The 288,358-nt window shown below is 39.1% G+C and overlaps 2 protein-coding genes, 3 long non-coding RNA genes and 3 pseudogenes across 8 annotated transcripts in view; 3 read left to right on the top strand and 5 right to left on the bottom strand.

The window, feature by feature from the left end:
- Nucleotides 1–3,074, top strand: part of LOC105466724 (methylsterol monooxygenase 1) — a 15,688-nt gene extending 12,614 nt beyond the window's left edge. For all 3 annotated transcript variants that reach the window (XM_011715831.3, XM_011715833.3, XM_011715832.3), the window contains 2 exons: nucleotides 265–419; nucleotides 1,761–3,074. In XM_011715831.3, coding sequence (XP_011714133.1) covers nucleotides 265–419; nucleotides 1,761–1,956 — 351 coding nt within the window. In that variant the 3' untranslated portion in view covers nucleotides 1,957–3,074. The remainder of the gene's footprint in view (nucleotides 1–264; nucleotides 420–1,760) is intronic.
- Nucleotides 3,075–46,695: 43,621 nt separating this feature from the next.
- Nucleotides 46,696–167,946, top strand: LOC105466723 (carboxypeptidase E). The gene is made up of 9 exons (XM_071092856.1): nucleotides 46,696–47,278; nucleotides 133,395–133,591; nucleotides 136,642–136,809; nucleotides 152,001–152,122; nucleotides 154,175–154,353; nucleotides 157,181–157,320; nucleotides 162,616–162,715; nucleotides 164,984–165,102; nucleotides 166,910–167,946. Exons 1-9 carry the CDS (start codon nucleotides 46,972–46,974, stop codon nucleotides 167,006–167,008), a joined length of 1,431 nt encoding a protein of 476 aa, XP_070948957.1. The 5' UTR covers nucleotides 46,696–46,971; the 3' UTR covers nucleotides 167,009–167,946.
- On the bottom strand, nucleotides 72,265–74,558 carry LOC105466721 (trifunctional enzyme subunit alpha, mitochondrial pseudogene; annotated as a pseudogene).
- Nucleotides 139,244–140,420, bottom strand: LOC105466722 (nucleophosmin pseudogene; annotated as a pseudogene).
- Nucleotides 167,947–176,207: 8,261 nt separating the features above from the next.
- Nucleotides 176,208–185,489, bottom strand: LOC139362285 (uncharacterized). The gene is made up of 3 exons (XR_011620849.1): nucleotides 185,454–185,489; nucleotides 181,236–181,366; nucleotides 176,208–176,335 (listed from the first exon to the last, which is right to left on the bottom strand). It is a non-coding gene; the product is annotated as an uncharacterized lncRNA (long non-coding RNA).
- Nucleotides 181,206–188,030, top strand: LOC139362284 (uncharacterized). Of its 2 annotated transcripts, none has more exons than XR_011620847.1 (3): nucleotides 181,206–181,455; nucleotides 182,115–182,296; nucleotides 187,810–188,030. It is a non-coding gene; the product is annotated as an uncharacterized lncRNA (long non-coding RNA). The 2 variants fall into 2 exon arrangements; XR_011620848.1 differs by lacking the exon at nucleotides 187,810–188,030 and adding an exon at nucleotides 184,732–184,986.
- Nucleotides 188,031–214,085: 26,055 nt separating this feature from the next.
- LOC105466719 (nucleolar protein 8-like) lies at nucleotides 214,086–217,882 on the bottom strand (annotated as a pseudogene).
- Nucleotides 217,883–232,453: 14,571 nt separating this feature from the next.
- LOC105466717 (uncharacterized) lies at nucleotides 232,454–269,017 on the bottom strand. Its single transcript, XR_978430.2, has 4 exons — nucleotides 268,548–269,017; nucleotides 262,550–265,286; nucleotides 234,252–234,376; nucleotides 232,454–232,704 (listed from the first exon to the last, which is right to left on the bottom strand). It is a non-coding gene; the product is annotated as an uncharacterized lncRNA (long non-coding RNA).
- Between the last annotated feature and the right edge of the window lie 19,341 nt (nucleotides 269,018–288,358).

The raw sequence follows: 288,358 nt of genomic DNA, 5'->3' as shown, positions 1-288,358 counted from the left end.
TGAGAATCCTTCTTCAGGAAACCTCAGCCTTTATCCTGAAGGCCTTCAAATGATTGGATGAAGTCCACCCTCATTATGAAGGGTAATCACCTTTACTCAGAGTCTACTGATTTAAATGTTAACAATATCTAAAAAATACCTTCACAACAACATCTAGACTGATATTAATCAAACAGTTGGGTATCATAGCCTAGCCAAGTTGACACATAAAATTAACCATCACAATAGCTAAGAAATGAAGAATTTCTTATCTGTTTGTTTTAGGCTCCATTTGGAATGGAAGCTGAATATGCACATCCTTTGGAGACTCTAATTCTTGGAACTGGATTTTTCATTGGCATCGTGCTTTTGTGTGATCATGTAATTCTTCTTTGGGCATGGGTGACCATTCGTTTATTAGAAACTATTGATGTCCATAGGTGAGTATCGATTTCTGTTCAGGTATAAAATATAATGAAATGTATTTATTTTCGTGGCTGTCAGATTATCATATTTCTAAGTAGACTAATAGAAGTTAATCTTCTTAATGTTATATTAAGAAAACATAATTGTTGAATATAAGTTTAAATCATAGATGTTTTTACATTCTAGCCTATGCTGTTATAATTTTTGTAGTGATAATGTGTTATTAGGGCAAATATATATTTAGGACAAGCAATTTCTTTATCCTTCTGTAATAAGCCTAAACCTAACTCATATTTGAAAAAATATCAAAGCATTCAGCCTTCATTGAATAAGACTTTCTATTGCAAGATGAAACTACTGCTTGTAGTATGTACCTATTTCAAATGCTTCCTTTCTGTTGATTGGAAGACATTTTGTGGTAAATTATTTATATTGAATGCCTTCTTAAATGCTTATTCTAATTGTTCATTAGTTTTTAATTATGTGTTCATTGCATTTTGACCTGGGACGTACTTTTGTACTCATGAATGCAGAATATCAAATTCTAAGAATTATTTTTAAAGTGCTAAAGTAGCAAAATTAATGCTTCTAGTCCTAGGCAGAGAATATTCTTCTGTAGAAAAATTGTAATTGACATTTCTTTCATTTTTTTTGTATCCATTGTTTCTTTCTGCCTTCCTTCCTCTAAGCCCCTCAAAGGAAGAGAGGGTTAGAGAGATTCACATAAGTATAACTGGATGTCATTGTAGATATGTAGTTAGAAATAAAGGAGCATACTTTAAATGGGACTCTTTTTTGAAGCCATTTGTCCTCTCCCAACTATAGAAAAGTACACTGGTATTTTGGTTAATTGTGGTACATTTGATTCCAACTTGTCAATTGCCTAAAAAACTAAATGAAGTTGCTATACAGGGATTCGTGGGCCTGCCCTTTTTAATACTTGATACTAATTTTATGTGACTTTCCCTAAAAAACATATTTAGTGTTTTGGGCTTCATTTACAAGTGTTATAGATTATGGTGAGGAAGCTTCCTCTAAAACATAAAAGAAAATTAATTCTTAAAAATCTGTGTCTAAAGATTCATTACTATAATCCCTGTCTTCCATCATTCACATATTTTATCATAAAATAAATGATTTTCATAGATTTTTTTAAGGATTTTTTTTCTTAGAGTGGTTTCTAGAATATACACCATTTTCTGTGTTTGCTGTTTGTGAACATCTTAGAAATAAAGTGGTCTAGGCAAAGTGGAATGTTATCTAAATTGGTTAATGTGAACACATGATTAGTAATAGAAACAACAATTATTTGAGATGTATTTATTCCTTAATAATGTTTATCATTTTTGTTTCAGTGGCTATGATATTCCTCTCAACCCTTTAAATCTGATCCCTTTCTATGCTGGTTCTCGGCATCATGATTTCCACCACATGAACTTCATTGGAAACTATGCTTCAACATTTACATGGTGGGATCGAATTTTTGGAACAGACTCTCAATATCATGCCTATTATGAAAAGAGGAAGAAGTTTGAGAAAAAGACTGAATAAATATCTCGTGTAAACCTTCCTGAAAGATAAACGTTTTCCTGAATTCAGAAGCTAGTAGCTAACATTGCTTCTGGAGAGCAGAAATAAGCATGTCTTCTGGCTACTAAGTGATAAAAAGAACATTAACAACCTTTAATTACCTTCCTAGTGGGAACTTTTTCTACTTTACCTACAAGTTCTATATATGTAGAAATGAATGACTATATATTTAAGTACAGTTTTCATGAGAAAGTTTTAAAGGCCATATTCCTAAGCTTCCAAGAAGGTTTTGGGTACTAGAAGTATTCATCTATGGCTTTTCTCCCAGTAGAACCATAGGCCTGAAGTTGACATTGGTCTTTAAATCTTTTAGATACATCCTGGTCATTTCAGAAAATTCTTCATAGTGGTGTTGGCCTTGTATTTAACTTTTTTGGGTTTTTTTGAGATGAAGCCACACTCTGTCGCCGAGGCTGGAGTGTAGCGGCACGATCTCGGCTCACTGCAACCTCTGCCTCCCAGTTCAAGCAATTCTCCTGCCTCAGCCTCCCAAGTAGCTGGGATTACAGGCACCCACCACCATGCCCAGCTAATTTTTGTGTTTTTGTAGAGATGGGGTTTCACGATGTTGGCCAGGCTGGTCTTGAACTTCTGACCTCAAGTGATCTGCCCACCTTGGCCTCCCAAAGTGCTGAGATTATAGGTATAAGCCACTGTGCCCAGCCTTTTTAACTTTAAACATGTTTTAGAATTTGCCTAAAGATCAAAATGTCATGGATTGAAGCTCATCAATTGATGGCAGTGAGTGACTGAAGCTTCCAAATCAAGAAAAGCCAGCACCAAGAACTTCCATTCTAATCTAGACTGACCAGTTTGAGCTGATTCTCCTTGAAGAGTCCTTCTTGATTGCAGTGCAGTACTGGCATTTCTGAGTGGATGTAAGTGGAGTATTTTAGTCTAAAGGCTTTTCAAGTTACTTGAATTTTTTAAAAAATTGAGGAGCTTTATTTCTATTTACCCTTTCATTTTTGTATATCAAATTTCCATTGTCATTAAAAACTGTATCTTGAAAGTTTGTGAACTGACTTGCTGTATTTGCACTTTGAGCTCTTGAAATAAATGTGATTTTTGTCTGATTATCTGGTTTCCAGTTTTAAACATTGTCACCTTTTATTCTTAAAATTGAAAGTACAGAAATTAAGTTATTAAGTTTTACAACAAAAGGATTGGTTTCTATTTTTTTTTTTTTTTTTTTTTTGAGACGGAGTCTCGCTCTGTCACCCAGGCTGGAGTGCTGTGGCCGGATCTCAGCTCACTGCAAGCTCCGCCTCCCGGGTTCACGCCATTCTCCTACCTCAGCCTCCTGAGTAACTGGGACTACAGGCGCCCGCCACCTCACCCGGCTAGTTTTTTTGTATTTTTTATTAGAGACAGGGTTTCACCGTGTTAGCCAGGATGGTCTCGATCTCCTGACCTCGTGATCCGCCCGTCTCGGCCTCCCAAAGTGCTGGGATTACAGGCTTGAGCCACCGCGCCCGGCCTATTTTTTTTTTTTTAAAGTGCTTCCTTTGCCGAAATGTTTCCTTGCTGTTTGAACATGAATTTTTCAGGTTTAATTATTGTGGGAAATCGTGTTGACCTAGTAAAGCAATACTTATTGAAGCAGCTCTTTGCCCTGCTTAGATAATGTGTGTTTTCTCTACAGTTGAAGAATAGAGCTAAACTTTTCAGGACTGATAGAATCTCAAGTATCTAAGTTGTAACTCCTCAAGGGTTGGTAATTCTTAGATATGGTGGTAATTATTTTTATTTTTTTAACTGTGGAGTCATTATCTGGTGACTTCCTTTTTTTTTCTTTTTTTGAAAGCTTACGCAGTAAAGATGTCCAAGTAAGGGATTCAGATACTTAAAACTGATAAAATGTTTTGTTTGTAGGTCACGCTTTATACCTTGTATGTGGTTCGTATGTCCACTGTGTGTGTGTGTGTGTGTATGTGTGTAAATTTGTTACAACCCTCAAGCAACAAATTTGGGGCTGGCTGCAATTAAAATTGTGCTGTTTGCTACAAATAGAGCTACCATACAATCCAGAAATCCCATTACTGGGCAATTATCTAAAGGAAGTGAAATCGGTATATGGACGAGACATCTGCACTCTCAAATTTATTGTAGCACTTCACAATAGCCAAGAGAGGGAATCAATGTAGGTGTGGATTAAGAAAATGTGGCATATATACACAATGGAATACTTCTCAGCCACAAAAAAGGAACCTTGTCATTTGTGGCAACATGGAAGGAACTGGAAGACACTGTGTTAGGTGAAATAAGCCAGGAAGAAAGTTAAATACTGCGTGTTCTCACTCGTGGAAGCTAAAAAGAGTTGATCTCAGTAGTAAAATACCAGAAGACACTTGAGGCTGGGAAGGGGAGGGAGCACAGAGGGATAGAAACATTTGTTAAAGAATATAAAATTACAGTTGGAAGGGAGAAATACTGATGTTCTATACCACCATAGGATGACTATAGCTAGAAGGAGAATACTGACTTCCCAACACAAATGATAAATGTCTGAGTTAATGGATATGCTAATCACTATACATTATATGTATTGAAATGTCACTGTACTCCACAAATATGTACAACTGTATGTCAATTTAAAGAGTGTGCTTTTATTTTGGGAGGCCAAGGCGGGTGGATTACCTGAGGTCAGGAGTTCGAGACCAGCCTGACCAAAATGGTGAAACCACATCTCTACTACAGATACAAAAAATTAGCCGGACATTGTGGCAGGTGTGGTGGTGGGTGTCTGTAATCCCAGCTACTCGGGAGGCTGAGGCAGGAGAATGGCTTGAACCCGGGAGGTGGACATTGCAGTGAGCTGAGGTCACACCATTGCACACCAACCTGGGCAACAAGAGCGGGGAAACTCCATCTCAAAAAAAAAAAAAAAAAAAAAAAAAGTCTGCTGTTTAGTTACAACTATAAGAATTCTTTTATCTTCTACCTTTTACTCCCTAGTACTCATGGAATGCCCAGTATCTGAATTAGCAATAAAAGGTGACTCCCTGTTAGCACTTAGGGAGAGAGTGACACCTGCTGCTGGAAACTCTGCTGAATGTTTTAAACCAACTTGGTAAATTCCAACTCATGCTTCGTACTACACGTTTATTGAGCACTTCCTTTGTGTCCTGAATTGTGCTATGTTTAGTATGCTGTGATTTTAATGCACATTCTCATTTGATTTCTGAGGTAGATGCTATTTTCTCTATTTGACAGATGAGAGAATTGTCTGAGAGGTTCAGATCACAGGCCCGGTCTTTTGACTTTTGAAGCTGTGCTTGTGGCTACTATGTTCACTATGCTGGAGAGTTGCATCTTCTATAAAACTCGTAGGGAATACTTTTAAAAGTGATATTTGAAGGGAAAAAAGGTTCTAAACCAGTAGTCATCCAGGAAGTGGTAAGACACATACAAGTATGTTGGTATAGAGTAGACAGACTTTAAGCTAACTTACCAGCCAAACCTTTCTTTTTAAAATTTCCTAAATTAACCTTCTAACTATACTGGCATTTGATAATGAGACAAAAATAAATATGAAGACTAGAATACAGAACAGAGTACATAACTCTGACTCTAGCAAATAATTCACAAGATTTTTTTTTTTTTTTTTTTTTTTTTTTAAGACAGGGTCTTGCTCTGTCTCCCACTGGAGTACAATGGTGCCATCTTGGCTCACTGCAGCCTCCACCTCCTGGGTTCAAGTGATCCTCCCATCTCAGTCTCCTGAGTAGCTAGGACCACAGGTGTGTGCCACCACAAGCAGCTAGTTTATTTTTTATAGAGACAAGGCCGCACTATGTTGCCCAGGCTGATCTTGAACTGTCTCAAGTGATCCTCCCACTTCAGCCTCCGTGCCCAGCTGACAAGAGATACTCTTTGTTTCTTGGATTATCTATTTGGATTTTACTAATTGTTTAAAAGTTTAGTTAATATTATAATTTAAAAATTAGTAGTAGAGTATGCTTAGAATTATATTGGTATAATTAACTAGTATTTTACTCTTTGCTACATATTTGGCTAAAGACAGTTAGACCTTTGGACAAGATTGGTTCTGTGGAGACTCTTACCCCAACTTCAAATTCTCATGCTCTTATGTAAAACCTAGTAGGTTTTTTGTGTTTTGTTTTGTTTTGTTTGAGATGGAGTCTCACTCTGTCGCCCAGGCTGGAGTGCAGTGGCACGATCTCGGCTCCCTGCAACCTTGCAACCTCCACCTCCCAGGTTTAAACAATTCTCCTGCCTCAGCCTCCTGAGTAGCTGGGATTATAGGTGCCCACCACCACTCCCAGCTATTTTTTTGTATTTTTTAGTACAGACAGGGTTTCACCACGTTGGCCAGGTTTGAACTCCTGACCTTGTGGTCCGCCCGCCTCAGCCTCCCAAAGTGCTGGGATTACAGACGTGAGCCACCGCGCCCAGCCTAGTAGGGCTTTTTAATTCCACATTTAAGTTCTGTATTTCCATAGAGAGAGAGAGTATCTAAGCTCTTCCTGAAGAGTAAGCACCTTGTTTCTGAAGGTTTAGCTCCTAATCCATTCTTGCAAAAGAATATAATTTTTCAGCCAATGTTAGAAAGAGCAGCATGCCATTAGTCTACTGAATGCTGTCTCTGCAAGTGACTGCCAAATGTTGACATTCTTACATGAAATCATCAGAAGGCCATGGTAAAATGTCTTCAGTACATATGCTTAGAGGTCTGTTGCATTCTAAAAGACTAAAGAAAAAGCACATGAATGGCTAGAATCTAAGATATGAAATGTTACTTTCAAACTATCAAGAAAATAAGGAATTCAACTCAGGGACACAGGCTGCTCTTTGTGCACTCACAAAAAGAAAGAGACCGTGACGGAATGAGAACATGGGATAACTAACCCACAAGCTGCGCATAGGATGCTGAAACCAGCACTGCAGGGATAGTAGCAGGAGAGATTGCTGTGCACGCCCTGCCAGCGGGCCTTGCTCCCTTGCTTTAGGAAACTCCTTGGCTCCTGGTGATTGGCTCATTCCCTGGAAAGCCTTTCCCCCTCCTCTCTCTGGAGAGCTATTTCCTCATCTATGAAATGAGGATAATAATACTTCATGGGTTTGCGAGGATTCAGTAAGATGCACCGTGTGAAGTATGCGATGCACGTAATGAATGTTAGCTATTTTTTAAATTCCCTCCCTTTATTTAAAGATCCAGTTCAAGACTCATCGCACCACTCCATCAGCCCCACTCTTCTTTCTGAGGTCTTATTTCTGCTTCAGATAAGAGAACTCTCTCCCACTCTCCCCCACTCAGAGTTCTGTAACACTCATCTCTATCAGCTCTCAGCATACGCCACCTTGTGTTTTCTGCTCCAGACAGAGATTGGAAGATATTTTTGAAGAAACTGAACCCAACCCCCAGAAAAATACCAAGTTTGAAAAGACCGACTTGCTGCCTGATTATATAGAATGGTTTTACAATCACATTTGCAAATTGTATTGCTACCTCTTTTTTAGCCAAAGGTTTCTCTTTTGCACTGTGTGCTTTCATTCTTCTGCACATTTGCTCAGGCAGTGAGCAAATGTGCCTAACAGTGAGCAAACATTTGCCTAACCCTCAGCCAGTGAAGGTTATTACTATGGTCAAAGGCACACAGGTGGTTCGTGGCAAAGCTGACTGCAGAGTTGAGATCTTCCCACTCTGTGTGTATTTTCTCCCTTGTTATGTATACCTGGCACCTTGCCTCGAACATGGTAGGAGTTCAATAAATATCTGTCAATTAAAACAAAGAGAGGACATTGTAATAGCATCATAATATAGGAGTGGTAATTAAGCTGCCATTTTAATAATCAGTTCAGAAGGTTTTTAGTAATTTACAGCAAACGATGGGGCAGGAGAGGACAAGGAAAGAAGAGGGTTCTTGAAATACAAGCCAGAGTCAGAACCAGGTGTGGGGGCTGCCGGGTTCAGTTGAAGTCTGGCTACATTCTAATGCTTTGGCAACTTAAACTTTGATTTCACTGGTGCATGTTCTTGTGGGATATGCAGCTTGATATGCTCTTTGAGGGACCAAATTATATATTAGAGCGCATTCATGTCCATTTAAGTTCGTGTCCAGCTAATAAAGAAAATTTAGAACTATTTAGTCTGTTGGCAGATTTTAGTCAGACCTCTTATATTCCGTGAAGGTTCTCTGAGCTTTCTTTTGCTATAAAATAATTCATCCGATAATAAAAAAATATCATGATGGTATAGAGGTAGGAGAATAAGGAATTGGTCACTGTCCAATTCCTTATTGGAATATATCGTTAGCATATTAGAATGGGAGGCTGAGCTGCCTAATTCCTGCATTTCTATGTCACAGGAAAATGATCTTCAAGTTGGAAAAGGAAACAGTTAAACTAGTCCTGTTCAAAGGGAACCAAATCCCAAAGAGGAGGAAATTTTTAGCAAAGTGCTTCATACATTTTAATAAACTTTTTATTTTATTTTTATTTTTATTTTTTTTTGAGACAGAGTCTGGCTCTGTCACCCAGGCTGGAGTGCAGTGGCACAATCTCGGCTTGCTGCAACCTCTGCCTCCTGGGTTCAAGCGATTTTTCTGCCTCAGCCTCCTGAGTAGCTGGGACTATAGGTGCCCGCCATCATGTCCGGCTAATTTTTTGTATTTTTAGTAGAGACAGCGTTTCACCATGTTGGCCAGGATGGTCTTGATCTCCTGACCTCGTGATCCGCCCACCTCGGCCTCCCAAACTCCTGGGATTACAGGTGTGAGCCACTGCACCTGGCCTTAAATAAACTTTTAAGTCTCCAAAGTCAGATAACTTACACTCCAGGTGACAGAAAGAATTAGCAAATGGGATTGTAAAACCATAGATGATCAGGCAGCAAGTCAATCTTTTCAAACTTTGTTAAGTATTATTCTGTGGGTTTGGTTCAGTTTCTTCAAAAAAAGTCTTCCAATCACTCTCTGGGGCCGAAACTGCTCATATGTCTTCATGCTGAGAATCACATATGTGGGAGGAGACAGGATCTGACAGTTGAGTGGCTTCCCTTTCACAGAATCCCTCTTCTGCCACCTGCCTACCTCACCCAAGGCCTCCTCAGCACCCGGAGAGTCCTGAGCCTCTTCTGTCCCGCTTCTCCAAAGAATAAAGCTGCCCCTTGGGGAGTGTGGCTCTACAGAGTTGGAAAAGGGACCTGTGGCCTAAAGGCTTTGTAATAGAGTTTTGAGGTGAGATTGAAATACTGGCTTTTGGTATTATACAACACCACGATATTTAATTTTTAATGGAACTGCATCATACAAACACACTAGAGAAGCACACAGCTTGATGAATGGTTACATCCATGTGATCACTACACAATCAAGAGCGTGACTACTTCCCTTGTCAGTTGTCCACTTTGGACCAGAAATGTAGCTAGGGTCTTACCTGGTTCAGCAACTGAATCCGAATTCTCTTGACCAAGGAGAGTTTCTAGTGTTGTGACTTGAGGCTTTCCCTGTAGCTTTGTCCTGTTAAACATGTTTATCATTGACCTAGATAGGGCCGCTGATGCCAAGCTTATCAAATTTAATACTGAGGCAGAGGAAAAACAGCAGCTAACACTTGGTTCTACAGGACAGAATCAAGATCCTGCAAAATGTTTCCCTTGATTTAAAAGTTCAACTGCACAAATGGAGGAGAGGAAACATAACCAGGATTAATAGCAATATATACCTAAGAGCCGTAAGGATTTTAGTGGACTACAAGTGCTAATTTCCCTACAACTTAAGACAACCGTAAGCTAAATTATTAAAAGTAAGCCTAAGTTACAGAGAAGACAATGATCTCCTTTTATTCTGCTTTGATTGTCACGGGTGGAAAAGCATATTATGCTTAGTACATCGTATATGACTAACATCCACAGGAGACAAGAGAGTAATCAGGATTTTTGTTGTTGTTTTGTGCTTGTTTTTGTTTCTGAGACAGAGTCTCACTCTATTGCCCAGGCTGGAGTGCAGCGGTGTGATCTCGGCTCACTGCAACCTCCACCTCCTGGGTTCCAGCGATTTTCATGCCTCAGTCCCCCAAGTAGCTGGGACTACAGGCGCGCACCCCCACACCCAGCTAATTTTTGTATTTTTAGTAGAGACAGGGTTTCACTATGTTGTCCAGACAAGTCTTGAACTCCTGGCCTCAAGTGATCCACCCACTTTAGCCTCCCAAGGTGCTGGAATTACAGTCATGAGTCACTGTGTCTGGCAAGGAATTGCTTAAGGTCTAGCAGTAATTACACAAGATAATTAAAGGAAACAGGATAGTCTAGAGTAGCTCTGTCAAGTACAGTAGTCATGAGCTGACGTGGCCATTGGCGTCTCTGAGTACAGATTATAGAATATTTCCATTATTACAGAAAGTTCCATTAGACAGAACTGGTCAGAGAAAAGAGGACTAAATAGAAATATCAAAGGTACGTTCAAATGTCTAAAATGATATTATGTAAAAGAGGGTGAGTTATTCATTATTGCCCCAGAAAGCATAAGTGTATCAGGAAATAAAGTTTAGGTGTTTGCTGTTTAAAAATTCAAACTTTGGGAAAACTTTCTTAAAATTAGAGCTAGTTATCTTCCCCTTCCTTGATCGTTTAGGCAGCAACTGTAGGATTCTTAGTCAGTATATAATGAAAGAGATCCTTAAAATGAGGATGGGTTTCTAAAACTAAATTTTATTTTATTATTTTATTTATTTTGAAACAGTCTCAATCTGTCGCCCAGAGTACAGTGGTACAATCGTGGCTCACTGCAACCTCTGCCTCCCAGGTTCAAGCAATTCTGCCTCAGGCTCGTGAGTAGCTAGGACCACAGGCGTGCGCCACCACACCCAGGGCTAATTATTGTATTTTTTAAGTGGAGAAATGGTTTCACCATGTTGGCCAGACTGGTCTCAAACTCCTGACCTCAAGTGATCTACCTGCCTCAGCCTCCCAAAGTGCTGGGATTACGGGCATGAGCCACTGTACCGGGCCTAAAAATGAATTTTAATTGACACATAATAATCATATGTATTTATGGGGTACAGGATGATATTTCATGAAATAGCTGTATACAATGTGTACGATCAAATCAGGGGAATTAGCATATTCATCACCTCAAACACTTATCATGAAATGAGGATGAATTTGAATTGGGTTATATCTCTTTTTTGAGACAGGGTTTCACTCTGTCCTCCAGGCTGGAGTGTAGTGGCATGATCACAGTGGCTGCAGCCTCAAACTCTTGGGCTCAAACAATCCTCCTGCCTCAGTCTCCTGAGTAGCTAGGACTACTGGCATGTGCCACTATGCTCAGATGCTCAGCTAATTAAATTTTTTAAAAAAATGTTATTTATTTATTTACTTATTTTAGAGATGTGGTATTGCTATGTTGTTCAAGCTGGTCTCAAACTCCTGGCCTCAAGCTATCCTTCCACCTTGGCCTTCCAAAATGTTGGCATTACAGGGATGAGCCACCACACCTGGCCTGAACTGGATTGTTTCTAATGATACTTCCAGCTACCATGGTTCTAGTATAGACATTTTAGTTTATTGTTGCAAACATTTTAAAATAAAGCTTACAAGGTTTTTGTTGTTGGTGGTGGTGTTTTTTTGTTTGTTTGTTTGGTTGGTTTTTTTTGTTGTTGTTATTGTTGTTGTTTTGAGATGGAGTCTCGCTCTGTTGCCCAGGCTGGAGTACCGTGGCATGATCTCAGCTCACTGCCACCTCTGCCTCCTGGGTTCAAGCAATCCTCCTGCCTCAGTCTCTTGAGTAGCTGGGGCTACAGGCGTGCACCACCGTAACTGGCTATATTTTGTATTTTTTTTTTTTTCAGTAGAGACAGGGTTTCACCATGTTGGCCAGGCTGGTCTCAAACTCCTGACCTCAAGTGAACCACCCACCTTGGCCTCCAAATGTAGGTTTTGTTTTCATCAATGCTACTTGCACCACTCTAGCCTAATTAATATTTAGCTACTTTGGGTTCCTGCAGAGAGCTGTGTCTCTCTTGCTTCTTGGCATTTTCACTTTCTCTTTATGATACCTTAGAACAGTCTTTGCTCTCCACGCACTTCTGCCTTCTTCACCTGGCTAATTCCCACATATCCTCCGGTCTGGGCTCAGATAGCACTTCTGGTGATCATTTTCCAGAATGTTCTCTCCATGTCTGGCTCAGGTACCTCTCTGATGTACTCCCATAACACTGTTTACTTCCCCTATCATGGTACTTAGCACCTAGATTATAAGGCCAGTTTATTTGTCTGTATCCTTCACTAGATTATAAACTACTCAGATGGTGTCATGGCATTTATTTTATTCACTTAGCTTCCTCAGTTCCTACACAGTGACTGGGTCTTCCTAGGAGTGCTAAGTAAAAATAAAAGCATGGCTACTTTGGACTGAAACCAGACAGGCTGACAAAAAATGTCTAAGAAAAAAGGGATTTTAGTATTTATTGAATGAATACATGTTCCATCAATTATTGTTGACCAAAATCAGAATACCTATAGATATGCAGACTTTTTGAGAAAGTGAAAACACTTGGCAGTGACCCTATAGATAAGGAGAGGGAGAGAGAAAGAGAGAGTCAGGTAGAGAGAGAGACAGAGAAACATGGAGAATAGCAATTGTTTAAAATTCAGTTAACATTCATTCTGTAAGATCAGTATTACTCTGACACTAAAACCAGAGAATAACAATACAAGAGAGGAAAACCAGAGACCAATATCTCTTGTAAGTTTGGGTGCAAAAATTCACAACAAAATATTTAATAAACCAAATCAAGTAACACATAAAAAGGATTAGACACCATTACCAAATGGAATTTATTTCAGAAATGTAAAGGTTAGTTTAATATCCAAAATCAAACAATGTAATATACCATATTAACAGAATGAAAGAAACTATATGATCATTTCAATACATACGGAAAGAGGCATTTGACAAAATCCAACATTCTATCATGATGAAAATTTTCAGCAGACTAGAAATAGTAGGGAACTCTTTTAACCTGACAAAGGGTTCTAAAAACCCTACAGGTAACATATTTAATGGTGAAAGGTGGAATGTTTTCTTCCTAGGATCAAGAACAAAACAAGGATATCTATACTTACCACTTTTAGTTATCATAGTAATGGAGGTTCTAGGGCAAGGAAAGGAAATGAAAGGCATTCAGTTTGTAAAGGAAGAAGCAAAACTACCTCTATTTGCAGGTAAAATAATCTTTTATATTAAAAAACCTTAAGGAATCTATTTAAAAAACTATTAGAATGAATAAATGGTTTCAGCAAGGTTGCAGAATACAAAACCAATCTACAAAAATAGTATTTCTATATGCTAACAATCAACATCACAAAACATAAAATAAAGAAAACATTCCATTTCCAATAGCATCAAAAAGAATAAAATACTTTTAAAAAATTTATTTATTTATTTATTTTTAAATTTTTTACTTTTTTATTTCAATAGGTTTTGGGGAAAGAGGTGGTGTTTGGTTATATGAATAAGATCTTTAGTGGTGATTTCTGAGATTTTGGTGCACCCATCACCTGAGCAATGTATACTGTAGCCAATGTGTAGTCTTTTATCCCTTGCCCCCACTACCATTTCCTCTGAATCCCCAAAGTCCATTGTATCATTTTTATGCCTTTGCATCCTCATAGTTTAGCTTCCACATAGGAGTGAGAACATATGATGTTTGGTTTTCCATTTCTGAGTTTCTTCACTTAGAATAAATCTCCAATTTCATTCAGGTTGATGCAAATGCCATTATTTCATTCTTTTTAATGGCCAAGTAGTATTTCATGGTATGATATGTTCTACATTTTTTTATCCACTCACTGATTGATGGGCATTTGGCTGGTTCCATATTTTTGCAATTGGAAGTTGTGCTGCTATAAACATGCATGTGCAAGTATCTTTTTCATATAATGACTTTTTTTCCTCTGGGTAGATACCTAGCAGTGGGATTGCTGGACCAAATGGTAGACTTACTTTTAGTTCTTTAAGGAATGTACATGCTGTTTTCCATAGTGGTTGTACTAGTTTACTTTCCCATCAACAGTGTAAAAGTGTTCCCTTTTCAGTGCATCTATGCCAGCATCTATTCTTTTTTGATTTTTTTGATTATGGACATTCTTGCAGGAGATACATGGTATCGCATTGTGGTTTTGATTGGCATTTCCCCAACGATTAGTGATGTTGAGTATTTTTCCATGTTTGTTGGCCATTTATATATCTTCTTCTGAGAATTGTCTATTCACATCCTTAGCCCACTTTTTGATGGGATTGTTTTTTTCTTGCTGATTTGTTTGACTTCTTTGTATTATAGATTCCTGATATTAGTCCTTTGTCAGACATGTAGATTGTGAAGATTTTCTTTCACTCTATGGGTTGTCTGTTGACTCTGATGATTATTTCTTTTGCTGTACAGAAGCTTTTTTGTTTAATTAAGTTTCATCTATTTATCTTTGTTTTTGTTGCATTTGCTTTTGGGTTCTTGGTCATGAAATCTTTGCATAAGCCAATGTCTAGAAGAGTTTTTCCAGTGTTATCTTCTAGAATCTTCGTGGTTTCAGGTCTTAGATTTAAGGCTTTGATCCATCTTGTGTGGATCAGGTCTTAGATTAAATATGGCTTTGATCCATCTTGAGTTGATTTTTGTATAAGGTGAGAGATGAGGATCCAGTTTCATTCTTCTACGTGTGGCTTGCCAAATATCAGCACCATTTGTTGAATAGGCTGTCCTTTCTCCACTTTGTTTTTGTTTGCTTTGTCGAAGATTTCAGTCGGCTGTATTTGGCTTTATTTCTGGGTTCTCTATTCTGCTCCATTGGTCTATGTACATACTTTATACCAGTACTATGCTAGTTTGGTGACTGTGGCCCTATAGTATAGTTCGAAGTTGGGTAATGTTGATTTGTTCTTTTTGCTTCGTCTTGCTTAGGCTATGCAGGCTCTTTCTTGGTTCCATATGAACTTTAGAATTGTTTTTCCTAGTTCTGTGAAGAATGGGAATTGATGGGAATTGTACTGAATTTATAGACTGCTTTTGGCAGTATGATCATTTTCACAATATTGATTCTGTCCATTCATGAGTATGGAATGTGTTTCCATTTGTTTGCATCATCTATGATTTCTGTCAGCAGTGTTTTGTAGTTTACCTTGTAGAGCTCTTTTGCATCCTTGTTTACGTATATTCCTAAGTATTGTTTTTTAAGCGATTGTGAGAAAGGTTGAGTTCTTGATTTGATTCTCAGCTTGGTTGTTGTTGGTGTATAGCAGAGCTGCTGATTTGTGTACATTAATTCTGTATCCTGAAACTTTGCTGAATTCTTTTACCAGTTCTAGGAGCTTTTTGGATGAGTCTTTCTGGTTTTCTAGGTATATGATCATCAGCAAACAGCGAGTTTGCCTTCCTCTTTACCGATTTGGATGCCCTTTATTTCTTTCTCTTGTCTCATTGCTCTAGCTTGGACTTCCAGTACTATGTTGAATAGAAGTGGTGAAAGTGGGCATCTTTGTCTTGTTCCAGTTCTCACAGGAAATGGTTTCAACTTTTTCCCATTCAGTATTACGTTGGTTGTGGGTCTGTCATAGACGGCTTTTATTACATTGAGGTATGTCCCTTATATGCTGATTTTGCTGAGGGTTTTAATCATAAAGAGATGCTGCATTTTGTCACATGCTTTTTCTGTGTCTTTTGAGATAATCATGTGATTTTTGTTTTTAATTGTTTATGTGGTGTATCACATTTATTGACTTGTGTATGTTAAACTACCTTTACATCCCTGGTATGAAACCCTCTTGATCATGGTGGATTATCTTTTTGATATGTTGTTGGATTCAGTTTGCTGGTATTTTGTTGAGGATTTTTTATCTATTTTTGCATCTGTGGTTTGGCTGTGTCCCCACCCAAATGTCATCTTGAACTGTAGCTCCCATAATTCCCATGTGTTGTGAGAGGGACCCGGTGGGAGATAATTGAATCATGAGGGCAGTTTCCCCCATACCGTTCTCGTGGTAGTGAATAAGTCTCATGAGATCTGATGGTTTTATAAGGAGAAACACTTCGCTTGGTTCTCTTTCTGTCTTCCCTGCCACCAGCTAAGATGTGCCTTTCACCTTCTACCATGATTATGAGGCCTCCCTAGCCACATGGAACTATGTGGAACTATGAGTCCGTTAAACCTCTTTTTCTTTATAAATTTCCCATTCTCGGGTATGTCTTTATCAGCAGCATGTGAATGGATTGATACAATGTTCTTCAGGGATATTCGTCTGTAGTTTTTTTTTTTTTTTTTTTTTTTTTTTTTGGTTATTTCCCTCTCTGGTTTTGGTATTAGGGTGATACTGGTTTCATAGAATGATTTAGGGAGGATTCCCTCTTTCTCTATCTTTTGGAATAGTGTCAATAGGATTGGTACCAATTCTTCTTTGAATGCCTGATATAATTCAGCTGTGAACCCATCTGGTCCTGGACTTTTTCATCATATTGGTCAGTCTGGTCTCGAGCTCCCGACCTCAGATGATCTGCCCGGCTCAGCCTCCCAAAGTGTTGGGATTACAGGCATTAAGCTACCATGCCCGGCCGGAAGTTTTGTTTGTTTTTAAAAATTCTTTTTTCTTTGACAGATTGGGTTAATTCAAAAACCTTGTCTTTAAGCTCTGAAGTTCTTTCTTCTGCTTGTTTAATTCTATTGCTGAGACTTTCCGGTGCATTTTACATTTCTCTAAGTATATCCTTGATTTCCAGAAGTTGTGACTGTTTTTTATTTATGCTATCTATTTCATTAGAGAATTTTCCTCTCATATCCTGTATCACATTTTTGATTTCTTTAAGTTGGACTTCATATTTCTCTCGTGCCTTATTGATTAGCTTAATCGTTGACCTTCTGAATTCCTTTTCTGGCAATTCAGAGATTTAATCTTGGATTGGATCCATTGCTGGTGAGCTGGTATGATCTTTTGGGAATGTGGAAGAACCTTGTTTTGTCATATTATCAGAATTGTTTTTCTGGCTCCTTCTTATTTGCGTAAACTATGTCAGTGGGAGGATCTGAGATTCAAAGGTTGCTGTTCAGATTCTTTTGTCCCACAGTGTGCTCCCTTAATGTGGCGTTCTCCCCCTTCCCCTTGGAATGGCGCTTCCTGAGAGCTGAACTGTAGTGACTGTTTTTGACCTCCACGCATTGGAACTAACGGGCTCTGGGCTGGTACTGGGGAGCATCTGTGGAGTCCTGTGATGTGATTGGTCTTCAGGTCTTTCAGTCGTGGATACCAGCACCTGCTCCAGTTGAGGTAGCAGGGGAGTGAAGTGGACTCTGTGAGGGTCCTTCATTGTGTTTTTGTTTAGTGCACTGGTTTTGTGTTGGTTGGCCTCCAGCCAGGAGGTGGCACGTTCAAGAACTCATTATCTGTGGTCCCATAGGGAGGATTCGAACTTGCCCTGGGGACACCTGGTTAAGTATTCAGGTTTCTCAGGTGGTGGACAAGGCCATAGAGCTCCCGAGAGATAATGACCTTTGTCTTTGGCTACCAGGGCGGATAGAGAAAGACCACTAGGTGGGGGCAGGGATAGGTGTGTCTGCACTCAGCCTCTCTTTGGGTGGGTCTTGCTGTGGCTGCTGTGGGGGATGGGGATGTGGTTCCCAGTCCAATGGAGTTATATTCCCAGGGGGATTATGGCTGGCTCTGCTGAGTCATACAGGTTGCCAGGGAAGTGGGGGACAGCTGGCAATCACAGGCATCACCCCGCTCCCACTCAGCCCATAGTCCTAAAGGCTGGTCTCATTCCCACTGTGTCCCCCCAACAGCAGCAAATCGATTTTCAGGAAGCTGATGACCAGGGCTGAGAACCTGCCCCAGACCATGAGCCTCCCTGTTGATAAAGCAAGCAGATTCACAGTTTTTCAGCATCTCAGGGAGGCTGCAGCAGTGATCCAGTTCTTTGAAAGGGTGTGTGGATTCTCAGATTTCCAGGTATGTTCCTGCAGTATTTCTTGGAGCAAAAGTTCATAATGTGAGTCTCTACAGGCTGCTTTGTCTGTCCAAGCGGGAGCTGCAAGCTAGTCCTGCTTCTTATTCACCATCTTAATGCATTCTTATTACTCAATAAAATACTTTTGCTATACATTTAACAGAGAAAATGAAAGTCTTGCACAATGAGAACTACAAATATTGTTAAAAGAAATTAAAGCAGATCTAAATAAAAGCAGACATGCCATTTTTATGGATGAGAAAACTTAATATTGTGAAGATGGCAATACTTCCCAAATTTATCTGCAAATTCAGTGCAATCTCTATCAAAATTCAAGCTGCCTTTTTGTAGAAAATTACAAGCCAATCTTAAAATATATATGAAAATTCAGTAGACTCAAAATAGTCAAAACAATCTTGAAAAAGAAAAACAATTTAGAAGACTCATATTTCCCAATTTCGAAACTTACTACAAAGTTACAGTAAGCAAGACAGCGTGGTTTTAGCATAAGAGTAGACATATAAAAAATGGCGTAGGATTGAACTTCAGATGTAAACTCTGATATTGATGGCAATAGATTTTAACAGTGTTACCAAGATAATTTAATGGGTAAAGAACAGTATTTTCAACAAATAGTGCAGGAACAACTGGACATCTACATGCAAAAGGGTGCCATTATAAATCTACCTCACTCCATAAACAAAAAAATAACTCAGATGATAGCACTAAATGTAAAAGCAAAAAGGACAATTCTCTTAGAAGAAAGTGAAGGAATTGCCTTGGATTAGCAATGATCCCTTAGTTATGACCCCAAAAATACAAGCAACAAAATAAAATGATGAATAAATTGGACTACGTGAAGAATTTTGTGCTGCAAATGATACCATCAAGAAAGTGAAGACAATACACAGAATAGGAGAAAATATTTGCACATCCTATATCTGATAAGTAATTTGTGTCCATAATATATAAATAACTCAAACTCAATAATAACAACAAGAGATAACCCAATTCTCAGCAAACTAACACAGGAACAGAAAACCAAACACCACATGTTCTCATTCATAAGTGGGAGTTGGACAATGAGAACACATGGACACAGAGAGTGGAACATCACACACCGGGGCCTGCTGGGGGGTAGGGGAGCAAGGGGAGGGAGAGCATTAGGACAAAGACCTAATGCATGTGGGGCTTAAAACTTAGATGACAGGTTGATAGGTGCAGCAAACAATCATGGCGCACATATACCTATGTAACAAACCTGCACATTCTGCACATGTATCTCAGAGCTTAAAGTAAAACTTAACAAAAAAATTTGAATAGACATTTATCTGAAGAAAATATACAAACAACTAGCCAGGCGTGGTGGCTCATGCCTGTAATCCCAGAACTTTGGGAGGCTGAGGTGGGCAGATCACAAGTTCAGGAGATCAAGACTGGCCTGGTCAATATGGTGAAACCCCATCTCTACTAAAAATACAAAAAGCTAGCTGGGTGTGGTGGTGGGCACCTGTAGTCCCAGCTACTCAAGAGCCTGAGGCAGGAGAATTGCTTGAACCCAGGAGGCAGAGATTGCAGTGAGTTAAGATTGCGCCACTGCACTCCAGCCTGGGCAACAGAGTGAGACTCCATCTCAAAAAAAACCAAAAAAAAACAAAAAACAAAAAAAAACCCCCCCACACACAAACATCCAACAGCCAATATGTACATTAAAAGGTGCTCAACATCATTACTCTTTAGAGAAATACAAGCCCAAACCACAATGAGATGTTATTTCACACCCATGGTGATGGCTTTAATAAAAAAGGTACACAATAGCAAGTGTTGGAAAGGATGTGGAGAAGTTGGAATCTTTCTATGTTGCTGGTAGGAATGTTAGATGGTGCAGCTGCTTTGAAATGAGTTTGGCAGTTCATCAAAATATTAAACATAGTGTTACCATAGCACCCAGCAATTCCACTCCTAGGTATATACCCAAGAGAAATGAAAATGTATGTGAACACAAAAATTGTACATGAAAGTTCATAGTAGCATTATTCATAATAGCAACAAGAAGAAACACCTCAAATGTCTATCGACTAATCCAGTGGTCCCCAATCTTTTTGGCACCAGGGACAGGTTTCATGGCAGACAATTTTTTCACAGACAGGGGGTGGGGGTTGGTGGTTTTGGGATGAAACTGTTCCACCTCAGATCATCAGACATTAGATTTTCATAAGGAGCACGCAACCTATATCCCTTGCATGTGCAGTTCACAGTAGAATTTGCACTCCTGTGAGAATCTAATGCCACCACTGATCTGACAGGAGGTGGAGCGCAGGTGGTAATGCTCACTCACCCACCATTCATCTCCTGCTCTGTGACCTGGTTCCTAACAGGCCACGGACAGGTACTGGTCCACAGCCCGGGGATTGGGGACCCTTCAACTAATGAATGAATTAAAAAATATGGAATACTCGTGCAATGGTATGTCATTCAGCTACAAAATGAATACAGTACTGGTTCATGCTACAGCACAAACGACTCTTGAATATACTATACTAAGAGAAAGAAGCCAGTCACAAAAGACCACATATTATATATATGATACCATTTATATAAATTTTTCAAAAGAGACAAATTTATAGGGACAGAAAGTGGATTTGCAGTTGCTTAGGGCCAGGGATTGGGGCTTAGGAGGGAGGAACAGGGACTGACTGCTTATCCACTAGCAGGTTTCTTTTAGGGGAGATAAAAATGTTCTAAAATTAGATTGTGGTGATGGTGGCACAACCCTATAAATATACTAAAAGACATTGAATTGTATGCTTTAAAAGGGTAAATTGTACGGTACATGAATTATCTCAATAAAGCTGTTAAAAAAAAAAAAAGCCAAACAGTTAGCAGTGTGTTAGTTTGCTAGGGCTGCCATAACAATGAGCAACAACCTGGACGGCTTAAACAAGAGAAGTGTAGCGCCTCACAGTTCTGGAAGCCAAAAGTGAGATCAAGGTGTCAGCAGGGTTAGCTCCTTCTCAAGTCTCTGAGGGAAAATCTTTTCCATGCCTCCCTCCTAGCTTCTATATTTCTTTTTCCTTCCCCCCCTCCGCCTTTTTTTTTTGAGAAAGAGTTTTGCTCTTGTCGCTCAGGCTGGAGTGCAATGGCGTGATCTCGGCTCACTGCAATCTCTGCCTCCCAAGTTCAAGTGATTCTCCTGCCTCAGCCTCCCAAGTAGCTAGGATTACAGGCGCCTGCCACCACGCCCAGCTAATTTTTATATTTTTAGGAGAGACAGGGTTACATCATGATGGCCAGGCTGGTCTCAAACTCCTGACTCCAGGTGATCCACCCACCTCGGCCTCCCAAAGGGTTTGGATTACAGGCGTGAGCCACCATGCCCAGCCCCTCCTAGCTTCTAATAGTTTGCTGGCATGCCTTTTGCATTTCTTGGCTTGTAGATGCATTACCCTGGTCTCTGCCTTCATGTTCACACCGTGTTCTCTCTGTGTCTATCTTTCTTTGTGTTCTGATTTCCCGTTTTTATAAAAACAACAGTCATATTGGCCCGCCCGTATTACCTCATCTTAACTCGATCATTTGCAAAGGTCCCTTTTCCAGATAAGATCACATTCACAGGGAGTGGGGGTTGGGGTTGGGACTTCAACATCCTTTTGGGAGACACAATGCAACCTGTAACAAACAATATGGACATGATTTCCTGAATTCTAAGATCGGAGATGAAGAATAACGCTTACTTACAAAGCTCATCCCATTCTCTAAGACTGTAACACAGATGGAAGATTTTTTTTTTTTTTTCTATCTCTTCTTAGCTTGAACACTTATCTGGAAGGCAATGAGATTTTCTGAGACAGGCAAAGGCATTGCTTAATAATTCTGTGTCCTCAATGACCTTAAAAGTCACTTAGTTTAGTTATCTACTCAGGGTTTGAAACTCCTTCCTGTGGCAGACAGAGTTTTTTTATTTTGTTTTGTTTTTTTAAGGGGGCTGTGAGCTCTGACCACGGGGGAGCAAACTCACCATTTGGCAATAGTTCGCTCGCCAGCTGGTGGCAGTATTTTGCTTGAAGCTGTGAGGCCCAAAGACTGGGCACAGGAACTAGTTAGACCTCGGTGCGGAGTCAAACTCTGCCATTTACTGTGTGACTTACTTTTGTGCCCTCAGACAAGTCACTAAAGTGAGTCTCTGTTTCCTTGTACGTAAAATGGGAATAATGATGCTCATCTTGCAAATTTTTAAGAATTAAACACAGCCATAAAGACAAACATACCAAACAGCAGAGTGCTCATATCAGAAAGAATAGCAACAAAAAACAACAAATATTTTAAAAAGCTAATGATGCTTAATTTTCTGAATTACTTAATTAGTATTTTAAAAATAGACTGCCAGCCAGTAGGGCCCAAGAAAACGGAAAATCTGAGAACCAGTGCAGATCTTTTTCATTGGAAACTACTGTTTTCCCATGTACACACTGATGAGTACAGGGTGGCCATTGTTTTCTCCTGTAAAATGTAATGGGTGGATATATGCAATATATAAAAATAATTTGATATAACTACAAAATACATGTTTAAACTTAAAATATTCATTAGTTCACAGTATACAACTTTTAATGGTTGTGTTAAGAACCAAAACTTCTACATTTTTTCAATTGGGAATGTTACATTAAAATGATTTTTATCAGCTATTTTTTGTTTTTCTGATTTTCATTCAAATGAATAATCTCTTATCATGTAACATCTCTTATGACACCTCAAAAATAAGACTGATTGTCCTGCTGTGAGGAGTGCTATGCTGGATGGAAAGCATAAATAACCCTGAAGCTAAGTGACTTTTCCCCCCAGACAATTTAGGTTACCCAAATGAATGATCTTTTCATGGTTTTGTTTTTTCATTCTATTCCAGTTTGTTTTTACCTTTTGTTGTTGTTGTTGTTGAGAGAGAGTCTCACTCTGTCACCCAGGCTGGAGTGCAGTGGCGTGGTCTTGGCTCACTGCAACCTCCGCCTCTTGGGTTCAAGTGATTCTTCTGCCTCAGCCTCCTGAGTAGCTGGGATTACAGGCATGTGCCACCATACCCAGATAATCTCTGTATTTTTAGTAGAGACGGGGTTTCACTATGTTGGCCAGGCTGGTCTCGAACTCCAGACATCAAGTAATCTGCCTGTCTCTGTCTCCCAAAGCTCTGGGATTACAGCCTTGAGCCACCACCTCCGGCTTATTTTTACCATTTAATCAAGGGTTTTTTCTAGCCATGCCTCGGTTACTGCACAAAACTCACACATTAGAAAGAATTCCTTAGACAAGACTATGAAGACTAAGAATTATTCTCAAATGTGCTAGTTCAGGGCAGTGGGGATGAGCAACAGGATGGCAACAGTATTCTGAGAACTGGCTATTGAGAAAATTCCTTTTTAATAGGGCAGCTTGTCTGCTTTACAGCTTTCATTCTTTACTGAAGAGTCCCAGACTAAGAACTTGGCAATGATTAACATCTAATCCTGGCCAAGGGTGTTAGGGGAAAGTGGTTCTCCTTCAGAAACAAGGACCAAGTTAGAAATAAGTCATGAAGCATTTTCTTGGCCTTACTGAAATAGTGAATCTCCTTCCCTCCCTCCCCCTCCTTCCTCCCTGCTTCCCTCCCTCTTCCCTTCCTTTTTTGAGAGAGTGTCTCGCTCTGTCACCCAGACTGGAGTGCAGTGACGTGGCCTTGGCTCACTGCAACCTCCGCCTCTTGGTTTCAAGTGATTCTTCTGCCTCAGCCTCCCAAGCAGCTGGGATTACAGGCATTGTCTTCCCTTCCCTTCCCTTCTTACTTAAGCCATTTAAATTTAGTTTAGTTGCAATAAACCAAGTCTGACTAATTCATCTACTCAGGACTTCGAAGTCAGTATGGTTGCATTCCAGGTTCCTTTGGTTACAACCCGTATCTCCATGTAAACTGGCAGGAGTAGGTAGTGGTGATGGGTTCTTCATCAAGCTCAGCAACACTGCTCTCATACCTGCATAAATCCACAACCATCGGCTGTTTACCACAATTATGGAAGGGGTTGCAGCTTAATAAGTGTAGATTTTGAGCAAGTTATTTTTGAATTGTTGAGGTTTGACTTAAATGGCAGCATATCAGATGTCAACTGAGGAGCATAGCTTGATCTCTAAGAATTTATGTATTCATTCATTCAATCAATAATATTTACTTAGTTTTCCATTATGTTTCAAATGCTGCTAGGTGTTAGGGTATACTAGGGGCCATGAGAGACAAGATTCCTGCCGTCACACAATTTATAGTACAAGGGAGATTATGGTCAATGGAATAAGTAATTATTAAAAACCTCTGAAAGGTGAGAGAGGCCTAAGGAACTCTGAGATCACATAGCAACAGCATCTTTTTTGCTTGACGCAGGCTGTGAGAGAAAGCTCCCAGAGGAAATAATGTGTACCGTGAGACCAGAAGGACAACTGAAAGCTAACTAGAAATGAAGGGGAAGAGTGATTCAAGTAAAGGCAACAAAATGTGCTAAGATCTGCTGGCAAGACAGAGAATAGAATAAACCAGATACCGAAAAAAGATCATATGATTGGAGGGGATGCAGCGATGGTGGGACAAGTTGGAGAAATGAGCAAAGCTAGGTCATGATGTGCTTTGGAGTTTGTTTCTGAAACTTTTTAGAGAAGGGAGGCTGCCCTGCTGCAAGGCTGTGCACAAGAAGCAAGAGAAGTGGAAGGATGACCAGGGGCCTTTGTGGCTTGCTTCCATCAGCAAACCTATGTGACTAACCCTCACCTGCCCTCTATTTCCTCTCCTGCATAATCCTATCAGTTCAAGGCACCATCTGTGCCATTTATTTATTTATTTACTTATTTATTGAGACAGGGTCTCTCCCTGCCGCCCAGGCTGGAGTGCAGTGGTGCAGTCTCGGGTCACTGAAATCTCCACCTCCTGGGTTCAAGCGATTCTTCTGCCTCAGCCTCCCGAGTAGCTGGAGGTGGGCACCACCACGTCTGGCTAATTTTTGTATTTCTTGGTATAGATGTGGTTTCACCACGTTGGCCAGGCTGGTCTCGAACTCCTGGCCTCAAGTGGTCCGCCCACCTTGGCCTCCTAAAGTATTGGGATTACAGGTGTGAGCCACGGTGCCTCACCTGTGCCATTTATTTTGATGGTGCTCTTGGCACAGCACTCGTTGGCCGTCTGGCCAAGCATGGGTTAGTGGTAGCTATCTAGGAGTGGATTTATTAAATGGCTAATGAAATAGCACAGGTGTTGGGAGTCCGCCTGAACAAGCTAAGGAGATAAGAAGCTAGTTCCCAGGAAGAGCTAAAACCAAGTTAAAGTAGGGATGGTGATGGGGTTGTTAGGGTTTCTGCAAGTATTAAATAAAATATAAGAAAACTCTAGGAGCCAAAATATTGGTTTGCCGAAGCAAGGAACCAGAAAGAACAAGTTTAAAAAGTTGAAACTTGGAAGAATCCTTTATTAAATAATTTTAAGCAATGTGGCAGCTGAACCTCATTTTTTTTACCCAACAACGCAGTACTAATGACTCATTGTGTTTGGTAACACTTCCTGCCGTAAGCGGGTTCCCAAAGAGCTGGGGCGTGGCGTGTTCTGAATCTGTCAATTCATTAATTACTTAACCAATCTAGTTATTGAACAGTCATTGTACAATTAGTCCTCACTTAACGTCGTAAGTAAGTTCTTGGAAACTGCAACTTTAAACAAAATAACATATAAAGAAACTAATTTTACCATAAGCTAATCGACATAAACAAGAGTTAAGTTCCTACGGCATACTTCTGGTCATAAAACCACAAGCTTCTAAATAAAGACCCTAAACACTTCTAGTTAAACACAGAAAAAATTGTGAGCTCTACGTACATGTAGGAAAGATTAATTTTAAAAAGTAAGATTATTTACTTGTTTATTTCACTTTGGGGTCATAGGTGGCTGGAGGCTGTCCCAGCAGCTCAGGACATAAGGTGGGAACCCACCGGCCAGGATGCCATTCCACGGCAGGGCACACTCATACACACACCCACACAGGCTCAGACTGGGACAATGTGGGCACATCAATCAAATCAACATGCACATCTCTGGGATGTGGGAGGAAACCAGACTGCCAAGAGAAAACCCACATAGACATGGGGAGAACGTGCAAACTCTCCACAGATGCTGGCTGGCCCCAGCTGGAAATCATTCTTCTTTCTCATCAATGTTAGAATAAAATGGCATAATTCAAGGACCTGCTGTGTATTGTTTTCAGAGTGTTCAAAATATTCCAAAAGTCACTTCTTAACAGCATATGTTTTTCCCAGACCTCACTTCTGCTAAATCCCGACTGTAATAAACTCTCCTCTGCATGATGATTGGTTCTAGTCAGGGAATGTACTAATCACTGGATGAGGCAAGCTTCTTTCTTTAGACTGGAGAGGGAGGTCTGAATACCTCCCTGGTAGGAACTACAACTTAATCAATTTCGTATTCCTTTCTGACCACATCTCACTCAGTAAAAGCCAAGTCCGTGGCATTTACTAGGTCCTAAATAGAAGTTGGTTGAATGAATGAATGGAAAGCCCTCCAGTACACCATGGAAATAATGCTGTGTTTTCCTGCCACTGTCTTCACTATTTCCTATTTATATGAACTTGCACAAGTTATTTAATGTTTCTAAACTCTATTTTTCTTGTTCGTAGCATGTGGTAAGTATGTGGAAGATTAAAGCCAATAACTAGTACAGAGTCTGGTTTAAAGATATTAGCTATTAGTAAGGTTGCGAGGAATTATACTCTTTTAGAGGTAGATTAGTTCTTTCCTTGAAATGTTTAAAGTTCAAATTAGAACCTTTGGCATATAGTTCTTGAGGATTTAAATAAAATGTTAGGACATATGAATTATTCATTCTTTCAACAAATATTTATTGACTCTCTTTTATAGACCAGGCTCTTGTGATAGGTCACCTTCCATCGGGAAAAGAAAGCAACACAAGTAAAGAAACAACATCATTTTGTGATGATGCAATGAAGGAAATAAACAGGAAGATATGATAAATAGTACCTGGGGTGCCTACTTCACAAGAAAGCCTGAGAGTCCAGGGGTACTCAAGGAGAGGGAGAAGTAGCCGGGAGACAGATCTGGTAGGACTGTGAAAGCCATGGTAAGAAGTTGGGAATGTATTCCAAGTACCTTGGGAAGCTGTTGGAAACTTTTAAGCAGGGAAGTGGTACAATCTGATTTACATTTTGAAAATGGCTTGATGTGTGAGTAACAAACTCTAAGTGGGCAGATGTAGAGGCAGGGAGACCAGTTAGGAAGTGATTGAAATGGTCCACGTGAGAGAAGTTAGCTGGTGGCTTAGTTTAGGGTAGTGGCCGAGGCAGTGGTGAGGGGTGGGTAGATTTCATGTATAACGTGAAGATAGAATTGATAGAGACTGCTGATGTGGGGTGTGAGAAAGGGAAAGATCAAGATTGCAAATGAATTTCATTTAACAAATATTGAGGCTATTTCTGAGATAAGAAAGACTGGGAGGAAAACAGGGTGGGTTTTGTTTGTTTGTTTGTTTGTTTTGGCAGGGGGAGGAGAGAGGGTCACAAGTTTGGAAATCATATCATCCAAGAAGATATGATTATTGATTATAATAAAAGATTGGTGTACTGCTGTGCACGTCTGTGTCATTTTCAGAGCTACCACTATGGATTCCTGAGCAACTTAATGCATACCATAAATAAAGAGGCTGACCTGCTTCTTGTGGCTAAAGTACAAATCAGTCATCCTTTGTGACGTTTGTCTGAAAAGAGGGTATCATGTGACTTTCATTTAGGCGACTTCACCCCCAAAGGGTATTTAAGAGAAAACGCACGTTTAGCATTTTCTGATCATTATATTACTGTAGAGTATCACATAACGTTTTGTAAGTAGACCATTGGAAGTAACATCTTTTTAATTCAATTTTTTTGTATCTTGTTTTTAAATAGCAGAGTATACCATTAAAGTTAAATCTGATGAACACCACCACCACATTTTAGACTTGTTAAAGGCATATCACACTTTATATGTCCTTGGTAAGGATGCAAGAATATTAATTTCTAGCTGGGCACAGTGGCTCGTATCTGTAATTCCAGCACTTTGGGAGGCTAAGGCAGGTAGATTGCTTGAGCCCAGGAGTTACAGAGAAGCCTGGGAAATATGGCAAAACCCCATCTCTACAAAAAACACAAAAGTTAGCCAGGTGTGGTGGCATGTACCTGTAGCCCCAACTGCTAGGGAGGCTGAGGTGGGAGGATTGCTTGAGCCTGGGAGGTCAAGGCTGCAGTAAACAGTGATGGCACCACTGCACTCCAGCCTGGGCAACAGAGTGAGATCTGTCTGCAGGAAAAAAAAAAAAAAAAAGGAAAGAAAAGAAAAATAATTTCTTTTTAGATAGACAGGAGGAAAATATAGAAATTTAATTTATTCTTGGCTCCTTTAGGTTTATAGTATGTTGTTCTGAAATAGAATTGGCTCAGCTCCAAAAACTTAAATAGAAGGTAATTCTAAAGTGTATTTTTGAGCCAGTAATAATATATACTTTGACCCAGCATTTGCTTGCTTTGAAATGTATTCTTTACGAATTTGACTGGCTTATCTGTCAATGTAGATAATAAAATGAGGTCATTGTGCGGATCAAGTCAGAAATGCAGATGAAACACTTTGTAAACACTAAAGTACATTGTAACATTTTTTTTTATTATTATACTATTGTGTATCTTTAGTGAGATGCAGAGATGTCTCAGTTTGATTTAGGACTAATCATAAGAAAGGTAAATTTCCCACACTTACCACACTGGAATAGGTGAAGTGAATAAAGTTCCTAAGACCCCTGAATAAATAGATATTAGTGATGTCATTTTTCAACTGCTTTACTTTTGCTTTCTCTATCCATTTTACTTTTTTACTTCTTCCTCCTTTTCTTCTCCCATTGCCTCTCCCTCTCCCTGTCCCTCTCCTTCACTCTTTGTGTCTCCCTCTTCCCTGTCCTCTCCTTTTCTCCCAGTCCTCATTCTTCTTTTACACAAACACCGTATAGATTCTCAGCTAAACTCTATTATTCACTTGACCACAGGTTTCCCTCTGAAAGAGGTGATCTATTAAGTCACTCACAACAGAGCAAATTTAGCCTCAAGACATAGGCTGAGCCACCAATAGAACTTGGCTGAGCAGCTACCACTCTATACCTCTTGCGCCCTCGTCTAGCTAGGATGTTGGATTCCGCCCTCTCCCAGGTTACGGATTCAGGATGTGTGTTGCTGCAGTAAACCACGCAACCAAGTGGAGAGCAAACCATGCTGCCTTTTTCATTGACAAGACTCCAGATACGAGTTACTTTTCCACAAAAGGGGCAATACAAATATTGTGGTTGGGGTGTAGGAGAATCCTGATTTAACTTCAAGGACTTTGATGAATCTACACTGAGGTGCACAATAGCAATAATCATGTAAAACTAAGTCATTGTTAACTGGTGAATATTCTTTGATCATACACTTAATAAATGTGCTGTTTCACTTACTTTTAAATGATTTTGTGGCAAATGATGTTGATGTGACTGACCACTCGCTCACCCACAGGCATCTGCTTTAAGATGTCATTTCGTCAGTGAGGTGAATTTGTTGCATCCACAGAGTTTTGAAATTAAGGGTGCGGTTCTGGGAATGAGTAAGAGGTTTGTTTTTCTCTCTGTGTGCATGAATCATTGATTAACCTCAGTGATCTCATTAGCACCGTGGTCAGTCCATCCAGAATCAAAGAAACTACCAAAATGTTGGTCAAGGGAAGAGACAATATAATACATATGCACAACTACTATATGTGTTTACATACAGTTATTATGTTGTGGCTTAGCAGGGGAGTGAACAGCTTTTATTAAATAAGACACCGTTTCACCCTGACATCATGTATGTTATATAAAACAAAAAGGCTTCCTGGTTTGGACTCTTCAGATTAAAAAAGGTATTAAGAAATGTTATGGAGGCCGGGCGCGGTGGCTCAAGCCTGTAATCCCAGCACTTTGGGAGGCCGAGACGGGCGGATCACGAGGTCAGGAGATCAAGACCATCCTGGCTAACACGGTGAAACCCCGTCTCTACTAAAAAATACAAAAAAACTAGCCGGGCGAGGTGGCAGGCACCTGTAGTCCCAGCTACTCGGGAGGCTGAGGCAGGAGAATGGTGTAAACTCGGGCGGCGGAGCTTGCAGTGAGCTGAGATCCGGCCACTGCACTCCAGCTTGGGCGACAGAGCGAGACTCCGTCTCAAAAAAAAAAAAAAAAAAAAAAAAAAAAAGAAATGTTATGAATTGAAAAGTAACATATGAGATAAGGCATGGCTGTGGTTGATAATGAAATATGCCGGTACTTTTTGTACACCTGAATGATGTTTAATATTCCTGAGCAAGTTTATCTACATTATAAAGTTATTGTGCATTCTGTTGGTCAGCTTCCAGCAGCTGAAGGGAAAATCAATCATTCTTTGAGTTGTTTACTGATGGAAGTTGGCTGCTTGATTTTTATTTCAGTAATTTGATTTCCAAAGGTAAGAACATAGTAGAAATTCTACTTTTCTCTTCTGAATATTTACATTTGTAGTGTGGTAGACTTACACTTACATTATGGACAAAGTAATAATGTAGACAGAAATAGGAATTACACTGAATGATTACACAGATAGAATGAGAAAATTGGTAAATGACGTATGTTACATGCAAGCGACTTGGTAAATGTGGTTGATGAGTGAAAAGGAAACTGTAGTTATTGCATCACACTTAGGAAGGGACCCTGGGGGAGAGCATGGGAGCGTAAGTGCTTGCTGAGTAAGGAGACCATTCACAACAATGGGAGAAGTCTGAGTGCCATAACTAGAAGAAAGTTGGTAGTGAATATTCTAATTCAGTCATTCATTTGCAAACATACTGAACACCTATGACTGTGATTCTCACTGTGCTGGGCTTTGGAGGTGTAAACACTAGCGAGAAAGGCTGGTCTCTGTCTAAGTAGAAGACAAAAAACTCTGAATCCTGGGAGCTATAAACATGGGAGGAGAGGTGATAAATGAAACTATGAGGGTGGATGAGGTCACCCTCCATATGCGAAGAGGGAGCAAAACAATGGGCCAAGTGTGGAGCCCTGAGGAAATTCAGGAGGGTCATAAAGTTCCTACTAGCAAGTTGTGCAGACACCAAAGCCAAGGGAAAAGAAGGTTTCAAGGAAGGAAGAAGCATTTAATACTGCACTGAGTATTAAATGCAGCAGAGTGCTCCAGTAAAATTAGAATTGAAAAGCATTCAATAGGTGGCCCTTTAGGAAATCACTTGGTAACACGGCATAGTGGATCAGGGCACTCAGGTTTGGGGGGGGTCTATCAGGAGAACCCACTCCTGATGTTTAACGTGGGCTCTTTTCTATTTCCTAAGTGTCTCGGCTGGGTTGAGAAATAAAGGGAAAGAGCACGAGAGAGAAATTTAAAGCTGGGTGTCCGGGGGAGACATCACATGTCGGCAAGATCAGTGATGTTCCCTGAGTCGTAAAACCAGCAAGTTTTTATTAGCGATTTTCAAAAGGGGAGGGAGTGCAGGAATAGGGTGTGGGTCACAGAGAACACATTCTTCACAAGGTAATAAAATATCACAAAGCAAATGAAGGCAGGGCGAGATCACAGGACCACCAGATGAGGTGAAATTAAAATTGCTAATGAAGTTTCCGGCACGCACTGTCATTGGTAACAGCTTATCAGGAAACAGGGTTTGAGAGCAGGTAACCTGTCTGACCACAATTTATTAGGTGGGAATTTTCCTTGTCCTAATAAGCCTGGGAGTGCTAAAGGAGACCGGGGCTTATTTCATCCCTTCGGCTTCGACCTAAAAGATGGCACACGCTCCAAAGGGGCCGTTTATAGGCCTACCTTCAGGGCACATTCTCTTTCTCAGGGATGTTCCTTGCTGAGAAAAAGAATTCAGCGATATTTCTCCTATTTGCTTATGAAAGAGAAGAAATATAGCTCTGTTCTGTCCAGCTCACCAGTGGCCAGTTCGAAGTTATCTCCCTTGTTCCCTGAACATTGTTGTTATCCTGTTCTTTTTTAAGAAGCCCAGATTTCATGTCATTCAAACACACATGCTCTACAAACAATTTGTGCAGTTGATACGATCACAGGGTCCTGAAGCGACATTCATCCTCCTCAGCTTACGAAGAAGATGACGGGATTAAGAGATTAAAGACAGGCATAGGAAAACACAAGGGTATTGATTGGGGAAGTGATAAGTGTCCATGAAATCTTCACAATTTATGTTCAGAGATTACAGTAAAGACAAGGTGTGGTGTAAGAAATTATAAAAGTATTAATTTGGGGAACTAATAAATGTCCATGAAATCTTCACAATTTATGTTCTTCTGCCGCTGCTTCAGCTGGTCCCTCTGTTTGGGGTCCCTGACTTCCCGCAACAGGGGTCAGACTGCCCAGGTTCGAAACAGGCATCTGTTGCTTCCTACCTCTGTGACTACAGCAGTTATTTATGTCATCATAAGAAACCAGCTGGGCTCCAGGGAAACGGATCCTGAGATGGAGTTTACCATGCAGGAGGTTTACTAGGGAGTACTCATGAGATCAACACCAGTGGAAAGGAAGGGAAGGAAGTAGGATTGGGCAGAAGGAGAAGTTGAGCTGCAAGGCAGTCTCAAGAAAGGCCTCAGTTGAACCCACTGGGTGCTCTGAGGCTGGGTTGACCCTTGAGAGTTGCTCTGAGCATGGGTGAGGAAGTTTGGCCTTTATACCGCTGCATGTAATGTACATATACTGTAAAATGAACAACTGCTGGATGTGGGCTAACTGGGAAGGTGGTGTAGTATAGTCTTGGACTCTTCTCAGCTAAGGCCATCCCGCAAAGAGGCAGACAGCTGAGGCCCTCTGATGACAGCACATCCATTTGCTGAAGCAATAGCCCTTAATTCCCGAAGGAAGACCTGGACAATCACTTTCTAATGTGCACATGTGGATTTATTAAGATACTATGCATAGAGTGCTTAGTGTAATACCTCACACACAGTAAATAATCAGTGAATATGAAGTTCACTGAGTAGACGTTGAATAAAGAGTGAACCCACAGAGTAGACGTTGAATAAAGAGTGAATGAGACCTGAGAAAGTTGAGGTGTTTGGCTCCTGAAGAAAGTGGACTCAAGTGAGGATTTCACTTTTTTATAAAGGGTAGGAAAGATTCGTCTAATGAGAAAGTTCAAGAAGAGAAAGAGGACCTGAAAGTATAGGAGAGAGGAAGACTTTCCGATGGAGAAGAAGATGATAGAAACAGAGTCTTGGGGATAGAGTTGGCCTGGGGAGGAAGAAAGCCAGCTTAGGAGGTAAGGATGGTGTAGATACAAGTATGGGTTCGACTGAGACCTTTCCTGAGATTGCATGGCAGCTGAACTTCTCCCTCTGCCCAATCCTGCTTCCTTCCTTTCCTTTCCACTGGGCTTGACCTCATGGGCACTCCCTAGTAAACCTCTTGCATGGAAACCTCCATTTCAGAATCTGTTTCCCTGGAGCCCACCTGGTTCCTCATGAAGATGTAAATAACTTTGCTGTAGTCACAGAGGTAGGAAGCAACAGATGCAAGTTTTGAACCTGGGCAGCTTGAGCTCCAAGCCTGAGTGCTCTGATACATTATGTCGTGTTACCCAGTGATTTCCTTTGGAGGGGTGTGGTGGTTGCAGAAATTTGAAATAATAGCTTGAGAGATAAAATAAGGTTGTGAAAGAAGCAGGAGGAAATATAAAAAGGAAGATTGCCTAGGCCTCTCTAATCGAATTCTTTGAGGAAGAAGATCATGGCTTTGTTTTGATCCACTGAGAGATGACATGACAGAATCCTAGATAGTGCAGTTAAGGTGAATAGTGGAGAATGTGATTTTGGCAGCAAGATTAGAAATGAGATTAACCAGTGATGGAGAGGAGCAACCTCAAGGGGAAGATGTTATCATAGTCCAGGCAAGAAATAACCAGAGGCTGCACCAAGGAATAACTGTGAAGATAAAGCAAAAGCAACGATTATAAAAGATGGGACTATAACAAGAGCAAGATTTGTCAAGTGTTCAATAGAGTTGTCACTAGCCACATGTTGTTACTGAGCACTTGAAATATGGCTAGTCTCTCTGCGATGTGCTGTGATGTCAATTACACAATGAATTTTCAAGACAGTATGAAAAGACCTCATTCATATATTTTATACTGATTATAAGTAGAAATGATAATAATTGGAATATGTTGAATGAAACAACATTACTAAAATTAATTTTACCTGCTCCTTTTAATTTTTTTTAACATGGCTACTATTTAATATAAAATGTAAAATTACATATGTGGTTCATATTGTATTTTTGTTGGGCAGTGCTGCTGGGAGGTTGCTGATACTGGGGTGGTCACTGGAATACAGAGAAATTGGTACAGGGTAGAGTTGTAAAAAACAATGCCAGGTGTAGTGGCACGTGCCTGTGGTCACAGCAGTAGCTGATGCAAGAGGACTGCATGAGACCAGCAGTTCAAGGCTAGCAATTTAAGGCCAGCCTGTGCAACATAGTGGGACCCCCTTGCTCAAACCAGTACAAATGGTGGCGGGCGCCTGTAGTCCCAGCTACTCGGGAGGCTGAGGCGGGAGAATGGCGTGAACCCGAGAAATGGAGCTTGCAGTGAGCCGAGATGGCGCCACTGCACTCCAGCCTGGGTGACAGAGCGAGACTCTGTCTCAAAAAAAAAAAAATAATAATAATAATAGTAATAATTCTAAAAAGCAACAATAAGCCCTTCGGACCACATTTGAATTAGTAATTAAATATTCAGGTGGCCACACCTTGTAGATGGAGTACTGTCCCGCCGATTCAAGTGGCATGTTCAGAATGTCACTTGCATTACCTGTTTGGTCTGGTACATATCTACCCTCTTGACTGATGCGACTGGAACATATAGTGGGTTGATTAATGGGAAAAAAATCAGTTAAAGAAGATAATTGTTTTTTAAAAATGAAGCATCCAAGAATAATTTTGATTATTTTAACTTAAAACATAAGTAATACTGGTTCATCTGTTTATTGTTGGATATAAGATCAAGGCCTTTTCTATGCATATGGGACCATTGACTTGAAGTTTCTTTCATTTTTCTTGAAAATATCACATTCATAATTCATTTTCTATCATTTCCAGTTTTAGTTTCTCAAAAGAGGAGTGATAAGTTTTTGAACAAATCTAAGGGCAGAATTTTTAGAGATTTTTGTTTTCGTTAGTCTACTACAGTGTTCTCATCCATAGCTGATTCCGTTTTTAAACTTCAAGTGTTTCCAAAGCATTCAACTTTTTCCTACTCTCGTACTTACCAATGTACCTAATTTTTAATTAATTACACAAGCACGAGTAAAAGTGGCATAAATATCTGCTGACATACCTGCCTGACTCTCCCTATGCGTAGAATCCAGCGGTGACAGAATCGTGATCCCCGCTGGAGCACTGGCCAGAAATGGTCGGGGACCTAGACATCCATCCATATGCTTCAGAATGTTGGTGAGGAGCTGCTTCAGTGTAGGCTGGCTACGAGAATTCCTTAGGTGCTTCACAGGGAGGGGCAGGCATTTGTGTTTGGAGTTCAGAAAGTAGATGAAAGAATTCTGGAACAGCAAGACCTGGACAGGACACTGCTGTGGCCGGCAAGAGGCCGTGTAATTGGAGAGTCTGCCCCAGCAAGGGGTGAAGGGGCACAGAAGGTTTCCATTTAGTGAGCACTTCTCCTGTGTTAGGTGCTGTGCCTACCCATTGACAGGCATTATTTTTTGAATAAACATTTGATGGAATGCTCGCAGTGTAGCCTCCTGTTCAGATGAAGTCATTGAGTAATCTTCCAAAACAAGTAGACCTGGTATTGACAAACTCTGGTCAAAAATAAAAACAAAAATAAAAAATGCTGTTCTGTCAAACTCTTGAACCATTCATTGTTCCTGCAACCTTGTGTCCATGAGAATCACCATTAGAAGTGTGCATGTTTGGGGCAACGCAACCACTTACTCCAATGCAGATTTCCAAGTCCTCATTCCCTGCAAAATGGATCGAATTGATCTGGAATATGATCATGCTCTCCAGGTGATCCTAATGCAGACAGTTCATGAAAACGGAGTGACGACACAATACTACCTTTACAAGGCACTACAGAGGAGGGCCAGCTAGAGAAGAAGGGAGGGCCGACGAGTGAGTAATGAAGACTAGAGATGGATATACAGTGATCTGCTGAAGCCATCTCATACCACTTGCAAGAGCCAAATGTTAAAATTAAAGGAATTTCGTGCATCACTTTTTGAACAGAGCCATTATTTAAAAAATAATATAAATGATATAAACTTGCAATTGAATTGATTATGTTAAAAACAAATGTAATAAACACACAAACTTATCACTTCTATGTTGCCATATTTATCTTCTTCTTCTTTTTTTTTTATGTTTTTTGAGACAGAGTCTCGCTCTGTTGCCCAGGCTGGAGTGCAGTGGCCGGATCTCAGCTCACTGCAAGCTCCGCCTCCCGGGTTTACGCCATTCTCCTGCCTCAGCCTCCCGAGTATCTGGGACTACAGGCGCCCGCCACCTCGGCTAGTTTTTTGTATTTTTTAGTAGAGACGGGGTTTCACCGTGTTAGCCAGGATGGTCTCGATCTCCTGACCTCGTGATCTGCCCGTCTCAGCCTCCCAAAGTGCTGGGATTACAGGCTTGAGCCCCCACGCCCGGCCCATATTTATCTTCTATATTCTTTTTTCTTCCAAGGGTAGAGACTCAGTAAAATTAATAATTTTTACTATTTCATCAAGAACAATTTTACGTGAAACTCTCTTTTATATTTAATTTTTTTTGTTTAAGGGTGGTAGAGCCGTGGAGAAAACAGTAACTGCTGATGCAAGTTAATGCTCTGCTTTGATTTGTGCTATAGGACAAATAGCTTTACAGTCAAAGAGGCTAGTGACAGCCTAATATTATCATTAAAATAATTTAAATTAATTAACTAATGTATAAGCACTTAACATGAGATCTACTGTTTTTCTTTTCCTTTTATTTTTATTTTTTTTTTTGAGACAGAGTCTCTCTCTGTCGCCCAGGCTGGAGGGCAGTGGCACGATCTCAGCTCACTGCAACCTCTGCCTCCTAGGTTCAAGTGATTTTCCTGCCTCAGCCTCCTGAGTAGCTGGGACTACAAGTGCCCGCCACCACGACCGGCTAATTTTTTTTTGTATTTTTTAGTAGAGACGGCGTTTCGCTACGTTGGTCAGGCTGGTCTTGATCTCCTGACCTCAAATGATCCACCTGCCTCGGCCTCCCAAAGTGTTGAGATTATAGGCGTGGGCCACCACACCTGGCTGGGATCTACTCTTTTAAAATTTTAAGTGCATAGTACAGTTTTGTTAACCATAAGCACAATGTTGGGCAGTGTTGAACAGCAGATCTCTAGAGCTTACTCATCTTGCATAATTGAAACTCTATGCCATTGAATAGTAACTCCAGGTTTCCTCCTTGTCCCAGCCACTGACAAACATCCTCCTCTCTGTTCCTATGAGTTTGTTTATTTTAGATATCTCATAGAAGTGCAATCATGCAGTGTATGTTTTTCTATGATCCTCTAGGATCATTCATGTCACGTATTGCAAAATTTTATTTTTTAAAGGCTGAATACATGCTATTGTATGCATGTACCACATTTGCTTTACCCATTCATCTGTCCATGGACATGGGAGGTTGTTTCCATATCTTGGTTATTGTGAATAATGCTGCAATGAATATAAGAGTGCTTGCATCTCTTTAAAATTCTGTTTTCAATTCTTTTGGATATATACCCGGAAGTGAGATTACTGCATCATATGTTAATTCCATGTTTATGTTTTTTGAGGAACTACCGTACTGTTTTCCTTAGCAGCTGCATCATCTCACATTCCCACAACAGTGTACAAGGATTCCAATTTCTCCACATCTTTGCCAATGTTGTAATCTTTTTTTTTTTTTTACAGTAGCCATCATAACAGGTATGAGATGATAACTCATCATGGTTGATTTGCATTTCTCTGATGATTAATGATGTTAAGATTTTTTAATATACCCGATGGCGATTTGCATGTCGTCTTGGAAGAAATGTCCATTCAATTCCTTTACCCATTTCAAATCAGATTCTTTGTTTTTTTGCTATTGATTTGTATGAGTTCCTTATATATTTTAGATATGAATATTTTAGCAGACATATGATTTGCAAATATTTTCTTCCATTCTGTAGGTTGCCATTTCACTCCGTTGATTATATCTTTTGCTGTGCAGAAGCTTTTTAGTTTGATGTAGTCCCACTTCTCTAATTTAGCTGTTTTGCTGGTGCTTTTGTTGTCATATCTGAGAAATCATTGCCTGGACCAATAGCATGAAGATTTTCCCCTATGTTTCTTTCTAGGAATATTATAGTTTACAACACAATTCATTCTGTGTTGACTTTTGTGTATAGTGTAAGACAAGGGTCCAATTTCATTCTTTTGCATGTAGATATCCAGTTTTCCCAGTATTTTTGTTGAAGAGACTATCTCTTCTCCACAGTGTATTCTTGGCATTCTTGTTGATTAGTTGACTTTATATACCTGGGTTTATTTCTGGGATCTCTGCCTGTTGATGTATGTGTGTGTTTTAATGACAGTACTATACTGCATTAATTACTGCAGCTTTACAATGTATTTTAAAATTAGGAAGTATGGATATTCCAGCTTTGTTCTTCTTGCTCAAGATTACTTTGGTTATTTGAGGTATTTTGTGGTTCCCTATGAATTTTAGGATTTTTTTCTATTTCTACAAAAATGCCATTGAGATTTTGATAGCGATTACATGGACTTTGTACATTGTTTTTGGTAGTGTAGACATTTAAAAAATATTGTCTTGTCATCTATGAACACAGGATATCTCTGCATTTGTTTGTGTCTTCTTTAGTTTCCCTGTACGTTTTTCGTCTTCTTAGTTGACTTTATTCCTAAGTATTTTATTCTTATTTTTATTCCCAAAATGGGACTGTTTTCTTAATTTCCTTTTTGGATAGTCCATTGTTAGTATATAGAAATGAAACTGATTTTTTTGTATGCTGATTTTTGTATTCTGCAACTTTACTATGTTTGTTTATGGTTCTAACACTTTCCTTGTGAGTCTTTAGAATTTTCTACATATAAGATAATGTCATCTGCACACAGAGACAATTTTATTTCTTCTTTTCCAATTTAGATGGCTTTTATTTCTCTCACTTACCTAATTGCTCTGGCTAAGACTTCCAGTACTATGTTGAATACAAGTGGTGAGAGTAGGTATCCTTCCCTTCTTCCTGATTTGTGAAGAAAACTTTTCAGTTTTTCACCATTGAATATTATGTTAGCTGTGAGCTTTTCATATGTGGCCTTTATTAATGTTGAGGTAAATTCCTTCTATATCTAGTTTGTTAGAAGTTTTTTTTGTTTTTGTTTTTTAATGGAATGGTGTTGAATTTTGTCAAAGCTTTTTATTGCCTTTATTGAGATGAGAATTTTTCCAATTACATTCATCAGGAATATTGACCTGCAGTTTTCCTTTCTTGCAGTGTTTTTTGTCTGGCTTTGGTATCAAGGTATTGCTGGCCTTATAGAATACATTTTGAAATATCTCTTTTATTAATTATTTTGAATAGTTTAAGAAAGATTGATGTTAATTATTCTTTAAATATTTGGTAGAATTCACTGGTGAAGCTCTTTACTTTTCGTTGTTGAAAAGTTTTAAATTATTGATCCTCATTTTGTCTGTTTCAATGTAGAGAGGTTTTACATTATTGAACCTTATTTTTATTTGTCTGTTTAGACATTTTGTCTCTTCTTGATTAAGTCTTGGTAGGTCATATGTTTTTAAGAATTTATCCATTTCTTCTAGGTTATCCAATTTGTTGACATATTGTTGTTCATAATAGTCTCATGATTTTCTATTTCTGTGGCATTTATTTTAATATCACTGCTTCCATTTATGATTTTGAGTATTTTCTCATTTTCTTAGTTATTTTAGTTAAAGATTTGTCGATTTTGTTTTTCTTAGAAATTCAGTATTGTTGATGTTTTTTCTATTTTTTCTATGTTCTATTTTATTTATATTTGCTGTAATCTTTATTACTTCTTATGCTAGCTTTGAACTTAGTTTGTTATTCTTTCTCTGGCTTTTTGAAATATAATGTTAGGTTGTTTATTTGAGCCCTTTTTTTCCTTTTTTTCTTTTTTTTTTGAGACAGAGTCTCGCTCTGTCGCCCAGGCTGGAGTGCAGTGGCCGGATCTCAGCTCACTGCAAGTTCCGCCTCCCGGGTTTACCCCATTCTCCTGCCTCAGCCTCCCGAGTAGCTGGGACTACAGGCGCCTGCCACCTCGCCGGGCTAGTTTTTTGTATTTTTTTTAGTAGAGATGGGGTTTCACCGTGTTAGCCAGGATGGTCTCGATCTCCTGACCTCGTGATCCACCCGTCTCAGCCTCCCAAAGTGCTGGGATTACAGACTTGAGCCACCGCGCCTGGCCTTTTTTTTTATTTTTTACCATACATGTTCATTACTATAAACTTCTCTCTTAGTACTGCTTCTGCTGCATCCCATAAATTTTTGTATATTGTGTATTCACTTGTCTTGAAATATCTTTTTTTTTTTTATTTGGGACAGAGTTTTGCTCTTGTGCCTAGGCTGGAGTGCAATGGCATGATCTCGGTTCACTGCAACCTCCGCCTCCTAGGTTCAAGTGCTCCTCCTGCCTCAGACTCCCAATTGGGATTACAGGCATGCACTACCATGCCCGGCTAATTTTGTATTTTTAGTAGAGACGGGGTTTCACCATGTTGGTCAGGCTGGTCTTGAACTCCTTACCTCAGGTGGTCCACCCACCTTGGCCTTGCAAAGTGTTGAGATTACAGGCATGAGCCACCATGCCCGGCCCTTGAAATATCTTTTAATTTGTCTTTTGATTTCTTCTTCGACCCAATGGTTATTTAAATGTGTGATGTTTAACTTCCACATATTTGTGAATCTTCCAGTTTTCCTTTTGTTTTTGATTTCTAGTTTCATTTCATTGTGATCAGAAAAGATATTTGGTATGATGTCAATCTTAAATTTGTTGAGACTTATTTTATAGCCTAACATGTGATCACATGTGAATTTGAGACTGTTCTGTGTGCACTTGAGAGGAATGTATTTTGCTGCTATTGAGTGGAATGTTATGTATATGTCTTTTAGGTCCATTTGGTCTATAGTGTTGTTCAAGTCTTATGTTTCCTTATTGATTTTCTGTCTGAATGTTCTATCAATTATTGAAAGTAGGGTAGGAAATCTCCTGTTTTATTGTGTTATTCTCTATTTTTCCTTCAAGCCTGTCAATGTTTGCTTTACATATTTTGGTGCTCTAATGTTGGGAGCATATGCATTTTTAATTGTTCCATCTTCTTGATGATTTGTCCCTTTCGTCATTAAATAATGGGGACCTTCTATGACAGTTTCTGACTTAAATTCTATTTTATTTGATATGATTATAGTTATCTTTGATCTCTTTTGGTTATCATTTGCATGGAATATCTTTTTCCATCTCTTTACTTTTAGCCCATGTGTGTCTTTGATTCTAAAGAATGCCTCCTGCTTACGGCATATAGTTATTGTTTTTTTTTTTTTGTTTCTTTGTTTTTTTTAAATCCATTCAGCTATTCTACAAACTTTTATTGGAGCATTTAATCCATTTACATTTACATTATCAATAGGTAAGGATTAACTATTGGTATTTTGTTGTTTTCTGTTTTGTAGTTCTTTTGTATCTCTTTTCCTCTCTTGCTGTTTTCCTTTTTTTTTTTTTTTGCTGATTTTTTGTGGTGATATGCTTTGATTCCCTTATTTTTTCTTTTGCATGTATGTATTTATTTCTTTTTCTTTATCTATTGTATATATTTTCTGTATGGTTTCCATGTCTCTTTCTCTCTCTCTTCTCCTTCTGGACACTTATAATCAATATATTTGTTCACTTGGTGGTGTTTGATAATTCCCTTAGACTCTCTTCACTCTTTTTGATTTTTTTTTCTTTTTGCTTCTCTTACTGGATAATCTCAAATGACCTGTCTTGGAGTTGACTAATTCTTCTGTTTGATCAAATCTGCTGTTAAACCCTTATGATGAATTTCTTATTTCAGTTATTGCATTCTTTCACTCCAGAATTTCTATTTGGTTCTTCTTTATCTTTTCTATTTCTTCATAATATTCTTGTTTATTTAATGTATTATTTTCCTCATTTTGTTTAGTTGTCTATCTGGGTTCTCTTGTAATTTGCTGAGCTACTTTAAGATGATTATTTTGAATTCTTTGTCAGACAATTCATAGATCTCCATTTTCTTAAGGACCAGTTATTGGATATTTATTTTGTTCTTTCGATTGTGTTTTATTTTCCTGATTTTTTGTGTTACTTGTAGCTTTGCATTGATGTCTTTACAGGTGACATCCATGTCTTAATGACATGTTCTCCAGTCTTAATGAACTGGCTTTGATTGGGCAAGATAGCCCAGGTAGAATTTCTGGGTCTTGTTCCTAGGTCCTGACCCAGGTGTTCAGTCTTTTTCTTTTCTTTTTTTTTTTTTTCCTTTTCTTGTTTCTTTTCCTTTCTTTTCTTTTCAGCACTAGCAATCTCTTACCTTCTCTGGTTCCCATGTCAGTCTCGTCTGTGCTCCATACGAGATGAGATAGAAACTAGCTCTTCAGGGAGCTCACTGAAAGGCTCAGGACATTAGAGTCATGATCCACTCCTCTTTCTTTCCTGAAGGAGAGGCCTCAGTTCTATGCCTTCTACAGGTCTCAGAGCCTTGCCAGCCATGGGAAGGTGCCCATTCTCCTAGCTTTCCCAGGCATCTGTACTATGCTATATCTTTAAGCACTCTGTAAGAGGCACAACAGAAGCCAGCCCCTTGGGGGTGTACTGAAAGGCCGGAAATGTTGGATACTCACTCTACTCTCTATCCCCTGCCCTCCCCACACCAGGAAAGGATTGTAATCTCTCTGGGGCTGAGTTGTACTAGCAGGTAAAGTGAAATAGCTTTTCTTATCTGTTTCAGTGTGGCTGACCATTATGTTTTTGTTTGTCTGGGGTACTGAAATTTCTTAACTTAATCCTGAACTTCTTATAAAGCTAATTTGTTACTTATATCACTGTTAAATCTGTGTTTCTGTTGGGGAATGAGGGCTGGAACTTCCTATTCTGCTATCTTGCTGACGTCACCCTATCCTTGATGTTCTTGAGGTTATTTATGGCTATTGTATCTGTATGGGGGAGATGTATGTATTAGTGGTGGGTGGTTCTGGCTCAGAGTCTCTAATGCGGCTGTAATAAACCTCAGAGATGTCAGATGTCAGAGATGGAGTCCTCTTGAGGCTCAGGTGGGGCTGAGATCTGCCCCTGCCCACCCACATGGTTATTGACAGACCTCAGTTCTTAACTGACTGCTAGACTGAGGATGCCAGTTTCTCTTCGGCTGTTTGCCAGAGGCCTCAGTTCCTGGCTATATGAGCCTCTCCACAATATGGCGGACAACTTCCCCAAGACAAGTGATGGAGTGATGGGAGACTGAGGGGAGGAAAGGAGGGAGAGAGAGAGGGAGAGGGGTTGGTGGGGAGAGAGCACACACAGAAGCATGAGAGAGCAGTTAAGATGGGAGCTGCAGTCTTTTTAATAAGCTAATTTTAGAAGATCATCTCATTACTTTTGCTATGTTAAGTTCATGAGAAGACCACTAAGTCCTGCCTACACTCAGATGGAAGAAATTAAGTTTCAGCACTTGCAAAGGAGGAGTATAAAGAATTGTCCCATCACAACACTATATGATGTCATGCTACTGCATACTTCTTCCTAACACTGTATTCAGTGATGCAACTTTGGTAGTTTGAAATCAGCCATGGTGGAAATATTTGAACCATGGAAATTAGTAAACATTCTAAATCAGACTTTTCCCTCCAGACAGCTGACATTTACCAGCACACAACAGGATGAATATAGAGCTATATGTTCATAGAATTTTTATGAATTAGATGAATTTTAGGAAGGGCTTTGAAAGAAGGAAATAAAATATTATTCATACAGAAAAAGATAGTTTCTTAATTTAAAGATAATAGAGGTGAAGCAAGGTGTGGAGGGAGACTTTGGGAGTTTAAATATGCTCTTATGGATGCCTATAATGACATGAAGAAAAAGCAGCTCTTTCTCTTTTTGTTTCTGTGTGTGCATGTGTGCACACGATTTGAAATGGAGATTGCATACTAAATTTAACTATGTGTACACAAACACATTAAAGACTTGGCATACAATATTTTTTTAAATCCAGTAATCGGGATGGGTATATAATCTTTTGCATAATTGCCTATGAAGCCACAAACAAGTAATGCATGTGCCAGTAAAGTTGGTACAGCTGCCTTATACCTAAAATAGATCAGAAATTCAAAGACCAAATTTTAGTTCATTTGAACTGATGCCCTGGTGTATGTGGCGTGATCAATAACATGAGAGGAGTGCTACCATTTATCAAATGAGCAGGAATTTACTTCAAAATTTCCAGAATCATAGCATTTTAGGTCTGAAAGAGTAGGAAATCTACAGTATATTATTTCTCAAAATGTCTTTGTCAATCAAACATCAAAATCAGAAATGACTGGTCTTCTTTTTAAAACCTAGAAGCTTGTTAGTACCTGAAACCCACCCCAGACCTGATGAATTGGTGGGGGCTTAATAATTTGCACATTCTATAAGCTCTCTACATGATTCGTTGCAAGCAAACGTTAGAGAGTGAATAATCCAAACCTTTTATTTTATATATTAGGGAAACAAACAACTAAGCTGTAAAAGACCCCCACCCCCAACAAGTGAGACCACATAGTAGGCATGATTTTACACATTAAAACTTTTTTTCCTCCAAAATAAAATTTTTTTATCCAGCAATCAGGGTGGATATATAATCTCTTGTATAATTGCCTATGAAGCCACAAACAAGTAATACATATGCCAGTAAAGTTGGTACAGCTGACCTACACCTAAAATAGCCCAGAAATTCAGACCAAGTTTTCATTCCAAAATTTTTTATTTTGTAGAAAATAGAAAGCATATCCTTTGTTCAAAGAGACAGCAAAGGAACAACACAGGACTTCAATGAAAAACATGTTGTTTATGTGTATAGTTACTAGTCAGTACGCCCCACCTAGCCACGAATTAGTGTGGTTACTCTAAATTGCTAACATGAAAATCTTAACCTCCTACTTCTGAAGTTATTTGGTTTTAGCTACTCAATTTTTTTTTTCTAGGCTTCCAAGGTTGCTGTTTTGGGCATGATTTTAGAAATATAATTATAAGTTTGATTTCAAACTTCTGGACCATGTAATCAAACACAGGCTGGTCATAGTGGAAGATATACAATTTTTAGCTCTGTCTACATTGACAAAAAAAAATTGGCTGGATCCACATCAATTGAACTTGAGTGCCATGTGTTTACAGTGACAGCTTCTCCCCAAAAACGCCAAAAAAAAAAAAAAAAAAAAAGAGAAAAGAAAAAAGAAAAAAAAAGAAGATCCATGCTGTTGTAGTCAATGTACATAGGCGTGTTTGAAGCCAGCCCCTCCAGCAGCACCTCACCAACCATGTCTGTGCTTTTACTTATCCAACAAAATGACTTAAATATCTAACTCTTTTTCCTGGTAAATTTTTTATTATGTGCAACGCACTGTTAAACAGGTGAAGAATGAACAAGTTTAGAAAAACAAACAAAAAAAAGCCTAACATGAAAAATTATCCGCATGGTGTCCACTTTTCCTGCTTGGTTGCAAAACCCAATGGATTATTTATTTAGATTTGTGCTGTCCCTGATTCCAAACAGCAGCCTCTTTAGAGTAACATCTGCTCCAGACATTGCTCCAGGAATATAAATCCCGACTAAGGGGTGGGTATTTAAAGCTGTAAATGATGTTTTATTTTTACAATAGCTTTGCAAAAGGAATGGAGGTGTCATCATCAGAGTTTTCTTAACAGGATTTAATCTTAATGCCAAACTAAATCCTTTGTCTAAAGCATCAGCAGAGTTGTATTTTATTTTCCCCATAGTATTACAGAGGAGGGCTGGTGCAGGCACAGCCACATGACATTGCCTTATCTGTTTTGTCTGTTTGTTTTCTGGAAGAATCTAGGAACGTGCATAAATGCAATTAAGGACAGTTATCTACAAATTGGAAGAAAGCATTTCTATTCTCTTAAATCTCTGAATCAAAGCACTTAATGTTCTGATTTCCAGCAAGACTTTCCAAGAAATGAAAACCCAACCCTTGGGTTTGTGTTTGGACTCTTGATACAGTTATGAAAGACGCATCAGGAGATGGCAAGTGGCTGCCAATACTTCCTTTTTTTCTGGAATATTCTCCAATTCTTGGTGCATCAAGATGGAAACTGGAAGGCTTGGAATAGATGTCCCTTTAAAAGGCTCCAGTAACAATACAAGAATATTTTTTCCATACGCAGTGACGTGGGTGGGTCATGGGTGTCTCAATGACAGTAACGTTCCCGAACCCCAGACCTTAGCTGTCATTTCACCTGCGTCGTCCCGGACGCCATTTGGCTGTTGACGTGGTTCCGAGCCAATAAATAACGCCAGCAGCCCTCCCAAATCCACGCCGGCCCGTCTCGCTCTCCGCCGGCCCCCTCCTCGCAGTGGTTTCTCCTGCAGCTCCCCTGGGCTCCGCGGCCAGTAGTGCAGCCCGCGGAGCCGCGGCTTCGCCCCTCTCCTCTGGGTGGCTCCAGTGCGCGGGCTGACACTCATTCAACCCGGGAAGGTGAGGCGAGTGGAGGCTGGTGCGGAACTTGCCGCCGCCCCCAGCAGCGCCGGCCGGCTAAGCCCAGGTCCGGGCAGACAAAAGAGGCCGCCCGCGTAGGAAGGCACGGCCGGCGGCGGCGGAGCGCAGTGATGGCCGGGCGAGGGGGCCGCGCGCTGCTGGCTCTGTGCGGGGCACTGGCTGCCTGCGGGTGGCTCCTGGGCGCCGAAGCCCAGGAGCCCGGGGCTCCCGCGGCCGGCATGAGGCGGCGCCGGCGGCTGCAGCAGGAGGACGGCATCTCCTTCGAGTACCACCGCTACCCCGAGCTGCGCGAGGCGCTCGTGTCCGTGTGGCTGCAGTGCACCGCCATCAGCAGGATTTACACGGTGGGGCGCAGCTTCGAGGGCCGGGAGCTCCTGGTCATCGAGCTATCCGACAACCCTGGCGTCCATGAGCCTGGTAAGGGTGCTGCCCCCTGACAGCCTTGGGGGCATCCCGGAGGGCGGGCGGCAGAGGGTGGGACTGCTGGTGGTGGGGGAAGGAGGGAGGGATGGGCCCAGGGGGGCTTCTTGGTAAAAGGTATCTAAGGTGGAAGGTGGGAAGTGGAGGGAGGGATGGAAATGGGGAAGAACCCGACTTAACAGTGCCAGGGACCCAATTTCTGCTTTTCCGTCCCATCCGCTCAGCCCCAAGCCCATCTTCCCAGACCTTAGCCCACCCTCTAGTGAGTATAGGTTTTGGGAGGCTGGGGTGGCGGGGGGTGGGGGGTAGCAATACGGAAAAAAGAAATCCTGACGCACGCAACCCCAGCGGTCGTTCTCACTTTGCTGGGTGAAAAAACCAAAGGAATGATTGCGAGTCCCCAGCAAGGAGGGTTGGTCTTCCGTGCTGACATGAGTGGAAAGATAAGGTGCAGAAGGCAGTGATTTAGAGGCAAGGAGAACGAGTTATTTCTCATTTTTTTCTCTAATTTCCAGAGGACCAGTTTATTGGCTCTGTGTACCCATCTCTACCTGTGAGTGCATAAGTATTAGGTACACTCGCTGCTGTGGATGCTCGGGGAATCTTAGGGATATTGCCAATCTGGGGTGGTGGTGTATGCAGACACGTCGGACCCCCTCCTCCTACCAGGGTGAAAAGTGGTTTCTGACTGACGTTCAGATTTTGAAACGGCACAAGGCCTTTCCAAGGGAAAAGGAGTATTCCATTTTCTATGCTATAACCATTTGAGATGAATAGTTTGTGATGGGGTCTTTATTCCAACTGATGTTCCTGAATAACCATCTGTATTCATTTTTCCAAGGAGTATGTTAAAGCACGTTTTGATTTATGTTAATTGTGATGCATTTAGTATTAATAAAGAGGTATTTAAAAATGTTCTTGGGACTTTTTTTCATTATGTTTCTGCTTAGGAAATAATTCGGGCCTGGTCTTCTGATAATCAAGGTATGGCTAAAGTAATCTGTGCTAATGATATCAGCATGGGATGCTTAATTTTTGTTTAATGACAAAGCAAGCAAGAAAAGTAGGCTAAAAATTCTCATTGAAGGGCCAGAGTAGTTTTATAATGATGCATAAGAACCAAACTGAGAAAGGATTAAAATAGGCGATCAGTAGACATTTTGATCTTCAAATGTATAGTAGATAGGTTGATCAAGAATAAATCTTCAGGAAATATTTCTTACCTTCAAATAATATAAGAAAAAAAGGTTTGTGTAAGTTTGCTGTCAAAATTCTAAGATCAGATCCTAGAAAACATTTAATATTAACTACTCTATCTGGCAGGATTCAGCATGTAGGATTGGACATTTTGAAACTTAGTTTCATATTGTTAGCTGAAGATAGGGAAAAATTTTAAATGTGATAACTGATTTTCAGCTAAATCCAATAATCAAAGCCAAGACATCCTAGGCACAGTTAAAGCTAATGTAAGTATTTGTGACTCTCCTGCTGCCTTCTTAATGGAAACCCTTTGTTACTCTATTTTGTAGATTGATCCCAGAGTTTTCTGCATTGTTACTTCAGAGAGATTATATGAAAGCTAATGTTTAACTTTTTGGTGTTTCAAATTTGGAAATAAAATTTTAAAGTGGCATTACTCTTAGAATGTGATATGCTTTAGAAAATGAAAACAATGATTCCTTTGCTTAAGTATCTGGAATATATAGTTCATCAAGGTTTGCAAATCCTTCTTTTAGGTTGCAAGCTTTGTGAAGTGGGGACCCTGACTCCAGAACCCAGCTCATGTTTGGCACACAGCGGGCTTGAATCCACATTATGAAATAATCTACATTATGGAAAAATACTGAATATGCAGTATGGAAAAAATGAATCCATCAATAGCTACATAACACAGTGAATTAAAATAAAATGTTTTATTCCTCATACATACAAAATACATTGATTGAATTCCTCTCACAGAGACAAACTTGGAAGTGTTGTACAATATGTACTTTACCATTCCTTTTTAAATGAAGGAGACTCTAAGTCTACGGTATTACTAATAGAATACAAAGTGTCTATGTCCCTTGTATTTTTAAAAGTAGAAATAAACTATTAGAAACCAACGCTAACAAAACTACAAGGGTGATATCCCCCTCGATCACCTTTTATGAGGGTCATATAGATGAGAAATCTTCAGGAAACTAGTAAATGTAGAGATCTGATCAGTGTACAAGTTTGATGGTGCTTGTGTGAATTAACTTCAGGTAAATGCGGATAAAGGAAGATGTTCACCATTCTTAGATGGCCTTTCAGTTTCTTTTAGATTAAACTATTTTAAGAAGTAAAAAGGAATATTATACTTATTCTGAGGTACAAGTGGGTTCATTCAGTGTTCTTTTTTTCTTTTGAGCACCTGTGTACTCAAGGTGGACCGGGCCTCTATGAGTTGTGCCTCTGCACAGCCCATAGAAGATAACACAGAAGATAGTCCCTTGCCCTGAGGGGAATAGAGAATTGGGAGGTTGGAGAACAGCATAAAGGTATGTGAGGCTGCAAGATTGGCTTTAGGAGGACTGGAGAAAAAGACAGTAGGGTCAACAGGTCAGGGAAACTGGATTATTGAAGAATGGATGACAAAAGACAGGAACTGTACAGTTTGTTGACATTGACAAATTCCAAAATAGCTGGTATAGATATCTGTCTTCACTAGGACCCCTGCTTTTGAAAAAGGGCCAACTGCCTTAACTATTTTCACCTTTTAAGAACCTTATTTTTTGGCTTGAAATAACATTCTGATTCAGCTTTAGGAAATAATATTGAACTTAACTAGTGTGTTTACTTGACTGAAATTTTGAGGTGAAGTGGCTCACGTTCGTTTTATTTTCCAGCAAGAGAGGTGTCAGATTTGTTGATAAGTTTTCTTAATCTAGATTCTTTTTCTGAACATTAAAAAAAAAAAACAGTGGATTTCTAAGAATTTAGTTGTCGTAACAGAAGAACTCCAACAAAATAAAACATAACAGAAGAACTCCAACGAAGTAAAACACAATACGCACATAAAGCCCTTTCTTGTGGTGGAATCGGCAAGCTAGACGTTTACTTAGTTAGACTAGCAGTTTTTGGACAGAAATGTTTGTTGATACAATTAACTCTCTTCCTGAGCAGAAAGAAGTGATCTTTATACATGCTTGATACAGGACGTGGGGGTGTAGTTGAGCTTATCTTCTGAAAATGGCTCTCTTTGCAAGATGTTCAACATTTGAATTCATCAAATGGCAAAGCAAATTGCGTTTTGAATTGGTCATCGAGGAATAGCCAAACCTATTCTGTGATGACATCTTAGGAATCAGCTTGATTGCTGACCAGCTGAATGTTGGATCTCAGTCATCATTTTGTATCACTTCTGAGGTCTGCAAGAATCTGTTGAGAGAGGGTTGCGAGTAGCAGCCAATTTCAATGAGCAGAATCACAAATGGTCCTGTCATTGGTCTCATCTCCTCAGACATTGTTAAGTCTGGACCCCAGATGGATTTCCTCTACACTGGGAGTTAGTGTTTGTGGCCCATTTGGAACTGGGATGAAGAATGAGCTTAGACTAGGCTAGGGGCTGATTCTAAGTGCTCAGATATGTCCCCATTAGATATCATACCTGCTAGGCATGGTCATTTTCCCATTTTTTCTTTCGTTTTACTTATATTTTATAATTTTTTCTTATTTCCATGCTTAAGGACTCATGTATTCAAACCCAAACATATGCCTTCCCAGGCATATATATCCATCATCGAAATACAGTACTCATAAAAGAAACCTTTGTTAACTTAAGTCTAAGTAATGGATTCTGTGTTCCCAGACCACTCCACCCAGAGTTAAATATGAGTTAAGATTAATTTGCTTAAAACACTATTTCTTTTACATGTAGTTCAAGATTGCTTTTGGGAAGTAAATCTGATTTATAGCTAAAACGCTATCTCAAAAACATTCTTTAGAGCAGGATTTTTCTTTCTCAAAGGCTGGAATGATTATTTTGGACGTATTCCTCTCTGAATCTGTTAAAATTTAAAGTGTATAAATGCCAGTATGCATTTGCCAAATATTGTGATGGAACGTTTAATGCTGGCAAAGTTTCCACACAACTTGAAAAAGAGAAGTGGGGGTTTTTATTATTTGTCTGGCCTCTCTTTATAGCAGATTAGTATGTATTAGTGGCAAATGATTACAACTAAATAACACCTTAAAATTCGTGAAGATACATGTTAGGTCCTAGAGAAGAATCTAGACCTACCACACATGGTCAAGAGTTATTTTTAGATCTGAGTGAGTCAACACAGCTTTTGCCAGAAGTGATGTTCTTGATTGATTTGTGATTGGTTAATGGAAGAGAAGGCAAGTTGGGCTTGCCCCTACATGATAGCTTTTGCTCAGACAAAAGAGGCAGCTCTCTATGACAACGGATTTGAGAGGTGGCAGATGACTCATTTGCTAGTAACTCCCTTACCGGCTTGCCATAAGGGTGAAATCCTATTTCTAAATATTAACAAATACGAAATAGCTCTTGTAAGGGGTGACACATTAACCCAGCTTTTCTTAAAGTATATTTCATAGAACATATATTCAGCATGGTTTGATAGGTATTATGTAAACAAAGATAAGCAAGTTTGTTTATTGAAAGACTTAACAGAGCTCTTAATAGGCTAATGTATGTTTCAAATCTCCAAGGTAGATGCGTACTATATAAGATTTCCCAGCCTTTTACCATGGGATTTCCTTCTCTCCCGCTTCTTCTTTTTTTTTTTTTTTTTTTTGGTAAAAAAAGGAGGCCTGGTATGGTGGCTCACACCTGGTTGAGGTGGGAGGAATGCTTAAGGCTAGGAGTTCGAGTTCTGCCTAGGCAACATCATGAGATCCTGTCTCTACAAAAAAAATAGAATTAGCTGGGCATGGTAGCATTTGCCTGTAGTCCCAGCTACTTGGGAGGCTTGGGAGGGTGATTGAGCCCAGGAGTTTGAGGTTACAGTTAGCCATGATCATACCACTGCACTCCAGCCTGGGCGACAGAACGAGACCCTATCTCAGAAACAAAATAACAACAACAACAACAACGACGACAACAACAACAACGACAGCAACAATAAAAAAGGCAGCCTATCTTGGAACTAGTGTTACACTAGCATGAGAAACACAGCATTAGCCCATAATCATTCTTTATCATAGTGTTAAATATTCATTTGTCACATGAGACTGGATGTAGAACAAAGAAAAAAATGATTCATTTGGCAATTCTTCAGCAGAGGGCCTCATACAGGGAGCTCTTCAGGGGTAGGGAACATATGTTTTCCATTTTTTTCCTCCATAAACAGCTAGTATAGTGGTTTATGTAGAGTAGGCTTTTAAGTTATGCTTAGAATCAGAGCATGATGCTGAGGCAATGAGGCAGAGGAGAAATAATTTTGTTTGTTTGCTTTTTTCTCTCCCTGTCTTATGGAGCTGAAAAGGACAAATCATTTTGATGAAAATGATTAAAGTTACACAAATGCCTCACAATTCTTTTATTGTTAAATAACTTCATGCTTTTAACTTTTGTTCACCTCTTTTCCTTGTGTATGAAATGGGAATACGTTAAGAACTCAGAACTCACAGGATCGCTATGAGGCCAAAGTAGTGTAGTATATAGAAACACATTTCATGGAGCTGCTTACATCTAGTTATGAAGAAAAAACGCTAATTTGTAAATATTCTTTTCTTACTTTCAGTTGGTCTGGAAACTGTGCTCCATGCCCTTTAAGGTCATTTGGAGTAGGCACTCTTGGCTGCGTTGCCATGTGAGATCTGCCTCCAGCAATCCTGCCGCATGCTTTCCTGTTAGGATGCTGTTGCACAGGCCTAGTTGATAGCCCTGAAGGACTTTTTCCCTCTTCTCACGGTTTTTTGTGTACATGTTTGCTTTTTGTTTTTTGAGATGGGGTCTTGCTGTGTCACCCAGGCTAGAGTGAAGTGGCACGATCATCGCTCATTGCAGCCTTGAACTCTAGGGCTCAAGGTGTGTCCCTTCTCACCCTCCTGAATAGCTGGGACTACAGGTGTGAGCCACTACACCCTGCCTGTTTGCCTTTTATCAATTTTAAAATGTGGGACATTCTTGCTTTTCTTCAGTTTGACATGATGATGAACAATAATCAAGCAAGCTTGAATCAAGCAAGCGTCACTCAATAGGAACAAAGTGTGCGACAGTATTTGAGTATGTCTTTAAGGTTGTTTCTTTAGGTAGCCAAATAAATCTAGGGCAATATCAACATTTTCATTGGCAATCTGACTTATTTTCCTAAAGAATTTATGATGAAACTGCTCAGGTCCTGACTAACTTAGTCTTTTACAGTCTCAGCAGAAGCAAAAGCTCTTTGAAACCTCCTTTCTCCTGGCTCCCTAACTCTCTTGCCCCTACTGGGGTTCTTTCTTTATGCTTCCATTTTTCTTTGGAGAGCTGTCATGTAAAGAATTACAGCGTGGACTTTGATGTCAGGGGACTTGAGCTCAAATCCCGAGGCTTCTTATTTTTAGCTGCGTGTCCCTGGGCAAGTCCATTAACTTCTCTCTACCTCCCAAATTCATCACCTATGAAACGACAATAACATCATGATTAAATGAGGTGGTAAATATAAAGTTCTTAATTCAATATGTGGCAACAATTATTATTACCTCATTATGGCATTTTCCATTGTTGGTCTACATGGGATAAATATATAGACAAAATACAATCCTGGACTATAAGAAGCTCCTATAGCTCCTGTAGCTTCTTGTGCTCTGGGATTGTATTTTGTTTATATATATATATTTTAATCCCAAATGTCTAGTATTATGCTTGGGACATAGTGGCCACTCAGTGAATATTTTTGAATAAATGAAGTTTCTCAAATAGGCAAAAATGCATATCATAAAACAAAGCCATGTTGGTCGATGTTGACATCATGCACATTAGCATGCCAGAAGTGTGATAACAAGAAAGGATAGAAATGGTACTTCTCTTTTGCATATGCTTATTTTTTGTGTGTGCTGAATCCAGTTTTGCATAATGGAGAAATACACCAACGTGAATAACATGTCTTTTCAAGTTTCAGTGCTGAACTTGCTGTGTCTGTTGTCTCATGTAACTGGACCAGTAAGGGGCTCTCTTCCTTTTGGAAGAGAAGAGTCTTCAGACATTTTAGAAAGTTAAACTGCTTTTTAAGTGTTAAATAAACATTTTAAAGATAATTGGTAAGCATTGATTTAGTAAAATTTTGACCTTTAAAAACTCTGCATGAGACCCGAGTGTTGCAAACTAAGAACTGTGTGCTTGTTTTTAACACAGAAGATAGGCATCTCCTGTTTTCATTTTCCTTTTACTCGTGAAATGGTATTCAAATTGTGCACTCTGAAATGCCAAGAGGAGGAGGTTTATCCGAGCTAGGTGATGGTTCAAATGAACTTAAATTTGAAACATATTTAAATTTGCCCTTTTCTTCCCTTTTCATTAATTACTGGGATTGCCATGAGTCCATTGCTCTGTGAAGGTTTCTCTTTCTTTGAACATTCAGGGTACGGTGTTTTGTAAGTGATCTAACTGCCAGCTCTTTCTAATAAAACACGGCCCAAGAGAAGAGCCTGTTCGTGTTACTAGTGTCTTTTACGATTTTCAAATGATTTACTCACTTCTTTAACTGTCCCCAGATGAGTAATCTTTGAAGAGTAGGGTGGCACATGTGGAGTATTAAAGAGATGGCTCTTAAAGATAAATGAATTACTTATGATAATACACCATGGAACAACTTTCCACTACTGGTAAATATTTTGTTTTCTACAGAAATCTGTTTACTATCAACCTCATTGCTAAACATCATAGTTCTATAATAAAAAGAATCCCCTCATTTGAAGACATTTCATTTCAAACAAAGGCTGATTATTTTACAAATGGATGCAAATTGTTTATTTTCTAAATAAACCTGAATATAACTTTTAAATTCAGGTTGCTAAAAAACCTCTTGCTGGCTGGGCGTGGTGTCTCACACCTGTAATCCCAGCACTTTGGGAGGCCAAGGCAGGAGGATCATGAAGTCGGGAGTTCGAGACCAGCCTGACCAATATGGTGAAACCCCGTCTCTACTAAAAATACAAAAATTAGCCGGCTGTGGTGGCGCATGCCTGTAATCGCAGCTACTCAGGAGGCTGAGACAGGAGAATCGCTTGAACCTAGAGGTGGAGGTTGTGGTGAGCTGAGATCACACCACTGTACTCCAGCCTGGGTGACAAGCGAGACTCTTTCAAAACAAAAAACAAAAAACGAAAAACCTCCATGTTGGTCAGGCTGGTCTTGAACTTCCGACCTCAGGTGATCTGCCCACCCTGGCCTCCCAAAGTCCTGGGATTACAGGCATGAGCCACTGCTCCTGGCCCCCCCAAATTTCTTGCTGTAGTTATGTATGTCAAGGTAATTGGAAGGAACAATAATTATCGCATTTATTTGCTCAATGCAGGTAACTCCTCATATGTTCAGATCCCAAAGTGATGCTGACTGATTGGACCTATCCAATTTCTCTTCCTATATAGGAGAAAGTATTTAAAATCATAAAATCTTTCCTTCACTATGCAGCTGCTATTCACTACCATTGTGCAATGTTTCTCCAAGAAATAGCTTATTTCTAGAACTCTGCTCAAAACGTGCACAAATCACAACTTTTAGCCTTGAGTTTAGCATAGTGAAACTTCAATATAAAGATTGTATTGTCGTCTTCCTGACCCATGTCCTGAATACCCTTTTTCCTTTTCTTTTTTTAGCCAAGTGGTAATTTCTAAAATAACCTTTCTTCATAACTATTGTAAAATATTACTGTGTGTCATTCCACACTGAAATTAACTTTCCGAGATGAAAATATAGGCCTTTTTAAATAGAACTAATAATTTTAATGTAATTTAGGGAGTATTTAATGCACACCTACTATGTCCATGCCATTTTACTTTACCTGCTGGTCACCCTTTGAGGCAACGCCATTGTATTTCTTGAAATGTGTTATTTCATTTTTTGCTTTGGATTCACTCTTTCACACACATCGAGCTTATATTGCATGCTGTATAACCAGTGGATACATTACTTGATTCTGCAAAATGCCTGCTGCATATGATGCAGGGGTTGAAGGCTGCTCTATTCTATTCTTAATGTAGCAAATACAAAGGCAATATCTGTAGCAGAAACTACTGAAAATGTTAAAGACATTTGCAAAATGCAATACTTTTTGTTCTTTTTATGTTTTAGGTGCAGTGCTGGACATCTGATTTTAAAGTGCAACAGTCCTACTCAAACATTTTTACTTGTCTCAGATCTTGACATTGTTCAGTACAGATTTTTTTTCTTTAAGTTTACTAGAGGAAGCCAGTCTTATTCATTGTGGGAACTCAGTAAATGTTAAGCCAGATTTTCAACATAACCAGCATCAGGGGAATTAAATTCATGCACTTTTGGAAACTGAATTAACTCCACAAAATCAACAAGACCTTTATACAGCTCACACAAAGAGAAATCAGCTGCTGCATGTATTTTCTCAAGAGTCAAATTCAGTTTTGGGAAAATGCTAAAGCCATAACAATATATATGTAGATAAATCTCATGTGAATACTATTACATAGATATATAATGAATGATACTATGTAGCTAAATAGACTAAAATACTATCTAGACATATAGGTTTTATCTAGGGTTTGATGATGGCAAGATAATTGTGAATGTAGAAGTCATCTTTGCTTTAAATTTCAAATTGGTTTAACTATTTGTATTTATAGACTTCACTCCTATCTATACAATAGCCCTTGTTTTTCTTGTTTTTACTTCTACTCATAGCTATTTTCAGGAATTGAGAGTTTTTTCTTTAATCTGAATGGTTGGTTCTTGTAAAAATATCATTTCTGAAGAATTTTTTTTTTCTGGAAGTTTTCTTGGGCTATTGTTGTTCTCTGGGTTTTTAAACAGTTGGGCTGACTTTGCCTTTGCTTTCAACAGAATGCTAACCAGATACCTTCTGAGATAGGTTACAACTTCATGGCTTAAAGTATTGCTTGTGCTGGAGTTGTCTTTCTCCCTGGAGAACAGTTCTTGAGAAATAATTTCATAGCCAAACATGCTAAAACTGTTAGAAGGTTGAGGTGACTTAATGGCCATTTATAAATTAAACTCTGTAAAAGTATTTGGCAAATAAATATTATTAAATGCCACTAACACAATAAATGAAGAAGTCCCAACATCTAGTGAAAATTATAATTTCAATTAGATTTAGGACGTATTTTATAATGTCAGAGCTTAATTTTCACAGTTGCCAAATTATAAAGTGAAATGTCTTCTCATTTTCTTAAGGAGACATTTTCAAACTTGTCTGTCTTCTGGAATCAAGATAGTGACTGCACATTTCAGTGTGGACCATCTGCTGCATCTGTCAGGTCTATAGTAGGTTCTCAATGTGTTGTTGAAAGTGATGAGTGAGTGAACACTTCAGAATGAATGACACACATGTCAGATCTAGTTATACACACTTTGCCAAACCATTAACATGCATGCAAGCACACCTGCTTCTCAACCTGCAAGGCAAATAGTTACATCAATACATAATTCTGCCTTCCTTTTAGAACCGTGACCTTGAGGAGAGGTGGCTATCTTTGGCAGATTAATTATTGTATCCACAGTGCTTGGCATGTATGTTTTGTCACCAACTGGGTCTTATGTTAATGTTCCACCCTAGGCTGGTTGTATTTCTTGTTCTGGTTTTTTCTGTATTGAGCCCTGGTTCTGTGTTGCCTTCAGTCTCCTCAGTGAGATGCAGGTCCTCATTCTGTTCTTGCATTTAACATTAATTTCTCCATACAATGGGTCACACTCAGTACTTAAAATAAGGAGGCTTCCTCCTCTGGAAGAATTTTTGCTGCCATTTCTTGACTCCAAATGCTTGAGCTGCAGAAAACTTTAGAGGTGTTGAACATGTGCAAAATACCTGACAAAAATGCTTCTATGTGTTAATGCATAGGAAGAATTCTATAAGCTTTTCTCAAATTAGCCTTCTTCAAATTAGAATAAGCTCTGCGTTGAATGTTATTAAATACTTAGAATGGTCTCCCCAATGTCCATAACGGGTTAGTTTCGGTATTCCACTGGTCAGTGTAGCATTGGGATTAGTAGCGTTTTTATATTTTCATATGTATGAGTAACACACATTTTTACTGTACTTGTCAAAACTATTTCAATTTCTAATTTCCTCTCCACTAGTTAACTATGGAGTGAACATGAGAAACTTCATTAAAAGAGTATATTCATTTTACTCGTGTGTCTAAATTGTTAGGTTGTGTGTTGAGGACAACTCTAGATTTCTCTCCAGCAGTGAAAAACATGAACTATGTGATATTTTTAATATTTTTGAGATCCTTTTCTATTGTTTCTAGACTTCTGAGTATGCTTTTTTAAAACAGGAGATTCAGATTACTGGATAGATGGGAGTGAGGGCACCTTATGCTATTTTAACAAACATTTTCCCTTTTCCTTTGAGTCTATTTCAATGTGCACAAACTGTATCTTAAAAAATTACACCTAATTTTCAGGGACATCAATTCAGTACGAGGTATTTTTCCTGAAAAGTTTTAAAATTCTTATTCTTGTTGCTGTTACTGTTTTAACATTGAAGCTGCATTCATCGGATACTATAATTCTGTGGCCTCTGTGTATGGGGAAAGTGAATCAATGAGAATGCGTTTCTTAAATGAACGTACAGAAGATTGAGACTTGTTAATATTTTTTCAAAAATTCACTGGACAAAGGTAATGCATTCATGGACTCCATAAAGACAGTAGTATAAGGAAAACATTCATACCTCTGCCAACATTTCCAAAAGGCCAAGAAGGCTCTCATTTGTGGAATACGTTACATTTTCCATAATGTTCTCAGCCCCTCAGACCAAGGTAGGAAGAATGCTTTATTATCAAAAAGGCCCTACTAACAACTTGCAGTATAAATCATCCTAATTGGACAGGTCACCGAGAAAAAATAAAGACATTCATTCACCAGGCATTTGGAAATTCCAGGTAGAAATGCTTTCAAAGCAGGTCACATTTGGAAATCAAACTCTGAGTAGTAGAGCGCTGTAAACGAAATACTGCATCTTTCATTTCTTTATGTGTTATTATATTTGTAGCACAGCTGTACTTATTTAACAGTAATAACTAAGTGCCTCCTATATGAGTGATATTCTGCAAATTGAAGAGATATTTCAAAAGGGAGCAAGAAACAACAGCATTTTACCAAGTACTTGGTACGAAGGTATTGACTCTAATTCTTCAGGGAGTTATAAGAGAGTGGTCTGTAATGGAGGGCTTTCAGAAGGAGGTGGGGATTTGAGCAGGACTTAAAAGATGCATAAGATATGGAAAGACAAAGAGAGGACTTTATTTTAAGCTAGTAAATCGTTCACACTTCTTGTGTCTTTTTCTTCATTGTTCTGAATGTGGTGACATATAAGCATTCAAGATACATTGTGCCAGATAATTATGTTCCATTAACATGTGAAATTTTCATCTACAGAAAATTTTTGTTTAGAGAATGCAGTTTTGTTTAGAGAATGCAGGTTTGTTTAGAGAATGCAGTTTTGGGGGTGCTCTCCTTTGGGGCTGATTTCCCTCATCAAGATGGTAAAACTATTTGGGATATAGCATATACTAATATACTAATAAATATAGTATATATACTAAGTGTATATACCATTATTCCATATACTAGTATATATGCTAATTATATATACACTATATAGTATATATATACTAATATAATAGTATATATATTTATTAGTATATATATACTATATAGTGTATATATAAGTATATAATATATATTTATATATTTACATATGATAGTATGTATATATAATATAATGTATAATATATAGTAAATATATATACAATATATTATATATTATATAAAATATGTAATATATCATATATTTACAATACAAAATTATATATTTACAATATATACAGATGTATATTTACAATATATGTATATATTATAATATATTACATATGTATATATTATAATGGAGCTTATACTTATATATCATATTTATATTCCATTATTCCATTACTACAGTATAAATATTATACTATTATAATGATATTATAAATAGATAATGAAATATTATAAATATTTTATATTTATATATAATTCAATGGAGCTTATCCTAGTATAAGCTCTATCCCAAATAGTTTTAATGTCTTAATGAGGGAAATCAGCCTCAAAGGACAACACCCCCAAAATTGCATTCTCTAAATTGAAAATTTTCTCTAGATGAAAATTTTACATGTTAATGGAACATAATTATCTGGCACATATATAGTCTGTTATAATATATCACGTATATAAATAATATATATAAACAAACATATAATACAGTTATATAGTATATAAGTAGAAGTATATTAAGCATATACTAGATTATACTGAACTTAGCAACAATTGATTACTGATACTTTTCCTCCCTAGGTAGCTATTATTGAGCACTCTCTAGTAAGCCATGGAGTATAAAGATGCTATATAATTTTGATCTTTTTAGGCTAATTTCCAGCAATTAAGTATAGCTCAATTAGTATTCTGTTTTGACTCTGTAATTCAAAAACTATGTTTTGTAAAAACCCACAAAAATAAGAACAAGAACAAAAAAAGCAATGCCGTCTGAGTTATTGAAGGAGAATTCAGCCCATAGATTTTCTCCATGCTTTGGCAGCTGTTTTAGAGCATTCATCCAGCTGCATTTGTCTAACACTTGAATAATGATCATGCAGTTTGTCAGATGCTTTTGGGAGAGAAATTCACTTTGCAGAAATATTTAGTATTTAACTAATTTTTCCAATTATAGGTTTTTGATTAGGGTAAATTTATTTTGAATTACTCCTGATGTTAAACCCAATCTTCATTAGTGTTCCATAGAATTGTGAAACATTACAATTATAGTTTTTTCCTAGCTAGAAGGAGCACTCTCATTTTATAGATGATTAAGTTGAGCTTCAGAGAGAGATTAAACAACCTGCCCAAGGTTCTGAAGCCCAGGAGGCTTGGAACTCATTTTCTGATACACAGTTGGACACTCTTCTTAAAGCATTTCCCATAGCAATGTCCACAGATGGAGAAATAAACATAACTATTTCTTATTGGACATGGAGGGTCATGAGCTGTTTATGTGAACTGAAGTCTGTGAGGGCGTTACTGGAATGTAACTTATCAGTATGTTTTCAAATCCTTAGAGCAGAGCTTCTTGACCTGTGTGCTGTAAATGGGTATGGGTGTGCCGGAGGTGGATGAACAGGGCCTAGGGTGGCAAAAAATCAGGAAAGCATTGAATAAATCATTCCAGCACACTGTAAGTACATACAGAAAATGTTATTTTTCTTGGCAGTAGAATCCACTCTCTAGGAAGAAACAAGCTTTTGTTGGAAGACTGCTCTGATAAACTTTTTGGAGGGCTGGGCCTTCAGGAAGGCTGAGGACCTAAACTGGATAAGAAGGAGAGGGACATATTCAGAGGGTGTGTAGACAGTCAGAGAGAGAGAAGGGAAAGACTTAAGGGCTGGTGGCTCAAGAGAAACTTTGGGGAAACAGAAATAATGGATGGGGACATCAGCAGATCTACAGTGCTCCATAATGATTCGTGGAGTAAATTACTTTGGGAGATGGGATGAAGTGCTTAATCTCGCTTTGAGTTAGGGAGTGGTAAAATCCAAGATGGCCCAAGGAAGGACAGTTCCATATAAGTTACAATACAATTATGAAAACTTATTAGCAAAGATCAGATACCTACTATACCACAGTGCTTCTGCGAATAGATTCAAGTAATTTTTTGAATTTAAGGCTGGCATCTCCCACATGACTGACATTTAGGAATCCTGGTCCTAAGAGAATATGGTAATTGGGAGTGGGCCTCTGGGAAGGGTGCTGTGGTGTGCAAGGGCAACCCTCGGTTATGTGCACCACGCAGAATGAATCATGTGTTGTGTCGCTGGATGTTGAGGCTGAATAATATAAATAACTAAAACTGGGTGAGGTTTCCTTCTAAAAAAAATCACACTCGTGTTGATCTGTTCATGTGTCTGCATTAAATTTTAATGTGATTGAGAGGGCAGGATTGCTTGGGCCCAGTAGTTTGAGACCAGCCTGGGCAAAATAGCAAGACTCTGCCCCTATTAAAAATTTTTTTTAATGTGAAAAATGTTATTTGTGCTGAAGGGGATCACATATTTGTTGAGAATGTTTTCCAAACCCACAATCATCACACAATTTCTCAAAGGACTTTATTTCCATATTTGTGAAAGTTTTATGAAACATATTAAAATAAGAGTCATTGATAATGTATTGCGTATTTAATGAACAGCCTTTATTAAAAAGAAGAAATATATAAAGGAACTGTATCTGGAATGAAGAGCCTCCTTAAATGATTGGACAGAAAAGAGTGGTATGCATTACTGAATTTAAGAACATATGATATATGTGTGAATGACATTTTTTTGTTTTGATTTTTGTCCTATGAGAAACTCTACCAAAATGATTAGTTGATGAATTCTGACGGTAATTTATAGTCAGGATATTAGCAAGCAAAATATTCCAGAGTCTTCTGGCTGATGTTTGTGTGAAAGGGTGTGTTCTCATATGAGCAGGAAATGGGCTAATAATGCAATGAAAAGACTGGAGATAATTTCATGGTTAATTTGGGGTGAAATTTATTTTGATTATAATAATATTTCTGATGAAAGTATTAAGTCTGAATTATTCAGACAATTGCTTTAATTCTCCATTTGACATTTGACCTGTGCATAGAGCTAACCTTTGGGTGTTAATGAGAGTGGAATTCCAGAGCCTGGTTAAGTAAGAGATTAGGAAGAAAGGATGGAAAGAAACTTCTACCTATGCCAAGGGTCAGTGTACAGTATTGGTAATGATTTGATTGGGCAGTTTTATTAGCAGCCATTTCTTTGACAGACTAATAAAAATGACTTAAAGATTCTTTTCCAAATTATCTTATATAAATGGATTATGATGAAAAAATTGTGAACCACATTTCATCTTCTTTCTTGCTTTCTGTTAAATATGTAATCTGCTTAGAAATTAAATCGCACGGGATCGAACTTGAAATCATAAATTCCGTGCATTATGTGTAGTTCAAAGGTATTACATGATAATGCACATGTAGAGAATTGTACAGGATAGTTGGGAAATGATTCTTAACCCTCAGAGAATGCTCACTGGGCACACGCATAACATGTAGACGCCCAAAGCATTTCAGAAGTAGAATTACAAAAAACCCCCCAAAACACTTGTCATGAAAGGTTTGAGAACCTAATCTCACCTGTATGGACTGGGCTAATTCTGATATTAAGAGGAGTTCTCCCTTCTCTTAAGTAAACAAAAACTAGATTGCCTTTCATCCAATCAGTTATTCTAAGACCACTGCAACTGTTTTTCTGTCACAAAAAGGAGTTGCCCTAAAGAAGTTTCATTTGCTTTACCCTCTTTTTTTTTTCTCCCTCCTCTAAAGGAAAAAAGGTATGTGTGTTTTGAAATCTAAAATATAGCAAAGTTTCCGTTTAAAAGTACTTTTTAGATAATCAGATTTGCTCTTCGCACAATGAGGTCTGTGGTCCCTGGGAGATGTGTTATATCATATTCCTGAATTCGTTCCTGGAGTCATCTTTAACTAGGGCTAGGGAATTTACTGGGCGCTGTGACGACTGTTGGTATGACCCTCCATGCTCTCTCTGTCTCTGTGTAACTCCCACAACTTGACTTTGAGATAGATCTAAAGAAGTGAGCCATCAAATGTTGGAAATATCAGGTAAGAAGTTAAGATAGGCTGGTCATGGTGGCTCACACCTGTAATCCCAGCATTTTGGAAGGCCAAGGCAGGCAGATCACTTGAGACCAGGACCTCAAGACCTGGAGTCTGAGACCAACCTGGCTAACATGGTGAAACCCCATCTCTACTAAAATACAAAAATTAGCAGGGTGTGATGCTGGGCACCTGTAATCCCAGCTACTCTGGAGGCTGAGGCAGGAGAATCGCTTGAACCCGGGAGGTGGAGGCTGCAGTGAGATGAGATTGTGCCACTGAACTCCAGCCTGAGCAACAGAGCCACACTCTGTCTAAAAAAAAAAAAAAAAAAAAAGGAGATTATTAAAAATAATAAAATAGACAGAAATATAATATTTAAGATTAAAGAAGAAGGCTGGGTGTGGTGGCTCACACCTGTAATCCCAGCACTTTGGGAGGCTGAGGCAGGACAATCACTTGAGCTGGGGAGTTTGAGACCACTCAGACTCACTTGAGACCAGCCTGAGCAACATGGTGAAACCCTGTCTCCACGAAAAAAAGAAAGAAAAAAGAAAAAAAAAATTACAAAATATTAGCCAGGTGTGGTGGTATGCTCTGGTAGTCCCAGCTACTCAGGAGGCTGAGGTGGGAGGATGGCTTGAGCCCAGGAGGTTGAGGCTGCAGTGACTGGTGATCACATCACTGAACTCCAGCCTGGGTGATAGAATGAGACCTTGTCCCCACAAATAATAAAAATTAAAATAAAAATAAGAAAGTGAAGCCAACTGAAAACAAAAAGCATCAAAACACAGAGAAAGTTAGAAAATAAAGCTTAAAGGCCGGGCGCGGTGGCTCAAGCCTGTAATCCCAGCACTTTGGGAGGCCGAGACGGGTGGATCACGAGGTCAGGAGATCGAGACCATCCTGGCGAACACCGTGAAACCCCGTCTCTACTAAAAAATACAAAAAACTAGCCGGGCGAGGTGGCGGGCGCCTGTAGTCCCAGCTACTCGGGGGGCTGAGGCAGGAGAATGGCGTAAACCTGGGAGGCGGAGCTTGCAGTGAGCTGAGATCCGGCCACTGCACTCCAGCCCGGGCTACAGAGCGAGACTCTGTCTCAAAAAAAAAAAAAAAAGAAAATAAAGCTTAAAGATGAAATAGAAAGGCCAAGAAAAAATGTTTAAATGTGGTGGAGAGAATATGAACTTACTTTATATTATTGTTCACACTTAAATAATGCTTGATATATGCCAAGTGATGTTTAAAGGCACAACTTGCCCACATATCCCTTGTGGGTTTGGTACTATAATTATCCCCATTCTATAAATTAGGAAACTGAGGCCCAGAGAGATTAAGTGATTTGTTTAACATCACAGGTTTGTAAGTGGCAAAACCAAGGTTAGAATATATATGTATATATAACTACATTCTTAAATAAATACACAATTCCGTATATTAGACAACTGTTTATTTTGTCTTCCTCCGTTCTGATATTAGCTCCTCTTTTCCCTTTTTTGGGGAAATGTTCCTTCTTACCATGTGACTTGAGTGGAAGCTGCAGCCATGTTCTTAGATACTCTTTCCATGCTTTCAAAGTAAGCATCCTTTCTACCATCTTATCTTGATTATACAATGTATTTCCAAATATTATTTTAGATTCTCTGCATTTTCATCAGATAAAACAGGATTATCTCCCTTTTATAGGACAAATAATCATTTCCACTTAAAAATGGAGCTGTATTAAAAACAAGCTTTTGGCCAGGCATAGTGGCTCATGCTTGAAATTTCAGCACTTTTGGAGGCCAGCGTGGGAGGATTGCTTGAGGCCAGAAGTTTGAGACCAGTCTGGGTGACATAGCAAGACCCCATCTCTACCAGAAAAAAAAAAAAAAAGAAAAATTAGCTGGGCATGGTGGTGCATGCCTATAGTCCTGGCTCCTCCAGAGGCTGAGGTGGGAGGATTGCTTGAGCCCAGGAATTGGAGGCTACAGTGGGCTATGATTGCACTACTGTACATAGCCTGAGCAACACAGCAAGTCCCCATTTCTCAAAAAAAAAAAACCAACCCCCCACTAAGGTTTTAATAATTTAATAACTGAATAATTTAGAGGCTGGTAGCAAAAAGAATATTATTCTGATCTCAATTAATTAATTATTCTAATTAATACATAAACTTATTTTATTAATTGCTTATTTACATCAGATGCAATTTTTTTTTACTAAGATTGATAAGAGCATGTACCAGTGACAATTTTCTGAGACGTTAAGATTTGTATTTATATTTAGGACTATTCGCCTACAGGTGCATTTATAAACATATATACATATATGTATATATGTATATATAATATCGTATAACACAATATATACATATATGTATATATGTGTATAAATACATATATACATATAGGTACATGTATACAAATGTGCATGTGTATACATATGCCTACACACACATTTAAATGGAGTATGTTTATCTAGAAAATTCGGAAAGTTAGAAACTGAGAGTAAATAAACATTTAAAAATGGAAAGGCAAATGGCTTTTCAAGATAGCCCTGATTTTAGGTCAATGGAAAAAATTTAAGCAGTTATTTTAACTAAAGTATCTGGTGATCATAGCTTAGAGGATCTGGAATTTTAAGGTGGGTGGCTCACTTGACTTGAAAATCCAATATTTTTTCTGAAGTAGGTGTTGCCATGGTGACAGAACGGCTTAGCAACTGAAGACTGATTTCATTGGCTGGCTGTCTGCAGACTTGCTTGTTGAGTGGCATTAATATGTTGCCTCCTGCTGTTTTTTTATTGAGGAGACCATCTGGCATTAGCTGTATTTAAAGGTACAGTTGTGTTAAACAAAGAACAACAGGTGATATACACTGAGGTGTTAAAAATAGGTTTTGCAGGCATTACTTGGTTTAATCAATCAATGACTAAGAAGTTCCACTTTAAATCACAACCTATTATAATCAATTAATTCACAATTCTAGGCTTTGACAGTAGGCATTAAAGGGTTTTGCTGTTGTACTTACTTATATTATAAAAATTTAATTGCCTAAATATACTCTACTAAGTGATCATATTAATCTTGATGTGCCTAAAAATTAATCTACTTGATAAACTGTTCTGTCAAATTATATGTTCATAAACTGGAGATATAGTTTTAAAATAATGATTACTGAGGATGTTTAATGTATCAGGCATAAATAGCTGTCAGTTTTTCTTTTACTTTTGAGAGTGATAAAAATAATGGATTTTCAAGTAAGATGTATTAAGATGTCAAATGCATCTATTCTACTAATTATAACTATCGATTCTAAACAGTAAATACCTGTTGTACATCTGTGAAAAGACATACCCTCTTTTTTTTTTTTTTTTTTTTGTTTTGAGAAAGAGTCTCACTCTTTCACCCAGGCTGGAGTACAGTGGCACTATCCCAGTTCACTGCAACCTCCGCCTCCCAAGTTCAAGCGATTCCCCTGCCTCAGCCTCCTGAGTAGCTGGGGTTACAGGTGCGTGCCACCACACCCAGCTAATTTTTGTATTTTTAGTAGAGACGGGGTTTCACCATGTTGGCTAGGCTGGTCTCGAACTCTTGACCTCAGGTGATCCACACGCCTTGGCCTCCCAAACTGCTGGGATTACAGGCATGAACCACCGTGCCTAGTCACATATCCTCTTTTAAAGGAGTTCCCAATATACTAGGGAGGATAAGACACATGCATATGTTATGATAAGACAGAAAATGACAAGTACCTTAAGAGTAATACAAAGCAAAATTTGAGACTGAAGAATGGAGGACACATTTAATAAGGATGCTCACCAAGATTTCTGATTAGCTTAATCTTGACCAGTGTAGAGGAGAGAAGAGAATTCTAGGAGAAACAGTAGCATTCATCGGTGTTATAATCCCAGCCTCTCTAAGATTGGGTTCCTAGGTAATGTTCAGAGGATAATAACAGAGCACTTTGTGCTTAGACCTTGCTGTACGTGTAGAGGAAGCAAAATCTTTACAAGTAGTCTTTGGTCATATCATATATCATGAATATCCTTAAATGCTAGGCTGAGGATTTAGACTTCATTTTTTCGGGAGTTAATAGAAATAGACCATTTGTGAGCTGCTAATTTAAGAAAAGGATATTGTATGCTTTTGACATATTTAGGGAGGTGTTGTGGCCCCACTATCTGGAGAGAGATATATGGTCATCAGTTTGAAATGAAAATCATTTCATGGCAGAATTTGAGGACAGAGAAAAAGATTTAGGTGTCATTTGCATGACTGGTGAGGGTGAAAATGGTGATTATGGATGAGATAACTGAGGGAGGGAGAATAGACAAAGGAGAGAAAGTGTATCAGGCAGAAACTTAGAACCCACCAACATTTTTAATATTAAATGAGCGAGAAGAGAGCAGAGAGATGGAGAGAAAGTGTATCAGGCAGAAACTTAGAACACACCATTTTTAAGATTAAATGAGCAAAAGAGAGCAGAGAGATGTAGTCAGAGAAAGAGAGACAGTAGGTATGATTCAGAGCTGTAGTCTCAAGATAGGACTGGGGGCATATGGCGATGCCAAATGCTGTGGAAGTTAATGAAGCAGAGGATACAGTAAAGGTCACTCACTCCCAGCACTGGTTGGAAGTCACTGGGGACATTTGGGGAAGTAGTTTCAGTAGAGTCAAGAGGAAGAAGTCAAACAAATGGATAGGGAGTAAGTGAAGGGCAGTTTCACCTCTAACACTCACCTTTTTTCTCACCTATTCATCACACCAAGCCTTTCTTTTTCTAAAGGCTAGTCAAGTGAAGCAGTGGGAGTAAAGAAGGAATAAACTAAGTTTTTTGAAAGATTACATGCTATTTTCAACACACATTCATTCCTGAACTCACATCATTGTGGTGGTCACTGCATTACTCTCTTCATATGGTTCTCACAAAGGGCCACTACTGATTTCTTAATAGGGTGACCTTATGTCTTGGTTTCCACCATATTCAGTGTTGCTGTGGTATTTGTTAATAGAGCCCTCTTTCACCCTCAAAACTGTCCTGGTTTGGATAATAAGTTATGAGTTATCCCAGCTCTTCACCACCAGTTCTAATGAACAGTTTTCAGTCTTTATCTTACTTGACCTTATTTGATTTTTTTTTTCTTTATACAGCTGACTACTCCCCTTTATTGTGACTTGAAACCCCACTTTTGATTTGTACTGGATAGCTCTTCCGGTTCTCCTGACACCTTCTCAGTCTTTTCTGGGGCCTTCTTTTCTGTCCACTCTGAAAGTGGTGCCATTGTTTAGAGTTCTGTTCTTGGTTTCTTCTCTTCGTTACACACCTTTTCCGTAAGACAAGCTCACTCATAACAACAGGTGCAGTTACCTAGAAGCCAGTGATGGAAAAATATAACCCTTGTTTCTCCCCACTGAGCTTCAGATTTGCACATCCACCTGCCTGATACACCTTTATTATAAGTGCTGCTCAACATGTGGACAAGAACTTGAGCATTGGAGTGAGACACAAGGCTGCCGGCTCTGCCATTTAATAGCTTAACGGCCTCAAAGAAGAAAGTCTCTGTGTGGCTCAGCTTCCACTCCGTAAAATCATGAAACCTGTCACGTAAGGTTTACGTGTGGGTAAAATGAAATAGCGCATGTAATGTGCTGGGCACAATTCATGGCACACAACATACACTTAATGAATAACAGAAAGTATTATTATTTCCCAAACCGTATTCTCCTCCCATTGTTTCTTGTCTTGTGGAACATCTGCCTTCCTGAGTGGGGGAGGGTTTATGTGCCGGGGAACATGAAATACTTTTGGAAAGTTTGGGTGATATCACAATATATGAGGCCTTGAAAACTGGACAGAGGAATTTAGACACAATGGTGGGTTACGGGGCTTCTGCAGTCTTGTAGGCATAGAATGATTCTGTGGAAAGTGGTGTTGTAGTAAAATTAGTTATTTTAATATTAAGCCAGATGTTGTCAAAGTAGGGGCTGGGAGCCTGGGCAAAAGGCTGATAGAGTAATACTGGCGTAATTTGATAAGGACCTGGAAGAGTGTGGTGACAATGGAATGAAGAGGAAAGGCTAATTAGGGAAAGGTGATAAATGGACAGATTATTTTATTTTTATGTCAGTTCTTTCTTCAGAAGGTTATAAAATATTTCCATCAAAAGATAGATTTAATAAAGATGTAATAACGCTTCTTTGTGGATCAAGAAGCCACTACTGTTTTGTATGATTTTTATTTGTGAAAGAGAAGGAAAATGTGCTAATAATAATAGTGGCCAACATTTTCAGCCTGATTCTCTCGGTATTTGCTTAGATGATCATTCACCTCTTCAGATCTTTGAATGAATTTTGTAAATAACTGGGTCCCATTTATAACCTATATTATTCTTATAGTTACATAGAATTATTGAGATGCATAATTCAGTCTTAAAGGATGTTGGTGTTTCTAGTGATTCTGGCCTGTTACATGACACCTTGTGAAATAGTTTGGATATCTGTCCCTGAACTAATCTCATGTTAACATGTAATGCCCAGTGTTGAAGATGGGTCCTGTCGGGAGGTATGTGGATCATGGGGAGCAGACTCCTCATGAATGACTTGACGCCATCCCCTGGTGTGAGTTCTCACGAGATCTGATTAAGTGTGTGGCACCTCCCCCGCCTTACTACCTTTCTCTCCATGTAACGTGCAAGCTTCTGCTTCTACCATGAGTGAGAGCTCCCTGAGGCCTCCCCAGAAGCCGAGTAGATGCCAGCATCGTTCTTGTACAGCCTGCAGAACCGTGAGCCAATTAAACTTCTTTTCTTTGTAAATTACTCAGTCACCAATATTTCTTTATAGTAATGCAAAAATGGCCCAATGCACCATGTAAATTAAAATATACACTTTTTGTGACAAATATGTCACAAAAAGATTTACTCTTCCCCCGAAGAGGAGTCAATACGAAAACCTGAAGAATGTGGCAAGTAGAAAACAGAAATGAGAAAACTTTGTTTTTTAAAAATATTTTAAGATATTTTTTCTTTGGAAATAGTTGTTTTGAAATCTGGAATGTAAAATGCCAGACTCTTCTTCTCTTTTTCTGGATTTGAAACAATCGAACACTGGGAAATATCTGGACCTGAATTAAAATGCAGGCACACCAAATTTTGAACTCAGATTGAAAAAGTTAACACTGGGAATCAACTAGAAATTGATGATGATTATGAAGAATATTTTGATTGCTATTTGATTCTTTCATAGCTCTGTAAAACTTATGTAAGCAAGCTATTAAAAAACAAAAGCTGAAGGCGACTGTTTTATGATGTGTGTATCACAAAGGAAAGCATCACTACCTCTCATTGAAACAAAGAAAGGCTTATGTTAACTAAATATGAAAAGACAGTGAAAGAAATTTTTTTAAAAATCATATTTTTGAGGCTGAAACACATGTGCCAGAAAACAGTTTATTAGAATTACGTTAAGCAAAAATTAACATCTGCACACTGATGGGGAAGCTGTGTGGAGTTGTATGAAAAATGTTAGAGCAGTCTATTTTTGTAAAATCTGGAAGTTGGAATAGATAATCATTGGGGCCCCAGCTCTAAAATCCTACTACCACTATTAATGTGACAATGATTTAATTGTTGAACGAAATTTAAATTGTAACATATGCCATGGGGAATGTGTTTTCTGGCTTGCTAACAACATAAAAAGAGGATGTTGAAAGCCTGTTGTAATTCATGGTTTTAATTTCATTCTTTTTTTTTTTTTTTTTTTTTAACAGAGTTTGGTTTTTATTGTTATATGTTTGGCTGGGTGCAGAATTGCCCTCGCCACCCCTGGCCACCCTGGCTTCCTGGGAGGAACAGGGAGAGAGATGGCTCCAGACGGCTCTTGGCTGCCACTCTAGGCCTCAGGGCTTATACAATGAGCACAGGGGCTTCCACCCTTCACTAGGAAGTGCTAACTCTAGTTCACAGTCAGACTTCACCAGGAGGGAGAGATGATCTTGGCTGAAGGCACTTGAATCAGGGAGCAAACCCAATGCCGGAGTTTGTCTTCTTTCTCGTAACTCTGATAAATCTAGACGCCACTCTGGTGGAGAACCACCTCTGCCGGAAGCTGGGGTTAGTGCACTGACTGAGTGAGGCATGAGGCCTGCTCACTGGTAACACTTCTTGTTAGGGCTGTTAGTGTGGTCAACTAGCAGCTGGCATGGGGTGAACTCTTTTCCATAGGCAGCTTCATACCTCTTGAGCCCGTCCACTATCTTCTGGGTGCCATACAGATGCACAAAGCGGAAAGGCCCTCCAAGACAAGGTGGGAAGCTGAGCCCAAAGATGGCTCCAGTGTCTCCCTCTGCAGGTGTGACCAAGGTCCCCTCTTGCAGGCACATGACTGCCTTACTCACTAATCTTGTCACTAGGCAGGACTGGATGTCTTCATCTGAGGAGACTTCAGACTTAGGAGGCATCTTCAGACTTGCTAAAATACTGTCCATGTCAGAATTCAAATTCTTACTCTTCACACCCTCCTGACAGATGGAAAAGCCCTACCCAGACTTGTGACCTAGAAAACCCTTGGACACCATCTGTGTCAGCAGTTCTGGGTTTCCACCTCCAGACTGCTCCCCAAAGGCTTTGCCCAGATCTTTCGCCACATGTTTCGCTACATCCACACCAACTTCATCCACCAGTGTGGCAGCAACCATAGGAAAGCCAAGGCTTGTGGTCAGGGAATCCAGCTTCTTCGGGTCAACTCCTTCCTGGAGGATTCGGATGACTTCAGACATCATGGGTGCAAGACACCTGGTGGTATAGAAGCCAGGTCCATCCTTAACCACAATGATGACCTTCCCCTGCTTGAGACGGACTGCTACAGCTGAGGCACTGGTGTCTTTGGAAGTCTTCCCGGTTGTGATCATCTCCAGCAGCTACCTCTTGTCCGCAGGAGAGAAGTAGTGCTTGCCAATCACCTTCTCAGGTCTTTTGCTGATAGCGGTAATTTCACTGATTGGGAGAGCAGATATGTTACTGGCAAAGACACAGTGATCTAGAGTCACTGCTTCTACTTCCTTTAGCACTCTGTGCTTAAAACTAAGGTCCTCAAACACAGTGTCCATCACCATGTTGGTCTTTTTAAAATCCATGGTAATCAAACTGCCCAGTCAAGTTGCTGACGATGGAATCCCTTTCAAATGATGTTAGAGCTTTCTTCTTCACTTTGTCAGTCAGTCCTTTGAACACTTGTTGCTGTCCTCGGCCTAGCTCAGTGAGTGTGGCATCTTTAAGTATAGTCTTTAGCCCCTTATCCATGGAGACTTGGGTGATGCCTGCTTCCATCATCCCTGCACCAAGAATAGCCAGATGCTTAACTTCCTTCTGTGGAGCTCCGGATGTATTCTTCTTGCACAAGACCTGACCATGGTAGAGTCCCATCAAGGCCTTTGATTCTTTGGTCATTACAAGCTCTCCAAATTTCTGAGATTCAGAGAGATAACCAGCATCACTTCCTTGCTCAATTCTAGTCTTTACCATATCAATTATTTTCAGAGGTGCAGGATAAAGCCCTTTAGTCTGCTTTCACACATTTTCTTCCACTTGTTTTGTAAATTTGCTGCCTGACAAATGGAATAGTTATGGCATACACTGTCAATTTTTCCACCAATCCCTTGTCTCTCTTTGGAGAGATCTTATCAGCTAGTCCTTTGGCAAAAGTAATTGTGACTTCTTCTAGGTATTTGATTTTCTGTTCCTCTGGAAGTTTTAGTCCTGGTCCCAGGGATTCCACCAATTGGTCAACAAGTCCCATTTTCTTTGCCCTGTCTGCATGAATGTTTCTACCAGTCAGCATCATGTCAAAAGCAGCAGGCACACCCACCATTTTGGGCAGCCTTTGTGCACCTCCTGCGCCTGGTAAGATCCCCAGTGAGACTTCAGGAGCACCTAATACTGTTTTTCTGTCTTTTGTTGCTATTCTGTATTGGCATAAAATGGCAAACTCAAGTCCTCCTCCCAGGCAGGATCCACTGATGGCAGTCACAACAGGCTTTGTGGACTTTTCAATTTCTCAAATGTTCTCGGTGCTTCTTGTGATATCTGTGTTACTTCTTGAGGGGTCTTGCAAGTGGCTAACATGTTGATATCAGCACCTACAGTAAAGCAGCCTGGCTTTGATGAGATAAGGATGACACTTCTGATTTGATCACTAGCCCAGATTTCATCCATAACTTCTGTGAACTCTGAATGCAGCTCTTTGTTTATTCAGTGTTTTTACCTTTGAATGGGGAGAGTTAATTCAAATAACTGCCACATCCCCTTTGATTCCATAGTTAATATGGGTTGTGGTCAGCAAAGCAGAGGACCCTGTAAAGTTGTGGCATACATAACCTCGGGAGCGGGGGATCCTGAAGGCAGAGAAGCGGCTGAGGCTGCCAGTCGCCCGGTAGGCCACCATGTTGAGCTGAAGAGAACGGCAGTGGAGAGCGCTTCTCTTTAATTTCATTCTTACCTTCTGTATTGGCTTTTTTGATTTATCATAACCAAGGAGAATACAAATGAACTGACTTCAGAGTTTTTTCCTCAGATTTCAGAGTTGTACTGTTCTTAAGCTCCCTCCTAAAACTTGCCTCTTTTATTAAATATTTTAATATTTAATGGCTGAAAATCTTTGTGGTCATTTTATTTAGTTGCAGCTTTATTGAGATAGAATTCACATACCAAATAGTTCACACAATTAAAAGTAAAATTCAATGGTTTATAGTATATCCATAGTGTTGTGCAGCCATCCCCACAATTGTAGAACATTTATATCATCACCTCAGAAAGAACCCCATACCCGTTAGCAGTTACTCCTCATTTTCCCATTTCCTCCCAATCCTGCTCCAACAACTCTAGGCAACCAGACTAATCTACTTTTTGTCTCCATAGATTTGCTTATTCTAGACATTTCATATACATCAAATTGTGCAATATGTGGTCTTTTGTGGCTGACCCCTTTAACTTAGCATAGTGCTTTCAAGGCTCACCCATGTTGTAGCATGTATTAGTACTCCATTATGTGGATTTACCATATTTCATTTTTCCATTCATCCGTTGATAGACATCTGGGTTGTTTCCATTTTTTGACTATCATGAACAAGGCTGCTATGGCACTCATGTGCAAGTTTTTATGTGGGTATGTGTTTTTATTTCTTTTGGGTATGTACCTAGCAGTGGAATTGCTGGGTCATATTGCAATTCTTTGTTTAATATTTTCAGGGACTGCCAGACTGTTTTCCAGAATGGCTGCACCGTTTACATTCCCATCGGCAGTGTACGAAGGCTCCAATTTCTCTATATCCTCGCCAACTTGTTTTTTGCTGTCGTTTTGATTATAGCCATTCTACTGGGTGTGAGGTGATATTTTAATGTTGTTTTGATTTGCATTTCCCTGGCGGCTAATGATATTAAGCATCTTTTAATGTGCTTATTGACCATATATATATCTTCTCTGGAGACACTTCCAGTCTTTTTTTTTTTTTTTTTTTTTTCAGATGGGGTCCGGCTATGTTGCCCAGGCTGGTCTCGAATTCCCAGGCTCAAGGGATTCTCCCACTTCAGCCTCCCAAGTAACTCAAGTGGATTGCTGGGATTACAAGCATCATGCCGGGCTCCAATTTTTTCTTTTCTTTTCTTTTTTTTTGAGATGGAGTCTCATTCTGTTGCCCAGGCTGGAGTGCAGTGGCGTGATCTTGGCTCACTGCAACCTCCACCTCCCAGGTTCAAGCAGTTCTCTGCCTCAGCCTCCTGAGTAGCTGGGATTACAGGTACCTGCCACCATGCCTGGCTAATTTTTTATTTTTTAATTTTTTAGTGGAGATGGGGTTTTACCATGTTGGCCAGGCTGGTCTTGAACTCCTGACCTCGGGAGATCCACCCGCCTCAGCCTCCCAAAATGTTGGGATTACAGGCGTGAGCCACTGTGCCCGACCCAACATTTTTTTATTTTTAAGAGACAGAGTTCTGCTGTGTCTCAAACTCCTGGGCTCCGGGGATCCTCTCACCTCAGCCTCCCAAGTAGCTGAGACAACAGGCATGTGGCACTGCACCTGGGGCTATCCATTTTAAATTGGGCAATTTTTCTTATTATTGTTGAGTTGTAAGAGCTCCCTATGTATCCTGGAACCAAGTCCCTTATCAGATACACGATTTGCAAAAATGTTCTCCCATTCTGTGGGTTGTCTTCTTATTTTCTTGATAGTGTCCTTTCAAGTACAGAAGTTTTACATTTTGATGTGGTCCAATTTATGTATTTTTCTTGTGTTTCTTGTGCTCTTTGTGTCATATCTAAAAAACCATTGCCTAATTTAAGGTCACAAAGATTTACACCTATGTTTTCTTCTAAGAGTGTTATAGCTTTAACTCTCACATTTAAATCTTTGATCCATTTTGAGTTAACTTTTTTATCGGATAGGTAGAGAGGGTCCACTTTCCTTCTTTTGCAGGTGGGTATCCCATTGCCCCAGCACAACTTACTGAAAAGACTGTTATTTAAAAAAGCATCCACCCCAAGCATATTTTCATAAGTCATGAATTTCATAAGTGAGTAGAGGCAACTCAAAGATAGCAAACTACTTGATTAATGTCATTGGCTAATAAGGGGCACAGTAGGAATTTAAAAGCCTTAGGTTATCTGCTTCCAAAACCCATACTTATTTCAATATACCAGTGGTTCTCAATTTTGAGCCTGCGTCAGGATCACCTGTAGGGCTTGTTAAAACACTGGTTGCTGGGGTCCCACCCCTAGAGTTTGATTCAGTAGGTCTGAGGCAGGGCCTGAAATTTTGCTTTTCTGACAAGTTCTCAGGGATTCTGATGCCACTGGTTCAGGGGCCACACTTTGAGAGCCATCATAATGCACTGTGATGGTTCCCCTATGTTCCTGATACTCGAAGAGTCTTCATTTGGGATGGGGGGAGACACAGAGAGAATAATACAAAGTCAATAGTAGTGACAAAGGGCTAAGTGTGCATAGAGGAAGACAACAGTAATTTTGATTCGAATATTAAAAAAAGTTTCTGCAGGAGACATTATGGAATGGATTCGTTTATGGATAATCTCAAGCATTTACCTCCGTCTGGTGAAATCAGACAGCAACTGTCTCTCTTAACATTTGTTTGGTCACAAGTATGCCTAGAGCAGCTAAGCTCTCGAGCACATAAGCAAGTATATAGTGGAGTGGGTGGTGGTTCCAGAATGGTTGATGTGGGACATGCAGAGAGAGCACTTAAGTGTCAGATTATGACACTGAATGCAGGAAAGTAATGGGAGTGAGGCTGGTTAAAAATTTTCACCCACGCAGTCTCCCTGTGTTGCCCAGCTGGAGTGCAATGGTGTGATCTCGGCTCACTGCAACCTCTGCCTCCAGGGTTCAAGTGATTCTTGTGTCTCAGTCTCCCCAGTAGCTAGGATTATAGGTGTGCGCTACTATGCCTGGCTAATTTTTGTATTTAGCCAGGGTTTCACCATGTTGGCCTGGCTGGTCTCGAACTCTTGGCCTCAAGTGATCCACCCGCCTCAGCCTCCTGAAGTGCTGGGATTACAGGCTGAGCCACGGCGCCCGTTCTCCACTCATGCTTATATCCCACAGTCAGGGTTCAGTAAATCGATGCCACTTGTGAGAGAGACTAAAATAAATAATGGATTTAACTTGATGACTTTTTTTTTTAAACTCTGAGTCTTTCAGTGTACAAATGAAATCTTGATAAAGAAAAGATCAAAAATAGCAGTATATCAATGCTTTTCTAAGAAACTGTGAAATACTGTGGTGACCTTATCCTGGAACAAACTAGGATGAGCCAGTCTTTATTAAATTATTTTATACTATACTTTATTTATACTTACTTTGTGCTCATTCAGGAGGACCCTTCATCTTGTTGAATTCTGTAACATTTCCTTGCAGGCCTAGTGTTGACGGGGTTTACAGGCTCTCAGGATTGTGTGCCAGTCGCCCTCTTTCTGAAGTAGTTTTATTTATAAACCACACAGGTTTTAAAAAAAAACAAAACCACAAACCAACAAACAAAAAAACAGAGGCCAGGTACAGTGGCTCACACGTATGATCCCAGCACTTTGGGAGGCCAAGGTGGGTGGATCACCTGAGGTCAGGAGTTTGAGACCAGCATGGCCAACGTGGTGAAACCCCTTTCTCTACTAAAAATACAAAAATTAGCCAGGTGTGGTGGCAGGTGCCTGTAGTCCCAGCTACTCGGGAGGCTGAGGCAGGAGAATCGATGGAACCCGGGAGGCACAGTTTGCAGTGAGTCAAGATCAGGCCACTGCCCTGTAACCTGGGTGGCAGAGGGAGACTGAAAAAAATCAGAGATTTTAATAGGTCAATCTTGAACTATGTGAACAACTCACTCAGAACAACTTCGATTTGTAAAAGGTTAAAAACATGATTGAATTACAGAGCTAGGAACTGCCTCCTTTTTTGATGAAGCCTGATTATTAATAGTCTTGTTCACAGCTGTGCCCAAAGTAGAAAATCACACTGGCACTGGGTAAGTAAACAAAACAGGCCAGTACCTCTGCCAAAGACCTAGCTATTAATGGCAATTTATTTTTATTACATATTTGGAATCTTGTCATCCCAGAAGGTGCCGAAATAGAAATTTAGTAATACTTGATTTAAGAGACAGAAGTCCTGTAAGTTTGCAGCTATTAAAAAATAGAAAGAAAAGAAACGTTACAAAGGGAAGGAGACCATATTTGTGTATACATTTGTTGCTTTCCTCAAATGGAAGGTAGAATAATGTATTCGAAGATATTTTAAATATTCATATCTAACTGAAATCTGATATTAGATTAGAGAATGAGAAAATTTTGCTCAAAATTAATTTTCTTTTCTTTTAATTTATGGTGCTGCTATACCTTTTAGATTTAGGAAGGCAGAAAGGCTGTGTGTGTGTGTGTGTGTGTGTGTTCGTGTGTGTGTGTATGTGTGTGTGTTTGTGTATATGTTTGTGTGTGTGTTTGTGTGTGTGTGTTTGTGTGTGTGGGTGTGTTTATGTGTGCGTGGTTGTGTGTGCACTTGCACTTTGGGGTTCCCTTTCTATGGATGTTTCAGGATCTGAGGATGAAGGATGGCAATCTAGCAGAAAGCCAGGTTTCAGGGGATGTCAAAGGTAATTTCACGACTATGTTAGTAGATAAATCCAAGACCAGAGAGCATGCTGAATGGAGGACATTTACATAGTCTTTCCAGTGCTAAAGGAAATAGGGAAGTGATTATTTCAAAATTACCTAGAGGGTCTTGAGCACAGTATGACTTAAGATAGAAATCTAGCTCATTGTCTCTGATAGTTGGCCTCTTTCTCCTCTCCAGAGGGAATATTTTTTCCTTTTTTTCTTCTCTGTGGAAAGAAAGCATTAATTAAAACAAAAAGGCATTGTTGGAAAGGGAGCTTTTTTAGTTGCATAAGAGAGGTGCTATTAGTACTTGTTTATTTAAAAATTGACTTTTGGTCAAACTAAGCTATACAACTTTTTCTTTTCCAATCCTCCTGCCCTCCATCCCTCTTTCTTTCTTTTTCCCTCCTACTCGTTGCCCTTCTTCCTTCCCTGATCCCTGTTTTGTTTAGTTTATGTCATTCTACAGAGCTCACAGTTACCACCTGGTAGGTACACTTGACATTCTAGACAGTTGGTAAATCAGTGTCATACCAGTTGCTAAATAATTGGCCAGGAATAGCCTTTATCAATGAATGCTTCTTCTCCTTTTCACTCTCCATTGAGTAAAGATGGAAACCAGCTTTGCCTCCCTTTTAAGTATGGCCACTTGATTTCTAATTTGTCATAGCTCGCATGGAAACCCTGTGATGCGCTTGAGGGAGTTTTCTCATGGAGACCTCAACACCTGTAGAATGTAGGGCACATGGCAAACAGATCTGCTTTATCTGATCAAATGATTAATGCAATAAAAAAATACAAAAATTGAAAGGTGAAAAGTATGCTCTTGTTACTGTGTATGGTAAGTCGTTCAGTGGATTCTGGTTCTGCCCATTGAAGCACTACGCCTGCGGCTGGTGATGGAGGAGAAAACCTTGGACCGGAAGGAATGGGGAGAAGGGTAGTGGGGGCCAGAGAGTCTCTACATTCCTCCAGGAGGAGGAAAGCATCTCTTTAAAATGACAGTGCTTTCCTTCCACGAGAGAACCATAATTTTTGTAACTATTGGTAACTATTTTGGTCTTTCAAATGTGCCAAGCTATACCCAAGCACAACTTGTACACTGGAACAGCCTCTGTCTACGGGCAGAGCAGGATTCAGTGATGTTTAGAAGGCATTTGGGCCCCAGCCAGCCTGAAAGTTGGGGTTTACAAATGTGTTAAACAGAAGAGGTTTTGTTTGAAAGGATAAAGCACAGCATGGAAAAGTTGAGGACGAAACAAAAGAGAAAGTTGCAAACTTACCTTCATGTTTATAAGAACAGATATGTTCTTGAGGGATTGTGGATTTTTAAAAATATGATTTTTTTTTTTTTGGTGGTGGGAAAATTGTAGACGTTAAATACCTTTTTTAGTTATGTTGACACCTTACAATTACATAATCCTTTATACTTTTCAAATAAATACTAATATTAGTAAGCACTTACTACATACCAGGAAAAATTCTAGATGCTGGAAATAAGACAATAAATAAAACAGGCATTATTTTATTAAGTCCTCTCAATAAAGCCTATGAATCAGTTACCATTATTATCTCTATTTTACAAATTAGGAAACTGAGGCACAGAAGAGTTGTGTTACTTGCTCAGAGTTTTCATGGTCAGGAATGGGGGAGTAAGGTTTGACATCCAGACTCTCATTCCAGAGCCTGTGCTCTTAACACCACACAGTCCTGTCTCAGGCAGGCGGCATTGCCACTGTGCACCTTATCTTAAAAACTAACCCTCTGAGGGAGGTGGGAAAGGTATGTTTATTCACATTTAAAAAATATGAACATGTTCAAAAATTAAACAGTGATCTATTTAAATTCGTATGCTGGGAAGAAGTTCTAGAGTCATAGTCTTCACCTCTTCAATGCTTCAATCATTGGCTTCCCAGCCTCTAATCAGCCATGCACTCCATTTCTTTTTGCACCGTTATAACCAGTGATTTTCTCAAACACAAGGTCTGTAATGTTCCTCTGCTTAACTCCGTGCAGTTGCTCACTGTTCCACCTAGGATCAAACCTAGACTTCTCAGCATGCGCTTCAGGTTCTTCTGGCCAGGTCCCTGCATACCTCTGCAGCGTCACACTGGCACTCTCTGAGCCCTAGCTCTACAGGGCTTTTCTCATTTTAACAAAGCATCTCTTTCTTGTCTCACACATGTTGTATATGCCGGTTCACCGGCCTCAACATTCTTTTCTTCCCCTCTTCCTTCTTACTCTAACCTTTTTTTTTTTTTTGAGACGGAGTCTCGCTCTGTAGCCCAGGCTGGAGTGCAGTGGCCGGATCTCAGCTCACTGCAAGCTCCGCCTCCCGGGTTTACGCCATTCTCCTGCCTCAGCCTCCCGAGTAGCTGGGACTACAGGCGTCCGCCACCTCGCCCGGCTAGTTTTTGTATTTTTTAGTAGAGACGGGGTTTCACTGTGTTAGCCAGGATGGTCTCGATCTCCTGACCTCGTGATCCGCCCGTCTCGGCCTCCCAAAGTGCTGGGATTACAGGCTTGAGCCACTGCGCCCGGCCTTACTCTAACCTTCTTAAGTGGCTATTCTTGTCCGTTCTTTTAAATCTCTACCTTGATGCCGTGTCTCTACAGTGTGTTGTAATTGCATGTCCAGCCCCGCTTTCCCTGAGTCCACGGGCCCGGAAACCATGTGATGCTGGGTCTGAAGCGAAGAATTGGGGAAGAGAGAACGGGAATCTTGTTCGCACAGTTCTCTCCAGTACCCAGCATGGTGACCCAGAACATGTACATGTAAGGCATTCACACATGTAGTCAATTAGCAGGCATATTTTGGACACCAGCTTCATTAGGAGTGATGCCATATTTGAGGCAGAAACATAGTATGATGGAGAATTCGAGGGGCTTTGGACTCAGATAGCTCTTAGTTGAATTCTGGCTTTATCACGTACTACCTTTGAGGCTTCAGGCAAGTTACTTAACTTTTCTGAGCTTACTTTCTCAAATAAAAAGCAAGGATCACTAAAGTGCTTTGGAAACTTTTGTGTGAGAAACTGATGTGTAAATAGATAATTAAGGCACATGCTAGGAGTTATGTTACAGGCATGCACAGGAACACAGAGGAGGGGACAACCAACACAGCTCAAGAGGTCACAAAAGATGTCACGTAAGCCTGTTCTTTTTCTCAGAGCCTCTGGCATCGACGTACCTGGAGATACCTGATAATTGGGCAGCTGTTTATCTTTGTGGAAATGCTTAGTCAAAGGTCTTCTGAGCATGGGGATAGAGGAAGTGATCTTCCATTCATGCATATTTATGATTCTATTCTAAGTTAAATTATTAATAGCATTTGAGGAGTATTCTATTTTAATATGGACAAGAAAAATCGTTCACTTTGAAACATTTACTGAGCTCACTTATAGCATACTGGGGAAAAAATTCTTGGTTTTGTCATTTTTCTCAAAAGATTTATATGTATTTTCCTGCAATAATATACCAAAAATAAAATCCATGAAGGGTCTAGAACTTTTAAGGCTTTTAAGCCTTTACTGTTTCATAAATTATTTAAATAATTTGAGGAATTACTATTGAAAAGAGTCTTAATCTGTCAGATTGATCAGATTGGATTTATCTTGAAAACAGTTCTGCCTCTTTGAATAAAAATCTATCTTATTCCAAAGAAAGTTTTTTTTATGGCAAATAAAAACAAAGGTATACATTTTTAATAATCTTATGATGAATAGGATGATCTGCTTTAAAGAAGGGTAAGTTTATAGAGTCAGAGTATACTTGTACACACCTTAAATTCAAATGTTTGAAAAATAAAATTTGTTAGGATTCTAAGCATGGTTTTTAATGTAAGAAAAAATTAAAACAGTGATGCAATCAGGAAGCTTAGAATATTCTCTTGCATAAATTCTATGTGTTAACAGCCTTAGCAGTATTCTCTTGTAGGCCACTTGGCTCCATCTGTAAGGTAGTTTGATGAATATTCACTGGCCTACACAATTTGACTTAAGAAATGTTGTGCCAAAGTATCCTGGATAATGTAGATATAGAGATAAAGTAATATATATATACACACATACACACACACATATATATTTACATATATACACATATGTACTTATTTACAGTGTATATATAAAATAATTTAGAGGAATGCATCCAGAAACCAAATTGAGCTTGAGAAGTGCCACCTCACATGACTGCAGGGGCAGCTGGTTATTGTCTTAGGATATATTTGCATTTTGAAGTGAACTTTAGTGATATTACAAAATGCCAGATTGGAAAAACAGCCATTATTAAAAAAAAAAAAAAATTAGCACTAGATGAATGAGTTTTCTCATAATCACCTCATTATTATAAATTAATTCCAAATGAGTATGTTTGAATAAGACATTGGTTTTGAATCTTTAATTTATCTCATCCTTAGCCTTGCTGCTGACAAATCATAAATAGATATAATTAATGAAAATGTTAATAGTGCCGGTCCCCGAAATATCTCTAGATCACTGACCTTCTGATTGGTGGAAAAACCTTTGGAGAATGATCTTTCCAGGATTCCATGGCATTGAGTTAATCTGTTTCTCTCTATATGGGGGCAGCAGATGAGGTGAGTGTCTTCCTCTGTCATTTGTAGGATCTACTGTTATTCTCTGGAGAGCTACTGTGTCAGAACGGATTTGGTTTGTTTTTTAAAACTACTGCTACCTAGAGGGTAATTTTATTAAATTCTTTTATCATTTGGATTAAATACAGCAAAATGAAAGCAGCTCCTCCTGCTCAGAGGAGGTGCCACCACAATCTTTAATATTTTCTTAGTATTATTTTCCTTTAAAATATGCTTTGGGACAATTAATAATGACTAATACTTAAATTTTCACTGTGAGTAAAAGCTTTTTGGTAAACACTTATTATATATTCCATGTCTCGCTTTTATTCTCTAATTACTTCACCTATTCACCTAATTATTTTGTAGCTCAAGTGTATAATTTAAATGATGTAGAAATATAGAGATCAAAATTAATACAAATACATTTATATAGTGATGTGTTACGTTATATTTGTCACATATATAGCATATTTATGTTTGTCTAGTACATATATAGTATATACAGTACATCTATTACATACATACAGTACATATATGTGTAGTACACAGTTATAGTGCATATATATATTTGTCACATATATAGAAATCCTGTGTCTTCTTTTTAGGTAATACGGGAGAATGAATGTATGTTTTTGTGTGCAGTCCAAGAATGACACAGATTTTTTTTGTTTGTTTAGTTTAGTTTTCTTTAGGATCTAGATCCCCCAGAGGTAAACACTAACTATAAAACAGGGAATTAGAAGCTGGCCTTGGGTTCTGCAGTTCTAGGCATGGCGTTAACTTTTTTTAAAAACTTAAGACCTAGACTACACAAGGAATCTTCCCACCTGCACTCCCCGGCCAGCTCAGCTACTTCCCTACTCCTGTGCCAACTCAACCCTAACAGTAACTGAGACAAAGGCATTGCCCTGAAGTAAGGTGTAGGGAAGCTTTGTGGCCTCCTTAATAAAGTTTCGCCCAATCTTCTAAGCTTGGCGATGGAGGGAGAAGGCACATGGGAGGGTCTTCACCGAGCCTCTGGCCCTGATTCTGCCTACCCTTAATTCATTCACCCGCCCCTCTAGGGGTTCTGGGCGGTGACCACTGCCACTATTGGGCTAGCTAGGGGTGGGGGCACTGCTCCCCTTAATGCTCTGGCCCCTAGGGGAGACACAAAATATTGTTTTAAATTTCCAGTAGTGTAGCTCATGGCAGGCTGAGGCACTTACACAAAAGGGTGCTGAAGGCTTTAGGATAACACAATAGAAATCAGCAAAGGGAGAATATGCAGTAGACAGTTCAGGCTCTTCAACATGACTTGCTTGATCTCCAGAGCCCCCAAACTCTGCTCATGCCAGGTTTTGCACATGCTGTTTCCTCTGCTTGGACTGGTCTTCCCCTTCATTGCCTGGTTATCTTCTTCTCAATTACTAGATTTCACAGTAGGGGCTCCGCCTTCTTGATTCACCCGGCCTGGGTTATATAGATTTGTCCTAGATGGTACAGTGGCCCCACATATGCCTCCTCATCAACCTGTTTTGCAGTTGTTTATCCTGTTATGCCATAAGCTCAGTGGCACCAGGGACCTTCTCTGTCTCTCTCAGCACTGTATTCTCATCAGCTTGGACAGTGCCTGGCACACAGTGGGGACTCAGAAAATATTTTCGAATGTGTGAATGAGTCTGTGAATGAATGGAATTCAGAAAAAAAGAGAATTCTGACCTCCAGCTTCTCTTCATCCTATGAGATACTTTCTTCACTGTAATCTTGCAGGACTAGGGTTAGGTTTTATTTAGAAAGCTGGAAGGTTTATTTACAAAAGATGCAAATAAACCACTGGGCTTAGGGGAAGAAAGAAAGAGCCATTTTCTTAGACTAGAAAATAATATGGAATGGATTAGGGGGCGGAAGAAGGAATGGGTGAGTGGGGTGGAGGAATGCCAGCAGACGGGATGTTGATGGTTATAAAAATTGGGAAACTGTCCAATTATCCTTATTTTAGACTTTAAAAAAAATGAGTAAATTTCCTAGAAGTCAAGTGTAGCCATGTAAAAATATTTGGACTAAGTTAAATATAATTCCCTTGATATTATTGAATTGCCTTTGACTTGGAGACAGAGCTATTCATTATAGAGCAGTTTCTAAGAGTCCAGGCTTCACAGAGATGATCTCTTTTCATTCAACAATGTAATGAAGCAGGAATTATACTTCTATTTTACAGATGAGGAAATAGGCTCAGAGAGTTATAATTGACTTGAGGATTGTAAAACTACAAACAGCAGAACTGGCAGCCATTCATTCATTCATTCATTCCACAAATATTTATTAGTAGTAAATTTTTGTTATCATTAACTTTGTCTTTTTTGATGGTAAAGAATGCATTTCATTTAGAATCATGATTTTAGGCCAGAGAAAGCGATGTAGAAAAAAGCACTAAGTTAACTAGATCATATCAGAATAAATGTGAAGCCTTACCATTTTACTCATCCAAAGTGTCTAGGGCCTTAAGTTCAGTTCCTTTTATTACAACTTTAATATTTTGTCTGTCTTAAAAAAAAAAAAAACAACATTAAATCTCCAGCCCCTGGAGTCATGCCTGGAACATGGTGGGTACTTCATAAATAATTCACAGTGAATGAGAAAATTGAGAATCATTAGTCATTTTCTGTTCAGTATTAACAAAGTCTGACTTACTTTTTTTGTTTTTGTTCTGTGTGGGCGCATTTCACTGAGTGCAACTTATGAAGGACCTCAAGATCAAATTCATGTCGTACTCTTGGAATTGATTTCTGACAGGAGGACTGAGAGTTTTTTGTCCTGTAAGTCTTTATTCTAAGACAGATGACACGAATGTAGGTAGTTATTCAGAATAATGGACTCAGGAATTTAATTAGGGTGTTGTTTAAAACGCAAATGTCACCAGCCAGTGGCAAAGCAAACACATTCTGGGTGAATGAGAACGGCCCACTGATTGACATTCAAGACCCATTGGAAAAATCAGGAGACACAAGAGTGGGAAGAGTGCAGATTGGAGCAGCTATCCAAAAATACAGAAGGCCGGAAGGTGGTGAGAAAAATGTCAGACAACAGATTGTGGAGAAAAATAAACAAGCCAAGAAAAGTCCTATTTGGCCTTAAAAGAGGCAGATGGTGACAGGAAGTGTTCAGTGAGGAGTGATTATGCTAAAAATCACAAAGTCTATAAAATTATCCATCTGTAGTTTGAGGTTTTGGGGGAAAATTAAAACTCTTCGCTAGTATTACAGGGAAGGGTGATCGTACAGAAACAGAATATTAAGTAAGTGTGTATTTGTGTCAGGATAATAGAAATGAGAGATGCGTTATTCCATTAGAAGAGAAGTTTTGTTTACTTAGAGATTGTGACCAAAATTATAAAAAGTGTTTTCTTTTGCATAAAAGCAGTTGAATTTGTATTAAATCTGTTCTTTCCACATTTTTGATGTAAGAAAGAATTCTCCCAAGGATGTTAATAGGTTGCTAAGGTAGCAATGATAATTTTCTAACTGAATGAATGTGCTGAACATTTTTTTCCATTGGAGAGTTTTTTTGGAATGGGATATAGAAAATGACAAATCACAATGCTAACTTTAAAGCAAAGAATTTTAATTTGAAAGTTGAGAAAATATAGCAGACAAAACTAATCATTTGGAATGGTATGAGAGAATTTGAAAAAAAATTATAAATGTTTTAAAATAGATGTGGTTGAACATTTAGAATTGGGAATCATTTTTTGATAGTTTGGGACCTAGTTTTCTGTGCTTAAATTTTAATTCAGAACTACTTACTCCGTGGTCTTCTGGTGGTGTGCCACTTGAGTAATCAAATAAGCCAGGGTTTTTACAACCCTTTTCTAGGTCACTAAAGCATTTCTTCTATGTGCCTGAATATGTCTTGATTTCATGCATAAGAAATATTCGATGCTCCATTCTCCTTCCTTAGAAGAAATAGTAACTGAATATGTTGGATTCTTCTCTATTTTTGTTGTTTCTCTCTTAGGTTTTTAGCCACACTTGCTCAAGACTAAGTTTTGCATTTTAAGTTTAAATATATAAAGTAAAAGGCTGGGAGCTGAGTGTGTGGTGATGCTTCCTCCTTTTCCCTTGAGAACTGAAGGCAAAAAATTAAATTTATTATAGAAGTTTGTTTTACTTTTAAAGATGTGATTTTCCAGACAGAGAAACAAACTCATGTATCGGTGTATTTTTTAATGAATTAAAATCATGAAATCTAGGTACTTAATGTAAGTCATTTTATTTAATCCTCAAAATAACGTTTTAAAATAGTTATTATTTTCATTCTCATAATTGGGGAAATGTAAGATCATCAAAACCAAGTTTCAGTTTCCTAAAGTCACACACCTAATAGCAGAGTCAGGATTTGAACTCAATTCTGTGTCTTTCAGTGGCAGAAGGGGTTTTGCACATTGTCCATTAGACTCTTATTCTTTTCACTTGTCCAAGAATGGTCCCCAGGCACATACATGCACCTGAAGAAAGCTCTAGAGGAGATTCTGATTCAAATCTCCAGTTGGGAACTACTACACCAAACATTTCAAAAATCAATCAACCAACCAGTCAACCCAATCTTTATTGTATGGTGGTAGTTAAAAATCTAAACACTATTTTCTGCAAGTTGCTAGCCAATTGTTTTGTTTGTTTTTTGAGACGGAGTCTCACTCTGTCACCCAGGCTGGAGTGCAGTGGCGCGCTCTCCGCTCACTGCAAGCTCCGCCTTCTGGGTTCACGTCATTCTCCTGCCTCAGCCTCCCGAGTAGCTGGGACTACAGGCGCCCGCCACCACGCCCAGCTAATTTTTTGCGTTTTTAGTAGAGACGGGGTTTCACCGTGTTAGCCAGGATGGTCTCGATCTGCTGACCTCTTGATCCACCCGCCTCGGCCTCCCAAAGTGCTGGGATTACAGGCGTGAGCCACCGTGCCCAGCGTTGCTAGCCAACTGAACCAAACTTCTTCACTGGGTAATATTTTTAAACATAGATTTAGAATGTCTTTTCATCAAATATGAAAATAAAAAATATAATAACTTATTTCTGGGATATATGCATACATAATTGTTTGCCACCTAATTTTTTTTCAGTTTTGTAGCCTTATATGTGTGATTACGTCTTAATATCTCAAAGGGCTAGCGTTATCCTCACCCTTATTCTTAGATTTTATCTCTTTAATGATTTTCTTTGCTTTGTTATTCCCACCAGTTTGTCTTCTAGATGGTCTTCATATCATGTTATCACTTAATAAACATTCTCTTTTTTATTCTGAATGAAAATGCACCAAAGTATAAATCTGAAAAAAAGTGAATATTTTATATCTTTTGTTTCTCAGGAAATTATAGCAGTTATGTTAATATTGGTGATATATTTCTCATTATAGTCATTCCTATGCAAACAACATTTTATTGCACCTGTGGATAAATTATTTCATTATATTTTTAACTTGTTATTGTTGGGGTAAAACAACTATTTATTTTTCATATAAGTGTTTTGTTTTTGGCCTTTTAGCTGAACTCTGATTTTTAATGACTGTCCAGTTTGTTTGTTTATTTAGTTATTTATTTTATCATCTCCATTTTACAAGTGATGTCTAGTTTATTTTTTATGTTTTTTTTTTCTGAGTGTACTATATAATTTGTATATAGTGTTAGTACTTTACATTTTTAAGTTTGTATATCATAATTTATTCATATGCAGAATTGAATAGTACAGAATTTCTGGTACACTGTTACATAGTATGTCTTTTTCCCTGATTTTAATGAGAATGACACTTCTGTGACCATATGCATATTCAAGCATTCAAATAACCATTCTTCTGAAGTTGCAGATTAGGTACTTTAAGCATTTGGAATAATTAGTTTTATTAAATGTCATTTTGATTTAAGATAATTTTTTGTTTATAGGATACTAAAAGTAAACTTTTGGAGCAGATTTTTAAAAAATACATTTCTATTTTCTGACATTTTATTTAGGTTTTCATATGTATATTCATAAGGGAAATTGGCCTGTACTTCTCTATTTTATATAATTTTTATCACACTTAGAGTTGTAATTTAGTTTTAGGAAATAATTTCATTATGATCTATATATTTGTTAACGTCGTGAGAAAACCCAATTTGGGTCTGCATTATAGCGGAAAATTATACTTCTTAACGCTCTGCCTAATTATTAGTTACTTCCTTTTAACTGCCTAAGGCTGATCCAATTAGCAAGGCACAAACCTACTGAGTGTGCAGTAGTAAGTTTCTCATCTTCTGTAGTAGGATTTGGAGTCTTCGTTGCTGTGCTCTATAGGTAAAAAACAACACATGTATTGAAAGGTATACTTTTAGGACCTACATGCCTGGCCATAGCCTGGTCATAGCTCCTGGTCCTCCAGTGGGCAGAGAAGGGGCCAAATCTTGGTATCTCTCCTACGTTTGGTCAGCACATAACCTCTGCCTCTATTCCACCTCCTGAACTTGACATTTGTCACTTTTGTCTTCTGTATCTTACTGACAGAGATAGGGCTCACTCCCAGATTGGTGAATTGCTTGTTCTCCTCCAAGTTTGTCCAAAAAATCCCTTACATTTGCCTCACAATCCCCCATCCTTCCTGCTCCTACAGTAAGGATGTTTCCTTGCCACCTTCGCATAGTATACATTTTCACCCAGGAGAGGACAATTGGAGTTGTAGTTATAGAATGCTTACTTAAAGTTTGATTTAGGTTAAACACGGTGCTTACAATTTCGTCCATCTTATAATGCTACTTAATACCATATCCTGATTTAGAACACAAATTGCACAAACAGAAAGGCAAATCTGGATAGCTCGTGCTCTTATATGATGTTCTTCCATTTTTAAACTAATGTTAATGGTGCATAGCATTCCATTTTAATGCCTTTTCCTCTATTGTTTCAATTTTATTGTTTTTAACCTAATTAATTATTTCAGTTTTTAAAAATAGTTTTGTAAGAAGTACTAACTTCTAGGTCAGCATTTTGCAAGCTGTTCTCAGAACACTAAAAAAAGGGCAAATAAGCTTGGGAAATTGTACTAAATACTCTCCTTGAGGATTCAAAGTACATATTAACATAAGAAAAGATCTGAGAAGTTTTAAAATAACAGGGAAAACTTTTGAAGTTTATTCAATGATTAAAAGAACTTAAAAATAAAGAACTTATTTGTGTAGAGGAAGGCTTTTTTCTTGGCACAGTTATTAAAATTCTCTGGAATAGATTTTAATTTTTTTCTTAATACCAATTTAAGAAGTGCTAGTCTATTTCATCATGATCATTGTTACTTTAAATAAGGAGCTCTGGAATTTACTTACTCAATTCATAGTTTTTTCTTTCATCTCATTTATTATTTTTTACGTATATTTTAATTATTATTTTTTATCTATTTAAGGAATCTTCTCTTTACAATAAAAATTGTTTGGTTCATTTATTTTTATATTTAAACAGGAAAGCAGGAAAAGAATTAAAATTATGGCATTATCTCTGAGTGTATCTTTGAACAATCCTAAAGGTTTTTATATTTAGCAATCTCATTATTGCTATTGTAAACCAAAGTATCTGAGATAAGTCTTAGTCAATTTAGGAAGTTTATTTTGCCAAGGTTAAGGATGTATCTGTGACACAGCCTTAGGGGGTCCCAATGACATGTGCACAAGGTGGTCAGGGCACAGCTTGGCTTTATGCATTTTAGGAATAAATGAGACGTCAATCAGTAGGTATAAGATGTACACTGGGTTGGTCCAGAATGGTGGGACAACTCAAAGAAGGGAGGGGTGTTCCAGGTAAGAGACAAACAAACATTCTTTTGAGTTTCTGGTAAGTCTTTCCAAAGGAAGCAATCAAATATGCATTTCTCTCAGTGAGCAGAGGGATGACTTTGAGTTCTGTTTGTCCTTAGTCCACAAGAAATGTCCTTGTGGACAAATTGTGAGGGAGCTATGTAGCTTTTTTATCTTAGTAGCTATCGTTTTTAGGAATAGAATGGGAAGCAAGTTTGCCCTAAGCAGTTCCCAGGTTGACTTTTCCTTTTAGCTTAGTGATTTTGGGGTCCTTTAGCACTGTTTTATAAATAAACTATTTTTAATTTTCTTCTTTGATCTCATTTATTTTTTAAAAAAGTTTTATGCCTCTTTACAAAGTTTTATTAATTCCCAGCTTCATCATATGGTTATTAGAGAATGTGATCTATAGTCTTTCTTATTTATAAATGCATAAAATTTATAAATTTTGTTTCTAAAATTTATCAAAATTTCCCTATGACAAATTATGTAATTAAGCATTGTATTTCATGTATATGCCAGAAGGTGAATTCCCTGTTACTAGATTACCAAGATAAATATATGTTGATTCATTTTACTTTTTAAAAAAATCTCTACTGTCCTTATTATGTCCACTTGACCTGTTGTAAGCAGGTGGAGGTGGGCTGCTCTCTTCTGTAATTGTGTTTATTTCCTACTTAGACTTCCAAAGGTTTTTGCATATATATTTTCTTGCTGCCTTATTTTTAGTTATTTACTCACTAGACATTTTGCCTTTTCAAAATATGAAGTGGTCCTTTCACCTAGATACTGCTTTAAAAAATATTAAAGTCAATTTTGCATAATTAGTTTACCTTACTTGTTTTATATTTTGGGGTTCGTTTGATATGCATGTATATACTCTAGTTTTTTTTTTAAAGTCTTTCTGTGTCATTTTATTTTAAGTATATTTATCAGACGTTGTAGAATTAGTTATTTTGTCATAATGTCTTAGGCTTTTTTCTTTTGATAGGAAAATATAAATGATTTGTATTGATTACCATAATTATCATGTTTGATCTTATTTTTATGTCTTTATTTTTTATTAGTTTGCTTTCTATTCTGTATTTTGCAATAAAGTCCATTTTTTAAAATTTTATTTATTTTTATTTATTTATTTTATTTTGTATTTATTTATTTGGGCTGCGGAGTCTCGCTCTGTCCCCCAGGCTGGAGTGCAGTGGTGCCATCTCGGCTCACTGCAAGCTCCGCCTCCTGGGTTCCCGCCATTCTCCTGCTTCAGCCTCCCGAGTAGTTGGGACTACAGGTACCCGCCACCATGCCCGGCTAATTTTTTTGTATTTTTAGTAGAGACAGGGTTTCACCATGTTAGCCAGGATGGTCTTGATCTCCTGACCTCGTGATCCGCCTGCCTCGGCCTCCCAAAGTGCTGGGATTGCAGGCGTGAGCCACCGCGCCTGGCCCATGTTTTTTACTTTGAGTTTCTGTAACGATTTAAAAAGTAGAAACTTTTTTTTTTTTTTTTTTTTTTTTTTGAGACGGAATCTAGCTCTGTCACCCAGGCTAGCGTACAGTGCTGCGATCTTGGCTCACTGCAACCTCCACCTCCCGGGTTCAAGTGATTCTCCCACCTCAGGAGAGATTAATCTCAGAGGGATTACAGATGTGCGCCACCATGCCTAGCTAATTTTTGTATTTTTAGTAGAGATGGGTGTCATCATGTTGGCCAGGGTGATCTGGAGCTCCTGACCTCAAGTGATCTGCCTGCTTTGACCTACCAAAGTGTTGAGATTACCAGCGGGAGCCACTGTGCCAGGCCGAAACTTCTTTTTAATTCTACTGTTGCTTACTATAAAGATAATATAGACTTAAAACCTCTTTATTATTATGAAAATGTAAATATTCTTTTAATATTTGTTGTTTTTTTATCTAATTAGAAGTTTTTACTCTGACTTTTAAGCTAGAATATTTTTATCTTGTTAGAAAAATACTACTATTTCTTCTTCGCTACATCTTCTAGTTTCTTGAATTAATTTCTTGAGTCTAATGAATTTATAGAACTTTGTTCAAGCAATATTTTGGACCAGTATTTCCATTATGTGCTTACAGTTAGAAGACAGGGTGAAACCAGCTTTGCCTGCTTCCTGTTTAGGAAAACAGAAAATTCTACCTGCCCAATTTTTAGTTGGCTAAAAGGGGCAAGAAGTAAAACAACAGTTTGCCAGATTTCCTAGATAATCACAATAAAGTCAAATCATCCGAAGATTGATTAAAATCAAATGTTTAAAAGCAAATGTTTCCTCAAAAAAAAAAACACTTAATTCCGATAGAGGCTGAGAAGAAGTTTTAGAAGTAGTTCTCAAATGGGTGAGGTCTTGCTAGGTAGGGGACATTTGCCTTGTTTGGAGACATTTTTGGTAGTCACAACTCTGAGGAGAGTAGGGATGGAAGGGCAGGGAGGAGGTGGGTGCTCCTGTCATCTGGTGGAGGCCATAGATGCTGCCAAATATCCTACAGTGCACCAGGCAGCCTCTCACAGCAAAGAATGATCTGATCCCAAATGTCAGTCGTGCCATGGTTATACCTGTGTAGCTTATGTGATACCTATTGGTGCCTGAGTGAATTACTTACTTAAAGACTTAAGCTATACAGTTTTCTATATTGCTCTCTCTATTTTGGATTTCAGGGCTCTCACAAGCTATGATCAAGAATCTTCAGCCAAATTAAAATAATGGATCATTTTCCCACACTGAAAAAATTCTCTAGGGGAATGTCTTTCAACTTTAGAATTTTAAGCTCTATTCTTAGAGGTTTCATATCTATAAATACTATTCCTTCAAGAAGGATATGAAGCAAGCTTTATTTCTGCATTTCTAAAAAGTAAAATTGAAGGTTAGATTACTGGAACAATTATTTTTACTGAATTATACTTTGAGGTTAGCCTTTGTTATATATAATGATTTATTCTGTTTAAACAGGAAAAATGTTAAGTCCAGCCTCCAGCCGTGGTGATTAAGTCATCTCAGTCACTGTGTGACATCTACTTCTAGTTTCTTTCCTTGCTATTTAATACTTAAAGTGTGGTGCCCTACTCGTTTGCCGGGAGCAGTATCACATCAGAATCTGCTGTTAACAAGGTCCCCAGGTGATTTATATGCACATTAAAGTTTGATATGCACCTCTTTTGGAGTTGACTTTACTTTCAGTTTCAGTGGCCTAGTTTATGTAATGTAAAATTGTGTAGGCTGCCTCAAATTCTTTTAGAAGTAGGAAAAGGCAAATGTCTTTTGTGTCTGTCTGAAGCAGACTATTTCTGGATTTATTAAAGAAATACACACACACACTCATAGATTTGAGAAAATTCAGAAAAGCACAAATAATTTAACACAGTTAACCTTTTGTTACAGTCTCACCAATGCACTACAATGTAGTAGTCTCTTGTGAGGTATCAGCCGGAGTTCTTTGTCTCACAACCAAGAGAATTAAGGAGCACGGACACAAAGGTTGCGGTTGGAGCAAAAGTTTAATAAGCAAAAGAAGAAAGCTCTCTGAGGCAGAGAGGGGGCCTGGAAGAGAGTTGCTGTTTTTACAGTTGAATGCAAAGGCTTTTATAGTAAACAGATGAGGGCTGGGAGTCTTATTTGCATAAGGTACACATTTCTGGTTGCTCCACCCGTCATCCTAGTGTGTATGCAGGCCCTTAGCTTGAGTTACTCCATATTGCTTTGTTCCCTTTACTGTGCATGTGTCAGGGGATGGAGTTTTCCATTGTGGGCATATCTGGGAAGTCACCTTTGTAGGCTTTCTTATCTGTGTGGCTGCGGGCATGTCTTAGGCAAGCCCCCTGTGCAAGTTCCTTTATTTGTGCCTGCAGCTTGATTTCTCAGGCTGCTCTTTTGTTTGAAAGAATTCAACTGAGGACCTATCCTAATTGGCTGCCTGACCAGTTTCTTCCTTTCTCTTCTCTCGCTTTGGCAATTACCTTTTTGTTTTTTTCCTGTGCATATGTCTTTGTATAAATAATAGTGTTGTCCAATCTTTTTTAAACATTTTGTCATAAACATTTTCTCAACCATTTTCTATAGGTATTTGTAGGTAGTATCAATGGTTGCATAATACTCCATTTTATGGACATGGCGTAATTTGTTAAAGCATTTTGTAGGGTATAATTTCTGAATTAAAAAGAAAATTAATATGGGCATTGGGTAAGAAGCTACACATATTTTGCATTTTTTTCCTAAATATTAGATCCTCTAAAGGAGATTGTCTTCCATAGCAAGCACAGAACTACCTGTCTATGATGCTTTATCCCCCAAGGCTCTGACAGAAGTATTCCATTGTACCAGTCACACAAAACAAAAGTGGATATAAAATACTCCTCAATGTTTTCCATTGGATCTCCTCGAGCAATAGGGAAGGGTGATTTAGAATCTCTGTGAATCTCAGGGTGTAGTCCAAAGCACCCATATATTCCACATTTGATATTTAATTTAGATGCAATTTTCTTCTTGAAAAAAAATGTGAATTTGTATTGCATTCTATAATGTATAAATAATGCTGTTTATTACTTATGAGTGAAATGGATGCTATCTTTAAGTTCTATTTCAGATTATGCATTTTATGCTATATTTTTATCTCTCTCTTTCTCTCTCTTTCTTCTTTTATTTCTTTTTTATAGGCAAGGTTTCACTCTGTCACCCAGTCTGGAGTGGAGTGTTGAGAGCATAGCTCACTGCAGCCTAAAACTCCTAGGCTCAAGCCATCCTCCTGCCTTAGCCTCCTGAGTAGCTGGGACTATGTAGGCACATGCTGCTATGCCTGGCTAATTTTATTTTTTTAAATGTTAATTTTTAAACGTTTTTCATTTTTTGTAGGCATCTCACTTTGCTGACTGGTCTCAAACTCCTAGGCTCAAGCAATCCTCCGCATCCCAAAGTGTTGAGATTATAGGCATAAGCCATTGTGCCTGGCTGTCCTGTATTTTCTTAAACTTCTTGTCAAGGTTTAAGTACTCCAATAGAAAAGCAACCAAAGAATTGAATTGTTGCTCAAAGAAAAAAGACTTATCTGTAATGGGAGATAATTTTCCCTTTGACATCACAGCATAAAGACAACTTGGTCTTCCATATACATGTATTACCCATGGTATTAGTTTCCTGTGGATTCTGTAACAAATTACCGTAACTTTGTTGTTTAAAACAACGGAAATTTATTCTCTACAATTCTAGAGGCTGGAAGTTTGAAATTAGTATCATTGGACTGAAATAAAAGAGTTGTCAGGGCTGCTGTTCCATCAGAGTCTCTAAGGGAGAATTCCTTCCTTTCCTCTTCCAGCTTCTGGTGGGTGCCAGCATTCCTTGACTTGTGGCTACTTCGCTCCAATTTATGCCTTTGTGGACACATTGTATTCTCTTTTTCTGTGTGTGTAATCTCCCTCTTATAAGGATGGGTGTGATTGCATTTAGAGCTCACCCAGATAATCCAGAATAACCTCCCTATTGCAAGATCATTCATTTAATCACATCTGCGAAGATTCTATTGTTTCTGCCATGTCAGGTAACATTCACAGGTTTCAGGGATTAGGGCATGGATATCTGTTGAGAGGCCATTTTTCAGCCTAACACACTCATCATTACTCTTTCTCTGAATCAATTCTGTCATTCTCCTGTCCTATGTTACGTATCTATTGCCACATATTTAACCACCCCTGCAACTCAGCAGCTTAATAACAATCATCATTTGATTTTTTTCATAATTCTGTTGGTTAGCAATTTGGGTTGGGCTCAGCTGGAAAGTTCTTCAGCAAGTCTTTTCTGAGTTCACTTAGAAGCTGCCTGGTTCAAGCAGGAGCTTCACTTATGCCTGTTTGTGCTAGTTGTCAGCCAGGCCATGTGGACTCAGGGAGTTATGATTCTTTGGGTGCAATTAGGTTAACAATTTTCTGTGTCTCCTATTTTTAATAATTTTGGAAATCCAAGCTTATGCAAAAACATTCCCACTTATTAGAAACATTCTTTGTTTTTATAAACATACTTTAAAAATTATTGCTGGGTGCAGTGGCTCACACCTGTGATCCCAGCACTTTGGGAGGCCAACACAAATAGATCGCTTGAGCCCAGGAGTTTGAGACCAGCATAGGCACCATAGCAGAACCCTGTCTCTACAAAAATACAAAAATTAGGCAGGCATGGTGGCAGGCACCTGTAGTCCCAACGACTCCAGAGGCTGAAATGGGAGAATTGCTTGAGCGCGGGAAGTGGAGGTTGCAATGAATCAAGATTGTGCTACTGCACTCCAGCTTGGGTGACAGAGTGAGACCCACTTTGTCTTTTAAAAGTAAAAGAATAACTTAAAAAAAAAAGTTGTTAAGCTTCTGTCATGTTACAAACACTTCACGTTTATAGGAAAGATGAATTACACATGTACATATGTAAAAATAATAATAAGCAACCAAGACTGATTATAAGAAATTATGTCACTGTTTATGCTGTGCTTGTGCTTTTGGGTTTTTAAAAATGCCGTATAGATGACTAACAGGTAAGAAACATCTTATTCTTAATACCTAATCCCTAAGGAAATCATAACCTCATTTGGCATGAGGCCAGCCCTAATCATGTTGGAAGAAATTCTGCAGGTAATTTTCATGTACCTAGAGAATTTCTGATTATTTGAAAGCTGAATGGAAATATCAAAAAATAAAAATAAAAAGGATGCCCTTATTATTATTGTGCTCTTTAAAATGAATTGACTATAGTCTTTTTGAAAATCAGTTTTTAGTAGCTGCAGAAATCATATAGCCTAGAGGCAGTTTTCATTTTTAAAAAAATATTGCTTGTAAGTAACCATATGTGGCCAAATTGATTGCATGTGTTGACTCAATTTTTGGAAGAAGCAATCTTAGTCATACGTACTACAAGACCTTCTTGTTCTCTGAGGAAAATGTCACTTTGGGAAATTTGCACAAAAAATTTTCAAAGTAGTGCAAAACAACATGTGACAAAATAACATAACATTTTTGGGTTGAGTTTCCAAATGTAAGTGCTTGTGTGGGATTTCAGAATGATGTTTATACATATATTCTGCAAGATCCCATTTCACTGACATTTTGAAGGTAATAGATGAAAAGTTTTATTAGTTAAAATTTGAGTTTTACCATATCTGACATGAATCCCAAAAAGAAGATAATAAGAACTTTCAAAAACTTATAATATAATTGATTGTTAAAACTGTGTAGTGGTAAAATATAGTTTGCACTTCATGTTGGAATTTGAAAAAATATAAATATGAAATTGATTTTTATTATGCTTAATATATGCCTCATAAAAGAAATGCAAAAAGAGAATTATTTAAGGGTATACATTTCAGACCTACTAAAAGAGAGTGAAATTTAGGATGACGAAGTTGTATTTCAGAAAAAGAAAAAAAAATAAGAAAATGATTTAAGTTAAATGTTTGGATTTAGTCTGAAGACACCAAGGTTGAAGAATGCTGGCACAGTCCAAAGGAAATTAATGATGGAATGGGACTCTGGACAAGGCCTGTACCACCACCTCAGTATTACTGACCTTACCTTTCCAGGAGAAGCTCTGACCTCAGTGGGTGCTCATGACCAGATTTCTGCTCTTGCCTTTTCCAATAAACTTGTCTCACCTGGATGGAGACTTTGTGATCATACCAAAGACAGCTCTTCAGCAGCCTGAGCCCCATTCCTAGGGACTTTCCAATGTGTCCTCTGCCTTTTGCCTTTCTTATCGTAGATCTCCTGATACTGACCTATAAGCTGCATTTTACTAAGGTTCAGGAGCTGTGTGGTTTGAGTTACCTTCACACCTATCACTTCCTGTGCTGGTAAGGCTTCCTGTCTTAATGTGATACCTCCGTTTTCCACTGTCCACACGTACATGATGCCACCTGGGTTAGCCTGGCATTTGTTTTTACATCTGCTTTCTCCCACTCCAGCTATAGGTTAGGTGTGTTAGTACAAAATTGATCTTGCAAAAAAGGTGAAAGGGCCAATAGAACTGACGTCCTTTTGTGCATGAGAGGAAAGGAGAAAGGGAGAGAGGGCAGAAACTATGTTTAGGGCACTAGGCCAGGTAGTTTCCACTCTCACTTTAACTTCTGTAACTCTCTAGGAAGCAGGTGTGAACAGCTCCCTTAAGGACACATAGTTAATAAGAGGGGGAGATTTTCTGAAAAAGACCAGGCGTTTTCCACCACAACATGCTGCTTCCTGACGAGTTTGGAACATCTGAAGTGGACAGATTCTGTTTTTTTTCTGTACATATTATGTAATCATGGTAATTGAAATTAAGTACTGAAGAACTTTTGGAAATTTTTGGCAAAGATATCTGAAAGCTGATTCGATTTTTGTTGGAGTATGAAGACAGTAAAATATGGTAAAGTGTGATAAGGAGCCATAGAGTAATAAAAATAGCTAAATGTATGAGAAAAGATCTGAAGGGAAGGAAAAATATTAAAGGCTTTACAGAATAAAGCAGGCATTCTTATGTGTGCTAATAGAGAACATAGGTAAAAAGACAAGAGAGATGAGTGTACTAGATGGGAAAACAAAAACATCTCTTTCTTTTCCTCTTAACCCCACCCTACACCCCAATTAAAAAAAGAAAAACCAACACCAAATGAAACAATCCATGTAAGACAAGCAACATTAAGACTATCAGTATGATGCCAGAGAAAAAGAAGGTTGGGGAAGACAAAGACACTCCCAAAACATATTCAAGTACTCAGAAAATGAAAAGCTGATTAGTGAAGCAAGACCTATTCACCCTTATCTCTCTTTATACCATGTTTTGTGAACATAGCTACATTCTAATCATTGTGTTGGGCACTGATGACAGATGTGCTAGGCAGGAAGACACCACACAAAGAGCTGAAAAGAATTGCAGAATTTTTAAATCATTTGTGTGTGTGTGTGTGTGTGTGAGAGAGAGAGAGAGACAGGGTCTTGGTCTGTTGCCCAGGCTGGAGTGCAGTGGCACAAATCTTGGCTCACTGCAGCCTCCACCTCCCAGGCTCAAGTGATCCTCCCACCTCAGCCTCCCTAGTAGCTGGGACTACAGGTGTGCGCCACCATACCTGGCTAAGTTTTTAAATTTTTTTGTAGAGATGGGGTTTTGCTATTGTCCGGGCTGGTCTCAAACTCCTGGGCTCAAGCAATTCTCCTGCCTTGGCCTCCCAATGTGCTGGGATTATAGGCATGAGCCACCATGCCTGGTGAATTGAAGAATTTTTAATAAAACTTTTCAATAGAACAATTTCAGAGAGTAGGATAAGAATGTGAGTATCCTCCTTTCCCCCCCAGTAATTTATATGTTTCAGATGGATTATTCATATTCATCTCAAAGTTCAGGACCCATTCCTGATCTGTCCCCACTCTTCCTGTTCATCTTTGTTTCCATGCTGCCTAAGTGGCACAACCCGCCCCCAGCTGCTCCTACCAGAAACCTGGGAGTTATTCCAGGTGCCTCCTTATCCTTCCCTCCAGCACTCACCAAGCACTGTCAATTCCATGCCTTCATTGTTCTCGAATCTGTCCACTGCTTACCATGACCTCCACCGCCAACCTAGTCCAAGCCAATAGCCTCTCTTGGATTTGTCCAAAGACAAAATTACCTGGATTTTTGCCTCTGGATTTGTTCAAAGACAAAATTACAACAAATTTAGTTTAAAGCTCTCAATTGGCTTTATTGCAATTCTAGAATCAGGTAACACTTCATCCCATAAAATAGAATAGGTGTTTCAATGACTCAAGCAGAGGAGGCTGACTCTAGAGACAGAAAAAGGGCTGAAGAAAGAACAAAAGTGAATTGGTTATTTCAAAGTTACTTTCCTTGTTAGGCAGGGACAGGGAGACAGAGGAATAGAAAGATAATGGATTGGTTAAGGATTAAAAGTGAGGGAACTTCATTTTCATGGTTACTGGCCTGATTGGAAAATTGGCTGTTATCTCTCTCCTGATTTCCTGGAATGTCAGATGAGTTAGTTTTAGTCTGGTGACCTGGAACTCAGAACAAATGACTCCATTTTGAATTTTAGCCTGGTCTCTTGGAGCTCAATGCAGGAACTTAGTCCAAAATAATGTCTTCCTATAGTGATTATTTAACAGACTACCACAATATCCTCTGACTTCTTTTTCTTATTATCCTCTCAGCCCCTCCAATTCATTCTCCACACCAGACATGGGCAAACTTTTTCTACAAAGGGCCAGAAAATAAATATTTTTGGCCCTGCCGGCCATACAGTCTCTGTGTCAACTACTCGATGCTGCCATTTATAGGAGAAAGCAGTCATAGCCAGTGCATAAACAAACAAGTGTGGCGGCGTGCCTGTAAAACCTTATTTATCCGGCAGACCACAGCAGGATTTGGTGTTCCCATCATGGTTTGCTGAGGGTCCTTTTTCTACACTGAAGCTAGGGATCCTTCTTAAATGTGAAGGATATCCTGTCAGGCCATTCCTGATGTTATTTAATTGACTTGCTGCTGCTCAAGGACATGCATTCACAATGTCTTGCTTCTTAACCTTGCTTATTTTGAGTTCCTTCCTTCTTGCTCATTTTGTACCTGTTCTTTGGCTTTCTTTCATTCAGATCCTTGAAAGTTCCTTCCTGAGCTAGGACCTTTGCACAAACTGTTTTACTACTCCCTGGAATTCTTGACTGTCCTAACCCCTGCTCAACCTTCTGTCTTTAGCGTAATGTTACCTTCTCAGGGAAACCTTCCTTGTCTTTCCAGACTGATTTAGGTTTTTTTCTACTAGATCCACGCTTTTTTTTTTTTCATAACATTTATCTCAATTTTTAAAAATTAAATAAAAATATTTGTGTGACTATCTAGCATTTAGCTCCTTGCTAAACTGTCAACTCTCAGGGTCAGAGAACATGTGGGAGTTTTCAACTCCGAATTCTCAATATTTTGTCTAGTGTTTTTTATAGTGGGCACTTAGCAAATATTTGCTAAATAAATCCATTTACATCTATAATTTTCATCTATAATGTGAACATTGATATTGGAGAAATGGGTGCAAGTTGACAAGCCAAGGTGAAATAGAGATGTTATAGTGTTTACCTATCAGCTACAGGGAGCACACAGATTTTGCAAGAAAAGCTTTTAGGTTGAACCATATGAAACTACCTGTATGTGACTACTCTTGACCTACCAAAAAGGTCGTTTCATGTGCCTTAATGTAATACTAAATATTACATACACTCTTTCTTTTGGCATCTTACTTTCAGCACCTAAATAACTCATTGGAACGATGACCACTAATATGGCACCTGGCACATGTTGCATTAAGCACTGTATTTAATAAGCGTTTGATGGAGATGAGGTTCTGAAAGTAAGAAAGAAGGAACCTGCCAGTGTGAAGGGTATATGCAGGAAGAGGAGCTACCACAATACTTGGTAGTTGAGTGCATGATGACACAACATCTGCCATAGCTTGGTTTGTTTGACCCCTCCAAATCTCATGTTGAAATTTGATCCTCAGTGTTGGAGATGGGGCCTAATGGGAGGTGTTTATATCATGGGGGCAGATCCCTCATGAATGTCTTAGTGCCATCGTCACTGTAATGAGTGAGTTTTGCTCTGTTAGTCCCCTCAAAACTGGTTGTTAAAAAAAAGCCTGGCAGCTCCCTTCTTTGGCTCTTGCTTTCTCTCTCACCATGTGATCTCTGCACATGCTGGCTCCCCTCACCTTCTGCCACGAGTGGAAGCAGCCTGAAGCCCTCACCAGAAGCAGATGCTGGTGGCATGCTTCTTGTACAGCCTGCAAAACCATGAGCCAAATAAACCTCTTGTCTTTATGAATTACCCAGCCTTGAGTATTCCTTTATAGCAACACAAATGGACTAAGACAACATCTTTGAAGCCAGTTTGCCAAAGTTATAGGAAAAAAGATGGAAAAGCAAGAGTCTCAAATACTTCATACTGCCTCAATGAAATGAAAAAGGACCGTGACTTTGCATATAATGGCCTTCTGAGAAAGTTGAAATGCTAATGCCTTTCAGGCTACAGGAAAAGAAAAACTGACTTTGGAAAAGAATTCAGAGTAGCAAGAGAAGAAAACATGAAAGCTTGAGTTTGTGTTTATAAGTTTGCGTAACTAATTTATTAGTGGAACATATTATGGGTTAATATATCATAGGATTATAAATATGATGTAAAATATTAATCCCTGAAAGTTTTGGAAAGTAAAATAGATTTTTTTCTGTTTAATAACTTAGTATAATTCTTAGCCAGGGTATGAGGACTATGATCTCTTATGTGCTTGTGTAGTTCTGTGATTTCCGTAAAAGATGTAGAAGAGAAGCAAAAAACAGTATTACACATAATTTTGAACATGTTTTGTATACATATATAATAATGTGTGTGCTGACATTTATTCACTTTGTTTCTTTTTTTCTTTTTTTTTTTTTTTGAGACGGAGTCTCGCTCTGCCGCCCAGGCTGGAGTGCAGTGGCCAGATCTCGGCTCACTGCAAGCTCCACATCCCGGGTTCACGCCATTCTCCTGCCTCAGCCTCCCGAGTATCTGGGACTACAGGCGCCCACCACCTCGCCCGGCTAGTTTTTTATTTTTTAGTAGAGACGGGGTTTCACCGTGTCAGCCAGGATGGTCTCGATCTCCTGACCTCGTGATCCGCCCACCTCGGCCTCCCAAAGTGCTGGGATTACAGGCTTGAGCCACCGCGCCCGGCCTATTCACTTTGTTTCTTATACATTTTAAATATCAATCCATGCCATTTTACAGCAAAATCTTTGTCTTTGATTCTTCATTTCCTGTTGTGAATCAATTCCACGAAAGCTTTACCCTATCACTCCATTTAAGACTGTAATCTTCATCACTGTTTAGATCACCAGTGGCCACCTTCTGGCTAAATACTATAGTAATTGAACAAACAGTTGAACCTACTGATCATACTTTCCTTCATAGAACACTTTTTAATCTGGTTGCCAGGACTTGGTTTCTTGGTTCTCTTCCTACCTCTGGACTGATTCTTCTTTGCCATCTTTGATAGTTTCTCCTCAACTTCCCAAACTCAAATATTTAGAGACCTTAGCACTCTGTTCTTGACCTTCCTCTCTTCTTTGCATACATTTATTAGGCTTATGACTTTCAAACTTATTTTCATCCCTCCATGTAAAATATATATTTTGCAGCGTTTCCCAGCACACACACACACACACACACACACACACGCGCACGTGCACAGAATCCAAGTTCTCTTTTCTATATCATTAAAAATTCCTCTTTATACCCACTAACTTGATTTTACTACCCACTTAGTGAATCATGACTTGCAGTTGGAAAAACATTTTTCTAGGTGATGTCATATACTCTCATGGCTTTAGATGCCACATTTATGCTGATGGTACTAAATATATAGGCATGACGGTGTGGGATTGTAAAAATGACTGTGCATTGCATAAAAACCATACAGAATGATATATGTAATCAATGGGGAAAATTATGATTGTTTCTTGATCTTTACAACTAGAAAAATTATTAAAAACTCATACTATTGTATGGCTGTATTTCAATAAAACTTTATTTACAAAAAAACAGGTAGCCAGCCCATACACTGCAGTTTGTTGAACCATGATCTAGACTATTCCAAAGACTTTTTGGAAGAATCATTTCTGGATCATCTTAGACAGAAAAATCTTATTTATTTATTTAGAGATGGGGTCTTGCTTTATTGCCCATGTTTGTCTTAAACTCCTGGGCTCAAGTGATACTCCTGCCTCAGCCTCCTGAGTAGCTGGGACTACAGGCATGTGCCAACGTGCCTGACTGAGAAAAAATAGTTTTAAAATAAATCTTTGCATTAAGGAAAAAGCTTTTGTAGAGTCGAAGAGGAAAAGCTTCTACTTTGCCCTCTAAAGGTTTACTGAAAATCACTTAACAAAAGGCAGATTACTAAGAAAAAAAGGCATGCAAAATGTATTTAATGTGCATAAGTACAGGAGACTTAGAGGAGGAGGATTACCCAGTGAAGTCTAGGTGCTTATATATCCTTCTTCATAGGGAAGTGTGAAAGTGAGATCCTGGGGACTTGGTCATGAGGACTGCTGTTCTCTATGTTGTCTCCTTTCTCAGACAGGTCCTTCTCTCAGAAGGATAAATTCCCACCAAAGTCCTTAACTGAGTGTTATTTGTCTGGATAGGGTCACATGCTATCTGAAACAGTTGCTGAGGTCAGAGATGAAGAATAGTGATTCTAAGCCTTGGGTCAGATGGACTGCGAGTGAAGAAAATCATGGTGCTGTGCCTCAACACAAGGAGAAATTAATTCTGGTCCAGCAAAAACTTCACATGTCCCCTCTGGACACCATTTAAGTGATATTTTCAGTATATTTTTTCAGAGCCTGCATCCTGTATTAAATCAGCTCTGTTCTGGCATTGTCCCAGATCCTGTATCTGCACCTGAGTTTCTTGTTGTCTAAGGGAACGGAAGTTGAAAGGGGATTAAAGTGAAACCCTTTGCGTCAAACACTTATTAAACAGCAGCTCAGGCAGTCTGCCAGATCCTGAAGATATAAAGATGAAGAGGGAAGTCACAGTTGTGGCTCTTGAGATCATTATATCTAATGACCTCAATTAGAGATAATGAAATGAGGTCATATAAATATGCAAATTAGGACAATATAATATTTGCTATGATATCCTCATGCATTGGGTATGATGGGAGGAAAGACAGTCAGCCAATCTGGGAGCAATCTGGGAGCAGAGCGTGGGGTATGGAGAGAATTCAGGGAAGGTGTTCTAGAGGAGCTAACATCTGAGCTGAATCTTGACGTATGAGTAAGAGTTTCTGGATGTAGAAGGGGAGGCATCTAGGCAGAAGGAACAGAACGAGCGCACATATGGAGAGGAGACAGAGCATGGTGTGTGATGAGCTGCTGATAATTTAACATTGCTTCAGGGTGAGGTGTGAATCAGAAAGTGGCTGGAGGGGTGGATGAGACTAGATGTTGGCACTCAACGTAAGCTGCCTAGTGTTTAGATTAAGTTCAGACACAAAAGAATTTAGACTTTATCCTGTGTGAAGTAAGGAGATCTTGAAGGGGCTTACTTAGGGGAAGCACATCTACGGATGAGTATTTTAGAAAAATCACTCTGGCGATTGTGTGGAGGAGGCAGGATCAGTTCTGGAGGTGGGAGGACAGACAGGTTAGGAGACTCTTTTGACAGACCCAGTGGGGGATGATGAGGGTAGTGGATGGGAGGATGTTCAGAAGGGAATGAGTATGAGAAATATTGGCAAAGTTTAATAAATGGAGTTATGTGAGGGAGTTGTTTTGCAGCACAGGGCTTTCCTAGATAGGAGTCCTCAGGTTAGGAAGGCCATTTTGGTCTAGAGAAAGTGACAGGTATATTTTGGTAGTACAAAAAAGCCTTTGAGGAAGGAGTAGGGGAAACAATTGGCCATCTATCCTTCTTTATTTGAGGCACAATTTCCCCCTCCATTGGTGTTTTTATCAACATATGTTCATTAAGAATCTTCTGTGTGATTGTCACTGTGCTGAGATTCTAACTATGAACAAAGCGATCATAACCCCTGCTCCTGCGTCCTACAGTTTAGTGGGGAAGACAAATGGATAATTTGAATGAGTCATTTCAAACATGATGAATGTTACAAAGTCACTAAAAGTAACATGGTTTTAAAAAGATGAAATAGGTCTAATGCAGTGGAAGAGTTCATTGTGACTTCCAGGCTAGTGGGTAGTAAGGATTGTAAAGGCTAATGCCAGCTGCTTTGACTGGGGCAATACTTTATATGGACTGATTTTGGATTTCTTGGCACTCATGGACTGTAGAGTTTGTAGTAGTTTCTAGAGTGCTTGCTCAAAGGATGTGCATGGATGGCAAAAAAATCAGAGGTAGAGAGGCATAGTTCACCTCTAGTTCTAAGGCTGGCCTCTTTAATGTTGGGCAGGCCAGCAGAAATGCAGATTTGGGGCAAAGCTCCATATCTGTCCTGGTGTTTTAAAAGAGTAAGTGTTTCCAAAGGTGTCTGATTTGCAGTCAGGAAGAAGCTTAAACCTTCAGAGAATCTGTCTCTTTTAATTCTGACTTAGAAAAAAGGGAATGATGAGAAACACTTCATTTGCCTCGTTCATTGAAGATGCTTTTGGACAAATGATCTAGCATCATGTTTGAGAAACTGACCAACCAACCAACCAACCAACCCAGTGTTAACAAGAGTAATAGCAAAACAAGAATAACGTAAAAAACAGTTGTCTAATAATTCCCAAAAGGTGGCCTTGGATTGAGCCAACTTTAAAATTTAGTAAGGCAGCAAAAAGATCATGTGAAAGAGAAGTGGATAAGGTAGAAGATCGGGGAGAGGGAAGTAGAATTAACTGTGAAAGGAGAGTAGACTGTCTTTGTTGTTTGTCATTCTGATTTATAAGTCAACAGGAATTCTTTTCCTAGTTAAATTGTGAGAAATGGAAGAGCCATCTGTGTTCTCTATTGCCAATTTCTCCACATAAAATGAACAATGTGTTGTGGCAGAAGTCGGCTGAAGCTTTTTTTTTTTTTTTTTAATGTGACTCATATCACTTTCAAGATTTACTTTACTTTCAAACTTATATCTCAGTTCTCAGTGTGACAGGAGGTTCATGTTACATTTCTTCCTCTTACAAAAATTCCAGAGAGACTTCTAATCAAAGAAGGATATTGATACTAATGAGAGAATATATATTTACATTTGCTGCTAGACATTTCTATATATAAAAGCTAGGGGCAGCAGTCTGATTGAAAGAAGGGAGCAGTTTACAACAAGTAGAGCAAATGTCAACGTTCTGGATAAAATCATGTTGAGGCAATCAAAGAACCGATGGCATAATGAGAGGGCTAAAGCACTCCCCAGATCAGCTCGTGAGCCCATTAAATGAACAAAATGCAATTCCCTTGTTTATGAAGTTTATTTCTCTGCTTTCTATAATTTTTTGTTTAGCTTTTAATACCTTAGCTCAAAGACCATCATTTGCATAATACAATTATATTGTTACATAGCTTTTCATTAGATGTCCACATCAGCCTTTCTTGCCTTCTTCAGTTTTTCCTGCTATAAACATTGTGGATGTGTGTGTGTTTTTCTGTTTTTACTCTCTATGTATCCTTTCCAGGTCCCCAATATGCCGCTCTTGTATGAAGGCTTTAACCAGAAAAGCTCCTAGTGTTCTTCTGCCAGGGATAAATCAGTGGGAGGCAGGAAAAATGGTGGTTTTAAAGTTAATCTTCATTATGATAGAAAATAACGTTGTCTCTTTACTTATCTAGAAGTCAGATCAGTTTGAACTGAGCCCCTTGTAATATAGATGTTGGCAATACGGAAGTGTACCAAAGTATTCATTTGCAGCAGAAATTAATCAAAGATAAGTTTCAGAATCCCCTCAGCTGCTGTCACAACCCCCCCACTCCCCGCCACCCGCCCCCGAGCTATGGTTTCTGAAACAGTGGACTGGTTTGCAAGATTTGGAAAAATGCCACTGATTTCATGATTCATATGCATACCATGGAAATAAACAAGAGCAAACTTCTGTCATAATTTATGTTCTTCAAGCCTTATCCACTTTGTGGGATTTTTTTCCTCGTACCTTCCCAACTGAGTTCCTGTAGCCCTTTATAAACATTAGCATCATTGCTGAGAGATTTCCAAGGAGTGAGTCAGAAAATGCCACCTCTGCCCCTGTGTCACTGATTTGGAAATATTTGCCTTGAGGGGTTGTCCTCAGTGACTTCTGAGTCCTTGATAGACACTCACTAATTAGCACTTGAAAATTGGCTCCGAGACCTGGAACTTGTTGGTTGCCAGAGAGGCTGGTGTGCTCCTTCTTTCATGTGAGGAATTAGCAAATGCCGGTGTGGTATAAATCTTAAAAATTCCACTTTGACAATCTAATCTCAATCATAAAAGTATAAAAATGCTGTTGCGTCAATGGAAATGCAGGTGTCACTGGATGGCAAATGCATCAGTACAAAGGCATATCCAAAGGGAGGCAAAGTAGGGGAGGCACAGGTGCTGAGTTAGATCCTGACTGCACACCTGGACCTTTACAGCAGTATTCCCAGGGGGTGACCACATATTTGGGTTTGCTCAGGATGGCCCCATTTATGACTGTTTCCCTGGCAGAATTAATCGTCGAGACCCCGTTCACTCTTGAGAATCCTGATTTGATTGTTAATCTGATGAATAGTGAAAGTGTTTTCTATGACTCAAATAGCATAAAGAAACCCAGAGTATCTGGAGAATCGAAGCGATTTGAGGAGGTGGCTCCTATAGATCCTGAACTCCTTAACAGGCCAGATTAGTAGCACTTGGTGGACCTTGGCTTTCCTGTGACACAGTATGTCCCAGTGACTCAGTTTGCTACAGAGTGGAGCCATCATTTGAATTTCCATCACAGCCTGTCTCTGGAGCAGACCACTGTGGTACTGGAGTTTTTGGGGCTCTCTCAAGCCAGCTTCATAGACTCACTAACCTTATTTTCCAAGTAGCATTCTGGAACCAGTAATTATAACTTTCAGGGTGGGCATTTTCCATGAGAATGAGATCCTGGTTCCAATTACTCCTAATTATTTGTTATGTCCTATTTGGGCTTTCTTTTTACAGATCTTTAAAAAGTTTTCCTTTGGCTCTGAGTTGAGTCAAAATGTTGAGTTCAACTTTCATCCTAAGCAAGATAGAGGGCATGAATTATGGTTGAGGACGTATGCATATTTTGACCAAATGAGAATGACCACTGTTGCTCCAGCCCAATTGCTGCTACTCTAGATTGTGAATGCAGATACAATCAGAGTGACTTTTGTAAATGCTTCTAATCATGACTGATCATATTTTTGACTAGTAGAGGAAGTAGGAATGCGTTCATATTTTGTATGAAAGATAACGTTCTTTTTGCAAATTCTTGCTATTTAAATAGCTTTTCTGGTTTGTCGAAACCTTTTCAAGTTTTTCCAGTTAAAGTTTCTTCCTACAGCAAGACAGTGAGTTTGCTTTTCTGTTTTGTTTTTGGTTTTGGGTTTTTTTGGAGACAGTGTCTCGCTCTGTCACCCAGGCTGGAGTGTAGGAGTGTGATCATGGCACACTGCAGCCTCGAACTGCTGGGCTCAAGCAATCCTCCCACCTTGGCCTTCTGAGTAGCTGGGACTACAGGTGGATGCTACCACGCCCAGCTAATTTTTTAATTCTTTTGTAGAGACAGAGTCTTGCGATGTTGCCCAGGCTAGTCTTGAACTCCTCAGCTCAAGTGATCCTCCTGCCTCAGTCTCTCAAAGTGTTGGGATTACAGGCGTGAACCACTGCACCCAGCCTAGCAAAACATTGAGTTTTCATACAAAAAGTATACAGCAGCTTGTGCTAGTGTATCAACAGTATTGCTTCCATATTTCCTTCTGATATTCCTCAAACTTATCTTCTTGAGATGGAAATAAACTCAACATACAGGGAGTTCAAACAAAAGTGCTAAATTCAGTTTTCAGATTGTCACAAAGCCGCATAAACATCAGAACATCAGAGGTTGCTCTGTGCTGTTCAATATGCTACCCACATAATGCTATTTAAATGTAAATTAATTAAAATTAAGTATAAATAAAAATCCAGTTCCTCAGTTGCACTAGCCACATTTCAGGCACTCAAAGGTTATTTCCCATGACAGTACAGAGAGAGAAAATTGCCATCACTGCAGAAAGTTCTGCTGGAGAGTGATGGTGTAGGAATAGACAGACCTTATAAAAAACAATCCTCTTATTTTCTGGTGAAAATGGAATTGAGCCAACCTTTTGTGCGTTCTTAGTTCTGATTCTGTGCTATTAAGTCAGAGCACTATGAGAATCCCTGTATTACCTTGAGGAAGAACAGTGAAAACTTATAGTGTTGCAACTGTCCCAGAATTCAGAACCCGTGATCTAGGAGACTTTAGCTTTCATGAAAGTAAGGTCTAAGCCTACTTTGTTTTTCACTGCAATCCCTGGGTCTGGCACATAGTAGAACTTCAATAAACACTTGTGTAATGAATAGTTGAGGGAACCCAGCAAGGACCCGTTAAAAGGGCCTACCTACAAAAACATGGGCATCTCTTGGGGTTTGGATCATTTTTGAGGGTTCCCTGGGAATCATGAGAAAGGGCAGGCAGTAGCCATTGGAGATGGCTCCTATGTAGAAGCCACAGCACAGGATAGGGCAAATGGCATTCGCTGAGTGGCTTCTCCTTTTTCTTCTCTTCCTTCTGTCTCCTCTCCTTCTCATCTCCCTACTCCAGCATCATATCAAGTTGCTAATTCTGTGGAGCATTTATTAAATGCCAGCCACTGTTATAAGGTCTTTTAATAGATTATTTCATCTTCCCAGTGATTCTATTATATTACTTTGCTAAGGCTACCATAACAAAATACCACAGACTGGGTAGCTTCAACCACAAACATTTATTTTTTTCACAGTTCTAGAGACTGGAAGTCCGAGATCAAAGGCAGGCAGGTTTGTTTTCTCCTGAAGCCTCTCCTCGGCTTGCAGATGGCCACCTCCTCACCGTGTCCTCACATGGCCCTTTCTCTGTGCATCTGCATCACTCGTGTCTCTTTCTGTGTCCAATTTTCTCTTATCAGGACACCAGTCAGGTTGGATTATGATGCATCCCAACAGCCTCATTTTAACTTAACCGCCTGTGTAAAGGCCTTATCTTCGAATACAGTCACATGCTGAGGCAATGGGGTGTAAGGCTTGCTATGGTCTGAATGTTTCTGTTCTCCCAAAAGTAATTTGTTGAAAACCTAATTGCCAATGTGATGGCAAGAGGGGAAGAGCCTTTGGGAGGTGACTGGTTCATGATGGCAGAATCTTTATGAATGGGATTAGTGCCCTTACAATGAGATCCCAGTTGCCTTTTCCATCACATAAGGACACAGCCAGAAGGTGTCATCTATGAACCAGAAAAGGGGCCTTTAGCAAACGCCGGCTCTGCCAGTGCCTTGACTTTGGACATCCTAACATTCTGAACTGTGAGAAATTCATTTCTCTTATTTAGAAGTTACCCAGTTTATGGTGTTTATTATAACAGCCTGAACGGACCAAGACAGGCGTCAACATATGAATTTTAAGGAGGCACAATTTAGCCTGTAACACCTATAAAGTCGGTATTATTATTAGTCCCACATTATAGTAGAGGCAACTGAGGCACAGAGTAACTTGCCCAAAGTTTAACAGCTGGTAAATGATGTAACACAGATAGGCATCTGACCAGTCTGACTTCAAAGCTTGCATTTTTAGCCACTAGAAGGGGTACTGCAATTTCTTAAATTGGGAACACATTTGGGTTTGAAACTAATTAGAAAAAGATATCATCGACCAGGCGCAGTGGCACACGCCTGTAATCCTAACACTTTGGGAGGCCAAGGCAGGCGAATTGCCTGAGCTCATGCATTTGAGACCACCCTGGGCAACATGATGAAACCACGCCTCTACTGAAAAAAAAAAAAAATTAAAAAAGAAAAGAAAAAATACCACCATGGAGTGGTAGATCATTGCAGCATTGGAGGTGATCTGCCTCCCCAGGTGGGGAGACTGGGTACAGCTATTGCTGCCCCCAGCTTCTGCCGTTCTTCATATGCTTGTCAACTGCAGTGTCTCCAAAGTTCATACTAGCTCAGCCATGTTCTTCCTCTCTGCCCTCATTGCGTCTTCCCCAGTTTTATCTGGGAGGGAAACTTGTGGTGGGTACAGAGATTCTTGGGCTGTGGCAATCTTCAGTTGCACAAACCACGTGAATTACAGGATGGCTGGAGCAACTGAAGGGCCAGATCCTTAGTCATTGCAAGTCGGATAGCTTTCTCTCTATTTTGTTTTGTAATACTAATAAGAATAAAAATTATTTTAACTTCTTCCATATGTATTGTTCCATTCTCTTTCTTCTTTTTTTTTTTTAATTTTTTTTTGAGATAGAGTCTTGCTCTGTCACCCAAGCTGGAGTGCAGTGGCATGATCTTGGCTTACTGCAACCTCTGCCTCCTGGGTTCAAGCCATTCTCCCGCCTCAGCCTCCCAGGTAGCTGGGATTACAGGCATGTACCACCACACTTGGCTAATTTTTGTATTTTTAATAGAGACAAGGTTTTGCCCTGTTGGCCATGCTGGTCTCGAACTCCTGACCTCACGTGATCTGCCCGCCTGGAACTTCCAAAGTGCTGGGTGTACATGTGTGAGCTATTCTCTTTCTTCTAAGAATATGTAAATTTATTTTCCCTTTCTTTTTTTCCTCTTAGACACAAAAGAAGTTATTCTACTTTATTGGTATTTTTTGTTTTATTGGTGACATTTATCCTTTATACTGCATCTTGAATTGTTTTTTAAAATACTGATTTTGCTTTTAGCTTTTAAAGTACTCCTACCTTCTTTTGGCTGGTTTTGGTATTTTCTTTGGATTTGAAAAAATGAAAGAAATGGCAAACAAAGTTAACAGCTTTTAAAAATAATGGCAATAACAAGTTAGATACAGAAGTAGAAAAATGTTCATTTCACAATTTTATAGCCAGGAATAGATTTAACAAAAAAGGTACAACTCCCACATGAAGAAAGATGTACTTATTGACAGGACTTGAATAAATACAAATTGAATTCACAAGAAGATATAAAATCATGAAAATAACAGTTCTTCCAAAATTAATATTTGATTTAATAAAATTCCAACCGGAATTTTATTTTTTAAGTAAAAAAATTATTTTCAGGTTCATTTGAAATAATAAATGTATTTGAATTCCAGAAAATATTTTAGAAAAGAGACTTATATTGGAGCAGTAGTCCTACTGCCTATTAATACATGGTTCTAAGATTTCTTTAGAAAAACAGCTTGATATAAAGTCTGGAAAAAAGGAGCTATTATAATAGAATAAGGTCCAGCATAGATTCAAGTATAGATGGAAACCTGATTTATGATAAAGGTAGAATTTAAATTCAGAGGGAAAACGATATTGGCGTAATTGGCGTCTAGCTAGAATAAGATAAAATGAAACCACAACTTCACACCATATATATATAAAATATACGTGTGAGGTGGAATAAATATTGAAATGTCAAAATCAGAATGTAAAATAATAGAAGTAAAAATTTGATTATATTTAGCTTTTCTTTAAAAACAGGAAAAATCCATAAGCCATTTAAGAAAAGAGTTGGATAGTTTTCCCTAACAAAATTATGAATTTCTGTGTTGAAAAATGCACAACATAAAGTAAGAAATACACTTTTGTTTGTAATGCAAGTTTACAATGAGACTTAACAAAGCATCAAGAAACATAGAAACAATAGGCAAAGCATAAGATTCGGCAAGTTACACTGAATGGAATGCAGGTGGCCAATAAATGTTTGAAAAAATGTTTAACTTTTTAAATAAAAGAAATACAAATTAGAGTTTTTGTTTTGCTTAGTTTTGTTTGTTTTGAGACAGGGTCTTGCTCTGTCACCCAGGCTGGAGTGCAGTGGCATGATTGCAACTTATGCAGCCTTGCTGTCGTGGGCTCAGGTGACCCTCCCCTCAACCTCCCAGGTAGCTGGGACTACAGGTGCCCATCACCACACCTGGCTAATTTTTGTATTTTTTGTAGAGATGGAGTTTTGCCATGTTGCCCAGGCTGGTCTGGAACTCCTGAGCTCAAGTGATCCACCTGCCTCAGCCTCCCAAAGTGCTGGGATTACAGGCATGAGCCACTGTGCCCAGCCTAGAGTTATTTTCTAATAGTTTGGAAAAAATAATAATCTTTATTGCTGACCTTAGAATGAGTAAACAAACCCATTCACACATTACTAATGGGGTGTGTGAATTGCTACAACTCTTTTGGGAGAAGCTATTGAAATATAAAAAGGATATTCTCCTCAAATCAACAACACTGCTGTTAGAAATCTTACCTACTGAAATGAAAGCACAAGTATGTATTGATAAACAAATTATGCAACACTTAATGGAGATATGTTTTGAGAAATTAGTTGTTAGATGATTTTTGTCACTGAATAAACATCAGACTATATGGTAGAGCCCACTACACACGTAGGTTATGTGGTAGAGCCTATTGCTCCCAGGCTACAAACCTGTCTGGCGTATTACTGTACTGAACACTGTAATACACTGGGAAGCATTTGTATCTCTAAATATAGAAAAGGTACAATAAAAATACAGTGTGAAAGATTAAAAATGGTACACCTGTATAGGGCACTTACCAGGAGTGGAACTGTAGGACCAAAAGTTGGTCTGGGTGAGTGAGTGAGTGCTGAATGAATGTGACGACCTGGGACATGACCATATAAAACTGTCAACCTTATTAACACTGGATACTTTGGTTACACAAAATTTATTAAGAAATATTTTTATGGCCAGCAGTGGTGGCTCATGCCTGTAATCCCAGCACTTTGGGAGACTGAGGCGGGCAGATTACCTAAGGTCGGGATTTCGAGACCAGCCTGGCCAGCATGGCGAAACCCCATCTCTACTAAAAATACAAAAATTAGCCGGGCGTGGTGGCAGGCGCCTGTAATGCCAGCTACTTGGGAGGCTGAAGCAGGAGAATCTCTTGAACCCAGGAGGCAGAGGTTGTAGTGAGCTGAGATCATGCCACTGCACTCTAGCCTGGGCGACAGAGCAAGACTCTGTCTCAAAAAAAAAAAAAAAAAAAGGAAAAATTTTTATTTTTTCAGTAACAAATTAATCTTAGCTTACAGTAACTTTTTTTACATTATAAACTTAAAATTTTTAAAAAATCTCTTTGACTCTTTTGTAATAACACAGCTTAAAACACAGAACCATTGTATAGCTGTACAAAAATCTTTTCTTTCTCTTATATCCTATTATATAAGCCTTTTTGTATTTTAAAAATTTTTGTATTTTTCTACTTTTTAAATTCTTTGTTTTTAAAAAACAAGGACACAAACACACACATTAGCCTAGGCCTACACGGGGTCAGGAACAGCAAAACACAGGCCCTAGGCAATGGGAAATCTTCAGATCCATTATAATCTTATGGGATTGCAGTCATATATGGGGTTAATCATTGACCAAAATGTATGGCCTATGACTATATGTTCATTTTATTGAATATATGCATGTATATATTCATATATACATATGCATGCACAAGAATGTTTATTGCCTTTTCAGAAGGTTCATCTATAGGAGAGAGGTAAAAATTATTGTGTATTTATAAAAGGAATTGTTACCCACTATTATAAAGAATAAGATCTAAATGTATTGACCTGTAGAGGGGTAGAGAGAGGAAAGGAGATTATTAACTTTTCAAAAATAAAACTTCAGATGATTTTATTTGTCACAGGAGAATGCATTACTTTTGATATTAATTATAATAATGGTTACCATTTATTGACCCTTACTATGGACCAAGTGTAGCGGGAATTTACATATATTATTTATAATTCTTACAACAGCATGCAAGAACAATGTCTTCAGTTTCCTGTGGGGAATTGAGGCTCAGATTGGCGGTCAGTGGTGGAGCCGGGATTCAGCCCCTAGCCCATCTGCTGAGAAAGTCTTTGATTTTGCTTCCAGTTCCTCCATGGCTGCATTGTCTTCTGTGTGGGCCCTAAAGGGGAGCAGGAAATGCCTTTCTTCTCTCTGGGCAAGGGAGCCATAAGAAGGAGGTCCCTAGCATGTACAACCACTGCTGGTTTTGGTTCTATTGAGAACTAATAAAGCAAAAGAAACCACACAAAAAAAACAAAAACAAAAAAAAGCCTTCTTTTATCATTGCATGCATTGTCACCAGTCCTAACTGACCACTCCACTCTACCACACCCATAGCAATGGGCTGCCTTACTGAGTCATTTTTGATCGTCAGTTCACTATCCAGTGAATTCTTGCATATTCATAAGCTAGAATGTGGACAGTCCGGGAAGGCCACCATGGAAGAGGTAAGCACCTGAAACTTGATTAGGGAGACGGAGTCAGAAGGTAGTGATGTTCTTTGGTTGTGGTGCTACGTCGTGGGTTTTTGAGTTCCAGTCCTGCTGTGAATAAGCTCTGTGGTATAGGGGAAGATATTTAAACTCTGAGTGCCCTAGGTTTTCTCATTTGTAAAATGTAGATGAAAATAGTTCATACTTCTTAGGGTGTGTACGTGAGTGTGTATTAAATGAATTAATACACAGAGAGCCCGTGGAAAAGTCCCCACCACAGGGTAAGCCCAAAGTACATGCAGGCCATTATTATTATTATCAAGACCAATCTTTGGATTCTATGTCCAATAAGATAGTTTACTTTTGGCATGATTAGCCTATGATTATCAATGTCATAATGCTAATGCCTACATTTATACCATGAGTTTAAAGAAGGTAAGATCAGATCGAGGTGAATAACCATTTGAATCCTGAAATGTTTGTGACACAATAATGTTCGCGGATGACACCAAAAATGTTGAATTATCATTTGCTTTCTTGAATACCAGTTTATTTTAGGAGAGGCCTAATTTTTTGTGTGGCTCCTGTTAATTTTCATGACTGTCCTTGTTGCTCTATTGTCTGTGTGTTTTCCTCTCTTGGATGTTGGGGAAATGAGCGATATGTAGATAGGAGAGGTGAGTGTGAAAGCAGAAGTGTGGTTGGTGAGTATTGAAAAGAGAGTAAGAGACCCATAAAGAAAATCACAGTATTTCCTACCCTCGATGCTGAGATATGTGATGAATATATCTATCTGTTGATAGAGCTGTTTAGGTTTTTGTTTATTTGTTTGGGTTTCATGCAATTTCATGTAAAATTTTTCTGTTAATTTTTTGTTATTTAATTATCTTCCCAGAAAAGAAATTCTTTTTTTTTAAAATTTATTTATCTTTTCCTGAGTTGTTAAGCAGTTAGATAATTATTTTAAGTATATATTTTTTGATACACAGGATGATTTTTATCAGTAAACTTGAAATCAGCTGTTTATTTTGGTTGCAAAGAAATATTTTAATAATGCTTTTGACAAGATATCTCAAACCATCCGAATAGAGAATCTTAAATAGTTGTAAAAGAATCATGAACTTATTAGCAAAAATAATGAAGTTCAGTATAACATTTCAGTTGACATTTTGAGATGGTAGATAATGTTTACTTGGGGCACACATGAAATTAAAGGTGATTCGCTAGCATTTAGTAACTGTCTTTATTTCTTCATTTAAGCCAGATGTTTTATATTTTATTTAGCAAAACATCTTAATATTATTTTTAGTTTGGAGTGTTTGTAGAATATTTAAATTAACATTAAAAAATTCCTAAGGGAAGGGACAGGTGAAATACCAGTACAAACAAAAACTGTTATAAAATCAGAAATGTCAAGATTTTGAGGGGGCTACTGTGTATCTGTTTAATTATCTACTTGATCTTATCTGCAATTTTGTCTTTGATTTTATTACTCTTCTTCATTGGGAAGAAAAAAATTCTCTAAAGGTCCTATCTCAGTCCCTGAAGAAATAAATATGAAAGAGTAGCAGAAGATGGATGAGATTGAGTGGGAGGTAAAATTAGAATGGTTGCAATCAGTAAAAATCTTGAAAGTACTTTAGTGAGAGAACCATAAGCAAAATATGATAGTGCATATCCTATAAGATCCATGATTACTCATAATTTATTTACAAGTACATTAAAAATGTAAAACCATGCATAATTATTTAATGCATAATTAAAATTTAAATATTGAATTTGAAAGTGGGACAAGCAATACACTTTCCTGTCATCTGAACAGTTCTGGAGTATCGTAGGATTATTTCAGGTCTGATAATATTCCGTCGTCTTCCTGTGTCTAACATCAGATTTAATACACACAGTAGATATTTTTTGATCATACAGTTTAGTATTTATAATGAGTCTTAGAGCTGAAGCCACATAGCAGCCTTGAAAATTATGCTGTATGCCTTTGAATGGGTGGGCACTCAAGTAGGTTGGCGTAAGAAAAAGCACTCAAGTTTTTGTTGTCGTTGTTTTTAATTACTTTAAAAGTCATTTTCCTTTGTTCTCTCTTTCTTTCCCTTATTCTTGATTTTGGAGGTTCCAAATAGCCTTTCTCCACTCAAAGAGTGGTTCCTAGGCCTGCAGGATAGCATGGTCCACTGACTAGCCGCATGGCATCCCTGGGGAGCTTATTACAGCTACAGGCTCTCAGGCCCTACTCCAGATCTGCCGAATTGGAATCTGCATTTTAATAGGGTCTTCAGTTGCTTCACATGACGTCCAAGTTTGAGAAGCTCTGCCACATGGGATAGGTCTGAATCAGGCCGATATTATTGTCTATATTCCCGGAAGGATTGCTTAATTGTCCAAACTTGTTTGGGTTCTGTAGTTTTTTGAATGATCCCAGGGGCTCCTGATATTCCTGTTGGAAGTTTCTAAGTCTCCAACAGGGAAGATCATCTATATTATTGTTATCAGTATGAGTAACAATAATGGGTGATATGATTTCCATTTATTAGCTACCCACTAGTGGGGCATGATGCAGAATGTCTCATCTGTGTATTTCACCTATAATCCTCTCAACAACTCAACAGAAGAGGTTTTTATTTATTTATTTATTTATTTATTTATTTATTTATTTACTTGATATGGAGTCTCGCTCTGTCACCCAGGCTGGAGTGCAGTAGTGCGATCTCTGCTCACTGCAAACTCCATCTCCCAGGTTCAAGTGATTCTTCTGCCTCAGCCTCCTGAGTAGCTGGGATTACAGGCACATACCACCACACCTGGCCAATTTTTGAATTTTTAGTAGAGACGGGGTTTCGCCATGTTGGTCAGGCTGGTCTTGAACTCCTGACCTCTCCCAAAGTGCTAGGATTACAGGCGTGAGCCACCATGCCCAGCCCAGAAGAGGTTTTAATAAGACAGTTTACAGAAAAGGAAACTGAGGCTAGAGGTTATTTGTTCAAGGTTAAATATACAATGTTAGTCCTGAAATGAAACCTAAGTTTGTCTCCCCTAAGCCATGTACCACCCCCCAGCTCCCGTTTTTGTTTTTTTAAACAATACTATATTGCTGCCATGTCACTTTGGTCCTCTTGCAGTGAGGAAGGGCATATAAAAGTGCCCTGTTTGTCTGGGATCAGAAAACAAGCCTGTGTAGGCTCAGAGAGACAACTATGGCATGTTCTCACATATGTGCAAGAGCTAAAGCGAATCTCACAGAAGGAGACAGCAGAATGATAGATACTAGAGGTTGGGAAGGGAAGGTGGGAATGAGGAGAAGTTAGTCAATGAACACAGTTAGCTAGAAGAAATAAGTTCTAATATTCAACACTACCGTAGGTAAATTATTTTTAATAATTTATTGTGCATTTCAAAATAGCTAGAAGAGAAGAATTACAACGTTTCCAGCACAAAGAAAAGATAAATGTTTGAGGTGATGAATATCCTGGTTACCCAAATTCGATCATTGCATATTGTATACATGTATCAAAATATCACATGTATGTATAATTATATATTTATGTACAACTATGATATACTAACAAAAAAGAAAAGAAACCTGTGTATAGGCATATGCTGATATTTATTGTGGCTCTTATTTCTGTTTTCAGATTCTGACTTATAAATGTCTAGAATAAGGCTCCTTAAATTTGTAAAATCTTTGTACATTTTTGTGATTTGTTTCTTGTTTTTTTTTTTTTTTCCCAAATGTAGGGGAAGATCATTCATTGTTTTGTTTAAATTGAATTTTCAAAAAAGGCCATGACCCACAAATTGTTAAGAGCCATCCCCCAACACCCCGTGCCTTCATGGCCCTCAGCTGTTGAAATTCCCACCAGTCTGCTGGCATCATTGCATCCCTCCCAATTACTAGATTTTCCCAGTGCCTTCTTTCCAAATCATTCCTTCTCAATCCTGCCCTGGCATCAGAATCACCTCTAGACCCTGTACAGAATACAGCTGCTCAGGCCCCTTCTCAAACTTGAAGTATGACCTTGGGAATGGGGCTCAGAAAGCTGTATGTTTAAGAAGCTCCACAAATGATTCTGACCCAGAGTGCTATCAGTCAGCACAACTTCCTTTCTTCCTTCCTTCCTTCCTTCTTTGCTTCCTTCCTTCCTTCCTTTCTCTTTTCCTTCCTTCCTTCCTTCCTTCCTTCCTTCCTTCCTTCCTTCCTTCCTTCCTTCCTTCCTCTCTTTTCCTTCCTTCCTCTCTCTTTTCTTTCCTTCCTTCCTTCCTTCCTCTCTCTTTTCTTTCCTTCCTTCCTTCCTTCCTCTTTTCCTTCCCTTCCTCCCTTCCTTCCTTCCTTCCTCTCTCTTTTCCTTCCTTCCTTCCTCTCTCTTTTCCTTCCTTCCTTCCTCTCTCTTTTCTTTCCTTCCTTCCTTCCTTCCTTCCTCTTTCCTTTCCTTCCCTTCCTTCCCTTCCTTCCTTCCTTCCTCTTTCTTTTCCTTCCCTTCCTTCCCTCCCTCCCTCCCTTCCTTCCTTCCTTCCTTCCTCTTTCTTTTCCCTCCCTCCCTCCCTCCCTCCCTCCCTCCCTCCCTCCCTCCCTCCCTCCCTCCCTCCCTTCCTTCCTTCCTTCCTTCCTTCCTTCCTTCCTTCCTTCCTTCCTTCCTTCCTTCCTTCCTTCCTTCCTTCCTTCCTTCCTTCCTTCCCTCTCTTTCTCTCTTTCTTTTCTGTCACTCTGTAACCCAGGCTGACTGCAGTGGCATGATCATGTCTCACTACAGTCTCAACCTCCCAGGCTCAAGTGATCCTCCCACCTCAGGCTGCTGAGTAGCTGGAACCACAGGCATGCACCAGTATGCCCAGCTAATTTTTAAATTTTTTGTAGAGACAAGGTTTCACCATGTTGCCCCAGGTTGGTCTCAAACTCCTAGGCTCAAGTGATCCTCTCACCTTGGTTTCCCAAAGTGCTGAGATTACAGGCATGAGCCACCACACTCAGTTTCAATTTTCTTTACAAACTTTGAACAAAAGGAGATTCTTCATGAATGTCTTCTTGTGGAATGGTCTCCTGGAGGGAGACCCAGAGTAGCCCAGTCCTCCCACAAGGGACTCATCATCATCTAGATCTGGCTTTCCTGGTAAGATCCTAACTAAAGAAAGAGAGGTGAGCAAAGGAAAAGAAGGTATTTCCACCTTCACTAGTTGATAAAAAATAATGTCAGAGTTTCAATATTTATAGAAATCCCCTCACTTTTTGAAATGCGAGTAGTTGATGCCTTCACAAAAGTAAGCTAGAAATTTTATACAAATACCCCATACATAGTGGTGGTGCTGGTAAACGTTTTACAATCAACTCTGATTTGTAGCATTGCCTATTTCCATGGTGTAAATACTCCCACCCTGGTTAATCTGAAGCTTCTAACTTGGCTCACAAATTTCCTGAAAATTAAAAAAGACTCTCATAAGCCAGGAGAAGCCTACTCCATCCCACCACTGCATATGGAGAGTGATTATCTGGGAGAGATGGCTTCTGGATTTCTCCATAGGCTCAGGCATGCAGAATGATTCAGAGAGCCCCATTTGCTTCTTTATTCTCCTTCAAAAGATTCTATTGTGTGGCCTACTCCTTCTGAAATCAGTGCATGTTCAACACCACAAGTCTTTCATGATGATGTTGAAAAAAATAACACCCTGAAGATGTTTTGACAAATTAATTTGACTTTTGAATTATTTTCCTTTTGAGAGAATAGTAAAATGTTCCAAAGGTCTCCTGGGAAGAGATTGTTCAAATAAGTTTTTATATTGTTGATTTAGTTTTAGGTAGTTAATGCTACTACCTCTGTATCTGAGGGTTAGTAAATTGGCGTTTTCCTCCTTCATTTATCTGTGTCTGCTAGAACTGTTTGACATTCTCCACCCACACAGGTTCTGATGACATTACTTTTACTCATTGTGTATTTACCTTTGAAAGGATGAGCTATTCATTCATGGGCATTTAGCAATGACTGCGGAAATGGACTAGTGTTTTTCCATTAATTTTTGTAATCATGTCTTAGTTCACTATGATGATCTACAGTTTTCTCTTTGTTCCAGAGAACTATCAAAATTGTCACTGACATTTATTGACAACCGTGATTTGTATAGGAGAGTTTTAGAAACTTGAATACCAGTCGTTTGTCAAGCAAGATATAGCTCCTGCTTCTCTAGAATCAGGGGATTTTTAAGCGGTTATCTAGTTCAACCTTCACAGCTTGTCTCTGAGGTATCTTTTGGCTTCTGTGGGAATTAATGACTTCTACGACTGTAGATTTGTCTGGAGTTTTACAGAACAAACCAAATCCTTCCCCACATAAGAACCTTGGAAAACTTGGAGAACTTTCAATCTTTGGAAACTTGATGCTGCCCCCTAAACTTTTCTTCTCAACCTATGAAATGAACTTCTCATGGAAATTATTTTCCAAAGTAGATATACAAAGCACAATAAAATACATTAATGAGAGAATCAGCTAAATTGATTCACTTGAATCATAGTCGCTGCCACAAGCCAGGTACATTCCTGTTTTCTTTCCATTGCCTCTAGGGTCACTTCATTTACCTCTGTTTTGTGCTTAACTTCTTAAACAAATTTATCTTCCCAATTTATCTTATTTTATTTGATAAGAATATTAGTGAAAGACAGCAGAATCTTTTAAGAGAGTTATCTAAGATAACTAGAAGCTAATAGTTCTAAAAGATGCTTCAAGGTCCAAAAACCCTCTTCAGTAAATAAATGCGCAAAGGCATTTTGATAAGCATTTGCTGTAGCCAATAACTATTATAGCACTTTAAAAAATAATTACTGATCTTTTTGGTGATTAATATCTACAGAAAGATTTCAAATCATGAAACTAAATCATTAAAACAATCTCTACCTCGTCTGATTTGTATATTAAAACTTCTCTGTGCTCACTTAACAATGTTCTTAAACAAGTCAAAGGTTTTTATTTTTTCATTTTTTTTTTTTGAGACGGAGTGTTGCTCTGTTACCCAGGCTGGAGTGGAGTGGCATGATCTCAGCTCACTGCAACCTCTGCCTCCTCATTTCAAGCGATTCTCCTGCCTCAGCCTCTCAAGTAGCTGGGATTACAGGCACCCACCACCACACCTAGCTAATTTTTGTATTTTTAGTAGAGACAGGGTTTCGCTATGTTGGCCAGGCTGGTCTGGAACTCCTGACCTCAGGTGATCCACCTGCTTTGGCCTCCCAAAGTGCTGGGATTACAGGCATGAGCCAACGTGCCTGGCCACAAGTCAAAGGTTTTTCTGCATCTGAAGGTTTTCATAGGTAGCTGCTTCTTGGATGGTAATAATAAGGTGTTTTGTGATACTAATTTTAAATTGTTAATTTTTGTGAATTTTAAATGATGAATTCCTATTAATGGGAATGGAAATTATATTGCCTTTTTATTGTGAAGGTAGTCTTGTAGGGTAGGACTGTAGAGAGAGCAGAAGGAATTTTGAATATCTGATATTATTGCTGACAAATATTTTAGAAAAACTATGTAATAGGTTAAAGTAAATTTTCTTCATTGATTTATTATGGCTAATATTTAGGGCAAAGGGTGATATACTCTTGTGAGTCAGTAACTGCTAGGATAACTTATTGAGTCAAAAAAATTTCCCTAGGCCCCTTTTCCTTTCCTTCCCCCTAAGTTGAATTCATAATAATGCAGTGCTTTGGGAAACAATTCTATATTAATACATGCTAAAAAAGCCCCCACAAAATAAAAGCTTCTTTTAATTATCCTAGCATGAAGTGAAACAAAAATAAAAGTAATAGGATAGATGCTAATTTATTCCTTCCTCTCTCTCTTTTTTTCCTTCCTTCCTTCCTTCCTTCCTTCCTTCCTTCCTTCCTTCCTTCCTTCCTTCCTCCCTCCCTCCCTCCCTCCCTCCCTCCCTCCCTCCCTCCTTCTCTTCTCTTCTCTTCTCTTCTCTTCTCTTCTCTTCTCTTCTCTTCTCTTCTCTTCTCTTCTCTTCTCTTCTCTTCTCTTCTCTTCTCTTCTCCTCCTCCTCCTCCTTCTTCTTTTTCTTTTTCTTTTTCTTTCTTTTTTGATGGAGTCTTGCTCTGTCGCCCAGGCTGGAGTGCAGTGGCGCGATCTCGGCTCACTGCATGCTCCGCCTCCCGAGTTCAAGGGATTCTCCTGCCTCAGCCTCCCCAGTAGCTGGGACTACAGGTGCGGACCACTGCGCCCAGCACATTTTTTTTTTTTTTTTTTTTTTTGAGACGGAGTTTCACTCTGTCGCCCAGGCTGGAGTGCAGTGGCGTGATCTCGGCTCACTGCAACCTCCACCTCCCGGGTTTAAGCAATTCTCTGCCTCAGCCTCCCGAGTAGCTGGGATTACAGGCACCCACCACCATGCCTGGCTAATCTTTGTATTTTTAGTAGAGACAGGGTTTCACCATCTTGACCATGCTGGTCTTGAACTCCTGACCTTATGATCCACCCACCACGGCCTCCCAAAGTACTGGGATTACAGGCGTGAGCCACTGTTCCAGGCTGTAGCTTCATTATATTTCTTATAATGTGTTTCAAAATTCTTCAGATTTCTTAGACCTCAGTTTCCCCTTTTGGAGAATCTTTGGAGAAACCAAAAGCCATCTGTCCCAAATATTGCTTTCCACATGCAGTGGTGGGCTGGAGTAGGCTTTTACTGGCATATGGGAGCCTTTTTTAATTTTCAGGAAATTTGTGAGCCAAGTTGGTAACTTCAAATTGGCCAGGGTGGGAGTATTTACACCATGGAAATAGGCAATGCTACAAATTAGAGCTGAGTGTGAGACATTTATCAGCACACCACTGTATATGGAGTATTTGTAAAAAGTTTGTAGCTTTCTTTTGTAAAGGCATCAAATACTTTCATTTCAGAAAGTTAAGGCATTGCTGCTAATATTGTAACTCTGACATTATTTTATAAACTTGTGAAGCTTCTGTTCTTTTGCTCACCTCTCTTCAATTAGAATCTTAGTAGGAATATTTTAGATGTCATATGTAAGATAACTTTGAAATTATATTAATAGCAAATGCATAATTAATATTACAAAAAGATTCTGTAATATGTCTCTGCAGAATAATTCTGTAATATAGTCCATCTTGACTGCCCATTAAAAACCAGATGAAATGAGATTTAACTTTTTTTTTTTTTTTCTTGACACAGAGTCTCGCTCTGTCACCCAGGCTGGAGTGCAGTGGCGCGATCTCGGCTCACTGCAAGCTCCGCCTCCCGGGTTCGCGCCATTCTCCCGCCTCAGCCTCCCGAGTAGCTGGGACTACAGGCGCCCGCCACCTCGCCCAGCTAGTTTTTTTTGTATTTTTGTAGTAGAGACGGGGTTTCACTGTGTTAGCCAGGATGGTCTTGATCTCCTGACCTCGTGATCCGCCCGTCTCGGCCTCCCAAAGTGCTGGGATTACAGGGTTGAGCCACCACGCCCGGCCGAGATTTAACTTTTAAGATATGTTGATTTGGTTGTTTTCTAAATTTCACTCTGAAGGAAGGAAGAAGCAAGAGAGAATATAATGCTTCTATACTCTGTCATTTCTTTTGCAACCATTTTTTGTTCCTTTGCCTTTTCTTGGTTTCGTTTTCCCCCTTTCTTTACTTTTTCCTCGTTTCTTTTGTAAAGGAGTAATCTGTTTTTATAACCATACTACCCCCTCGTGTTGTTTACTGGACCCCTGGAGAGTTGCATTTCCTTTAGGAATATGCCCAGCATTTTTAGGCTGCTAAAATGTGCTAAAACATGAGCCAATTAATGATGTTCTTATTGACCAGGTCTAGGAAACTTCTACGATCCAGTTTCTGCAAGAATGATTTACGGGCTATAATAGGTTAGAATGTCAAACAAGGGGAAACAATTAGTAGCACTAATGGTTTAACCCCGGGTTTATCACTGAGGGAGGATCATTGATGAAATGGCCCATCTGTTCCAAAGATGTTTCCAACTTGGTTGCATAGCAGTTTGTAAATCAAATCAGTGCAGTGATTGTGAGGCTTATATAGCCATTTGTTTGTCTATTTTTCAAAATCACTGCTTTTGTGTACATTTTATCATGATATCTTTGAAAAATGGGGTTTTACCTGTGGAAATTACACTATCGTTATTCAGCATTATGTTCAGTTTATTACATGTACCAGGAACACATATTATGAAATTGTCACCAGCTCCAAGAATTATGTAATCAGTGAGTTAAATATGTAACTTCCAAATGAATTAGTGGACCTATATTTTGGCAAAAATTTGTTGTTGGAGGAAGAATAGATTCATCCCAGAGTGAGTTTCTTCTCTATTTTCAGGGTAAAAGATGGAGAATTCTGTTACTATAATCAGCTTCTTTCTTAAAATACCCTTAACCTACTTTTTTTCCCTCTAAATAATGATGCTCCACTTCTTACGTAAATTTCACAATTTACAACCCACATTCACATTTGTTATTTCATTTCCCATTGGGTATTTTCCCTCTGCTGTTTCCTTCCTGTAGAAAGGCCGTTGAATAATTGGCTCTAAGATTTGAAAGGGGTCTTCAGATTATCTGTTCAATGACTGTGCCTAGTGATCAGCCCGTCTGTTATTTCCAAAAGGAGAAGAAAACATTAGATAGGTAGACAGACTGATCATGGGGTCAAATAACATAGTGAAAGTAAATTTTATTTTCGTAGGAATGGAAGACAATATTATTTTTTACTTTTGTCTGTGTATTTGATCATTTATTTCATGCTCACCCTACTGACCTGTGGTCTTCTGTTTCAGTGGCTTTCTGGTCACTTTAAGGCGTAAATTCCTTTTACCATTTGGGAAAATTGCTAACTTGCCTCCAGCTTCAAATTTCACCCACATGGATATAGTTTCTGGGGTGTAAAAGAGTAACATTTTATTGTTGAGGCAAGACACTTCTTTAAAGCTGCCTTTTTTCTGATTTAGTTATTTCAAATCATATTAATACAAATTGGGGCAAATTAAGAGTTACAAGTCTGGACTTAAAATCATCTGCCTGCTCTGGTTTGGAAATTTATGCAACTATTTCTGCCTTAATTAAAACTGTGGATATTTTTAAAGCTTAGAATTTATTCTTATCTTATTGTGACAACAATGCAAATCCAACCAGGTACATTAATTGTTCTGTGATACAGATGGAAAAAGATAGAAACTCGGCCTAGCCAGGCTAGATTTGGTTTGTGAGTTGATCGTCTTTTAATAATGGCTCGATTGATGATTGTGTGCCATGTGAAGTAACTGGAATGCTGGATGGTTACATGAAATTGTGGGAAAACTGACACAATGGGGAAAAGGTGCTTGCTGAGCCTATGAACTGCAACCTGTGCAAATATGATGATTCCTCAATTGCAACTTCAGGAACTCAGGATTACTGTGTAAAAAGGAAAATGAATTAATGAAGAAAATAAGATGAATGTAAAAACTACCATCCCCAATGTCCTGAGGGTAGTGCTTCTCCCCGTCTTCTCCGCTCCCCTACCCCGTTGCTAGGAGAAAGATGAGTTAACTCACAGGGACGCGTACATTACCAGCCGGATCCACGTACCTGGCAGCTGCAACGTGTTAAACCTGTAGTTTGTTCTTCCATGTATACACTATAAACAGGAAGGCAAACGTCATCCATTTACACAGAAAAGAAAATTGATGATGAAAAACTCACTGCTTTGCTTAAAAAAAGTCTAAGGTAAAGAATGTGTTGACTCAGAGAGGGCCATTCAAAATCGAAAGTCTTCAATTTTATTGCTATTTCTGTATTAAGGATTCTGAAAGCAAAATTTCTTCAGAATCTGTTGTTTAGACTTTACAACAAAAATAGCCTTGGGGAGCTGCTCGCCTGGAGACGTTTTGTGGTGACCATGGAGATTAATCTTCTTGATGGGAAATCGGCTGTTCACAATACTGCTTCCTTCATTCCCAAAGAAGAGTTTCCATTCCTACCAGGGGATGTTGGCTAGAGCAACGAGCCATTGAGGCCTCCTGATATTCCATCCGGGGTGCAGCCTCCTTGAAGCTGCCTCAAGCCCCCTTCAGTTACTCCTTTATTCCCTTCACTGCTCCAGAGGGTTTTCAAGCGTCTGCAGCTGCACCTCTGTCTCAAGGGCCAGGTCTACTGTCAGCCTCGCCGCTGCAAGGATGGGATTGAAAAGCAAGACCATTCATTTACTCATTTGTTCACAAATTTATTGAACTGATATTTAAGCTCAGAATTTATTCTTTCCTCATTCTCACAAGAATGCAAATCCCTACTACGTTCCAGACTCTAGGTGGGGGCACAGGTGACACACTACTGAGCTGAAATAGATCCCATCCCAGGACTAATAGACCTTACAGTCTGGGCGAGAGAGGGGTTAATCAAATAACTACATTGATGAATGTATATTTTCAAACTGAGGTATTAAAAATAACAAACCCAGCCTGGGCAACATGACAAAACCTCATCTCTACAAAACAATTAGTTGGGCATGGTGGTGCACACCCATAGTCCTAGCTACTCCGGAGGCTGATGTGGGAGGATCACCTGAGCCCGGGGGTTCGAGGCTGCAGTGAGCCATGATTGTGCCACTGCACTCTAGCCTGGGTGACAGAGTGAGTCTCTGCCTCAAAAAAAAAAAAAAAAAAAGAAAAAAAAGAAAAGAAAAGAAAAGAAAAAAGAAAAATAACAAAGGAACTGGACCTAGACTAAAGATACTCCAAGGAAGCCGTATTTAGCCATACTTAGAAGGCTTTGCAGATAAAATGTGTGAATATGTGAAGCAGAGAGCATTATAGGCATGAGTCCCGTGGCTGAAAGAAGGACGGCTGAAACACAGGAGGGAAAGGCCGGTGCCTCAGGAGGCGAGAGGCACCACGCCAAACCATGTGGAGGTTCAAGATCTTGTAAAGAATTTCGGTCTTTATCATGAAAGCAAAGGGGAAGTTACTAATGGGTTCTTAGGTGGAGGTGACCTGAGGAGGGTTGTGTTTTAAAAAGAAAGCCTTGGCTTTGGGAGGGAAAAGAGCTGGAGAGATGCCAGAGGGGTGGGAGGAACATTCCGGTTTGGAACCTCAAAGCAGTTTAGTTACATATCCAACATTCCTTCACCGTTGCCTCACTCCTGAACACTGTCCATTGCATGTCTGAGTCTTCCTCCAGACTCTACATTCCTTCAGTTTAGGAATGCTGACATATTTGCTTTTGGATCCCATGTAGTGTCTGACCCTGGGATTTGCACGTATGTCCAGCAAATGCTGTCTTTAAACAATGCGGCTCTTCCCCATCTCACAAGTCATGTCAGTTGGCGTAAAGGAACATAGCTCTTCTGTATTCCAGTGATAAGATTATATAGTGATCTAATTTATTCCTGAGGACAGACGGGGTTAGAGATACAGTTGCCTTTTCTTTTGCTGTCATCTGTGTCTTGCATTTTATTTCCATACATTAATATCTTCAATATAATGATCTTTGTTGTCCTGTCTTCATGTCAACCTAAAGCATTGTTATTGTCATTATCGTTACTACCTCCTCACAAATATATAGATATATTGGGGGAGGTTTTTGCTGAGAGAAATCTGCAGATTTGAAAAGAAACCATGTCACACATTTCTGAGTCTGAAAATCAGGAGTTACAAACATAAATGAGTAAAGCAGCAGTAGGGAATGGCGCAGTCTGTGGCAGAACTAGAGGGAGCATGCTCTATCCCAAAGCATTCACATTCGAACACAAATATACTGTGCTAGCTAAACCAGACATCTGGGGGCAAATGTGGCTTAGTAACTATGGGTTTGTTGTTTCTTCTTTAATTGATTAAAAAAAAGATTTAAATACAGAGAATTTATAAAAATTTTCAGTGTAATTAGGGGTTGTGGGCCAAGCTTTATTGAGTGACGTGAAGCCTCAAAGTTGTTTTGGGGAAGGGAGCAGGACCAAAATGCCTCCTTAGTGCAACTTTTTCAAAAAAAACTTGTGAAGCCGGCTTCTAATATTCCTCTGGCTACTTGCTCTCTCTCTCTCTAATGGGCTGCTGCAGTTTCTCCTGTGCCTCAGTCAAATGAATACATCGCATAAATGAAGGTATAAACTGCGTAAGTTTACAGAAAGGAAGAAGGTTATTATTACCTTTGAAATCAGAAGCCAAGAAAACATCTCACACATCCTCATCTCTTCTCTTACTTTCTGGGCAAGTCCCTAGGGGGGACTAATTTTATTAGAGACTCTCCCTCAAAGTAAAAACTGAGGGGGGTATAAATAGCCCTGATCCTGCTCCCACCTGATCCTTAGATTAAGATTAGCGGAAGCTCAGGCTGAGAGGTCACCACAAGAATGTAGTTTTCTGGGGTGAATAGTCACTTAAATCAGACACTCAGGACTCTCATGCAAAGAATGTTTAGTTAACATATTTCCAGGAGAAAAATGATTCCAACTTCTTATACCAAGAACCAACAGCCTTAGCGATTTTGTAGAAGGGAGAATCCTTTCCATTGCAGAAATTGGGCCCGTGGGATGGATGAAGCAGAAATGAGCAGAACAACAGGATTAATTGAGATCACTTTGCTGCTACGTTCTGCAATTTTATTACTCCTCCTAAAATGCAATGGAGAGTCTCTCAAACTGGCAACGGTGACTTTTGTTAGTATTCTGAGCCCTTCAGCAAAATATATCCTCTTTGGGCTGATTTATACCATGAGGATAATAGAAATATATCCCTTACACATTTTAGTGGGCTGTTGTGAAGAGAAAATTAGATTATGTATGGCAAGGAACTTCACAATGACAAGATAATGTGTTGTAATAATAATATTAAAGATAATTATAGGAAACACATAGCACTTGCTATTTGCCAGGCACTGTTCTAAGCATTTACATTCATTGTTTTATTTAGTTCTGATAATAACCTTCCGTTTGGGCTAGAATCTATTGTTATCTCTAATTTTTAGATGGAAAAACAAAGCCAGAGAGAACTGAAGTAACTTGCCCAATCCCAGACAGTAAGAATTGGTACTAGGATTTGCACCCATGCAGTCTGGCTCCTCTTAATCACTATGATTTAGGAATAAAAACAAAAAAACAAAAACATAGACTTTTAAGTAAACCAAAAGACTAGCATTTGAATCCTGGCTTCACAGGCCATATAACTATGGAGACAGTCTTCTTAAGCAGTCTTAAGTCTGCTTAAGTGTTTGGTCAGGATTAAATGAGAAAACATGCAAAGCATATTGTTTAATAGGAGGCACATAGTGTATTATTATTATTAGTTATTGTGGGTGAGATGGTATATTAGTCTTGTCAGACTGCCATAGCAAAATATCCACAGACTGGCTGGCTTAAACAACAGAAATTTATTTTCTCACAGTCCTGTAGGCTAGAAGTTCAAGACCAAGGTGGCAGCAGGGTTGGTTTCTGGTGAGGCCTCTCTTCCCGGCTTGCAGGCGGCAGCCTTCTCACTGTGCTCTCATATGGTCTTTCCTCTGTGCAGAGGAGAGAAAGAGGGCTCTGGTGTCTCTTCCTCTTTTTATAAAGATGACAGTCCTATTGGATTAGAGCTCCACCCTTATAACTTAATTTAACCCTAATTACCTCCTTAATACAGTCACATTGGATGTTAGACCCTCAACATATTAATTTTGGGTGAATACAATTCAGTCCATAACAGGTGGGTAGCTGGGAGGAGAGGAATAGAAGGATAGAAGGGGTATTTTAATGTCTAAGGAAGATTTTTTTTTTTAAAGGCATCGCTGCTGGAGGAAAAAAACCATCTGATATTCATAATACATTTGTAGGTATACAATGTATTTGGCACTGTATGTCATGGAAAACATCTCCAAACTATCTATTGTTAATCTTTCAGGTGAGCCTGAATTTAAATACATTGGGAATATGCATGGGAATGAGGCTGTTGGACGGGAACTGCTCATTTTCTTGGCACAGTACCTATGCAATGAATACCAGAAGGGGAACGAGACAATTGTCAACCTGATCCACAGTACCCGCATTCATATCATGCCTTCCCTGAACCCAGATGGCTTTGAGAAGGCAGCGTCTCAGGTGAGTGCCAGGCAGCTCAGATCAGGCGTTCTTTCTTCATTTTCTGTATGTTTGTACATACATGTTTATCTAAAAATTATGCCCTCGCACAAAGCTTAAAGATGGTGCAGTGGAGGGCATAAGTGATGCATTCATTATTCAACTCACTGGTAAGAAAACAGCTAAGAATGAAAGGGGTGATGGGCGAATTTTTCCAGTAAAGACTGCAAATCAGAAATTGTGTTAAGAAGTTAATGTTCAAATAGTGTTCTGTTTTATGTTTTTCAATAAATTATTATTACACTTTTGTGACTAGCTAAGTTTTCTTTTAAAAATCTACAAATATGAAAAATACTGCTATTTGTTGAAGAGTAACGCCATGGGTGTATGTGGGTGAGCTAGTGTCACAGCGCCCTCTACTGAATTTAAGGAAGAAATACTTTTGGCCAGAATAATGTTTTACTGATGTTTACTTGGTTTTTACATATGCTCAGTAAAGTTAAAAAACAAACAAGCGAAAACCCTACCTCTTAACTAAAAATAATTTAATATATCTTAGCTGTTAGATGAACTGGAAAGTAATACCTTTTTAAGAGAAGATATATGGTGTTTGTTCCTATTTTATTGGACAGGGGTGGGGAACATTATATATGCTGCTTTCTACAGTTTAAAATAATTTTCTTAGTCTATGGGAACATGAGAACACATTCAAGTTAATATTTAGTATGTTTATCTACAGTTAAAAAGATCCAATGACATAGTTTGACATTGTAAGAAACTCAGCGAATTTCTGTAAATAGATATAAAATTGATACGATTTCTAAAGTTTTATGAGAGAAAAATTCTAGTAATATATAAAATTAAATTATTTAAAATTTTAAGGTAATATTCAGAAGTTTTAGACATATAGGCAACAGATTATCATTGCTATTTTCTGTCTTATAGATTTTTATTCCTCGCAGTCTAAGATATCTAAGCTTCCATGACTTAAAAAATGTGGAAATATGTCTATATCATGTGATATAATTTAACAGTAAAACAAGAAAATTCACATTATAAAATAAAACAAATATCTTGGAATAATTTTCCAGATTGTACCATTAGATAAATGAAGGGTTTAAACTGGAGAGAAATTCCTCAAACCATAAAGCCCTAGAATTTTGTTCTAAGCTCATATTTTTCCATGAAGACTATAAGAGGGAGACATGTTATTAGTCCATAATGCATGTTAAATTCATTTTAAGCTTCTAATCTTTAGTTATTTATTCTTCTAAATATTTAAAAAATAGGTTGCTGTGATTTACAGAGGCAATGAATATTTTACTTAAATCTTCAATGTGCTTTGAAATAGGTCATTTATAACTAGTGAATATATATTGTGAAATTTGATGATAAATATCTCTTTATTATTTTTAACATTTAAAATATTATTCATCGAACATATTTTCAAAATACCTATAACAAGTACAGTGATGCATCTCTCAATAATGGGGAAGTGTTCTGAGAAATGCAATGTTAGGTGATTTTGTTGTTTTGTGAACATTCTAGAGTGCACCTACATAAACCTGCATGGTGTAGCCTACTACACACCTAGGCTATGTGATATAGCCCACGGTTCCTAGGCTACAAGTCTGTACAGCATGTTACTGTACTGAATACTGTAGACAACCGCAACATACTAGTAACTATTTGTATATCTAAACATAGAAAAGGTACAGTGAAAATACGGCATAAAAGATAAAAACAGTACCCTTGGATAGGGCTCTTACCATAAATGGAGCTGGAAGTTGCTCTGGGTGAGTCAGTGAGTGAGTGGTGAGTGAATGTGAAGGCCTAGGGCACCACTGTACACTACTATAGAATTTATAAACACTGTACACTCAGGCTACACTAAATTTATAAAAAATATTTTTCTTCCTTCAATGATAAATTAAACTTATCTTACTGTAACTTTTTTTTTGTTTGTTTGTTTTGAGATGGAGTCTCACTCTGTCACCAGGTTGGAGTGCAATGGCATGATCTCGGCTCACTGCGCCCTCCGACTTCCTGGTTCAAGCTATTCTCCTGCCTCAGCATTGTATTTTTAGTAGAGACGGGGTTTCACCATGTTGGCCAGGATGGTCTTGATCTCCTGACCTCGTGATCCACCCGCCTTGGCCTCCCAAAGTGCTGATATTACAGCCGTGAGCCACCGCACCTGGTCACCTTACTGTAACTTTTTTACTTTATAAACTTTTAAACTTTAAAAACCTTTTGGACTCTTTGTAATAACACTTAGCTTGAAACACACAATACATTGTAGAGCCGTCCAAAAATCTTTTGTCTTTATATCCTTGTTCTACAAGCTTTTTTTCTATTTTAAAAACTTTTAAGGGTTTCTTAGTTTTTCAACTGTTTTGTTAAAAATGAGACACAGGCTGTGTGCAGTGGTTTCTATCTGTAATACCAGTGCTTTGGGAGGCCCAGAGGAGAGGATTGCTTAAGGCCAGGAGTTTGAGACCATCCTGAGCAACATAGTGAGACCCTGTCTTTAGCAAAAATAAAAAATAAAAACTTAGCCTAGCATGGTTGTGCACACCTGTAGTCCCAGTGCTTTGGGAGGCCAAGGAAGGAGGATCACTTGAACCCAGGAGTTTGAGGTTACAGTTAGCTGTGATTGTGCCATTGCACCCAAGCCTGGGCAACAGAGTGAGACCCTGTCTCTTAGGAAAAAAAAAAAAAGAAACTAAGATACAAACACGCGTATCAGACTAGGCCTACACAGGGTCACGATCATCAAAATGTCACTAGGCAATAGGAATTTTTCACCTCCATTATAATCTTATGGGATCACTGTTGTATAGTCTGTCAGTCGTGGTAAGAAATGTCATGATGCGGCCCATCACTGTACTTTAAATTTGATATCTTCATGTTTATATAAGTAAAGTAGTAAAAATGCTGATATGGGAGGGCATTGTTGAAATAAATAATCTTAATAGTTATTTTAAAGAGCATTGATAGAGACCTTAAATAGAAAGTGACAATAATAATAAGCAACTGATGATTTTTTCTCTTTGACTTTTTTTTTTTAGCCTGGTGAACTCAAAGACTGGTTTGTGGGTCGAAGCAATGCCCAGGGAATAGATCTGAACCGGAACTTTCCAGACCTGGATAGGATAGTGTACGTGAATGAGAAAGAAGGTGGTCCAAATAATCATCTGTTGAAAAATATGAAGAAAATTGTGGATCAAAACACAAAGGTAGTGACCACGGGATAGTCTTCTTGGGTTCATCTCTAGCCTAAGGAAATATGTTCCAATATCTTCATCATCGTGAAGGACAGAGGAGTAACATCACAGCTCATATGGAGTGGTTAACTGTGGCTTTGAAAGTCAAGGCTGGAAGGGCTGGTGCCATGAGATTAGTCCTGGCCCCTAGAATTGGGCCGTAGGTGGAGAGGAGTTGGAGGTGTAGATATAGGGAGGAACCCAGTTGTAGGTTTCTTAGAAAGTCACCATGGCCTTCTCAGAGACCCTTTATTAGCTCATCTGATCAGCTCCTCCTGCCAAATTTACACTGTTGCTCTTTTTCTCTTTTCCAGAACTTTCTCCTCCCTTGCTTTACAAAACTCTACTTTCTCCTACTTCTTCTACTGCCTTTCAAATCACTACTCAGTTTTTTTCCCTGTTTCTTCTACCTGGGCTTAAATGCTGGCCATCTTTGGGGTCTCATCTGATACCTTTATCTGCTTCCCTGGGCTTCCCTCCTTACCTCAACTTTCAGCGTTGTCTGTTACACAAGGTCTCCCAGATCCGTGCCTCTAACTCCAGACTTTCCACAGAGCTTTATGTCTCTGTTTTACTAGCTAACTTGGGTTCCTTTAACTGGTGGAACTTGAAACCTCAAGCTCAGGTTGTCCAGAAACAAATATTTTCCCTTGGAACCACTATTCTTTCATTTATCCCAATCATCAAAGCTTTTGATTTTTCCATCTCTGTTACTCCTCACCAGTTACCACTGCTCAGTGGTTTGATCTCTCTGACACCTCTTCCATTTCCCTTCCTCTGCAAACTCATTCCCCTGCCTCAGCTCAGGCCCCCATGGTCTCCTGCTGTGACTGGCTCAGTGGCCTCTTACTCGTGTTTCATGTCCAGCGTCTCCCAACTCTATTCTATCTTCTCAAATTCTCAATCTTTCAGAGTGATGTTCACACACAAATTATTGCTCTTTTGCTTAAAAAACCTTACCAGCTCTCCACTGCCCAGAAGATAAAGTGAAAACTCAATGTGATGGTTAAGTATGGAGACTCTAGAGGTAGCCACTCTAGAGGTAAATCATGGCTTCATACTTGTTGTGTGAACTTTGTAAAGTTATTTGACCTCTCTGTGCTTCAGATTCTTCATCTGTAATATGGAAGTGATAATATCTACCTCATAGGATAAGGATTGAATGACTTAATACACATAAAATACTTGAGGCCAGGACCTGGAACTTTTATTAACATTTCAGTGTAATTTTTTGGTACTCTCTGTTATGTAGCTGAGGGCTAGGTGGACACATTTACATATGCACTCAACATTTGGTGCATCTTTCAACCAATATTGTTGTCAATTACTTGGAGGAGAAATTGAGCCCATCTTGGAGGAAAGGTGAAGAACTGCTGTCAGCAGCCCTCTGTTCCTTCTCTATTCTTCTGGGTATTTCTGTTCTCATGTGTCCACGACGTCTAGTGTCTTTCCTAAGTGACAGCTCGCAAAGTACAATTTCTCCACTTTATTCTAGTCGCTGGGTCATTTCAGCGCCCCTTGGTCCCTGGAAGCTGCCAGCTGGTTTATTCCTTAACCTGGCTTTGATACCCTATAGACTTCACTCATACCAACTCCTCTGTGCTCCTAAACATACCATTTTCTAACAATTTTATGTCTTCAGATGAGTTGCTGCTCCAACTATCTAGAATTGTCTTCTCTTTCCTTCCATGCCAATCCCTCTGTGAAGTCATCCTCTACTCTTCAAGACAGATTCCTTTTTTTTTTATATGTTCTTCATCTATACTTCCAGTATGGGCTTATTGTTACATCCAGCTTTATATATGTTATTAGTTTACACAGCTGTTTTCTCCTTTGATTCTAGAATTTGATCACTTGATTGTAAGAATTATGATTAATATTTGATTATGACACACAGTAGGCTAGGGCCTGTTGTGAATAAACACAATCCAGCTCAGCAAACAAATCATAATATCTGAAAAAGAGGGTCACTGCAAGTAAGCAGCCAGGGATCCACACAAGTGTTCATCATGGGATTGGGATGATGGATAAAGGATCCAGGAGACATAGAGTCTTAGATTATTGGACTAAACTTTTAAAAACTCCCCAGCCTATATATAGAATTCATTCCAGAAACATGGGCTGGGCCTACAGGTGGGGGCTGGCCTTCTTAGTGGTGGCAAATTCATACAGGTCTGCAGCAACCTCAATTCTTGCCTCCTCAGAAGAATTCGACCAAGAAGCATAAGGCAGAATGAGAGACTAAAGCAAGTTTTAGAGCAGGAGTGAAAGTTTACTAAAAAGTTAACAGCATGAATGAAAGGAGGTAAAGTACACTTGGAAGAGGGCCAAGCAAGGCAACTTGAGAGATCAAGTGCACTGTTTCTTGTTTGGTTTTTTTTTTTTTTTTGCTTTATTAAAATACTGAGTTTTATTTCACATGTATATTTTTGTCTCCCCACCATTTCCATGTCTGACCACTGCTACTACTATGTCCTATCATAACATTCCATACATACTTAAAACCAAGCAAAGGGTGGAGTTCCATCTTTAAAAACTAAACAGGCATTTTGGACAACACATTCTTGGCAATGGAACCTGGACAACATTTATCAAACACGGTAGGGAAAGTTCTCACTCTGCATTATAAAAAGGACAGCCAGATATCAACTGTTACAGAAATGAAATAAGACGGAAAATTTTTAACAAATTGTTTAAACTATTTTCTTAAAGAGACTTCCTCCACTGCCAGAGATCTTGAATAGCCTCTTGGTTAGTCATCCGGAAGCAATTCTTCACATAATTGATGAACTTAGCTTACACTTTGGGAAGACAACCAACTTTTTCTATACTTGCTTACATTTTTGCTTTAATGTCTTCTAAGAACTAGGTCCTTTTGGTGTTTTAGGAGTCCTTTCCTGTTTTTTGAAGGATTCTTGTCCTTTTGATCTTGGTGTTGATGATGGTTTTGAGTCTTTTCCATTCTGATTTGACTTTTGTGCATTTTTGGCTGGAGTATCTCATATAGATTTCTTCACTGGTGCTTTTTCTTCAGCTTCCTCCTCATCATCATCTTCATCATCATCATCATCTTCATCATCATCATCATCATTATCATCTTCATCAGCAGCAAGTTTTACTTTTTTCTGTGGAACTTTGCTACCATCTCAAAGGGCAGATTGCTTTCCAGATATACTTAAGAGTTTCACATCCTCCTCCTCTTCATCTTCTGACTCCTCATCTTCCTCCACAGCTACTAAGTGCTGTCCACTAATATGCACTGGCCCTGAACCACACTTCAACCTTAAGACCACTGGTGGTGTTATTTCAAAGCCCCCAAGGGAAACCGTTGGCTCTACAGACATTTTCAAAGTTGCCAGTGTTACTTTTATTGGACTGCCTTCGTAATTCATTGCCTCTGCTTCAACAATGTGCAATTCATCCTTTGCACCAGCCCCTAAACTGACCATTCTTAAAGATAACTGGTGCTCATTTTCATCATTATCCACCTTAAAGTGATCATCTTTGTCGGCCTTTAGATCACAACCGAAAAGATAGTTCTGGGGCCTCAAGGGGGTCATGTCCATGTCCATCGAATCTCCCATCAGGTGGCGGCACACACTTAGGTGGGAGAGAAGGCGGGCGGAGATAAACGAATGCTGCTCCAGAGAACAGCTGCGCAGGATGGAATCACACCAGGGCTCAAGTGCACTGTTTGACCTTTGACTTGGGATTTTATACATTGGCATGTTTCCAAGGGAGTGGGGGGCTTGTTTCTCTTTCCCTCTCATTCTCCTCTTGGGCTGGGCTGTCCACATGCATGGTGGCCTCCCAGCACTTGGTAGGCACTATATTCACAGTGTGATTACTGAAGTTGTATGCATGCCCACTTGAGTTGTTCTTCCCTTACCAGTTGAGTGTTCCTACAAAGTCACATACCAGTTAATCCCTGCCATTTTGCCTCTTAATATGCTTGAGCCCACTTGCCCAATTCCTGCCATCTTATCAGGAAGCTGATCACCAGTTTTAGGCTTTTCTGTCTGTTGGGGGACTGCCTTTCCCTGGCACCTGCTGCAATGAATTATTATGTTACAGAGGCAGTTTAACAACTGCCTGACTATCACCTGATGGTTGACTGACATTCCTGGTGGTCAGAGGGCACTCTCTTGCCCTGCTCATGTCTGACTACCTACCTGCCACAACATTTTCCCCCTCAAGAGTCCAAGTCCTCAATTACTTGGGGAAAATGGATAAATGTCAGTCTTCTGTAACTGCTTCCTGCTGATAGAGGGGTGGTGGTGGTTGTTTTGTGGGTCTTCACCTCTTGCTAGCTGTCAGGGTAGGATGGCTCCATGGGTTGGTGAAAACAGTATCCAGCCATGCCTGAGGGAGACAGGGGTGGGATTTTGCCTCTGTCATGTCTCATTGATGGGAATTCTAGGGGTCCTTTGTAGAAGGGTGACTCTTGAATACTGACAGGATGGTATCTTTCACTGAGGATCATCTGGAGCTTGATGGCCTGAAGGCAAGAGGAGACAAATCAGTTTATTAGATTTAGAAGAATGTCAAAATGAAATAAGGGGGTGAGGACAACTCCAAAAAATCCCGAGGCTGCCAACATGCTCAGGTAACTGGTGGCTATTGTCATGCCTGCTAAGACTTGAGTGGATGGGCTTACTAGCCAATTCCAATGTATTCCTAGAATTAGAATATTTATCCAGAGTTTTACATTACCTATTCCTCTTGTTTCTTCTGAGCTGCGGCCAGAGATCACTGGTTGGTTCACAGGAATAAGCAGGATTAGTCTAAATTGCGGATAAAAACTCAAAAACAACTGCTGAGAATATAATCTAATACCAAGTTATTAGATTATAATCTGTTATGTTCTTGAAATATAACTTTTCTCTCTCCAGTCCTCATTTTTATTAAAAACAAATCATGATAGGACCAATTTGTTTGCAAAATAAGCTTTGGTCTTATCATACTTGATCTGATTATTTGCATAAAGCACAGCAAGAATAATTATTTGCCATATAAGCTCCTTTTAAAATTGGCTTTGTTGAAACTTCATTCCATAAGGAATCTCAGATAAGACTTCTTAAATGCCTTGAGCCCAGCCATGGGTTTCTGCCGTCAAATACTGGGATGAGTTGGGTAAATTCTTCTCCTCTTGAGGTCCCACGATAACCTAGGGCTCCTAGGCCTTTCAGAAAGTGACATTCTTTACTCCCCATGGATCAGGAACACTGTACAGGGACTGTGTAGACAAGGTATGAGGCCAGTTTTCCCAAGGGGTTTTTATTGGCTCTATAAGTCAAATTTGATTCCTTAAAGTAGAGCATGCCTTTCCAGTCAAACCCTTGGTAAAATAACCAGTTTCTCCAATTGTGCCCTTTTGCAAAAGAAAACAGATTACTATTGTATTTATGCAAATAACTGTATTGCCAAAAGTTAAGAATACTCACAAATAGTTTCCAAATTCTAGAGGAATCAGGTGGAGAGAAATAGGCTCCAAATTTTGTTTACAGGAGTACTTATTTTTAAAAGCTGTAAATAGCTCAAAAGAAAGTTTTCTTGACTGAAAAACAAAGGATCAGCAATGTTTTAAGCAAAAAGTCACAAAAGGATTATTTTAGTCTTCTTAATTAGTTCAGTCCATGCAGTTAACTCCTGTTCTGCTTGATATTCATGAACACTTCAGCCCTCTATGAGAGTCCTGCAAGTTCTTTCTATATTCTTTAAAGTTATCAGCAACCTACATTCAAGAGTGCCTGCCAGAGTCCTATAGCTGATTATAAAGGCCACCTTTTAAAGAGGATTAAAACAAGACAACAATTGTCTGTGAATGAGAAAAAGTCTTAGGGCAGCCATAGTCAAAGACACAGATGCCAAGAAAATTTGTTATCTCTGTGGCACACAATTGTGTAGCATAACAATTATAATTATTACTGATAATATTCTAAGTTATATCAGAATTATAGGAGTTTTGCATAATTTTGGAACACATATAAATAACACATTTATGAAGAGTAGATCAATGCTTTACTAAAACTCTTGTGCTTTTCAATTTATGGAAAAATGGAATAGTATTCCTTTAACTTAGCCAATGTGATTATGCACAGATTTTTTTTACAAGATTAATTTTTCACAAACCTTCCACAACTTGCTCAAACCTTCAGTTTTATCCTAACTTAAAAAAATCCTTTAAGTCTCTAAACTAGGCCAAAACAATCCACATTTCCATGCCTTCTTATAATCTTTTACTAAAACCACATTCTACTTTCCTTACATGCCTTGCATATAAAACTTTTCCAGTATTCTCAAGAATATGCTACACTGTTAACTCTTAGCAACTTTTACTTTTTGTGAAAAACATACTAAGTAAGTGATTCTGACTATGTACTAGGTTTGGAGCTTAGGACACTAGACAGAAATGCAGAAAAGGTTTGACCCTTTCCAGCATCTAGGGGACATGGCTAACTCTGTATGTCTCCAGGCCTTATGTAGCTTTAAAGGCAGCAAGTTGTTCAGTTAAGAGTCAGAGTAGCAGTTTATGAAGCATTTAGTAGGCCTAATAACCTTTAAAACTGTATAACTTTTTAAAAATAAATTCCCTTTCACAAATCTTTTCACAACTCACACAGACTATCTATGACATGCTTGGACTTTCGGATTTGTCCTAAACATCCCTCTTTTTAACAACAAGTCATTTTACTTTAGGACAAGAATTTACTGTACAAGATCCTTTCTCATATAAAACTTCTGTTCTTTATAATCTTCCTTACCAAAAATACCTTTTTCTCTTTATAACCTTTGAATTAGATTAAAGTCATTTTCCTTCTGTTAGGAAGTTAAGGTCTGTACTGCATGTTGCTGTGTGAGGATTGTGAAGGAGGAGCAGAGAAGAAGGAGGTTATCTGCATATTGTAGAAGTTATCCCCCGTCAAGAGATTGCTCAGTTAGATTTTTGCTGGGGCTTGTCTGAATAAATGTGGGCGAGTTCTTTATCCTTGAGGTAGGACTGGCTAGGGTGAAGTTATTTAAGATTTAGGTAGCTTTCTAGGAGAAATAGAGTTATTAGAGGAAAAGATGAATTTAGAGGTTGGGTAAATATTAATCAGGTACCCATCTTGGAAGGCATATTTTTGCCCAGAAGAGAGTGAATCTTTTCTTTTGGAGGGAGGAGGTGCCATTTGCCCCCATTACCTGGCAGAATTTGGAGGAGAGTTGCTCACATAAGGAGATTAGCATAGAGTAGGCAGCTCTTAAACCCCAAAGGGAAATTTATATTTTACTCCTCCAGGAGTTACTCTTGGCTTTGTCTTTTCGATGACTTGGAAGCCAGCCAGAGCAGAGAACCCCCTCAGCTCAAGGCCATTAGGTGTTGGGATCTTGTCCCAGAACCCTTTGGCCCTCAGGGCATCCAATTTCCAGTAGCTAAGCTGGTGACAGAGGGGGCAAGCTATGCTTGGCTTCTTCTCATTTGTCCCATTGGGGCAGTTTGCCTTTCAGTGGCCTGGCTTCCCACACCAATGGCAGTTACCTGAAGGAGTGTTTTTAGGGCAACCTGGATGGGGGTTGGAGAGCTTATAAAATGCAGCCAATAGTTGAGCATCCCTCTTGTTTCTACATTTTTCCTTCTCCTTATCTCTATCCTCCTTATTCTGCTCTCAGTTATAAAATACTGAGGAGGCTGATTTGAGGATTTCCTGCACAAAGGCACTGGGTTCCAAGGCTGACTTTTGTATTTTCTCCCAGTTCATTTTTAGGTCAAGCCGTATTACAAAGGAATAATAGTGTTTGTTTTGTTGTGTTGTGTTTTGTTTTATTTAAAGGTTTGGGGGAGTCACACGTTTCCCAGGTTTTGGGAATGCATCTGAGGGGCATATCCCGTGGTATAGAGACATGGTTGCCCACCTGCAAAGAGGGAACAGAGGAGAAAAATAGGAAAAAGGAAAACAAAGGCATCCCCTCTTACTTTCCTGTTATCCTGAATAGGCATCTCCCATTTGTCGTTAGGGTTCTGGAATGAACCAGTCTTACTATGTACCCATTACCTTGGTTCCATCTCATACAATTACCCACTTGAGAACAGAAGAGATGCTGGAGTAAACAGTCTCCATCATCTTATGGTGACTCTTGTAGCAACAAAATGATTATCCCTTTTTTCAGATTTCCTTCCCATGTTCTTTAAGTAGATAAGAAGCCTGTTTTTCAGCTAACTGCCACAAGGTGGCTGGATTTCCCTCCCTTCGAATATGACCTTGAAAGTCTTGATGCATGTTAAGAAGGGCGTGGAAATGATTAGAGAAATGGAGGCAATGGGAGGAAGTGAGATAAAACTCACTGAAAGCCTTCAGATGCTAGTGAAACGGCAATGTTTATTTGCCCTCTTGACATAAAGTAGTAACCTCTGGAGGACTTGGGGCTTGAGGTAAGAACTCACAAATGGCAAAGGAAGAATTTTCCCTCCTTTCAAAGGGGCGCTAACTCAAAAAAAGCAAGGAAGTGAGATCCTTAAAGGGCTACAGTGAGGCCCTATGCAGGCAGACAAGTGCTTCAAAAGCCACTGGAAAACTTAGCCCTGGAGCATAACAGGAACAAAAAGTATATGGTAAGTCATAAGGGCTGGGATTCCAATTTGTATCTATCCTGGCAATGTGCCACAGGACAGGGGACGAGTTGGAGGTCATCTGACCTGGTAGGGTAAGAACAAGTATAAATCTCAGGGGATATCTGCAAGGGAGCCTATGTCTTTGCTGCTGCACAAATGCAGCAAGAGCCGTGGCACACAAATAACAATGATTGTGTGTTTAAGAAGTTGCATGGCACGTGACATGAAAGCAAACAAGAAGCAGACTTGCCCCTGAGGCAGATGGTCTAGCTGGTGCACAAGGCCATTTGAGACTACAAAGGTGAATAGGAGGTGAATAGGTGGAGAAAAAAGGAGAATAGGTTGTGGTTTTGGGGAAAGAGCCAACTTTAGTTGAAAAACCAGAGGAAACCCCAAACATTGCACAGTAGGCTTTAGTTCTACCACTCTTGTGAGCCTCCTGTCCAGGAGGGCCATTGGTGTCTCAATTCTACTTGATGTGAACTCCAAGTTCCTTCCACCCTTACGAGCCATGCATTAGTGTGAACTGAGTGATCAGCTTGTGGGGAGCAGAGCCACTGTGGCTGAGAAGAATTGTTCTAGGGGTTGGTCAGTAAGCAGGAGGCAAAAAGAGAGAAGGAAACTGCATACAGGGGTTGAACGCCTCCAGCCAAAGGACGGTGAGGCATAGAGGTCTTTTACCACTGGGAAACATATCCAAGTCATGCGGCACCAAAGTATGTTACCAGTGATGAATCCATATGGGTTTGCAGCAACCTCAATTCTTGCTTCCTCAGAAGAAAGAATTAAACTGAGAAACATAAGGCAGAGCGAGAGACTGAGGCAGGTTTTAGAGCAGGAGTGAAAGTTTATTAAAAAGCTTTAGAGCAGGAATAAAAGGAAGTAAAGTACACTTGGAAGTGGGCCAAGTGGGCAACTTGAGAGATCAAGTGCCCTGTTTGACTTTTTGACTTGGGGCTTTATAGGTTGGTATGCTTATGCTTCTGGGGGGGGTTGCGTCCCTTTTCCCCTAATTCCTCCGTTGGGTGGGCTGTTTGCATGTGCAGTGGCCTGGCAACACTTGGGAGGGGCGCGTGCACAGTGTGTTTACTGAAGTTGTGCACATGCCCACTTGAGGCGCTCGTCCCTTACCAGTCCAGTGTTCCTAGAGGAAGGTCGTATACCAGTTGAACTCTGCCATTTTGCTTCTCAGTGCACATGCATGAGCCCATTTGCCCAGCTCCTGAGATCTTATTGGGAAGCTGCTGATCACCAGTTTCAGGTTTTTTAATTTGTTGGGAGACTGCCTTTCCCTGGCGCCTGCTGCAACCAATTATTATTTTAGAAAGGCAGTTTAACAACCTCCTGCTCATTACCTAATGTTTGCCTGACATTCCTGGTGTTGGGGGAGGGCCCTCTCCTGCCCTGCTCATGTCTGACTAGCTACCTCCTGCAACAGTCTGAGACAAAGGCTACCAAAGGCTGAGGACCCTGGCAGAACCTGATAAGTGAGTGACTTAGGCTTTCCTGCTTCTGAGTCATGGATACACATCACTGTCTCAGCCTGAAAATTGTCTTTCATGGGAGAGAGAGCCAGAAAGGCAGCAGACTGGGGTAACCCCAGGTGAAAGAGGGCCGTCCTGTGTAATAAACCATGGGGGCTGAGACAGAAATGGAAAACTTCTGGAAGCGGAGGCCCCATATTAGCCTACAAGCTTTCCCCATTGATTGCATTGACTTGCCTGTGCTGTCTCTGTTAAATCTGAGAAATGAAGAAAATAATTCCTTCCACCTATCATAGAAAAATGGTGAAATCAACTCATGTTGACAGGATATTTGATTGTCAACTTTGTGCAAGCACCGTTACTTCTAGCCAGCACTACCTTCTCCTTCCCCAGCTGAACCTGAATATTTGCATAATCTCTATATTAGATGTTTTTGTATTTCTAGCTTAGGCAACACTTGTTTAAAAGAGGCATGTTCATGATACTATCTTTTAATAAGAGCTTTTATTTAAAACAAACTCAATGTGACTTCTTTTCATAAAGGTAAATTAAAGAGAAATACATGAAAATTAAGGACTAGTCCCTTTTTGTAACATAAGCAAGGTTAGTTTACACTAAATCTTTATTAAACTTACTTCATCATCATGGGGTGATATTGCCTGTGTCTGGTTCATCGCCTTTTTCCATTTTTGTCCATAAGTATGAGACAGTGTTTTGATCCAGCATGGTACAAAAGATATAGTAGGCATTTCATTACTGTTATTATATATTCCTCTACCCTCTTCCCCTTCTCAGCCTATTATCTGTATTTGTATCCCTTATAGAGGTTCTTAAATGTCAAGATATATTCTTCTGTTTGGTGGAACAGGGAATCAGCGCTTAGAAATGCAGATTCCTCCTCCTTTGTATAGTTGTGAGAAAAAAAAAAAAAGAAATTCATATTCCCATGTGAGCTGATCCAGGCCTGGGGTGTGTGTGCTTCAGGAGGGGGTGGTGGGAAGGAACTTCATTCTTATAAAGCCCTCTAGATGCTGGAGGTACCTGAGACACGTCCACTTGCTCGAGATCCGTGCTCTCCTGGTTCTTCTGAACCTCTCTGAATAAAAGCTCTCTCTTGCTCTCCCAGAATTCTTTCTCTAAGTCGTTTGTCATCTGCTCTTGAGCTCTTCAGCCTGGCCACCTCCAGTGTTATCTGGGCTCAGTATATGAGCCTTGGTCTGAAAGCAGAGTCAATTAAAATATACCCAGCCATTTATTGTTTACTCTGACTTTAATAGCTAGAGTTGTGAAGAAAACTGAATAGCGTTTCATCATAATATAAGAACCAAAGACATCTTATTACAGAGCATCATATTTGAGCTGTATTTATAATCTTTAAGTGGAAAGTTTAAAGAAAGGCCACAGTTGTTTCTAGCTTCTATTAAAGACTCAATTTTAAAGGTACTCAGAAGTCTTCTCTGTGGGTCAGTTAAATATATAATTATAGTACACAGGGGTCTCAGGATTTAGTCAGCCTAAAAGATTCTGTTAATAGTCAAAGGGAAACTTAGTTGAATTTATCAAATTGTAGAAGTTACTTGCTTGCTTTTGAACATACTGGTAACATGCATATAAGCAATAGTGTATGATGTAAGAACTAGTAATAGGCTAAACCTGATAGCTTCACACAATTTTGTGTATTTAGGACTGTATCTTTCAATTTGTTTCAACAGCAGTTTCTTCTAAAAGTTTTCTATTGCAAAATTCATTTTTATTACAAAAATTAAAACATACAAATAAGGAGAAAGAAGAATCCATTATGCAACAATCTTCAGTGAGCACCATTAACATTTTGATATGTATTTTTCAATACTATTTTTATGACTGTATCAACCTATAAATATATGGTGCACACTGTGCAAGCCATTCTGAACACTTTTAGGTGGATAATAAACACAGGAATACAGTCTGCCTTGGCATGGCTTTGCCTCCTAACTCCCAGTAAAACCAACCCTCCCTCCCAAAGAGTATTTTCCTTACCCCCAACAGATGGGCCACGGGTACTCCCAACTTCTTTATTTTTACCACTCATTTCTCTCTTTTCGTCCCTAGACTTGGTGAGGTTCCACCTCCTTCCTGAAGTCCTCAATGATTCTCCAAACCACACCTTGCCCCTTCTGAACTTATTGAAATATGAATATCTGTCAATATCTGTCATTGGGTTAAAGAAAATAGAGGGAATGAGAGATGTACAAAGAAGAAGAGGACTGAAAATAAATTTAGTAGTAAAAGAAAAACTTTTGAACAGAATATTATAGAAGAGTGTGTTAAACTCATCTCATTTAATGTTAATGTCATCTTAGCAATTGGGTGTAAAAACATAAATTCGCTTAAAACGTATATGCATTATAGAATATTTTGATGTCATCTCCCATATTAGTTATTTTTAGGTTGATTTAAATCAACATATAATAAGAGTGTATTTCAGATCCCTGTGGAAAGAATGCATTGTTGAATAAATGGAATTGAGACAAATCCATCTCATAAATATCAGCATAGATCAAAATAAATTCTAGACACTACAATTTAAGTTTAAAAAGTATGAAACTAGAAAACTTTGGTATATAATGTTTAGAGGGGGATAGAACTTTCTAAATTTCTTGTATAGACACTAGTACATAGTGGACACTTAATATTTATTGAATGAATGAATGAAATGGAAAAGCAAAGAGACCATAAAGAAAAGATCAATAGGTTTGCCATTATGTGCTTAACATAAATATCTTAATGTTCTGTATTTTAATTACAAAATTTGAAAGGCACATGACACACTTGGAAAATATTTATAGTGTGTAATAGAGAGCTAATTTTTTTTCTAAACAACTGTTGCAAGTCACTAAGAAAAGCTATGCATTTCAATAGAAAAATTAGTTAAACTGTACAAATATGTCACGGAAGAATAAATAGAAATAATCACTAAACATAAAAAACTGTTCTAGTTTTATTGGTTAATTAAAATAATGCAAACTTAAAAAATTCCATTTGTCATTAATCAAAGTGACACACTTTAAAACACATAATAATTCCATTGTTTTAAAAAAATTAGAAATGGAAAGTTTATGATACTGTTGCTGGTTATATTCCTGTACCTTACAAGAATGCAGTTTGGAATACATTTTTAAATGTAGACAGTTTTAGCTAATACAAATTTTAATTTAAAAATTTTTACCTAAAAATGTGCTTAACTTGTGGTCAAGTCATTCAGTTTCTAGAGATTTCTCTAAGGAAAGTACAGATTTGCACAAATAGTAGCTACAAAGGTGTCCACAGTATTTTTAATTTTTAAAATATAAATGACCGAGTATCACCACTTAGAGATTACTAGTACTAGTGTAGTGGCTGTGGAGCTGGCCTGGCTGGGCTCGAGTCCAGCCTCTGACACTCCCAGCTGAGTGGCCTCATGCTGTTTCCTAACTTCTCTACATCTCAGTTTATTAATCTCTCAGATGGGGGAAAATGTAGTCCCTGTTTCATAGAGTGAATGGGAGAATTCCATGCCTGACACAGAAAGTGTTTAATAAGTATTAGCTATCATTTTATTAGTATTTAAAAATGTTATATCCAGTCATTGGCTACCACTCAGCCATTAAAATATCATTTTAGAAGGGTATTTAATAACATGAAAAGGTGTTCATTATCTGTTGTCAAGCAAAAAAAAGCAGTATATAAAATGGTATATAAATGATCACATTTAAAAATTATATAAATACATTGCGAAAAGAATGAGAAAGAGATCTATACAAATGTTAGTAGTGGGTATCTTTAGGTGGTAAAATGATGGGTAATTTAAATTTTCTTCTTTGTTCTTGTCTGTCTCCTCTACATTTTCTACAATGATTTTTTTTAAGCAAAAATAAGATCTACCAACCAAATGAAAAATAATAAAAACAACCTCCTACTCTAAATCACACTTTTACACAGTTAAGAGTAGCTTATGTGAAAATAGGATAATTTTAATAGACTAAAGCTGATACACTAAAAACAGCATGAGCCTTATGGTTCACTGGATGTGAACTCTTAGCTGTGTGAACTTAGATATGCTATTTAACACGCCCAGCTCTCAGATTCCTCCTTGTGAAATGGGTATGAATATCTTTGCATATCCAATGCAAATATTGAAGTGCAGTAAAATAGTTCATGTGAGAGCTATTCATAAACTGAGCACAGCTATACAAATATGAGATCTTATAACCATCAAACCCTACTGATGTCATTAGATTTTCTGTCCCAAAGAACAGCATGGATCACGTCGCCAGTAAAATCTTTTCTTTTCATTAGAGAAGCACTCGGGGTTTGAGAGTCTTCCTAGTTGCTGTTAAAAACTCATTGCATAAAAGTATCAAGCTTTTGGCTCCACATTATTTCTTTGGTATACATTTCTTTTTTCCTTTGTTTTGCTTCCAAGATATGAGGGGCAGTGAATCATTCTAAAGACTTAACATGAATTCTTGAAACTTGCCTTTATTTAAAAATTTAAGATGACCATTCCAAAGTAAACATATTTTACAGTCCACTCTGAAGGAGACTCAACCTAATATTCTTTGATAGGAAAAATGTTTGAAGTAGTTGAGGGAAGTTGGGAAAATAATAAGCAAAATTTGGAAATAAACTTTACCACATGTTTGAACCACCACAGAGGACAGATCTTGTTCTGCAGTTCAACTATTTTCTCTTCTCCTTGTATTATCCTTAACTATTCATAATAACAACGTGTGAACCACTATAGATCAGACAGCGATGTCCCAAAATTTGTGAGTTGCATGCTGGTTTTCAAGTTACAAAGAGAAGAAAACTGGCAGCCCACAAAAATAAAACTTTGAAAGAAATTTAAACACTTTTGAAATATTTTTATTATAAATCTGAGAAAGTTAGACATGAGGAATGCTGCTCTTGTAGGAAGCTTTATTTTTTCTGCGAGGACAACCGCAAAATAGTTAAAATATGACCAGCTTTCAGTGTTTTCCTTTACCTTTCCTATGTCATTTCTGTCAAGTGGTCATATCAATGATTATTAAATTTATAATCCTTTTAATGCCTCATCTGAACAGCTTGCTCCTGAGACCAAGGCTGTCATTCATTGGATTATGGATATTCCTTTTGTGCTCTCTGCCAATCTCCATGGAGGAGACCTTGTGGCCAATTATCCATATGATGAGACACGGAGTGGTAGGTATTCTTTCTGCTTCTCTAATTGGTTCAAAGTTTATAATACTGTACAAGGGTTTACAGGATGATTTCTGTAATTTTTTTTTTAAAGAAGTGGACGTTAAGTGATTTTTGCCTGAAGAAAGAACTATGTTTAACAGGAAGCTCTCCTAATCATTTCATGTGGTGTTGGCATATCTATTTGGCAGAAAAGGACTCACTTTTTCAATAGTTTAGGTGAAGAGGAACGTGATCTTGACAGAGTACCTAGACAACAGAAAGGGAGAAAATATACGTCATAAACTTGGGTCACTCCTGGACACTGATAAAGTGGAGAGATTACGGAAGTTTTGTAGATTCATGTAGAAGATGGCTTGAACATGGGGGCAGCCTCTTGGTGCTTGATCAGGTCCCCAGTGGATCTCTACATGTGTCTTATTGTGTTCACACAGTTTTCCTTTTGGAACTATTTCTGGTGGTGTCAGGGAGGGGGAGTGGTGCTTTGGCTTTCTCTAACTAGTTTTAGTTAAGCTTCAGACAAAGCAACCTTTGGCCAGATAGATATTTTCAACTTGATTTTTGTTGCTGCAGGGAATTTCCTGCTTTGGATCTATTTTCAGGGGCCTTTGAAGAGTTAGCTCTTTGTAAAAACAAGATGATTATTTTATTTTATTTTTTAGAATTTTAGATTCAGGGTACTTGTATAGGTTTGCTACATGGATATATTACATAACGGTGAAGTTTGGGTTTCTAGTGTACCCATCACCAAAAGAGTGAAACCAATAGGTGATTTTTCATCCCTCACCTCCTCCCATCCTCCCCACTTTTGGAGCCCCCAGGGCGTATTATTTCCACCTTTTATGTCAATGAACAGGCATTGTTTAGCTTCCACTTATAAGTGAGAGTATATGGTATTTGATTTCTGAATTATTTCACTTTGGATAATGGCTCCTAGCTCCATCCATGTCGTTGCAAAATACATGATTTCATTCTTTTTTATGGCTGCTTAGTATTGCATAGTTTATCCAATCAACCACTGATGAACAATTAGGTTGGAATCAGAATCCATGACTCTGCTTTTGTGAATAGTGCTGCCATAAACATATGAGTGCACATGTCTTCTTTATATAATAATTTCTTTTCCTTTGGATACATGCTCAATAGTGGGATTATTACATTGAATGGTAGTTCTATTTTTAGTTCTTTGAGAAATCTCTGTATTGTTTCCCATAGAAGTTACATTAATTTACAATTCCACCAACACTGGTGGGAATCCATGTCAACATCTGTTGTTTTTTGACTTTTTAATAATAGCCATTTTGAGTCATATATTATGATATTGTGGTTTTAATTTGCATTTCTCCGATGATTAATGATGTTGAGCATTTTTTCAATTATTTTGACTGCTTGTATGTCTTCTTTTGATAAAAGTCTGTTCTTGTCCTTTGCCCAATTTTTATTGGGGTTGTTGGGATGATAATTTTAGATACTGGAAACTGAGTGTTGAAGAACATCTTTGGGGAAATAACATTGTTAAATAAATTTAAAGATTTTGTGGTTTGTTGATAATTGGGAAACTTGTAGGCCTGCATAATTTATAATGCATTAATAAGAATACAGTGTATCAAAATGTGTTATTTATTTCTATAATACATATAGGAGATTAAAAAAATCTAAGACCAGATATTGAATGGTATATATGAGAATGATTCATAGTGGGTATGAGATTAGTATAGGTACGTTTTTTAAATTAATAATTTTAACAATAAAAATCTTCCTCCTATTCTCCCAGGCCTAGTTTCCTATGACTTTATTACCTTTCCTTGCAAAGCTTTCAACTCATAAGTAGAATGTACATTCTACCCAATTTCTACTTTGTAGTATTAGGAATGGAAGTTTTGTAACTTAAAAACTAAGTGTAATCAGTATTTAAACTTTTACCTCCTTCCCATAGTTATGTAGCTAAAAAATACATCAAAAATACAATTACTCAACACTGAATCACTCTTTAGAAAACATGCGGTGCTGCTTGGTCTGTGTCTGTTTCTTTAATCTTGTGGATTTGTTTTCTAGGTAGTGCTCATGAATACAGCTCCTCCCCAGATGACGCCATTTTCCAAAGCTTGGCCCGGGCATACTCTTCTTTCAACCCAGCCATGTCTAACCCCAATCGGCCACCATGTCGCAAGAATGATGATGACAGCAGCTTTGTAGATGGAACCACCAATGGTGGTGCTTGGTACAGTGTACCTGGAGGTGAGTTTCTGTTGTGCTGTCTATGTGATTGTAGCTTATTTACAATGACCATTTAGGTTTAGAGAGTGATTTAGATTTAGAGAATCTTCTACCGTCCTCCATCATTAAAAAGTAGACTGAATCTATAGTTCTTCCATTAAAGTCAACTTTTTGCATGAATGATTACTATGTATAATTTTGTTTTTGTGAATTTTAAAAAGTGTGATGCTAATAGAAGAGATACAGGAAATGAACTGAAGACATTCATTGGGAAAATAATAAATTGAATATTGTTAATTACGCTACTTTTCAAGTTCAAGCCTTAGGGAATGAGATGGCATCCTTAGTATATGCCAGTCATGCTCGTTCACTGTAGGTAAATATACATTTTAGAGGGCTTGCTTTGGCTTTTAGCATAACCTGGTGCACAGTTCTCTTTTATTAAATGATGGGATAATGGGGAGTATTTGACATGGAATATTTAGTTTATGTTCACTACTCTAATAATCCCTATGAGATCAGGTAGCTTTTCGCTGTTTAGTTTGAAAAGGAAGCAGTTGCCATGTGGGACAGTAGCTGGGGGAGGCCCCTTCCTAGGTAGCCAAGGCAGCTCCCTTGGCTTCCTTGTCCCAAGGCGGACTTTACAGAGCTCTTATTTTCACTAACACTCAAGGATGAAGATTGAAATGTGAAGATATTTATATATTTTTTTACTTTTCTCTTTGCCTGAGAAAAATTTTCTGTGGCCCACCTGGAGGAAGAAAATTTGTTAGGGTAATAAGCAGCATTAGCTAATTGTAGGGTATTGGTGTGTTTAATATGCTTAATTTTGTTGAATTACGTGCTGAGAAAAATATTCTTTCTGATTTTTTTCTTTCTGATACATGTTAATTCTGTTTTTATTTATATTTTGCATTTTATCCAGATCAGACTTAGTACTCTTTCCCCCAATAGCTTCAGAAATATGATCTATGTCAAATTTAGGATTTAGAGCATGTCTAGTACATCAGATGGGAAGTAATTTTATACTTTAGTTTTTACAAAAACTTTAATGATTCCTTGGAATTCCTTTTTGAACAAACAGTATATTGTCAACAAAATATAAAGTAATCTATATCAGTAGAATACTGATAATAACATTATTAACGATAATAATAATATTAGTTAACGATTATGTCTCATTTAGCTAAACAGTCAAAGGAAGCTCCGTTAGTCTTCAGTTCTGTATATAGTGAATAACATTCATGTCTTAGGTCAGGTTTTCTAGAAGCAGAGCCTGGACAGGGATTTGGATGCTTGTAATTTATCAAGGGAGCACTTTTTAGGAAACACCCTGTAGGGAAGAGAGGGAAGCAGAGCAAGGAAGGGGATAGAGCTAAACAGGGGTGTGGTCTCAGGCAAAGTCCAGCCTTGGCCTGAGCCATTGGAAGAAGCCTGGAGCATAAATTAGGGGCAGGTTTTTCTTCCCTTGAGGGAAAAGGATGAGCCTTTGGTGGCTCTATATTGGTCAGCCATTGGTTGTGGGGTGCCAGAAGGAATTGGGGGGAGAGATAGGAGGATGTAACTCCCAAGCCAGGTGGAGATTCCGGCTCCCACCAGCAATTCTCTGGAAAAGGGCTGGGGGATAGCTGTGAGATCTAACAGCCAACACCTGTAGCAGTTTGAGTCTGGATGCCCTGGCTCCATAAAAGCAATCTGGTGGACACTAACAGCATCCACTACTAATTTGAGTCAGATTTAAATTAAAATTGCTCTGGATGCAGACTATTCTCTTTGGTGCTATTTGAAGTACTGTTATCATTATATCTTGTATGTAGTAGATACTCAGGGATTGTTGAATTAATATATAGTGTGAAAGGAAATTAAATTCTGGGACCTCAACCTCATTTAGCTAAAGGGAAAAGTCAAGCTGGGAACTGGGTCACACAAACCTGCCACCCCATTTTGGTTCCTAAATAAGATAACTACAAGATGAGAGGATACACGCCTCCCTCATATTTTGCCCACAAGGAAATTCCTGGTGAGCTGTTAAAACTTCACCTTGGCCATGTAAATTGATAGCTTATCTTTACAGGTGCAGTCACCCCAGCCCGCCAGACACAAATGCATATCTGATTGCTCCCCTACCCCATTTTGTCTGTGTTATCTTATGTAAAATGCACATTCCCCACATTTTTCCTCTGCCCCCTTTTGTTTATGTGAAAACTGTGTGCTTATCAATATCCCACCCTCTCCCCTTTAAATTTGGGGTCCTCAAAATCATCTTCGGAGAAAGGCATAGACCTGTCTCTGGGGCGCATCCTTAACTTTGGCAAAGAAATCCCCTAAAACGATTGAGACTTGTCTCATCATTTTTCTTGATTGACAATAGTATATTGCCAAGACTCCCAATCCCTCAGAAATACACTATGATACTGATTGGGCTTAAGGAACAATATAGTATGACAGATCATGTCACATGAAGCTCCAAGTTCTTCTCCAGTAGAAAGGTAGACTTAGAGGGATGTGCATTTCTTTAACAGATCAGTAGGGATGAAGTCTTTTACCCTGTTGTCTTCTCCAAAGCCCACTCCAGCAGTGTGGAGGGTGGGTGATGTCCGCATTAGCACTCTGAAGCAGCAAGTGCTTTTGCTTAGGAACCTGTGAGTTTGTGCTTTTAAGGTCTAACAAGCCCCCACCTTTGTTGTTCAATCCCTTACAGCAGATGATTCCTGTTAAGGTTTCCCACAGGCTCCCCAAATGCCCTGGTTTGTGTACCTTTTACTTGGTTCTTGATTCAGAAGACTAGCCTGCGTAGAGTTTTAGGCTCCTTGTGCATATTTTGACTTTCCATTTGGCATTTTGGCAGGGATGCAAGACTTCAATTACCTTAGCAGCAACTGTTTTGAGATCACCGTGGAGCTTAGCTGTGAGAAGTTCCCACCTGAAGAGACTCTGAAGACCTACTGGGAGGATAACAAAAACTCTCTCATTAGCTACCTTGAGCAGGTAAACACAGTCTCCAGCATAAAATGCAAGGTTGAGAAGCATTCAAACCTGGCATACAATGGTCTTGTTAGAGGAGTCCAGTGGAGTCCATCTGGTGCAGAATGAGGACACCATATTTGGAAGGCAGGTGTCAGCAGTGTTTCAGTTAGGCTTTTATTTGTCGTTTTGTGGCTCGTGACTATTCACCAAGAACTGACTAAACTGGACAGTATAGAGAAAAGATGTAGAATCTTGTTTGTGTTTGTATTATTCTAAGCAAGGGCAATCTTAGGACTCCACCCTGATCACCGTGAGGCATCCCAGGCAGAGTCAGAACAAAAGTAAGGCAAGCGAGGCACCTAGAATGGAAAATTTAAGGAGGATTTTAATCTTAGGGACATGCAAGTACAGGATTAGCACTTGAGAGTGAGTGTCTCCTTAAGTTTTGAGCTATACAGGCATCATCTTTCTCACCCTAGACTCAACTGTATCACAGGTAATAATAATAATAATGAGTTATGTTTATTGGTCATTTACTATTTCCAAGGCATTATACTAAATGCCTTTTATGTAATAACTAGTGCATCTAATCCCCACAACGACCTTATGAGGGAAGTTATCATCATCATCATCATCATCATCATCATTATAATCATCACTAAATTAAAGATGAGGAATCAGAGACACAGAGAGACTAGACAGCTCACCTGAAGTTGCTTAGCAAGAATCCAAATCCAGGCTGTTTCCAGAATCACCATGCTATGCTGACTTTCAGAACAGAAGCCTGGATCTTTACCAGAGAGCCATTTACGTAGCCATTCCAATGGGATCCATATAGAATTTTGGGGGATCTCACCATCTGCCAGAATAAAATCCTTCACCTACTCAGGCCAGTCCCCTGCCAACCCCACCCCCTGCATAGTATGTAGACACTGGCACCAGGGGCAGTGGCGGTGGGAAGACCTAAAGACTCTGTTCGTTCCTGCAGCGCTTTGCCAGTCTTCAAATTTTACTCTAAATGTGGCCATTTACTCCTAAAGTCAAGTAGAGTGATGTTAGTTTCCTGTGCCAACAAATAGTCCAGACCGATCTGTTAAACTAATTTGACATAAACAAATGCTGTTAAATAAACATTTAAGTATTTATATGTATATATGTACATATAAACATATATATATAATCAACACTTTTTTTTAAAGTAAAACGAGGAGTTGAATCCAGTTTCTTTCTCCACCATTGCACGGCCCTGTTGCAGTGGTCTCTATATCTTGCTACGGCCTCCTTTGAATAAAAGCTGCTCTACAAAAAACAACAACAACAAAAAAAGAAGCAAAATCAGCATAGGAATTCTTTTACACATGTCAAATATCCATATATTGTCATACTATCATGGAATACATCCACTGATGTCAGACGGTGATTAAAGAACACATTCCACAGGATTCTTTTTGAATCAATGGATTCCTGCTGCATGTTAGCTTAAAAAGGTATTTTCCAACACAAAAACTAAGGATAAGTAGTCCACGATGACTCTAGAACAACTGTGGTGGGAACCCCTACAGAACGTCTCCTTTGAGGAGAGCTGTATTTGGATGGATCTTCTAAGAGCAAAGTTAACCGAAAAGCATGTTTTTGGATAGAGGAAGTAAGATGGGACTCACTGGGGTGTTCTCCATTTAGATGTCAAATACAGTGCTTTTAATTTTAATAAATATTTAATAATATTTTAATTTTTAATAATATTTGTATTTATACTCCTTAATACAGTGCTTTTAATTTTACATACGTATTTTTCCAACAAAAATGTATTGACTAGTTTCACATCCCAGGCATTCAGTGAGGCACTGGGGATAGTGACCATCCTCAGGAAGGCTTCACATGAGTGCTGTCAGAAACAAGAATACCTCATCACAAGAGAGGAGGAGAGCTGGCTGAAAAACAAAAAAAGCTTAGCCACAAGGAGCAATGGCAGTGCACAGAAGGGGACCTAACCCAATCACGGGAGTTTGGAAAAGGCTTCTTGGAGCTGTGCTATAAGATTTACTAAAGTTGATGCCCATAAGATCATCACTCTGATCAACAATTTAGAAACATCCTTAGCTGCTGTTTAAATCATCTCTTAGTTCTTGAGAAAAAAAATAAAATACAAAACAAATAAAACACGTCTTCTTACCATATTGAAAAAGGAGATTTGTCATATTTATGGTGGCAGGGGGGCATGCATCCAATTCATTTGACAGCGATATCAATTTATATATAAATAAGCTAAAAAGAAGAAGGATAAAGTTATACAATCCTATTTTATGCTACTCGGAATAAGAATTTGCTCTGTCCACAGATCCATGTGATCTACCTTGATATGGCGTTGTCATTATGATGCTAACTGTGTCTAAGCAGTGAGTGGTATTTATAACCAGCTCATCTAGCTTGCATCATAGAACACTCCAGTTTAGGAAAACAAAGGCTGATGAAAAATCAGTGAGGGCTGCCAGAAGTTCTGTGTTGTAATTGTTGTCTTGACAATGGTGGTGATTAGTAATTGAACACCTGGGCCTAAAATCTAAGCTTGGACTAGTTTACAACTCATAGAAAGTAGGTGATTAGGAGATCTATTTCTGTAACTGTTGGAGAGGAAATCCCTTGCAGAGTTTTAAAGAGATGTTTGCAGGGACTAGAATTGTAAAGCTAATTAGACTAAAGAGTTTGCTAAGGAGAAGAGCTCCCTTCCACTCAGTAGCTTTGGAACAGTCTAGTTCTCAAAATTCTCGAAGAATTTCTTAAAGAATGGTTCATGGGCACCTGCGTTAGAATCATCTAGAGTTCTTATTAAAAATGCGTTTCCTCTCCTACCATTAAATCACACTCTCTGCAGGGAAGAACCCAAGAATCTTCAGTTGCAGCAAGCTCTCTGTGTGACATGGAGTACATGAGGGTTTAGGGGGTGTAAACAGTCCTAGCAACAATGGAGAATCTTCTGGATGCTTTTTCAGCCTTCGCTGAAACTGAGAAGTCCTGGAATCTGGGGAGTGATCATCGCAGGCAGCACAAGTGTAGTAAAACAGCTTCTTCCAGGCATGAGTGAAATTTGGACTTTCGTGATTTCTTTTGCAAAAGCCATACAATCTGAATTTTCCAGTCTGAATTCATGGGGAGTTGACACAGTCCATACACTTCTACTGAGATTTATTACTACACTGGAATTTTTCAAACAGAAAAGTTGACATATCACAGACAGACATTTACTTCTTTAACTATTTGTTAAACTGCATACTGAGATATAAGTCTTGGATTGCAGAGGCAGAAAAAAATAAAGCCATGAATATTAACCGAATATATTTGCGCCTAATACAGGCAAATAATCTGTTCTTGTAGTGATTGATTTACTTACTTTACAATGATGTGGAAATTAGAAACTTTCTTTAAGGCTTATAATATTGATAGTTTTAGGATTGTAGTGCCTCAAGGGGAATAAAGTACTTGGGTAAATCCTCTTTTATCAGCTAGCATCTTTCTAAGTTTTATTGAATGGGGCATCATTTTAAGAAATTTAGAGTTTGGGTCTCTACATATAGCCCTTTTCTTCTTCTCTACACTTTTTCTGATTTTTCATCTTTTAATTCAGAAAGTTAAGTTTTCATGTTTCATGTTTTTCAGTGGCTAAATTTCAAACTCTTTTCAATTTTGGTTGTCTGATTCATAAATAAGTTATGGAGAAAAGTTAGAATTGAATAACTCTTAAACTTTTAAAAAATATATTTACTCTCTTTACTATACTGGTTGCCAATAAAATGATCATTATTACTGACAACAGGGATAGCCTTTTCCTATTTGCAACATTAAAAAAATTACACGTTATTTTTATAGGGTGTGAGAGGTTTCTTTTTTAAAGAAAAATGGCACACACAAAAAATATTGCTGGTAACACGGGACATCTTTTTGATAAAACAGTGTACCACTGCCGAATTTATTCTTTGATGACAAAGGGTTACAGGAGACTTATCTCTCTGCTGTAGGGAAATAGTCAAATATCATAAGTAACGAAAGACAATTTATTTTCTATAGCCCAATTGGGTGAGGCACAACCTGAGCATTTGGGAGGTTGGTGCATATTTTGTTAAGTAATCAAGTTTAGTGAATTACCATTTGATACTTTAGATGCAGTACTTTCTTAAAGACCTGAAGTGACTCTGTCACTTCAAACACATATTGACTTTGATGAATTGTCTTTCCAAAATAAAGAGAAAAGCAGTTTTTGTAGTTTGCAGTGTATTAAATAATAGCCAGTTGATGACTACAACTTAATTTAGGGGGATTATTCTCAGTGGCAGCTCTCCCATCTTCTTCCTAATTCAACATCCTATTTTCTGTTATAAGGTTCCCTACTCTATTTTCAGCCAAAATAATGTTAATAGATTTAATGCAAAAGCAGTCACAGTATATATTTTTTAATCTAGAATGAGCTAATATTAAATGGCTTTTATTATGATATCCTTGTTAATTGACAGTAGCCATATAACAGATACATAGATGACCAAAATTAAAAGAGAGTAAGTTATGAAATACGCTAAGACTAGAACTTTACACATATTGTAGCAGGATCAGCTGCAGACAAACCCCTCAGACATGGAGTTAAAGAAGGAAGGGCTTTATTTGACCGGGAGCATTGGCAAGACTCACGTCTCAAAAACCAAGCTCCCCGAGTAAGCAATTCCTGTCCCTCTTAAGAGCTCCCAACTCTAAGGGAGTCCACGTGAGAGGGTCACGATCAAGTAAGCAAGCAGGGGTATGTGACTGGGGGCTGCATGCACCGGTAATTAGAACAGAACAGAACAGGACAGGGATTTTCACAGTGCTTTTCCATACGGTGTCCGTAATGTATAGATAACATAACCAATTAGGTCAGGGGTTGATCTTTATCAGGCCCAGGGTGTGGTGCCGGGCTGTCTTCCTGTGGATTTCATTTCTGCCTTTGAATTTTTATTTCTTCTTTCTTCGGAGGCAGAAATTGGGCATAAGACAATATGAGGGTTGTCTCCTCCCTTAATATGACAGTTTTTTATGATTTGGAAGGTACTAAAGTCTTTTTTTTTTTTTTTGGACACAAATAAGATATTAATTTTCATTTCTCTATTTATGGAAAAGCAGAATAAAATGCACAAAAAATTCAGTGGCCTTTTGTGCGTGTCTTGATTCTTAAACAATGGGGATCCACGGTATTTGCTGGAAAATAAGGAGATGCTTGATATGAAACATATTTAAGGCCATTTCTATAATTTATAGGTCATATTAACTTTTGGTTGTTTTTGACCTTCACAGATACACCGAGGAGTCAAAGGATTTGTCCGAGATCTTCAAGGTAACCCAATTGCCAATGCCACCATCTCCGTGGAAGGAATAGACCACGATGTTACATCCGGTGGGTCTTTGCCACAATCTGGAGGCTCTACGTTATGTACAACAGCATAATTACTAATTATCATAATTATAAGTCTTATGCTCTTCTGAGCAAAACAAATAGCTCGTATCTCTGCAGCATTTCTGAGCTTTGATCTGGTGAAGTTTCATTTGTGGGCTCAGGTCAGGCGGAGTGGAGCCCAGGGCGGCTGCTGCGTTACAAATCCGGGTGCAGCAGGTGGCGCCCTTTCCTCAGCTGTCTCGCCCCAGAGCTGGGAGGTGGTGCCACAGGCTGCCGATTCTTCGCGGTTCTTCAGGCAAAGGAAAAGGAGCTGCCAGAGTTAAAATACCAGTGACTTTCTGGTCTGTGTTAAGAAGTGCTAACGAGCTGCTAATGGGGAGACCGAAGGAGGGAGCGCAAAGAGGAGGAAGGAAGAAAATTGCTGCGGGTTGTGTGTCTAAAAATTCTCACACAGTTTTTCATTTAATCCATAAAATAAATCCGCAGGGATTCAAGGTTAAACAAGAATTTATAGGATTGAGGTGCAATGTTAGTGACTTCTAGGTTTTGAGCTCAATTTCCATTTTCCCAGTTGGAGGAAAATGATTATTTTTCTGGCAAATCTACCTACTCCCATTAATAAACATTGATCCAGGTCATTTTAATTGTCATTTGTTGGGATATTTTCAATAATGACAGCTTTTTCTTTTTAGTTATAAACTCTTTACAACTTTTTTTAGACCTTGTGACAATTAACCTTTAACTTATGTCCCAAACCACTCTGTATCATCAGCTCTTTCTTAACCTTCACATTTATAGCTTGGATAAAAAAAAAAAATCTTTAACATTTGTCCTCTAAAACTCCATTCATTCTTCATTTGTCAGCAGCCCACTAGGTGCCAGCCAGTATGCCAGAATCTGTGCCAAGATGTTACCCCATGTAGCCCCTTAGCCCTTAGCTGGGAGGGTGAAACCCAGCATTAGTATCCCTGCCACAAGAAACCTGTTAGCCCTAATGTGTCATACAAATATTTTATTTTCTCTGCATTCCATGATGTGAACTGTTTAGGAAAATCTAACCAGGGAATAAACAGGTGGAAAGAAATTAAACCAGAGGAGGGGCTCTAGAACACTCCAGCTTTTCAATGGCAAGGTGATAATAAGAAGGAACCAGCAATAGAACTGAAGGTAGAAAGAAAATGCAGTGTGTTGTCCTGGAGGCCTTAAAGTGCTTCAAGAAGGAGGGAGTGAAAAGGCATCAATTAAGATGAACCTTGTGAATGAATCCTTGGATTTAGCAGTTCAGAGGATCTTATCAAAATCTGTTCAATGGAGTGAGTGGTGGGATCCTGATTGGACTGGGTCCAAGGGAGAATAAGAGAAGAATCATTCTGAGATTGAGACATGAACAAACCTTTCCAGAAATTTTGCTATAAAGCAAAGAAGACAATGGAGGCAATAGCTGCAAGGAGATGTGGATTTAGAGGTAGATTTGATGATATGGTGATGGGGGCTTAATTTTTTTGACTGTACCTATTTTTGCAATGAAATAAGATGTAAAGTATCAACTGGGAGGATGAACGGGATGTGTAGGGTGTTAGGAAAAAGAAGAAGGTAAGAAGGTGTGAAGTGTCTACGAAAACCTTGCTCATCAAAGTGTGGCCTCTGCTCGCCACCTTAGCATTGCCCTGGGGCTGGTCAGGAATGCAGAACCCGGGAGCTGGAATCAGATTTTGCATTTTACTGAGTTTCCCAGGTTTGCTCCCAAGTTTGAAAATCACTGATTTAGGCAAATGGGAGATTGAATGGACTAGGGTGCCCAATGTATTCTAAGTCTTTAGAAATCTAAATTTCTAACTAGGGCCTCAGAGATCCTACAGGGGCTACCTTTGGCCCACACTCTGTGAAGATTCTCTGACTGTCAGGTCGTCACCTGGCAAGAGTCAAAACATGATGGTTGTATGTTCTGACGCCACTGCTTGGGGACTTCATCTGTCTTTTTCCCTGTGTTGCTCCTGATGTGATTAGAAGGTCTATGATCGTACGAGGTTTATTAGACACTTTAACATTGATATCTGTAAAGTAGGTATAAGAAATGAAGCCTGTAAAGAGAGTTTCACGCCCTATTCAATAAAATTTCATTAAATTCCCTACATATTTACTTTAAAAATCGAGAATCAAAAAAGTTGAACTGAGCTAGACTGGGTATTCCTTAGATGGCATAATTATGCATTTTGTAATTCTGCATATGTCATGTGCTTTGTGATTTGATATTCTGCTTTCCTACAGCAAAGGATGGTGATTACTGGAGATTGCTTATACCTGGAAACTATAAACTTACAGCCTCAGCTCCAGGCTATCTGGCAATAACAAAGAAAGTGGCAGTTCCTTACAGCCCTGCTGTTGGGGTAAGTAATCATAATAGCCAAGTGCTATAATAATAATTAAACATTTACCATTGTCAGGCATACTTAAGTGACTTATATTTAATCTTCATACTAGCCCTGTGAGGTAGGTAGCATTGTTATCTCCACTTAACAGATGAGAAAACTGAGGCTTAGCAAAGTTAATATGAAGCTCTATTACCATTTCTCAGTTTTTGAAGAGATTTACAAGAAAATGAAATAAAACTTTAAAAAATTAAACTTTTATTTGCTAACCTTGATTTCCATCTAAATGGGATTATATTTCATTTGCCTTTTTATCTTTAGCACCTAGCACATGCCTTTCTCAATAAGTATCTGAAAAAAAATGATACGTAAAAGAAAATTCTAGGTGCTAACCAAACATTTATTTAGCGTATTCTATGTGCAAGGCTGTCTGTGCTAAGTACTATCAAAAACCATATCTTATTTAAGTAGGTCTCATTTGTTTGTTAGGAAGGTGATGGTGATAAGACCAAAATTTCTCTTAGAGAAGAATTTTACTACTACCTTTGTATTATATGCCTGGGCCCGTGGGAATATCTGTAGGATTTCTTGAAAGTCTACAGGGCTTACTTGAAAAGAATTTATTATATTTTTGTTTATCCACCCAAAACTTGAAGTATAAATTCTTGGTTTTTGCAAACAAAATATTTTGAGTTGTTAACTGGTACATGGCTTTGATTGTGTGCATGTCTACACTGGGCTGTATATGTATTAAAATCAAGAGGTATATTTGGGTAACTGAAACCCGGAAGAAATGGCCCCGGGAACAAGTTGTAAAGGTTCAACTATTTGGATCCTTTGTCTTTCTGGCATGTGTTAGTGCAAGGATATAGTGAATGGAATCACGATCCAAAATAATCACGCATTTCAGTGGCCAAATCAAGAAACTCGTAGTTCCATCTGGGATGGGGCCTGAGAGGATTGGGGTTGGGGGCGGCCTACTTTGAACAGCCTTTTACGCGGAGTGTGTGGCTTCTCCATAGACCTGATGAAGATTCCTATTCACAAAGAGAGTGGCTTGGACACATACTTGCTTTTGTCAGTTTCTTTAACAGATTCAAGATTCTGGAAAGCAGAACCATGTAGTTTGGGATACCAGCATGCTGAACTGTACTCTTCCACATTCCCTCCCACATTAGGAGAAGATTCAAGGCTGACAGGAGGTGCTTACTAAATAGCCAAAGGCAGAAAATTAACTATAAGTTAATTTCTTTTCTTTTCTTTTTTTTGAGACAGAGTCTCGCTCCGTCGCCAGGCTGGAGTGCAGTGGCGCGATCTTGTCTCACTGCAAGCTCCGCCTCCCGGGTTCAAGAGATTCTCCTTCCTCAGCCTCCTGAGTAGCTGGGATTACAGGCTTGTGCCACCACGCCCAGCTAATTTCTGTATTTTTAGCAGAGACAGGGTTTCACCATGTTGGTCAGGCTGGCTTTGAACTCCTGACCTTGTGATCTGCCCGCTGGGACCTCCCAAAGTGCTGGGATTACAGACATGAGTCGCCGCGCCCGATCAGTTCTATCTTTTTATGAGGAGAAGAGACTGGGGCAGGAATTTTGTGAATTATATCTGTCTTCAAAGCCATTAAATCAAAGGACATTTCAAACATAAGGCTTTTGAATTTTTTCCCCCTAAAAATATCTTTTATTTATCACAAGAGATTTTTATTTCAGGATTTGCTTTAATTCAGGTGGCTGGATTGAGTTTATGCTGAAACTGCCCTTATTTTTAAATTTCAATTAAAAGAACACATGCAGTTTGATAGTAATATGCTCTTGATTTTCTCTTTTAGGTTGATTTTGAACTGGAGTCATTTTCTGAAAGGAAAGAAGAGGAGAAGGAAGAATTGATGGAATGGTGGAAGATGATGTCAGAAACTTTAAATTTTTAAAAAGGCTTCTAGCTAGCTGCTTTAAATCTATCTATATAATGTAGTATGATGTAATGTGGTCTTTTTTTTAGATTTTGTGCAGTTAATACTTAACATTGATTTATTTTTTAATCATTTAAATATTAATCAACATTACTTAAAATAAATAGCCTCTTAGGTAAAAATATAAGAACTTGATATATTTCATTCTCTTATATAGTATTCATTTTTCCTACCTATATTACACAAAAAATATAGAAAAGATTTAAGTAATTTTGCCACCCTAGGCTTCAATGCAATATTCCTGGTATTATTTACAATGCAGAACTTTTTGGGTAATTCTAGCTTTTAAAAATTAGTGAAGTTCTTTTACTGTAACTGGTGACAATGTCACATAATGGATGCTATTGAAAAGGTTAACAGATACAGCTCGGAGTTGTGAGCACTCTACTGCAAGGCTTAAACAATTCAGTATAAATTGTCGTTTTTTCTTGTGCTGACTAACTATAAGCATGATCTTGTTAATGCATTTTTGATGGGAAGAAAAGGTAAATGTTTACAAAGAGGTTTTATGAAAGGAATAAAAATTGACTTCTTGCTTGTACATATAGGAGCAATACTATTATATTATTTAGTCCGTTAACACCACTTAAAAGTTTAGGGTTTTCTCTTGGTTGTGGAGTGGCCCAGAAATGCATTCTGAATGAATAAAGGTTAAAAAAAAAAATCCCCAGGGTGTGTATTTTAATTCTCTAAGATTTTTGGTCTAGCACTGTGGTCTTGTGATGAAAACATGTATCCTCTTAATAGTGGCTTCTCATGTGTTCATCCTGTACATTTTAAAATTTGTTAGGCGACCGCTGTGTGCCAAGCACTGCATAGCCTCTATGTATGTTATTGTGGCAGGCGAAAGGTTCTGATTTTGGACACAAAAAATAAATAAATAACACACAAATCAATGTTTGGACACAAACTCTGAATCAGTAACACACAGGTTAATATGTAATTATGCGTTGTGATAAGTAAAATGACAAGAAAGAGCAGGGTATAGAGAGAAAGAATGACAGAGCAACTTAAATTAGACTGGATGAGAGGAGTCAGGGATGCATCTTAATGCACAGACCTAGAATATTGAGTGGGTGTGAGCAATGCAGAGTGTCTGAGTGTAGGGGTGTGTGTGTGTGTGCATGGTGGTGGTGGTATGGTTGATCAATGCTGCACGTGTAAGTTTTGGTTACAATCGTGCTGTTATAATAGTAGGCCCCCACATATATCCTGGGTTAAACACAGTGGAAGTGTATGTTTTGCTCGGGTACCTATACTGGAAAGAAGACAGAAAGATGGGGTGACTTTTCTTCACACAGTCTGGGACCACGTTCTGGGATCCATTCTGACAGAAGATCTGCCATCTTCTGCACACGGCCAACAATGCTGCATTGGCGGTCGTCTCTACTGCAGCCAGTGGGAAAGCGGAAAGAGCAAGGGGGAGAATGCAGAGCGTGTTCTTGTGGGCAGGCCTGGGAGTGGTATACATTACTTGTGTTCACATCACACTGCCTGGAATTGTACATTCTTTGGCTACAGTAACTGCAAGGAAGTCTGGGAAATGTAGTCTAGAAGTGCACCCAGGTAGGTGAGGAGACATGGACTTTGGGACAGAATAGCAGATGCAAAAGCATTCAGGTAGGAAACACATGGCTTGATGGAGACTGAAGAAGGACAGATGTACAGTTGCCTAAGAGAAGCTCACAGGGTGAGAAGAAAAATGAGATTGAAACTGAGACTCCGAAGAGCTTCGAAATTTTGCTTCTCGAGGTTTAGATAAGAGAGGATAGACTGCAGTATGCTGCCGTAAGAAGCAACTCCAAATCTTAGTGTTCTAACTTAATAGTAATTTATTTTTCATGCAAAGTCTGTAGGTCTACGTAACTCTCCAGGAACTTTGCCCTGCATGCTGTGACACAATTATGTAGAATGTTTCCACCTGCGGCTCTGCCATCTCAGCACAAGGTTTCTTCACTCTACTGTGTTGGTCACAGAAGAAGATAACTGGGGCCACTTCTGCCCACAGCTCACAGGTCAGAGCTAGTTACATGGCCTTGCCTAACCACAATGTTTGGTGAGCACTGTCACTGCCGCAGTCCTCTCTCTGGTGCCAACACAACTTTGCTCTCCTTTTTCCAAATATAGGACTCACTTTGCAAGGGAGACGACTTAAAGTCACATCAAATCATGGCTTTGAGCTTCAATTTCAGAATCTCTGAGTGATCTCACAATAGTCTCTATGTCAGGTCTGTATATGGCCAATCCTGTTTCAGGGACAAGTAAACTAAGAAGACAGGTAAAATGCATCCCTCACCCCCAGTGTGCAGTGGTAGAACAGGATCAAGACAATATGAGGAAACGCTTCCATTTGAAGTGGTGAGCAATGAGAGGTCCCAGCGTTCAGGCCTGCAGCAACTCAGGAATCTTGCCGAGCAGACACTTTATGGGCCTTCTATTTTGGGGGTAGAAAGTGTTTCTGGTTTCAGAATTCATTCTACACTTTGGCAAGAGCTTTCTTTCTTTTCTTTATTTTGAGACAGAGTCTCACTCTGTCGCCCAGGCTGGAGTGCAGTGGTGCCATCTCGGCTCACTGCAAGCTCCACCTCCTGGGTTCACGCCATTCTCCTGCCTCAGCCTCCCGAGTAGCTGGGACTACAGGTGCCCGCCACCACGCCTGGCTAATTTTTTTTTGTATTTTTAGTAGAGATGGGTTTTCACCGTGTTAGCCAGGATGGTCTTGATGTCCTGACCTCGTGATCCGCCCGCCTCGGCCTCCCAAAGTGCTGGGATTACAGGCGTGAGCCCCGCGCCTGGCCAAGAGCTTTCTTTTCCTATTGTTCTCCATGGCCTTGACTTTGCTCTCTTAAACTTCTGTCTGTTCACTCGGGACCTAAGTTGGTGGAGGTCCTGACCTGCATAGCTGTATCATCTGGAATATGGGACCTCCCCACTTACTGCAGAGGGTGGGGAGGAAAGACTGGAACGGAGGAGTGGACCCTCTCATTGGCTTAGCCTGGAGGTGACACATGTCACTTCTGCTCACATTTTGTTGTCCAGGACTAGTCACGTGACTTTGCCTAACTGAACAGAATGCAGGAAATGTAGGGGAGGACACTGGCTTTATGTCTCCAGTATAGGGCCATATGGGCCAAATGTTGGAAGGAAAGTGTTAGTTCCATGTGGTCTTGTCCTTGCACCCATTTCTCTTGATAGAGGGCTTCAAAGCTCCCTGTCCTGGTCATGCTGTTAACATGCTCCAGTTTTATCTAATGGCATAGGGGACATAGAATTGAGCACTGTTGGGAGGGAAAGTCCTTTCCCTGGTCTTACGTTTTTGTGTTGAAGGACCTCCATTGAAATACAACTCTTGGCCTGTAGTCTCACTCCTCACACACTCCTTCCAGCAGAGAAATCAATTACCTAATGGCGAGGTGGTGACGGGGTGCTAATTGGGTAGAACAACTCTATCAAAGGACCGTAAACTTCCCATTTTCCTCCCTAGAGACAGCTCCAGACTTTCCTTTGGGTGGAGAGGGAGGCTTTGGATGTGTATTCGGACAGAGGAGAGAGTTGGCAGTCATGGAGTATTAATAGGATCTTTGGTTCACAAACCTAATGTCATTTTCTCCAATTAGTTTATCAATAATAAAGCTGACAGTTTAACCTCTGTCTGTCTACTGATCTGTGTTTTACTTTTCAACTGCTTCTGAACTCAGGAGTAGAAGAAATAGGCAACTTATACTGAATGCCTAAAATTTTTAAGAGGCATACATGTGTAGTATTTTAGATTTGTGGCTTTTTTTTTTTTTTTTTTTTGGTGAAAGTAAAGTGGGGCCAGGAGCGGTGGCTCATGCCTGTGATCCCAGCACTTTGGGAGGCCAAGGAAGATGGATTGACTGAGTTTAGGAGTTTGAGACCACCCTGGGTAACACGGTGAAACTCTGTCTCTACTAAAAAAATATAAAAATTAGCTGGGTGTGGTGGCAGGCGCTCAGCTACTCAGGAGGCTGAGGCAGGAGAATTGCTTGAACTCGGGAGGCAGAGATTGCAGTGAGCCAAGATTGCGCCCCTGCACTCCAGCCTGGGTGACAGATGAGACTGTCTCAAAAAAAAAAAAAAAAAAGGTGAAGTGGGCAGCATCTTTCTCTTTTGACTACTCTCCTTCTTCCTCTCCTTCTTTCCCTTCTTCCTCTCCTCCTCCTCCTCTTCGTCCTTGTCTTCGTCGTCGTCTTCTTTTTCTTCTTTCTTGGGATGTCCTCTGTTGTCCAGACTAAATTTCAGTGGCTCCATCATGGCTCACTGCAGCCTTAACCTCCCAGGCACAGGCGATCCTTCCACCTCAGCCTCCTGTAGCTGGGACTATAGGCACACACCACCACACCCAGCTAATTTTTTATATTTTGTAGAGACAGGGTTTCACCATGTTGCCCAGGCTGGTCTCAAATTCCTTGGCTCAAACAATCCATTTTCCTTGGCCTGCCAAAGTGCTGGGATTACAGGCTTGAGCCACCACACTGGGCCTATACTTCTCTTAATTCAGTCTAAGATGATACTGACATTTATTTGAAGTTAAGTCACATTGTTATGTCTATAAACTTAGCATAAATGAAAACTCTGAACTAAGATTTTTCGATCTGGTTTGGAAGTGAAGGTTAGAGCAGTCAAGGATATGGAAGATACATGAGCTGAGGGTTAAACAGATCTGGATTATGCACAAGAGGGTCAAATAGCTCTAGGTAAGAAAAATAAGAACAGAAGGGGACTGAGTCATTGATTTTAATGAAATAATGAACGCATTTTGAACTTCGCTTTTTTTCTCTGTCATTGACAATGAAAATCAGACACGTTACTATGGGAAAATAGCTAATCTTAACTCTTTTTAATTTCCAATTTTTCACATAAACAAAGGTATACATGACTTGCAGAAAGGGAAATATGAACTTTGATATTCATATTTTATTTATACAGGCAACGTCTGAAATCTTTCCATGATTTGGTGTTGTGGGAGGCTGAAAAACCATCATTTGTTCCAACATATTGCTCAACTTGTCTTTTCAAAATTCCCATGACGATTGTCTTCTGTGGTTAGGACTGGATGACATTTGGAGTTTCTGCCTCAAAAATGTCAAAATAGAGTATACCTAAGCTTTTACATCTCACCTTGTAAATACACTACATCCTGGTTTTACTGTTCTTAAGTAAACATCTTTCTAGGCACTTACAAATGGTCTGATTCTTTACTCTTTCATTTCTTTCTCCTAGACAGTCAGCCTATGAATCAACTCAATCATGACTTGAATTTCTAGGGTAGTACATAATTCTAGTTTTAATTTAAATCATTGCAAAATTCCCTGAAGATCAGTGTTTTTAAAAACAAGTCAAAGATTTGGCTTAGCTGGGTTAAGGGTCATCAGTGTGACCCAAGCTGATACTGACTATGGTCTGTACTGATGACTCAGAAAGAAAAATCCCCTTGATGAAGTTTACTGAAAATTTCCATGATGCTAGGGGCCACAAAAGCTGTAATCTTTTGGAGGGTGCTATAGTTTCTTCGACCTCTTATACACATTATCCTGTCTTAGCTCTTTTAGTATTCTATCTCCTTCCCTTTCCTTTCTCCATTCTTTCCTTTTGAAGATTCATTCAGCAATTACTAAGTGCTCACCCTGTGTTCTCTACCAGGGATTCCAGTAGCACTTTGCTATGGTCTATGGTCACCACCGCCATCACTGTTATCATCGTCACCATCACTACCATCCTCACCATGACTGAGTGTATGTCGTATGCTGCACTCAGCTCTAGGCACTTGAAACGCAGTGTTTTGAAACCCAGCTACAATATTTTAAGGTGAGAAGTGATGCAGCTTTCCTATTTAACAGATGAAGAAAGAGATTCAGAATTGAAGTTAAATTCCGCACTTCATATAGCTGAAATGTGGCAGAGCACGATTACAGCCTATGTCTGCCTTACTTCTAGTCCATCCTGTTTCCACCTTACCTCACTTCTTTAGCACGGCCTGGAAAGAATTGTGTACTTCTTCATTAAATGTATCTTTGTTTTATATTCTTTTAACTATTCACATAGGCCGATTGCTATACTTTGGGCTTTAAGGGAGTATTTATTGCCTATTTTGAAAGAAGGCCCTTTAAAGATGATTTTAAAACATTTTTCAAGTAAATGCAATAGCTCTTGTTTATTGCTTCTTGCCATGTGGAATTACTGTAAATCCAATTAGTTTGATCAACTTCCCTGTAGACATGGTGTTGTTTGGCACAGATGTTATGCTTGGTCCTGACGTTATGCAGTAGAGAGACACGTTTCAGGATTCACCAGGGAGGTCAGCAGAATAGGGCAGCTGAGGACAGGGACGCCTGGCATCACCACTGCCTCCTAGTCTCCCACCTTCCCTAAGAGGGAAAGGATTTCCTGGGAAGCCCACCCAGCTGCAGGGTTTGGTTGCTGACGTTCTGTCTGTTTTGAAGTTATAGTCAGGGCAGGCAGCAGCAGGGGTGGAGTTGGAGTGTACAGAATGGAATATCAACAGTTCTGAAGTCAGCAAAAAAATGAATGTAGACAACACTTGAAAACAAAGGAACATAGACCCTTAGCAGGCATAGTGAGGCTTCCTCTCCTGGGCAAAGGTTCCCTGTTAGTGTACAATCTGGAAGGAAGGCTGCAAGGACGGTCCTGTGGTGCACATATTAAATGAGTTAAAGCACTTAGAAAACTGCCTGGCATGTAGCAAGGGCTCAACAAATGCAATCACTATTATTATTACTTAATAATGTGTTATTATTACTCAAAGATGGGTTACCACTGTTGCTCAAAATGTGTTTTTATTTTTATTGTTACTGCTCTTATTCCAAGGTAAGTTGTGAGACTTGGTACTCAGAAACTAGAATCATGGAAGAAACCCAGGTTAAAGATCCACCGGTAAGGCCAGTGCTTGGACATGAGGTGAAAACCTAGTTATCAGAAGAGCGATAGTGTAATACTGCATTAGGGATAAGAATCTTAGAGCTGATAAATATTCCTATGTTAGAGTGAGATGGGTCTAGGGACCTACAGTTGGCTGGAGCCTGCTGATGGGATTCAGTGCAGAGCAAATAGGTAAGGAAACTGGCTTCTCTTTATACAAAAAGCTATTTTTTGTTTTGTTTTTTATTTTATTTTGTGTTGTTTTGAGACAGAGTCTCACTCTGTGGCCCAGTCTGGAGTGCAGTGGCACTATCTTGGCTCACTGCAACCTCCGCCTCCCAGGTTAAGCAGTTATCCTGCCTCAGTCTCCCAAGTAGCTGGGATTACAGGCACCTGCCATCATGCCTGGCTAATTTTTTTGCATTTTTAGTAGAAGCAGTGTTTCACCATGTTGGCCAGGCTGGTTTCGAACTCCTGACCTCAAGTGATCCGCCCGCCTCAGCCTCCAAAAGTGCTAGGGTTACAGGCGTGAGCCACTGTGCCCAGCTAAAGCTATTGTTTTTTTTTTTTTAAATTTATTTATTATTATTATACTTTAAGTTGTAGGGTACATGTGCATAACGTGCAGGTTTGTTACATATGTATATTTGTGCCATGTTGGTGTGCTGCAATAGTTTTAATATCAACTATAGAAGTATTTGAATAAGTTAAAATCATTTAAATAATTATATTTTATCTCATGGCTGTTTAATTGACAACTATTTAATATTAAGGCCAGAATGATAAGGTGAGAAAAGAGAAAAAACCACAATGCATTTATATTTCAAGAATTGTGAGCTTAGTGTCTACGCTGCATTGTTAGAAGCTGCTTGGGACAGTTGGTGTCCCTGAAATGTTATCACCTAAAGTTCCATGTGGAGATGACAGTGATAGAAGATGAAGAAACTTTGTCCAGATGTTCTGGGTAACTGGAATGTGAATATCCACAGGTATTTGTTGAAAGAATGAATGCATGCCAAGAGAAGGGGAGGCACAGTGGGAGGTGAGTGGCACATACCTGAACAAAGATGGCCCAAAGTTCAGAGCCTCAGCAGCATGCAATTGGACACTTACTGGGCAAAAAAACACTTGCTGATGAAATAGCCATAACATTTTACTTTATAAACACTTAAATTATCCCTGTTGCAATTGCTACAAAACTGGGAGAAATGTGTTTTTTTCCTCATATTTCTTTTTTATATAATTTTTCAGAATTAAACAATGACTAGCACTTTGTCTTGAAACTGATGTGGCTGAAATTCTTCTCATGAACTTAGGAATCAACTGACTAAGGAATAGGATATGTAATGAATGATTGAGAAATCACTAGTTGATTATCATAAACCAAAACTCAATACCTGCACAAAGTATGTAAACCGGAAAATGATCCAATGTCTTTTTCTTTTTTTTTGGAACAGCTGAATCAGTGGTTGAGTTTGTCAAGTTGCATGAGTTTGACTGTCATCACAATGCAGCGTTTGCATAGTCCTGATTACATGACTTACAGTTTTCCAGTGAACCCTCTGGCTAAAACTGCTCTTTCTTCCTACCCACATTTACACTAATATTTATTCTAGAAATTCCTGAAAATTCAGCCCTGACACTACCAGAGCGACTTCTGTTCTCTGCCTTGTCATGGAGCTATCTAAAAGCAGCTGGCCATAGTCATTCACCTATAGTTATCCTTTGCTGCAGAAACTCCACCGCAGCTTCCCCTGTGTTTATTTTAAACCTTAAATTTGAAGAGCAAAATGATGAGAAAAATAGCATTGAGTCTAACCAGGGCTTCATAAATATGTTGCCATGGCTTATCTCGCTACATGAACCACTGCTGTGGGATTTGGGGTCTGGTTAGGAAAGATTAAAGCAGTGGGTGGTGCAGCATTCTTTGCTTAAAACCTAAAATACACCTCCTTGTGCATTAAATACACAGAGGTATTTCAAAGCCAAGTATGTGTGTAATTAAAGTAAGAAAGCGCCAGCTTTCTGTGTGCACCTCGAGCTTCAGGCCGCCACATGTGCTCTTTGTCAAGCCTTGGGAAGGCCAACAAATACACTGAGCTGCCAGGCAGATGTGAAAAGAAGCATTAGATGCTGGAATTCCAGTTGAATCCTTTGGCAGTGAACGGTCCTGCAGGCTCATGCCCGCACAAACTTGGTTATGTATCTCCTTCCTTTTATTCACAGACACGGAGTGAGGATACAGCTCCTGCTAATTTCAGCACAAGGCGCTCACTTCTTCAATGGGGCAGCGGGGAGCCGGTATCTGCATAAGCTGGATATGGCTTATTTGAGTGAATGGATCGCATGCCCGGTATCGACATCCCAGATTCTTCAGGGTTGTACCTAAACAAAAAGATTGAAAAGGGGAAAGTCATTTTTTTTTTTTCCATGCAGGACTCACTTTCAAACCCAGTGTCATTATTCATGAGTTTTCGCAATGTAAGCATGGCGCCGCTTTCGCTTGCGTTCCTGCTTTCTGTTTTCCTATTCACCTGTCTCTTGGGTAACATTTTATTTGTCCCAAGCATCCTTTCCTTCCCTTTGCCTGTCTTCTTTCCTTCTCTTCTGTCTCCCGTGTCTCTAACTTCTTTGCACGCTCTCTGTCTGCCTCTCTGGACCTCTCTGGGTCACGACGGCATTTAGCGAGGAAAGCGTCTGAGGTCAACCTGCACGGATTTCTTCTTCCTCCTCCTCCCCACAGGTTCTTCCTCTGGAAAGGGGCTTCAGAGGAGAGGATCTTCTTTAGCTCCACCCTCTTGCTGGGCAGCTTGCTCTCCAGACAACTCCCTTGACCTTGTCCACAGCCCTAGCCTTCATAACTCCCCAGTCCCAGCCCTGACCCCAAGATTCCAGGTCCTAACTCTGGGCTCTGCCCTGGCCTGTCTGAAATCAGGTGTCCTGGATGAAACACAAAGTCAGTCAAGAGTTAGGCTGCTTCCCTCACCACTGACAGATATGTGAAATTTCAACCAACTAATTGGAACTCAGAAGATCAGGCAGTATGGTAGGATTGAAAGAGCCTGGGACTGGACTCGGAAGATCTGAGCAGTGGCTGCAGTTTGTCTAATAAAGGAGCTTGGCACCTGTTGGAATCTCAGTCTCCTCATATTGAACTAGCAGATGGTGGAGCTGCTATTCAAATATTGATTAAAGTCGTTTTCCTGATAACCTCATAGGTCTACAAAGGAAATTTCCTATGGAATGTAAGAGAGAGTCAAAAGGGGAGGCAAACTAAAATCTTTATGTTGTGACATTGAGTATGTTTTGTTTAAAATGTGTCATGACTCAGAAATAGCTTTGTACTGCTCAGCAAAGCCTGGCCATAAAAGAGTTGTGACTCCTAAATATTAGTGATGTTGACCCCTTGAGCAAGACAAGCAATCAAGTCCTTGGACGTGTCCCCTCCACCGCCACACTCCTGCAGAGTGGGTCTTAGAAATGCAAAGAAGCCTCTAGGTTTGACGCAACAGCTATGGGCAGAGGAATCAGTGAAAACTGGCACTGATATTGGAGGGCGGGAGCAAGGTAGTGGGGGCAGGGAGGTGACAGGCTGCCCTTGGTGTCAAATCCAAACTGTGGGGTGACGCTCTGAGTCCTTTAGATATAGGAGGTATACCTATACCTGTCTATATCTATGTCCGTGTCTGTGGCTAGCCCTAAATCTCTATCTATCTATCTATCTATCTATCATCTGTCTATCTATCTATCTATCTATCTATCTATCTATCTATCTATCTCCATCCATGCAGCTATATCCAGGACCTGTTAGCACCTTAGTCATTAGCAACCACATCGACTGGGGACTGGGGAGTGCCAGAACGCTGAGGGGACCCTGTTCTGGAATCAGAGGTGTGAGAGAAGAGGATGGGTAGGCAGATGGAGCTGCTCTACTTTTAAAATTATCTATGTTGAACAGACTTGCTTTTCATTTGTAATAACCTCAAGTTAGAGTGTCTGGTTCTTAGAGTGAGCTGGAATAAGCTATCTTTAAAACTTCACACCATTTAGGAGGCATTTTGAAATAGTTTTTCTGCTTACTGATCAGAATCGTGTCAAAGAACAAATGAGAGTATGTGAAAATGCTACTGCACCATTGACATCTGTGAGATTATGAGGGTGCATATTTCTGTATATTTATGTGTGCCAAGTAATAGCAAAACAGTTAAGAGGCTATTGGGGGAAAATCGTGTATACTTTCTTGGGAAAAAACTTTTCCTGAATTTTAAAAGGATAATTTTATTTTCTTGCAGTGGGTTGTTTTGCCCAGTGCCAAAAACAAGTATGTAACAGTGTCCAAGCAGGGAAAAGCCACTCCGCCTCAGGCTGTTCTGTCCTAACATGTAACCACAAATATTTCTCATGTTGTAAATACCCTTTGTAGAATTCAGATCATGTAACCTTTTAATTTTGAAATATTGCCACTTATGTGAACTTCTGATAATCTTTGAATGTCAGATTTTGTCCTGGCCTTGCAAATCTTTTCTCCCTGCTTTTTAAAAAGACCATCATTTAGGAGACAAGAACTCAGCCTAGGGATGCTGGTTAGTCAGTGACTAAATACTCCAGGATGCCAACATAAACCTCAACCAACAGCGGGCCTCTGCTAATGTTAGGCAGCTTTTGACTCTTCACATTTACTGAAAGTCAGACTCCAAAAGGAATGTCTTTCATTCTTCGTTTTCTTTCCTTGTGTTTGTATACTGATGGACAGAAAGAACTTAGCACAGGGCCTGGGTCATAGTAAAAGCTACCTCTTAAGTCTGTCTCTTGTTTATTACAGGCATTGGCATCCTTTTAACAGTGAAGTACTATATCTGTGAAAGTATTACAGAATGGTAAGAAACTAAACTTTGGCTGTATATCCAAGGCTTAGAAGAAATTATAACGGGACAGACGGAACTCAGGTTGCTGCCATCTGAGAGCAGAAGGGAAAGAAGAGGAACATTCCCCTGTTCTTCCCCATCCTGCTTGGGTTTGGTTTGGTTCGATTTCCTTTGGAATCTGCATTTGCCCCAGCAGGCATTTAAGCCCTCTGAGTCCTAAGACACACAGTAATGGGATTAAGGTGCATGACATACGAAAGAAAAGGGCAAAAGCATTTTAGATGTGGTACCAGGGCAAGGATTGGGGCACTTCAGAGTTTCTTTTTAAAGCTGTTAGAGATAGAGACTTTTGTGTGAGAGAAACAAGTGCTCTTCGTTGGATTTTAGCTACAGAAGTGCTAGGCGAAATCACCCTCGCAAGAGCAGCACAGTGCAGTGGGTAATGCTCACTACCATTACCGTTCAGAGAGCACTGGAGCAGTTTCTTGACGCCCCCCTCCACGCTGAGAGTGAGGTGCCAGAGGGCAGACTGCTGGCTGGTGGCACAAGGAGTCATGGGAAGGTCATGGGCTTTGAGGTGGGACATACCTGGCTTCAAATCCACTTATAAACTGTGTGATGTTTGACAAGTTAATGTCTCAGAAACTCAGTTTTATAGCCCTGAGCCAAAAACAAAAACACCTTCCTTGCCTGGTTGTTATGAGAATTCTTTGCGATAAGGTACACAAAACCTCTACAGATAGGCACCAACCAGTGCCGTTTTCCTGGACAGATTCATGACTTAGGGAAAGCAGTCTTTTGCCTTTTAAAAAGACCTACCATAAGCTAAACAGACTTAAATATGTTTACGGAGCCATGCAACCAGCTTAATTTGCATAAAATAGAAATATTTCTCAGATACACAGCTGGATACTGAAAACTTCAGAACTGTCCTGGCCAAACCCAGAGAAAACCGAATATAGGGTAGGGTTTTTTTTTTTTTTCTTTTTCGTCACTAAATTAGGAAATGGAGAACAGAAGCCTGTCCATCCTGGCAATAATGTTTCATAATTCAAGGAAAATAAGACTTCTATTTTGCATTTAGTTCCAGTTTGATACATTTTTGTAGCAGTAGATTTTGGGTAGGTTGGTTTTAGAATTGTTGTCCAAGACCAGCAATTCATTTTTCCAGAGGTTTCATGGAATCAGGTAATGTCAAAACAGAGAAAACTCAGCAATAAGATGAGAAAGTTATTTCGAGGCAAAGTAGTGGTGGGATGAATCCCGCCCCCCACCATGACCCACTCCCAAGACTCAGTTGGTAGTAATCATAGTAATAAGTATGATGATAATAGTGAGGATAACAATAGTTAACGTTACTGGAGAAGTTACTGTGCAAGAGGGAATGTGTTAAGTGCATTTCCTATATTTTCTTTTATCTTTCTTTTTTGCCACAATTACACTTTTATTTTTAATTTTTTAAAATTACACTTTAAGTTCTGGGGTACATGTGCAGAACTTGCAGTTTTGTTACATAGGTATACTTGAGACAAGAATCTTGCTCTGTTTCCCAGGCTGGAGCATAGTGGCGCGATCTCAGCTCGCTGCATCCTCCGCCACCTGGGTTCAAGTGATTCTCCTGCCTTAGCCTCCCAAGTAGCTGGGACTACAGGCACCACCCACATCTGGCTAATTTTTGTATTTTAGTAGAGACAGGGATCTTGCCATGTTGGCCAGGCTGGTCTTGAATTCCTGACCTCAAGTGATCTGCCCGCCTCAGCCTCCCAAAGTGCTGGAATTACAGGTGTGAGCCACCGCACCTGGCCCACTTCCTGTATTTTTCCATTTACTCTCCCTAACAAATCTATGCACTATTTTTAATCCCTGTTCCAAAGTTGGGGAAACCAAAGCATGCTTAAAAACACTGTTAATTAGCTAGTGAGATGCAGACCATGAGGCCTAAGTTTGCAGTCCCTTGTGAGAAACAGGCACCTAGCGTCTCTGAGAAGTGCCCATGTAAGCCTTCTACGAATAACCTTTTTCAGAATTAATATGAATTTGCTAATTACTTCTACCATTGTAAATTATTTTCCCAGCCCACATTGCTGGCGTATTCTTTTAGATTGGGATTTTTCAACCTTGATCCAATTGACATTTTGGGATTGATCACTTTTTCTTGTATAGGCTGTATTGTATTGCCTGGGTTCAGGCTCTGCTGTTACCAGCCTCAGCACCACACTTTCCTTGTTGGCATCCCTCAGGCCTATCCATCCGTTTGTGGCCCTGTCCTCATTAGCCGGATGGAGGGTGCCCTCTGCTCTCTGCCAAGCCCTGACTGATTACAATACTAAACAAAGCAATAGTTTGTTTGGAAATAATGTCTGTGCCTGCCTCTTTAAATTACAGACCCAAGCTCTGTTCCAAAGCCATATTTTTCCTACCTCTTAAATGAGCAGATGAAGTTTCCGACAGGCTGGCTCTGGGCCACATCAGATGAAGACATGCAGTCACCTCCTGTTTAGTCTTCTGGATTGATCCTGGTAAAGCAGCACCGGCCTTCAGGAAGAACAGCCTTCCTGTTCAGGAAAAATCCACGTTTGCCTCTGTCCCCTCTTTTTGGTTTATGAAATCTCGTTTGCCCTCCTCCACAGCACAGCACAGGTGAGGAAAATAGACCTCTTTGTAATTTGGGGCCAAACCATTCAGAACGTATAAAATCATTCATTAAAATAGAAATAATTCACATTTCTTGATTGGTCTATAGCAGTTTGAAGGAAATTAGGTTGTCATGAAGCAGCTGTCTTGGAGGTTTATGCCAGGGCTCTGAGGCTCCCTCTGTCCCCCTGAGAATGTAAAGGACTCCTTGAGTACCAGGGCCAGGCTACATCCGACTTCACTCACTGGAGCCTCTCGGGGGGAAGTACTGGGGAGCACGAAAAAATGCCAGCCTTATTGATGGTAAAGGCAGCACATAATAAATATTCACTTTCATCTTCCTTCCTTCCCTCTCTAACTTCCCTAATATGAAAGGTAAAAAACGGGGCTAGGGGAAAGGAACTCTCAAAGGAAGAGAGAAACAGTATAGATCTTGGAGACTGGAGGTGAAGTGGTGGAGTTTGTGGAGTCTCTGTAGCTCCGTTGGCCTTTTTGGCGGTGTTTGGGTTCTGGGTGCCTTTGAGTGCACCCTTCCCCTCTCTCTGCCTTCTCATGTCTGTTTGGCTGTGTGGAGGTAGTGAGGTAGTGGTTAGCGCCTGGTGGAAAAGAAGCAGAAGCTGCTGTGAAGCTCAAGGGAAATCATTTCTTCCTTTCTGCCAAGACAGATCATGAGTGCAGGGAAGGAAGCTGCACCCGAAGGCGCTGCCCACTGGATGGGGCTAGGCTGTTCCTCTCAACGGGTGAGGAAAGGGAGAGGAGGCCCACTTCAGGCTTCATAAACAAGGAGTGTCTGAGTTCCTGAGAATACGAAAGGCACATGGGAGGATGGAACCTCAACCTTAGCAAGGTATTGCATATTCTAAAAAAATCCTTGATATCCCCACCTCCCGACTGGGTGTATTGATGACTGAATAAATGCTAAAGAAAGACTATAGGACTAAAGTGTCTTAAATGTTCCTTAACCAAAAAATGGAAAACACTGCAAAGTATGTGGGGAGATGAAGGAGAGAAATTAATAATCCATTGTCTTAGTCCTTTTGGGCTGCTAAAACAAAATGCCATGGACTGTGTGGCTTATAAACAACAGAAATTTATTTCTGACAATTCTAGGCACTGAAAAGTCCAAGATCAAAGCACCAGTAGACTCAGTGTCTGGTGAGTGCCTGTGTTCCCACACACAGTGCCTCTTTGCTGTGTCCTCACTCAGCGGAAAGGTGAGGCTCTCTCTGGGGCCTCTTTTATGAGGTCACTAATCCCAATCATGAGGGCTCTGCCTTTATGATCTAATCACCAGTCCAAAGGCCCCATCTCTTAATGGGATCACCTTGGGGGTTAGGATTTCCAAACATGAACTTTAGGAGACAGAAACACTCAGACCATAGGATTTATTTAGAAACGGTTTCATTTACTTAAATGTGACCCATAGGACACTTTATAGTGGCACGTCAGCCACTTTCTTTAGCACTTTACAGAAGTCCACTCCCCTGGGGTGCAGAAGTTCCGGCACCTGGCCAGGTGCCGTGGTTCACGCCTGTAATCCCAGCACTTTGGGAGGCCGAGGCAGGCGGATCACTTGAGGTCGGGAGTTCAAGACCAGCCTGGCCAACATGGTGAAACCCATTCTCCACAAAAACAAAAAACAAAAACAAAAATTAGCCAGGTGTGGTGGCACGTACCTATAATCCCAGCTACCGAGGTGGCACGCACCTATAATCCCAGCTACAGGAGAATATCTTGAACTCAGGAGGCAGAGGTTGCAGTAAGCCAAGATGGTGCCACTGTACTCCAGCTTGTGTAACAGAGAGGGACTCTGTCTCCAAAAAATTCCAGCACTGGGGGCTTAACCATTGCATTATCTTCAATAATGATTTATTAATGAGCATTTTCATATAAATATATACATTCATTTTGATTTTAAGATTCAGTAAAAGTCATTTGAATTTACAACAATGTTGTGATAACATATATGGCAAGTATGTTATCTCCGTAAGGAAATTGGTGCTTCGAGAAGTTAATGACTTCTTAGTTAATTATACAGCCAATAAGTGCTAGAAGCCGGCTCCTCTGCCACTGGTTGGTCCTGTGCACTTCCCCCCATTGTGTACTATTTCCCCTGAAAACGGGAGAATGGGTCTGCTTCTAAGGACATTGTGCAATCAGAATTATCTTTGAAAAGTGGGGTTTCGGCCGGGCGCGGTGGCTCAAGCCTGTAATCCCAGCACTTTGGGAGGCCGAGATGGGTGGATCACAAGGTCAGGAGATCGAGACCATCCTGGCTAACCCGGTGAAATCCGGTCTCTACTAAAAAATACAAAAAACTAGCTGGGCGAGATGGCGGGCGCCTGTAGTCCCAGCTACTCGGGAGGCTGAGGCAGGAGAATGGTGTGAACCCGGGAGGCGGAGCTTGCAGTGAGCTGAGATCCGGCCACTGCACTCCAGCCTGGGTGGCAGAGTGAGACTCCGTCTCAAAAAAAAAAAAAAAAAAAAAAAAAAGAAAAGTGGGGTTTGGAGGCAGGAGCCACTGGACAATATTTGAGTCTGACACAGAAATTACAGAAACTACTTAATTTTAGCAGGAATCTCAAAGTTTATTTTATTAGCTGAAATTTTCTCAATCCAGAGAATTGTTGCATCTCTTCATGAGCTTGAGAGCCATGGGGCATGTGTGATTATCCTTATTTTATCAATGAAAACCTTGAGGCTCAGAGAAATTAAGTAATGTGTAGTGATAAATTTGGCATTGTCCAAAGAGAGGGCTGGACTTGGCCCTCAGCTTCTGGAAGGTAATCTGTGTCATACCTAATAGGAAGGAGAGTCTTTGGGGAGGGGTCCATTGATGCCTGACTGTCTGAGGCTGATCGTACCAGAAGGACCAACCATGCGATTTAAGGGTTGAGCCTTCGGAGAAGTTAACCTGGAGGCTGAGTGTCAACTCTGTAGACAGTCAATCCACGAAGAAATCAGTCATGCCTACCTAATGAAGCCCCAGTAAAACCTCTGCTCATGGAGACTTGGGTCATCTTCTCTGGTTAGCAGTACTCCATGTATGTTGTCCTACACCAAGGCTGAGAACGTAACATGTTCTGGGGACAGCAGAAGCTTCACAGGTGCAGCCCTTTGTATGCTTTCCTTATAATAAACCATAACCCCATGAGTATAACAAACAGCCTTCAGTGAGCATCCTTTTAGTGAATTATCAAGTGTGAGGGTGATTTGGGGAACCTCTTGACCTTGGGGTTAGTGTCAGAAGTGTGGGAGATTTTGTGTTGACTTTCTTTTTAGCTTTGTAGTTGGGCTGTAACTCCTTGCAGTTGGTGTCAGAAAGTCTTGAGTGGACTTGGCAGTCTGAAGGACCATGTCCTCCAACTTTGCAGTTTGGCTAACTGTAAGTCAGTCACCTGTTCACAATCACCGGAGTCTGAGCCAAGAATAGAACTCATATGATTGTAACACAAATACATGTAAGTACATTTGTAACACAAAATACTCTCACCAGGCATGTCCCAACCAGTACTCCAACCTGCTGGAGCATCTCTCATGCAAACAATGGCAATCAGAGCATCTGGAAAGTGGGATGCCCGCGGTGGGAGGAAATATGGAAGGGGCCGCCAGTGGGATGAAGACCAGGTGGGAGTAATTGGGAGGTCTTGGGATTGGATCAGTTGGCATGTGGCGGGACGGAGATCTGTAACCTTTACACATCTGCAGGGAAGCCCTCAGCTCCACTGAAGTAGTGCTTCCATCCATCAAAAGCACAGGTGATGAGGCTCTCTCTAGCATTTCATCCAAGAGCTCTTGGGCTGACATATGGCAGTCCAAGACTTCAGCTTGGATTCAGTCCCATTTCCGTAGGTTTTCTGGCCTATGCCAACCCAGTAGGATGAGCTAAGAGATTACAGGATCATACCTACCTTTGCTCCACAGATCTGAAATTGTTATTTTCCTCTTGAAATTTCAAAATTCCAGGAAAAGGAGTACAGCTGTAAAAATAATAGAGCGCTCACCTTGAAGCTGATGGCAGATGTATTATAACACAGTGAAGCAATCACCCAACACGTTTCATATTGCAAAGTGCCCAGGAGCACCAAGAGGATTTGTTTTCAGTCACGCCATCCATTCTCTTCAAAGAGAACAACAGAAGCAATCTTAATCCTCCATAAAATCTGCTATAATGTTCTGTTTGACATTAAGGCATTTTCATAAAACTGTCAGTTTAACTGTTTCAACTAACTTGAAGAGTCAATTTAGTCGAGCAGACTGGCTCCATGAAAAGCAATTGAAATAAGTTATTTGGGTACATTATCAGGTCAAGGGCATCTTGAAACTATCAAGTTGGCTGTGTATATAGTTAGGGGGCTTGGGGAAAGCATGGAGGAAAGTGGATAATTAGGCACCCACTATATACCAGGTACTTTTTCTACTTCATTTAATCTGCACAACAACATACTGTATAATCTCAATTTTATAGATGACAAAACTGAGGCTCAGGGAGATTAAGTAATTCTCTCAAGGTTATAAAAATGGCAGAGACAGCAGTGAAACCCAGACCTTTCTGCTACCAAGTCTCTCTCTCTCTCTATCTTTTTTTGTAGGGCAATAATTTATTAAAGCAAGAAATTGAAACCTTTGCATTCTGCAATGAAGATCAGGGTATCACTGAAAGACAGTGGAAACCAGGATAAAAGAGTTTTTACATCTCAGAGATTAAATTTCACCAATATTTTCCCCAATATTTTTAAAATTAAGAGTCTGTTCCCAAGGGACATCTTGTCTGTGCATTTCTTCACCGCCATCTTGGCGGCAATAGCTTCTAGAGGTGCGTTAAGATTGGCAAGTTGTAACTTGAACAAAGGATCCTGAGTGAATAAGAAGCCTGTGATTTTAGTAGCAAGGGCCGGACAGAGCACTGCATTGGCCTCTTAGCAGCTAAAGGCCAGAGTGAGTAGTAGGAGGCACACTGACAGCCTTGTGGCATCTTATTTAGCTTTGTCTGTTACCAAGTCTTGATCTGCCCAGTATTCTGCACTATCTACCTGTTAGAAATATAATTCAGAGGCCAGATGCGGTGGCTTACACCTGTAATCCCAGCACTTTGGGAAGCTGAGATAGGTGGATCACCTGAGGTCAGAAGTTTGAGACTAGCTTGGCAAAACTGGTGAAACCCTGTCTCTACTAAATATGCAAAAATTAGCTGGGCATGATGGCAGGCACCTGTAATCCCAGCTACTTGGGAGGCTGAGGTGGGAGAATTGCTTGAACCCAGGAGACGGAGGTTGCAGTGAGCTGAGATAGCGCCACTGCACTCCAGCCTGGGTGGCAGAGAGAGAGTCTGTCTCAAAAAAAAAAAAAAAAAAAAAAAAGAAATGTAATTCAGAAATATATTACACCATCACATTATCCTAGGAGAATGTTAGCTTAAGAATCTAAGTATGAAATTCTGAGGTATGACCTACACTGTAGCTCTGATTTATGGTGAGGAGTGTGTGTATTTTTTTCTAAGGGGTTGGTTAATTTTTCCCTGATCTTGTTGAAATGGCTAAGACTCAAATAAGTTTAACAAATATTCATGAAACACAGTTTGTTTAACCATTCTCCTTTTCATGGGAAAAGATTGATTTGTGTGTTGTGTGTGTGTGTGTGTGTGTCTGTGTGTGTGAGACAGGGTCTTACCCTGTTGCCCAGGCTGGAGTACAAAGGTCTGATCACAGCTCACTGCATCCTTCTACTCCTGGGCTTAAGGGCTCCTTTCACCTCAGCCTCTCCAGTAGCTAGAACTACAGGCACACACCACCATGTCCAGCTAATTAATTTTTTTTGTGTGTATGGAGATGGAGTCTCATTATGGTGCCCAGGCTGGTCTCAAACTCCTGACTTCAAACCATCCTCTCACCTTGGCCTCTCAAAGCACTGGGATTACAGGTATTAGCCACTGAAACTGGCCTGGAAAGACTGATTTTATAACCAGTGTTTTTGTAATCAATATTTTTTTTTTTGTAGGAAAGATTCCAATTTATAAACTGCAATGAAAGTCATCAATTAGTTTACTCGTATTTCCTTTATCTCTTATACAGTTACACCCAGAATTGTGTTGTACTATCTCTTAAATATATACACATTATATTATAATATGCTCAGTATTTTACTTTGAAATGGTCTCTGCTATATGATGTTTGTGTTGTGTATTATTAATTGTCAACTAGAGTGGCATGCTAGATTTGGCACCAATTAATTCTACTACTTAGATCTCAAGTTAGATTTTACCTTTTCATCTCTGTTTCTGATCTTCACCTAACCCTTTCTCTTGCCTAATTGGCACCTAATGCCTAATACCTGCATATTATCCTTTGCCTTTCCCTCAAGTGATTGAGACTTCAGACACCCAACTACTGCATGTCCCAGGAACGGCTCCAGGTGCTGAAGATACAACAGTGAACAAACAGTCCCAAATCCTGTCTTTGGAGAGTCTCTGTTCTAGCAAGAACCTTCCTCATCAAAATTCCAACCCTTCAGTATCTTAGCTGGGTATGAGGCAATTTGATTATCATGTTACAGTATGCCAGGGCATGGTGTGATTGATTTATAAGAAGTCTTTGTGTTTTTTGTTTTTTTTTGAGACGGAGTCTCGCTCTATCGCTCAGGCTGGAGTGCAGTGGCGCGATCTCAGCTCACTGCAAGCTCAGCCTCCCAGGTTCACACCAATCTCCAGTTAGGTATTAACAGTTCTCAAGTCAAAGAGCAAGTCAGACAGGCCTGATGCTGTTACTTAGAAAAGAGGGAGGGTTCCCTTTGAAAACAACTCTTTTCTGGTTATGTCAGCATTTGGCATAAAAACCATCTGTGCTACTTAAACTTTTTACTGAATTGGATAATCAGAGATCGCTTGGCATGCAGATCTTATGATTCCAGATACAAATCTTTGCAGAGCTGTAAGATTTCAAAGAAAAGTTAAAGCCTTTGGGACAACAATAAATTTCTATCAATTTGTCTCTGTAAGTATCTGATCTCTAATCTTATTAAGAAGTGAAACAGACTCTGGAAAATTACTGTTGGCAAATTTGCACAATCAATGGAACATATTAAGTGAGCATAGGTATATTTCCTCTTGCTGAAGTGGTATTAAACTCTCTGATTGTTCCTTTATTGAGTTCAGATGTTTTTAGCAGATCATGGTCAATCATATGATCTATTTCTAAATATTTTAATTGGAGGATCACTCTGTCTCAACTTGTCTAAACAATTATAAATTGAAAAAAGAAGCGTGGCAACATATCCTATATTTCTTAGGCAAGAAATACTCATACAGGTGTTCACATAAAGAGAATTTGGCATGGTTATCAAATGGCTGTGGGTGAAACGAGCCAGAATTTCAACTGCAGCCTAGGATTTCCATCTTACATTACTGCTTTTACACTGAGTAACACGTGGGTTGACAACATGATTCTCTAGTTTTTGTTAGCACCATAAACTAATGGTTTTATTGGATAGACCCACTGCTATGAGGTCTGAACATAGTTGTATCGTTTAATGCAAAAATCAAATGAAACCTATGATTAAAATATTATGTTTATGATTTACAATTAAGCTGTGTAATAATTATTACTAGTTGCCAATTTTTAGAAATGATAAAATTTTTTGGTAATTGGTAATTATTACTAGTTACCAATTTTTAGAAATGATAAAATTTGTGTTAACTTACTGAGACCAACTCCATTCCCACTCTTTTTACTTTTTACATTTTAAGATTCACTGTATTTATAATTACTGTCATACTTTCTATTTGGTCTGTTTGGTAATATTTTGCATCATTATGATCCTTAATCATAATTTTCATCACCCTCAAAACACATAGCTGACATACATATGAGAAGAAAGACATTTTGAACTTTACATGTGGAAAGGCAGAAGAAATTGGTTGATGTTATGCTATGGGGTCAGTAAGGACTCTCTGTGGTGCCCCTTAGTGTTTCCATATCCCTTTGTAAAAGTAAATGGATCACTACAGCACCTAGAGCAGAATACTGAGGATTGTGATCCTTCAGGCACGGTGGTTTGGTCACTCTGTCAGTTACCTCAAACTTCTAAGGTTGAATGTTTATGTCACCCCCAAGTTCATATGGTGATATTTGAACTTATAAGGTAAGGGTATTAGGAGGTTGGACCTTTAGGAGGTGATTAGATCATGAGAGTGGAACTCCTTTTCAAAATTCTTTTGAGATGGAGTCCTGCTGTTGTCACCCAGGCTGGAGTGCAATGGCATGATCTTGGCTCACTGCAATCTCTGCCTCTCAGGTTAAAGTGATTCTCTTGCCTCAGCCTCCCAAGCAGCTAGAATTACAGGTGCCCACCACCACACCCCGCTAATTTTTGTATTTTTAGTATAGACAGGGTTTCATCATGTTGGCCAGGCTGGTCTCGGACTCCTGACTCGTGATCTGCCTGCCTTGGCCTCCCAAAGTGCTGGGATTACAGGCGTGAGCCACCATGCCTGGTCGCGTGGAACCCTTATACATGGGATTTGTGACTTCATAAAGAGGCCCCACAGAGCTGCCTTGCTCCTTCCACCACCTAAGGACATAATAAGAAGGCAGTGCCATCTGTGAACAGGGAAACAGGTTGATATAGTTTGGATTTGTGTCCCCATCGAAATGTCATGTTGAATTGTGTATTAGGATTCTCTAGATGGACAGAACTAATGGAATATATATACACATGTATACATATATATACACACATATATACATATATACACACACACATATATATACACACACATACACACACACACGAAAAGGGGAGTTTATTGAGTATTAACTCACAAGATCACGAGGTCCCATGATAGGCCATCTGCAGGTTGGGGAGGAAGGAGAGCCAGTCCGGGTTCCAAAACTGAAGAACTTGGAGTCCGATGTTTGAGGGCAGGAAGCATCCAGCACCGGAGAAAGATATAGGCTGGGAGGCTAGGCCAGTCCCTCTTTTCGCGTTTTTCTGCCTGGTTATATTCCAGCCGTGCTGACAGCTGATTAGATTGTGTCCACCCAGATTACGGGTGGGTCTACCTTTCCCAGTCCACTGAGTCACATGTTAATCTCCTTTGGCAACACCCTCACAGACACACCCAGGATCAATATTTTGTATCCATCAATCCAATCAAGTTGACACTCAGTATTATCCATCACAAATTATAATCCCCAATGTTGGAGGTGGGGCCTGGTGATTGGATCACGGGGACAGATTTCCCTGTTGGTGCTGTTCTCCTGACAGTGAGTGAGTTCTCCAGAGATCTGGTTGTTTGAAAGTGTGTAGCACCTCCCCCTTCTCTGTCTTCCTCCCGCTCTGGCCATGTGATGTTCCAGTTCCCCATTCACCTTCCACCATGACTGGAGGTTTCCTGAGACCTTCCCAGAAGCAGAAGTGGCTATGCTTCCTGTACAGTTAGTGGAACCGTGAGCCAATTCAACCTCTTTTCTTTACGAATTATCCAGTATCAGCAGTCTTGGGTATTTATTATTTATTTATTTATTTATTTATTTATTTATTTATTTTATTTTTTGAGACAGAGTCTCACTCTGCTGCTCAGGCTGGAGTACAATGGTGTGATCTTGGCTCACTGCAACATCCACCTCCCGGGTTCAAGCGATTCTCCTGTCTCAGCCACCTAAGTAGCTGGGATTACAGGCATGCACCACCACGTCTGGCTAATTTTTTTTTATATTTTTAGTAGAGATGGCATTTTGCCATATTGGTCAAGCTGGTCTGGAACTCCTGACCTCAGGTGATGTGCCCATCTTGGCCTCCCAAAGTGTTGGGATTGCAGGCGTGAGCCACCGCGCCTGGCCAGTCTCAGGTATTTATAGTAGTTGGGGACGTACTAATACACGGACCCCTGTGCAGACACTGAATCTGCCAGCACCTTGATCTTGGGCTTCCCAGCCTCCAGAACTGTGAGAAATAAATTTCTGTTGTTTATAAGCTACTCTGACTATGATATTTTGTTATAGCTTCCCAAACAGATGAAGATACAAATCAACTGAGGTTCTGGTTAAGACAAAAAAAATCATGGAATGAGAAATGGAGGAAGGAAATTGTGACCATCAACCATAGGGTCAGCCCCTCCTTCAAGTTTGAATAATTTCAATTTTTCCCTTTGTTACCTCAGTCTTAGGGAGAGTAACTGTTTCCTGTCGTTGCTTCTTCGAGGTCCATTTTTACTCTTTTCATTATCTATTTAACAACTTTATTTATTTATTTATTTATTTATTTATTTATTTATTTATTTTTGAGACGGAGTCTCGCTCTGTCACCCAGGCTGGAGTGCAGTGGCCAGATTTCAGCTCACTGCAAGCTCCGCCTCCCGGGTTCACACCATTCTCCTGCCTCAGCCTCCGGAGTAGCTGGGACTACAGGCGCCCGCCACCTCGCCCGGCTAGTTTTTTGTATTTTTTAGTAGAGACGGGGTTTCACCGGGTTAGCCAGGATGGTCTCGATCTCCTGACCTTGTGATCCGCCTGTCTGGGCCTCCCAAAGTGCTGGGATTACAGGCTTGAGCCACCGCGCCCGGCCTATTTAACAACTTTATATCTAGCTATCTATTTTTTGTGTTAAATTATCTCTGTTCCAACTTGCAGTGTAGTTTCTGCCTGCCTTCTGACTGGCCCGTGGCTGATGGAGTTCTCTCACACAATACTTGCCAAATGTTACTCCATGGGCCTCAATCTTGCAATTCTTTCCTGTTTATTGAAACTTGAGGAGGCCTGGAGCATTGATTTCCCATCTTGCTAGCTATCTTGCTAGGTCTCATGGTACTATTTCACAGATCAGCCTGTCTTCATTTGTGCCTTCAACATCAGGATGTAGGACTTCGGGAGCTATCAGATATTCTTGCACAACAGGTGGCATGAGAAAAGCAGAGTTTAAGAAAGACTTATCAAAGGATTTCCTTTATTGAGACAGAGCCTCACTCTGTTGTCCAGTCTGGGTGATCCCCCTGCCTTAGCCTCCCGAGTAGCTGGAACTATAGGTATGTGCCATCAAGCCTGGCTAATTTTTGTATTTTTTGTAGAGACAAGGTTCCTCCATCTTGCCTAGGCTGGTTTCAAACTCCCAGGCTTAAGCCATCCACCTGACTTGGCCTCCTAAAGTGCTAGGATTATAGGCGTGAGTCTCTGAGCCCAGTCAATAAAAGATTTTATGGAAGCAAGAAGTAAGAAGAGGGAAATATCACAAATAGTCAGACTTGTTAGGAGTCTGCTGAAAGTTAGGTACAATGTGATTACCATTTGTACTGGGGTAGTAGCAGTGAGAATAAAAATCAAGAGCCATTGTGGGCTGAGTGTGGTGGCTCATGCCTGTAATCCCAGCACTTTGGAAGGTCGAGGTGGGCAGATCACTTGAGGTCAGGAGTCCCAGACCAGTCTGGCCAACATGGTGAAACCCCATCTCTACTAAAAATACTAAAAAATAAAAAATAAAAAAATTAAAAAATTAGAAGGATGTGGTGCAGGCACCTCTAAACCCAGCTACTTGGGAGGCTGAGGCAGGAATGTCGCTTGAACACAGGAGGTGGAGGTTGCAGTGCACTGAGATCATCCTGCCACTGTACTCCAGCCTGGGCAACAGAGTAAGACACTGTCTTAAAAAAAATTAAAAAGAGCCATTGTGAAGGGAGAATCTCTGTGACAAGGGACGTTAGGACAGGGCCCTGGGTCCCACCTGTCAACCTGCTACAGCAGGGTAAATGAGAGTCAGGTCCCGTCCCGGCTCAAACACACCCTTACTGCTGTCTGCACACAGGAATATCTCCTGAATAGAGTGCGAAATTCAGTAAAGTCAGAACTAGAGTCAAATTTCTAGGTTCTCATGGGAAGTCAATTCATGAGATTCATACTGTAGGCTGTGGCATGGGTAGCCCACTAAAAGCACAAATAGACATTCAGTTGAATTAATTTAGCGGGGAGGCTAAAGTCAAGACTCAAGGAGGCAGGAAGGATAAGAAAAGTATCAGAGTGAAGGCGCATATATCAGAACACTCAGGGCTGCAAAGACATCTCATTTGTCTGGCGTCAAATACTTGGGAGTATTCATTAATGCTTGGAGTACTTAACAGTATTTCCTGCCCCTTTCTCTACCTAAGTAGGTTATAGGTTAACGGAGTTAAAGTTAAGGCCCTTCAGAGTGTGTTTAAATGACAGCTTGCATTCTTCCCTCAAGAGCATGAGTTTGTGGTAATAAACGCCCTCCGTAGATGTGTATCTGCCTCCCATCATTAGCCTCCTTCTTGTCTTTGCCTTGTAGGCTTCATTATCACCTTACTGATAAATACAGGAAAAAGAGAGATAAAGATGACCTTTATTACATCATTTGTGCTCAATATTGGAAGCAGAGTCCTCCGGTTACATAACTTCTGGTCAGGGGTGTGTTGGGGGTGGAGGTCTTGACATCATGCTCCGGGAGCTGAGTGGGGCTGTAAAGTCCCCTCCACCCATGACTTATTAAGTCAAGCATTTTATTCACTCAGATTTGGAGGCTTCTCAGCGTATTTCTGTTGTCAGAACTTAGATTTCAGCAGCCTCGCATGATATGTCACAGTGGAGGAAAGAGCCTAGAGCTCTGCAAAGCAACCGTTCTTTTCAGGAGCTCTCACATGCGTCAGGAATACGGAAGTGCTGTGAAGAATGCAAAGCTCTAAAAGTATCAGTAGTTACCCCAGAGACATGGGCAGAAGCTAGGGAGTCGGGAGGATCTGTCCTCAAGTTGCTGCTTAATAATTTGCTTTGTTCCACAAGGCACTGGTGATCCTCTGCAGGGCCAGGCCTCCTAGTCAGTCATTCTTCTCATGGCTTGCTGCATTGAAGCCATTCTTTCTCCTGTTCGTTGGAGGATATTTGGGATTCATTCCTTTGGCTGGAAGCCAGGCTGTCCCTTTCCCCACTAGCCACTTTTGTCTTCACATGGTGGTTTTTCCTTGTCCTCTAGCTTTCAGTTTTATGTTACTTTCCCAGAGATGCCATGCCTGGCACGAAAAGTAGGCATTTGATAAATATTTATAGGACGAATAAATGATTTGTGGTGGTTGAAAGAGGTGAGTATATGAAGAATGTGGCAGAATGTCTGGTAAACCATAGGGGTTCCTGAATTATTAGTTTTCTTACTCTAATGTTCAGAGTGATTCTGAAATGGTCTTTAACCACACGTGAAAAGTCAGCTTTGGTTGTACCCCCAATGATATGCACAGCCATTTAAAAGTTTTTGAATATGTTAAAAAATATTATTATGCTTTAAGACAAACCACACATACAGACACACACACACACACACACACACACCACACCACACCACAAAGAGAGAGAGAGAGAGAGAGAGAGAGAGAGAGAGAGAGAGAGAGAGTCTTTTCTATATTTTTAAATGGAGATTTTTTTTTGTATTATCCTGCGTGGAGTTCTCTGAGCTTCCTCTGTGGCCTGTTTGTTTTTATTAATATTGAAAACTTATTAGCCATTATCTTTTCAAATAATTCTTCTACCCTGATTTTCTCTCTTCCTCTTCAGGGGCTCCAATTACATGCTTTTTTTCCCCCCCAAATATTTAATATCGTTTCACAAACCTTAGATACTCTTTTCATTTCAATTTTTTCCCTCCTCTTTGTGGTTTAGTACATGCAATTTTTATGACCTATCTTCAAGTTCGTTTCTTTTTTTCTCTGCTATGTCTGGCCCATCGAAGGAATTGTTCATCTTTGATACGGTGTTTTTCACCTGTTGCTTTTTCCTTTGGTTCTTTTTTAAAGAGTTTCAGTCTCTTTACTGAAATTCTTCCTCTGCTTACACATACTGTACAACTTTTCTACTAGATCATTTAACATATTAATCACAGTTATTTTAAAGTCTGGGTCTGATAATGCCAACAACTTAGGCCATTTTTGGGTGTGATTCTGTTGGCTCTTTTACCTTTTGACTATATATCATTATTTTATATCTTAACAATGGGTCCTTTTTATTCGTGCTCTTTTGGAAGTTATATAATTTTTTTATTATGCTGGTCATATGTGTAACAGAACAGCAGAGATGGAGGTAAATACTTTTTATGTACAGAAATGAGTATGCCTTTTCTCCTATAAAGCCGTGTGTGTGTGCGTGCGTGTGTTTGGTGGGGAGAGGAAGAGGGTGATTCAGTCTAGACTGCAGGTGAGCTGGGTTTGGGCTTTATTGTTGCTTTAGTACAATGAAGTCTTTAAATTCTTTAGTATGGTACTGCTACTGCCCTGTGCTTAACACAAGACATGGAACAACAGAATTTCTCTCAGTATTTTTGTCCTACCTCAGATTTCAGTAGTACCTGCATGACTTTGCTATGGAGGGAGTCTTTCTTTATGCCCTTCTGTTAATAGCAGACGTCTGTTCTTCGGTATTTGGGGTAAGACTTTCAGTGAGGAGAAAAAAGTTTCTTGGTTTTCCTGTCCCGGTTTCAGTCTTAGGGAGGTCCTATGTACCTAAATCTTAGGGATAGGACTTTTTTCAAACTTCTTGATTCTCTCCAATAGCAAACATCCTCTGCTTTTATTCTTGGTAGGGTCTGGAATACAACTGGGTTTCCTGTGTCTTCTCAGGGGCAGAGAAACACTGTCTGGTAGCAGTGCAGAGTCTTGGATAAGTGGATTTCTTGCCTATATTCCTCCCGTAACAGCAGCAGATAGCTTCTGCCAGCCGTCAGTGAAGTACGTAGGACAGGTGGATTTTGTGCCCTTCCTTCATTGGCAGATGGATTTTACTTGTGATAATATGAGTAATTTGTAGTGACAAATTGTTGTTGTTTTTTCATAAACTTGTGCGTACTCTCCCAAGAGTTCCTCAAAGTAAATACTAAGATTTGTGGGCTGATTTCAAACTTTTGGAAAAGCAAACAATTCATCCAGATTTTCCCCACAGCTGTCGACAACTAGATTGTCTCTGTAGAATAGTTACAGTTTATTTCATCTCTAGTTCTCATGGTTCTGGTTTATCTTAATCTTGCCCTATGCTACCAGGTGCAAAGAGTCTTAACCAACTTTTCACTTAAAAGCGGTGAAAATTACTCAAAGACGTATGAATGGATGGCACTATTCTTCATTTATGGACATCTGAAAGTTGGATTATATATTGGGTACATTTAAGTCAATACAAAAATAATCGATTTAATATTTTTGTAGTTTCAAAATTAGATTTGTGGAATAGGAAGAAGTAGGTAACATGGGAGATTTTTCGAAGTGTCGTGGTTGGTTGTTCTGGGGAAGTTAGGTAGATGAGGATAAAAAATTCTTCTGTGCTTCTTAGAAGGGCAAGGCAGTTCTTCTGTCATGAAGGAAGACACATTAAAAATTGCTTTACCACAGGCTCAACTCCACGTGATGCAGACAAATTCACATTTGCATATTTCTGGGGCAACCAAGGTTAAGATTTTTAAGATCATTTAATATTTTAACTGACACAATCTTGTTCTTTTTTATGGCTGCATAGTACTCCATAGTGTATACGTACCAAATTTTCTTTATCTGCTCTACTGTTTTTAACTGATTTCCTTCTGAAAGGCAAACTGAGTCCAATGGTGCACTTGTATTCTGTTATCCTTTCTCACTCTCCATCATTTGTCTTTACAAGGATGTGCATTTTCCAAGGGTAGGCACGCACATAAGTGGCCAACCGCCAGGCCATTCCTCCAAGCCATCCCTGCTCTCCTCTTCCCGAATTACTCCAAATTTTTGTATTCTCACAACCTTGTAACTGTCTCATTGAACATATCACACTTCATTACATTTTTTAAAACATTTTTACATCTCCAATCTAAGCTCGATGGCAGAGACCATGCCCTATTCTTTTTTACTGACAAAGCCTAGCATAGTGGTTTCTCAAGAAATGTTTGATTTACTTAAGCACGTATAGAGGGCATTATCTGTTGGAGGTAGTAGTGTAGGGGTTAAGAAATCACAGATTTCTTGGGCACTCTACTATCAGTTCCGGATCTTTCATTTACTGTGTTTCCTTTTCTAAATCTGATATGTAAAATAGCAATTTGTTACCTGCAGAGCAAAGAGTTAGAGCAGTTGCCATATAACCCATTTCTACTCCTGACTGTGAGAGAAACACACCCAGAGAAACAAGAGAAGCCTGGCCATCCAGTTCCATCTCCTTAGAAACAAGGTATTTGAGGTTGGGCATGGTCGCTCATGCCTGTAATTCCTGTACTTTGGGAGGTCGAGGCAGGCGGATCACCTGTGGTCAGAAGTTCAAGACCAGCCTGGCCAACATGGTGAAACCCCGTCTCTACTAAAAATACAAAAATTGGCTGGGCGTGGTGGTGCGCACCTGTAATCCCAGCTACTCAGGAGGCTGAGGCAGGGGAATTGCTTGAACCTGGGAGACGGAGGTTGCAGTGAGCTGAGATCACACCACTGCACTCCAGCCTGGGTGGGTGACAGAGCAAGAGTGTCTCAGGGAAAAAAAAAAAAAAAAAAAAAAAAAAAAAGGAAACAAGGTATTTGATGTTTCAGTCAGTTTGGGCTGCTGTCATAGATGACCACAGACTGGGCGGCTTAAGCGACAAACTTTATCTTTCAGTTTTGGAAGCTAGGAAGTCCAAAATCTAGGCATAGGAAGATTCAGTGTCTGTGAGGGCCTCTTTCTGTCTCATAGATGGCTATCTTTTTGCTGTGTCTTTGGATGGCAGAAAGAGGGCCAGAGAGCTCTCTGGAGTGTCTTTTATAAGAGCACTAATCCTATTTATGTGGGTTCCACCTTCATGACTTAATTATTTCTCAATTAATAGCAGCCCAGACTGACTGAAACATCTAGACACCTTGTTCCAAAGACTCCACTTCCTAATGCGATCAAATTGAAGTTTAGATTTTCAATGTATACATTTGCGGGAACACAAAAACTTTTCTTCCGTATCTCCAGACCTGCAGGCAAATAGACTAGTGATACTTGCTAAGAGGGAGATCTTTTGTCTATGACGTGCATTGAGCAGAATGTCTCTGGTTTAGGGCTGCTTAGGTAAACTATCTTATATACAATCTATACATTTATGAGGCATAACTCATAACTCGTAACTCATGAATAATGTTGCACACGTTGCAAAAACACTCTGGGTTAAAATGAAGATGTTTCATAGCTTAAATTCTCCCTACAATATGAGGTGACCTGCAAACTTCATTAGAGAACTCACTTATTACTCTGCGCCTGAAAGTGTAGACCACTATGAAAAAGAAAGAGCCAGGACATGTGGGATGTCTCGTACCTGTCACTGCTTTGCTTGCACCTTGATTGCTTGTATCCGTGAAATTATTAATAAAGTTTGACATTGGATAAGTTCTTTGAGTCACATGATTCTGATTCAATAGTAGGACCTTTTATGTCAGCTCACTACCTAGTGGAATTCTTGTGAGGATTGACTTATTTCATGCAGATCAAGTTCTTAGTACAATACCTGGCACATATTAAGTGCTTACAGGTTTGTTATTATTATGGGCACTCATTAGTAAGAATAGTAGTAATAGTATAGGTAGTAGTAGTTGCAGCAGTAGTAGCAATGGCAATAGGCATGGGCTGAAATGACTGCTGGTTCTTTATACTGTACACACATATACAGCTATTCTATATCAGCAACGGTAGCTGCTAGCTGTAACTCAATGTTTATCAGCTCAAAGCTATACCTCAGCATCATTTAGTGGCTCAATTATTATTTATTACAAGCTTATGGTTTGTCAGACACTGTTCTAAGCTCTTGAGGCCACATACTGGAGGGGGAAAAATGAAAATTTAAAAATGAGCATATAATATACCTTTTCAGGTAGTGATAGGTGATATGAAGAAAATAATGCGTAGCAAAGATATAGAAGATGAGGGGAGAGTTTGGAGCTAGGGAGGGGCGTGATCTAAGCTGTGGGTGGAAATGATGGCTCTGATTGTATCTAATATTCCACCCTTAATATATATTTTCAAGTGTCTGTCTTACTATCCTGAATCCTTACCATATCTTATTATTTAACAGCCAGCAAAAGACCCAACAGTCACCCATTCTTCAGCTACAAGTTAAATCCTGCTTCTATACGCCTTATTTCTAAGGTCTCACAATAACAGCATCTCAGGTCTTTTTTTGTTATTATTTTTGATACACATAGAGGAGGAACTTCTGAAGAAATGAAACATTACATACATACTTTCTGATGCATTCTATTTCTTTTCTTTCTTCTTTCTTTCTTTCTTTCTTTCTTTCTTTCTTCCTTCCTTCCTTCCTTCCTTCCTTCCTTCCTTCCTTCCTTCCTTCCTTCCTTCCTTCCTTCTCTTTCTTTCTTTCTTTCTTTCTTTCTTTCTTTCTTTCTTTCTTTCTTTCTTTCTTTCTTTCTTTCTTTCTTTCTTTCTCTCTTTCTTTCTTTCTCTCTTTCTCTCTTTCTCTCTTTCTCTCTTTCTCTCTTTCTGTCTCACTCTGTCACCCAGGCTGGAGTACAGTGATGTGATCTCTGCTCACTGCAACCTCCACCTCCTGGGTTCAAGCGATTCTCCCGTATCAGCCTCCTGAATAGCTAGGATTACAGGTGTGCACCACCACATCTGGTTAACTTTTGTATTTTTAGTAGAGATGCGGTTTTACCATTTTGACCAGGCTGGTCTCGAACTCCTGACTCCAGGGGATCCGCCTGCCTCGGCCTCCCAAAGTGCTGGGATTACAGGCATGAACCATTGCGCCTGACCTGATGCATTTTATTTCGAAGGCTCATTGATTCGAAGGTTCAGGTTCATTCTGTGGAGTCTTTCATCAGTTTCTTTTCCAGTTATACGATCCAGGCTTCCTGCATCACAATCGCACTGTCTCACTAGGCTGGCATTATCTGTTTTAACAGTCTTCTTTCTTGGAGTGATCCTCTTTAGGTAAAAACTAAGTCATTTCAGTTGATTTTAATCTCTCTCTCTTTATTGTTTCAGATTTTAGATTCAGGAGTACATGTGCTTGTTTGTTACACGGGTATTACATGAGTAATGGTGGGTGTTGGGCTTCTAGTGTATCCATCCCCCAAATATTGGACATTGTACCCAGTAGGTAGGTTTTCAACCCTCACTCTCCTCCCACCCTCCTCTGTGTGGAGTTCCCAGAGTCTATTTCCCCATCTTTTTGTCCATGTGTACCATTTATTTAGCTCCCACTTATAAGTGGGGACATGAGATATTTGATTTTCTGCTTCTGTGTAGTTTATACTAGAAACATTGATTAGCTATTCACCCAGTGCTAGGTACAGTGCTAGACAACAGACTCCCTAGGAGATCACGGGGCACACGGGCCCCAAATTATAGTCCCAAATAATACAAGATAGTAGTTTCTGTAACTGAGATTTGTGCAAAGTGCTATGGGAGCCCAGAGGAGTGGGCTGTTAACCAGGCTGGGGAATAGCAGAAGCCCTGAAGGAAGTAATTATGCTCAGGCTGCAGGACAACCACTGCTCTCTTGAAAGTGGAGACAGAGCTATTATGTTCTCCACTGTCAGAGGTGAAGTGATTAGGTTTCTATGGGTGGGGAAGCTAGTCATCTGCTTGCTTCTCATCTATCCTAGTTTTCTATACCCATGTGAACTTTTAACATGGCTGTAAAGATATGGTTAGAAAAAAGCTCTATACGATATTGTGCTCAGTGCAATAATGGGATTAATCCTTGCTTGTATTTGGACCTGAAGAAACAAAGTAAAATGCCTAATCTTTGATTGTATCTTTGCTTTTCACAATCCTCTCTCGTTTCTGTGGAAACAGTTGTAGAGCAGTGTTTTTGGAGATGCATATTGAAAACAGACATTTAACACTTTAAGACAGTGTTTCCCAAACTTATTTGATCTTGTACCTATTTTTTTGGCCTAACTGATTAACATCCACAGCACCATTTGAGGAGTGCTGATCTGGAGTAATAAACAGACTTTTCTCTTTGGGATTGGGACACTTCCTTTTGTGTGTCTATGTCTGCGTGTATCCAGGTGCACATACTGAGTAGCGATGGTTCGGTGTGTGCTTCGTTGCTTTAGTGGGTGTGTGCATGTGGGTCCAAGCATCAATCTTTTATCACTAGAGGCCATATACTTAGGTGTGCAAACATGTCAAGACAGACGTGCTCATTCACACTGGTGACTGTGTGTATGCACATGTGCATGTAGCATGTACATGTGGCTGTTTTTGCAACTACCACAGCATGTTTACCAAAGATTCCAGGAACCAATACGTGATAGGAGCTAAATATGCACTTTGATAAATGAACCTTGAAGACTCCATTTTCCTATGAAATGGAAAACTTCTTTTTGAGAAACAGTTCAATTCAAGGTTCTTGGAAATAGCTAATAAGTTATTGGTAAGTTTAGGGTTACAAAATTTATCTCTGAAGGTTTACCAGTTCCTGAAGTTATTTCTTTTAAGAGGTATTTGTGCTGTTTTCCACAATGAGTATGGTTCATTTTTGTGTATTACGTATTTAATTCAGCAACAGATATTATTGGATACTATAGTAGTTATCTATTGTGAGATAATACATTATCCCCAAACTTAGTGGCTTAAACAACACACATTTATTATCTCATAGTTTTTATGGGTCAGGATTTGGCCACAGCTTACCTGTGTCTTCTGCTTCAAGAACTCTTACAAGGCTGCAGTCAAGGCGTCAGCAGGGCTGTGGTCTTATCTGAGTGCACAGCTGGAAGGATCTGCTTCTGAGCTTGAGCGGTAATTCTTAGCAGGAACAGATTTCTCAGCTCAGAAGGTGGGTTGAGAGTCTCAGTTCCTCACAGGCGATTGGTGAGACCCCATCACTCTTTCTGTGTTCTGTTCTTGAGAAGCAAGTTACTAGGCCTAATCCCAACACACACACACGGGATTACACAAGGCATGATGACCAGGAGGTGGGGGTCATTGGAGGTCATTTTGGAATCTACCTAATTCTACAGATACTTACTCTGCTGGCTTCTGTAAATGCCTCATATAGTATAGTGTTCATCAAGAAAATGCACCTTAAAAAAAAAAATCAATTCTGGCTGGGTGTGGTGGCTCATGCCTGTAATCCCAGCACTTTGTGAGGCCAAGGTGGGTGAATCACGAGGTCAGGAGATGGAGACCATCCTGGTCAACATGGTGAAATCCTGTCTCTACTACAAATACAAAAATTAGCTAGGCGTGGTGGCGCGTGCCTGTAATCCCAGCTATTTGGGAGTCTGAGGCAGAAGAATTACTTGAACCAGGGAGGTAGAAGTTGCAGTTAGCTAAGATGGCACCACTGGACTCCAGTCTGGCAACAGAGCAAGACTCAAAAAAAAAAAAAAATCAATTCTTAAAAACATCTCCAATTTCTTCCATTTAACTACCACCACTCAGGCCTGGTCCTTTTGCCTTTTGTATCTGAACTTTGTCAGTGGCCCCCTAATTAGACTCCCTGACTTCAGCCTTGTCTTTCTTCTTGCTGACAAAATAATTTTCTTAAGACCTGCCCTTTTCAACCTTAAGTGGCTGCCTCTTTCTGAGTATGCACTGTTTTTCAACTTAAAAAAATCACGTACTCTTTGACAAATATAAAAATTGCATCTTTTCCTTTATTATGAATTGAAATTTCAAAATCAATATCATGAGAAAAAGAAATAAAAACAATGATCTTTTGCTCCAATTAAGCTGTTAAATTGAATTTCACTCATTTTGAGCATCAAGTCCCTGCTGTTTAGCCTGGTCTGCAAAGTCCACCACAATCTCCATCAGTCCTTCCTTCTTAATACAAGCCTTCCATTCCAGTCCACTGGTTTTTCATTATTTTGAGGATATGTTTTTGATATTTTGTGCTTTTGAACTTCTACTCCTTTATTGTAAAATATTTAAAGTTATACATAGAAATGGAAAAGAAAAACCCTCGTGTTAGTTCCATCTGATTAGGATGACTTTTTGGAGGTAATCTATGGTTAAAGGACACACAACGGATGGAGAAAAGATGCTCTGAAATGCACACAAAGGCTGTAGGTATTTAGAAATCTCCTTATTGCTTTATGCATAGAACGGGGTGAAACACGAGGGAAACCATTTTAAAACAATCTTTCCCTCAAACACTGTAAAAAAAAGACATATTAGTATGTAATGACACATGCAATGATAATCTCCTTAGCTAACATTTAAGATCAACTTTATTTTAACATTTTGCAACAAAGACAAAGTAAAATAAAATTAGTATTACTTATTACTTACTAAAGAATTATGTAAGTAGTGAAGGTTCAGTCTCTGATTTTGGAATTTGTATGCCCACCTTGCCTACTGTTCCTTCTTAGAAATCTATGTTATGAACATGCACTACTCATAATTCTAGTTATCCTACTCATGAGAAGCACTCATTTTATTCCCTTGAGTAAAAGAAGAAGAAAAGTTCTTGCTTCTTTGATGGGAACAGATTTCTAGATGATAAGACCCGCACTGCCATTCTGCATTTGCTCTTGTAAATGTGCATCCATTCTTCTGATGAGGTTTCCTTTGGAAGTTGGAGCACTTCTTGTTTTTCAGATCTGTCCATTTCAGATGTTAGCCAGACACGGTGATCTTACAATTCCACACCACCATTTCCTCTGTGTTTATATAAGAGGCAAGTAAGGGAATGTATCCCAATTTCTGTATCATATGGTGTTTTTCTTTCTCTGTTATCCTTAGAAATAAATGTGGAAATTATTGAGGAAAAGATAAAACCAACCAACCAGACAAGTCACTTTTTTAAAAACACAAATGAAGTGTGATGAGAAATGAAGGCATATAAGCTAGACGTTTCTGCTTATTTGGCAGGAAGAGTTTAGTTCATTTTAGATTTTATTGGCTTGTTGGGTGTGCTTGAGCATACTGTAATCCTGAAGACGTTTTTTTTCATTTTCCACAAAAGGTAAATAGCCATTTCCAGGGACTTAAGGGTCAGTTGAGTGTAATCATATATATTTATTAGAAGATGAATAATTTTATAAAACGCAGTCATTTTGTGATTATAGTCAATGTCAGGAAATAGCAGAGGTATTTGTGTTCATACACATCTGGATGGAAAGAAGTTGCTCTATGCCTCCCTTTTACTACGGTGTTCTCACAGCTCCTCTGCATTGAAGAAAATGGGAAAGTTTTTGAGGTCCATCGGACCTGAGAAATCCCCTGATCACTGTGAAGTCAGAAGTAGTGGAGAGATGAATGGTTTATAACTCCCAATAAGGCATTTCCTTCATAAGTCTGATTAAAGTGATTTATTAGCAAAACCTTGCTTATAAAAGTTGCGCGTTTGATAGACAAACACAAAAATTCAGTTTTTCATGCTGCGACATGTCAAGAACAAACATTCGTCTATTAGGGTGCCCCTCTCAACTAAGGGAAAGGACCTTGACAGGCCAGATCAGCTACTTGGGGATTTTTGCCTTGACAGCCTGTGTTTGTCTTTCAGCTGTGCAGGTAAGTCATACATTTTGCGGTCACTAGATGGCAGTACAACACCAATGAAAAATCTAGGAAACCTATTTTTCCCAATTTCAAAGCAAGTTTAATGTATTTTTATGCTAAGGCAGTTTTAAAAAGACTCTCCAGAGTATGCTAGGAGTGAAAATATATAAACCTATTTTTTAAAGTATCAAACCAAATTATTCTTAAGAGTGAAAAATTCTCTTAGTTCTCTTTTAGCCTTCAGACAATTCAGATTTGTAACTTGGTTTATGTATTTGGAGTATTCTGAGATAATCTTGTAACATTCTTCCTTGTTATTGCTTGAAGAAGCTTTGATACCTCCCAGATGCAAACAAGTAAGTGAAGAAAGATGATACTATTGTAGTCACACGAAAGAAAAAAGAAAAGAAAAAAACGCACCTCAAAACCCAAACAAATCACGCCTTCGCATAAACGACCCTGCTCACCTATACTCAGGCATAACCATCTACATATTTGCTTTAAGTACCTTGTCACTTCTGTGGTTCTTATTTAGGTTTTCTCTCTCTTTCTAATGTATCTAGCAACGCTTTATTGTCTCATCAGGGTACTTCTTCCAGAATATGATCTCTTTGTAATACTGTCAGAAATACGGAGCCTGCACTAGAATCCAATGCTCACTGCTTCTTGGTGCAGTTTATTCATTCAACAAATATTGGTAAGCATCTTCTGAGTAATTGCACTGACATGGTTAGACTTTGTGTCTCCACCCAAATCTCATCTTGAATTGTGATCCCCAGGTATTGCGGGAAAGACCTGGTGGGAAGTGATTGAATTATGAGGGCAGTTTCCTCCATGCTACTTTTGTGTGAGTGAGTGAATTCTCACAAGATTTGATGGCTTTATAAAGGATTCTTCCCTCTTCTTTTGCTATGCACTCTTTCCAGCCTGCTGCCGTGTGAGACGTACCTCTTCCCTTTCTGCCATGATTGTAAGTTTCCTGAGGCCTCCCAAACCATGTGGAACTGTAAATCAATTAAATGTATTTTCTTTATAAATTACCCAGCCTTGGATATGCCTGTACAGCAGTGTGAAAACAGACTAGTACAGGCACTATGCAAGTTGCTAGGGATTTAGTGGTATGATGACTCAGTCTCAGTTCTTGTGCTACTTATAATCTAGCAGAAGAGAGACATTAAGTAATCTCATAATTAACAAATTGATCAATTACAATGATGAGAAAGGCTACAAAGAGATATGTTAAGTGATTTTATAATGGGTGGTCTGATTTGATTCACTCGACAAATACTTATTGACTGTCTACTCTGTGCTTGGTACTATTCTAGGTGCTAGGGATTCACCAGTGAGCTAAACAGATAATGATCCCTGTCCATGTGGAAATGTATTTGAGTTGGGGGACACAGAGAACCCACAAAATAAGTGCTATGGAAAAATATGAAGAAGGGATGTGAGAGAAGTGGCCTTGAGGAGGAGCCTGAGACTTTGCCTAGTGTAGTCACAGAGGGTCTTACTGAGAGGATGTCATATGGCTTAAAGCTTTAAATAAATGAGGGAAAGAGCCATGCGGATATTGGAGGAAGAGCTACTCCAGTCAGAGAATAGCAAATGCAAAGACCCTAGAGCAGAACCATATCTGGTGAGTTCAAGGAGCTGCAAGGAGGTTAGCATAACTGAAGGAATGAATACAGGTCTAGGGGACTTGGCCAAATCCCCTAGAGCCTAGACTTTTAGCCGAAGTCCCAGGCTCCTCCTCAATGCCACTTCTCTCACGTCCCTTCTTCACATTTTTCCATCGCACTTATTTTGTGGGTTGCCTGTGTCCCCCGAGGTAGTGGGAGGCAGATCATGTAGGACCTTATGGCCATTGAAATATCTGCTTGGACTGAGCCAGAGTCATGGAAGGTTTAGAGCAGAGATGTGACACCGTTTTATTTATGGCAGAATCACTCTGAGTCTTGTGATTAAAAAAAATATTTTAGGGTCAAAGAGGGAAACCAGCAGACCAAGATTCCAGGAGAAAGAGGTAAGTAGCTTGGACCTCGTGGCAGCTATCGGGCTGAGAAGTGGTAGAATTCAGGATGTCTTTTGAAGCCATCCTGAAGGATCTCCTGATGGGCTGGACGGGGCTTAGGAGACAGACAGAGGAGGTGTAAGTGACTGCCAAACATTTGTCCTGACCAACAGAAGGCTGAAACAACCATTAATAGGAATGAAGAAGACTGAGGGTAGAGCAGGTTTTTGGGACAAAAATCAGGAGTTCAGTGTTGGGAATAAGTTTAAATTATGTGTTATCATCAGGCCGGGCGCAGTGGCTCACACATGTAATCCCAGCACTTTGGGATGCTGAGGCAGGTGGATCACAAGGTCCGGAGTTCGAGACCAGACTGATCAAGATGGTGAAACCCTGTCTCTACTAAAAATACCAAAAAAAAAAAAAAAAAAAAAGAAAATTAGCCGAGTGTGGCAGCAGGCACCTGTAGTCCCAGCTACTAGGGAGGCTGAGGCAGGAGAATCGTTTGAACCCAGATGGCAGAGGTTTCAGTGAGCTGAGATCATGCCACTGGACTCCAGCCTGGGCGACAGAGTGAGACTTCACCTCAAAAAAAAAAAAAAAAAAAAATTATGTGTTATCTGTCCAAACAGAACGATCTCATTTCAAGTGCAGGAGAGAGGTCTGGGTCGAAGGTATACATTTGGGAACTGGCATCATTTAGATGGTATTGAAAACTACAAAGCTGGACAAGTGAGTGACTTCGGGGTATGTGAGGGGGAGCAGGAAGTCTTCTCAGAAACGACGTTCCAGCAGGATCTGAAGGATGAGTAAGTTCACTAGGTGGAGAGTGCAAGGCAGAGCTCTCTCCTCTCATGGCACTGTGACAGATGCTCCATGTTCCATGGACACAGTGAAGCACGGAGGAGCAGTCTAACCACAGAGATTCTTTATTCGTTTCCCGGAGTAACAAAGTAGCTTTCCTAGAATAAGAAAGTTTGAAAGTTCTACAAACTTTCAAATACAGTATCAATGTAGGTGGCAGCCTGGAATATGTCCCTATAGTTCCTAAGGAATTTCATATAAAAATAAGGTGTCATTTTTATCTTTGAAAATGACTTTGTGATACCCGTATGTTGAAGCAGTAGAGGACTTAGGGCAGTTGTCCCCAAGTGGTGACATACCTGTCTCTGCCCCTCAGAAGGAGCGGAAGCATTTTGGGAACTTGCTCTGTGCTCCTCACGGCAGCTGAGCAGGGACACAATTGTGTCTGAGAGCTGTCAGGCAGGGCTTTGAGCCCCACGGCTGCCACTTACCACCTGTGTAACTTTGGGCAGGTTGTTTAAACTTCCTGTGTGTTCATTTGTTTCTTAGCAAAACAAGCATAAAGCTAGTTTTGCCATGAGGAACAAGCAAGGATATGATTTTACTAAAATTGCTTATAACGTAGGAAGGCTTCAGTCAATAGCAGGCATTACTCTCTTTTATTGCTGTGAATCACCATGGACTTTGTTTTTAAGATGGAGAATACAAAAGAAGTCAGATGTATTTCTGGTTGAGAAAAAAAGACCAGATTGGACAATAAAATACCGATTTTTCCATTTATCACAGTTTTATCTAGACTCTCAAACAGCAAAACTGAAAAATAATAATAGATATGGACCTCGTAGTACTAGAAAAGCACTGTACATGTATTCTGTTACTGTATCTTTAGCACTCTGTGTGGCCAGTAGAATTTCCCCTGTTTCGTAGATCAGGAATCTGAGGCTTGCAGTCTTGACTGAGGGTACAAAGCTAGTCAGTGGCAGATCCAGGATTTCAAAGAAGTTGTCCTCTTTCAAGTTCTTCAAACCAATGTTCCAACTTTCTCCTAATACAGAACCTATTTATTTTAGCAGGTCACATCTGAGATGTGCTGCTTATAATGGAAGCATTTAACATAACAATGTACTTTTTAGGAGTATGGAGAAGAAAACCAGGAGAGTATCCCTGATATTTCAAAGGCTTATATATATATATTTTATATTATATATAAATACATATATTTTCATATATAAATATATGTATCATTTTTAAATATATATATATTTTTTGGAAGAAAACAAGGTAATTATATTTTCATACAGGTACTGGATCCTATAAAAATTTTGAAACTTGGGCAATATCCACCTGGACTTCTCAACATGGCCAAACTTCTAAGACATGTGAGCTTAGCTGACAACACGCAACTTGGCTGTAGCCATTGATTATCCCACTGATTGCTGGAGAAGCCAAGCCAAGTTGCTCCTTCTTTGCTTCACGTATCCAATCAGTTCAGTCATCCTTAGACTACGAGGCACTGCATAACGGCAATAAGACACCTTCAATGCCCTTATCTTCCAGAAAAATCGGCTTAGGATCCCATCTATAGAGCTCCATTGGACTTTTATGTTATCATTTTCCACAAATGCCATTAGCTCCCATCTGAAAGCCACATTTTCCCGGCGTTGCTGGAAACTGCCTTAAGCTAGGCTCTGCTGATGTCACCATCATGTGGAAGCAAAGTGTAGTCTGTATACTATTTAGCTGTTTCTCTTTGCTTTAGATGTGTGCCGAATGCTTAAAGCTTATAGAGCTTAGAGAGGCACGAGTTTTTGGTAGAATATGTCGGTGTTCTATTGTAAAGGCAAAGTATCAAACTGTTTATTGACTGTGAGATTAGAAATTCTGGGTGGATATTTAGTTAACTCTGTGTGTTCTCCAGACAGGTTTCCAAGAACCAGATCTAGGGCAAAGGGGGGCATTATTCTCTTCACATTTTTCATGTAGAATTACATGTTTTGGGGGTCCCAAAAGGCCATATTTTGGAATATATCCAAATCACTGTGTGCATGTTCCTTTCTTGACCACAATTCCTCCAACACAAATCAAATTTAGAAGCTTCCTATAGTTCCAGATGGTCAGAATCTGAACATATCTAATTACCATTTCCCATTGGGATTAATGCCAACGAGGGGCTGAGCTTCTGTCCAAATGACATCTACTTTCTCCTTAGTTACTTCTGATTCTTGCATCTTGCCTATTGCCAATTATGAAAATGAAATAAAAATGTTCAGTTTGTTTACAGAATTCCTGTCTTCATTTAGTTTATGCAATTCAAAATGAGAAGCAGCAAAGTTTCTTTTAATTTAAACCATCCAAAATGGAGGAATCTTTAAATAAAGAGAAAACAGTTGGAGCTTTAAAATATCTATTATTTTAAAATTTCTTCTTCGTCTTTTCTTTCTTCTATTTTGAATCAAAGTTGCTGTGGGCACAGATCTGGTACAGTTTATTACTTCCCCCACATTTATTTAGCATGTACTATGTTTATCGAACTTTGTTAGCTATGATGAGAGATGTAAAAATGGACAAGATTTCATTCTGCCTTCTAGGAATTTAGGGTCTTGTAGAAAAACAGATGTGTTAAAAATGTTCTGTGTCACACAAGGAATTAAACAACGCTTTTAGGGAAGAGAGGAAGATCAGTGGTGGACAAGAGACTCTCTGTAACTTGAATGTGCTTTTCATCTTAGGTAGTTACAAATTATCCAAGTAAATTATTTTTGAAACCTAGAAATAAAAGCTCATAACACAAGAAAGAATGTCGTGTGTTTTCTTAGAATTTTAAAACACTTAGGGGAGCACGGATGGGAAAATTAATTCTACCTGGGAGAATCTGGGTGGCCTTTGTAGAGGCAGTGCCATGTGAGCTGGGTTTGATGGGTGGAGAGGGGAGGAAAATCCCTGCAGGGGTATATGGCACAGAGCTCATGGAAATATTAGGGTTAAACTGGGAGGTAGCAGAGTTTGAAGTTTGCCCAAAGACATTTCAGGGAATGAAAGCAGGGGACTGTGAGACTGATGGGTGGGTAGTAGAAGCCCTTCAAAAACAAGTGAAGGAGTTTAGATTTCATCATCTAGCTCAGCATTTCCCTAAGACTGATCTTCAAAGTACTGGCCCCATGAGAGGCACTGAATGTGAGATCCACATATTTGAAGATTCATCATAGACTTTAGAATATTAAAAGCTCTGATCAGTCCTGCAGTTAAAGATTCTTGCCAGCTGGGCACGGTGGCTCACGCCTGTAATCCCAGCACTTTGGGAGGCCGAGGCAGGGGGATCGCGAGGTGGATATCGAGACCATCCTGGCCAACATGGTGAAACCCCATCTCTACTAAAAATACAAAAATTAGCTGGGCGTGGTGGCATGTGCCTGTAATCCCAGCTACTTGGGAGGCTGAGGAAAAAGGAGAATCATTTGAACCCGGGAGGCAGAGGTTGCTGTGAGCCGAGGTGGCGCCACTGCACTCCAGCCTGGTGAAAGAGCCAGACTCCGTCTAAAAAACAAACAAACAAACAAACAAACAAACAAAATGGTTCTAGCCTTTCTTTATTTAACCCAACATTTCCTAAAGGTGTCTGACTACAGAATTCTTTAAAAAATAATACTGTGGAAGGAAGTACTTTGAGTCTACACAGAGCTAACACTTACATAGTATAACTATGTGTTAGACACTGTTTTATGTGTGTTATGTGTATTTGCTCGTTTATTTATATTTATTTATTTATTTATATTTTTGAGAAGGAGTCTCGCTCTGTTGCCCAGGTTGGAGTGCAGTGTCATGATCTCGGCTCACTGCAACCTCCACCTCCTGTGTTCAAGGGATTCTCCTGCCTCAGCCTCCTGAGTAGCTGGGACTACAGGTGCGCACCACCACGGCTGGCTAATTTTTTGTATTTTTAGTAGAGACGGGGTTTCACCGTGTTAGCCAGGATGGTCTCGATCTCCTGACTTGTATGATCTGCCAGTGTCAGCCTCCCAAAGAGCTGGGATTACAGGTGTGAGCCGCCGCGCCCGGCCTGTTTGCTCATTTAATCCTTACCACACTTTGTGAAGTAGGTACCATTATTATCCTCATTCATATATGTGGAAGCTGAGGTGCAGGGGGGCTAAGAAACCTTCCTGAGTCCAGGGTCACAAGCTAATAAGTGATAACTCTGGGGTTTGAACCCAAGTGGTCTGACTGCAAAGTCTATTTTTTAATCCACATAATACACAGCTCCCTAAATGCTGTTTCTGAACCGAAGAGTAATGTGATCATCGTTAGGTTTGAGAAAGAAAATGTTGATGGCTTTGCAAAAACTTAGAGGATGAATCAGTTGACTCCATTCGGCAGTTCTTTTTCCTTGTTTTATTGTGAAAAATTTCAAACACACAGAAGAGACAAAAGAACAATACGATGAATACCTGTATACTCAGAACCTAGATTCGATTGTTAACATTGTGCCATATTTGTTTTACATACTTTTTTTTTTTTTTTTTTTTTTTTTTTACCTCCTGAGCCAGTTGAGAGTAAATTTCAGGCTTCATGACTTGTCACTGCTAAATACTCCAGTATGTGTATCTTAAACATAAGAACAGTTTAGAACTTTATGCTAACATCCAAGTGAGAGGTAATGAGTGCCTCAGCTAGGGCTGCAGCAATTCAAAGAAGGGGGTGAAGTGGGAGAAGTGTGGATTACTCATTTGTCAGCTACTTTCAGAAGATATTCTCTTAAGGTGGTTTTTCGTATATCGTGATAGGGGCCTGGCACACTTTGTTTCATACTGGTCAATGTGAACCCCAAGAAGGAGCCTAATTTATAATGGGCTTAAGCAAAATATAACTTGGGTGTAAAGTTAGTGTCAAAATGTAAGCACATACTCTATGTTCTTGTCTGATAAAACTTACACTGATATTGATGCTTCTTTTTATTAACAAGAATAATGTATAGTTTTCAGTTACTGGACACATATAATGTCTTGAGTATTGTTGTAGACACATTATACATATCAGTACCACTACTGATAATAATAATAAAGGGAGAGTTCATTGTTAATTCTATTGCTTCAGAAATTTGGACCAGTCATCACCTTCTTTTAAATTTTGACACTTTTCGACCTGCTGGTGGAGAGAATTATCTTTTGTTTTTTCAGTTCAAATTAGACATCTCCTAAGTGTGAGCATATCCAGTGCTCATTACCACCCAGATGAATTAGCCTTGTTTGGAGAAATGGCTGATTCCAGATTTTGAGGAAGAAAAGTCTCGGTTTAACCTGAAATATTTTATTGACTAGGTAACTATGAAAATGCTCAAATAATGATAGAGCTATCAAAAAACCAAGGAGCTGACTGAAAAGGGCTCCTATTAACCTAATTAGGTATAATTTGAACTTCAAAAACAATAGTAATTATACTGAAATATAACAAATATAAACAATTCTTGATTGCAAAGTGATATTAGGAAGAAAGAAAGAGAGGGAGGAAGATAAAGGAGAAAAGAAAAGCTTTTCTTTAAAGCAGAATGCCAGCTAATAAGTACAGAAAGAATTATAGAATTAGAAAATCTGTTTTGCAAACTTCCCGGTATAATAATTGATTTAGGTGAGAACCATCTCTGAATGCTAAAAACCATTCAGAGGTTTTTAGCAAGATTGTTGAAGGATGGGGTATTCACACAGTTTTGAAAAATCACACCATGTATTATTTATTAATTACGATGTGATAGGGTATGCCTTTGCAATGGAGAGATCTGGCAGTCACCATTGTCCCAAATCGTCAAACTCCCCATTGCGACCATGGGTCAGGCTATTAGGTGCCTCTGGATGTGATGGAGTGGGAGGTACGCAGCATAACCTAAGTAGAGTCCTTGCCAGAAATGTCTTGTCTAAATCCAATCATGAGGAAACTGTCAAATAAATTCAGGAGATGGAACATTCTGTAGAACAATTGGCTTGGACTTGTCAAAGGATTTGGTGTCAGGAAGATCAGAGGGTCACAATGGAAGACTAAAGAAATACAGCATCCAAACATAATGTGTGAACTTGGCTGGATGCTGAATTTTAAACAGCTGTAAGAGACATTTTGAGGACAAGTGGGGCAATTTGAGTATGGCTAAGATTTTAATGATGTTATTGAATTCACTTTTTTTTCCTTTTTAAGAAGTTGAATTTAACTTTCTGAAATAATTACTTAGGAAGAAATGCAGAGGAGCTCCACAGAAAAAGGTGACAACCAGAATGATATTCCATCAGCCAGATTTTTAAAATTCCTCCACTCTGAAATTTCTTTTTGTCAGCTAAAACTATTTTCCGGGTCCGTTTCCTTAGGTGAGCCTTGTTCACATTCGGCATCATACTCAATGCTGATATTTATTATTTTGGTTTCATTTTCCTTTTTGCATCTTTATGTTTCTTCCGACAATCCATAGGCAGGTTGTCTGTTCCGGCGTCCCAAGAGTTCCTGCTAATATTACTTCCTGCTCCTCTCTAGAATAAATCAGAACCTGCTTGAAGTCCTTCATTATTCTTAGAGAAAAAGAAAAATCTAGTGGTCTCTTTCTCAGGTAATGATGCTTCTCCGGGACTGGACTTTCTGTGATCTGTTCCTTCAGTAACATCTTCCTCTTTGGAACTGCTGTCTTGGAAACACGGGTCTTTCTCGTCCCCAGAACCCGTCTGTTTCACCTCTGTGAGTCTCTTCCTTTATGTCTTTAGTGTCTGAATCAAAAAAGGAGAATGTGAACCTGCTGGGCTGCTCAGCCCCACTGCTCAGAGCTGCAGGGTCCTGGATTTCCTCAGGTTTCTCTTTGCCACACTCCTCATTCCAGGGTGTGTCCTCTTCTTTTTCACTGGTATATTTTGAAGTTCGAAATATTTCTTTCAGATCCATAGCAATGTTATGATACCTTTCTTTGGACACCTCAGATAGCTTTTCAGCTTCCTCCCTTTTCTTTTTTTGTTTTTCTTTACTTTCTTTTGGTTTATCGTGTCTTTTTCTTTCGTAAGTGGCACGGTCTTTCTTCGTTGGATCATAATGTATGCTGTCCTTAAATTTCTTAGCAGCTACTGATTCTTTGTAGAATTGCTTAAGTTGATTTGCAAAACACTTTGTACAACATTCAGGGCTTTCTTTTCTTCTTCAGCAGGCTCTCTTCTTCCTAGTAGTTTTCTTTTCATTTAACTCTTCCTGTTCCTCTTCACTGTCACTTTCTTGAAATCAAGAGTTCATGCAGAATCTGTCATCAGTGCCAAAGTGCGACTGTAAATCCATGAGCTTCTGTCCAGCTCTGCCCTCAAACTAAGGTTTAATTTTGAGCCTGTTACTGTTATCTTCAGAATCAGATTCCTCATCATCACTGCTATCAGGCAGCTTCCTCGATGTTTCACCCATAGACTCTTTCACCCATTCCTCTCCTGGACGGCTGTCCTCCTGAGTAGATATCTCCTCTGTTTCACATTCACTGTCAGAACTGAAGATGATGTGGGTTAGCTTATCCTCTGGATGACCATCCACATTTGTCAGAGCATTGTGCACCAGCTTCTTCTGCACTTCTTTTGCTTTTTGCCTCGTTTCCAAGGCTGCCAAGTGCTTATCATCATCTTCAGCATGCTTATCCTTACCACTCAGATCAGACGAATTACTAATAGAAAGTGAGAAATCAGTTTTGATTTCCTCGGTGTCCTTGGATAAGACCTTTGGTGATTTCTCAAGAGATGTGAGGCTACTTGAGTCAGACCTCTCTTCCTCTGAAGCTTCTGTCTTTGTGGGACTATGGCAGCTGTCTTTGTCAAAGCCTATGTTGTGAGTCTTTGCACGAAGACTTAAGGACTTCTTACCTTCTAATGGCAATAAACTAGAAATAGAATTCTTACTTCTCTTTTCAGAACTCCTAGTGGACACTGCCTTGCGATCCTGGCTCTCAAAAGTGTTCTTTTCTTTTTTTTTGAGACGGAGTCTTGCTCTGTCACCCAGGCTGGAGTGTGCAGTGGTGGTTCCTCAGTTCACTGCAAGCTCCGGCTCCCAGGTTTACGCCATTCTCCTGCCTCAGCCTCCCGAGTAGCTGGGACTACAGGTGCCCGCCACCTCGCCCGGCTAGTTTTTTTGTATTTTTAGTAGAGATGGGGTTTCACTGTGTTAGCCAGGATAGTCTCGATCTCCTGACCTCGTGATCTGCCCGCCTCGGCCTCCCAAAGTGCTGGGATTACAGTGTTCTGTCTTTTTTGAGGCTGAATATAATTTAGGCCATTCACCTTCTTTGCATGTTGGCATGGAGGCAGTTCACCTGAAAAGCCATTAACATATGGGGACCCATCTTCCATGGATATGATACTGGGATCCACATGTTTCATGGAATTCTGATCTTTATTAATATTGTTAGAGGCAACATTGTCTTTCAATGATTTTTTTTTTAACTGACTCCTTTTCATATAAACAGCCTCCTCCCTTGAAAACCTGGAATTTTGGCTTTAAGTTGTTTTTCTTTGGTTTCTGTTTGCCACAGGTGCTCTCCTCTCCTTCTAACAGGGAAGCCACAATGTCCTCAGGACAAATACACTGTCTGCGTCTGTGGAGGCCAGTGGGAGTGTTGGGGCTCTTGAAGCCTCTGTTAAACTTGCATTGTGTCATGGTTTCTGGTCCATCACTCTCAGTATCTTCATTTGGAACTTTCTGATCAGTGCCAGCCAATTGTTCCAAATCAGCTAAAGTAAGATTCACACGAAGGCAGTTTTTTTTTTTTTTTAAATCATGGCATTATACTCCTTGTCTCCTTCAGAGTCAGCTAATTCTGATGCAGAATCAGCATCGTCACCGCTACTGCACTGAGAGGGAGATTTGTGATTAAGAGGCTTTAATCCATGACCGAGGGCTGACTCTACATTGCTTTTCCTTTTTTGTACTTTAATACAGTGATCAGAAAGCTCACAGATTTCTCTATTTTTGAAGGAAGTTTTCTTGTCTGTAGATTTTTCCAATTGTGAAAATGCTGTACTGTTTTTGACCTTAGCAACATTTTTTTTCATCGCAATGATTTCATCTGTATCTCCTGAGTCATACTCACAATCGTTTCTAATAATATCATCACTGTCATGGTAAGAGACATTAGTTTTGATACCTAAACCTATTGAAGAATGCAATTTGTGAACTCCTGATTTGAAATCATCCCTTACAACTCCAAAGGGATCATTTTCAGATTCATTTATTGAGGGCTGTATGGTTCTCTATAAGTTTTCCTCTTTTGCAATCATCATTCTTAATTCATCTTCAGAATCAATATCATCATTAGAAATGCTATTTCTCTTCTTGGCAGTTTCCAAGCCAGAAGTCTTAAAAGGTAGATTTTTAAGTTTCTGAGTATCAGAAACAGGTACAGGAGGTGATTTAGAAGAAGTAATGCGATTACAAGTTCTTTTCTGTGCAGCCTGTTGCTGTGGTAAGGGTGGTCTCTCTATTACCCACTTGGGCCTTGGACTCATGGTCAGAGACCCAGTGGAACTCTCATCCCTCTGCACTTTTATCGTCTTCTTGGGAGGGCTGTGGAAGTCGAGAAGTCTCCTCACCGTTTCTTACTCATAGGGTCATTCCCTCCTTCCAATTCCCAAGTCAAGCTGGATATAGGAACGGTGTTTGTGAAATCCTCCCCTATCTTCTTTAGGTTGTGGCAGGATTTTGAGGGATCATATTTTATAATTTTATATTTATGATAATTTTTAAGGTGAAGAACAAGTAACACTCTTCCAAATTTGCTCACAACCCAATTCTTATACCCTGGCACTTCTGTCCCTGGCACAGCTTTCATATGGAATTCCACTCCTATCTTTTCTAACAAGTTGGTGTTACCTGTTGTTGATTTTCCTTTCTTAGCTTTTGCTTCTTCTTTCTCTTGGGCCAATCTGTGCAAAAAGCTTTCTTTTTCTAGTTGAATTTGTAATGCTCCACCTTTCCATTTTGTTTTATTTAGAACAGACATACATTTTTTCAGGTCTGCTTCTGCTACACTGATGTTGATATATGCAAAGATTTTCTGCGGGTTTCCTTGGTCATCTTTCTGTGTAATCTCCACATCCGAAACCTCTGCAAATCTGCTGAACTGATTTTGTAGGTCTGTCTCAGAAATTTCCTGGCCAAGGCCACCCACATAAAGGTGCTTCATTTCTCTGTTCACTTTCATGAAGGCTGGGCATATACTTGGTATGTTTTAGTGGGAAAAGTAATTTTTTCAGCCTTGTTTCTCCGAGAAGACCCAGAGACGTAAAGAGAGAGGCTTGGAAACTGCCTTGTGATTCTCATGCCCCAAACCCACTCCTCACCATGTCATCACCTACAGCCAGCACTGCTGCAGCCCCTGAGTTCACTTTTTAAAAGGCCTGGTAGGCCGGGCGTGGTGGCTCATGCGTGTAATCCCAGCACTTTTGGAGGCCGAGGCGGGTGAATCACCTGAGGTCAGGAGTCTGAGAACAGCCTGACCAACGTGGTGAAGCCCCATGTCTACTAAAAATACAAAAATTAGCCAGGCGTGATCGTGGGCGCCTGTAATCCCAGCTACTCAGGAGGCTAAGGCAGGAGAATTGCTTGAACCCAGGAGGCAGAGGTTGCAGTGAGCCGAGATCACACCACTGCACTCCAGCCTGAGCGATAAGAGTGAAACTCCATCTCAAACAAACAAACAAACAAACAAACAAACAAATGCCTGGTAATGATGTTAGGTTGTGTGAGAGAATGTCCTTGTTTGTGAGAGTTATGTGCTAAAATATTTAGGGATAAACTGTCATGTTGTTTCCAACGTACTTTAGGATGGCTTGACAGAAAGAGGTGTGTGTAGGTTCCTGTATTAGTCCTTTTGGGATGTTATAACAAAATACCATAGACTGGAGTGCTTATAAACAGCAGAAATCTATTTCTCACAGTTCAAGAGTCTGGGAAGTCCAAGATCAAGGCATCAGCAGATTTGGTGTCTGGTGAGAACCTACTTTCTGGTTCACAGATGCCACCTTTTCACTGTGTCCCTATGGGGTAAAAGAGAGGAAGGGTCTTTCTCAGACCTCTTTTATAAGGGCGATAATTCCATTCATGTGGGTTCTACCTCCCCAAAGTTCTAACTACTAATATCATCATGCTGGGGGTTAGATATTTCAACATATGAATTTCAGGGGGACACAAACATTCCGACCATAGCAATACCTATATAGAGAGATGAAGTAGGAGCCACAAGATTATTAACAGTTGGTGTGTATAGGCAAGCGTATACCAATATTCACTAGACATTTCTTTAATTTTTGTGTAGATTTGAAATTTTTCAAAGTAAGAAAAATAGTATCTATGGGAATCAAGAGAAAATATTTTTCCCTCCACTTTTTATGCCTGTTGTCCTCTACACTTAGTAATTATTTCATGACATGAAAGCCCTGCTCTGATTTGTTAGTTTTGTCTGACGTATGGAGTTTAGTTCTGAGGACTTAGACTCACCCTATATCTCTGCAGGTGATCAGGATGTTGTAGAAACAGTGAATTTAGATTTCTTGGACACATTTTCTTTTGGGACTTTTCTTTGATTAATACGTGAAGTGACAGCAAGGGACCTTGTGAAGGTCTTGGTTCTTGTTATTCCCTGCAGCTGCAAGAGTGGGTTCCAGAAGGCCAGTGAAGAAATGTGGTAAATACATGGTACATTCCTTATGGTTCAGCAGAAGGCTTGAAAGATCCCTGGAACGATTTGGAAAGAAATACCTTGAGACTTTTTACATGCAAGTCTGTAAAAGCCATCATGTCAGTGCATTTTATAGCATTTTGTCTGCCTCCTTTCAGTGGCAGATGTTGGAAGTCTTGGCATGGTAGTCATGCATTTTGAACCACCTGCATGGGGCATCTTGAGTTCCACATAAGAAAAGATGGTAGAGAGAAAAAATTGGGGGGGTGGGGCAGGGGCGGGGAGGATCATTTTCTATAAATTTTATTTCTCCAAAGATAAGATAAAACTCAAATCATAACTTTGTAGTTATATACCTTTTGAAAAACTGATCAGTAAGTAACAATTTTATTAAACAATTGTTGAATAAAAGAGGAGAAGGTGTGGTGCTATAAGATTCTTTGCTAAATGGAGTTTTTATATTAAAATTACAGATACAAATATTAGGTGATTTTTATTAATTGAATTCCTGCTATGTGCTTCCTTTTAATATAATAACTTGACATTAAGAAACTTCTGTCCTTAAGAAACTCAAGAATACATTAGTGACTATCTTAATCATTTTAATGTTTCTATAAAGGGAGAATATCTGACTTTTATGTTTTTACTGAGTTTGAGAAGTATTTGGGGGATTCTAATTCTCATAAGGGTCTTTGACTTCCAGTTTTCCTTCTCCTAAGAGCAAGGACACAGCAGATTGAAGATTAATGATGGTCTGGAGGGAGCTGGGATATGCAGATTGTATTCAATGTCATTGAAGAAATGTGCTTTGAGTATCCACCATGTACCAGGCATGGTGCCAATGCAGATAAAAATGCAAGAGAGGCCATTTCACAGAATCTATTTGTTGACTGTCAATGACACAAGAACATGTGTTTGGAGGCGCTTGGCTATTTTTGCTGGGATGGTCTTCATGGATGGACATTACTATTCTCTTTCTGTTTTAAATCCATAGACAAGAAAGCCCTGACCAACCCCTTCTTGGACTATTCCAATTTTGTCTCACATAATTTATTGGGGAAAATGAGTTCCATATGTTTAGTAAAGTTGTTCCAGAACTACCTCCTTTCTGGCTCATGTTTAGTATTTTGGGATTTGGTGGCTGTGTTTATGGTCAACAAAAGCATGATCTTCATCACTTTTATGTCTTCTTTAAAACACACCTCTTCAACTATTCTGTCTTTCAGATGTAAAAATCTTTGCCTTCTTACTTCATCATCGTTTTCTCTTTAAACTTATATGAGAGGGGTAGACAATCCTGAATACCATTAGGATTTACCCTAACCCTGTTTTTCATGGAAAAGAATATGTAAACTTCCATTAGGAAGTATGTGAAAGAAACTTTCCTTTAAATAAAAATGCGTAAGTCTTTAGAATTGCCCTTGCAAAGTTCTAAATCAATCAGCCAGGGCTAATACATCACTTGAGGAGATGGGCTAGTGGCATTCTCATGAACGATCACCTGTGATTACAGAGCTCCGGCTGGCCCAAGATTTTACTTTCCTGTGGGATTTGACACCACTGATCATTTTAGTTTCCTGCATCAGCCATGCACAGAAAGTCTTAATGGGACAGTATGCAAAATGCATTCTCATTACATTTGTTCTCTTTTTGTTATCAATAACCCAAGGTCATTTTAAGATTTTTAATCATTTCTGTCTGAAGAGTATGCTTTTAGAGACACATGGCTTATCTTTCATAAAATACGATTCAGAACAAGAAGTTAGGTTTTGAGATATTTAGACAAGGATGAACTTAGGCAATTGTGGAGGCTTTCACACTTCTTTGTCAGCAGGTTTCACATCCATTTTTCCTTCCCACTCCCTCTTTTGAAACCTTTATTTCAAGCCAACAATAGAGTTTTATGTATGAAGTTTAAAAATTATTTTTCCATTTAACATATTTTAATTTTTTGATGTTACTTTCTGTTTTTTTTGCTATCGTTTAAGCAGTTTTATTCCATTCAATAAATGTGCCCTCATTTAATCCCGTGTGGTTGGACATTACTTTTCACTGTTCACTTCTATAATAGCATTGAAATGAACATTCCTGTAGTGAAAACTTTCAAGATATTCATGATAATTTCCTTAGGTCAAATTCTTGGATATGAAATTATTATGTCAAAAATAGGCACATCATTAAGTCTTCTTATACAAGTTATGAAGCATTATGATGTGAGAATGTACCTTTTCTCTCACCTTCTGCAAAATTAGATATTATAATAATCTGCTTGAATATGATGTATTGAAGTCTCATTGATCATATCCATATTTCTTTGATTATTGTAAGTTTGGAATTTTTAATAGATTTTTGGTTTCTAGTGTTTTATCTTGAAAAATACCCAATACGGTGATAAATCAGGGCCTGACATGTCATACTTTATAAGTTTACTTGCTGATGTCCAAGGAATAGCTTTTTACAGCGCATAGAATTATAAGAACGTAAAATGTTCAAATAAATGCTTTCTAGGAGCACACTAATTCCTATCTCCCTCCCAGGGTGAGATTGATTGATATGCTGAAGTTAATATCAGTGTAAATGCATCTATTTAAACCCATGCCTTGATGTCTTTGGATTTTCTTTTTGCATTTGATGTCAAATGAATATATCCCTTAATTATTGATGAATAGTGACTGAGGTGGCTAAAGTTAAGGTAGAAATCAATCATTTGATGTTCATTGGGCACCCTGGATAGTTGGATGTATATTAGACCTCTCCCAGCAGGCAACAACAGTGGACCATATCCAAGAGTCTAAAGCCATAAAGTGAATTCTTTTCAGCATTTCATAGATAAACCATGCAGTGTACTCAGAAAAACACGCGCTAATCTTTCTTTCCTTTGTCTCTCTCTGGTGTCACCTTATCTCCAGCTCTATCTTTCATTTCTACTCTTTTCCTCTTACCTTATCAATTTTTTTTCTCCTCAATCATATTTCCTTCCTCTGCCATTGTATAATGTGTTTCGAAAAGAGTGGATTTTAAACGTTCTCATCACAAAGAAATGATAAATATGTGAGGTCATGTGGAGTGTGATCATTCTACAATGTATACATGTACCAAAACATCACATTGTACATCACATACAATTATTATTTGTCAATTAAAAATAAAAGATAATAAAAATAAGTATTCATTAATCTTTCCTCCATATTTTGTTTTGTTTTGTTTTTTTCCTATCTTAATTTATGGACAAGATCACACCAAATCACTTCTACAGGGAAGGGGTGTGATAAGAAAGAAGTCTTCTGCTGGCTTTGATTTTCTTTCTTTCTTTTTTTTTTACTTTTTTTTTTGTTATTATACTTTAAGTTCTAGGGTACATGTGCACAATGTGCAGATTTGTTACATATGTATACTTGTGCCATGTTGGTGTGCTGCACCCATCACCTCGTCAGCACCCATCAACTCGTCCTTTACATCAAGTATAACTCCCAATGCCACCCCTCTCCCCTCCCCCCTCCCCATAATAGGCCCCGGTGTGTGATGTTCCCCTTCCCAAGTCCAAGTGATCTCATTGTTCAGTTCCCACCTATGAGTGAGAACATGCGGTGTTTGGTTTTCTGTTCTTGTGATAGTTTGCTAAGAATGATGGTTTCCAGCTGCATCCATGTCCCTACAAAGGACACAAACTCATCCCTTTTTATGGCTGCATAGTATTCCATGGTGTATATGCTGGCTTTGATTTTCAAAGAGTAGAAGAGTTGCTGCATACCCTTGCCAACATTTGGTGTTGTTTTACCAATCTTGTGGGTGTGAAATGAGATATTTTTATTTTCAATTGTATTTATTTGATTATAAGTGAAGTCGAGTCATAGGAGTTGTTTACATAGTCTAGATATTTTATTAATCCTTTCTTAGTTACTATTATAGACTGCACATTTGTGTTAAGGACAAATCTTGCTTAGATCTGAGAGCAAAGTAGATGATAAAGAGAAAAGCATATATGACAATAGCATGAAGTGTGTTCACATACTATATACATATATATATATATCTCCAGTGCATAGGTAAAGATTAAATAATTATAATAAACTGAACAACCATATGCCCATCATTCAGTCTAAGAAATAAAATAATTCTGGTAATTTGAAAATTATTAAATTGTCCTCCCCCTCAATTGCACTCAGAGGAATAATCTGTAAATGATTCCCATAGTTTTCTTCATATCATAATGAACATGTATGTGTGTATTCTCAAATACAGTGCTTGGTTATGCCAATTTTTGAATATGCCTCACTTCACCCAATGGACTCTGTATTCAAATTTTCTGGGCTTGAGATCCCACTTCATCACCTCGGTGGGAAGCTGTATCAACTTGGGAAAGTTATTTCATCTGTTCAGTCATAATTTCCACATCCATAAAATGCTAACAGTAACTGTACACGCCTCATAGCATTCTTGTGGGATTAAATTATATATATGGCACTTAGCCAAGAGTTTGGTAATAGTAAGAAATTTACATATTCACTGTTATCGTTATCATTACTATTATGATTACATTCTTCAGTGACTCATGTCTCATATTGTGATGTATGTGACTACAGTTTGTCACTGCCATGTAATATTTCACTATATGTATATGCCATAATTGATGTATTCATTTTAATGCTGATGGGCATTTGGACTGTTTCCAGAATTTGGCTACTATAAATATTACTGGTAAGAATATTTTTGTACAGGTCTTGTCACACAAGGATAAGAGTTGCTCTAAGATTTTAGGTTATATGCCCAAGAGTAGACCTGCTGGGTCACAATATGTGCACGTTCATCTTTACTAGGTAGTGCCAAATAATTTTCTAAAGCAATTATACCAATTTATCTCCCAACTGGCATGTAGAAAAGTTGCTCCATAGTTTTACCAACATTTGATGTTGTCTTACTAATCTTTTTGAAATGGCCACCTTGTCTGGGGTATATACCCTGGAGTTTGCTGTCTCGTGCCGAGAAAGAATTTAGGACATGGACACATGTGGGTGGGTTAAGGAGTGGAAAGTTTAATAGACAGAAGAAAGGAGAGAGGAGAGCAACCCCTTGCAATAGAAAGAGAGAGAGAGAGAGAGAGAGAGAGAGAGATGTTGGAAAAATGAGGAAGGTGGCAGACCACAGCAGATTTTATATGCAAGCTGAAGGCAGTGTCTGATTTATGTACATTGGTTCCATCAAGTATGACATTTACATGGCATGTGGGGAAGGCTGGTTGCCTCATCCTAATCTTATTATGCAAATGGGCTTTCCAGTTGATCAGGCCATCTTGTCTGCTCTTTACTCTACAGGTGGCTGACAAAGAGAAGGGAAGATGGAGCCTCCATCTTGAATATGTCTAGTCCCTAGTTCCTGTCAGCACTTACCTGTGCAAGCTCCCAGCTTGCTTATCAATGTTACTCGACTTTACAGGCTGCTCTTTGTTAGAAAATGATTTGGGGCTGTTTTTCATTAAGAGAAAAGCCTTACCAAGGACTCCCATGCCCTTACTATATGCCTAAGTGATTTCTTCTTAACTCCTATATCATTTTGGGTGTGAAATGTGATCTCTTTTTTATTTTAATCTTATTTCTTTGATTATAAGTCAGGTTGATTTATAGGAGCTGTTTACATAGTCTAGATATTAATCCTTTCTTAGTTACTGTTACAAACTGCATGTTCATGTCTCCCTAAATTTATGTTTTGAAGCCCTAGCTGCCAGTGGGATGGTATTCGGAAGTGGGGACTAGGTGTAGGTGAGACCATGAGAGTCAAGCCCCCATGATGGATTAGTGTCTTTATAGGAAGAGAAAGAGACTAGAGCACATTCTTTTCATCATGTGCAGATACAAGAGTAAGAATAAGGTGCCTGTTTGAAAACCAAGATGGGGGCCCTCATTGGAGACTGGATCTGCTGGCACCTTGCTCTTGGGCATCGCAGCGTCTGGAACTGCGTGAAATCAATGTTTGTGGATGAGGCCACTCATTCTATGGTATTCTACTGTAGTAGCCCACACTGACTAAGACAGTTACTTATGTTGCAGTTGTTCTTTCCTCCTTTGTGGCTTGTTTTTAAATTGTCAGTGGTAACTTTGGATGAACAGAAGTTCTTAATTTCAATGTGGTTGAACTTATCAAATATTTCCCTTATGGTGAGTGTCATGGCTAATTTTATATGTCAATGTGAGGGTCACAAAGTGCCCAGACATTTGGTCAAGTATTCCGGGTGTGTCTGTGAGGGTGTTTCTGGATGAGGTTAGCATTTGAATTGGAAGATCAGCAAAACAACTGTACTCTCTAATGTGGATGGGACTCATCCAGTCAGTTGAGAGCCTGAACTGAACTAAAAGGCTGATCCTCCCTTGCATAAGAGAGAATTCCTCCAGCCTACCTGCCATGAGCTGGGACATTGGCTCTTTCCTTCCCTGGACTTGAACTGAAACATGAGCTCTTTCTGAGTTCTAAGCCTGCTGGAATTTGGACTGAAACTACACCATTAGCTCTTCTGAGACTTCAGTGTGTAGACTGCAGATATTGGGATATTTCAGTTTCCATAATTGTGTGAGGCAATTCCTTATATCATTTTCCGTATATACATACATTCTATTGCTTCTGTTTCCCTGGAGAATCCTAACAGTTAGCCTTTGTTTGGTCTTCTTTAGGAAATCATTTACTTTCCTAGGGTCCTACAGATAGTTTTCTATATTACCTTCTAAAAGTTTTGTAGTTTTACCTTTCAAATAAAATATTTTAGTCTACCATAAATTAACTTTTGTACATGTTGGGAAGTATAGATTAAATTTTATTCTCTTCTCTGTAATAACCAATTAATCTAGAACTTTTATTGAACTTTTATCCTTTCTACACTAATCTGAAGTGTATAATCTTCCATAAATTAAGTATATTTCTCTTTATAGGACTGTTTCTGCTTTCCATATTCCTTTAACCTAGTTTGTTTGCCTATCCTTGAACTATCTTAATTAATACAATTTTATAACAGAACTTGATATCTAGCAGGGCAAGTCCACCTACCTTCTTGTTATTTAACAAGTGTTTTGGCTTTTCCTGTTCCTTTACTATTTGAGATAAATTTTAGAATCAGCTTGCTTAACTTGCTGGAAAACTCTCTTGAGGTTTTAATCAGTATCACATGAAATCTACAGATGAATTTAGGTAAAATTTACTCTATTTGAATATTGAATCTTCTTATTAAAAAATGTTGTATTGCTCCCTATCTATCGATTTAGGTTTTCTTTAATATCTTTCAACAACATTTTCTAATTTCCTTTATAATGGGCATATGTGTGCTTTGTGAGGTTTGTTCTCAAGTACTTAATATTTTTTCTTGCGGTTGTAAATTATATCATTAAAAATTATATTTTCTAACCAATTTTTGCTGGTATATTAAAACCAGTTATATTTTCAATACAATTTTCTATCGTATATCCTAAAATCTTGGTAAACTTAAAACTATTCTAATAATCTATTAAATATTACTTTGTCTTCTTCCGTACCATCTCCAAATAAAGGCAATATTTTGTTCAGATTTTTAAGAACTTTTTCTTGCCTTACTGTACTGGTTGACACTCCAGTAAAATGATGAATAGGAATGGTGAGAGCTGGCATCCTTATCTTTACCTGACCTTAAAGGAAATGTTTTCAGCTTTTCACCATGGATTTTAGGATTTTTGGAGCTGTTTTTATTAGGAAAATATTCTTCTATCTTGGTATAGCAGATTCAAAAGGACTGAAAGTTCTTTGACAGTCCTCCCACAAAGAGATGGGGTCGGTTTCTCCTACCCTAGAATCTGGGTTGGTCTGTGACTGATCAACAGAGCACAAGAAAGGTGACCCAAAGCTGGTTCCAGGCTTTGCCTTTAAGAAGGCTGGAAAACTTCCCCCCAGGTCTCTTGGAGTTTTGACCTTCCATGTAAAAATCCACATATCCTGCTTGAAAGACCAAATGAGAGAGAAGAGAGCTCCAGCTGAGTCCAGCCTCCATGTCATTTCTGCCAAGTGAGTGAAGTTGTCTTGTATCCTCTGGCTCTGCTCACTGGCATCACCAGCTGAAAACCACTGAGTGACTCCAGTCAATGCCACATGGAGTAGAAGAGCCATACAGTGAGTTCTGTCTGAATTCCTGATGTACAAAAATGTGAGATGTAATGAAGTGGTTGTTTATTAAGCCATCAATTTTTTGGGGAGTTTATATAGCAATAAAAAGCTGGCTGAGAATTTGGTAATGGGAAGGGCGTATCCCCATAAAAAGAAGTTAAAGCATGGCCTTTGCATGTAGGTGGTAAGTAAAAGCAGGAAAAAGCCTCCATGAAACTGTAAAACTGGAAAGGCCTCAAAGAGATTATTGTGAGGACTTGAAGGACAGTGAAAAATATGAGAAGCCAGGGGTCTTATTTTGTAATGGTGGAAAGTTGGGTAACGTTGTCACCTGCCACAGGATGGAAGTAGAAGGAGTTCCCAATGAACTCCTAGATCTTTTTGGGGAGATTTGCATGAAAAATTTAAAAAGTGGCAACTTGGGGTTTTATTTGCCACTGATGAAGTAGGAGAAGAGGGAAGTAAACCAAAGAATGAACTGTTCATATTCTAAAGTTTTTTGGGTGTGTCTCATAGACCCTCTCTGATAAACAATAGGATTTTTAATTGTCTTGACAGCATTGACCCAAGATAGAGAGTAGCATGTCTCAAAAAGATCATGAGTGCTCTTTTATCTAATAGGTGAATCCCAATGACATTCATAGAAAATCCACAAAGTTTTTAATGGAGATTATATTGATGGAACTGACAAAGAGGACTAGAAGAGACAGAGCTAGTGCAAAGTAAAAACAGACCTTTGGTTCCCCAACTTTCTGTGTGCAGGAAGCAGACTCTCAGTCTGCTTCTTAAGTTGCAAACTCAGGCCATTTCTTATGGAAAAGAAAGGATGACTCAGAGGGCAGAACCCAGCACTTAGCTCAGAGGACAGAGCCAAAGGAAACATTCTGAAGGAGAAGGGTTGATGGGAGTGGTGAATAACTGGTCCTTTTAGTTTGCAGGTCTTTAGGTCCAGAGGAACTATATTGAAAAAATGTACTGAAGAAGTCTCATCTACTGATTTAGCTCTATCATTTTGTTATTTATTCCTATTTGTTTGCTTTGTTTTTTGCCTCTGTTTCTCTTTGGCTGTTTATCATCTTCATTATTCTGTTTGGATCACCTTGTGAATGCTTTAATATAGATATTTTAAATTTAATTTAGGTCTATTATTTCCATTTGTTTACTTTTTATATTTTCTACTTTTTAACTGAGATTTCCTTTATTTTATTTCATTGTGAGTATATTTTCTTTTTTTTAGTTTTTATTTTTATTTCAATAGTTTTTGGGATAAAGGTGGTTTCGGTTACATGGAAAAGTGTTTTAGTGGTGATTTCTGGGATTTTGGTGCACTCAACCCCTGAGCAGTGTACACTATACTCAAATATGTAGTACCATAAAGTAGTACCCAAAGTCACTTGTATCACTCTTATACGTTTGTATCCTCATAGCTTAGTTTCCACTTATAAATGAAAACATATGAAATTTTGTTTTCCATTCCTGAATTACTTCACCTAGAATAATGGCCTCTAGCTCCTTTCAAGTTGCTTCAGAAGACTTTATTTCATTCCTTTTTATGGCTGAGTAGTATTCCATAGTGTATATATACCACATTTTCTTTATTCACTTGTTGGTTGATGAGCACTTAGGTTGGTTCCATACTTGTGCAATTGTGAATTGCACTGCTATAAACATGTGTGTGCATGTGTTTTCTTCATATAATGACTTTTCTTCTTCTGGGTGGATACCCAGTAGTGGAATTGCTGGATCGGATGGTAGACCTTCTTTTAGTTCTTTAAGGAAAATCTCCGCACTGCTTTCCATAGAGCTAGTACCAGTTTACATTCCCACCAGCAGTGTAAAAGTGTTGCATTTTCACCACACCCATGCCAACATCTATTGTTTTTTAATTTAATTATGGCTATCCTTGCAGGAAAAATATGGTATCTCATTGTGGTTTTGATTTGCATTTCCCTGATCACTAGTGATGTTGAGCTTTTTTTCATATGTTTGCTGGTTGTTTGTATGTCTTCTTTTGAGAATTGTCTATTCATGTCCTTAGCCCACTTTTTGATGGGATTGTTTGCTTTTTTTTCTTGCTGATTTGTTTGAGTTTCTTATAGATTCTGGATATTAGTTCTCTGTTGGTTGCATAGTTTGTGAATATTTTGTCCCATCCTTGTGTTGTCTGTTTACTTTGCTGATTATTATTATTTTACTGTGCAGAAGCTTTTTCATTTAATTGGGTCATTATGAGTATATTTTCTTTTGCCTCATTGAGATAGTTATGGTAGTTGCTTAAAACACTTGTTTATTAAATCCTATATTTGGATCTTATGTCTCAGAATTGGTCTCCATTGATTGCCTTTTCCCTTGATACTGAGTCACATTTTACTGTTTTTGAAATAATATTTTGAATAATTTTGGATTATATCCTGGAAAATTTGAATATTATGAAGTGAAGATTGTTAATTTTTTTGTCATGTTCCTTTAAAGAAGAGAGTAAATATATATATTTTTGGTAGGCAATTAATTTGTTCAGACTAAAATTGCATATTGTGTTATTTGGAAGCAGCTAAAATATCATTTTAATTTTTTCCCCTCTTAGCTGGAATGTTCACAGTCTTCCCTACACACATGGTACAAGGGGTAGACAGATACTTGAACAGAAAGTTTATACACAGAATTTGGAATTCCTAATCCTTGGCTTTCATCTTTTCTGTCTTTCTACATTATTTTTCAGTGACTTTGTTTCCCTTTGCTCTTTTCTCTGGATCTTCCTGTTGTATATAATGCAGGATTTCATCATTTGAGCTGCCCAGTGACTGCAGCTTTCCACAGGCTGAAAGAAAAATACATCAGTAATCTCACGCTATTCTGATCCCTTCTATCCTCCAGAATATTCTTGCTTCTGTTTATTCTCCAAATACTTCAGGTCATTGGTTTGTTTGTTTGTTTTTGACAGATTCTTGCTCTGTGGCCCAGGGTGGAGTGCAGTGGTGCAATCTCAGCTTACTGAAGCCTCTGCCTGTTGGGTTCAAGCAATTCTAGTGCCTCAGCCTCCCGAGTAGCTGGGACTACAGGTATGTGCCACCACACCCAGCTAATTTTTGTATTTTTAGTAGAGATGGGATTTCACCATGTTGACCAGGCTGGTCTCAATTGCTGGCCTCACATGATCTGCCCGCCTCAGTCTCCTAAAGTGCTGGGATTACAGAAGTGAGCCACCACGTCCAGCCAGGTCGTTGAGTATTATATTTTGTCCAGGATATATAAGTGCTATCTGCAGGAGGTCAATTTGTTAACAGTTTATTCAGTTATACTAGAAGCAGAACTCCCAAAAGTACTTTTTTTTTCTACTGGTTAATCAATGTAGTTGCCAATTTTAATTTTAATTACTCTCTTCTTTTCTTCGTTTCTAGAAATTCTAGTTGGTTCATTTTTTGAATCTGCTTTTTCCTTGATAGTATTTTTTAAGTTTCAATTTTATTTTTTTCAAAAAATGTTTAAAATATTTTATAATTTGTCAACAATTCTTTAAATATAATCAAATATGAAGAATGATTAATAAAAAATGAAGTACAAGCATAAACCAAGTTATGGAAAAAGGCAATATTGTTAATGAGAATTGAAAATTCCCCAGAGAGATTTAATGGAACAAAATTCCTGCACTATTTACTGACTTTAGTTTCCTGGAGAGCTTGCAAAAATATCTCCTGGGGAAATTAGTGAACAAGGCTTTGGGAATAGGGCCTACCAAAATTGGGGCATTTGGTAGGGATGTCGTATGAGTCAGGTGTTGTTCATCCAGCAAGAATATAGTTAAGGAACTGGGCTGCTCTGAAGTTTCTCTTTTAAGTTCACATTGGTTAACCTTCAGCTCTCAGAAGTAGCTCAAAGTAGAATATTTCTATGGGATGAAATAAGTGTGGTCAGCTGAATCAACATCTCACTATAAAGAGGAGCATAAAACTTTCATCAGGACATGGTCCGGGCAAGTCATAGGCAGATAAAAATTAGGCAGACTCACCTAATTATTGTCCATTTAAAGAAGGTTTAACAAGAGGTCGTCTTGTTGATGGCAACCCTCAACATTTCTGTCTTTTGAAGTCAATGAGGACAGATCACCTCTGGAGTGGTGCATAGTTTTTATCCTGGCAATCTCCTCCACCTCTTATGCTCATCTAGTTTCTGGAAGATTGCTTCAGTTTTAGCTTCCAAACCTTCTACTGATTTTTAAAAATGTCTATCATGTTACATTATCTAACAGCTCTCTTTTTAATCTCTGAATGACACTTTTTATAATATCTCTTTTGTTAGCATTCAGAGAATATTAATGGTAGGTTTCTGTCTTTGAAATTTTATTCTCCTTGCATGGTCTCTATTTGTCTTAATCGTCTTTTTCTGTTTGGTTTTTTATTTGCTTATTTGTTGTGGTCTCTGTCATTTGTATCAGAAGATTAGCATGCTCTTCTCTGCTCTCCCCTACTCGAACACTGTACTTGCCAATTTCTCTCTTTAGCTTTTCCAGCCAATATCCGCAGATTTCTATTCATATGTGCCCTTTAGATTAGGCTTTTCCAGATGGCCCTTTGTAAAATTTTCACTCCTCCTCCCCTACTGCATCGGCCTGCACTCCTCACTCCTCCTCTTTGTTTTTCTCCATTTTATTTACCCCATTGAATACATTCCATATTTTATTATTTATTTGTTAATCGCTCATCTCTTTCATTAGAATTTAAGCTCAGTGAGGGCAGTAGTCAAGCAGAAAGTCTATGCTTTATTGATTTTTATGTTCCCATAACCTAGAAGAGTACCTGAAACATAATAGGAACTCCCTAAATATTTGTTGAATTCTGTCAGACACTGTGCTAAAGACTTGACATATATTTTATCACTTAATTTTCTTAAAAGTGCTTTATTTATTTATTCAATTAAAATTAATTATTGTTATACCCATCTCTCATCCAGAAAATGTGAGCATTGGAGATAGTAAATAATTTATCTAAAGTCAATAAACTAGTAGAATAATATATTTGAATATATGTTACATCAGAGAGTTATTACTAAATATTTGACATATTGTCATCTCATGGAAATAAACTTTTATAATGGTTAATTTATCAAGTTGAGTGTTTCCACTTTACAGGTGCTCACTCAAGTTCATTGGAATGGGAAGATCTCTCAAAGTTATGCATAGTTTATATTCAGAAACTATCAAATGTGTTGAAGAATACAGCTTGCCAGAGAAGGACCTGAAATATAACCAGAGAAACACAAAATATAAGAGCTGGAGAAAGTCTAAGGAATCTTCCAGTCTAATTCCCATTGCAAGTTTTTAAGTTTGTCCTTACATAGGGAGGGTTTACTGGTATAGCACAAATTCTGCTAGGATGTTGAATTTCTATGCAGGATGTAAAATGGAGTAAACGATATGAAGAGTAAGCTTTTGAGAAAAGTAATAGATTGTGATAACGATTAAGAGAAACAGAAAAATGGAGGCAGGTGGATCACTTGAGGTCAGGAGTTTGAGATCAGTGTGGCCAACATGGTGAAACCCCATCTCTACTAAAAATACAACAGTTTAGCTGGGTGTGGTGGCATGGGCTTGTAGTCTCAGCTATTTGGGAGAATTGCTTTAACTCCAAAGGCAAAGGTTGCAGTGAGCCAAGATCACACCACTGCATTCCAGCACTCCAGCCTGGGCGACAGAGCTATCTAAAAAAAAAAAAAAAAAGAAGCACAAAAATGTTCCCATACCAGTGGTGGAGTAGTAGCAGAGTATAGTAAATGCCAAATGCAAATAAAGTATTATTTACGCTGAAAGGAACATAATGTCTCTTCTGGTGGGAGTGATTAGAAGAGGCACAATGACAGTTGATTCACAAAAGAAGAAATAAACATGTCAAACACACATATAGAAAGATTTTTGAACATTAAAAATGAGTTAAAATGAGATGCCATTTTTCATCTATCAAAATGTCAGCTATTTTAACAGATAAAGAAAGCAATGTGTTGGTGAGAGCATAGAGGATAGAGGAATATATATCCTCATTCATGGTTGGTGGAGTTTAAATTGTCATAACTTCTCAGAAAGAAAATTTGATATCCAAAATTTAAAAAAAAATTTCATCTTTCAGCCTCATAATTTCACTTCTAAGAATTCATTCTAAGGAAGAAGCTGAGATGTGGGCAAACATTTGCATATATGGATGTTTATCATGGAATTATATGTAATAGCAAAATGTTCGAAATAACCAAGATGGTGGACTGAATAAATAAATTATGGTGCATACATACGATAGAAGATTTAGTCATTGAAAATTTAGGTGATTACAAACATGTTTGTTATAACCCAATATATGCATTTTTGAAGAACCTGTGTTCAACAATATCTTCCACTAAAATAAGAGACCTTAGGAAAAAATGGCAGTAGGGCAGACTATTTAAAATGTATTGCAGTGGCCAGAGTCAAGTCATGAATATAGAAACTACATCAATTATATTTCAGAAGGAAATTAATATAAGAAATTGATTAAACAAGCATTGGAGTACTTGTATGTTTTACTGAAAAAGTAAAAAAGAAACACTGAGATAATCCAAACGGAGTAACAAAAGAACATTGTTCCCAACCTAGGTTTTGGGGAAAAAGGAACAAAAATGGGGTTCTTAGAAACTAGAAGGGACCAAAAGAAGTGCTTGGAGATGTCTCATAGAACACGGTTTTAGAGCTTTGAGGGGACATAATGAGGTTGTTTTGGGGATTGCCAATAAACTACAGACTGAAACCAACCACTCTTACCAGAGGGAAGGGCTGTTGCTGAAGCAGTGCTGACAGGAACAGCATAACCAGGAAGGAATGACCCTTCTCTTCTCCAGTCTTTCTACCTCTCTTTATGCCCAACACTGACAGAACCTCCAAGGAAGCTGGTGGTCAAGAAGAAACATGGTTAGCCGAGTTTCAACCCCAACATCATAAAACAGAGTCCAGAGTGCAGTGTGGTAGGTAGAATTGTAAGAGGACCTTAGAGATTTTCACTTCCTGGGTACCTGCCTTGTAGACAACTGCTAGCCTTGAGTGTGGGCGGAACCTGTGAATATGATGGTACGGTCACTTCTTTAATTAGGTTACATAATACAGCAAATAGTGCTGGGATAGTCACTCTAGTGGTTATGTCGCAATTATCTAAGACTCAGTCACAGCCAACAGGAGAGAGACTGGAAGTCAGTGAGGCACTCTCCTGTTGACCTGGAAGAAAGCAAGCAACAATGTTGCAAACTGCCTAAAGGGGCCACATAGCAGGGAACTGCAGGAAGCCTACAGGAGCTGAGTGATCCCTGCCTAAAAAAATTAGAGAAAAAATTAGAGACCTCAGGTGTACAGCTGCCACCTGCCAACAACATGAATGAACTCTGAAGACTCTTGAGCTCCAAATAAGAATCACAGTATTCTTATACCAAGATTGCAGCCCTGCGAGATCCTGAGCAGAGGATTCACCTAAGCCCTGTCCAAACTCCTGACCCATGGAAAATGTGAAATAATCAAAGGATGACATTTTATGCCACAGAATTTGTGGTCATTTGTTACATAGCTTTTGGTCATTTGTTAGGAAACCAATGCAGGCCAGTTTGGAGCTGAAAGACAATAGCTTAATAAACCTGCATACCTATTCAATTTGTAACCATAGAACCAAAAAAATTGGTATCTTAAACAACCTGAACAGAGAGGTCAATTCAGTGTGGTTGGAAATTGCTATAGGGACACTCAAAATGCAAAAACCAGCAGAGTGTAAATGTGAATTGTGGGTGCCAACATGTTAGAGATAGAAGTGGAGTTCAAGGGAGTCGATTTGCTGTACGGGTGGACCCAGGAGGAAGAATAAATCTGCCTTAAATGTGGAGGGCAAAGATAGGGTGAGCCTCTTTGGGGAGGAACTTTGCATATAGTTATCTCATTTTTAGTTTTCTTAAAGTAGAGCTGTAAAAGGCTTTGAGTACTAGCAGAGCTGAGGGATCCAACTGAAGATTATCCAGTCTACTAGAAAAAATGGTGTGTAAATCACTGTTTATAAACCATGTCCACGTAACCAACCTCATTGCCCAATTTACAAAGTGCTTATGAGCTGATCAGTGCTATAGGATGAAGGGAAGAGGAGCAGGAGGAGGAGGACAGGAAGACTTCAGACCATTATGCTGCTGTGACTCCTGTGATAGAAGAGAAGGAAGGAAAGAGGCTTGGGTAGGCTGAGTTTCATACTGCATTGAGGCTCTGAGAAAGTCTTGACTAGGCTGTTGGCAAGCAAAAGTTGTCAGAGGAGTCTTGAATTTAGTGCCCCAGTGCTCAATCACTGCTCTCCACTCAACCTGTGGAGAGCATGGCCTCAGGTGAATATTCCTGCAGATTGGAAGGGGCGGCACCTGGAAGCTGCTTGCCCAAGTGCCTCTATCATAGCAGGTAGGGAGATCAGAGCAGAGGATCTCTATGGCTAACACAAATACCATTTCCATCTTTGTGAAAATAACTTAACATCAATTTCCTGTAAAAGGGAAGGAGAGCTGAGCAACCACAATTCCTGAAACTAACGCCCATAATTTGAGACAAAGGATCATATAGAAAAGAAATATAGCACTGACTTTGGTGGAATTTTCTGGAAAGAAGAGCAGGTAGATTCCATATTGATGATTCAAACCATGCAGTGGGAGCAACAGAACAGGAATCCTAATCCTCGTGGTAAAAGCAAATTAAAAATTAGAGCCAAGAGTAAATGTATGTTTTTAGTTAGGTCGAATAAATAGAAATGCTTTTGATACTGCTTGGGTCTCTAACAAGCTGAAGCAGAAGAGCATGCTGATACAGTACATTTTCATCACCAAGCTAAAATGCAATTTCCCTGAGCCAGAAATTATAGTCCTTTCTGACCTTAAGAAGAAAGACACAACACTTCTTAGATTGGTGAACTAGTCGGAGGAAAATTAAGCAATGATCGAGAATAGCTATGGTATAGAGTGAGTCATTGTAAATCTCCAAAATGGAAATAATTACCATTTCTCAAATTTTACCTTTATCAAAATAATTTTCTATGCAGTCTCTAACCTTGCAAAGTGCTTGAAAATGTCTGTTTTCTTCTCATAACTTCAAATGGACTTTCCCCTTAATTATCCTAATCTACGGTGTTTATTCAGTAAGTGACTTTAGATGATGTGTGGGTGCATGCATACGCAGGGGTGTGTGTAGGTCAGCCCGTCAAATTCATTGCAACAGTGTTATAAATTTTCTTTAATATTTTCCCTTATTCATACAATACAGAAGTATACATCTAAAATGTTAAGGCTTCCTTCTCAATCCCTACCTCCAGTACTTTTCAAGACATGAAGTTTAAAACGTAAACAAAACTGTTAAGGAAAATCTGGGTATAGTTTTACATCTTTAAATCTAATTCCATGTTGTTTATTTAGTTTGTAAAACAAAGGTAAAAACTTTAAAAATTATTATTATTCTAAAATAATGCGTTACATTTTCACAAATCAATTGTTACCTGTATAGATGCCTTACTTCACACATTAATGTTATCCTTACCTGATTATACTGCAGTCTTGGAATCAACTGTAAACCAAGGTACCCTAATTTATATGACAAAGCTATATAATGAGCTCATATGTTATATTCAAGAAATAGTGAAAAAGCCAGGGTGGTTGGATGGGATAACAAGAGTAGTAGGAGGAGATGATATTGAGGAGGTAGTGAGGGTTAAATGCTGTAGGAATCTACAGGTCATGATAAGATACTGGCTTTTACTCTAAGATGCAAGGCCATGAAGGATTTTGAGTGGAGGAGTGACATGATCTGATTCACATTTTCCAGGATTTTCATGGGTTCCTTGTACAGAATATACTTTAGGGTGTCAAAGGCTGAAGCAGGGAGACCAATCACATTGTTACAATAATCCAGATGTAAATAAAGAAAAACGACTCCTATGTGGATCTTCCAGTTAAATATGATGGGCTGTTTGTATTCATTTATCTCTGCTTCCTTCTGAAAGCCCATTAAAATGACAGCAGAGCAAAATAAGTAGAAATTCACCAAAGGAAAAAAAGAACCACACACAACATATGAGAGATGTCAACCAAATTCAGGAAGTTGCAAAGCAGGTGTGGCAACATCAAGATTGGAGAGGATGAAGAACACTAAGAAGCGAATGTATTTTGGGGGAATGTAAATTGGTACAACCCCTGGACAACAATTTGGAATTGCCTAGTCAAGCTGAAGGTACAAATTCACACAGTCTGGTAATATTATGTCGAATTCTTCAGAAAAATAATTGCAAGTGTGAACCAGAAGACATGCCAGCAAATACTGGATCAACTAAATTCTGCATCAACAGTCAAAAGAACAAATAAAATTGTGGGATATTTATATAAGGAAAATTATATAGCAATATTAAAAATAAATAGCCTAGATCTAAAAGCAACAAAATGAAAATATTAAAAATGAAATGAAAATATAAAATGAAATGAAAATATAAAACTCCATATATATATAAATAACATTAATTCCATTTATGTACATATATTTATATATAAATAACATAATTCCATTTTTATATATATGAATAACAGACTTTTTTTTTTTTTTTGAGACAAAGTTTAGCTCTTGTTGCCCAGGCTGGAGTGCAACAGTGTCATCTCAGCTCACTGCAACCTCTGCCTCCTAGGCTTAAGAGATTCTCCTGCCTCAGCCCCACCTAGTACCTGGGATTACAGGCATGTGCCACCATGCCTGGCTAATATTTGTAATTTCAGTAGAGACAGAGTTTCACCATGTTGGCCAGGCTAGTCTCGAACTCCTGATCTCAGGCGACTGCCTTGGCCTCCCAAAGTGCCTCCCACAGGCATGAGCCACCATGCCTGGCCAACACTATACATATAATATTATACATATAAGCACAGCATATATAATATTATATATAAACACTATGTTATTATATATAAACACTATATAATGTTTATATATTATATATATATATACACACACTGTTAAAAATCAAGTAGAATAAAAAAGTATGTTATTTAGCAGTAACATATATAGTGTATGCAGAGACACTATATGAAGAAGTAAGGTCATGATGAGTACAAGCCATTGACATGACGGTTATACTCAGAACAGAAGAAGGGGATGTGACTGGGGAGGGACACTCCAAGGAAAGCTTCGAAAAGCAGCAGGAATGCTCTGTTTATTAGGCTGAGAGGCAGGTACATGTTTATTTTTTAAAAAAATAATAGTTCCTATATCCATAATTTTCTGTGTGTGTGCTGTATTCACCCTGCCTGCTCCAAGAAAGTTGTGTGGTAAATGGCTTGGGGCAACCAACAAGAAACAGAATGATTTACATATCAGGACCCCAGAAGAAGCTCTGGAATTTCAGGGAACAGATTCCTCTGAAAGCATGGGTTTGATAGGTAAGAAGGAAAATGAGAAGATTAAGAGTCTATATAAAGAACAAGTAAATCTGGGTTTTTAAAAATGCTTTTTAATTTTTGCAGGTACATAGTAGGTGTATACATCTATGGGGCACATGAGATCTAAATCTGAAAATTTTCCCCAGTATCTGGCACAACCAGCAATGATCATGCCCAGTGAACCTCCACTTGCCCCCTGACCTTTCCACATACATATATTTTTCTGGCAGGAGAATAGAGATTTATTTTCCAGAAAAATAATGAGTAAGACAGGGTCTAGAATGAGGAGACACTAGGCACAGCTGAGGACAATTGTGAGTATGGAAAGGGCCAGCAGAAAAAAAAAAAAAAAAAAAAGAATTAGAAAAACATTACACAGAGCCACCTGCCAACCCTTTACCTACTCCAATCCCATCCCTTAGGCAGGAGATGGGGTAATATTTCTCTGGAGAGTTAGATTAACCTAAGGAAAAAGACTTGATGATACTGATATTTCAGAGTCCCTACTGAGAGTGAGATTTTAATCTGATAACACTTTTGTGAAACCTACTTATTGACAAGCCAAAGAACTTTCAATTGAGTTTTATCATCTCACTATGAAATGCAAATTGTGAATAGTCAGTGAAACCAGGAATCTGGAGAGAGGCTCTTATTGGAAAACTGGGAATCAGAACAATCAGAAAGATGAGCCTTAAGAAGAAGAAAGATAATACAAGTAGCAGAATGAAACTAAAAGTGAAAGCAAAAAAAAGGTGACTTTTAAAGCGATAAAAGATATTGCATTCATGAATGAGAACAATGAATAGAAAGTCTAAAAGCAAAAATTGAGAAAATCTTCTACAATATAGACTATAAAGGCAAGGAGTTGAAAAACAGGAGGAGGAAGCGAAGAATATTAGAGAATGAGCCTATAAGGCTGAATGTTTAAATGGGAACACTTTTAAATGAAAGAATGAACACAATGGAAAGGAGAGAAATTATCCAGGAAATACTATAAGAAAACTTCCTAGAATTGAAGAACATGTTTTTCATTTTGAAATGGTCTGTGGAGTGCCGTTTCAAAACGACCCACACAGAGTGACACCTTCGTAAAGTTTAAAAATCCTGGGGAAAAAAGGAATACCATAAAAAACTTTCATAGAACAAGGGAGAGAGAGAGAGAGAGAAAGAGAATAAGAAAGAGATACAGAAAAGAAAAATATGAAACCTCAGAAGTGAGAATGGTATTGAACTTCTCAATAGCAATACTGGAAGTTCACATATCATGAGATGTGTTTTACATGGTAGAAAATCAGTAGATGATGTCAGGAATAGAAAAAAGTGATAAAATAGCATCAGAAACATAGAAATAGTGCAAAAACAGAACAACTAAATGATTTTCAAGTGGTCACCTGAGTGGTCTCAGAGGTAGGAAAGGAGAAGGCAGCTCTGAGAATTGCCTTGTTTTCTTACAACATTGTTCAAATTATAGTTATCTATTGTTTTGTTAAATGTCAAAATATAAAAAAAGAAAACTTTCTTTCCAAATTGGTTTCTTTTAAAAAATATCTTACTAAGTTTAATTTTAAAATTAAATTTCAATTTAAACTATTTTAAAAGAAATAAATGGACACATTTAAAATATTTTCTGCCATATACCTCCTTATTAATCAAACATTACACCATCCATCCAAGCATCTATTAAATTGCTGCAAAATTATTACATAATAACAATATGGATAACTTAAAAACTATTGACTTCAAAAATCACTCTTTTTCTCGAAATCACTTCTTTTTCTTTTAGGGCATTATAACATAGTGGTTGGGTGGGAACACTGGACTCAGACCGGCTAGGTGAGATTCTTACTCAGCTACATGTTAGCTGTGTGACTTGAACAAGCTACCTCATCTCCTATACTTTTGTTTCTTCATTGATAAAGATTTGAAAGGCACTTAATTCATAAGGTTTTTATAGCACAATGAGTTAATAAATGTAAAGCTTTAGAATACTACCAGGTATGTTCTAAAGTCTCTCATAAATGCAAGTTTTGATTGTTACTAGCAGGCTACTTTTTAATTCAAGCTTAATAGTGATTTCTGTGTCTTCATGAAACATAGGCATATATTTAAAGTAGTAATACTAATCACACATACTCTCACAAACATACACACAGCTCTGAAATGTATTTATTAGAAACATAATGTAATTTTCTTGGCATAAATAATCTTTTGCTTAGGTAATACAGATGTACAAACTTTTCGCTTTTACAATCTAATTTTAATACTGTTTGTATCACTGGCAGGATTCTTTATGCCCCATTACAAATCTTCTTAGTTTTGCTTTGGGGTCTAGTGTTAAAATATTTGAAATAGTCTGGCATCCTTTTGATTTAAAAACCATTTTCTTTTATGCTAAGATTCAAAATGAAGGTGTAAAGATATCTGTTATTCTCAGTGCTTTTCTGTCCTTTCTGGCTAGAAAGCTGGTTTCCAACTTTAGGCTCTGAATAAAACCTATTATGGTTATCTCATATGTCTTTTAAATCTACAATAATTCATTTATTGCTTGTTGTTTGTAAGAAATTTTATTATGCACATGAGAAATATAAAGACTGAGTTGATGGTCTAACAGAAGAGAGACAAATACATCAAATTATAAGCAATTATAGATCTACCATAGAAGGATTGTGCTTCAATGTTAGTTGAAAAGTTAGACAGAAATGAGATAGAAGTCTAGTTCTGTACTGCCACTTTATAGTTATGTCAAAGAAAAAAGCACTCAGTATATAAGATCATATCTTAAGATGGAGGATTTAAAAAATGTTTAATATTTTGCAAAACTTTAGAATGACTGGATTTTGGAAAGTTGGAAAATCTTGTGCATGTTGGTGGCGGTTGGGGGTGGGCAGAGGAAGCCAATATCGTGGACTCTGCCAATAATGCATTGCTTTAGAAACTGAACTTCAATTTAACCAAGGTTTCCTTACCTGCTGTCCAGTGGGATGTAACACATCAAATAATTAAAAAGACGCATTTCTCCAATGGAGCTCGAGGGGATGTGCATCAGGATAATGCCAAAACAAGGCTCCAGAGTGGGTATATATGGCAGTTGACTTTATTTTATTTATTTTTTTAAGACATATTTTCACTCCATCGCCCAGGCTGGAGTGACGTGATCTTGGCTCACTGCAATCTCCACCTCCCGGGTTCAAGCAATTCTCCTGCCTCAACCTCTTGAGTAGCTGGGATTACAGGAGCCCACCACCACGTCTGGCTAATCTTTTGTGTTTTTTAGTAGAGATGGGGTTTCATCATGTTGGCTAGGCTGGCCTCAAACTCCTGACCTCAAGTGATCTGCCTGCCTTGGCCTCCCAATGTGGTGGGATTACAGGCCTGAGCCAGCGTGGCTGGTGGGCAGTTAATTTTAGCCATGAATATTCAGACTAAATCCAAATTATAACAGTTATACATACTGTCCCCTCTCCGCTATATAATTGACCATTATAATTAGTGGACATTTTTCAACCCTATTTGAGAAACTTGGGCATATCAGGCTCAAAACACAGTCTTTTAGGCCTCTAGGCATGGCATGGGCTTTTTTCCTGACATTTTCACCCTTACAGTCCTCTTTATCTTGTAGTCTTGAGTTAGACATCACTTCCTTTAAATAGCGTTTACTAACTTATCTATCTCCTAGCCATAACTCCCATAGCACCTTTTACTTACCTCTCTGTTAGGACACTTGATACACTCTCTTATAGTTGCTGCTTTACCTTGGGAGTGTGCTCTCTCCAGACTCATTTAAGTGAGGTACCATTTAAGTCAGACATTTGGAGACATTTGAGAAACACTGTTATTACTAAATAACAAAGGACCTGTTTGTCATACAATAGTTGGCCTACTAGGCTCTACAATAATTTTCTTGAAGGAAATTATTGTCATAAGCTCTATATATGCATTTTCAACTTATAGATTGTGTTAGTTTAATAAATATTCAGAATCTTCCCATTTTCTTCTTTCTTTACTCTCTCATCACCTATCTGGCAAAAGATACGCTGCCTTGACTGAAGCTGTGAGAAGACAGAAAATCAACTGTCAACTCTGACCAGTTGGAGACATGCTTATGAAGAAAAAATTACTGGTCAGCAACATTTAGGTGTTGTTTGGACTACCACTTTCTGAGTTGGTTATGTTTAGTACTCTTTAATAGACATGATGAATTAACGTAATGGGTTGGTTGCGAGTCCAGGCACAAATCTCAAGGGGCCACACATTTGGTAGATATGGCAGGTCTTTTCCCTGACTCAAAACTAGCACAAGGCAATCATTCTCACATCAGGTATAACGGCTTTGCAACTGATTTCCCCCATTTCTTACAGCTCATTTAGAGCCCACAAGTTTGTGTATGTGTGTGTGTGTGTGTGTGTGTGTCTCAATGGTCCTTGGTGAGTTGTCTATGAATGTGCCTGGACATTTGCAGCCTCTGAGTCATGTCTGAAGACCCAGGAACATCTGACTGTAATGCCCATGCAGTAAGAAGTAAATGCAGCAATTTACCAGTGGAGTTTTATTAGCCATCTGACTAACCTACTGTTTTTCCTAGAACAGTCTGCTGTGCATGTTGAAACAAGGCAATGATTAAAAATATGATTAATTAAGTTTTGGTGGAAAATGCTCACGATGTTCTGTTCAAAAAGTGAAATGACTCAAGGCTGACTTTTTGGTGTTGATAAAATCAATGACATTGCCCTAATCATGTGCTGAACCAGAGGTAGACTCACAGCCAGGGCTTTATCAAGCTGTTAAGAAGTGAAGCCTGGAATTAGTGACAGCAGCCTGAGCTATGATTAGCTTCAAGATGACGTGTTTCACAAACTCTTGTTCCAAAACAGGGTGACATTATTTATGGGTATTTGTAACAGTGAAATTTTAAGAGCACAGGAAAAGTTATTAACAGCTATTGTCCAAGTTAATGTAATGCAAACCCACTGCACATAAACTAGCTTTAACAAGCTTGTGCAGCTCACATTTAATTAAGGAAATGAGAAATACAAGTGTGGAAGGGAATGATCAGTTTTTCTTGCTTGGGAGTCTCAAAGGCAACAAACAATTTTAGAACTGTTAAAAACACAAGAATTGACTTTCCTTTGAATTTTCTATAATTAATAAATGTAACTATTCAATTTTTTTGCTGCATTAAAATGTATTTTGAAAAATGATTGTTGACATTTATTATTCTAAGAATAAGAAAAAAACCATTAAAATAACTGATCTTTCCCACTTAATTTTGTTCCTCAGTGTACGTCGTAAGCTTCTAAAAGTCAATACCATTTACTCTGTAAAAGTATCATTTTACTTTATCTGATCTTATTCTTCTATCTTTTGTATAATGATGTGTGGTATAACATAAACACTTTATCCATTATTTAATAAGCGGTTACTAAACACCTACTACATGTCAACCTGATGATAAGTAATAGGTATTTACTGCTCTACACAACATAGTGCATGACTAAATGAGCCAAGGAACATCCAGGTAAGGTAAAGAGGCAAGGGAAAGAAGGTTCAGGAAATGTCCTCATAGAGCCCAGTAGAGTGTGCAGGGAGATGTGTTGGGGGATGGAAGAGTGAGGAAAGGCTCTTTGAAGGAAGTGATGTCTGACTTGAGACCAGCAGGTTAAGAGGATAATGAGGCTGAAGCTTTCATGGGACAGGAACAGCCATACAACATCTGAGGCCCAAGCCATTGTTTTGAGCCCGGCGAGCCCCACATTGAAGATTGTGTGACGTGAGACTGGAGAGGTGATCCACTGGACTTCTTTTCACAGACAATAGAGAAGTTAATATTGATGTGCTATAAAGGAAAGTATTGCTCAACAGGCGTATTTGATTTAGCCATGGTTACTTTTAAATTATTCAAATTATTTGAATGTGTATTTGAAGTACTCAAAGGTTTTTATTCACATTAGGTAAGATGAAACTTTAGTCATGGTAAAATTAATTTTTTCTTGATCACATAAATTAGTTTTTGTGCTTCAACCTCCAACAAATAAGCCCCTTGAATGAATCTCAGCACTCTCGTAAGAGTGTAGTGTGGCCAAGACATAGGACATGCTAGTAGTGGAGGAGACTGGTCATGAGGATCAGGATGGAGAGTTAGACAGGACACACATAATGGAAGCTGCTACCCTGAGAAGTTCAGACTTTACCCAAAAGGGATGTGACACGGGTTTTTGTTGTTGTTGTTGTTTTAGAATGATAACCCCAATAGCAGTTGGAGAATGAGAAGATGGGGAAAAGTTGCTGGTAGGGCAAAAGTATGGGAGGTTGTTAGGCCTGAGCTCTGAGGAAAGACCACAAATAAGGACATAGAAAGGTAAATAGGGGAGAACAGGAAGAATTACAGAGCATATAAGGGAGATAGAACTGAATGTGTGAGTTGAACAAAAGAAATATGTCAAGGAAAGCTCTTGGGTTTTGGCTTCGGAGACAAGATGAAAGGCAAAGTCACTGAGGCTGGAAATAAAGAGGATCATAGTTGGAACAAAGATATACGTTCAGTTTTGGACAGTGTTTGAGATACCAGGACAGGTCTGCCCCAGAAGCGGATATGCAGGTGTGTCATTGAATGAGAGAGGGAATTTGAGGAGGCAGATTGCGCATGCAGAAGCAAGGATAGTATTGGGGTACATGTGAATGCTGAGGTCCTAGAAGGTCAGTGTGAAACACTCCTCTTCCCCTGCAAAGTTTGTAACCAGTGTGGAACTAGACACAAGAGTCAAAGTTGGAAATATTATTTTTTCTACTGGTAAAGCTAAATGGAAAACATGGCTCTATTTATTTTTTTTCCCTTTTTGGACTTCTACAATGACTTGAAAATGGCTCTATTTCTGAGGCTAAAAGATAATATTAGCCTTTTACCCAGTAATTAGACATATTTATTTGCCCCTGGCTTAGAGGGAGAATGAATCAGAGCATAAGTTGCTGGCATACATGCAGTTTAGAAAAAAGAGGTTCTCTCTTCCAAGCTTGCCAATGAAATAACCACTCTTCCCTCCCTGGGGGAGAGAAACTAGAAGTGTTGCTCTAAGTAAAGTGCCTTCACATGGAAATATGAGGCCAGAATCAATAGTCTTCCAGTAGCCTACATTTGAAAGGAGGGCAAAGGAAAAGAACGCAGAGCAGCAACTCGATGATGACGATATAGACTGTGATGAAAATTGCTAACATACTGAACACTTACCATGTGCCATGTATGCTTCCCAGTCCTTTATAATCATGGGCCTCTTTAATCCTCATAGCAAGCATGAGCTATAGGTAGAGAAATGGAAGCACAACAAAGTGGCAGAAGCAGGATTTGAATACAAGTAGTGTGGTTCAGAAACTGTCTCTTGAGAAATAATATTCAGAGAAGCAGGAAAAGAATAATAAAGAAGAGCATGGTGACACAAGACTGAGAAAGGAGGGAGTCACCCGGTCAACACAAAGCATAAATAAGGATGTAACTACAGATCTCCAGCTCCATGCTGTGACTTAATATATTGTTGACACTATGAGTCACAAAGTATAAAGAAAAAAAAGCAGTTGTTTACCCTAACTTTTTAACATGGAGACCAAATTAATGGAAATTATTTTAATTAATTAATAATTAGTAGAATTAATTCATGGAAAATTAAGGTAAACATCTTAAGATCATGAATCAATGAAATTTCTATGTTTTAATTTTTTTATTATTAAGGTTTAAGTACAGTGGCTTTTTATTGTATAAATATAGTCTTTAACCATTAATTCAACATAAGGTGTGCTAAATAGACTGAATGAGCAAAAACCAAAATTATTAGTTGTCTACAAAGATCAAATTAATTATATAACTTTAATATTTCCATTGCACTTTGCACAACCAATGTGAGTTGAGCCTTAGATATCAAGAGATTTGGATTTGGGTATTGCCTTTGCCTTAAAGAATTAAATTAACCTTTCTAACCCCACCCCTTGCAAAATGGGGCTAAAACATATATATTCTACACATAGTATCCTACAGTGATAGTTACAAAACACTATCAATCACGAATCTTTGAACTTGGATTGGAGGCTCACTGAGTTTCATTTTTACTGTCATTGTCAACTACAGATGCCAGGAAAAACACCATCACAGAAACTAGGTTTCTTGGATCTTTCTGCTGTGAAAAATGGGAAATCAGTCGGGCGTCCCTATTGCTTTTGTGAAATATCTGTTTCGAGGAACCCTGCAGCTTAAATTACATGACTTCAGTGCAAGACAGAGAATCTTCACATTGAACTGTGTGCTAGAGCAAACATATTTAAACCTTTTGACTTATTGAAAAACACAGCTCCAAATGGTACTCCATGAGGTAATATTTTCCTTAATTGCAAAGCAGCATATACAGCTCTTTAGGGCGCTGCACCTGGGCCATCTGTCTGCAGTTTCCTCGGCTATTCTCAGCTGGAAATATCAAGATGGTATATATCTCCTTAATTGTGTCCTGACAGACAAGTTAAGAATACCACAGCAGGCTGTTGTCTTCCAGAACAAGCAAAAATGGTTTTGTAAGCATTTGTAGTTTACAGCATCCTGTGTCTCTGAAGATCTTTGGTACAAATATCTGTAAATTTTGAAATTTCTTACCTGCTAGATTTTAATTTACAAACAGTAGGTGCTTCTGACTGTATAGAAAACTAGCAATAGTATAAAATCTAGGTTTTCAAAAACGTATTTGAAAAAGTGCTGATAGTAATAAAATCTGGCAACAAAACCAAAGTTAAAAACTGCTTGTTCACTTGTTTTATGTTGTCTATGCAACTCTGTGCTCTCAAGTAAACACAACACAGCACTCAGCTTTTATTAGATACATTTGGTTTGCCATTAAGTGCATGGTATCATTAAGCATTCACTCACTAGACAATCCAATCCAATCCAATCCAATCCAATCCAATCCAATCCAATCCAATCCAATCCAAAATGCAATAGCCCTCATGAACAAGCAATAGTGTTTGACCATATGTACATTTACAAAACTACATTGCTTCTGAATACGAAGACCCCTTAAAATATAGCAGTGTCAAATCTTAAATGACTAACTGTAAACAAAATGCTAATTATCATTATGATAATGATGAGCTTGATTCTGGCTCTTAAGCCTGGTAGAATATTCATATGCACATATATCTCTCTCCTCCACCACTTCCACAGATCACATAAGTTGGTTCATAGGCAGAGTTTCTGGAGAGAAAAGCCAGAAGTACAGAGCTTTGTCCCTCTCTCAAGCTCATCAGTCAAATAAGCCACATTTCTTACCATGGAGGAGAATAAGGAGGAGCTGGAGAGAAACTGGAACAATTGCTCTAGGTGAAGTACCTTTTCATAGAAAAGTGAGACCAGAACAAGTGTTTCCCCCAAAATAACCAACATTTCAGAGCAGGTCAGAGGAAGACAAGACAGAGTAAGACAATAATGATGATGATGGTGATGATGATGATGATGATGATGATGATGATGATGATATGTTCTGCAGCTAACTCTGTCCAAATGGAGGAGCAACCAGGACTTTTTCTTAGTGTCTCCATCCTCCCCTTTGTGGGCCTACCCCTATCTTGGTAGTTGATATAGGGCAATTTCCCCATCTTCTGACATGAGATTCACAAACCCATCTGAGAGTCTCTATCTATTCTTTGAAATTTTAATCCCGATTTGGAGGAAGGGAACAGGCTCTGTACTAATGTCTCAATCCTTTCCAGCTCCTCCCCAGCATCTTTCCCTAATCCAAGAAGGGCTTTTTCTCCTCCCAGCTGGGTGGTGAAATTCTATTTTGTCCTCCCTGGCATTCTACCACGTGCTCTTGTTATATTTCGTAGTCTCTATGTTCTAGTTCTTCACATTGGCTCCTCAGGCTACATCAATTCTTTCATTTTGGAACAAAGATGGACTCTCCCAAGTGCAAGTCTGTTTCTGAGATGGGCTTTTAGAGCTTCTTTTGTAACGCTAAAGATGAACATTTCTCTTTTGGTTCTGGGTTCTGTCCTCCTCTTAAAGGATGGAAGACCCAGCCCTATTAGGAGACTAGGTATTAGCAAGAATTACCAGGTATGAAATCATCAGGTGATATTTCACAGTGTATGACTGATAGAACCATGTGAAAAACAATATCCCCTTCTTCCCATCCCCTATATAGAAAACATTGACTCTTATTTGTTGATTGTGATGTGATGATGTATCACGTCATTGCATCACTGCTTTCTCCAAGCTCTAACCCCTTCTTTAGTCCCCACCAAGCATGTAGTGCATAGTGCTTGGTAATACACATATACAGAACTGTGGAGCTGCAGGAAGAACAGATTATCTTGTCCACAGTAGGACAAGGGAATACATCTGCAGGTGATACATCCCAAGACTCCCAGTGGATGCCTGAAGACACAGATAGTATTGAATCCTACTATATGTTAATACTATGTTTTTTTCCTATACCTGTGATAAAGCTTAATCTAAAAGCAAAGTTAAAAATTAGCAACAATTAATAATAAAATAAAAATAACTATAACAACATATCATAAGAAAAGTTACGTGAATGTGGTCTCTTGCTCTCTCTCTCTCCCAAAATACTGCAATAGCTTTCTACTGCAGTTGACTGTGGTTAACTGTGGGTAACTGATGCCATGGAAAGCAAAACCGAAAAGAAGTGGGGACTATTGTGCAAAACTAAAGGAAGTCCAGTAGCCTCATGTCTACTGGTAATTTCTGTTCTAGTTCCTCTATCTCAACCATATTATGTAAGACTCTTGACACATCTTCAGAAAGATAAAGGATTATTCTTTATTTAGGCTTATCTTCTTCAGTGCCTTTTGGGACTAAATAGAATGGGCCCAAGACCTGACCACTTGGCAGAGCCCAAAAGCCCACTAGTAAAATTATTATAAATTAAACTCTTTAATGGTTCAAGGAGGACTTTAGAGACTCTCTTTGATTTTCAGAAACTTTCAAGATCACATGCTGGCTATGTGATCAAGAGGAGTTAATGGAGACAGTGATTATGCACCTGAAAGCTGCATTAGGAAAGGAATTTCAGGAGTGAAGTGTGAATCTCAAGCCGAACAGGACTTCCCCTCGTTCTTCTGAACACACACCTGTCAGCTGTAAGCCTGGGCTCTGTGCCAGTTTAAAATGCTGGATCACACATCTGCGGGGCCCAGACAGGGGCACTCCAGATCCAAAGGCCACCCCCTCATTCTCCTATTCAGCCTTCCCTGAAGAGCTGAGGAGACAAAAGCTATTTCTGTTTAGTTGAAGGAAAGTTTTGATCTTTTAATATTGTGTTTCTATTCCTCATGCCCCTCTTTGCCTTTGATAATCTCATTCCTTCATAATCTTTCTCCAAAATCCCCAGAATACAGACCCCAGCTATGTGCTCTCATAGCATCATGTATATGTCTTCACAGATTTTGGTTACTTTTAAGTACTTGTTTCATGTTTGTCTTCTCCCCCAGCTCAAGCTCCTCAGTCCTCAGCCTAGTGTTGGGCACCATTTGCAGATGGAGCTGAGAAGATAACAGGCTTTCCTCTGTTTACCCTCCCTAACACCCTTGGAAATGGCCTACTGTCATAACTCACAATAATTGGATATTAAAATGTCACCTCTCTCCCCAACTAGCTATGACCTTGGATTGCCATCTATCCTTTGTTTATTAACCTACAATATATTTAAGATACCTTCTGGCTTTAAAAGCCTGATAGTCTAAGCTTCTAATACATCCTTTCATATGTTTTGATACCAGTCAAATGGAACTGTTCTCCAGTTGGTTTAATAGGCAAAAAATACACTGCTCTTCATAATCCTTTAGGAAGACATAAATGAACAGTCTCTCTGGTACCTACTCCCTTAGGAAACAAAAGAAGTGATTTTACTCTGTGGGATTAGCAGCTTATAATTATTAAGGATACTAATGACTACTACAAGAACACTCTCAACAGTCCTTTAGTAAAGGATTTTCATCTAGAAATCTCTCAACTGGTGTCTCAGAGAATTATCCACATAACTGTGGAGTGTCGATCTGACTTTGCTGAATTCCTTCTTAGATAGGCATCCCTTCTTGGCATTATCTTCATCTTTTTCTCCTTTCCCCTTTTCCTCTCTATTTTTCCCCTCCGGTCTCTTATTATCACTAAATATGAGAGCCCGTATTTCCTCAATTCATTGCAAAGTCACACTTCAGTTACTTCTTGGCACACCTGTGCACAGCACCCGTGGGCTGCTTGCAGCCTTGCTCATGTTTCCATTTTTCCCTTTGTAAGCAATAGTATCCCTTGTCCTTTACAGAGGGCTTCATTGCTTGCAGAAACCTCATCCCGGTAATTCTAGGAGCCTTCGACTTCCCTGGGTATTTCTGACCTGAATTTTGGCCAACTGTGTCTTACCAAGTCAGCAGGTTTCCTCCAAATATTATCATTAAGTGTTTCCTGTGCAAAATCCTGTCCTTTTCAATGTACTTGGAAGAAGGAAATAGAAAAAACAACGTGAGTATTTATATAGGATCTTTTCTTTTTACAGCCAACTGCTTGTGAATTCTTAGACAATTTCAAGGAGAGTGAAAGAGTTGATAGGAGCTGGGCAAACAAAGGTTAAAATGGGTTGAAGTCTTTTCCAATATTCCACAGGGAGTGATCAGGCTTGTGTGACCTTCACAAAGCTGTTAGAGTTAATTCCCTCGATGTCAGGGAATCAGATTAAGTTTCTAGAATTCAAGGCATTGCTGTGCCCTTTGCACAGTGGAGAAATACAAAGCACGCAGACTACCCCTAAGTCTTTGGGCAGGGAGCCAGTAGTTCTGTAGAGCTTAGTCCTGGAAACACTGAGATGGGGATGAAACTGACAACTGATACTTTACAGATCGTAGGCATCTGAAATGGGGTGGGTGGGGTAGTTCCTGGCGATGGAACAATAATTTTTAAGTTGGCATGATGGGTAAGAAAGGGCCAGGAAAAATTCAAAATGAAATTTTGAATTCAAACTATAATTAGAAAATAAGAAATGTTGAACATGGGACACAAAAGTAATGTCGAATCTTGTTGAAATTTAACTCTTGGAAGCCTCAAGAAAAAAAGTCTTTGGGTTCATTGTATTTCTACAAAGAGGTTATATAATTTTCTTTCATTTTCTAAAAATTTTATATAAGTTGAGAGGATATATTTATAAGGTATATTTATTAGTTTTTTTGCCTTATCTCTGAAAGTTTATTTATATTGGAAATAATTTTGAAAACTATTAATTTGAAATTTTTTTCTGGTATGAGGACACGATTTTTGCCATAATATCTTCAAATAGCTATTTTCCTAAGTGGAAATTAGGATTTGTTATGGAACAAATGTAAACAGAAAGAATGTGAAATCATTAAGCTTTTGATATGCAAAATAACATTCTATACTAACGTAATTTTCTTTCCAATTAGATCATTTTCTTGAGAAAATTTTCTGAACTTCTTTATTTTCTCCTTTTCTAGAATCAACAGCCAGTCCTGGAAGAATTACTTTATAGAGTTCTCCAACTGTGTAGAGAAAATCCCTCTTTGGGCTAGGAGGTTAGATTCAAGAAGAGGAGAATGCAACAAGTGGAAAGCTCATCTCTTCCAGGCCATGGGCATGATAAAAATAGGAGGGGAGGAGGGAAGGAATAATATATAGTTTTAAGGTTTGTGTGTCTAGATTTTCCTTCCCCTGCTTAGCAACATTAACGGAAAAGTCAAACTCTGGAAAGTATTTTTAAAAGGTTTATTCTGAGCCAGTATGAGTGACCATGGCTCAGGGAACAGTCTAAAGAGGTCCTGAGAAAGTGTACCCCAGGTGGTGAGGTTATAATTTGGTTTTATACATTTTAGGGAGACAGGAGTTACAGACAAAGACATAAACCAATACATGGAAGGTATACATTGGATTGGACCCAAAAGGTGTGATATATCTAAGGGGGGCTTACAAGTCATAGGTAGGTTTTAGGGATTATTTAGTGGACCACTGGTTGAGAGAGTTAAGCTACTATCTACTGTCTTAAGACTTGAAAACAGTAGAAAGGAATGCTTCAGTTAAGATAAGGAAGTTGTGGAAGCCAAAGTTCTTGTTACATAAGATGAAGCCTTACAGGTAGCAGTCCATTGAGAGAATAGATGGTAAATGTCACTTTCAGACCTTAAAGATGTCAGGCTCTCAATTAACCTCTCCCATATCCAGGGAAAGACCTAGAAAGGGAAGGTTTGGCGACATTCATAGAGATTTTCTACAGGTGCAAATTTCCCCCACAAGAGATGACTTTGTAGAGCCATTTCAATCCATTGGCCTGCAGCAACTATTTCAAAATATGTCAAGGAAATACATCTTATGGTAAAATATTTTGATTTCCTTTAGAGTCTGCTATCTATCATGTGATGCTAAACCAGAGTCAGGTTAGAAAGTAAGCCACATTATACTGGGTTAAAACAACTTATTTAATCAGATTTTATGGTTCATAGGGTGTGATTTAATCTTTGCCTTGTATAGCTTTAGGTCTTGTTTATAATTTGGTGTTTTATTGCCGCAAAGAGCCTGTTTTGTCAGTCTTAGGATCCCTATTTTAACATCAATGCTGGCCAGTTGTATCTAAACTCCAAAAGGCAGGGGTATAACGAGGTGTGTCTAACCTCCCTTCCCATGATGGCTGGGATTTCAGTTTTTCAGGTTTCTTTGGAATCCTCTTGGCCAAGAGGGTGTCCATTCAGTTGGTTGTGGGGCTTAGGATTTTATTTTTGGTTTACAGTATTGTGTTAGTCCGTTTTCACGCTGCTGATAAAGACATACCTGAGACTGGGCAATTTACAAAGAAAGAGGTTTAATTGGACTTACAGTTCCACGTGGCTGGGAAGTCTCACAATCATGGTGGAAGGCAAGGAGGAGCAAGTCCTATCTTATATGGATGGCAGCAGGCAAAGAGAGAATGAGGAAGACGCAAAAGTGGAAAGCCCGGATAAAACCTTTAGATCTCGTGAGACTTATTCACTACCATGAGAACAGTATGGGGGAGATTGCCCCCATGATTCAAATTATCTCCCATTGGGTCCCTCCCACAACACATGGGAATTATGGGAGTACAATTCAAGATGAGATTTGGGTGGGGACACAGCCAAACCATATCATGCATGTTATGAGAAATTCAAAGGAAAAGAAGTGGCTGTGGCCATCTTTCATGAGGACTCTGAAGAAGAGACTGCTTCTTGTGGGATATCCACCCACCTACATCGTGATTCCTGAGTGACATACATGGGCCTTAGAAGTAGCTGAAGGTATGGACGTGAAGCTTTTCATGGGGGTTGTTCTTCTTGGGTGAAGTAGTTTCAAATTAGGGCTGCAAAGCAGACTGTGCTTGCCTGGTCTGAATGCAAGACTCTCCTAAATGAGTGAAAGCCCAGATGCGCATTAGTGCAGGAGCTCTTTCGGAGCAGTTCATGAGCAAAAAGAGCGACTCTCGTGATGGCTGTGACTGAAGACCAGCTGGTGCCAGGGAATATTGCTGTGGAGACCAGTGAAGCCAGAGGATGCTAGTGTCCAAAGACTCTGAAGGACACTGGTTACTTGAGAGACTCAGAGAGACAGCGAGAGAGAGAGAGAGAGAGAGAGAGAGAGAGAAAGTGTGTGTGTGTGTGTGTGTGTGTGTGTGTGTGTGTGTTCCCAAGAGACAATGAAAACTACCAAAAGTTCTAATACAATTATTAGGTGAATTTAGTTGAAATTATATTGGATCTTTTCCCCTTCTTTCCTCCCTCTCTTTGTTCATTCCCTTCACCCCTCCATTCCTTCTCTCCTCCCTCTCTCCCTTGAATTAACCAATGGTGGGGGCTTTCGAGGAAGACTGGGTTGATTTTTTGCAGTTCCTTTTTCCCCTTTCTGGGCCAGCACTTCTACTGTCCCTTTTCAATCATAAAGTACTCTCCCCTAAGGCACCCTAATGCAGCCTCTATACCTTCTGCCCATGAAAACATCTGATAAACTAGCAAGAATGTGTTATTCACAACATTTTACTTTCCTCAGAAATATTTACACTTAGCATAAGCCCAGGAAGGGCTCAATGCTAAAATCAAAGAAAGGGAGGCAATAGTAGACTTTCAGGCTTCTCCAGTCAATAGAACAAAGATTTTAGGAAGTGGTTTTCCTCTCAAAGTTCAGCACATACACATATGCTAGGATGGGGAATACAAAATTACTGTTATTTGTGCCAGACCACAGGAATCCCCATTATTTGAAAAGTTTTCTCTTTCCAGAAAATGGAAGGTATTTGTCCGGGCAATTGCATTCAGGAGTGTATCAGCGTTAGCCAACTGCCAAGGAACAGTTGCCAAATGTGAAGCAGGGAAGAAAAGGATCTGATCAGAAGGGACAGAACTGGCCCTGATATTCACCATGGTGGTTTTCAGTGCATCCCAGATGGAGTGTCAGCAAGATTTTCTATTGCTGCCTCCCTGCTGAGAAGCAAACATCAATGTCATCAATCTGGCAGTGAGTAAAGGGAGGTGAGGGGATTGAAATATTTTGGGGACACATCTTTAGATGTCTTTAGCTATTGCCCAAATAAAGTCTGGAGAAATTTATGAGGGTATGAATCATAGTTCATTCTCATAGTGAGCAAATCTGTGTCTAAGATAAATTTGAGCCTAAATTAATATAATGAAATTATGAGTATTTTCAATGAAAAGAGTCAAACTCTGTAAAATATTTGAAGAGATTTACTCTGAGCCAAGTATGAGTGATCATGGCCCACGACACAGTCCTCAGGAGGTCCTGAGAACATGTGTCCAAGGTGGTTTGGGTGCAGGTTGGTCTTATATATTTTATGGAGACATGAGACATCAATCAAATACAGTTAAGAAATACTTTGGTTTGGTCCAGAAAGGCAGGAAAACTCAAAGTAGGGCAGGGGAGGGGGCTTCCGGGCTATAGATAGATTTAAACTTTTTCTGGTTGACAATTGGTTGAGTTTGTCCAAAGACCTGGGATGGATAGAAAGAAAGAAAATATTCAGGTTAAGATAAAAGATTGTGGAGACCAAGATTCTTTTGAAGTCTTATAGTGCCTGCCCTCAGACAACAGATGACCAATGTTTCATATTCAGATCTTTAAAAAGTGCTAGACTTTTAGTTAATTTCTTTAGGATTTGGAGGGCCTGGAAAAAAAAAGATCTAGCTATGTTAATAAAGATTCTTTACAGACACAAATTTTCCCCTACAAAGAACAGCTTTGCAGGGCCATTTCAAGATATGGCAAATAAACATGTTTTGGGGTACAATATTTTGATTTTCTTCCTTGTCTCATAATGTTATGCCAGAGATAGGTTGGAAAGTAAGTCAGGAGATACAAGGTTAAATAAAACCCATCTGATGAGAATTTATGGTTTGTAGGGCATGACTCTCCAGACCCCTTAGATAGGAATTTGGGCAAGATAAAAAAAATCAGAGCTTGGTCCTCAGTATAATAAACAGAGTAAAAACAGTAATGTGGGATGTTAAGATAAATACATATTTGTTGTACTGACTATATATAAAAAGCTTTTCTCTCTAGAATGGATGAAATTTCCAGATTATGATCACAAAGAATTACACACAAAAAAAGGACAAAGAGATTATAACATGTATTTAAGAAGTGTTAGGTAAACTTATTTTTCAGCAATTAGTATATTACAAAAGAAAGTGCCTTTCTGTGAACTACCATATCACATACTTAACACGGCTTTAGGGCAGAGCAGTCTAGAAAAGTGACTACATGTAGGAGCTTTGGGGCCATGAAGTCCTGGATTTAAATTCTGGCTCAGGCTCTTCTACTGGTTGCATAACCTTAGGCAAGTCACCTAAAATCTCTGTGAGACATTCTCATCTTTGAAAATTGTGATAGCAATGATTATTACCAAAGCATTGCTTAGAATCTCAGATTGTAATTTATGACATTGACTAGGAAACCATAGAAGATCTACTGTAGTCTGTCTGGATTTAGATTAGAGACCCAGGTCTCTTATGGTCTGCTCCCTTAAAATACACACACACACACACACACACACACACACACACACACACACGCACGCACACGGGCTGAAGAAATTCCGGAGAAACTAATTTTGAAATGACTGAAGTTGATAAGTTCTACGGAGAAAAACAGTGCAGAAAAAAGGTATAGGAAGTGTTGGTGTGGGCAAGGAGTTTATAATTTTAAATAGTGGCACTTAAGAACATTCCTGAAAGAGATAAAGGATTGAGTCACATGAATAGTCAGGGAAAGTGTGATGTAGGAAGGGGAATTGCAAGTATGGAAGTCCTACGATGGGCGTATGCTTGACGTGTTCCAGGAGCAGTAAGACCCAGGTATTGGAATGGAGCGGAAAAGGTGAACATTGGATGTAGTAGGATATGAGGTCAGTAGAGGAGGCCAGATCATTTAAGGCCTTGCAGATCATTCTAAGGAGTTTGCTTTTTATTTCTATTACAAATATGTGAAGATATTAGAGGGTTTTAATAGGATAATTTATGTTTTAACAGGGTTACTTTGCTGCATTGAGAAAAGACTATAAAGAGACAAATATAAAGACAAGGAGACCTGTTAGGAGACTATTACAATAATCAATACAGGAGGTGATGGTGATTTGTAGAGAAACAGGAAGCCTAGTTTGTACTAGGGTGGTAGCAGTGCGGTGTGCTGACAGACTGGATGTGTGGTATGATAAGAGAGATTTCAGTCCAGGTCTCTGGGAAGATGGAGTTGATATGTACTGAAATAGGGAAGACTAGGAGAAGAAGGATTCAGAGGGAAAAATCAAGAGCTCAGGTTTGGACATGTTAAGTTTTAAATGCCTACTAGATATCCAAGTGAAGTTATAGAGTAGGTGTTTGGGTATATGAACTTGTAGTTCAGGGGAGATGTCCAGGCTAGGATCATTAATTTGGGAATTATCAGCATATAGATGATACATAAGACTGTGATGCTGAATGAGGTCATCGAGGGAGCAAGTGTAGAAAGAGAAGAGAAATTGTCTGAAGACTCAGCCCCAGAGAACATCAATATTAGCAAGTTGATTAGGAGGAACCAGTGATGGAGACTGAAAACGAGTGGCCTCTGAGATAAGAGGAGAAGCAGGAGAGTGTAGTTTGCTGGACATTAAGTGAATAAAATGTTAATTAGGAAGGAGTAAGAAATTGTCTCAACTTCTACTGGATGTCACGTGAAAGACAGCTGGGGATGGAGCACTGGTTTTAATAATTTGGAAGCAATTTGTGACCTAGGTAAGGGTAGTTTTGCATTAAGGATAGTTATAAAGGTTGATAAAGTGGACTCAAGAAAATGAAAAGTAATATTGAAGACAAAGTGCTTTTTAGACATGTTGTAAAAAGTAGAGAAATGGAGCAGTAGCTAGAGTAGTATGTGAGATCAAGTAAAATTTTTGTTTAAAATGACAAAGTGATAATATATTTATGTGCAATAGGAAAAGGGCTAGTACAGAAGAAAAATTTAATGATACAGGGATGAAATAGAATAATGATGAAGAAATGCTTTCAAGTAGAAGAGGGAAAGTAGGAACTAATGCATACAATGGTTTGGGTTTTTCTAGGATAATGGACAGCTTATTCACAGTTTCAAGAGTAGCAGGGTATATGGGCACAGAGGTGGGTTGCTTGGTAGATATAATGGAGGTTTATGAAGATTCTCTTCTAATTGCTTCTGTGCTCTCAGAGGAATATGAAACCTGGTTCTGTGTTGAGAGATTAGAATACTGGGAAAGACAATGGACCAGAGAAACACAGAAGGATTCCCAGACAGCACTATGGCACCCTTGATACTAGAGGAACCCTCAGTATCAGTGCGTGCTTTTTTTCTGGCTATTTCATGTATGTGGATGCAGGCATGGTACACAGTTGAATTGGGTTTAACCAAGATTAGAAGTTTGTCAAGTAAGTATGAAGTAGTAAGGGAGGAGCAAGAGATTTAAAGATACATGCATAGGACTGATTACACTTATTGACATGGATTTCAAACTCTCCAAGGATGTGAATGAGGAGGTGACGGAGGTGAAGGACAGTGAGAGATGGTAGGATCTATGGATTGTAGACCACAGTGGCTCAAAAATTTGCCAGCTGGAAAGTAGAGAAGGTTAGTTAGAAATAGAGTGGTGAAAGTGATTTTAATGCCTGCTATGAGGGTCAGAGTAAGGAGTTTAGATTTTATACTTAATTGAATGGAAGGCTTTTGGAAGGTTTAAAGAGGGAAATGGCAAGATCTGATTTTTAAAAAATGTATTCTACCTGCTCTGTGGAGAATGAGTTACAGTGGAGTTGGGGAACAAGAGGAACAGTGGGAGGTAATGAAAACTGGAGAGATTTGGGGTATATTTTAGAATGAAGTTGACAGAACTGGCTAATGAATCGGGTGTGGGGGAAGGCAACAATGGAGAATCTATTGTTGCTAATTTTTTTGGTCAGGCCACTGGGTGAGCTGTGACTTCCTTTAGGAGAAAAACAAGAGACCTCTTTTGAAGATACAAAGTTTGAGATACGTATTAGATGCCCAGAAGGAAATATCAAATACTGTGTATTCAAGGATAGAGCATAAGAGAAAGGGAAGAGCTGTTGTCCGAGGCTGAGTGAAAGGACGGTGTTTAAGTTAGTGGGTCTGCATGGGCTCACTTGAGGAGTGAGATTAGAAAGAGGGAAAAAGTGCCACATGTTCATTAGTGAGTACAGGGATGAACATAAGGAAGAAGAATGAATACCTTTGAACACATAAAAAGCAAAGTTAACAAGCACTGAAGTGGACTCTTAAAGAAGACAGCTGGCCTGGCGTGGTGGCTCACGCCTGTAATCCCAGCACTTTGGGAGGCCGAGGCGGGTGGATCACGAGGTCAGGAGATCGAGACCATCCTGGCTAACACGGTGAAACCCCGTCTCTACTAAAAATACAAAAAATTAGCCGGGCGTGGTGGCGGGCGCCTGTAGTCCCAGCTACTTGGAGGCTGAGGCAGGAGAATGGCGTGAATCCGGGAGGCGGAGCTTGCAGACTCCAGCCTGGGCGACAAAGTGAGACTCCGTCTCAAAAAAAAAAAAAAAAAAAAAAAAGAAGACAGCTGATTTCTCCTTTAATTCCCACAGGAAGAGAAAACAAATCTGCCTTCCTGGATGTGGGGCTGCTGGAACAAAAAAACTACCTTTCTACTTCTACGCACTTCTTCAGTCTTCTATGCAACACCCTCCTTAGCCAGCTCAAGCCGTGATCAAAGTCACTCAGGAAGCTGTTTTTTCCCCCATAGTTTTAATAATACAACGGTCAGCAAATCCTCCCAACATATTCTAATATTTGATTAGTCTGTTGACATTTGTTCTCATATTGGTGTGTTTAATATTTAGGGCAACTACATCAAACCATGAAGACAAGGGTCAAAGTGTTAGATTATCAAAAGAGGTAAATAATATATAAATAATGTATAAGTAGTGCTGTAGGGTAATAAATCTATTTTGAATTTTTATTTATGATTGAAGAATATCTTCATGAATGAAGACTTTAGCTTGTCTAGAATTTTTTCTTGGCCCCAAATTTTTTTATTTAAATGTGTTGCTTCTTTTCCACACAGCAAATTTATAGCTAAAAATTTTTTTTGATCTTCCTTTAGCAATAGCCTGTAAGTATAGCAATCAAATATTCTTTTGTGGTTAGATAATATTTTTACCCCAAGGATCTCTAAGTATTTTAGTGATCAATCAGCATTTAATCCCCTATTTGGTGCAAAACAGAGAGATACTGAAAGGCCAGATGGATTTTGCAATATTCCAAAGTAAATTAAATGCAGAACAAGGAAAAAAAATCTCAGGGTTCCTGAATCACAGAGACTAAGCGGTTCAGGACACCAAATCATAGCTAAAGACAGTGAAAAATGATAGTTTCTAAAAAAGTGGGAATAGAAAAAAAATGTGCATTTACTGTAGCTATTTGCTTTGAGAAATCCTTCCTTCCTTCCTTCCTTCCTTCCTTCCTTCCTTCCTTCCTTCCTTCCTTCCTTCCTTCCTTCCTTCCTTCCTTCCTTCCCTTTTTTTCTTTCTTCCTCCCCCTCCCTTTCTCTCTCCCTCCCTTCCTTCCCTTTGTATTTTTTTGCCCCAAACCTTACTTGCCCAGAAACATCATCTACTTGTGGATTCAATAGAAGTTATCCCCTCTGTTCTTTTACAAGAGGTTCCCTTTTATTTCATGGTTTTAGCTATACAGAGAATTCAATTCAACAAATAACTGCTTTGCACTTACTATATATGTTAAGTCTTGTGTATGTGCTATTACAGAAGGGAACACATAGAAATGCAAATCCTTCTTAGTATGGTAAGTTCTGTAACAGAGAAAGGAAGGGATTATAGTGTAACGGTTAAGAGCATGGGCTTCAGAGTCAGACTGTATGGCACTAGTGTATGATGTTGAACGAGTTACTTAACTCTGTGTGTCTCAGTTTACTCATTGATAAAAAAGTAATAATAGTAGTATTTATTTCATAGGAGTTTAGTGAAGTTTAAATAAGATATATATTAGAACCGTACCTGGCGTATAGTAGGCATTATATAGGTATAACTATTGTTTATAATTATGTAAATATTAAAATTTACACAATTATAATTGTAGTGTTTCCTAGATTTATCATTTATCATATCATATATCATCCTAGATTCTCATTTATCAGCATATTGGAAATGGCAACAGTCATGAAAATCCTTCCTTCCCCAGTTTCCCCGTCTTCCTTCATTTGTTCTCTGCCTGATTGTCCCTTCCCATTGGCCTGTGTCTCCTCAACCAGTGTCTCCTGTGCTCCGTGTCTAATTGTTGGCGTCCTCCATTTTGGCTTTCTCTTTTTCTCATTCTACATACTTTGCCTGAGCAATCTTGCCACTCCTGGGGCTTATGTAATCACCTGCACACGAATGACTGCAATTCTACATCTAAAGTATAGCTGTCTGCTCTAAGCACTAGTCCGCATCTCTATCTATGGGACTAAGAAAAATGTTTGGTGGACTAAGGAACCCTAAAAGCAACATGTTTAGAGTGTTTCTTGTCACTGTTTGCCTACACTCCAACCTGATTCCTGCCTTGACTTTCCATTGTAATTAAAGGTACCACTGTTATACCATAATCCGCGTTGGAAACCTGGAAGTCACCTATGACCACATTCAACCAGGTAATCAACTCTGTCAGTTACACCTCTTACATTTCTCTTGACTCCTCCCATCCCTTCTCTACCTTTGTTGCTGCTATTGAATTCAGGTTTTCTTCTCAGTCACCTGACCTATAGTAACAGTCTCTTACCTGGTCTGTCTGCTTCCAATTTCAGCATCTCTTCCTTAAGATCAACCTTTACGTTGCCAGCAGACATTTTCTATAGTGAAAATTAGATCACATTTCTTTTCTGCAGAGTTTCTACAAGTATAGCATTGATACTTTCACTAAACTCACCTGGGATTGTTTTTTTTTAAAGTGAAAATTTCTGGAGCTAAACTCAGATTTGAGAATTAGAATTCTCACAAGAGAATTCACATTCACACAGGGCCCAGGAATTTACGCTTTAGTTCATTTTACCCAAACGAGAGTCTGAGAAGTGTTGGCCTATAGTATGAATTCTAAACACCTACCCTTTCATGAGGCTTCTTCATCCCGCACTGCTCCTTCTTTGCAATCTCTGCTCTAGGCCCATAGAATTATTGGATTCTCCAAACGCAAAACAGTATTTCATACTTTCTTGATCTTCTATACTTCAAAAAGTACCCTGATAGTTCTTTTTCTCCTTTCTGTAACTAACTTGGCATATCACAAATAACATCTCCTTTCTCACCAGTTCCTGGAGATTTACTATAAAAATATCACTAAATCATCAAAGGAGGAGGTTTCATCTTCTCCTTGCTCCTTCATACCCCTTGTTTTACAATCTAAATAAAGACTGGCATCCTAGATATGACCTCTAGGGTGTGCGTCAGCTGGGCTCATGTACCTCGTTGTATTTCAACCTTCTCCTCACTTGTGTTGCTTCACATTCTGCCTTCTTTCCATTCATGTGAGCCATGTTACTAACTCAAGGTTTCCACACTGGCTGTTATCTCTGCGTAGAATTCCATTTCTACACTGCCTCACCCAGTAAATTAGTACAAATGTTTCAGAAGTTGGTTCAAGGGATCTTTCCATGACCTTACAGATCAGCGTTTCTACAGGTCACAGTTTCTCAACAGTGGCAAGATGGCATTTTGGACCAAAGAGCTGTTTGTTGTGGAGAGCTGTCCTGTGCATTGTAGGATGTTTAGCGGATGCTGGCAGTACTTCTAATTTGTGACAATAAAAAATGTCTTCAGACACTGCCATATGTCTCCTGTAGCAACATTACCTCCAGTCTTGAGAACCGCTGGACTGCGGTAAGTACCTCTGTTAAATGCTCTTCATACTTTTTATTCTCCAAGTTGTGCTTGTAATTATTCAGGTGTGATTGCTGTTTGCCTGCTAGAATGTAAGTGCCATGGTAGCGGGGACCATGACTGTCCCATGTACTGTTCCATCCCTGGTGTCTCACACTGTGCCAGTACTAAGCATTTCAGACTGAACTTTGACCCGCCTGAAATCCATGCATTGCAATCCTAAACTTTAGTACCTCAGAATGTGACTATCTGGACATGTGGCTTTAAAAAGGTAATTGAGTAGAATGTGGTCATACAGATGAGCACAATCCAGCGTGACGATTATCTTTGTAAGAAGGACAACATGTGTGCACAAAGAAGGAAGACCCTGTGCAGACACCAGAAGAAGATGGCCATCCGCAAGTTAAGGAGACTCCTCGAAATAAACCAACCTTGCCAACACCTTGTTGTTGAACTTCCAGCTTCCAGAACTGCAAGAAAACAAATCTGCTTTTTAAGCCACCCAGTCTGTGGTATTTCATAATGGCAGTCCTAGCAAACAGATACACTAAGTAAGAACTCAACAAATATTTACTTGACTAAGTCTCTTTTGCACAGTCTATACCATGTGAGTCATTCCTTTCTTTTTGTCTGACCTTCCAGATAGTCTCTTAACACATTGATTTTTTTCCTTCACTGAACTGATGGGTTTCATGTCTACATTGATGAATAATATCATACCTCAATCTTGGAGTTTCTTCTACAAATTTAATCTACTGCATGGAATAGCCACAATTTAGCCCATTATCTCTTTGAACATCTGCACCATCACTGCTCCAGTTACTCTGCTTGTGGCTTGTCTTACGTGTCTATGCCTTTGATTCTCCCATATTTTCTCAAGTTGACAGTCCAGAGCTTTTACCGTCTCCATTCAACCAGATCACGTTATCCTGCTTTCTTCACTTGCCTCTTATTCATGCAGGCTTCCTGACAAGTTATCTTGATGTTACTCTTTCTAGCCTCCCGAATCATTTAGCCCCTTGAATTTTCTCTCAGCTTTTTATGCCAATCTTCAATTCTGTCACTCCTAGCTATGAAACATTTATAGATGAGTCATAAAAACCTCATAATGGAGTCAGATGACCTAATTTCAATGGGCCTGTCACTCTTCCTGAACTACCCTCTTTAGTCTCATGAACTCCATGTTATACTTTCTATAACAAGGAATTAACACTTTTTACGTACTCCTAAAGTCTCAGTCACATTCCTCCTATTTTTCCCAAGAGATAACTTTGCCTCCTACTTAATTTGATAGAGTTTTTACTAAATACTAGTCCCATGAGTTGCCCAGAGTAAACAGAATATGGTATCAGATATGGCTGGGAAATGCTGGGCTAAACAAAAGTAAACAAAGGTCTTTGACATCGATATATTGATGCACATTCAGAATATCCAGGAAGGAGATCATAGTGGACATCTTTAATTTTTTGGTCCATATTCATGACTCTTCATTCTTGTACTGGTACTCAAATATCCTTTGAGGAAACCACTTCCTGTCTTGTCTGTTTGACATAACTTTAGTGAATATTCCTAGCCACAGGGATGGATTCAAGGTAGTCACATGACGTAAGTGTGATCAGGTACTGCAATTTCATTTTCCTGGACAATGTTTTGCTCAAGAACGGGCATATAATTGCAGGTTGGAGAGTGAATCCACTCTTTTCCTCCACATTTAATCTAGGAGGCTTTAGGCTTAGGTATCTGGTTGCTATCCTGAAGCCATGTGGAACCTGAGCAAGGAAGCTATTATGGAGGGAATCAGAGCAGAGGAGAGCCTGAATACTGGTAACATTGGTTGAACTCCTGGGTCAACTCCTCTGAATCCATACATCCTTTGACTTTTCTGTTACTTGAGTCAATATGTTCTGTTTTTGCTAGGTCAGTTTAGGTAGGGTTTTCTGACACAACAGGAAGAGTCCCAGTTGATCTAGAAATTGATACAAGAGTAGGGATGACAAGTGAGTATGGGCTTGTGAGATTGATAGAGTTCCAGGGTTGAGTGAAGTCTCCCTGAGGTCTGCTCTACTCAAGATTGACATTAGAAGTCTTTGTTATACCTCATGTAAGGTAAAACATACATTATGTAACAATATAAATATCTCACGTATACCTCAGTAAGCCTTTATAAAAGACAAGCTAGTCTGAATCTATGGCTAAAATAAAAGTTGTAAAATAATGAAGTTTTACTAAAAGACAAATTTCTTTCTGCTTTTCATAATCCAATAAGCTAAAAGCCCAACAACATGGAGTCATAGGGTTGGAAAAGTTGAATTCTCTTTTCAATGAAAGATTAGTGCAAGTATTGGTGAGGACACAGGAAATACAATAGGAGACAACATAGCTTTATCTCACTAGTCCTCCTAAGTGCTTCCTGTTCTATACTTACTATCCAACAACGGGTGTGGTTGTGTTTGTTGTATAGGTTGCCAGATCACAAGGATCCATGTCCAGACAAAACTTGGAAAGATGCTTGTCACCCAGAGATCCTGGAGTTAGCACGAATGTAATGTAATGTAATGTAATGTAATGTAATGTAATGTAATGTAATGTAATGTAATGTAATGTAATGTAATGTAAAACTTGATGATCTTTGGGTTGCCTTCTTCTGGAAAGCACATGTGGGCTTTTGGGTAGTCAAAATGAAAATATCATGTTTTTGCCTGCCCGACACCCATTACTCCTTCTTCAGTAAACAGTTCCATGCATTTCTTCTAGGTAATTACTCCTGCAGCCCCTCCATCTGCTCCATCTTAGTCCTTACATTCTGTTATGGTTCCACTCCTGACTCCAGGTGTGGTCATATAAAACAGTGGTCCCCAACCTTTTGGCACCAGGGACTGGTTTCGTGGAAGACAATTTTTCCATGCACAGTGGGGTCGGGGGGTGGGAGGATGCTTTTGGCATGAAACTGTTCCACCTCAGACCATCAGACATTAGAATCTCATAAGGAGCATGCAGCCTACATCCCTCATATGCACAGTTGACAATAGGGTTAGTGCTTCTGTGAGAACCTAATGTGGCAGCTGATCTGACAGGAGGTGGAACTCAGGCAGTGATGCTCACTCACCCGCCGCTCACCTCCTGCTATATGGTCAGGTTCCTACCAGGCCATGGACTGGTACCAGTCCCTGGCCTGGGGGTTGGGGACCCTTGACATAAGCAAGCTGTACTATAATTCCATTCCTCCGGCCACAGTTCAGATATGAGCAAGCACAAGTATGTGCACTTAAAGTGAATTCAGGGATTTATGTCAGACCTGCTAAGAAAAACAACCCCTAAAAATGTAGCCTTGGAACTGCTGGCAGCTGTCTTGACACTATGTGGAGCCTGAGGAGGAGGCTAACATGAAGAGCTGAGACATAAAAGCTATGTATCATTTTAGCCTGGGCTAAGCCATGTCTGAAGCCAGAACTATCTCTTCAATTTAATTTGAAAGGAAATAAATGTTCTTTTAAAATTTCTGTTATTTGCCAATAACAAATTTCCAAATGGTATAAAAATATTTTACACATGATATTCCACACTTTTGACCATGAACTATTTTTCATGTCATACTTTTTAACCTACTATGTAGTTGGTATTTTTAATAAGTCAATGAGTATGTCATTAACTGAAAATTAAAAGACAAACTCAATAACAAAATATTATGAGGTAAGTGTTTACAGGTTTGGTTAATTCTACACTATTTCTGCTTATCCATTCTGCCATCCCCAGTTAACTGGGTCCTTCGACTAGCCTCTCTCAAAGTCATAAGATGTCCTCGTTACAGGCATTGCACCCTGACACAGCAAGACTGAACAGAAAGAGGAAGTGCTGTATTGTGTGCTAGTTTAAGAATGAGAAAACGTCTCTCAGGCTGTCTTCTACTCTTGAGATTCCGCTTATGTCTGTCTTGTTGCCTCAAACTGGGTTATATGCCTGTTGCTAAGCCACCCATTGTCAAGATAATAGGATAACCACAATTGGTGGAGACTAACCAGGATTAATCTGTGGTTTGTGGATAGGACTTCTTTCCCTGGAGGCTGGAAACCTGAATACAATTGGTGTTCTGGTTGTAAGGAAGAAGGGGAGAACAGGTGTTGAGAGGGTAATTAAGAGAGTCTACCAGACCATGGAATACATGGGATAAAATCATGTAGGAGATTAAGTTACTCAGGTTCCAGCATTTGAATTCCCACTCGTCTTCAGTTTCTTTTCAGTGATTCAAAATGTCTTTTTTGTATAAACCATGTTGTATATACAGTCCATTCCTGTCTTAGAGGAAAAGATGGCTCTCCCATGTTCCTAGTACTAAATCCTCCGTGCTACCCTTAATCATAACAGTTTTTGCCTGTGTTTGATTTGGTTATTTTATCCTGTCATTCCTTGTCTGTATTCCAAATGTAAGCCTTTCTAGTTAACAGTTCTTCCTGTAATGGTATTCAAATATTGAATTTGAATATTCAAATATTGCCACGCAATTCTCTCCCTAAATACATCTTCCGCTGGTCTCATTCTTCCACCTAACAATTTCCTCTGTTCCTGTGGGAATTCATGCTCCTTGGCATGTTCATATGCTTTTCAAACACTCTGTCTAGGTCTGTGCCTTACCTGATGCCTGCCCTTGGCTTCTGTACGAAGCCCTCTTTCACAGAAGATGCTCCTGCTCCATTTCCAGTACATCATGGGTCAGGAGTGGGAGTTGGCATTTTCTCAGCACTGTTTCTAAGCCATTATACTTGACTCTTGTTCTAAACCACTCCTCTTTAAGACTTGAGTATTCCAACTAGATAAACTTCTAACTTCCCTTCCAAAAACTGGACAATGACATATTTATTAAGAACATTAGCAGGCATATCATATTCTTCCTTTCCATCCTTATTCTTTCCATGGTCTTGGGGACTTCATCATCATAAATGATTGTTCTTACAGCTACCCTTAAAGTTTCTTCTTTTGCCCATCCCCCTTTTCTGTCTGTCTCCCTCCTTCCCTCTAGTCAATTCTTTCTCCATCTCTGCCTCACACCTCCTTCCCTCTCTCTTTTCCTCCTTCCCCTCTCCCTTCTTTTCTTTATTATCTTTCTTTCTTTACAGCTTTATTGAAGCTTACGTGATGTGAAAGACATTTTGTAGGTATATTATCTATTGCCTCATTTAAAAAATAGTCCGAAACTTGGTGGCTTAAAACAACAAACATTTTTCTCTCTCACCATGTCTGTGAATTGGGAATCTGGGCTTAGCTGAGTACTCTGGCTCATGGTCTCTCACAAGGCTGAAGCCATAGTGCTGGCCAGAGTCACAGTATTTCCGTGTGCAACTGAGGGTGGATCCACGTTGAAACTCAGTCACACGGCTGTTGGCAGGCCTCAGAGATCCACTTCCAAGCTCACTCATGAGGGCCCTTCTTGCCGTATGAACCTCTCCAGGACAACTTGCTTCCCTTAGACCAATATTTTCATGAAAAAGAGACAGAATAGGGAGAAGGAGGAAGGAAGTCCTGGAGGGAAGAAGACAGAAAGAGAGAGAGAAGAATGAATTCAAGGTGAAAGCATACATCATTTCTGTAACCTAATCCTGGAAGTGACATCATTACTTCTACTACATTATTTTCACTATAAGGAAGTCACTAAATGCAGCCAGTACTTAAAAAAAGGGATTCTACAAGGGCATGAATACCAGGAAGTGGGGATCACTGGGGGTCATTTTACAGGCTGCCTACCACAATGTATTATGACACGTGTGTACATGACACTATCACCACAATCAAAGTAACTGACATTACCATCGTCTTCCAAAATATTTTCATGCTCCTTTAGAACTCATTCCTCCTTCCACCTCCTCTCTCTGGTAAGCACTGCTCTCCTTCTGTCACCATAGATGTGTTTGAATATTCTCAAATTTCATTTAAATGGAACAATACGTATTTTTTTGTTTGGCTTTTCACTGATCATAACAATTTTGAGATCCATCTATGTTGCTTGTATCAATAGCTTGTCCTTGTTATTACTGAGACATATTTCAATGTATGGATCTATCATAATTTGTTTATCCATTTGACTGCTGATGGACATTTGAAATATTTCCTGTTTAGGGTTATTATGAATAAGGCTGATATAAACATTTGTGTTCAAGTCTTTGTGTGGAGGTGATGGTTAGTTTTATGTGTCAACTTGGCAAGTTTATGTTTGAACAGCAGCCTAGATGTTGCTGTGAAGGTGTTTTTTAGATGTAATTACCATTTAAATCAGTAGACTTTGAGTAAGCAGATTGCCCCAGTTCAGACTAAAGACTGCAATGTCAACTCTTGCCTGCATTTCCAGCCTGCCAGACTGCCATGCAGATTGCAGATTTGCCAGCTTTTACAGTTGTGTGAGACAATTTCTTAAAATACATCTCTCTCTCCTTTTCTGTTTGTTCTGTTTCTCTGGAGAGCCTTGACTGGTACAGATTTTGGCACTGAGAGTGGTTCTAGAGGAATGAAGTCTTTTTTTTTTTTTTTCTTTTAACTTTTAGGTTCAGGGGTACATATGTGGGACGTGCAGGTTTGTTAAATAGGTAAACATGTGCCATGGTGGTTTACTGCACAGATAGTCCCATCACCCAGGTGTTAAGCCCAGCATCCATTAGCTATTCTTCCTGCCCCTCAATCTCCTCCTCACAACAGGTGCCCAGAGTGTGTTGTTTCCTGCCATGTGTCCATGTGTGCTCATCAATCAGCTCCCACTTACAAGTGAGAACATTTAGTGTTTGTTTTTCTGTTCCTGTGTTAGTTTCCTGAGAATAATGGCTCCAATTCCACCCATGTCCTTGCAAAGGACATGATCTCACTTCTTTTTATGGCTGCATAATATTCCATGGTGTATATGTACCATAGTTTCTTTATCTGGTCTGTCATTGGTGGGCATTTGAGTTGATGCCATGTCTTTGCTATAGTGAATAGTGCAGCAATGAACATACGTTTGTATGTGTCTTTGTAATAGAATGATTTATAATCCTTTGGGTATATACCCAGTGATGGTATTGCTGGGTCAAATGGTATTTCTGGTTCTAGATCTTTGAGGAATTTCCACACTGTCTTCCACAATGATTACACTAATTTACACTCCCACCAACACAGTAAAAGTGTTACTTTTTCTCCACAACCTTGTCAGCATCTGCTATTTTTTGACTGTAGTAATAGCCATTCTGATTGGCATGAGATGGTATCTCATTGTGGTTTTGATCTGCATTTCTCTAATGATCAGTGATGTTGAGCTTTTTCTCATATGTTTTTTGGCTGCATGAATATCTTCTTTTGATAAGTGTCTGTTCAAGTCTTTTGCCCACTTTTTAATGGGGCTGCTTTTCTCTTGTAAAGTTGTTCAAGTTCCTTGTAGACTCTGGATATTAAACCTTTGTTAGATGGATAGATTGCAAAAATTTTCTCCCATTTTGTAGGTTGTCTGTTCACTCTGATGATAGTTTATTTTTTTTCTGTGTAGAAGCTCTTTAGTTTAATGAGATCCCATTGGTCAATTTTTGTGTTTGTTGCAATTGCTTTTGGTGTTTTTGTAATGAGATCTTTGCCCACATCTATATCCTGAATGGCATTGCCTAGATTTTCTTCTTGGGTTTTATAGTTTTGGTTTTTACATTTAAGCCTTTAATGTATCTTGAGTTAATTTTTGTATATGGTATAAGGAAGGGGTCCAGTTTCAGTTTTTCTGCATATGGCTAGTCGGTTCTCTTGCACCATTTGTTAAATAGGGAATCCTTTCTCCATTGCTTGTTTTTTGTCAGGTTTGTCTAAGGTCAGATGGCTGCAGGTGTGCAGTCTTAGTTTTGGGTTCTCTATTCAGAACAGAATCTTAAGGATAAGTTTTCCTGATTGGTTCTGGGGTTTCTGGAATTGGTTCTTTAATTTTACTAGATCTAAAGGTGCCAATGACTATTTCCATTAGGAAAGAGAGCACTGATTTCCATGGCATAATGTGGCAATAGTACCACATAAATACTACCATTAGGTACTGCTAATCAAATACTTGTAAGAGGCAAGTTTCTGAAGGACCTCGTGTTTGGTATATTTTTATCAGACTAGTGTGTATAATGGCATGGGCTGGTTGCCTCTGGTTATGCTGAACAAAGTCTTAGGAGGTCTTAGAAATATTAAAAATGTTTTGGAAGTCTGTCTGTTAAATAATATTTCTTCCTCTTCTTTTGTCTACTCTTTATTCCTCTTGGATGACTTCATTATCAGGCAGGCTCTGGCTTTATGTTGGCAAAGGGACTCCAGCAGCCAAGGCTTGCTTGGCTCTGGTATATTATCTTTAAAAGAGAGAGTGGCTCTTTCCTGATAGTTGAGAGTTAAAAGTTTCAGGGAGGATTTCATTTGGCCTAGCCTGGGTCTCATGTCCATCCTTGGATGTCCCTGAAGGATGCGTTACTCTGACTGGGTGGCCCAGGGCCAGGTGCCTATCCTGATGCTGGAGATCATGGTCAATTGTACCAAACCATGCAGACTTGGTAGAGTGGGGATGATTCTGCAAAAACAATGTAATAATTCAATTAACAGGAAAAAAGAATTCTTGGTACCTTCTATAACTCCCCCAGGCACTCTTTGGCTTTTCCTTTGCTCTTACTACAGTTGGTACACACCTTAAATAAAGCCAGTATTGCATTATATTTGTGTGTTCATCTTATCTGATTCTCCCTGTGATTATAAATTCTGTGAGGGCAGAAATCATTTATTTTCATCTTCATATTTCCATTGCTTAGCATACTTCCCAGTTTATAATAGTGCTTAACAAACATCCATTCCTGGATTTTTTCTATTTAATTTTATTTAATTAATTGCTCTCTTGCTGGAGCCTTTGTTGTCCCTGAACACTGGGTTTTCTTCCATCACCTAAGTCTTTCTCAGGTATGTGTCTTTGTTGAAATACAAAGCTCTTTTTAAAAATTTGTTATTTACCTTTTACCAAAGAGTGTCTTTTTTTCTTGCCTTTCTCCTTCAAGTTTCTTAAAATAGCAGTCAAGTCTTCCGCCTCTCCTCTTCCCTCAACCCACTGACTAACTCCTTCCTTTTTTCTTCATTGTCTCTAGTGATCTTCTTGTAAAATCCACTGGCCATCTACCAGCTTGGTTCTTCTTAGCCATGCCACAGCACCTGGCGCTGATTATCCCTTGGCTTTCATTTTTTCCGTGGATGCTCCTGATCCCTCTCCTAACTCTCTGATTACCCGTTAGCGAAACACTGTGTCTTCTTCACAGAACATGTTAGGCTCCGTGGATACAAAAAGTAATGCTCTTGCCATCAGCAACTTTTAAAGTAGTTGTGTGCTTCTTGTTTCCAATAAAACTTGATATTTGAATTGCTAGAATGGTCCAATAACTGAATTTTGTACCTACAGATGTCCTTGCCAGTCCATTCAAAATACTGTTTAAAAAGTATCCTACTGAAGTCACTCCTTTGCTCAGGAGCTTTCACTGGCTCTTCATCGCCTGCTAAATAAAATTCAAACTGTTGAGGGGGGCTTGGTCTCTTTTGTTAACCACTCCCCGATGCCCACCCCCATGCTGTGTCTCTTCTGCTGTCCCCACAGTATCCTGCTTTCTAGGCAACCTTGAATGGCTCCTACCTAAACACTTGCTTTCTAAACTTTGCACTTCTGATTATTACATTATTTCAGCATGTAATACACAAACATTAGTACATGCCTTTTGAGACACATCTAACCAATTCCACCTCTGTTTCTTCTATGATGCCTTCCTAGACTTCCCATTTAGAAGCGATTACATCTCCCTCTGAATGTCAATAGCATATAGATTATGTTAATCTGTAGTTTTAGGAACCTTACAGGAGCTGCATTTAGACTATGAGCCCAGATCCTGGGTGGGCAGAAAATACTACTCAGTGTCTGCCAGATCCTAGGTTTTAACTCAATAAATATGAGAGGAGTGACTAAATAAATACCTGTTGTAAAACCAGCCCCGCACGAATATAAAATATTTGCCCAATAATACTTTCATTGGCCATAAAGAACTCAATGGAACTTTCCATGTTGTTCTGTGTTGTGCCACAAATAATATACACATCGTCAGTCACTGCTAAGCAATTTCTGACTCTAATCAACAAGATAAGGAAAATCCGGAGCAGGGTAATGTGGGGAGAAGTAAATCAGTTCAGTTTCTCTGACTGCTTGAGGACCTATCACCTTCCACAGAAGGGAGGTTATCAAGTTAAAAACAATTTCGTGTAACCATTTTGGGTTGCTATGTATTTAATCTGTCCTTTTTAATAGATAGCTAAGAGTGTGAACAAAATCAGTCGAAGTAGCACCATTATCTGTCATCACTGGTATCACTTATTCAAAGGAGTCCACTCAAGTACTTCTACCTTAGATGCTAAACGAATTAGAGATTTAGATGGCAACTTTAATGAAAATGGATAATTTGACAATAATCAAATTGACTGCAATAATGAAACTGGTAAGAACATCACTTAAATAGAAGAATACATTAGAAGTATATTATAGAGGTTTCAGTTTCGTTTGACATCATTAATCCCTTCTCATCAGGGAGTTTATAGTAGTTCCGTATCTACTATTATTAAGGGAATAACCCTGTTGGTGATGCCAGCATTTCAAAGCTGCTTTTATGACCTGTGTATCTTTACCCATTGTTGTTGTCTTTTCTGTGTTAGAGAGGGCGCTCCGACCCCTTTTCAGGTTCATTCAATCTCTATTCGATTCCAATTCCTCTAACGAGGCTTTGCTGCCTTTGCTGTGAATCCTCAGACATTCACGAGCTCTTTGTCCAGTACTTTTTATTTCTGGTTGACTTTCTTCTTTGGAGCTGTCCTTTTCTTGCAGACTGTTCATGCTCTGTGTCCTGCACGACAATAAAATCTTTGTATATTTCTTTTCCCTGCAGGCTGCCCTTTCCAAGCTTTACACTACGAACTGTTGTCTTTTTATTCTCTCATTCTCTTTTCAGTTCTAAGCCTGCACATAACTCTTTCTGGTGCTACTGCTATTTCTCTATTCCTAACCACACCTAATTTATGCTGACAGCATTTATATGAAAGCTTACACACTCCATGCATCTCTGTCATCCTTTAGTTTACTTCTCACTCTGTGATGGTGAAAGGATTTACTTATTTTCCCCGAGGAAACACTGTTTTTTTGGGAATAAGACTGGTGTATTTGACAGGAGTCCTGAGGAGCTCATGCTCCCAAGAGACAAGCAAACAAATAAGTAAACAGCAGACACATACCAACGTTTTTCTAGGTAGCACTTAAAATTTCTTCTTTTCTTTTATTTACAGCATTTCAAAGCTGCAGTGAAAGCACTATAAAAAACATACCAAACAAAAAGACTTGGACCACCTACCTCCGGGAGTTGAAAACTTTCTTCATTCCATTTACGCTTGTTGCATGGCTTATAAAATCCTTCCAACAGCATAATATTCAACTAAAAATGTGACATGGGGTCATCATATCTTGAGTTAATGCAACAGTTTTGTTGTATATAATACAGGTGTTTGCTCTTTAATTTAAAAAATGTACCCAACTTCTTTTGTCTGCAATAAATTATTAACTTGTAAACTTGAAGAGTTTAAATATTAAACTCTTCAACTTAGAGTTATTGTTAATTAGGTCAATGGCTCTAAAACATTTATGTGGAAGAAAATGGTCCCCTTTCATAGGCAGCAGGAGCTGTTGACAGATTCCTCTCAGACAAATATATTATAAAATTGTAGGGTAAATAAATGAGTAAACGCTAACAGCATGGAAGAAACTTGTCGATGCATTTTATTCTGATCTGCGGGTTATTTAGGACCCAATCTTTTTTCTTTTTAAGAAAAACTGTCCATCAGATTCAAATATACAATGGCCAATGTGGATAAAAGACCGTCAGGCATTTATATGAAACCACATGACATCTTTTCACCAGTCATCTCAATTTGAAATTTGAATCTAAACTCATCAAAGGAAAGAAAAAAAACCCCTATTAACACTTTACACGTTATCTAAGGAAAGATTCAGTATTTAACTTTTTCTGACAGTGGAACAAAAACATTTAAATATATGTCAGATGGATTTGCAGTATTTCAAAAGGACGAACAAAAGCTTTAGTCCCTTTATGAACTAGGAAGGCAGATACACTGTACGAGGAAGACTGCACAGGAGACCAGGAGAGAGACCACCAAATATGTGGTCTCAATTCAGTCTGTTAGAACATAGCGGGCAGCTTGTCTGTTAATTTCTTTTCTCTGAGCCTGGGTCACCTCCCACAAGGTTTACAATAACAGGAAATCCAAAACCAGCTTCTGAACAGTTACTTTCTTCAGACACATGCTAATTTATTACAGAGGATTTAGAAGTTATTTCATGGAAGGAGTGATATGTTACTTTAAATTGCAAAACTGAAACAGAATAATGAACGTCACCTTAGTTAAATAAACAGGGTGCAGTAAGCAAACGGGCATGACACTGGCAGAAGAATCACTTTTTGTAGCATATGGCATCTCACATTGCCATTGTTCATGACATTTAAGTGAATATATATTTTAATAAATGTCTTTTTTATGTGCACACGAAATATAGTAGGCACTCAACTGTTTGTTGAATGAAAACAGCAATTCATTATGTATAAAGAAAAAATTGGTCTGATATCATCAGAAACTGAGTTTATCAATGAGTACTTTGCTGTGAGGGGCTGATTTGTGCCTTGTAGGTTGTGTAACAGCAACCCTGGCCTCTAGACCCACCAGTTGCTAGTAGCAACTCCCCCTGCTGTGACAACCAATAATGTCTCCAGACTTTGCCAAATATCCCCTGGGTGGCCTATCTCCTCTGGCTGAGAACCACTGATGAGAAAGGAAGCTACAATTAGCATAATTGAGTTTTGCCTACATAGCTTTCTGTTTTCTAGTCTAGTTTAGGAACTGAATGAGAAGGATGGGTTCAATTTCATTTTAACTATAGTAAATAAATATATGTGTATTAATTTTCGAGGGCTGCTGGAATAGAGTATTAATACCACAATTTGGGTGACTTAAAGAACAGAAATTTATTGACTCACAGTTCTAGGGGAAACAAGTCCGAAATCAAGGTGTTTGCAGCATTGGTTCCTTTGAAAGCTGTGAGAAAGAATCTGCTCCAGGTTTCTTTCCTAGCTTCTGGTGGCTTCAGGAATCCTTGGCTTGTAAATTATGTTCTCCCTGGTTCTTCGTATCTTCTTCCCTCTATGTGTGTCTGTCTTGTGTCCACGTTCCCCCTTTTATAAAGACATGAATTATTTTGGATAAGGGCCCCCTCCAATCTCCTCATTTTAACTTGATTACTCTGTAAAGATCCACGATCTCCAATTAAGGTCACATTCTGAGGTCCCCGGGGGTTATGACTCCAGCACAACTTTTTTGGAGGGAGTAGACACAGTTCAACCCATAAGACTGTGATTCTAACAATTCTGCACTGAGTGCCAAAGTGAGACTCTGGCATTTAACCATTAACTGCTTTATGTTCTACTCATTTGTTCATGTGCCTGTCACATCTCTGCTTCCTGGAGGCCAAAAATGGAAACATAGTGTTCATTAGAATCTTCATAGCACTCAGAAGAGTATTTGGCAAGGATTTATTTGAATGAAGAAATGCTCCTTGCTGAAGAAGAGGTTGTTTGTCACTTTAGCCCTAGTTACCATAGATGTACATCAGTGAACTTGTCTAGTTTCCTCTTAAATCAAACAACACTGGACTCCTTTTGATTATTCAATATTTTTAAATTTCATTTTCATTTTAATGGAAAAATTAAATGTACAAATATTTATTAAATAAATGAATAGAACACGTTCAAATAGAATGAGTATATAAAAAAGAATATTTTTTCTTTAAAAAGAATAATTTTTAAATTCTCTGGCATTCCTCTCCAAAGGCAACAACTATTTGCAGTTTTTTATATATTTTCCCAGAATAGTTTTGTGCATAGAAAAATCCGCTTATGTTATTTTTTTATGTCCTCTGACATTGGGTATGGATTACACATCCCAAGGCAGAGATTCAGAATCTGTGATTTGTATAGGTGTAGAATAAAAGACATGTACTTAGGATTACCACAGAACCAAACAGCAAGAGCAATCTAAACTCAATTTTGGGATCTGCCACCACGCAAAGAGCTATAGATATTAAAGAATGCTGAGAATAGAGTGAGAGCAGTCAAACCGGCTGCGTAAACCCTCAGGAGGCCTGGATAGGGCTGGATACTGCTGGAGAAGCCTGGACACTGTTGAGAGGTTCCTGAAGAGCCAAGAACAATGCCAGCAAGCCAAGTCCTTCATGGAGCTGTGGCCAGCAACATCTCTGGCTCTTGAGTCCCTACAGACTTTGCATGGAATGAGATGATTGATGGTGAAAGATTCCATGGTACAAAAAAGCCTCCCAAACCTAAGCAGACAAGGAGAAAAACTGCCGGAATTTTCAGCTATAACCGAATTGGTACAAATTGCACAAACTAGAAAATACCAATAAAAACCTGCAGCATTTTACTTAAGGTTGAAATATGAAGATGATCCTTTATTTTCAAAGATAAAGCTACTGCTCCAGTATCTATTGATTAGATGCATTGAGCCGTTTCTTGGTAGTACTTGGGTGGGTTTTTGTTGAATCATCATATTCCTACTGAGTTCCCTGAGCAAATAATGGCAGGCATAGATTGGCAGTGGTAGAAAGAGAATTTGCATCAGTACGCTGGGGAAGGCTGATGACCATTTAACAGTATACAATCTCACAACCTAGGGAGGTATTAGCTTGCTGCTTTAATTGATTTAGCTGGCACTGTTTAAATCACACATATTGAAACCTCAAAACACACATATTGTGGGAAGAAAATGTCTTTTATTCTAGTACAGTTTGTGGAAAGTTTTATCCAATAACATAAAAAAATTAAACAACAACAAAAAATGCTGCATTTTACTTAATGTGACCCTAGCACTGCAAATTGGATATGTTTCCCTGGCTTTTTTTTTTTCTTTTTCTTTTTTTTTTTTTTTGACAGAGTCTTGCTTTGTCACTTAGGCTGGAGTGCAGTGGTGCAATCTCAACTCACTGCAACCTCTGCCTCCCAGGTTCAAGCGATTCTCATGCCTCAGCTTCCTGAGTAGCTGGGATTACAGGCACCCGCCACCACGCCTGGCTAATTTTTGTAGTTTTAGTAGAGGTAGGGTTTCGCCATGTTGCCCAGGCTGGTCTTGAACTCCTGACCTCAGGTGATCCACCATCTTGGCCTCCCAAAATGCTGGGATTACAGGTGTGAGCCACTGCACCTGGTCTCTCTAGAATATTTTAATCATTTTTTCTCTATGTATGCAATGCATACACAGAGTAGTTGTAAGCTTTGCTAGCCTGAGCTTTTAAATACCAATGAGGAGGACTATTAGGATTTTGCTCTCTTTCAAACACCACAATTTTTCAGGCTTAGCCTAAAATTTTAGTAGAGAAAAGTTTATGATAGGCTGTTGTTACTTCATGACTCAAAGAGCCTTAAAAGTGATAGACTATTTGGAGGATTATCTTTTGAATTTTCTCCTCAAAGCTTAGCTAGAACTACCAGCAAAAAGAATCACCCTTGCTCAAAAACTTTAAGGCAATTGCTTTTTCAATCCTTATCAGGTTTAGGCCAAAAATGAAAATACTTGGTGCCCATGCATAAATTATTGAATTTTCTTTCTCTCGAAGACTTTCAAAATAGCATTCAGTTTATGAACAACAGTTCCTACAGGCCTCTCACGACCAATTTGAATATCCCATTAGGTTCACAGTGTTGGAAAAACGTCCACTGATAAAAGCGATTGCTGCATTTGTGATTTGCTTAATTTAATTAATTGTCCACTGTGATAACCTTAGAAAAATGGATGACTTGTGTCTCTTCTGGAAGAAACTTCTGCCCAATGGTTCCATTGAGGTAGGCAGAATTCTGAGACGGTCCCTGAGGCATTACCTCTTCCCACCAAGTGCACCTGTCCTGTACCATCCCCTCTGCTTGATTATTGGTGGGACCTGTGCCTCTGATGAACTTGTCCTAAGATTACATTATGGTATAGAAGACCTCATCTTAGCGGGAGGGAGGGAGAGACAGCAAGAGAATTGCTGTCCTTGTGGCCTTGAAGAGGCAACGAGCCATGCTGTAGAGGCCATGCAGGAAACCATGAGTGGGCTCCAGGAAATCAAAAGCAGGTTCCAGGTGACGCCAGCAAGAAAGAGAGTACCTCAGTCCTTTAGCCAAAGGAACCAAATTCTGCCAACAACCCAAGAGCCTGGAAGAAGAACTTAAGCCTTAGAACTTTAAGCCAAACTTAAAGTGCAGTCCTGGCTGACATTTTGATCGCAGCTTTGTGAGACTGTGAGTAGAGGACTCGGCAGAAATGTGCTGGAATCCTGACCCACAGAATCTGTGATAACATAATACATTTGTCTTGTTTTAAGCTACTAGGCTTGTGATAATTTGCTGGGCAGCAATAGAAAACTAATCAAAGTGTTCTTACCTAGGAATTTGTGTTCTATCACGGGTCCTAAAACTTGCCCAAGTTATGTCTGGACATTGTGGGACATTGTCAGATAGAATATCTGAGACTTGTTTAAGAAACATGCCATTGACTGCCACTCATCATTTTATCTGAGGGAGTGTGAAGTTGAATATCTAAAGCAGAGCAACGAAAGGCATGGCTTAGTACTTTGCAAAGCAGGACACCGAAACTCTCTCCACCTACAGGCACATTTCACTTTATTGTGCTTCACAGATACTGTATTTTTACAAATTGAAGGTTTGTGGCAACCCTGTGTCGAGCAAGTCTACCTGCACCATTTTTCTAATGGCATGCTCACTTCATGTCTCTGTATCACGTTTTAGTAATTATTACAATATTTCAAATTTTTCATCATTATTATTTATGTTACAGTGATCTGCCATCTGTGATCTTTGATGTTACTATTTAATTGTTCTGGGGCACTGAGAACCACACCCACATAAGATGGTAAACCTAACTGATAAATGTGTGTGTTCTGGCTACTCCATCAAGTAGCCCCTCTGCCATCTTTTTCCCTGTACTCAGGCCTTCCTGTTGCCTAAGACACAGCATTGGTGAAACTAAACCAAATAATAAATAATAATTCCGCAATCGCTTCTATGTGTTCAAGTGAAAGGAAGAGTTGCATGTCTCCCACTTTAAATCAAAAACTAGAAATGACTAAATGAGGAAGAAAGGTCAAAAGCTGAAATAGGTTGAAAGTTGGGCCTCTTGTGCCAGCAGTTAGCCAAACTGTGATTGCATAGAAAACGTTCTTGAAGGAAATTAAGAGTGCACCTCTAGAGAACACACAAATAATAAGAAAGTAAAACAGGCTTCTTGTTGATGTGGAAAAAGCTCAGGGTTCTGCATGAAAGATCAAGCCAGCCACAACATTCTCTTAAGTCAAAGCCTAATCCAGAGCAAGTCCCTAACTCTTCAATTCTATGAAGGCTGAGAGAAGTGAGGAAGTTGCAGAAGTAAAGTTGGAAGCTAGCAGAAGTTGGTTCATGTGATTTAAGGAAACAAGCTGTCTCCATAACATAAAAGTACAAAGTGAAGCAGCAAGTGCTGATGGAGAAGCTGCAGCAAGCTATCTAAAAGATCTAGTGAAGCTCATTGATGAAGGTGGCTACACTAAACAACAGATTTTCAATGTAGATAAAATGGCCTTCTATTGGAAGGAGATGCCATCCAGGATTTTCATAGCTAGAGAGAAGAAATCAACAACTAGCTTCAAAGCTTCAAAGGACAGGTTGACTCTCTTGTTAGGTGATAATGCAGCTGGTGACTTCAAGTTGAATGAATTATGCTGAACTACTTTGTGCTCTCTAAATGAAATAATGAAGCCCAGATGAAAGCAAGTCTGTTTACGGCATAGTTCCTGAATATTTTAAGCTCACTGTTGAGACCTACTGCTTAGAAAAAAAGATTCTTTTCAAAATATTACTGCTCATTGACAATGCACCTGGTTACCCCAGAGCTCTTATGGATATATAAAAAAAGATTAATGTTGTTTTCACATTTGCTAACACAACATCCATTCTGCAGCCCACAGATCAAGCAGTAATTTCAAATTTCATGTCTTATTAGTTAAGAAATACATTTTGTAAGTCTACAGCTGCCATAGATAATGGTTCCTTTGTTGAATCTGGGCAAAGTAAATTGATGACCTTCTGGAAAAAATTCACCATTCCAGATGCCCTTAAGAACATTTGAAATTCACGGGAGGAGATCAAAATATGAACATTAACAGGAATTTGGGAGAAATTGATCCCATCGTCCATAGATGACTTTAAGAGGTTCAATACTGGTGGATGAAGTGACTGTGGATGTGGTTTTAATAGCTAAGGAGCTAGAATTAGAAGTGGAGCAAATGAAGGAAGAGTTGTTTCTTATGGCTGAGCAAAGAAAGTGTTTTTTTGAGATGGAACCTACTCTGTGAAGATGCTGCTGACATTGTTGAAATGACAACAAACAGTTCAGAATATTACATAAACTAGTTGATAAAGCAATGACAGGGTTTGAGAAGATTAACTTCAAGTTTGAAAGAAATTCTATTGTGCTCTCATTCACAATTGCTACAAAATGCCTAGGAATATATCTAACAAGGGTAGCGAAGCACCTCTTCAAGGATAACTACAAACCACTTCTCAAGGAAAAAATGGAGGACACAAACAAATGGAAAAACATTCCATGCTTGTGGATAGGAAGAATCAATATCATGATTCAATGCTATTCCCATTAAACTACCGTCGACATTCTTCACAGAATTAGAAAAAACTACTTTAAAATTAAAATGGAATCAATAAAAGAGCCCATATAGCCAAAACAATGCTACGCAAAAAGAATAAAGCTGGAAACATCATGCTACCTGACTTCAAACTATACCACAAGGCACAATAACCAAAACAGTATGGTACTGGTACAAAAACAGACACATAGACCAATGGAACAGAATAGAGATCTCAGAAATAAGACCACACATCTACAGCCATCTGATCTTCAACAAACCTGACAAAAGCAAGCAATGGGAAACGTATTCCCTATTTAATAAATAGTGCTGGGAAAACTGGCCAGCCATAAGCAGAAAATTGAAACCAGACCCCTTCCTTATACCTTATACAAGAATTAAGATGGATTAAAGACTTAAATGTAAAACCCAAAACTATAAATACCCTAGAAGAAAATCTAGGCAATACCCTTCAGGACATAGGTAGAGGCAAAGATTTCATGAAAAAAAAAAAATTGCAACAAAAGAAAAAATTGACAAATGGGATCTAATTAAACTAAAGAGCTTCTGTACAGCAAAAGGAACTATCACCAGAGTGAACAGACAACCTACAGAATGGAGGAAAATTTTTGCAATCTATCCATCTGACGAAGGTCTAATATCCAGAATCTATAAGGAACTTAAACAAATTTACAAGAAAAAAAAACCCATTAAAAAGTCGGCAAAGGACATGAACAACACTTCTCAAAAGAAAACATTTATGCAGCCAAGAAACATATGAAAAAAAGCTCAACATCACTGATCATTAGAGAAATGTGAATCAAAACAATGAGATACCATCTCACACCAGTCAAAATGATGATTATTAAAAAGTCAAGAAACAACAGATACTGGCAAGGTTGTGGAGAAAAAGGAATACTTTTACACTTTTGTGGGGGTGTAAATTAGTTCAACCATTGTGGAAGACAGGGTGATGATTCTTCAAAGACCTAGTGGCAGAAATACTATTTGACCCAGCAATCCCATTACTGGATCAAAGGAATATAAACCATTTTATTAATGGATATACATGCACACGTATGTTTATTACAGCACTGTTCACAATCAACCAAAATGTCCATCAATGATAGACTGAATAAAGAAAATGTGGTATGTATATAACATGGAATACTATGCAGCCATAAAAAAGAACAAGATCATGCCCTTTGCAGGGATATGATGGAGCTGGAAGTCATTATCCTCAGCAATCTAACACAGGAACAGGAAACTAAACACCATATGTTCTCACTTTTAAGTGGGAGCTGAACAATGAGAACACATGGACACAGGGAGGGAAACAACACACACCAGGGCCTTTTGGGGGGATGGGAGGAGGAGAGCATGAGGATAAATAGCTAATGCATGCAGGGCTTAATCCCTAGGTGATGGGTTAGTAGGTGCAGCAAACCACCATGGCACATGTTTAGCTATGTAACAAACCCGCACATCCTACTCATGTATCCTGGAAGTTTAAACGGAAATAAAAGAGAGAAGTTCTACTGTGTGTAAAATGCTATCAAACAGCAGTACATGCTACAAGATAAGTCTTTCATGAAAGGGAAAGTCTGTCAATGTGGCAAACTTTATTATTGCTTTATTTTAAGAAATTGCCACAGCCACCTCAACCCTCAGCAACCCTGATCAGTCAGCAGCCATCGACATTGAGGCAAGACCCTCCACTAACAAAAAGATTATGACTCTCTGAAGGCTCAGATGATCCTTAGCATTTTTCAGCAATGATGTAATTTTTAATTAAGGCATATACATTGCTTTTTTTAGACCTAGTGCTATTGCACACTTAATACAATACAACATAGTATAATTGTGGCTTTTATATGCACTGGGAAACAAAAGTATTTATATGACTCACTTTATTGTGATACTTTATTGCAGAGGTCTGGAACCGAACACACAGTATCTCTGAGGTATGCCAGAATTTGAGATATCTCTAAATGAAATACTAGGCTTCATTCCTCACTTTGCTGCAAGTTGTTTTATTAGAAAAGAGAGAATTGGACATTAAGCTGAGGAAACCTGTTGAGGATGAAATAATGAGGAAGATGCATCTGTCAAGCAGCTCTAAGAAATATGATTCTTCTCACTCACCAAGACCTTGGGGCAGGCTGGATGTTTGAATTCTAGGAGAGAAGGCCCGAGGGAGCCAAGCAAATGTGCCATTGAGTTTTATCATGCTCTGGTCTGCACCCTTTGGAATGGGACCGATGCTGTATACACTTCTGAACTCAGGTGGGGCAGGAGTAGTAGAGAATCAGCCAAGTGTTCGCTGTTCTCTGTTTGCCTAAAGTCTTAATAAAACATGTTCACAAGAGGTTGTCCAACAGTTTTTGTTTCCAAAACATCAATGCTACTTTAATGACTGCAGAGAGTCACTACCACCCTACCACCTAGAGTAGATTAACACTTGACTGGTCTATAATTTAACTACCTTGTCAGGGTGGTTTTTTTTTTTGTGTGTGTGGAGTCTCCCTGTGTTGCCCAAGATGGAGTGCTGGAGTGCATTGGCATGATCTTGGCTCACCGCAACCTCTGCCTCCTGAGTTCGAGCAGCTCTCCTGCCTCAGCCTCCCAAGAAGCTGGGATTACAGGCACCCACCACCACGCCCAGCTAAGTTTTGTATTTTTAGTAGAGATGGGGTTTCACCAGGATGGCCAGGCTGGTCTCAAACTCCTGACCTCAGGTAATCTGCCCTCCTCGGCCTCCCAAAGTGCTGGGATTACAGAAGTGAGCCGCCGCACCTGGCCCAGGGCGTCTATTTTTTTAACTGGAAAGTTTGGGACAGTCATGCTTCCTTATGTAGCTCCCAGGTAACTGTAGAAAATAGGAAAGGAGTGAGTAAGTAGGTGGAGAAAGAATGTGGATGAGATAAATGGCCAGTGAGAATTTGAAAGAAGGGCCCATGATGTAAAAGGTGAGATTCAGTTTTGGCTAAGGAAGCCTTGAAGAGCTGCATGAGGATCCGCACTGTATGTAGTATGTGGTGCAAAAAGTAAAAAAAAAAAAAAGAGTTGGATGATCATAGCAGGGTAATGGTTAGATGTGACTCAGCAAACTGCAGACAGGAAACCAGTTTCCTCCAGGTAACAATGACTTTATCTGGTGGAAGATAGTATTGGCAGGGGAAAGAAGTCTCACTGGGAACTTGAAGAGGAAGGAATTGTGGCTGCCATCTGTAAATATTTGGATGACAGGGGCTTCATGTGAGTGTTTGTGAGTAAGGAGAGGTAACAAAGCCTGGGCCACAGCCTCGTCATTAATGAAGTGCTCATTGTTTTAGAAAAAGAAAAATGATAATGAAAAATAGAGAACTGCAAAGAGGTCGAGGATTAGAAACAGGCAGAAAAAAAAAAAAGTGCTATGATAAATTTGAGACCCCAGTGCTGGACCAGTTTTCCAAAGAGAAGATAGAGGCTGGGCACGGTGGCTCACATCTGTAATCCTAACACTTAGGTGGGCCGAGGCAGGCGGATTACCCACGGTCAAGATTTCGACACCAGCCTGGCCAACATGTTGAAACCCCGTCTCTACTAAAAATGCAAAATTAGCCGGGCATGGTGGTGTATGCCTGTAATCCTAGCTGCTCGGGAGGCTGAGGCAGGATAATCACTCGAACAGGGGAGGTGGAGGTTGCTGTGAGCCAAGATCGTGCCACTGCACTCCAGCCTGGGCAAAAAGAGAGAAACCCCATCTCAAAAAACAAACAAACAAACAAAACTAAACAAAAAACAGAGAAGATGGAGATAATTTAATGAGAATATTAAGAATGTAAATGAAAATAACTTGGTGAGTGTGCTGAAGGCTGCTTGATTAATCGTGGCAGTTGACATTCTGAAGGAAAAGAAAGTGGATGGAACTTTCTCAGGAGGGAAGAGAGTAGCACACAGGAGAGCCCAGTGGACGCCGTCACTGAACATAGGATAGACTCTGTGGCAGAATATCCACACTTAGCCCTTACCTAGCCCTCATTGCCTGCTTTTCTGGGAATCAAATGAGACTGAAAACCAAACAATTTTGCTCCTGCTGGGAAGTCTGGTAAATATCTGTCAAAGAGAACCTTCAAACTATTGACTATAATGAGGTTTGTGTATCTAATTTATCCATACTAGTCTCCTCTTCCATTATCATTGATTATTGAGAATATGCTATACTTCCTTTAGTAAAAAAGCTATATGAAAATGTTTAAAAAGCTGAGTTATACATGCCAAGCATACAGGATAATATGCAACAACCCAATTTTAGTCATTTTCATGACACTCATTGAATCTGAATAAAAAATAGAGAAAATTTTCCAAATACAGAATTATTCTAAAGCAGAATAAGAGTTAAGATGCCTCAAAGAAGAATAAGATTTTAGAAATAATTATAATACACAAGCATTTAAGATACTTTGAGAGACAGCACTGATTATAAAGAGGAAAGGAGTAAAGAACAGACATACATCATAGGTATCCATCAGTGTAAATAGTTGGAGGGCATATTCTAGCTTCCTGCCGTGTATGTTATTGTTGAAATAAAATGTTCATTTACTCTCCCTGTCTCATTTCTCTCAATCTGACTAATTCATTAATCTATTTCTGGCTGCACTTTCTCTCTCAAGATGTACCCATGACCAGAATACCACTCTCATGGTTACGTTAGAACCTCATGGCCTCTGCTTTGCCCAGTCTCAGGCTTGAGTCACTTGCATGATACGCTCTCTGCCCTCTCCTCCTGGTCTAGATAGCATCAGCAAACACCCCAAACTGTGAAATGTTGGTCTACTCCAATTCTGTACCTCTAAAAGGATTCTCCATGGATGCTTAATATTTTCTTTATCATTATTATTGCTATTATTATTATTATCTTTCAAGTTCCTCATGCAGTTCCAGAGCTTTTATGTCCCTCAGATCATCAGCCAGCTCTTCATCTCCAATCTCAGCAGAATACTGTGTCCCTTATGGGATGACTTATTCACTAGGTGGACATTGGTTATAAACATAATTTCAAAGCTGTAAGAAATTTGAAGATAATCTTGTCTATCTCCTCAATTTACAGATAAAGAAACTAGGGTTAGATGTTAATTCCCCGTGTAAAACAGAAAACTGTTGCCAAGAAAAAATTAGCATTGAGGCTATTCTTTCAACGTGTTGAAATTTATATTACTCTGTCAAAGAGCTGTAGTATCGGGTTAGCAATTCATTTTCCCTTTATAACATTCTTTAAATAAGAGAAACAGCAACAGTCTGGATTCCTTCCCTGTTGCCCAGTTCCATCTTCTAACCCCAGATCATAGTACTTTCTTTAACATCCGTAAGTCCCTACTCTTGATCCCTAAATTCAGTTCTCTGGTTGTTTGCTTTGATGTGAAAAAACCGTATTTTAATATCATACTCCTGAAAATGCTCTCTATTGCCTGATGTATGATTGATAGTTCTGAAAGAAAAGGGTTTGAAAGCTGTTTACAAATATTTGGGTGTTGGCTGTTATATGGAAGAATGTTCACTCTCATGTGATTCTAAAAAGCAGAACTTGGATCAGTGGATGAAAGTTACAGGGTTGCCCCTTTCAGCTCAACATTCCATCAGTCAGCAAATATTCCTGGTATTCCCTATATACCAGGCATTTCTGGGGGCTGGGGATACAATGATGACAGAACTCAGCTCCTGCTCTCTTAGAGCTTCAGCTTATATTCTCTGTGGCATCTAGTAACTGGCTAATAATATGATACGCTATGACATGATATAATATAATTAATATGATAATAATTAGTAGACCTAGAGTGTAATGTCAGGTAATAGCATTATAAAGAAAAATTAAGATAGGTAAGAGAATAGAGAATAACTGGCAAGTCTCTCTGACAATGTGACATGTAAACCAATAACTGAATGTATCTAGAGACCAAGCCATGCAGAGACCTGGAGTAAGTTTGTTCTCATCAGGCATAGGGAATTGCACATAATAAGTCTTGCTTTGGGAATATAAGAAATTGGCTTCGTTGTGATTTCATGAGTTCTCTGTTCTGGAGCTGTTCATAGTCTGGATTACCTGCCAGGGAATTTTAAAAGGTATCCCTACATTTGTTAGGAGGTCAAACTGGTCAACCTATCTTGAGGTTCCTCTCCAGGTTTAAGATGGCTTAGAAGACAAAAAGCCAGAAATTTAGCAGAAGAAAAGAGGCGAAACTTTATTTGAGGAAGTAAACAATAAAGCT

This window comes from Macaca nemestrina, chromosome 3 (genome assembly GCF_043159975.1).
Source record: "Macaca nemestrina isolate mMacNem1 chromosome 3, mMacNem.hap1, whole genome shotgun sequence".
Lineage (NCBI taxonomy): Eukaryota > Metazoa > Chordata > Mammalia > Primates > Cercopithecidae > Macaca > Macaca nemestrina.
Note: the sequence above shows the minus strand (reverse complement) of the source record. Positions and strands in the feature narration are given on the sequence as shown.

What these genes read in the sequence shown, in the direction of transcription:
- LOC105466723 (XM_071092856.1), top strand. Translation starts at nt 46,972, where the DNA reads ATGGCCGGGCGAGGGGGCCGCGCGCTGCTGGCTCTGTGCGGGGCACTG. An exon ending in TTGAGAAGGCAGCGTCTCAG is followed by an intron (nt 133,592 to 136,641) that starts GTGAGTGCCAGG and finishes TTTTTTTTTTAG; the next exon opens with CCTGGTGAACTCAAAGACTG. An exon ending in TTGGTACAGTGTACCTGGAG is followed by an intron (nt 154,354 to 157,180) that starts GTGAGTTTCTGT and finishes GCATTTTGGCAG; the next exon opens with GGATGCAAGACTTCAATTAC.